Genomic DNA, 282,093 nt, shown 5'->3' with positions numbered 1-282,093 from the left:
AGCCAGGTGTCCCAGTCTGGGTTTAGGGGACAGAGTGTGTGTGTTTGGGGAGCTCGTGGAACTGTGAGTCGTATGCGCGTATATAGCTGGGATTCGTCTGACTATACTTACACAGCCTGTGTGCATATATGAGCACGTGCATATCTGGCTCCGTGTCTTTCTTTAGACATGTTAGTTGCTATCCCCGGTTAAGCTACAGTCAGGTAGAAGTTTGCTATCCCTGAGACCCAGGGAACATTTCATCTTCACTGACTGTATTAATTTAAATGGTTCCAGATTCAGACATCTCAGGGTGCTATATGCTATGTGCCCTTGGACAAGTTACTTCCCCACTCTGGGCCACAGTTTCTACCTGTTTCCTCCCTAGTAAAATGGCACACAGCGTCCACACAGCTGTCATGGGAATGAAGGGAGACGACGCAGGGAAAGCTCCCACAGAGGGACCGGCCACATTAGGCTCTGGGTCTACCCCTGCAGATGGTGGGAGTGATCAACACCGCCCTGGCCCAGGACTTTCCCTAGGGGAGAGGCGTCGAGGTCATCGCAGAGCCCGGCCGCTTCTACGCAGCACCTGTCTGCATGATCGCTGTCAACGTGATTGCCAGGAAGGCTGTGCTGGAGCCCGGTGGATGGGCAGGGCACTATCCAGGCGTCCCCCGGCCCTCAGGGGAGAGGATGGGCAGGGAGTCTGGGCTCCAGCCCTGGGCGGCTAATTAGCAGGAAACAAGCTTCAAACTGGGTCTAGGAATGAACCTGTTAGTATCACTATTTTGTTGTTCTGAAATAGACTGGGAGGTGAGAACCAAGACAAAGGGTCTTCATTATTCCTAAGTAGCCAATGGATTTATATTGTGTTTATGGGGGTAAAGTTACAAAACACAGCCCATGAGGTTCACAGACACCATCGTGCTGGTGTGCACCTTAAATTCATCCAGCAGGCATTTTCTAACAGGTGCAAATTCTTATACCAAAAATATAGTGAGTAAATACAAATTCTTACGACAAATATAAGAAGGCACTCTCGTTGTTGTCATGGCCTGAAGGTTAAGGGTGACATCTATAGGGTAATGGTAAACCTTTGACAATTGAGGTTAACCACCACAGGGGAGTTTTTTGATTGTTATTTTTGCAGCAGGAGTGGGGTGGGTTAGCTTTTCTCACAGTGAGCTAACCAGAAACTCCATTTCATGATGAGATGGAGAATAGATGTCTCCCGCTGGCTTAGTGCTTTTATTCTCTGTGGCTGTATGATAATGGACATGTAAATATTTATAACCTGCTTTAGTCTCCTCCCTTATCCTTTTTGACAAATGATCGGCCCACAGCTTTGTAATCCCTGAGGCACTTGTGTCAGCCGGTTGCCATTTCTTCACAAAATGTCTCATTAAAGATTATTGTGATAGGAAGCATTTGATTTCAAGCCATCATTTAACAAAAGTCTAAGTATTAGGGGCTTATAATTATTATTTTTAAAATTTATATCTTTATTATGGTAAGGGGTAATTTGTGTGTGTGTGTGTGTGTGTGTTTTGGCCGACCCATACGGCATACGGGATCTTAGTTACCGGATCAGGGATTGAACCCGTGCCCCCTGCAGTGGAAGCGCGGAGTCTTAACCACTGATCCACCAGGGAAGGCCCTAGGGGCCTGTTATTTTTATTTCCACAATAACAAGAGATGCCAATTATTAAGTATCTGTTATGTGTGAAAAACATATTTTCTCTCATTTCTGCTCCACAACCCTGTGAAATAATTTAGGGGCATTCCCATTTTACAGGTAGAGATAGTGAGGCTCAGAGAGAGGAAGTAACTTGTCTGAGGCAGCACAGCTAGCTAGTGGTGCAGCTGGACCTGGGTCTGTCTGATTCAAACACTGGTGCACTTGGATTTGTACTACATGCCAAGCAGAGTTGGGCTCTTGACCTTAGGGATGTCTTGACTACCTCTCGTGACCAACTAGTTTAGGGACAACTGGGGCTGTGGCTACAGGAGATGGGATCGGTGACGGCAGCTAAGAAAGCAGGGAGGGGATGGTGGGAAGTACACCGGGGAGGGGGCAGAAAAAACAATATTCAGAAAGATCTGGGCATATAAATGCCCAAATGTTATGAAATGCTCCAAATGTTAAAAGAGATCAGCACAAAATCCTGAGTTTAGATTCAAGAAAGCAGTGTTCTAAGAACAGATGAAGAGTGGTTGTGAAGAAACCGGCTTGGTAGTAGGTCCTGTCCAAAGGATCTGGGGGTCACAGGTGACCACCAGCTCAGCATGCATCAGGAGTATGATGGAGCTGGAGAGAGCTGCCACACGCTTACTTCGGTAACATCAATAGAGGCAGAAAGTTTAGATGGAGGGAGGTGACAATTGTGCTGTACCCTGTGCTTGTCAGAGTTGGGCACTGTTTTTGTTCTAATCAGGTTATGTAAGACATGGAAATAACTGTCACGAAGAAGAGGTTATTACTCACAAGTTTCCTCTGGAGAAACCAGAGGCATGGCAGGCCACACAGGGCCACAAGGGGAAGGACCGGAGTGGTTCAGCGGGCAGAAGGACAAAGGGGAAAGCCAGGCCAGAGCCTCTACTGTAGTTTTCAAGGATAGGAGTGGGTGAGGCAGGGTGAGCTGGATTGGCAGGTGTGGGACTGGCTAGTTTGAGCAATTTCAGCGGGTTGTGGGGGTAAGGACTGCCCTGGGGCCGCTAGCCAGAGGTACTGCCTCAAGTTCTGGGAGCTCCATCTAGGAGGCAGTTTGCGGTATGGACGCTGAATTGGTTGGCTTGCACAGGAAAGGCGCTCTTGTAAGGCAGTCGTTTGCTATCTCTAGGAATTAACCAGCCCGGGGAGGAGCAGCCTCTCCAAGGTCAGCAAGGCCCCAGATGCCAAAGCATGGAGAACATGTAGTTTACACAGGCACCCCTTTGAGGAAGGAAACTGACAAATTAGCACATCACTGAGGAGCAACCATGATGGAATTAGGTCCTGAAGAGGCCGTTTGCCCCCAGTTTTTTTTGTTTTGTTTTCTTTTGCGATATGCGGGCCTCTCACTGTTGTGGCCTCTCCCGTCGCGGAGCACAGACTCCAGACGCGCAGGCTCAGCGTCCATGGCTCACGGGCCCAGCCGCTCCATGGCATGTGAGATCTTCCCGGATCGGGGCACGAACCCGTGTCCCCTGCATCGGCAGGCGGACTCTCAACCACGGCGCCACCAGGGAAGTCCTGCCCCCAGTTTTGACTCATGCAGCAGGGGCTCAGGGAACCTGGTCTAAGGTGAGGGCAGAGTACCTGAGACCTGCGGCCTGGGGACAAATCTCAGACCTGCCACAGTCTCCTGTGTGACTTCTGACGAGACTCAGTTTTCTCAGCTGTAAACCAGGGCTCATTGTACCTGCTCAGGGTGTAGTTACAGGTTAAATAGCTTAATACATGTAGAGAGCTTGGAACAATGTCTGGGCTATATCTCATGGTATGTTAATTAGATTATTCTTATGAGGAGAGGGGGAAAAGGGGCAACACCCTGATGCGGGGAGCAGAGGGGCAGTGGGAGAGCAGAGGACAGGCCCCAACCGTGCATGGGTTCAGAGAAGGCTCCTGGAGTAGGGAACAGGCGTTATCCAGCGCTGATCAGAGGGTCAGGCCTCCCCCAAGGGTGCTGGGCTCAGGTGTTGAGGGTCAGCGGTGAGACCTGGCTGAGCACAGCTCCGTCCTGCCATCTGCCTGCTCTCAGGAGGCTACTGGAAGCCGCTGTTCTATCTCAACAACGGCCACTACGGCACATTCTGCATTTTTCCAGGGAGCCTGAACCCAGGATGCCCATTGTGGTGAAGGTAAGGAGAACTTTTTGTGGCTCTGGAACCTCCCAGACTCTGAGACCCCCTAGTCCAGCCCTCTTTGGGCAGGGCTCCCTGCTGCCAGGGGGAGAGGCGAGAGATCTCAGATGATCGGTGGCTTGACAGATTGTCACACCTCGTGCATGTACCAGGATGTGTACGTGTGTCTGTGTGTATTGGCAGGTGCACTTCTGTGTGTGTGCCTTTCTCTGTGTGGGCCTGTCGATTCACACCTGTGCAGGAAGGGGGGTGTCCAGGTCCAGGGGTCTGTGGAGGGGTGTGTGTGCAGCTGTTTGGCTGTTTGTGTTTCCCTGTGCATGTCTCTGTGTCGCTATGTTTGTGGTTCCAGAGTCCTTGAATCTTGGAGATGCAGGAGACTTAGGAAGTAGAGATTCTCAAACTTTGCTTCACATGAGAATCATCTGGGAAACTTTCAAATACCCCTATGCCCAGACCATGCCACAGACCATTGATATCGGAACTTCTCATGGGTTGGGACCCTGACGTGATCCTCAGGCGTTTGCAGTGCAGCCAGGTTTGAGTCCCGGTATTTTGAGTGATCATTAAATAAAATCTTCCCACTTTATAAATGGGAAAACTGAGGTCCCATCTGTATCTGCACTTGTGAACTGGCAGGGCAGGAGTGTGTCTCTAGAGCAGAAGCTCCATGAGGGCAGGGCCAAGAACAGTGCCTGGCACATAGGGACCACTCAGGAATTGGTCAGAGGGAGTGAATGACAGAGTCTTTGCTGGTACCTTCCCTCTGGTGCCCTGGGGGAATGCCCTGCAGGCTGGGGAGTGAAGGGGGGGTGTCTTCCTTCTCTGATCCCCACCCCCCCGCCACCATGTCCCTGCAGGACCTCTGCCCCAAGCTGCCCCTCTTCTCTTGCACCCTCTACAGCCCCACGTGCAATGCCTTTGACAAGCTCTTCTTGAAGGAGGTGCAGCTGCCCGAGCCGGACGTGGGCGACTGGCTGGTCTTCCCCTCCATGGGCGCCTACATGTCCACCATGAGCTCCGCCTTCAGTGGCTTCCCTCTCCCCTCCCATCTGCTGCGCCACGGGACCCGAACTCAGGTGTCTGGAGGGAGGTGGAAAGGGGCTGGGCAGTGAGGGGCTCTCACCAGCATCTGAACTTGGCAAGGGGAGCTGGTGGCTGAGCTCTGGGGTCCCAGGCCCTGGAAATACCCTACTCCCCAGACTGGCCCCAGCAAAGCCCAAGATGTCTGGCTGACCTTTGACACTGGCCTCTGCCTGTGGGGGTGACCCTGTTACAGCCTCTCCACAGGTAAGTCCAAGGTAGCCCACCTGGGTTCTGACAGCCCTGATGCGTAGATGCCCTTGTGGGCAGAATCAGGCAGCCCTGTGTCCCCAGATGACCCTCAGCCCCTTCGCTGAGGTGCCCCCACCCCGCTCGGCTCTGACCATCTGCAGCTGCCCTCCGGGCTCCCTCCTCAGGTGTCCCTTCCCCAGCAGCTCCAGGCTCCCTCACAGCCCCGCCCCAGGATCCCCTCTACCCAACCTAGGGTTTGCCTCCTTAGGTAGCAGAGGGGGCCCTCGAACACCCCTTTACTGGCACATTCCTTCCACAGGAGCCTGCTGGAGACTGCACTGTAGGCTGAGACAAGGCCAGGATGGAGGGGCTTCCGACACCTCGGGGCGCCCACGGGGGGACGCTTGGGGGCAGGGATCTGGGGTGAGGAGTAGCGTGGAGGAAACAGAGGTTTGGGTGCCTCTGAAATGATGGGCAACCTAAGGTTCAAAACTGTCTTCTGGGCTTCCCTGGTGGCGCAGTGGTTGAGAGTCCACCTGCCGATGCGGGGGACACGGGTTCGTGCCCCGGTCCGGGGGGATCCCGCGTGCCGCGGCGCGGCTGGGCCCGTGGGCCATGGCCGCCGGGCCTGCGCGTCCGGAGCCTGTGCTCCGCAACGGGAGAGGCCACAGCGGTGAGAGGCCCGCGTAACGCAAACAAACAAACAAAAACCTGTCTTCTCCCTAAGTGGGCCTGAAGCCTAGGGTAGCTCTTCCGGGAGGCTGATCCTGCCCTGCCTGCTCCTAACCCGCTGGACCCTGGGGTGGGGCAGGGAGCGGAACCTGCGCTATTACAAGAGTGCCCCCTGGAGGCCATGCCCTGGAATGTGAGGCAACCTGCATTGACCAGCACCTTGCGACGCTTTGGTCCTTCCTTTCCTCCAGTTAGTGACCCCTGCGTTGTTCCAGAAAGGTTTACGTGAACCATAGGCACTCACCCTAGTGGAGAGAGCAGGGGCATTGGAGTCAGACAGGTCTGGAGGGGATCCAGGCTCCACCACATCCTGGCAGTGTGGTCAGAGCCTCAGTCTCCCCATCTGTGAAGTGAGGGTGAGATTAGCATTCCCCTGGCAGGGCTGTTGAGAGGATGAAGCCAGATAATGCAAATCCTCATTCAAGGTCAGTTCATGTTCACCTGCCTCTGGCTGCCCTGATCCTGGCCCTGGCCTGCTCAGAGGCCACCCCTGCCCCCACGGTCTGGCCATCCTCAGGGAGCATGCACACAGCATCTGGCCACACAGCTAATGCGCCATGTGGGTGCCTCAGACCTGACCTTGGCCTTAAGAAACGCCCAAGTTGGGAGGTTGGATGGACAAGGTGTGGATACAGCCGACTCCGAAGCGGGGCAGATGCTACTGCATGTCCCCCGGGCACACTAAAACTTTAAAAACAACAACATTTGGGGAGTTGTGAGCTCAGAAAGACAATGTATCCTACAGGGAAGGATGATGACAGAGGTAGGGGTTGGGACACATCGGGATGACCAGTCACCTTGCTGCAGCGAGGGAAGGGGAGAGAGGGCCCCAGAGGCCAAAGTCACCCACCTCCTGTGTCCTGTGTCCTTTTTTAAGCTTCGCCTGATAAGACAAGACATTCTCTGATCTCCAGCTGCAAAGGGTCCTCCCCATCCACCAGAATCAGCCTTACCAACCTTGCTGCTGCCTCCCCAGCCCGGCCAAGACCAGAGGAATCTTCCGGCATCTTTGGGCTACAGAGATTTCCCCTCCAGACATCTGAGGAGAAGGGAAGGGTATCTGCACGTGCCACCCAAAGAATCCAGAGGGTTCATGCAGCCTTTGGGTTACGTGTTATCCATTGGTCTCCTCCAAGAGCCTGAAAATTGGGAGTGGAAACGTCTACCCTTACCTCCCCAGAGATACCTGGAAGTACAACTATGAGTGTGCTTTAGGGAAAAAATAAAGTTGTATTCAGTTGCAAGAGATGTTGGCGTGTTTTGTGTTTTGCCTTCTGGGTGCTGTACTGTGTGACTGTGGATATTCATCCATCCGTCCACCCATCTGTCCATCAATCCACCCATCTGTCCATCAATCCATCCATCCATCCATCCATCCATCCATCCATCCATCTATCCATCCATCCATCCATCAATCCATCCATCCATCCATCCATCCATCCATCCATCCATCCATCCATCTATCCATCCATCCATCCATCTATCCATCCATCCATCCATCCATCCATCCATCCATCCATCCATCCATCTATCCATCCATCCATCCATCCATCCATCCATCCATCCATCCATCTATCCATCCATCCATCCATCTATCCATCCATCCATCCATCCATCCATCTATCCATCCATCCATCCATCCATCTATCCATCCATCCATCCATCTATCCATCTATCCATCCATCCATCCATCCATCCATCTATCCATCCATCCATCCATCCATCTATCCATCCATCCATCCATCCATCCATCCATCCATCCATCCATCCATCTATCCATCTATCCATCCATCCATCCATCCATCCATCCATCCATCCATCCATCCATCTATCCATCCATCCATCCATCCATCTATCCATCCATCCATCCATCCATCCATCTATCCATCCATCCATCCATCTATCCATCTATCCATCCATCCATCCATCCATCCATCCATCTATCCATCCATCCACCCATCCATCCACCCATCCATCCATCCATAAAATAAAATGCGAGGGCCTAGACTGTGTCTGGCACAGGTGACACGTGATGAACAAGATGGACAAAAATCCAAGTTCATGGAGCTAAACTTCCAGTTGGAAAAAGAGTATAAGCAAACACATAAATCAATGATAAAATGAAGTGGAAGCAATAAGTGCTGTGAAGAAAAATAAAGCAAGCAAGGGGACAGTGAGTGATGGAAGACAGTGCTACTTTAGGTAGAGGGGCCTGGGAGGCCTCTCTGAGGATGTAGCAGGTGGGCAGAGACCTGAAGGGACCGTGTGGTTAGCTGAGTTAGAGAGTTCCAGGCACTGGAAGCAGCAAGTCCAAAGCCAGGGATGGAGGGTGTTTCCCCAAAGGCAAGAAGCCCTGTGTGGGTGAGCAGAGTGAGTGAGGGGAGGTGTTGGGAAATGAGGCAGGAGGAGGGTCAGGGGCTGATCTTGTCAATTCTCAGATAAGTCAGGATTGGACTTTCTTCTGAGGCGGGGTAAGGCGGCGAAGGGGGAGGGGGAGGCCCTGGCAAGTTTGAGCAGGTGAATGCGGTGAGAGGATGAAGAGAGAACTTGAGGGGTTCCTGCCCGTCCTGGGAAATGACGGTGGTCACAGTACAGGTGGTGAGAGGTGCCAGGTTCAGCACAGGCTGCAAAGGTCAAGTTGAGAGAATTTTTGAGGGGTCAGATGCGGGGTAAGAGGCAAAGAGAAGAGTCAAGGACAAATCCAGGGCTTTAGGCTGAAGCTGCCGGTACACAAAGGGAGATGCAGGGGAGGAGAAACAGGTTAGGAGGGGTTAAAATGGAGAGTTGAGTTCCGGAAAGGTCAGGTTTGAGACGCCTATTCAATCTCCCAATGGAGTCAGATACAAGCATTGGACTTCAGGACAGAGGTCAGGACGGCAGATATGAACGTGGATGGGGCGTGGTCCACACTGGATGGACTTTACATTCCTGGGGCCGCCCAGCCCTGCCAGGAAGTGAACATACAGAGGGAGGACACAAGGCACGGGAACTGAGAGGAGAAACATTCCAAGAAGGCGGGAGCCCTCGGCTGTGTCAAATACTGCCCAGAGGTGGGTGAGGTGAGGGCTGAGAACGGCATCGGGAAAACGGAGGTCATTGGTGATTTTAACCAGCGGGTTTCAAAGCCAAGGAAGGTTGGTGGAAGTGGAGTCCAGAGAGGATGGTGGAGAGGGTGGGGCGTGGTCACCTCTTCCGGGGAGTTAGTTGTGCGGTAAGGGGAACAGGAAACGGGAGGGTAGCTGGAAGAGGCGCCCCGTAGAGTCAAGGAGGGGTTTGTTTTAAGATGAGAGATATTATGGCTTGTTTGTAGGCTCACAGGGATGACCGACAGAGGGGAAGATAAGATGCAGAAGAGAGAAGGGACAGCGGCAGAGCAAAGTCCTTGGGTGGGTGGGAGGGGCTGGCGTCCTGGGGGCGGGGGCTGGGGGAAGGTGCGCCCAGATGGGAGCTCGTGCCGCACCTCCGCGGGGAAAAACAGGTCGCTGGGAGAACGCAGAGCTCTCTACTGATTGTTTCTTTCTTAGTGGAGTAAGAAGCAAAATCATAGTGGAGAGCAAGGAGGCAGGAGAGGGTCCTGGTGTTTTTAGGAGAGGGCCGAGTGGAAACGTCACAACGCGCGTGGAAGGGTGAATGGACCAATGAAATGGGTGGGATTGCCAGCACAGGTGCCCACTCGAGTTTTGTGGGGATCCATTTAGAATGAAGCCTGTCATCCGTTGTGTTTTGTCTTCAGCCACAGTGGGCACCTGTGCTACCAGTGCAGGTGCAGAATGGGGGGTGGGGTGGGGTGGGGAGGGGGAGGGGTGAGCCAAGGGAGGTGGAGACAGCTTGGAGAATGAGTGCTCCCGGGGAGTCTCTGCAGGTCCAGGCTCCATACGCAGTCCTCAGAGCCTTCTCCTGAGAGCACATGCTGTCCTTCCACAGCTTTTACCTGCTGGAGACTCATAGTGACCCAGTGAGCTTATAATGCCCCCACGTTAGAGAAGCAAACCCTGCGGTCGCCTAGCCAGTAAGTGGCAGAGCTGGGATTTGACTTTAAACGTAGTTCAGTCTTCTCCCTTTAGGGCAGCAGGGGTATGCACACTGTGTTTAAGAAAGTCTTGCTTTCAGAGGCATATGAAAAGCTGCTCAACATCACTGTTAGAGAAATGCAAATAAAAACTACAATGAGGTATCACCTCACACCAGTTAGAATGGGCATCATCAGAAAATCTACAAACAACAAATGCTGGAGAGGGTGTGGAGGAAAGGGAACCCTCTTGCACTGTTGGTGGGAATGTAAATTGATATAGCCACTATGGAGGTTCCTTAAAAAACTAAAACTAGTAATGCAATATGACTCAGCAATCCCACTACTGGGCATATACCCAGGGAAAACCATAATTCAAAAAGACACATGCACCCCAGTATTCATTGCAGCACTATTTACAATAGCCAGGTTATGGAAGCAACCTAAATGTCCACTGACAGACGAGTGGATAAAGAAGATGTGGTACATATATACAATGGAGTATTACTCAGCCTTAAAAAGGAATGAAATTGGGTCATTAGTAGAGACATGGATGGACCTAGAGGCTGTCATACAGAGTGAAGTAAGTCAGAAAGAGAAAAACAAATATCATATATTAACATATATATGTGTAATCTAGAAAAAGGGTACAGATGAACCGGCTTGCAAGGCAGAAATAGAGACCCAGATGTAGAGAACAAACGCATGGACACCAAGGGGGGAAAGTGGGGCGGGGGGAATGAATTGGGAGATTGGGATTGACATATATACACTAATATGTATAAAATGGATGACTAATAAAAGCCTTCTGTATAAAAAAAAAAGAGAGAGAGAAAAAGGAAGTCTTGCTTTCACCCAGATGGTGAAAAAAACCAAGCTTGGCTGTTGGGAGGTTGAACTTCAGGTGTTCCGTGCAGTGGCCCAGGCTTTGTCATGGTTCAACCATAGTGACTTGCTGCCACCCATTGACCAGTATCAGTATTGCATCCAAGCGGAACCTGCATCGCGTTTGCTCAGCTAAGGATTCAGTGTCTGTGTCCAAAAATGCCCCTTGTTGGGGCTTCCCTGGTGGCGCAGTGGTTGAGAATCTGCCTGCCAATGCAGGGAACACGGGCTCGAGCCCTGGTCTTGCCGCGGAGCAACTAGGCCCATGAACCACAACTACTGAGCCTGCACGTCTGGAGCCTGTGCTCCGCAACAAGAGAGGCCACAAGAGTGGCCCCAGCTTGCCACAACGAAGACCCAACACAGCCATAAATTAATTAATTAATTAATTAATTAATTTAAAAAAATGCCGTGTTGAAAAGGGCTATAGAGGAGTTCTCTTCCCCCTTTGACAAATGAGGAGAGAGAAGTCCAGAGAGATGACTTTAAAAAGCCATCTGCACCCACCTACTCCATCCACTCAGTTGCTCATTCATTCAATAAATATTCATTGAACACCTCTGTGCCAGGTGCTGGGATTCAGCAGAGATCATTGCTGTTGTAGAGCTGACATTCCATGGGGGGGACAGGGAGGACAGGTACCAATCAGGTAAATAAACCAGGTAATGCTAGATTGTGATGGGTGATGTGAAGGAATTAGAGTGACTGGAGAGGGTGGTGGGAGGTGACATTTGAGGAGAGACCTGATGACTGGGAGGGTTTGGGAAAGACGCTCCAGGAGGAGGGAACAGCACTGCAAAGGTTCTGAGGCTGTGAAAGGTGTGGGCAGGTTCCAGAATGGGTGGAGCCCACCAACACCCCAGCCCACGGCTGTCTCTGTAGAATGAGTAGAAGTGGGAGCAGAACTTTCTAGAAGGAGGGTCATGCCATTGACCTTCACTCAATCAGTCCACAGCCTTGATCAGCACCCATCTCACTCACACAGCTGACCACTCTCTCCTGGAAACTCTCTCTTCTCTTGGTTTGTATGATACCAACCTCTGGTGGTAGGAAAAGCTATGATTATTCTCCTGTGAAAATTAAAGCTTAACGATCAACATAGAGAAGTTTCTGGTTTGAAGGAAGCCACTGCCATGTCAAAAGCTAGAGCAGGAAATACTGGCATGTGGAGTCAAAGGTCAAGGTCGACATTTCTGGGCTCTGGGACAGGAGCATGTAGAGGAGAATTGGTGGAGATGTAATCAGTCTTGCTCGTAGCTGTTGCCGTGTTATAAGTGTGTTTGTGGATCTGTTTGCTGCTAATTTGTGAGCCATTCTTGACCAAAAAAATATGAATATTTATAAACTTATATATATAATATGAGTAAGCTTTACTCAAATCCTATGAGTGGTGTTCCAAGAAATAATAAGTTTTGGAAGCAAAACAAGTCCCTAATTTGGTAATTTCACCATGTTACTCGAATACTACCCAATTATGTTAGCTGGTATTTTCCAGTGTTTGAATGTTTGCTCTAGGCTATAGTTCTCTGTAAAGCAAAATTGTTCATTACTAAAAAGAGGAAAGTGGGTTTCCCTGGTGGCACAGTGGTTGAGAGTCCACCTGCCGATGCAGGGGATACGGGTTCGTGCCCCGGTCCAGGAAGATCCCACGTGCTGCGGAGCAGCTGGGCCCGTGAGCCATGGCCGCTGAGCCTGCGCGTCCGGAGCCTGTGCTCCGCAACGGGAGAGGCTACAACAGCGAGAGGCCCGCGTACCGCAAAAAAAAAAAAAAAGAAAAAGAAAAAAAGAGGAAAGTTATATGAAGTAACATGTACCTAATACCCAACTTGAAGATGTGTTTGAACACACTCAGTTCAACCAGCATCAGTGCAAAATGAAATCAGTTCCTCCACACCAGAAATATTTATCATAAAAACAAAAGATCAAGGGCAATTAATACTTTGTGTTTTAAATTTTCATTTTAAGACTCTTTTAAGTAGTAAGCATTTATGATATCACTCAGTTTTTTTAATGACGTTTATTTGGCATTTACATTAAGTTAATGTTTCCCCTTTTTAATTTTAAAAAATATTTTATTTATTTTTGGCTGCACTGGGTCTTCGTTGCTGTGCGTGGGCTTTCTCTAGTTGCAGTGAGCAGGAGCTACTCTTCATTGTGGTGCGTGGGCTTCTCATTGCGGTGGCTTCTCTTGTTGCAGATCACGGGCTCTAGGCGTGCGAGCTCAGTAGTTGAAGCATGCAGGCCCTAAAGTGCGCAGGCTTCAGTAGTTGTGGTACGTGGGCTCAGTAGTTGTAGCGCAGGGGCTTAGTTGCTTCGCGGCACGTGGGATCTTCCTGGACCAGGGATCGAACCTGTGTTCCCTGCATTGGCAGACGGATTCTTAACCACTGCACCACCAGGGAAGCCCCCTAATTTTTTTTTAATGATCAAGCATCTATACGAGGTAGAGGTCATTGTTACATGTTACTGAAATACAGTAGTCCCCCCTTATTCAAGGGCGATATGTTCCTAGACCCCCAGTGGATGCCTGAAATTGTGGAGAGTACTGAGCCCTGTACGTACTATGTTTTTCCTATCCATACATACCTATGATAAAGTTTAATTTATAAAGTAGGCACAGTAGATTAACACCAACTAAATAGAACAATTATAATATACTGTAATGAAAGTTATGTGAATGTGGTCTCTCTCTTTCTCAAAATATCTTATTACTCAAATTTCATGCCTTTTCCATCTTAACTAAGCACTTATCTTGCACTGTGGCCATAACTTTTGCACTTTGAGGTGTGACATTCAAACTAGTATGAATTTCTTTTTTCTTCTTCACCATTTCAGGGATAGAAAATTTATTCTTACCATAGATCTTAGCAACCTCAGCATTTTTTCATTCCCTATAAGTTAAGACTTTCGCTTAAAGGAAGGACTTTACAGCTTCTGTTTGGCATATCTGAATTGCCAGTATCACTACTCTTGGGCTTTGTGGCCCTTATTAAGTAAGAATAAGGGTTATTTGAACGCAAGCACCAAGATACTACAGTCAATCTGATAACTGATGGATACTGAATGACTCATGGGCAGGATTACACGGACAAAGGGGTGATTCACGTTTCCTGTGGGATGGAGTGGGACAGCTAGAGATTTCATCACGCTACTCAGAATGGCGCTCAATTTAAAACTTATGAATTGTTTCTGGAATTTTCCATTTAATATTTTTGGACCATGGTTGACTGTGGGTAACTGAAAGTGTGGGAAGCAAAACCATGGATATGGGGGGGGGGTTGGGGGATTACTATATACTATATACTGGCTCGTAATAATAATAAACCATGCATCTATAATCCTGATTTTTTAAACAGGAAACCTCTGAAATGTTTAGTATAACCCTCTTACAGAAAAATTTTCATTGTTTATTATTATGGTCAATCATTATTTTTCCAAAACCCATAAAGTGTTGGGGAAAATACAGAATAATGTATGATTTCAGCAATTCCTGAGAATTTCCTGGGATTCTGACATCTCATACCCAAATCCCAAAGAATACCTGTTGGGAATTTGGAAATGCTCTTTGAAGTTTTACCTCTGTAACATCTCTGGACTCTGCATCCCATCCCATCCCCAAGGCTGCTGCTCTGATCATCAGACCTTTGTCATCTCTTCCGACCTTGTGAGTCAGACTCCAGACTCCTCCAGCCCATCCTCCACGCTGCAGAGGGATTTTTCTGAGGCAAAAACTCAGCCTGTCATTCGGCTGCGAAATCCATCCCTGGCCCCCCAATTCCTTCACCAGTGTTTTTCAAAATGCATCTTGGGACAGTGGTTACATAAAAACATCTGGCAGTTTCTAATAAGTGGTGGTTTAGGTAGCTTCATTCAGAGATTCAGAATCTCTGGGAGTTGAAGCCTAAAAATCTTCATCCACATCTTCTGAATGATTTCTTTAAATCCTTTTTATGGTGAAATACAACATGAATACAGAAGCCACATAAAACAAAGGTACAGATTAGTGAACCATAATTAGGCAAACTCCCCTATAACCACCACCCCTGTCTGAAGGCAAATCCTTGCCCCCCACCCCAGAAACTCTCCGCATGCCCCCTCCCTAATAACCCCTTCCCACCTCCACCCCCAAGAGCAACCAGCAGCCTGACTTTCACTTTGCCTGTTTTTTGCCTATTTTAATGTCATTAAATTTTGTTTAATCCTTGGTTCTCTTTCCATCTTTTTTTTTTCTTCTTGTGATTCAGTTGCTAATGAAACCAGATCATTTGTCTTACAGAGTTTCCCACAGTCATTGCTAATTGCATCCCCATGGTGAAGGTAGCATATTCCTCTCTCTCTGAATTTCCTGTTAATTGGTAACTGGATCCAGAGACTTAATCAGATTCATATTTCTTTTTCTTTTTCTGACAAGCCTACTATTATAGGTGATGTGTGTTCATCATCAGGGGCTCATGACTATGTTTTCACTTTCTCATCTTGTACATTTCCCACCCCAGATCTGAAATCAGCCCCGATATCTGGGGTAAATACCTAGGAGTAGAATTGTTAGTTCATATGCCAGAAAAATGTTTAACTTTCTAAGAAGCTGTTAGTCTTCTTGGGTGGTGTACTTATTTACACTCCCATCTGCAATGTATGAAAGCTCTAGTTGCTCTAAATCCTCACCAGGATTTAGTATGTGAATCTTATTTTAGCCATTCTAGTGGTATGAAATGTTATTTCATTGTGGATTCAGTTTGGAGTTTCCTAACAACCAATGATGTCGAACACCTTTTCATGTGCTTATTGGCCATTTGTATATCTTCTTTTGTGAAACGTGTTCTGCGTATATATTCTATATGTGTCAATTGAGTCAAACTGGTTAACTACTTTGTCCGAATCGTCTATACCTTTACTGATTTTGTTTGTTTATTTGTTTGATTGAGTTTCTGAAAAAAGTGTGTTAAAATCTCCAGCTGTGGTGGTATGTTTGTCTATTTCTCTTTTAGTCTCAACAACTTTTGCTTTATGTATTTTTAAGCTGTGTTACTTAGTGCATACAAATTTAGAATTATAACATCTTCCCACTGAACTGGACTTTTATTGTTATAAAACATCTGTCTTTATTTCTAGTAATACTTTCTGTCTTAAGCTTATTTTATCTGGTATTATTATAGTGACACTAGTTTTTCTTTAAAGTAGTTTGAATGGTATACTTTTGTTTCTGTGTATATATATATATATATATATATATATATTTTTTTTTTTTTTTTGCAGTACACGGGCCTCTCACTGCTGTGGCCTCCCCCACTGCAGAGCACAGGCTCTGGACGCACAGGCCCAGCGGCCATGACTCACGGGCCCAGCTGCTCCGCGGCACGTGGGATCCTCCCGGACCAGGGCACAAACCCGCGCCCCCTGCATTGGCAGGCGGACCCCCAACCACTGCGCCACCAGGGAAGCCCTGTGTTTTTATATTTTTAAAGTGTTTCTTATAAATGAATATAATTGGGCTTTTAAGAAATCCATTTTAATGATATCTGTCTTTTAGTCAGTTTGTTTAAACCATGTGTATTTAATGTAATTACTGATAGAGTTGGATTAAGGTCTACCATTTGCTATTTGTTTTTCTGTCTCATCTGTTCTTTGTTCATTTATTCACCCACTGTTTTCTTCTTTTGGATAATCAAGTCGTTTTTATTATTTCATTTTTTTCCTTTATTAGGTTCTAGTTATACATTTTTATAAAATTCTTTTCAGTAGTTACTATAGAGATTTAAATATGCATCTTGGACCTATTACTCTATGTCTTAGTTCAAGCTGCTATAACAAAATACCATAAACTGATTGGCTTAAACAACAGAAATTTATTTCTCACAGTTTGGGTGGCTGGGAAGTCCAAAATCAGGGCACCAGCATGATTGGGTTCTGGTGAGAGTCCTCTTCCTGGTTTGCAGACAGCTGTCTTCTTGCTGTGTCCTAGCATGGCAGAGAGAGGAAGCAAGCTCTCTTGCCCCTCTTCTTCTTTTTTTTTTTAATTAATTAATTAATTTAATTCATTTATTTTTGGCTGTGTTGGGTCTTTGTTGCTGCACGCAGGCTTTCTCTAGTTGTGGCGAGCAGGGGCCACTCTTCATTGCAGTGCACAGGCTTCTCATTGCAGTGGCTTCTCCTGTTGCGGAGCATGGGCTCTAGGCACACAGGCTTCAGTAGTTGTGGCTTGTGGGCTCTAGAGTGCAGGCTCAGTAGTTTTGGCGCATGGGCTTCATTGCTCCGCGGCATGTGGGAACTTCCCGGACCAGGGCTCGAACCCGTGTCCCCTGCATTGGCAGGCGGATTCTTAACCACTGCACCACCAGGGAAGCCTGCCCCTCTTCTTATAAGGGCACTAATCCCATGAGGACTCCATCCTCATAACCTAATTAATTCCTAAAGGCCCCATCTCCACATACCATCACATTGGAGATTAGAGTTTCACTGTATGAATGGGGAGGTGGAGTGGGGAGGGAGAGACACAAACATTCAGTCCATATCACAGTATTACAGACTCATTGTAGTATTAAATTAATATGTTTACCACTGTTTTAACAATGTAAGAACCTTACAACAGTTCAGCTCCTTTCACTCCCTTCCACCTTTTGTGCTATTATTCTTTATTTCTTTACTATATTTTACTTCTATATATGTTATAAACCCTACAAGACATTTCTATTATTGTTTTACATGTCAATTTTTTTTTTAAGGGAAGGCTATTTATTTATTTATTTTTGGCTGTGTTGGGTCTTCGGCTTTCTCTAGTTGAGGCGAGCGGGGGCCACTCTTCATCGCGGTGCACGGGCCTCTCACTGTCGCGGCCTGTCTTGTTGCAGAGCACAAGTTCCAGATGCGCAGGCTCAGTAGTTTTGGCGCACAGGCTTCATTGCTCCGCGGCATGTGGAAACTTCCTGGACCAGGGCCCGAACCCGTGTCCCCTGCATTGGCAGGGAGATTCTCAACCACTGCGCCACCAGGGAAGCCCATACTTGTCAATTTTTAATGTTTACACACACATTTGTCCTTGCCAGTGCCCTGTATTACTTTCTGAACGTCTGTGCTTTCATCTGGGATCATTTTACTTCAGCCTGAAGAATTTCCTTTAATGTTTCTTGTGGTATAGTTTGGCCAGCAATAGATTTTCTCAACTTTTCTTTGCACAAAAATATCTTTGTTTCACCTTAATTCTTAAAAGATTGTTCCTGCTCTGTATAGAATTCTAGATTAGCAGGGTTGGGTTTTTTTTGTTTTTTGTTTTCATTTCTGACCTTTTAAAATGTCATTCCATTTTCTTCTGGATTTATAGTTTCTGTTGAAATGTAGGCGTCAGTCTTATTACTGTTGCTTTAAAGATAATGTGTCTTCCTTTATCTAGCTGCTTTTAAGATTTTCTCTTTGTCTCAGTTTTCAGCTGTTGACAATGATATGTCTAAGTGTGGTTTTCTTTAGTGAAACCTGTTTGGGTTTTACTAAGCTTCTTGAATTTGTGGGTTGATATCTTTCAACAGTTTTGGAAAATTATAAGTCATTTGAAGTAATCCTCAAATATTGCTTCTGTCCCAGATCTCTTTTCTCCCCTTCTGGGATTCTAATTACACAAATGTTAGAACTCATTATGCTCTGTTCCTGCAATATTTTTCTCTGTTTCAGCCTGGATATTTTCTGTTGAACTGTCTTCAAGTTTGCTAATCCCATCTTTTGTCTTTCTGCTGTACCCTTTTGTTGTTGTCATTGTTGTTAAATATATCCAATAAGTCCTGGGACTTCCCTGGTCGTGCAGTGGTTAAGAATCCACCTGTCAGTGCAGGAGACATGGGTTCGATCCCTGGTCCAGGAAGATCCCGCATGCCATGGAGCAACTAAGCCCTTGTGCCACAACTACTGAGCCTGTGCTCTAGAGCCCGTGAGCCACAACTACTGAGCCCACACACCACAACTACAGAAGCCCGTGCACCTAGAGCCCATGCCCCACAACAAGAGAAGCCACTGCAGTGAGAAGCCCGTGCACCGCAACAAAGAGCAGCCCCCGCTCACCACCACTAGAGAAAGCCCGTGCACAGCAATGAAGACCCAACACAGCCAAAAATAAATTTAAAAATAAAAATAGGGCTTCCCTGGTGGCGCAGTGGTTGAGAGTCTGCCTGCCGATGCATGGGACATGGGTTTGTGCCCCGGTCCGGGAAGATCCCAAATGCTGCAGAGCAGCTGGACCTGTGAGCCATGGCCGCTGAGCCTGCGTGTCCGGAGCCTGTGCTCCGCAACGGGAGAGGCCACAGCGGTGAGAGGCCCACGTACTGCAAAAAAAATAAAATAAAATAAAATAAATAAATAAAGTTTCCAATCCCATAGCATTAAATATATATATATATATACATACATACATAATATATATCTCCAATAAGTTCTTGATTTCAGGTGTTGTATTTGCCAGTTTTAGAATATTTGATTATTTTAAAAAATTTATTCCACTTCTCTATTGACAATCTCTATTTTATATCCACCTTGTCAATCTTTTTTCTTCTATGTTCTTTAACATATTATCAGAGTTATTTTAAAGTTCTTGTCTGTTAACTCCAGCATGTAGATCATTGTGGTTCTGACACTATCTTCTATTTTTTTCTCTTGACTACCAGTCATGTTTTCCTGCCTCTTTGCATGTCTAGTAATCTCCAGTACATGATATTGTTCAAATTGTAAATTATCCCAACATGATAAGTGTGTAATAGCATCTTACTGTGGTCTTAATTTGCATTTTTCTGATTACATGTAAGGTTGAGCACTTTTTCATATGTTTATCAATCATTTGGTTTTCCTCTTTTGTGGAGGGCCTGTTCAACTTATTATTTATTATTTATACAGTGATCCCCTCTATTCCTAATAGTACTTCTTTTTTATTGAAGTATAGTTGATTTACGATGTTGTGTTAGTTTCAGGTGTACATCACAGTGATTCAGATATATTCTTTTATATTCAGATATATTCTTTTTCAGATTCTTTTCCCTTATTTGTTATTAAAAATATTGAGTATAGTTCCCTGTGCTATACAGTAGGTCTTTGTTGGTTATCTATTTTATATATAATAGTGTATATATAATAGTGTGTATATGTTAATCCCAACCTCACTTTCTCCTTTGGTAACCATAAGCTTGTTTTCTATGTCTGTAGGTCTATTTCTGTCTTGTAAATAAGTTCATTTGTATTTTTTTTTGGATTCATATATAAGCTATATATATACCAGAAGCCATTAACAAATAAATATAAATAGCTTTTAAGCTATATCATATGATATTTGTCTTTCTCTGTCTGGCTTACTTCACTTAGTATGATAATCTCTAGGTCCATCCATGTTGCTGTAAATGGCATTGTTTCATTCTTTTTTATGGCTGAGTAATATTCCTTTGTATATATATACCACATCTTCTTTATCCATTCATCTGTCAATGGGCATTTATGTTGCTTCCATGTCTTGGCTATTGTAAATAGTGCTGCAATGAACATTGGGATGCATGTATCTTTTCAAATTATAGTCTTCTCTGGATATATGCCCAGGAGTGGAATTGCAGGATTATACTCTATTTTTAGTTTTTTAAGGAACTTCCATAGTGTTCTCCATAGTGACTGTACCAATTTACATTCCCACCAATAGTGTAGGGGGGTTCCTTTTTCTCCACATCCTCTCCAGCATTTATCATTTGTAGACTTTTTGATGATGGCCATTCTGACTGGTATGAGGTGATACCTCACTATAGTTTTGATTTGCATTTCTCTAATAATTAGCTAATGTTGACCTAATTATTAATTATCTTTTCATGTGCCTGTTGACCACCTGGATGTCTTCTTTGGAGAAATGTCTATTTTGGTCTTCTGCGCATTTTTTGCTTGGGTTGTTTTTTTCGATATTGAGTTGTATCCTAATAGTTCTTCTTGCCTTAAAGCCCACTCTGTCTGATGTTAATATGCATAGGTATTTGGTTAGTAACCTCACCCAGAGGGGACTTCCACTTCCTTTAACTGACTTGGGAATTATACTGTTTTTATTGTGTTAATGTTTATCCTAGAGGTTATAATCTACACACTTAACTTCTTCAAATGTAGAGTTAATCAACCCTCCCTCTAAAGAAGATTTTCACTTGCTTTTTCCAGGAGGCTGGAGGCACACAGTCTGGGGCACGTCAATCTAAGTTCAAGACTTAAGTTTACAGACCATCCAACCGATATAAGCTGGGGCTGCAAGTCCATACCAGGGCTGGCTTCTGGAAGCATGGCTTCTGGGATTCCTGGCTTATTGTGGGGAAGGTTTTCTATATGATCATTCACTATGTACTCTAACTTTATCTGTGCCCCTTGCGCAGGGGAGTCTGCAAAACAACAGTTCCAATTGGCCAGAATCAGAAAAAATGACTTTCTTGCTTGGTTTATCTGTCAGACTTTCTGTTTTCCTTCCATTTTGTTCTGGTAATTCTGTACCCTGTGGTTACACCAGTTTACCAGCATTTTTCGTTGTTTTCAAAGGGAGAATTGATCTGAGTAACTTAGCCTGACATTACCAGAAAAGAGAAGTCTACCAGACCCCAGACTCCATTTGACAGATATGGAAACTGTGGATCAGTGGGGGGTGAGGCCACTTTCCCAGGGTCTCAGAACCAGTAAGAAGGGGCACCAGCCTGCAGACTGAGGACTGTCCTACACCAAGTCTGGTGATCTCTCCACTCATTCCCTGGCAGTACCCTCTTTGAGACTTGGTTTCTCCATATATAATGAAGAAGTCAGACTAGACGATCTTTGAAGGCCCACTGGGCTCAGAACAGAATTTCATAGTTTTTCAATCCTCTGAGACCCACCCAGCCTCCTCCCCAACCTTCAGTTCTGGATTGGCTCTTCTTAGATCCGACCCCTGAGGTTAGTCACAGATAATTCCCACATCAGCCACAAGGGGGCAGTGGTGTGCAGAGATCGCCCAGGTTCTGAGATGATGGCTGAGCCAAAGGCTTCTTCTTGGAGGTCTTTGCTTCTCACTGTCAGAGTAAAGGGGAAAATGATTTTGCCTGGGATCCAAAGCCCCCTGTCCCTTCTGCTTCATTTCATTTGACAGACTCTGGCTGGTGCACGGAGATAAGTCATCCCCTGCCTCTACCCTTGAGGACTTCATGGTACACTAAATCCTTCTCTCCAGGCTAGATTTCAGGCTGATTTTTCCACCTTCCTGTTTTTGCTCCTGCTGTTCTCCTTCCCCCATCGCTGCCATTTCTCCTCATTCTTAATGCTCAGCTTAGATGCCAACTCCTCCCTGGAGCCTCCTAAAACACTCCCATCATAATCCCCCTCTCCCCTCCCTGTGCTCACAGCCCTGGCTCTATATTTCGAATCCTGGTCTGGCCATGTCCTTGTCTCATTCCTCAGTGTCCCCCTCAGCTCTGGGCCCCCTGTGCCAGCCCAGGACACCATGAGTGCTGGAGGGAAGGAGGTGGAAGATCTGCTGGATGGGATTTCTGGCAGAGCTGCAGTGGATTGGAGCCCAGCACTGAGAGGGCTCCACCGTGGAGGCTCATTTCTCTACCCCAAACCCCAAGCCTTTTTGGGATCCAGCTTTGCACTCACTGCTAAAGAAATGACAAGAAAAGCTTCTAGTTCCAAGAACCAGTGAATACATAATGAAATCATAAAAACAGCAGAAGAAAACATAGAAGGGTTTCTGATTAACTTTGGAGTTAGAAAGACCTTCTATGACTCAAAACCAGAAGCCATTAACAAATAAGAAATATAAATGGCTTTTAAACTTTTGAAGAAATCCTCAGCCTTTTTTTTTTTTTTTTTGCCGTACGCAGGCCTCTCACTGTTGTGGCTTCTCCCGTTGCGGAGCACAGGCTCCGGACACGCAGGCTCAGCGGCCACGGCTCACAGGCCCAGCCGCTCCGTGGCATGTGGGATCTTCCCGGACCAGGGCACGAACACGTGTCCCCTGCATCGGCAGGCGGACTCTCAATCACTGCACCACCAGGGAAGCCCTGAAGAAATCCTCAGCCTTATTTGTAAGAAGATAACCACAGATTAAAAATACATTGAGGGCTTCCCTGGTGGCTTAAGGTTAAGAATCTGCCTGCCGATGCAGGGGACATGGGTTCGAGCCCTGGTCTGGGAAGATCCCACATGCCACAGAGCAACTAAGCCCGTGTGCCACAACTCCTGAGTCTGCTCTCTAGAGCTCACGAGCCACAGCTACTGAGCTGTGTGCCACAACTACTGAAGCCCAGGCGCCTAGAGCCCGTGCTCTAGAACAACAGAAGCCACCGCAACGAGAAGCCCACGCACCGCAACGAAGAGCAGCCTCCCTCGCCACAACTAGAGAAAGCCCGTGCGCAGCAACAAAGACCCAATGCAGCCAAAATAAATAGATAAGATAAAATAAATTTTAAAAAATTATTTTAAAAAAGCAATGTACTTAAAAAGAATACATTGAGATTCCATTTTCACCTATCAGATTGGCAGAAATCCAGAAGTTTGATATCGTTCTTCAGGTGACACTGTGGAAAAGCAGGCATGTTCAGCGTTGCTGGGGAAGGGGAGATCCCATGGGGGACCAGATGGCAATATCTATCCAATTTACAAATACCCCTGTGTTAGACTGGATTCTAAGGTGACCCTCCTTGGCTTTCAACTTTGTGTGATCCTTTGCATGTGGGCAGAATCGGTAAAGATGATGAAAATAGGGGCTCAATGATTATGTTCCATTATATGGCAAAAGAGATTTTGCAGATGTAAATAAGGTCCCAAATCAGTGGATTTTAAGGAAGAGAGATTACCCTGAGGGGGCTGGACCTGATCAGCTGAGCCCGTTAAATACAGAGAATTTTCTCCAGCTGGTCTCAGGATAAGTCAGAGATTTGAAGCATGAGAAGGATTCATTGTGCCGTTTGGAGGAAGCCACATGGTAGAGTATGTAGGTGTCCTCCAGAAGCTGAGGGAGGCCCTCAGCTGATCGCCAGCAAGAAACCAGAGACCACAAGGAAGCCATTTCTACCAACAACAGGAGTGAGCTTGGAAATCGATTTTCCCCCTGGCGCTCCAGATGAGGACTAAGCCTCACCAACACCTTGATTCCATCCTGAGCAGAGAACCCAGCTACACCATGCAGGACTGACGTATAGACTCTCAGGGTGTTATTTTAAGCTGCTGAGTTTGTGATACTGTTATGCAGCCACAGAAAACAAACACAGTACCTTCAACCCAGCCACCCACTGCTGGGAGTTAATTCTGCGAGTATACCTTTAACATGTATTAAACAAAGTATGTACGTGATTCTCTATTGCAGCATTATCGTAACACCAAAAAGAACAAGAAAAACTAGAAAGGACTCAAATGTCCATCAATAGGGAATTGGTTAAATGAATTATTTCAGTTTACAATAGAATATTAGGCAGTGATATAAAAGAACAAGAAGCTCTATTGGCTGATGAAAATCTCTAAGATGTGTGGCTAGTGGGAAAAGGTACGGCACAGTATATATAGTTTGTTACATTTTATGTAAAAAGGGCGTTATGAACATTTATTCATTTTTGTACGGGCATAAAGCAACTCTGCAAGAAAACCTCAGATACTAATAAAAACTGGTGACCTGTAGGCAGTGGGGACAAGGAGTCAGAATAGGGCAAATGAGGCACTTGCATCCGAGTGAGACTTTTTATTGTATGCTTTTTATACATTTTTTTGGAACAATGAGAATGTATTAATTAATGAAAAATCAAATTAAACTAATTGTTTAAAAAAAAAAATGAGTCAATGGGGGAATTCCCTGGCTGCCCAGTGCTTAGGACTCCACACTCTCACTGCCGAGGGCCCAGGTTCAATCCCTGGTTGGGGAACTAAGATCCCACAAGATGGGTGATGTGGCCAAAAAAAATAAAAATAAAGATAAAAATAAAATGAGTCAATGGGGGCTTCCCTCGTGGCGCAGTGGTTGAGAGTCCGCCTGCCGATACAGGGGACGCGGGTTCGTGTCCCGGTCCGGGAAGATCCCACATGGCGTGGAGCAGCTGGGCCTGTGAGCCATGGCCACTGAGCCTGTGAGTCCAGAGCCTGTGCTCCGCAACGGGAGAGGCCACAGCGGTGAGAGGCCCGCGTACCGCAAAAAAAAAAAATGAGTCAATGGGCGCTACCTCCCTAGATTCTTTCTGGGCCTGAGCCTGCTCCCTTGTTTTTCCCCCAGAAGTTGATCCTGGGGCATGGCACCCTTGACCTCTGGCATTCCATTCTCATTCTCCCTTCTGCCCTAGGGGAACTGGAGAGACGATTCAAATAGCTGTGTCTGAGCGCGTCATGTCTCTGGAACTCAGTTTTCCCGTCTGTGAAATGGGGATGATAATACCTCTGAGGATTGTTGGTGGATTAAATGAGATAATCCGTGTCAAGTGACCCCCCTGTAGAAGGTGCTCCTGGCATTCGTGCTGGCTGGGATGGAAGCAAGGGCAGTCCTCGTGGAGGGAGTTTATTGAGCACGTAGTAGGTGGACCACAAATGACAGTTTCCTCCATTTCCCTCTCACTCACTATGTGACCGTGGCCCAACTCCTCCCTCTGTCTAGTCTCCATTCCTTCAGTTGCAAATGAGAAGTTTGGACTGAATGAGCTCTCCGTCTTGTGTATGAGTTTGGGGCCTTCAGTGACCATGGAGAGCTCTCTCTCATTTCAGATATGGGTCAGTGAGGCCCAGACGGAGCGACGACTTGTTCAGTGTCACACAGCATGTCCGAGGCAGAGCCAGGACAGGGACTGGAGGCCTCTGACTCCCACCCAGGCCCTTGACCTCTCTCTGCCCAAGCTCATCTGTGCCCGAGCAGCTATGTCATCACATAGAGACTCTCCCCTGGACCTCTCCTTATCTCCCCAGCTTCTGGTTGTTACTACAGAAGGGCTGCTGCCCACCCAGCCTTGAGTTTAGAGGCTCCAGCTCCCCTGCAGGCCCTGAGCCCCAGCCAGGTGTCTCCCCCAGCCCCTCCCCAGCACCTGTCCCCTCCAGCAGGAGACACAGAGTGCCACAAATGCCCTGGAGAGAGCACCCCTGGGGAGGCATGGAGCCAGCAAAGGGCCAGGGGAGCGCCTGTGACCACTGGAGTGAGCTGCCCCACAAAGGCCTCTAACTTTTGATCTCTCACCTGAGACTCCCAACCTCCCGAGGGTCTCCCGTCCCTCATCCTACTGCTCACTGAGCTACTGGCCTTGAGGGAGTTGCCTCCCCTCCCTGGGCCAAAGAGAGAGTGGCCTTGGGTTCTGACAACCTTCTAGATCTCCATGGACTCTGACTATACTTTTTGCCCCTGAGTTTAGGAGATTCTTAGGGATCCTGGGTCAAGATATCCCATCTTCTGTCTAATTAACGTGAGGTTGTTTCCGAACATTTGAGGCTTGACCTAGGATAAGTAATTTGAGTGTTTCTTTCAGCAGATGTTCGTTGTGCTTCGGACAGGGAAATACGTCTTGGTCTCTCTTAGATGTGGACTTACTTCCATGGCCTCTGCCTATGCATCACTCTCAGCCCTGGGAGATGTGTGGGGCTGTTTGTTACCGTCCAAACTGACACACACAGAGAACAGAGACCCTTCGCATGTGCAAACGCATGTACAGATTCTAGACCTGCTCTAATCCTATTTGACCGCCTTAATCTGGTTTTTGTAAGGTTGACCCAAGAGGTTTGAGCAGGTTTACATTAGTTTCAGTTAGTTTTTGTTTTTGTTTTTTTTTAGTTTCAGCTAGTTTTAACTGGTTTGACTCACTATGTGTAGGCGTAAGCACATCTGCATCTATTTGACTATTCTGAGCTCATTTGTGGCTGTTGTGATTTGGGTTATTGTAATAATAGCAGACACTCATATTGCACCTGTGATATGTCGGCACGGTCAGTTCCAAGGGCTTTACGCTAAGTCATATAATTCTTACAACTACCCTGCAGGTGGGGACTGCTTTAGTGTCTTCATTTTACACGTGGATAAACTGAGGCACAGAGAGCTTCAGAAAACTGCCCCGGGATTCCTGGTCCCTGAGAAGTGGAGCCGGGATTTGAACCTACTCCATCTGGCTGCCAAGTCTGTGCTCTGGACCTTGATGTTAGGCTCTATCACTGCCGATGAGTCTTTGAACCACTTCTTGATAAGTCAATTCTGTCTGAGCCCGTTTGTTCTGCTTTTGCCAGTACGAGCTGCTTGGTGCTGGTTCTGTCTGCAAACAGACTTGAATTTGGCCCATTCTGATTGACCCACAGATCTCAGGCCTCACAGAGCCTAGAAAGGGAAGACCACTATATTAGTTTCTTGGGGCTGCTGGAACAAATGGCCACAGATTTGACTGCTTAAAATGGAAACATGGGGCTTCCCTGGTGGCGCAGTGGTTGAGAGTCCACCTGCCGATGCAGGGGACACGGGTTCGTGCCCCAGACCGGGAAGATCCCACATGCCGCGGAGCGGCTGGGCCCGTGAGCCGTGGCTGCTGAGCCTGCGCGTCCGGAGCCTGTGCTCCACAACGGGAGAGGCCACAACAGTGAGAGGCCCGCGTACTGCAAAAAAAAAAAAAGGAAATGTATTTTCTCACGGTCTGGAGGCCAGCAGTTCAAAACCAAGGTGTCAGCAGGGCCATTCTCTCTCTGGAGGCTCAAGGGGAGAATCTGCTTCTTGCCTCCTCCAGCTTTTGGTGGCTCCAAGTGTTCCTTGGCTTGTGGCTGCATCACTCCAATCTCTGCATCCATGGTCACATGGCTTCCTCCTCTTCCTCTGTGTGTCTCTTATAAGGACATTTGTCAGTGGATTTAGCACACCTCCAACCCACCCCCACCCCAGATATTCAGGATGATCTCATCTCAAGATCTTTATCTGCAAAGACTCTGTTTCCAAATAAGGTTACAGCCACAGGTTTTAGGAATTAGGACTTGGACATATCTTTTGGGGGGGCTCCATTCAACCTATTACAACCAACTAGGGTCACATCACAGCATTTCCCCCTGAGAACCTAGCTCTTAAAAGTGACTCTTTCTATCAGATTGGGTTTTTACCCAACCTTTAGGGCTTTATTACTTTCTGCTTAGGGATTAAAAGGCAAAAGTGTTCAATGTGCTTGCAGCCACGGAAGAACCTCTTGTACTTTTCAAGACCCATTTATTAATATTCCTGGCCGGGAAAATCAGGAATTCCTGGAAACACCAAGCAAGGTGTGGAAATGTTTCTGTAAATAGGCACCGGAAGACAGAACCCACTTTCTAAGATGTTTGCTGATGATAACACCAAGCTTACTGTTCCCTGGGGAGCTCTCTTTAGTGAAAGTAATGCTGAATCGAAGGAGGGCAGATAATTAAGAGATGAGGGGGAGCCGTTAAAGCCCCCCAAAAATCTCCACACTCCTGGCCCAGGGTTGAAAGAAGCTAGTCATTTAGATAAAGATAGAAATGAAGAAATGGTGTCGTTACTCACCAAATAGACCTTGCAAGGAAGCAGCACTCGGGCCGCTTTGTACTCAACTGGCCCCAGCACCAATAAACAGAAATATAACAGAAAAAGGAAAGCTCTGTTTCTCTTTTCTGCATTTCCCCACTTGCACCCATAGCTGACGACCATGTACAGTACCGGCTGTGAGAGTCAACTTAGTCCTTGGACAGTTTTGGCATCTGCAGAGGCTTCAGGGAGTGGGCTCAAGGTCCTGCTCTGCCCCTACCAGCTGTGTGACCTTGGGCAAGCCAGAAAGTCTTTCTGAGTCTTGACTTTCCCATCTGCCCTGATTTCATAGGATTACCTGGGAAAAGGCCCACGTTTAGCACTTGCCGTGTATGGCAGAAAACACACGAGCAAATAGACTGGCCGGCCAGGGTCATTCCAAATTCATGGTCAGCAACTTCGAATGGTCACTCTGCACTGCCGGAAATCCTACTCTGTTTCTTTAGTGGGCTTGACTGTGATAACTATTTCACATCTAATCCTTGATCCTCCGTCCCCTCCTCTTTTCCTGTCTCTTTGGCTGCAACTTGCTTCCACTCCATTGGCAAAATAGAAACCATCAGAGGAGGTTCCCTCAGCTTTGCACGGCTGATTCTACAAATCCACCTCCTCTTCTGCCTCTCAGATGATTGTCCCTGCTCCCGTCAAACGCCAGCTCTCTCCTCCTGTGCTCCGGGTCCCCTCCCTCTTACTTTAGCAAGGATTTTGATCCGGGAAATCCCCTCTCTCTGTATCATCAGTTCCTCCCCAGCTCCTTGCCATCAGCATAGAGATACGATGTTATAGTATCCATATTTGGACAAAACTCTCCCTTCACCCTCCTTATTTCCTTCCAACCAAAGCCCCATTTCTCAGCTTCCCTTTGCATTAAAACATTCTAAAAAGTTGCCAGTGGTTGTTCTCTCTGGTTCATCGGCTCCCATTTGCAGTCCCACCCCTGCCATTCAGCTTCCATCCTCATTCTTCCACTAAGACTGCTCCGTCAAGGCTGCCCCGAGGTCCTTGCTGCCACATCTAGTGGACACATCTCTGTCCTCAGCTTACTCGACCTTTCCGCAGCATTCCACACAGGCAGCTCCCCTCCTAGGTCTTGAAGCACTCTCTTCCCCTGGCTTCCTGACAGCTCTCTCACCTGGGCTCCCCCTTCCTCCCTGGCCAATCCTGCTCAGTCTACTGTACCCTCTCCTCCTCTCTGCCCAGCTCCTGATATAGGAGTGTCCCCAGGCTCTGTCCTCCTGCTTTTCCAGTCTGAGCCTGAAACCAGCCTAGGTCACACAGTCTCTGTGCGTCCAGCTGGTCCCCAAGCCTGCCCAGACTCCAGGAAGGGGAACAGCAGAGAATTTGGGACCATCCTCAACCCACCAGGTAGAAAACCGGAAGTCCTCCTCAATTCCTCCCCTCTCTCACCCATCACCTCTGACCCTCCAGCAAGTCCACAGTAGGTCCCCAACAAGCCTGCTTCTCATGATCTCCACAGCCCCCGGCCTCGTTCAGGCCTCAGCATCTCTAGCCTGGGTCACACCATCACCTTCTACCTGGGCCCCCTGATTCCACCCTTACACTGTAGTCATCTGTTCTCTACAGAGCAGGCAGAGTGGGTTTTTGCACGTGTGAATCAGATTATTTCACTGCCACGTTGAAATCTCTTTAGTGCTCAGAAGACAATTCAAGCTCCTAATTACAGCCTGAGGGTCCTGCGTGATGGGCCACGCAGCCTACCTCCCAGCCTCAAGTTGCTCCTCTGCCCACCTCGTTCACTGTAGAGTGGCCACTCTGGGTTTCCTTCTGTGTCTCAAACAGACCGATTTGTGCCCGGCCTCTTGCTCATGCTGGCCCGGCTTCCTGGAACACCCTCTAGGAAGGGCTGCCTCCTTCTCATCCTTCAGCCTCAGCTCAAATGCCATCTCCTCTCTGAGACCCCCTTGACCATCACATCACTCCAGGTTCCAACGCCATGTGCACGGCTTCATAACACTCAGCATCTAGCACAGAGCCTGGCACATAGTAAGTGCTCAATAAATACTTGTGGAATAAATAAGAAAAATCAAACAGGAAAGCATTCCACGGCTCAGTACAACAGACTTCCACATGGCCCCGAATCTCATCTCCCACGAGCTCCAGCATGCTACGGCAGCGCCACATTTTGCCACACAGCCCTGCGGGCAGTGCTTTGATAACAACAGTCCAACAGGCCCCAGGAAGCCCGACATGTCACGACAGGGCCCAACACGGAAAACATTAGGCCCGGCCTGGATCTCAGACTCAGCTCCAGGTATCACTGCTCCAAGCTCTGGACGTGTCCACAGGGGCCCACAAGGGACCCCCAGCCCTAGCTGTGGTGCCGATTGGGACCCAAACATCTGAGCCCCCGATGCCTCAGGTGGTGGGTAGTCGGCCACAGACCTGGGCTGAGCACAGTACAAGGGGTCTTTGTCTTCCCAGGAGGCCCTGCTCAGCCTCCAGAGGAGAGTGGTCCATTCTGAGCACCCAGAGCAGCTGGGGAAGGGGGAGGTGGGGGAGGGGTAGCACTGGACTCCCGGGGAGAGGAGAGGAGGCCCAGGTCTCTGTTCTGCTGTGCAACCTTAGGCATGTCACTGCCTCTTTTTAGCTTCGCCTCCCTTTTGTAGAAAGAAAAGAGCATCAAAGGGCCTCTAGGGAGCATCTGAGTACAGATGGGAAACCAAGGCCCAGAGAGAGGCAGTGTCTACCCAGGGTCACAAGTGAGGGAGGTCAGAGTCACTTCGGAGCCCCAGGCCACCTGCCTCCCAAGGAAGCCAAACGGCTCAGAGGGTAAGGCCTGCTGCTATCTCCTCACCTGTTGCTCTGCCCTAGGCCCTTGGACAAGAATAAAGACAGAGAGTGAGTCACCAGGAAGGAGAGGGGCCATGGAAAAGGAAAGTGGGTTTCCAGCCCCTCCCCCAGAGCCCTGCCCTTTTCCTTTCCTCTTTGGCCAAGCAACCCAGTGAGTCACAAGATTCCACTGGGGCGGGCTCAGTGCCAAGCTCAGTAATGACGAGGGACCTCGGAGCCATGCTTTTGGCTCTGCTCTCCTTCCCTACTCTGTGTTCCTGTCTCCTTTGCATGGACAGACAGGCAGGCAAGGACAGGCAGATAGCTAAAACCCGTGAACAGACACGAACAGGCACCTACACAGACACACAGACTCCTAGCAAGACAGACACCGAGTAGCTAGGCAGACACAGACAGGGACAGTCACACAGCTATACAGAGCGACACACAAGCCAACGAGCACACAAATACAGGCAAACAGCACACTGATGGGCATGACAGACAAACCCATGACCACACAGAGGCAACGTCCAGACAGATGTGCAGTCACGTAAGACAGGTAACAGAGAGAGAAGCAGACTCAGACACACTCCAGCAGAATCCCCTCACAGACCCAGATACACGTACGACACTGACAACATGGGTGGCCTACAGGGGGTGGTTTGGGGCAAAGAACAGGCCAGATGCCCCTGGGCCAGCCCCAAGCCGCAGAACCACACGGAAACTGACTCATGAAAGTGGGTTCTCTGGGCATGAACTCTTCTGAAGGCAGCCTCCATCTCCTTCGCAATACGAGGGGCCCACCTTGCAGTAAGATGAATGGAGGTTAGACATGGAAAGGGCCTTCCCGACCAGGAGGGTGTTGAGACCTGCAGTGGGTGACTAAGGGTGATGGGGGAAAGGAGTGGAGTGGTGGTAGGTAGGGAGCCTGCATCCTGGCTGTGTGCCCTTGGGCAGCTCTGTCCTTCTCAGCCTCAAGTGTCTCATCTAGGTTCTGTCCTCCAGGGTCCCCGCAGGGAGCAGATGGCCAGCTCCTGTGAGTGTTCCCGCCAACACTGGGGCTCCAGGACATTACTCCTCCATCCTCCGCACATGCACCCAGGGCAGGATTCCCTCGTTGACTCCCTGCCCAGTACCCCCTGGCAGGGGGTAACCCAGTCAACGCAGTCACAGATGCCCATTGTCCTGGTCCCTCCCCTCCCCCTGGGGCTGGCCAGCTGAGGATGCCCCAAGGCTGGGGGAGGGGTGCAGGGAGGTCAGAGAGAGGGCAAAGGGAATCCCCATACTTGAAGCTTCCCTCACCTAGAGGCAGCTGTGAGGCTCAGGCCAGGGATGGGGGGATCGGTCCAGGTGGAGTCTCTTTCATCCTCCCGCGGTTAGAATCCTCTGGCCCGGACCCAAACTGTTGAAAGAGAGGGGACTGCGCGATGGGGAGGTAAGAGGTGATGGGCAGGCCTGGCGGGACAGAAGCCCCATTGTTTGGGGCCCAGGCCAGCCTGGGCAAAGGCAGGGTTTATAACCAGGGCAGGAAGGGGGGGCTCTGCAGGGGGCGCCAGCTGGCAGGGCTCTTCCTTTGGACCCTGGATGGGGGACAGGTGCCGAGCACGATGCCCCCTGGAGGGGTTGATAGAGGCAGCAGTGTTTGGCGAGGTGCGGAACTGAGTGAGGAGGGCGGACGCAAAGAGGGGTCTCAGGGCAGGGAGGCAGCTCCCACCCCACACCCACCCCGCCCCCTCGGGAGGATGAGCAGCCCAAGGGTCCTAAATCATCCTCCTCCAGATTCCAGTCATTCCTGGGAACGGAGGCGGCTTGGGGCGGCTCCAAGCCCGGGGGGGCGGGGGGGGGCACTGTGAAGAGCGGTGTGCATGGCTGTCTTTATTACTGAGGGGTCACGGGGCGCTTAGAGATGTTTGCCGCCCACACTCTCCCCATCATTTCCCAAACTTAGGTCCCAAACTCGGAGCTCTGCTGCCCCCATCTTCCCTTGTCCGCGCGAGCCCCTCAGCCCCACGGCGAAGCCCACTGGGCAGTTCTTTCCAGTGTCACACCACAGTTGTTCCTGCTTCGGTTGGAGTTCCGCCCCTAAGGGAACGGCTTCCACCGGAGACCCAACAAGGTCAGTCACGTGCTCACGGTCCCTCTCACTAGTCCCAGTTTCGGAGTTACGGCGGGCCTATTCCAGGTGCAAAAGAGCCGGGGCCCCTCCCTCCCGCCGCCGGGGCCGGGGCGGCGCGCAGGGCGGGGCGGTACAAAAAGCGATCCCGCCCCGCGTTCCTCACTTGACTTTGAGTGTCCGGCGGTCGCAGGAGCGGGAAGGCGGAGGCGAGTAGGGCAGCTGGGCTCAGCCCACACCCCTCACCAGGTAGGGACGCTCCCCTGCTCAGAGGGGAGACGGTGTAGACAGAAGGAACAGAGAGCATGAGGGGCCAGGTGGAGGGACCAAGACAGGTGGCAGAGAGGGAGAGTGGAGGGGGGCAGAGGGGCACAGAGAGAGGGACACGTGAGGGCACAAAGTCAGGGACCCCCATCAAGGACGGAGGCTGAGGGAAGCACAGGGATCCAGAACAGGAGGAGACCCCGGGTGCGAAGCATGGGTGTTGAGTGGGGAGCACCAAGGATGCCACCATCCCCACCTCCTGTCCTTGAAGGTGCCCCCGCAGGTCAGGGAGGGGCTCCATTTCTTGCCTAAGCCCCTTCCCCCGGTAAGCCAGGGCACGTCAACTGTGGCTCCTCGCCCCTGTCCTGCTTGGGGACACAGGAATCAGGGTCCCTGCTGGAACCCCTTGGACTCACAGCCCCAGGAAGCTGGGAGATCAGTCCCTGGGGTGCCAGGGAATCTCTGTTGCCCACCACTTCTGACCCCTGAATTCTGCCCTCCCTGGGCCCAGGAGGCACCATGTGGCGATGTCCACTGGGGCTGCTGCTGCTGCTGGCTGGCGAGTTGGCCCTGGGTGCCCAGCGGGGTCGTGGGCGCCGGGAGCTAGCACCGGCTCTCCACCTGCGGGGCATCCGGGATGCGGGTGGCCGGTACTGCCAGGAGCAGGACCTGTGCTGCCGCGGCCGCGCCGATGACTGCGCCCTGCCCTACCTGGGTGCTACCTGTTACTGTGACCTCTTCTGCAACCGCACCGTCTCCGACTGCTGCCCTGACTTCTGGGACTTCTGCCTCGGCGTGCCACCCCCCTTTCCCCCCATCCAAGGTGGGCACCAGATGGCCAGGGGTGGGTCGCTTTGTCAAGCCCAAACTCAGCCAGGCTCAGGAGCAAGGCTGATGCATTGACATTTCCAGGGGGAGGCTTTATAGAATCTGGGAAAGAGACCCTGCCCCTCTCTCTGCGCTTCCGGGAAGTCCCCACTCTGGTCTAACTTGAATCTCTCCAGTAAGATGGAAAAAGAAGAGCCTCGGTCTGTGGGATTTTAAGTTGGCCCAGGAGAAGGGCAGCCTCCTGCCCTTTCCCCCAGTCCTGCCTGTCTCCATATTCTGGACTTAGAAGGTGCTGGCCACACCTGCTGACTCACCCTCAGACTGATAAAGCACACAGGGGTTGGTCAGCGTCATCTTAACAATTCCTCTGCCTTTGCTCAGGATCCTCTACCCCTGAGATGGCTGGTCATACCTGGGAGGTGGGTTAAGTCTGTTCCTGCTCTCAGCTCTCACCACCATCCACTCGCCCTTATGCAAGAGGAGAGTCACTTGAATTCTTTCCCACAATTCCATGGCGCTGCGGGTGTGAGACTGCATACCTGGGTTGTCACCCCAAAGTGCTGTGTCATCTTAGGGGAGTCACTTACCTTCTCTGGGCTTTGGCTTCCCCATACCCCTCCCACTCCCCATCTCCAAACCCCTACTCATTTAAATGGCATAGGATCTAAGGAATGTTGTGGAGGGCATCCAAGAGAAGCAAGAGGGATCCGGGTCGGAGTCACTGAAGAACTTCCCAAGTAGCAGTTGGTGTGTGACCCTGTAGGAGATGTCTTAAGTTATAGCTTGGCTTTAGTTGCAGTGAGGGCGGGTGTGTGTGCGTGTGTGCGTTTGGGAGGGTTCGGGACACCTGACCTCTGAGGACCTGGCCATCTCAACCCGTCGTCTCTGGTCTTGGCTCCACGTCTCTGTCTGACTTTCCTCCCACCAGGATGCATGCACAGGGGTCGCATCTATCCAGTCCTGGGAACCTACTGGGACAACTGTAACCGTTGGTGAGTGTTGGGGGCTTGCCTTGTGGGCTTTGTGGAACAGACTTGATTCAAACCCTATCCCTGTCACTCACTTGCTGGGGGCAAGGCCTTTCCCTTTTCTGAGCCTCAGTTTCCTCATCTGTAACATGGGAATTTTTACACGGACCATGTCAACTTCTGTACCAGCATTCCAGCAGCAGTCCCCAGGAGCAGTCAACCACGGATGCCCAGCTCCAGGTGCAGCCCCTCCTGCCTGGGGCTAGGCTACCGCCCCTCCCAACCTTTCTCCCTGTCACGGGAGAGTCCAAGAAGGGGGCGCCAGGAAGGAAACCTCTGACTGCAGCATCCGTTGCCCTGGACCGGATGAGGGTCAGGGATGGCTGAGCTGGCAGCCAGCCAGACTGTAGCAGGGCCTTCCCTGGAATGTGGCCCCTCCTCCTCCCCCAACCCTCCCCACCATTCCCAGTAGGAGGACGAAGGGGTTGGGGTGCCCTCCTACCCTAATCTGAGGCCTGAGATGGGAGGTGCGAAGCCTTGAATGCCTTAATGGAAATAATGGGGACCCTAAGACTTAGAGGAGGAGGCCCTGCACCCACTCCACCCCATGCCCTGGGACTGAGAGGGCCCCAGGGAGGAGGAAACTTTTTGGAATGCATTACGCATAAGCTGTTTCCATTGCCTCACTGGCGTGAGGGGTGCCTGGGTCACAGTGAGAGTGGGGACTCGTGCATTTTAGCGTGTGTCTGGGTGACAGAGCATGTGTGTGTGTGCATGCTTTGAGCGTGTGTGACCTGTGTGTGTGTTTCAAAAGGTGGAGCATGCTTGCATGATTCTGCTGTTACTGATAGGATGCCTCTGGACATTGAGGGGTTAACACTCTCTCTCGGTCCCTTCCCTAGGGCCTGGCCACCCAGGCCCCCTCTGGAATGCTGGGACCTGCTGCCACCAGTCCTGCCTAGACCTGCTTGGACAGCCCTGGGGGGCAAAGAGGGAGGTGGCAGGAAAGGACTGACCAAGCCACTGCCCTCCCAGGCCAGTTCTGGCTGCGTTCCCTGCACTTGACACCTGAGGGAGGGTGTGGGACGGTGTCTGTGGGCCTCCCAGGCTCTGTGAGCCCTCGAGGATGCTTTCGAGAGTCAGAGGGGGAAGGGAAGGACGAAAGCCTCCCTGAAAGTGCCCCCGCAGCTCCTGGGGCTGGAGATCCCAGCCATACTGGGTCCTCGTCCCCTTGAGGCTCCTTAAAAGGCAACAAGGGAGGCGGGAGCCTTGGGCGGGCTTGAAAGGATGCAGTTTAGCATCTTGTCATAGCAGAGTTAGGAGCTTGTAAAAGCACTATAGAACTCATAGAATCCAACTGTTCAGTCGACACCTGTTAGAGACCTACTATGTGCCAGGTGCTGTGCTGGGCCAAGGAGATGCAGCCAGAATGCGGCAGATAGTCCTCGTCCCTGCACTGGTGCCTCTAGTCTAATGGTGACACAAATAATAAACCTGTCATTACAACCCTACAGGTGTGATGGGGGGAAAAGAGGTTATTGGGAGACCCTAGTTTAGAGTGGGGTGGGGGCGAGGGAAGGCTACTCAGGAAGGGATATTTATGCAGATACCAGGGAGATGAGAGCATGAGTGGCCCAGGCCCAGAAGGAGGGAACATGGGGGGAAATGGCTTGTGGAACGGCCAGGAGGTGGGACCGAGCTCATTGCAGCTGGAGCTGTGAAATGGGGAGAGAGGCCCCGAGGAGGGGCAGGCCGCGTCCCGTGGGTCTCATGAGCTGTGCCAAGGATTTTGCATTTTGCTCTAAGTGTCGTGCACAGCCATTTGGGGAGCACACAGTCTGATTTGTGTTGTTCAAAGATCTCTCTGGCTTTAAGAGAGGGGTGTGTGTATTGGGCGGAGGGAATCACAATGAAGCAGGGAGCCTGGTTAGGAAGCCACTGCCGGGGGTCCAGGTGAGAGGGGATAAGGGGCCAGAGTAGGGTGGTGGTGGGGGAGGGGTGAGAGGCAGGTGGATTCGGAGTCTTTCATGACCGGCTCATAGGGCAGGCTGGTGGTAGGTGGGTCTGGGTGAGGGGCAGGCGGTAGGGGAGACACCACGGACCACATGGAGTTCTGGCTTGAACAGTTGGGTAGGTAAGGTGCCGTTTTCTGAGTTGAGGATGTTAAGGGAGGAACAGGTTTGGGGGAAGATAGTTTGGCCATTCTGAGATGCCTTTCACACACCCAGAGGAGCTGTCAGGAGGCCAGCTGGATATGAGTCTGAAACTCAAGGGGGTGGGGAGTTGGGGTTCCTGTAATGAGAACAATCACAGAAGATAACAATTCTTTTTTTTTTTTTTTTTTTTTTTTTTTTTTTTTGCAGTACACGGGCCTCTCATTGTTGTGGCCTCTCCCATTGCGGAGCACAGGCTCTGGACGCGCAGGCTCAGCGGCCATGGCTCACGGGCCCAGCCGCTCCATGGCATGTGGGATCGTCCCGGACCGGGGCACAAACCCGTGTCCCCTGCATCGGCAGGCGGACTCTCAACCCCTGCGCCACCAGGGAAGCCCAGATAACAATTCTTGAGCACATCACATGGTCCAGGCCCTGGGCTGAGTACTTTGCAAGCTTGCCTTTTAATCCCTGGAAGGTGGTACTATTATTATCCTCATTTTACAGACAACATTGAGGGAGAGTTTAAAATAACTTACCTAAGGTCACATGACTAGTCAGCTAGACTCTGAACCCTGGATTCAATTCAGAATCCATCTCTTAATCACTTCACTGTACTGCCCCATTCATTCATTCGTTCATTCCACAAATATCTATTGGGTGGCTACTATGTGCTAGGTTTTGCTTTTAGGCACTGAAGGTATCAAACAGTACCTGCCCTCAAGGACCTTAGATTCTGTGAAGAAACAGGTATAGACAATATAAATAACTGAAGATATAATACGTCAGATAGTGATGACAGGCTGAGGAGAAAAGAAAGCAGGGAAGCAGGGTAGGAAGGGTGGAGGATGCTGAGTTAGGGTGGCCAGGGCAGGCCGCCCTGAGAAGGTGACATTTGAATAAGGACTTAGAAGAAGTGAGAGGGGCCATGAGGATGTTGGAGGAAGAACTGTGCAAAGGCCCGGGGGCAGGAGCACGGCTGGTGTCAACAGTCAGGACCAGCCTGGCTGGGACCTCAGGAACCAGGACGGGGACGAGGGGGTCAGAGAGGGGACAGGAGGACAGATCGTGCAGGGCCTTGTTGGCGCTGGAAGGACTTTGGCTCTTATTCTTGATGTGAAGCCAGTGGCAGGTTTTGGGCAGGGGAATGGCATGATATGATTTGGGTTTAACAGGATCGCTTGGGCAGCTGTGTTAAAAATATACCGAAGCGGGGGAGGGGGGCACAGGGCAGAATCGAGGAGAACAGTGAGGAGGCTACAGCAGAATCCAACTGAAAGGTGATTGGACCATGGTGGCTACGGAAAAGAATGAGACATGGTTTGGATTCTGGATGTGTTTTTAAGGTAGAGTCAACACAGTTTGCCAATGAATCGGGTTAGCAAGTGAGAGAGGGTCCAGGGTGCCTCCCAGGCTTTTGGCCTGCACTCCAGGAGAGGACGGAGTGCCATTTTCGAGGACTGTGGCAGGCGCAGGCCTGGGGGTAGGGGGAGAACAGGAATTTGCTTTGGGATGTGGTGAGTGTGACCTGTTAGACACCCAGGAGGTGATGTGGTATAGCAGTAAGATCCTTGAATCTGGAGTTTAGGGAGAGATCTGAGAAGCAGATATAAACTTGTGAATCATAAATTTGAAATTGACATTTAAAGCCACCAGGCTGGATGGGATCATCTGGCGGTCCTCTCGTAGGTGCTGATGCAGAATTTCAGGCCCATGTTGACCTCTGAGGCCTCCTCCCTTCCAAGGATGCCCAGCACCACCTCACCTCTTCCTTTCCTCCTGTTCTTCCAGCACCTGCCAGGAGAAAGGGCAGTGGGAGTGTGACCAGGAGCCATGCCTGGTGGATGAAAACATGATCAAGGCCATCAACCAAGGCAACTATGGGTGAGAGGCCCTAAAAATGCCCCGAGTGGGCACACATGCACGTGCACACACATACACACGTATGTTCTGCCCGAGATGCATGTCCTGCCAGGCACACCCACACTCAGATCTTATTCATGTGTACATTTAGCTGGTAGGCATCTCTCCCACCCATGTGCGCATACCTCCAGGACCCCAGCCTTGGCCGGTCTGTGACCTCCATCCCCTCTCTTTCAGGTGGCGGGCTGGGAACCACAGTGCCTTCTGGGGCATGACCCTGGATGAGGGCGTTCGCTACCGCCTGGGCACCATCCGCCCGTCTTCCTCCGTCACCAATATGAATGAGATTCATGTAAGTCCATCCCTGCCCACAATCCTGCCATCTCCTCTTGGCCTACCACCCCAGGGACCCTGGCACCCTGTGCCCTGCTTCTCCAGGGGCCTAGGCCTGTCCCCCACCAATAGGCTGTGTATCCCTGGACAAGGGACTCCCCTTCTCTGGGCCTTAGGTTTCTGCCTATAACAAGATATGCTGCACTGCAAGAACTGATGCTCAGATTCTGAGTTTTGTGGTCCCAGCGTCTGACCCTCCCTAGCTTCTCTGGCCTCTCCGGCTTGGGAAAAATGTCATTGGTCCCAGTATGGCTGGGTTAGGGCCCTAAGGGCCAGGAGGTCACCTTGGTATTTTGGGAAGGGAGGGACAGACACTCCTCCAGCTTTGGCCAGAGAGCAGCAATTCTCGGAAAGGCCATCTCAGCAGAACCCCCAGGGAGGAGGGGATTTCACCCTTCCCACCAGTGGGACCCTCCAGAGGGAGAAATGAGAACCAGACCCAGAACAGTCAAAGGGCGAGGAAGGGGGCTTGAGCGGGACACATGCCGGAGGCTCCTTCCATCAGTGGCCGGCAGGGAGGAGGCAGTGACTGGCCAGAGCGGCCCTCCCTGCAGAGGGAGCTCAGCTCAAGGCTGAGGTGACCAGACCCTGCCCCTGCCCTTACTCCCCTGGGCCTCCGGCTATTTTCTGCCTCCTGCTGTTTGCCTTGGCAGCCTGCCCAGTCACGGGACCTTACTGCTTCTTCCCTCCCCTGCCCTTTGGGGCCTGAAGCCCAAGGTCCTGGTGGGAAGAAGGATGTAGCAGATCAGAAGGTACAGAGGAGGAAAGAGGCCGGGGTTGAGGATGGAAAGTGGCCCGACCGCTTCCCTATTCCTGGCTTCAATTGCCTCACCTGTAAAACAGGACTAGTCACCCCCCACCTGACACTAGAGAGGCACTAAATGGTGCCTGGGTCTTCCTCTGGGTCACCGTGGAGGTTGCTGGACTCTCTCAGCAACAGAGGGCTCAAGATTAAATTGCAGAAGGCCCTGGACTTTTTTTTTTAACATCTTTATTGGAGTATAATTGTTTTACAGCGGTGTGTTAGTTTCTGCTGTATAACAAAGTGAGTCAGCTATGCATATACATACATCCCCATATCTCTTCCCCCTGGCGTCTCCCTCCCACCCTCCCTATCCCACCCCTTTAGGTGGTCACAAAGCACCGAGGCCCTGGACTCTTGGGAGACCTCCAATGCCTAGGGCCCCTGAGGGGAAGTCTGGGGCAGAGGCAGGAGGCAGACAGAGTGACCTTTTCCTTGCAGACAGTGCTGGGCCCAGGGGAGGTGCTGCCCAGAGCCTTCGAGGCCTCTGAGAAGTGGCCCAACCTGATCCACGACCCTCTTGACCAGGGCAACTGTGCAGGCTCCTGGGCCTTCTCCACGGCAGGTATGTTCAAGAGCAGGGGCTGGCCAGGTGGGAAAGGAGGGCAAAGGCCTGAGCCCCCTGACAGCCCCTCTACCTCCCCTCCCACCAGCCGTGGCCTCTGATCGAGTCTCAATCCATTCTCTGGGGCACATGACACCTGTCCTGTCACCCCAGAACCTGCTGTCTTGTGACACGCACAACCAGCAGGGTTGCCGCGGTGGGCGACTTGATGGTGCCTGGTGGTTCCTGCGCCGTCGAGGGTGAGCAGCAAGGGGGTAGGGAAGAGGGCATGAGGTGGGGGTCTTAGGAAGGGAAAGCCTGCAGGAAGGGCCTGGGCCAGGCTGCCCCATGCCCACTCTGTCCCCGCTCCCTCCTGCTGCCCCTGCAGGGTTGTGTCTGACCACTGCTACCCGTTCTCGGGCCATGGGTGGGACGAGGCTGGCTCCGCACCCCGCTGCATGATGCACAGTCGGGCCATGGGTCGGGGCAAACGGCAGGCCACCGCCCGCTGCCCCAATAGCTATGTCCATGCCAATGACATCTACCAGGTCACTCCTGCCTACCGCCTCGGCGCCAACGTAAGTCTGCACTTGGGTGAGGGGGCAAAGGCAGGAGAGCTGGAAGGTTGGCCAAAGGCTTGAGCCTCGCGCCTGATGGATACTCTCCTCCCCACCCCCTCACCCTCCAGGAGAAGGAGATCATGAAGGAGCTGATGGATAATGGCCCTGTCCAAGGTAAATGCCCCTCATCCTGCCCCCTGATTCCAGAAGCTTGTGCCTGCTTGACACTGGGCACAGAGGCACAGGTGGTACGTGCAGCATTGAGCAGCAAGTCCATTGGGGCCAGGAGCGGGAAAAACCATGTCCCTTCCCCAGGAGCAGCACCTGGAGGGGGCACTTAGAGTCTTGGTACCAGAGGCCCCGGGGCCTGGGCATGCATCTCCAGGCTTGGGTATCAGTGCCTGTGCTGATGGGCTGAGCCAGCCCCATTTTGACCTCTGCCCACAGCCCTCATGGAGGTGCATGAGGACTTCTTCCTGTACCAGAGCGGCATCTACAGCCATACACCAGTGAGCCTTGGGAGGCCGGAGCAATACCGCCATCATGGGACCCATTCGGTCAAGATCACAGGGTGAGGGGCTTGGTGGGCAGGGGGCTTGGGGGCAGCAGGGCTTGCACTGGGGCCTCTGAGTTTGAGTCCTTACCACCTCTCTGCAAAGCTCCATTTCATAGGGGAGGAAACCGAGACTCAAAAAGAGGAGGTGCTTGCCCTGGGTCACACCGAGAGTTAGGGGCCTTTTAAGGTGTTCTAGAACTCTTCCTTCCTTACACACTGGGAAGACTAACTCCAAATGAAATACAGACAAGGATTCAAGAGTTGCTCAACCTCTCCCCAGCTCAGCACCTGTCCCAGCTCTGCCTGACTCACTCCCCCAGCCCTCAGTTTCCCCAGCTGATTTAAGAGGCAATGCTAGAGTCACTGATTTCAATAGTCCGACCAATGAAATGTACTTTGCACATACACACCGCCCCCTGCCCCCCATCCCCCACCAGGTGAGGAGGGAGGGCAGGCAGATGTATGAGGTCCCAGAGAACTGGTCGCTGGGATGTGGATCCCTGGAGGGTGGAGGCCCAGTTTCCCTCCTTTTCTGCTTCCCCCTCCAGCTGTCCTTTTGGGACCGTCCCCACACCGGGCACAGGTGCATGGAATTAGAGATGTGGCGATTGAGGGAGGTGCAGAGAGGGACAGAGAGTCCTGAGGGTGCACCCAAGTCACCAATGGCAACAGGGGCCTGGGCAGGGAAGGCCGCGGGGCGGGAGCTCCTGAAAGCAGGTGAATCAGCGCCCTTCCCCCTCCGGCTCTGCCCCGCAGGTGGGGGGAGGAGACGCTGCCCGACGGAAGGACGCTCAAGTACTGGGTGAGTCCCTGCGCCGCGTGCCCTGCGGCCGCTGTCACCTTCCCCCGGCCTCCTGTCCTCTTCCCCCACTCCAATTCCCCTCCTCACGGCTCCTTCTCATTCCCAGACGGCGGCCAACTCGTGGGGCCCAGCCTGGGGAGAGAGGGGCCACTTCCGCATCGTGCGCGGCGCCAACGAGTGCGACATCGAGAGCTTCGTGCTGGGCGTCTGGGGCCGCGTGGGAATGGAGGACATGGGTCACCACTGAGGCCGCGGGCACCACGCCGGGAAGAGCCCTCTGTGGGGCAGCAGCCCCCGCCCGCCCGCCCGACGGAGCTCCGGGCCCCAGGGGCCTAATCCTCGCGCGCGAGGGTTCCGCTGACGCAGCGCCCGACTTGGGAGCCTCGGACAGGCGAGGCTGGCGGAGCCCCCAGACCTCCCAGCGGGGGCCGGGTAGGGCCTGGCCGGGAAGGAGCAAGACCACCGAAGCTAGGACACCCCCTTCTCCGGCCCCACCACTCCACCCCACCCTTGTACTCCTATTTCTCAAAGATATTTATTTTTCTTCTCACTGTTTTAAAATAAAAACAAAGTATTGATAACTATGTATCTTGGAACTTCTGGACGTGGAGAGCCAGGCCAGAGTTTGGGTGGCATATGGTTAGACAGCAGAAAGGACTGCCTAAGGCCATGCTGGTTGGCGGGGGTGGGGGGTGGGGTGGACCAGAAATCTTAGCCTCAGTTCAGCCCTAATTGTCAGTGGCCCTGGACACTGACCCACTTGGAGGTGGGGCATGGATGGCATGGCTTTTGGCCCCTAGAGAGTCGTGGGCCCGTGGGAACCACTTCTCAGACGCTGAGTCAGCGCCGCCTGAGGCGGGGGAATCCAACCCACCAATCAGCAGAACTGGTGCCAGTGCCCAGCAGGCAAGGGGGGCACAGCCCCACAGAAGCTGGAGCCTCTGTCTCTGCAGATCAGCCTCTCCAAGCCACCCAGGCAAAGGGGACCCCCCCCTGCTTCCCCTACCCCTAGGCCAGGCTGGGCCTGCCTCTCTGAGCCCTCTCCCTCCCCCACCTCCCCATGCTCCCAGTGCCTGGAGAATTAAGTCCAGGCCTCGGCCCGGCATTCAAGGCCATCAGGACCCACCCCACCAGCCTCCTCACCAGCTTCTTCACCCAGTGCCCAGGCAACTCCAGAGTCCTCACTGCTCGCTAATGTCCAGTACACACGCAGACCACTGGGCATTTGCACATGCCGCTCTCAGTCCAGATGCCCTTCCGTTCCACCCCCTCCCCTGTCCCACTGCTGTTTCAAAGCCAACTCCAGGGTTTCTTCAATCAGACAGTACTGGTGGAGAGTAACTGATGTGCCAGGTGCCGTGCAAGGGACCCATGAGTCCCCAAACCACCGCAACCCAACTTAGCATGGCTTAGACACCCCCTCCCTGAGCTCATCTGCATCTTTCCCTTTCACCAGTATTTCACGTATCCTTCTTATGCTGGAAGTTCCTTGAGGGCAGCGACTGGGTCTGGTTCATTGATGAGTCCTGGTACCCACACCTGTACACTGGATAAGGTGGTGTTACTGTTTGTGGAATGGTTGAATGAATATAACCCGTTCTTCCCCCCCATTCCCTTCTCAAGACTCCCTCCTCAGCCCACCCCTCTAGGCACCGAGGCTGTGCCTGGTGATGGGGCCTCCCATGGCAGGAATCCTCCTTGCCCCCACCCCCAGCTGAACAGGAAGGCAGGGGAGCCAGAGTCGCTGAGCAGAGGCAGCAGGGAGGTCTGTCCCCTGGCAGGCAGCCCCTCAGGGCCAGCCTTGTCGCCCGGGCTGCTTGGGCATCACCTGAAAGGAATGCGAGGTGACCGATAAGCCGCTGCCTTTGTTTCATTTCCTGTTTGCTAGGACGTCCCGAGCCGGCTCCCCTGGCTGGCCCGCCTGTCCCCAAGGAGCCAAGGCTGGCCCGGGGCCCTGGGGACAACGAAGGGAGGGGAGTCCTGAGCAGGGGTGACGGGGGCTGCCCAATTACTACCCCTTCTGCGGCTTTGGCTGCCAGACGCGCCCACTGTTCCCATCCCACTGGAAAAACCCCGTTCCAGGGGCGCGGCTGGAATTTTCTACAAGGACCTTTGGCGGAAGCAATGGGGGTTGGGAAAGGGAGGGGAACAGGGGCGCGGCTGGGTCTCCAGGCTCTTAGCTCTGCCAGCCCTGCTGGGAGGCCTGACCCTGTGGACCCAAGTGGGGTCGGCCCAGCTCTGTCCCTGTGCCAGGGGCCCCAGGCCCGCAAGGTCCGCCGTGGAGTGGGAGAGCGTGTGAATGGGGCTGGGGAGGGCTTAGCGGGTGCCTCGTCAGCCACCCCTGGTTCTCTCAATGAGAACCAACACTCAATAAACATGTTGTTGTAAAGGGAGAGGCAAACCAAGGACCTCCAACCACATTACTGCCCTTGAGTGGGTCCAGAAAGAAATCCTGACACCCCAGCACCCTGCTGTGTGTCCTGAGGCCAGTCCCTTGCTCTCTCTGAGCCAAGGGCATCCTTAGACAAACCTGAGTTTGAACGCCTACTCTGCTTGTTCCGCACTGGCTATGAAATCTTGACCTCTCAGAGCCTCTGTTTTTCTATCTTTAATGGGGATAATAATACTCACCTCCTGGAGTTATTGGGAGGATTAAAAGAGACAAAGCATGCTAAGCATTTAGCACCATGCTTGGAGCTTATTAAGGGCTCAATAAATGGTAACAGCTCCAGTCTTCTAAAGGTGGGGGTGGACTTGATAATGTAAATGTTTTTCATAATGAGCTAAACATTTATTTAGTGCTTAACCACAGCCTTCTGACAACACGTTGTTCTGAGTGTTTTACATATATTATCTCATTTAATACTAAAAATAAGCCCCTATTTCCTTATTTTGCAGATAAGGAACAGAAGCATAGAAGAATCTGAACATTGGTTGAGGCAGGATTAAACCCAGGCTGTCTGACTTCTCATACCAATCAGCTTTGTACTAATAGTGGTTGTTTCATCCAATGTCTTTTTCCAAGTCCTTTCCCTGTTTGACAAACTCTTATTCATCCTTCAAAACCCAGCTCAAATGTCTCTCCTCTGGAAAGCCTTTCCTGGTATCCACCTTCTAGACCTCCAGGGACTCCAGCATACATCCCTGGCACAATTTTTCCTCCCACAAAAGGTTGGGACAGGAGTTTTTTTCTTAGTCTTGTCCTTTCTTATGCACCAAATGTTCTGCCTGGGCATTCATTCTGGTCTCCCATGGAGCTCTGCAGGGTCCCGAGGCACCTGACTTTCGTTTCCCGAGAACTGCTGAGTTACATCACTTCGCTAGTGCTGATGCTTCACATCTTCCCGGGATCTTGCCAAACCCCATCCTTGCCAGGTGCCCATTAAGGGAAAGGAATCCGTGCTTACTGAGTCTGCAGTGGGCCAGGCCTTGGGCTGAGCACTTCACACACTTTAGCTCATTTGATCCTACAAACAGCCCTGTGAAAAAGTGTATCTTTAGAAACCAGTGCCAACAAGTGACGTGACCCTGGGTATCTAAGGGAGAGGTGAACTTCCAGATTGTGAGCAGGGCTAGTGGACCCAGGCACAGCCAGAACTAAGGATCCAAACTCTGCCAGGACTCACTCACATACTCTGTCTCTCTCTCCCCTGCCTCTCCCTCTGTAGACTAACTCTGCCATGAGGTAGGACATTTGACCAATGACAACTCCTGAGCCTCTCACATTTTCACAGCCATCTTCTCAGTTTTGACTCAAAACAGAACAGAACAGGGAAGGCTTCCAATTGGCCCAGCTCTAATCAGGTGTCCACCTGTGGGCCAACCATCTATAGCCAAGGGACAGGATCATAGATGCCATGACTGCCCTGGCTGAACCAGTGTTTGGAGGAGAAGATCCTAAAGGGGAAGACTGCTGTTCCAGGGGAAAGGAGGGATGCTGACCAGATGATGGAAACGGTCCATAATAGCTAGGGACTACTGTTACCACCATTGGACAGATAAGGAGATAGAGGCTCAGGGAAGCATGGGATTGGTCAGGTCACTTAGCTGATAAGTGGTGCAGCTGGATACAGCCCACACTGCCTACCACTGAATTTGTAGATCAACCCAGAAAGATGACTTTGTGGGTCAGAGAATGAGATGTTCCTCCCCCAGCTTCTCCCTGATGACTCATTCCTGAAGGCTGGGAGATAACTTTTCTAGAATCCCACCCATTTTGTGAAAATTCTGTGGCTCTGACACTAACACCCGAGGCAGTCTTCCCAAAGTAAAGCAAAGCTGAGTCTGAGCAGGTCTTCCAGGAGAGCATCCTGCTTCCTGCTCCAAGGGGAATAGCACGGTCCCCACCGTGGGATGTGATGAGATGCTTTAACAGGAGCTGTTTGTTTTGAGGGCAGAGGTATGAGTGAATGAATGGGTGCACACAGGCAGGGCCCAGAAGCACGGTCAACGTTGGCAGCAGCGCCCCCTGCTGGCTGAATCTGCACCGCACCCACCAAGCCCAGAGAAGCGAAGAGCAGGGACCTGGGAGACACCTGGAACTGAGCAGCTACCCGCATGTACATTTCACAGACTCCCTGGGTGAGTCCTCATGACTGCTCCATGAAGCCTGGAGACCGGCCCAAGGAGACAAACAGAAAGGGGCAGAACTGGGAATGCATCTCATTCTGTTGGACTCCAGGGCCCCCCCACTCTGCACCTCTCACCCAGATGTTGTGTCCCAGCCTGGCCAGGAGAGGGCTTTGAGGTTCCTGTGGCTCTGTCACCTGTGGCTCTGTCCTCCACTCAGGCTCCCCTGTCTCCCCCCAGCACACACAACCTCCCTAGGAAAGCCTCTAATTCAGAGCCAGACAGACCCAGGCTCAAAGCCAGGCCCCACTGGACTCCCCGAAGCTCACTTTCCACTCTGAACCTCAGTTTCCTAGTCTGTAAAATGGGAACAGTTATCTCTGCCATCTCTGTGTGGGAGCTGACCAAGATTGAACATTTCCCTAAGAATGAGGAAATGAGGGAAACAAGCTGGGCCCACGGAGAGTCAGACTGAAGAAACTGGTACCTAATGAATCAGAGCAGAGATGTGCAGTCACCTTAAAGGGCCAGGCTGACTCTGGGTCTTGCAGAAACTGACAGTCCTAGGTGAAAGTACTGACCCATCTAAAGTAATAAAGCACCCTCAGACAAAGGTGAGTCCCCGTGATCCTGAGATACTGAGTTTGTCCAGGGAGAGGCTGCTCTGGCCATCAGACCAGTGACCAAGCTGAGTCTGTGTTACGATGGACAAGGTGGGTGTTATTGATGGGCTTTGAGTAGTTCCTTCCCCCGAGACAGGGTAGTGTTCTGGAGACCTGGATGCAGGGTCTTAGACTGGGGCCATTAACCCAGGGTCTCAGCCTCAAATGTCTTTGGGACTAGGCAGATACAAGGTGAGCCAGGAGTGTCGGAATAGGGAATAGCGGGGCCTGCGTCCAGCATGTATTGGAGCGTGCACGCTTGCCTAAAGGCACTCAGAATCAATGACTTTTAAACACATGATGCCAGCCTGCATCACTCAGGGTCCCAACAGGAAATGGCGTGTTCTAATGAAGAGAACTTGGGCAGAGCTTATTGTCAAAAGGAATAATGACAAAGTAGGGCATAGGGGAGTCGCAAGAGCTCTGAGGCTAGCAATAGCATAGCTTTCATTCCCCTAGGCCACAGGGTCAAAGGGAGGGAGCGGTGACCAGTCTCTGATGGAGAGTTATGTAGAGCAAAGGTGACCTCATGGTGAAGGGGCAGGGGAATAAATACCTCAACCTCACTCTTTCCCCTCCCTCTCCTCTCCTGCTGGCTCCTCACTTACCAAACCCCACAGGAACCGTGGCTGTGGACTTTCACATGGACAAAAAATAAAGTTCTATCTTATTTAAGTTCTATCTTATTTAAGTTCTATCTTATTAGAACTCTAAAGTTCTATCTTATTAAAACTCTCTAAGTTCTATCTTATTAGAACTCTAAAGTTCTATCTTATTTAAGTTCTATCTTAGGGTCCTTTGAAACAGCAATCTAGCCCTAACCAACACACATAAAAGGAAACATCTGCCAAGAAGATATAATGTCATGAACTTATAAGTATTTTGGTGAAACATATAAAGCAAATCTGTCAGAACCACAAGGAGAAAGGCAGGAATCTATAAACAAAGTGGGAACTTTTTTTTTCAAAGTAGGAAATTCTAATTAAGCTTTCTTAAAACCAGGGGATCAAATAGCAAAACATTAGTAAAGATACAGAAGTTAGGACAATGTAATGAAGAACATCATCTGCTAGATAAACATAAACTTTACACCTCCTTACACACAGAATAACCATTGTTTTCAAGTTCACATGGAACACTTTTAAAAATACCACATATATGGCCATAAAGGAAGTCTAAAATTTTTTTAAAGGATCAGTTTCATTGGGACTTCCCTGGTGGCGCAGTGGTTAAGAATCCGCCTGCCAATGCAGGGGACACGGGTTCGAGCCCTGGTCCGGGAAGATCCCACATGCCGTGGAGCAACTAAACCCACGTGCCACAGCTACTGAGCCTGCGCTCTGGAGCCTGCAAGCCACAACTAATAAAGCCCATGCACCACAACGAAGAGTAGTCCCCGCTCACCGTGACTAGAGAAAGCCCGCACGCAGCAATGAAGACCCAACGCAGCCAAAAATAAATAATAAATAAAATAAATTAATTTAAAAAAAAAAGAATCAATATCATTCAGTCATGTTCTCTAGCCCCAATATGATAAAATTAGAAACCAACAATAAAATGTTGACCAAGGAAATCCAATATGTTAAGTTAAAAACTCGTTTCTTGGGCTTCCCTGGTGGCGCAGTGGTTGAGAGTCCGCCTGCCGATGCAGGGGACACGGGTTCGTGCCCCGGTCTGGGAAGATCCCACATGCCGCAGAGCGGCTGGGCCCGTGGGCCATGGCCGCTGAGCCTGCGCGTCCGGAGCCTGTGCTCCTGTGCTCCGCAACGGGAGAGGCCACAACAGTGAGAGGCCCGCGTACCGCAAAAAAAAAAAAAAAAAAAAACAGGAAAGATTGGGACTTCCCTGGTGGTGCAGTGGATAAGACTCCGTGCTCCCAATGCAGGGGGCCTGGGTTCGATCCCTGGTCAGGGAAGTAGATCCCACATGCATGCTGCAACTAAGAGTTTGTATGCCACAACTAAGGAGCACGTGAACCGCAACTAAGGAGGCCGGGAGCTGCAACTAAGGAGGCTTGGAGCCGCAACTAAGGAAACCACATGCTGCAACTAAGGAGCCGGCACTCCACAACTAAGGAGCCTACCTGACACAACTAAGACCCGGTGCAACCAAATAAATAAATAAATATATTTTTCGAAAAAACAGGAAAGATTGGCAACAAATGAATTCAGCATCCAACTCAAGATTTTAGGAAGAGACTGTCAGAAAACCCAAAGAGAGTAGAAGAAAGGAAATAGTAAAGCAGAAAATAATGAGACGGAAAATAACAAAAAGTTGAACTAATTCTTTAAAAGTCAATAAAATAAATTATTAGCACAAAATACACAATATTGGGAACAAAAAGAAGGCTGTGACCAGAGATGCAACCAAGGTTTTAAAAAAATCACTAAAAAACGCATGAGGACCTAGTGTTCTGGCAAGATATCAGATTAAGAGAATATGAAAAACTCAGGAAGTAAACCCAGAGGATGGAATAGATTACAAGAAGTGGGAGCAAAGAACCAAAAAAGATTAAATGTGGGAAATTCAAACAAGCATGGACTTTATAAAAAATAATTTTAAAGGCTGACTTGGGGGATAAAATAAACAAGGTAGACTAAAAACTGGAAAACAATCAAATTATAGGCAGGAAGCTATGATCAGAGTTCAAAAGCATTCTAAGGTCCTTGATTGTTCTAGAAGAATTGATTAACTTTAGACTTTATTAACTGAAGTATGCACGTTAAAATTTTAAGGACAACTAATGAAAGAACAGAAATAGAATGTATTCTAAACCAGCAGAGAGGAAACAAAGGGAATGCAGACAGTCCAATCAGTTCACCCCCAGGCAGGAAATGACAAATGGAAGAAGCAAAGGTAGTCAGTTTCCAAGATGACCCCAGTGATCACTGCCTCCTGGGACCCATACCCTCATGTTGTCCCCTCCCATAATGTGTAGGCTGGGCTTAGTGACTAGTTTCTGTTCAACAGAATGTGGTAGAAGTGATGGTATGTCACTTCCAAGCAGGGCTGGCTTTCTGGGAGTACAGCCTGTGCTCTCACACAGTGTAACTTCCTCAGAAGGGCTCCATGCTCTGTTTAATGTTCTGCTCTCACTGACTTGAAATTCCTAACAATTTTTAAATAAGGGGCCTCCCAAATTTTGTAGCCAGTTTTGCTTCCAAGATCAGATTATAAAAAGGGTTACCAGATGTTATTCAGGAAGCCCAGTCAATTTTGAATAAGCATGAATGATTTTTTAGTATAAGTATGTCCCATACAAATGTTGAAATATGATCTGAAATTTAAATTTGACTGGGTATCCTGTGTTTTTATTGGCTAAATCTGGCAACCCTATTAGAAAGGAACGGTGGCTTCCAGTTTGGTTGCTCTTTCTCTGAGCTCTCTATCTCTCTCACCTTTCTCACATCATTCACCCTGGGGAAGACATGTATAAGTTACCCTACGGAGAAGCCCATGTGGTGAGGAACTGAAGACTCCAGCCTCCAGCCATGTGAGTGAACTTGGAAGCTGATCCTCAACAGACCCTTCTGATGGCTGCATCCCTGGCTGACAGCTTGACTGCAACCTCCCAGACAGCCTGAGCCAGAATCATCTAGCCACATGGTTCCCAGACTCCTGACCCCAAGAAACTGTGTAAGATAGTAAATGTTTGTTGTTTTGAGCTGCTCAGTTTTGGGGTAATTTGTTACAGAGCAATCAATAACAATTGATAATACTCATGGTAAATGGGAAACACAAAATAAGATATAGAAATAAAATCTTAAGTGCTGGCGATCACACTAAATGTAAATGAACTGATTTCATCATTGAGTAGATTATCAGTGTGAATGAAAACACACAATTCAGCGACATGCTGTTCATGAGAGATACACTTAAAACAAAAATATGGAAATATTGAAAGCAAAGATATGAAAAAATATACCCCAGGTATAACAGACACAGTCTATTTTCTGACCAACAACATGCCCCAAATCTTTTGCTCTTTGCTGTACAATCCTGATTTTTTTTTTTTTAAGGCAGTAGGCAGAGATCTGTTGGTCCAGGAGGAGTGCCTTTACCCCAGGCCAGTTTATTTCTTTTTTTTTTTTCTTTTCAAAAGTTGAAGTAGGACTTCTCTGGTGGCACAGTGGTTAAGAATCCGCCTGCCAATGCAGGGGACACGGGTTCGAGCCCTGGTCCAGGAAGATCCCACATGCCGCGGAGCAACTAAGCCCATGTGCCACAACTACCGAGCCTGTGCTCTAGAACCTGCGAGCCACAAGTACTGAGCCCACGCACCACAGCTACTGAAACCCGTGCACCTAGAGCGAGTGCTCTGCAACAAGAGAAGCCACTGTAATGAGAAGTCCGCGCACCACAACATAGAGCAGCCCCCGCTTGCCACAACTAGAGAAAGTCTGCTCACAGCAACGAAGACCCAACGCAGCCAAAAATAAATAAATAAAAAATTTTATTAAAAAAAATTGAAGTATAGTTGATTTACATGTCATGTTAGTTTCAGGTGTACAACACAGTGATTCAGATAAATATATATGTATATATATCTGAAATATACATATGTATATATATGTGTGTGTGTGTATATATATATATATATATACATACATACATACACACATACACACACACACGTATATATTCTTTCTCAGATTCTTTTCCTTTATAGGTTATTACAAAATATTGAGTATATTTCCCGGTGCTATACAGTACCCAGTTTATTTTTTTTTTTTTTTTTTTTTTTTTTTGCGGTACGCGGGCCTCTCACTGTTGTGGCCTCTCCCGTTGCGGAGCACAGGCTCCGGATGTGCAGGCTCAGCGGCCATGGCTCACGGCCCAGCCACTCCGCGGCATGTGGGATCTTCCAGGACCGGGGCACGAACCTGCGTCCCCTGCATCGGCAGGCGGACTCCCAACCACTGCGCCACCAGGGAAGCCCCCCAGTTTATTTCTTGTAGTGTAAAAGTACCAGCTCCAAAAGATGTATCATGATTTGGTCTAAGCCAATTGTGGAATCTCATTTCTCTTGGTCAATGATTAGGGAAAATGTGCTCATGTGACCCAGTTCTGGGAAATGAGATGTATAAGGGAAATCTTCTGGGAAATGTTTCCGTCCTTTTCCCTTTCTCCTGCCTGATACATGGACACAATGTCTGAATGAGTAGCAGTCTTTTTGCCATCTTGACATAGCGCATGTGAGCACAAAGGCTCACAAGCTAATGCTGATGAAGAAGAAATGCAGAGCCAGCCTGGGTACATGATGGCATCACAGAGCAGCTAAAATAATGCCAACAGGAGTCTAACTCTGGAATTTTTGTTGTTTAAAGGAAATATACCCCACTTTGTTTCAGCCTTTGTAGTTGAGGTTTGTTATTTGCAGCTAAATGCATTCCTAACAGGCACATCAGATGAATAATAAGCCAAAGGAAACTGGTGTAGCTTTAGAAATATCAGATGAAATGCACTTTAAGTCAAAAGGCATGATTTTGAGGATGAGAGGATCATTACATAATGGTCAACAAGTAAATGTTGCCAGGGAGATATAATTCTGAACTTCTTTGAATCTAACAGCATGGCCCTCAGATTATATTTTTCCTATGAAAGGACAGATAGTAAATATTTTAGACTTTTCAGGTAATACAGTCTCTATCTCAACTTATCTTCACAATAGTAGTAAGAAAGCAACCACAGATAACACATAAGCAAAAGAACATGGCTGTGCTCCAATAAAGCTTTATTTACAAGAACAAGGAGTGGGCCAAATTTGGTCCACATACCATAGTTTGATACAAAGCAAAACTTGAGACAATTTCAAAGAAAGATGAATGGATTCACAACCCTCCCAAGTATTTTATCTTTCCTTTCTCCATAGTTACTAAATCAAGCAGCCATAAGATTAATAGATATGCAGAAAATTTGAATAGCATAATTAAGAAGCTTGTTCAAACAATCAGAAAATTGACATTCTTCTCATACAATAAGGGAAATTTTATAACAATTGATCACATACTAATTCATGAAGCAAGTCTGCCCACAGAGTGAAGAACTGATATTGTATAGGCCATCTTCTATGATTACAATAAAATGAAATGAGAAACCCATCACAAAAAGATAACCCTAAGTTTGAAAATTAAAATCATACCTCCAAATATTTAATAGGACAAAGAAAAAATACAAAATTAGGAATTGGCTGACAATGAAAGCATTACATTTTGAAATTTGAATGCAGCTAAAGCAATCCTTGAGGGGTATGCATATTCTTAAATACATTTATTAAGGATTGCACATTAGTAAAGATTTCATATTAATGAGCTGAGCATCCAACTTAGGAAACTGGAAAAAAAACATAATAACATTCTCTCAAATAGCAGAAAATAGTGACAGACTCTGGGAGGGCTCATGCCAAGGAGTACTTCCCAGAACTTCTACTGCCAGTGTCCTTGTTCCCACGGTGAGCCACAGCCCTCCCCACCCCGCCTCTGCAGGAGACCCTCCAAAACTAGCAGACATTAGGAAATCATTGGTCTCTAACTGTGACAAACATACTTCATGCATTTGTCACTGGTCTCTGGCATTTGAAGATGCTGCTGCTGAGAATGGTTACCACCTACATGTGCAGTTGCAGCTATAAATTCTGAGCAGTGAGAGAAAAACCTCCAGGGGAATATTATTAAGAATTTTACACAATGGCAATCTATCAGGAAAGGCCAGTCCATGTTAAGGAGAATGAAAACTGAGAAGAATTGTTGGAAGTCACTTCACAAAGGTAAATTGCTGTGAACAGAGGAGATAATTTGAAACCAAGAGCTCCTAGAAAGAAGAACATTCTAAATATATGCACAGCCATCTCACCCTCAGGAGTCAATACTGAGTTTGAAGTGATTGAACAATTAGCCTTTATGAATAGCCTGCATGGAATAACCACAGATTCTCCAGAGGGCAGACAGCAGAAGCAAGAAGAACTACAATCCTGCAGCCTGTGGAACAAAAAACACATTCACAGAAAGATAGACAAGATGAAAAGGCAGAGGGCTATATACCAAATGAAGGAACAAGATAAAACCCCAGAAAAACAACTCAATGAAGTGGAGATAGGCAACCTTCCAGAAAAAGAATTCAGAATAATGATAGTGAAGGTGATCCAGGACCTCAGAAAAAGAACGGAGGCAAAGATTGAGAAGATGCAAGAAATGTTTAACAAAGACTTAGAAGAATTAAAGAACAAACAAACAGAGATGAACAATACAATAACTGAAATGAAAACTACACTAGAAGGAATCAATAGCAGAATAACTGAGGCAGAAGAATGGAAAAGTGACCTGGAAGACAGAATGGTGAAATTCACTGCTGCAGAACAGAATAAAGAAAAAAGAATGAAAAGAAATGAAGACAGCCTAAGAGACCTCTGGGACAACATTAAACGCAACAACATTCACATTATAGGGGTCCCAGAAGGAGAAGAGAGAGAGAAAGGACCAGAGAAAATATTTGAAGAGATTATAGTCGAAAATTTCCCTAACATGAGAAAGGAAATAGCCACCCAAGTCCAGGAAGCACAGTGAGTCCCATACAGGATAAACCCAAGGAGAAATATGCTAAGACAAATAGTAATCAAATTGGCAAAAATTAAAGACAAAGAAAAATTATTGAAGGCAGCAAGGGAAAAATGACAACATACAAGGGAACTCGCATAAGGTTAACAGCTGATTTCTCAGCAGAAACTCTACAAGCCAGAAAGGAGTGGCATGATATACTTAAAGTGATGAAAGGGAAGAACCTACAACCAAGATTACTCTACCCAGCAAAGACCTCATTCAGATTTGATGGAGAAATCAAAAGATTTACAGACAAGCAAAAGCTAAGAGAATTTAGCACCACCAAACCAGCTCTACAACAAATGCTAAAGGAACTTCTCTAAGTGGGAAACACAAGAGAAGAAAATAACCTACAAAAACAGACCCAAAACAATTAAGAAAATGGTCATAGGAACATACATATTGATAATTACCTTAAATGTGAATGGATTAAATGCTCCAAACAAAAGACACAGGCTTGCTGAATGGATACAAAAACAAGACCCGTATATATTCTGTCTACAAGAGACCCACTTCAGACCTAGGGACACATACAGAGTGAAAGTGAGGGGATGGAAAAAGCTATAATATGCAAATGGAAATCAAAAGAAAGCTGGAGTAGCTATACTCATATTAGATAAAATAGATTTTAAAATAAAGAATGTTACAAGAGACAAGGAAGGACACTACATAATGATCGAGGGATCAATCCAAGAAGAAGATATAACAATTATAAATATATATGCACCCAACATAGGAGCACCTCAATACATAAGGCAACTGCTAACAGCTATAAAAGAGGAAATCGACAGCAACACAATAATAGTGGGGGACTTTAACACCTCACTTGCACCAATGGACAGATAATCCAAAATGAAAATAAGTAAGGAAACAGAAGCTTTAAATGACACAATAGACCAGATAGATTAAATTGATATTTATAGGACATTCCATCCAAAAAGAGCAGATTACACTTTCTTCTCAAGTGCACACAGAACATTCTCCAAGATAGATCACATCTTGGGTCACAAATCAAACCTCAGTAAATTTAAGAAAATTGAAATCATATCAAGCAACTTTTCTGACCACAATGCTATGAGATTTGAAATGAATTACAGGGAAAAAAACATAAAAAACACAAACACATGGAGACTAAACAATACATTACTAAATAACCAAGAGATCACTGAAGAAATCAAAAAATACCTAGAGACAAATGACAATGAAAACACGACAATGCAAAACCTATGGGATGCAACAAAAGCAGTTCTAAGAGGGAAGTTTATAGCTATAAAACCTACCTCAAGAAACAAGAAAAATCTCAAATAAACAATCTAACCTTACACCTAAAGGAACTACAGAAAGAACAAAAAACAAAACCCAAAATTAGCAGAAGGAAAGAAATTATAAAGATCAGAGTAGAAATAAATGAAATAGAAACAAAGAAAACAATAGCAAAGGTCAATAAAACTAAAAGCTTGTTCTTTGAAAAGATAAACAAAATTGATAAACCATTATCCAGACTCATCAAGAAAAAGAGAGAGAGGACTCAAATCAATAAAATTAGAAATGAAAAAGGAGAAGTTACAACAGACACCGCAGAAATACAAAGCATCCTAAGAGACTACTACAAGCAACTCTATGCCAATAAAATGGACAACCTGGAAGAAATGAAAAAATTCTTAGAAAGGTATAACCTTCCAAGACTGAAACAGGAAGAAACATAAAATATGAACAGACCAATCACAAGTAATGAAATTGAGACTGTGATTAAAAATCTTCCAACAAACAAAAGTCCAGGACCAGATGGCTTCACAGGTGAATTCTATCAAACATTTAGAGAAGAGCTAACACCCATCCTTCTCAAACTCTTCCAAAACATTGCAGAGGAAGGAACACTCCCAAACTCGTTCTATGAGGCCACCATCACCCTGATACCAAAACCAGACAAAGATACTACAAAAAAAGAAAATTACAGACCAATATCACTGATGAATACAGATGCAAAAATCCTCAACAAAATACTAGCAAACAGAAACCAACAACATATTAAGAGGATCATACACCACGATCAAGTGGGATTTATCCAAGGGATACAAGGATTCTTCAATATACGCAGATCAATCAATGTGATACACCATATTTACAAATTGAAGAAGAAAAACCATATGATCATCTCAATAGATGCAGAAAAAGCTTTTGCCAAAATTCAACACCCATTTATGATAAAAACTCTCCAGAAAGTGGGCACAGAAAGAACCTACCTCAACATAATAAAGGCCATATACGACAAACCCACAGCAAACATCATTCTCAATGGTGAAAAACTGAAAGCATTTCCTCTAAGATCAGGAACAAGACAAGGATGTCCACTCTCACCACTATTATTCAACATAGTTTTGGAAGTCCTAGCCACGATAATCAGAGAAGAAAAATAAATAAAAGGAATACGAATTGGAAAAGAAGAAGTAAAACTGTCACTGTTTGCAGATGACATGATACTATACATAGAGAATCCTAAAAATGCCACCAGAAAACTACTAGAGCTAATCAATGAATTTGGTAAAGTTGCAGGATACAAAATTAATGCACAGAAATCTCTTGCATTCCTATACACTACTGATGAAAAATCTGAAAGAGAAATTATGGAAACACTCCCATTTACCATTGCAACAAGAAGAATAAAATACCTAGGAATAAACCTACCTAGGGAGACAAAAGACCTGTATGCAGAAAACTATAAGACACTGATGAAAGAAATTAAAGATGATACCAACAGATGGAGAGATATACCATGTTCTTGGATTGGAAGAATCAATTCTGTGAAAATGACCATACTACCCAAAGCAATCTACAGATTCAATGCAATCCCTATCAAACTACCAATGGCATTTTTTATGGAACTAGAACAAATCATCGTAAAATTTGTATGGAGATACAAAAGACCTCAAATAGCCAAAGGAGTCTTGAGGGAAAAAAACAGAGCTGGAGGAATCAGACTCCCTGACTTCAGACTATACTACAAAGCTACAGTAATCAAGACAATATGGTACTGGCACAAAAACAGAAACATGGATCAATGGAACAAGATAGAAAGCCCAGAGATAAACCCATGCACCTATGGTCAACTAATCTATGACAAAGGAGGCAAAGATATACAATGGAGAAAAGACAGTCTCTTCAATAAGTGGTGCTGGGAAAACTGGACAACTACATGTAAAAGAATGAAATTAGAACACTCCCTAACACCACACACAAAAATAAACTCAAAATGGATTCGAGACCTAAATATAAGACTGGACACTATAAAACTCTTAGAGGAAAGCATAGGAAGAACACTCTTTGACGTAAATCACAGCAAGATCTTTTTTGATCCACCTCCTAGAGTAATGGAAATAAAAACAAAAATAAACAAATGGGACCTAATGAAACTTAACAACTTTTGCACAGCAAAGGAAACCATAAACAAGACAAAAAGACAACTCTCAAGATGGGAGAAAATATTTGCAAATGAATCAACAGACAAAGGATTAATCTCCAAAATATATAAACCACTCATGCAGCTCAATATTAAAGAAACAAACAACCCAATCCAAAAATGGGCAGAAGACCTAAATAGACATTTCTCCAAAGACATACAGATGGCCAAGAAGCACATGAAAAGCTTCTCAGCATCACTAATTATTAGAGAAATGCAAATCAAAACTACAATGAGGTATCACCTCACACCAGTTAGAATGGGCATCATCAGAAAATCTACAAACAACAAATGCTGGAGAGGGTGTGGAGAAAAGGGAACCCTCTTGCACTGTTGATGGGAATATAAATTGATACAGCCACTATGGAGAACAGTATGGAGGTTCCTTAAAAAACTAAAAATAGAATTACCATATGATCCAGCAATCCCACTACTGGGCATATACCCAGAGAAAACCATAATTCAAAAAGACACATGCACCCCAATGTTCATTGCAGCACTATTTACAATAGCCAGGTGATGGAAGCAACCTAAATGCCCATCGACATATGAATGGATAAAGAAGTTGTGGTACATATATACAGTGGAATATTACTCAGCCATAAAAAGGAACGAAATTGAGTCATTTGTTGAGACATGGATGGATCTAGAGACTGTCATACAGAGTGAAGTAAGTCAGAAAGAGAAAAACAAATATCGTATATTAATGCATGTATGTGGAACCTAGAAAAATGGTACAGATGAACTGGTTTGCAGGGCAGAAATTGAGACACAGATGTAGAGAACAAACATATGGACACCAAGGGGATAGAGTTGCGTGGGGGTGGGGGTGGTGGTGTGCTGAATTGGGTGATTGGGATTGACATATATACACTGATGAGTATAAAATTGATGACTAATAACCTGCAGTACAAAAAAACAAACAAACAAAAAAAAACCAACAATACTAAACTTTCTTTGGGTTATTTGTATGGAAATATGTTAATATAAATGTTTCAGACATTACATGAAATTTCTAAAAATCTTATATGTTCCAGTATAATGTTATAAGTCATAATTCCAGTTATTACTTTAAACTGTATATTTCAGAAATAACTAAATTTCCTTGTCAATTGCATTATTATGAACTTTCATCAAATCTTTAACCGTGGTCATTTTTAAGTCTTTTGTCATTTACAGACAGTTCTGGGTGTATTCTGATGCTTTTACAAATATGTTCCTATAAAAGGGTTCCATCTTCAAGGAATTCATAGTAAAGACTCTGACAAGTACAGGTTTCTGGTAACTGACTATACTGCTGAACTGAATGAATAAGCATTTTCAGAACTCTAATGGAAAACTGACGAATTTATAAAAGTGCTAACAGGGCTTCCCTGGTGGCGCAGTGGTTGAGAGTCCGCCTGCCGATGCAGGGGACACGGGTTCGTGCCCCGGTCTGGGAAGATCCCACATGCCGTGGAGCGGCTGGGCCCATGTGCCATGGCCACTGAGCCTGTGCATCCGGAGCCTGTGCTCCGCAACGGGAGATGCCACAACAGTGAGAGGTCCACGTACCGCAAAAAAAAAAAAAAAAAAAAATGCTAACAAAAGATCTAGATGAAAAAAAATTAATTACATGGGACTGAGTGAACTGATGAGGATGATTATAATTTTTGTGACTTTCTGTTTGAATAATAATAAAAGAAGAAATCCCACAAGGACTCAGAGGCAAAAAATATACAAATCAATTTTCACTGCAATGTAAAGGAGCTGTTACGGTGGAGGATTACTGGACTGAATGTCAATATTATGAAATAGTATGAGTGTGTTTCGTATTTGGTAATTGCAATCATTGTTGCTATTGTTGTGGTCATCCATTTACAATGCTTGGTGTCAGTTTATTTATCTCTTGTAAAAATAAAATACAGTATGTGTGTGTGGAAAAAAAGTGATAAAAAAAACTATTACAGCGTTACCTGTCAATTATATCTCAATAAAAGAGCAAAGTAATAGTTATTAAAAAATAGCAGAAAATAGTAAAGATAAGAGAAAAATTGATAACAAGAACAGAAACAAAGAAACAATACAGATCAATAAAACAAGAGTCTAATAAAATAGATACATTTCTAGCAAGACTGATTAAGAAAAAAGAGAGAAGGCCCAAATAAATAATGAAAAGAGGGAATTAATTAGAGCAAGATTTTTTTAAACCATAAGAAATAATTTTATGCAAATAAATTTGAAAATGTACATGTAATAGATAAGTGTCTATAAAATATAGCATCAAAACTGACTTAAGAAAGGGAAATGAGAATAAATGACAACATTAAAGAAATAGTTGTTCAGATTGTTCTGTTTTTCAGCTTTTAAATCTCCCCTGGATGCGTAGTTATCATATCTTTTTCATTCTTTTTTTTTTTCTGCAGTACGCGGGCCTCTCACTGTTGTGGCCTCTCCCGTAGCAGAGCACAGGCTCCAGACACGCAGGCTCAGTGGCCATGGCACATGGGCCCAGCCACTCCGTGACATGTGGGATCTTCCCGGACCGGGGCACGAACCCGTGTCCCCTGCATCGGCAGGCGGACTCAACCACTGCGCCACCAGGGAAGCCCTCGTTCTTTTTTTTTTAAATTTATTTTTAACTTTTTAAAATTTTATTTGAGTATAGTTGCTTTACAATGTTGTGTTAGTTTCTGCTGCACAGCAAAGTGAATCAGCTATACATATACATATGTTGATGAACATTTGGGTTGTTTCCAGAAATGTGTTTTTAAATTTCCAAACATGTGGGAATTGTTTATTGTTACCAATTCTTAACTTAATTGCATTTTGGTCAGAGAATATGGTGTGTATGACTGATTCTGGACAGTAAGACTTGCTTTATGGCTTGGTATGTGGTCAGTGTTTGTAACTGTTTCATGCGTGCTTGGGAAGAATAAGTGCTGGGTGCTGAGCTGCTTTGTGTCAATAAATCAAGCTTGTTACTTGCGTTGTTTAGACCTTCCATACCTTTACTAAATTTTTTCCAGTTAGAAATATCAGTCAATAATGGAGAAAGGTGTTTTGAACTATCCCACTTCAAACTGTGTATTGTTGACTTACTATTATTAAGAACGTATTTGAGTCTCCACCATTTTACCATTTGCTTTCTATTTGTCCCACTTTTGCTCTGTTTTTTTTTTCTCCATTCTTATTTTTTTAAGAGTAGACTGAATTTCTGTTTTCTGCATCTTTACTCCCGTTTAATGTTTCTGACACCATATTTTGCATCTTTTTGTTTCGCATATGCCTTAACTACTTATTGTAGATATAGATGGTTTTACTACTTTTGTCTTTTAACCTTCCTACTAGCTTTATTTTTTATTTGTTTTATTCTATTTTATTTTTTATTTTTGGCTGTGTTGGGTCTTTGTTGCTGTGTGCGGGCTTTCTGTAGTTACGGCGAGCAGGGGCTACTCATCCTTGCAGTGTGCGGGCTTCTCATGCGGTGGCTTCTCTTGTTGTGGAGCATGGGCTCTAGGTGTGTGGGCTTCAGTAGTTGTGGTGTGGAGGCTCTAGAGCACAGGGTCAGTAGTTGTGGTGCACGGGCTTAGTTGCTCCGCGGCATGTGGAGCTTCCTGGACCAGGGATTAGCCCGTGTCCCCTCCTTTGATAGGCAGATTCGTAGCCACTGTGCCACCAGGGAAGTCCCCCTACTAGCTTCAAAAATGGTTGATCTAGGGCTTCCCTGGTGGCACAGTGGTTGAGAATCTTCCTGCTAATGCAGGGGACACGGGTTTGAGCCCTAGTCTGGAAGATCCCACATGTCGCGAAGCAACTAGGCCCGTGAGCCACAACTACTGAGCCTGCGCGTCTAGAGCCTGTGCTCCGCAACAAGAGAGGCCGCGACAGAGGCCTGTGCACCACGATGAAGAGTGGCCCCTGCTTGCCACAAATAGAGAAAGCCCTCGCACAGAAACGAAGGCCCAACACAGCCAAAAATAAATAAATAATTTTTTTTAAAAAATGGTTGATCTCCTACCTTTACTGTGTTTGCCTTTACCAATGAGATTTTTCCTTTTGTAATTTTCATATTTCTAATTGTAGTATTTTCTTTTCCACTTAGAGAAGTCCCTTTAACATTTCTTGTAGAGCCGATTTCGTGGTGCTGAACTCCTTTAGCTTTTGCTTGTTTATAAAACTCTTTAACTCTCTTTCAAATCTGAATGAAAGACTTTCTGGGTAGAATATTCTTGCTGTAGTTGTTTTCCTTTCATCACTTTGAATATATCACATCACTCTCTCTGGCTGGCAAAGTTTCACTAAAAAGTCATCTGATAGCCTTATGGGTGTTCCTTGTACATAACTCATTGCTTTCCCTTTGCTGCTTTTGAGATTCTCTATCTTTAATTTTTGCCAATTTAATTACAATGTCTCTTGGTGTGGACCTGTTTAGGTTCATCTTGTGTGTGACTCTCTGTGCTTCCTGGACTTGGATGTCTGTTTCCTTTCCCAAGTTAGGGAAGCTTTCAGCTATTATTTCTTCAGATAAATTCTCTGCCCCTTTCTCTCTCTCTTCTTTTTCTGGGACCCTTATCACGCAAATGTTAGTACGCTTGATGTTGTCCCAGAGTTCTCTTAAACTAGCCTCATTTTTAGAACTTTTTTTTCCTTTTCTCCATTCAGTTTGGGTGATTCCCACTACTTTGTCTTCCAGTTTGTTGATCTGTTTCTCTGTATCATCTAATCTACTACTGATTCCTTCTAGTGTAGTTTTCATTTCAGTTATTGTATTCTTCAGCTCTGCTTGGTTCTTCTTTATATTTTCTAGCTCTTTGTTAAACTTCTCACAATGTTCATCCATTCTTCTCCCGAGTTCATTGAGCATCTCTGTGATCCTTACCTTGAACTCTCTTTTGGGTAGATTGCTTATCTCCCCTTTGCTCAGCTCTTCTGGGGATTTATCTTGTTCCTTCATTTGTAGCATATTCCTCTGTTGCCTCATTTTGCCTAATTCTCTATTTTTCTTTCTTTCTTTTCTTTTCCTTGTTTTTTTTCTTTCTTTCCTTCTTTCTTTCTTTCTTTTCTTTTCCTCGTTTCTTTCTTTCTTTCTTTCTTTTTTTTGGGGGGCCATGCTGTGCAGCATGTAGGATCTTATTTCCAGGGATCGAACCCACGCCCCCTGCAGTTGAAGTGCAGGGTCTTCACCACTGGATCACCAGGGAAGTCCCTCTATTTTTATTTCTATGTGTTAGGTAGGTCTATTACGTTTCCTGATCTTGGAGAAACGCCTTCATGTAGGAGACATCTTATGTGGCTCAGCAGCACCCTCCCTCTGGTCACTCACCATGTGCTCTAGTGGTGCCCCCTACGAGGGCTACATGGGCCCTTCTGTTGCGGTGGGACTGACTACTGTAGGCACACTGGTAGGTAAGGCTGGCCCCTGGACCCGTTGGCTGTCAGGCTCTGCCTTGTGTGGAGGCTGCTGGCCCACTGGTGGGCAAGACTGGGTCCTGGTGCTAATGAGCTAGAGAGAGGATTCCAAAATGGTCCTTGCCAGCACCAGTGTCCTGGCAGTAAAACAAGCTCCCCACAATGACTGCTGCCAGTGTCTGTGTCCTCAGGGGGAGTCCCAGCTGCCTCCTGTCTCTCCAGGAGGGTCTCCAAGATCAGCAAGTGGGTCTGATCCAGGCTCCTTTCAAATTCCTGCCTTTGTGCTGGGTCTTGAGCCCGTGAGATTTTGTGTGCACCCTTTAAGGGTGAAGTCTCTGTTTCCTATAGCCCTCTGGCTCTCCTGTACACAAGCCCTACTGGCCTTTAAAGCCAGATGTTCTGGGAGCTCGTCTTCCCAGTGGGAACACTGGGCAAGGGGGCCCGATCTTGAGCTTGGACCCCTTGCTCCTCGGGAACAACCTCTGCAATTGTGATTATCCTTCTGTTTGTGGGTCGCCTAACTGGGAGGTGTGGGTCTTGACTGTACCTCGTGTCCACCCCTCCTACAAGTCTCTCTGTGGTTCCTTCTTTATATCTTTAGTTGTGGAAAATCTTTTCTGCTAGTCTTCAGGTTGTTCTCATCGACAGTTGCTCTGTACATAGTTGTAATTTTGGTGTGCCTGTGGCAGGAAGTAAGCTCAGGGTCTTTCTACTCCATCATCTTGGCCACAGCCTGAGTTTCTGTTTCCTTACTCCACTTTTCCTGTCTACTGGCTTGAAAATTAACTCTCATTCCTTTGAAATCATTGACTCTATTCTTAGAGGGCTTATTTTTAAAATTTTACATTGCACACGTAAGAAAGCCTGAATTTAATATTCCAGCTCACTTTCCAAACAATACAAGAACATTGGCATACTCTAACTGCAATGGCTGTCCCCTTCTACCTTGCAATCAAGTTTCATTTCAGTCTGTCCTTTTTTTTTTAGCCCACAAATTTGCCATCATGCTCATTATATTATAAAACATTCCTTTAGATTTATCTACATGTTTATAATTTTCTTTTCTCAACAATCCTCCTTGCATCTCAGGTTTGTCTTCTTCCATCATTTTTCTTCTTCCTAAAGTACATACTTTAGGGAATTCCCTGGTTGTCCAGTGGTTAGCGCTCGGCACTTTCACTGTCGTGCACCCAGGTTCACGCTCTGGTCAGGGAACTAAGATCCCACAAGCCACACGCCCCCCCCCCCCAGAAAAAGTACACACTTAGACATTCTTTTAATGTTGGTCTGTTGGTGGCGAATTTTTTTAATGTTTATTTTGAGATAATTGTACCTGGGAACTAGGGAGAGCCGCTGACCTGAAATCACTTTAACACACTTCCAGGGTCCCTGTTCAAGCTGGAATCTCAGACTCAGGTCTCCCCACTTGCTACTGGCCCCATCTGTGCTCCTGATTGTGGTGTTGAATAGGCATTCACCTTTACATATCACCCCTCCCTAAATGTGTACCCCTCATAGATGTGCGTTCAGGTCACAATTTTGTTTTGTTTCATCTCCTTAGGGATTTCACTTGCTGGGTTATAAAATAACAAGTTATTGGGTTTTGTTTGTTTGCTTGTTTGCAGCATCTGGTTCTTTTGGAGTAGGAAGGCCTTTCAGAGTACCTAGTCCGCCGTACTGCCGGAAGTAGATGTCCTATTTTTTTTTTTGAAGTATAATTACTTTACAATGTTGTGTTAGTTTCTGCTGTACAACAAAGTGAATCAGCCATACATATATATATATCCCCTCCTTCCTGGACCTCCCTCCCATTCCTCCATCCCTCCCATCTAGGTCATAACAGAGCACCAAGTTCAGCTCCCCGTGCTAAACCGCAGGTTCCCACTAGCTGTCTATTTTACACATGGTAGTGTATTTATGTCAAAGCTAATCTCCCAATTCATCCCACCCTCCCCTTCTCCCCCTATCCACACTTCTGTTCTCTACATCTGCGTCTTTATTCCTGCCCTGGAAATAGGTTCGTCTGTACTATTTTTCTAGATTCCACATATATGCATTAATATACGATATTTGTTTTTCTCTTTCTGACTTACTTCACTCTGTATGACAGACTCTAGGTCCATCCACATCTTTACAAATGACCCAATTTCATTCCTTTTTATGGCTGAGTAGTATTCTGTTGTATATATGCACCACATCTTCTTTATCCATTCATCTGTCAATGGACATTTAGGTTGTTTCCATGACCTGGCTAATGTAAATGGTGCTGCAATGAACATTGGGGTACATATGTGTTTTTGAATTATGGTTTTCTCAGGGTATATGCCGAGTAGTGGGATTGCTGGGTTGTATGGTAGTTCTATTTTTAGGTTTTTAAGGAAACTCCATACTGTTCTCCACAGTGGTTATATCAATTTACATTCTCCCAACAGTGTAATAGGGGTCCCTTTTCTCCACACTCTCTGCAGCATTTATCGTTTGTAGATTTTTTGATGATGGCCATTCCAATCAGTGTGAGGTGATACCTCATTGTAGTTTTCATTTGCCTTTCTCTAATAATTAGTGATGTTGAGCACTTTTTCATGTGCCTCTTGGCTATTTATATGTCTTCTCTGGAAAAGTGTCTATTTAGGTCTTCTGCCCATGTTTTGATTGGATTGTTTGTTTTTTCAATATTGAACAGCATGAGCTATTCATATATTTTGGAGATTAATCCTTTGTCCATTGAATCATTTACAAATATTTTCTCCCATTCTGAGGGCTGTCTTTTCATCTTGTTTATGGTTTCCTTTGCTGTGCAAAAGCTTTTAAGTTTAATTAGATCCCATTTGTTTATTTTTGTTTTTATTTTCATTACTCTAGGGGATGGGTCAAAAAAGATCTTGCTGTGATTTATGTCAAAGAGTGTTCTTCCTATGTTTTCCTCTAACAGTTTTATAGTGTCTGGTCTTACATTTAGGTCTTTAACCCATTTTGAGTTTATTTTTGTGTATGGTGTTAGGTAGTGTTCTGATTTCATTTTATACATGTAGCTGTCCAGTTTTCCCAGCACCACTTATTGAAGAGGTTAAATCTCCTGCATTCCTATACACTAACAACAAAAGATCAGAAAGAGAAATTACGGAAACAATCCCATTTACCACTGCACCAAAAAGAATAAAATACCTAGGAATAAACCTACCTAAGAAGGCAAAAGACGTGTACACAGAAAACTATAAAACACTGATGAAAGAAATCAAAGAAGACACAAACAGATGGAGAGATATACCATGTTCTTGGATTGGAAGAATCAATATTGTGAAAATGACTACTACCCAAAGCAATCTACAGATTCAATGTAATCCCTATCAAACTACCAATGGCATTTTTCACAGAATTAGAACAAAAATTTTACAATTTGTATGGAAACACAAAAACCGCGAATAGTGAAAGCAATCTTGAGAAAGAAAAACGGAGCTGGAGGAATCAGGTTCCCTGACTTCAGACTATACTACAAAGCTACAGTAATCAAGACAGTTTGATACTGGCACAAAAACAGAAATATAGATCAATGGTACAGGATAGAAAGCCCAGAGATAAACCCACGCACCTATGGTCACCTAATCTATGACAAAGGAGGCAAGAATATACAATGCCCTTCCCATTTGAGTTTTTATAATTTTTCTCTTCTTCTTTTATCCTTGAGAAGTTGATAGTATTGTTTTACTTATTTTTAAAACTCATATAAAGTTATCACATGGCACATATCATTCTGCCTTTTATGTTGAGTATTACAGGTGAGATTTGTCCAAGTTAACACACAGCACCTCCCTTAGATTCAGGCCCTCCTCTAGGGGTTAAAGTGTCAAGGATCAACCAGGAGCCTTCCCTCACCCTTCTAAACCACGTCTGGGTACCCAGGATCCTGGAATTCCCTTGCTCCAGGGGCCCAGAACCAGTTTCCAAGACCAGAGCAGTCATTTCGCTAGTTTTTCTCCTGAGGTTGACCATGAGGCCATGTACCCCCTAATCCTAAGGGGTGTCCAGGGTGGCTGTTTTGGGGGGATGGGTTTGGTGGACAGAGTTTAGACAAATTGACTGATGTGTGAGGTCCTTCACTGTGTGGGATGGAGCCAGAGTGAGAACAGAAGAGGCATGTGTCCTGAGCCTCCAGATTATTCTTGCCCTTGGCCTCATAAATGTTAGGGGCAGGCCTGTCAATAAATACATATATAGATTTTTCAGTGCATTCATCTTTATCTTTTTTTTTTAGCTCTAATATGATTTAGTTATGCACCATTCTATTGTTTTTAATTTTTCACTACACACAGCATTGTAATGAACATTCTTATTCTTGTCAAGAGTTAGAATTTATTTCCAGAAGTGAATTGCTAGGTTAGAGGGTATGCACATGTTGAACTTTACTAGATTTTGCCATATTGTTTTCCAAAGTGGTTAAAAGTTAAACCCTCTTTAGCATTAACAGGAATGCCCATTGTTCCACACGCTCACCAACACAATATATTCAGCCTGAAAACGTTGCCAATCTTCACATTACCAGTTTGAGATATAAAATTATATCACATTGTTGCTTTAATTTGTATTCCAAAAATTTCAAGTAAGGTTATAAACATTTTATATATTTGTGTGGTTTGCCTCTTTATGTCCTTTACTCACTTTTCTTATGAGTTGTTTATAATCTTTTATTGATCTGTAGGTCTTTATGTAACATGGATACTAATGCTTTGTTGTATGAACCACATATATCTATATATATACATCTTCTCCCAGCCATGAGTCTTGGCTTTTAATTTTGTTTATATTTTTACTATACAATACTTTGGAATTTGAATGTAGTCAAATTTATCTGAGGGTCAATCTGAGGGTCATTCTCCTCACCTTGTATTTTCTTGTTTATGCTTCTTGTAGCTTGAAATCTTTACATCATGACGTCTAGAAAAGATTTTCATTTAAAAGTTTAAAAGTTTTGGGCTTCCCTAGTGGCGCAGTGGTTGGGAGTCCGCCTGCCAATGCAGGGGACACGGGTTTGTGCCCCGGTCCGGGAGGATCCCACATGCCGCGGAGCGGCTGGGCCCGTGAGCCATGGCTGCTGAGCCTGCACATCCGGAGCCTGTGCTCCGCAACGGGAGAGGCCACAACAGTGAGAGGCCCGCATACAGCAAAAAAAAAAAAAAAAAAAAGAATCTGCCTGCCAATGCAAGGGACACAGGTTCGAGCCCTGGCCGGGGAAGATCCCACATGCTGCGGAGCAACTAAGCTTGTGCTCCACAACTATGGAGCCTGAGCTCTAGAGCCCACAAGCCACAACTACTGAGCCCACGTGCCACAGCTACTAAAGCCCGCACGCCTAGAGCCCGTGCTCCGCAACAAGAGAAGCCATGACAATGAGAAACCCGTGCACTGCAACGAAGAGTAGCCCCCGCTCACCGTACCTAGAGAAAGCCCGCGCACAGCAACAAAGACCCAACACAGCCAAAAATAAATAAATAAAAATTTTTAAAAAAATGTTTAAAATTTTTTTTCATATTTAGTATCCCTCTGCATTAACCAGAATGATAGGAGGGTGCAAGTTTCTTTTTTTCCACGTGGAAAACCAAATTCTCACCATTTATTGGAGGGAACTGGTTTAAATATTATCTCTAACATGTTGAACCTCCAGTCTTCATCGCTCTGCCTCTGAGCTCTCAATTCTGCCCCATTTATTTATTTGTACATCATTCTGCCAATCTTTCCTTGTCTTAACTACTTTAGCTGTATAATAAGTCTTATTATCTGAGGGTCATTCTCCTCACCTTGTTCATTTTCTTCAAATTTGCCTTTGCTACTCTTGGCTGTTCTTTCATATGACTTCAGGATAAGCTTGACATGTTTCTGAATGCATTTTTTTCTGAAAACATTAATTTTTTAAAATAAATTCATTTATTTTGTTTATTTTATTTTTGGCTGCATTGGGTCTTCGTTGCGGTGCGCGGGCTTCTCATTGCCGTGGCTTCTCTTGTTGTGGAGCATGGACTCAGTAGTTGGAGCTCGCGGGCTCTAGAGCACAGGCTCAGCAGTTATGGTGCACGGGCTTAGCTGCTCCACGGCATGTGGGATCTTCCCGGACCAGGGCTCGAACCCATGTCCCCTGCACTAGCAAGCGGATTCTTAACCACTGTGCCACCAGGGAAGCCCCTGAAAACATTAATTTTAAAAACATTTTATTTAACCCTTTGAAACTGAAATCGATTTATAGATTAATTTGAGGAGAACTGACATGTTTACTGTTGAGTCTTTCCTTCTACAAGCAAGTTATACTCTCTATTGATCTATGTCTCTTGAATGACCACCAATCAAGTTTTCTAATTTTCTCCATAAAAATCTTGCACATCTCTTAGATTTATTCCTAATCACTTAAGAGTTTTATGTGCTTTTATGAATGGTATCTTTTATAAATAGCATTTTCTGTATGTTGCAAGTATTTAGAAATGAGATGGCAGAACTGCCAAGAATGTGAAGGGCCTGGGATTTCGCACTACTCAGACCCTTAGCTACCACTGTGTCCTGGATGCTGGCTGAAGACGTGAGACTCCTGGGTCAGAGACAAAGGACTTTGTTCCTTGTGGCTCAGCAAGCAGCATTAGCTTCATGTTTAAGTCAGTGGTTCTACTTGCCTTCGAAGTCCCACAAGGATGCAGCTCATGCAATGATTGCGTTTGCATAATTGCCGAGGACCCCTGAGTTGAGGGGACCCAAATGTCTGATCTTTGCTGCAGAGGGAGATATTATCTTCATTACGCTGGACAGTAAGCAAATCTGCCTTCTGTTCCGGAAGGAGACACTTACTCTGTATTCCAAAGATGGTTGACATACAAACATTCTTAAAGAGATTGTCAAGAAAAAGACCAAACAAAGTGCCTCTGTTTGGAAGTCATCCAGGAATGCAACAGACCCGTGGAAAATTGCCTCTCAATGTGAATTCTCTCAAGTGTTTTAAGAATTTGTCTGTAGGATCTCTTAGATTTTCTGGGTAGACAATCACATGACCTACAAATATATAATGACTATTTTGTTTCTTCCTTTTCAATGGTTTATACCATTTATTTACTGTTTCTTTTTCTTATTGCATAAGCTAAGAAATCCGGTACAGCTTTGAAGAGAAAGAGGGATAGTGAACATCCTTTTTAGGTTTCTGACTTTAAAGGGAATGCTTTTTAAGTTTTTATCATTAAGTGGTATGTTTCCTGCAGGTTTTAGAAAGATCCTTTATTATGCATCACGTTAAGGAAGTTCCCTCCTATTCCTAGTTTGCCAAGAATTTTAATAAATTGCTTAATTTTATCAAATGCTTTTTCTCCATCTGTTTTACATGATCATAGGATTTTTGTGTCTGTTAACCTGTTAATGCTGGGACTTAAAATGACAATTTTCAAATGTTGAAATATTCTTGCATCCCTGGAATAAACCCAACTTGGTCATTATGTTTTTTAAAATATATTGCTGTATTTAGTTTGATAATATTGTGCTTAGGGTATTTGCATCTATATCCATCATTGAGACAGACCTAAGACCTTTCTGTCTCAAACTGTCCTTGCCTGGGTTGAGTATCACGGTTCTTCTAGACACATAAAACGTAGTGGGTTGTTTTTTCTCTCTTTTTAAAAATTTTTTGAAGCAATTGGTATACGTTATGGACTCTCTGCTCTCTGAATATGTACCTGAGCCCAAGAAACTTGGCTGTCATAGTCACATGCCACTAAGAGTAAAAGGGAGAGAAAGAACTGAGACTCCGAGCCTATGACATGGGAAATTGGGGTCAAACCATCTATTCATCACGCAATGACGGCTGTGACGAGGGTTCAGTTAGCAGATCCCTCAACTCACACCCTAAGCTGAGGCCTCCCACTTTACATCATCAACAATAAAAGTGATCTTTTGTCTCCCATAATTACTCTTTTACTTTATTCCCCAGCATGTCAGAATCAGGCCAAGGAGGAGAGGAACTCTTTAAAGGAGCCCCACTTGGAGACCCAAACTGGCGGGTACACAGAGAAGGCTCAGACAATTGATTAGAAGGTAATCAACATGGTAATTAAAGAAATATTTCCTAAAGTATGGTACATGCACCACTGCTGAGGATGATATTTAGTGGTAAATAAATAAACCTCTGTTATCTTTTTTTAATTTTTATTTATTGAAGTATAGTTGATTTACAATGTTGTGTTAGTTTCTGGTATGCAGCAAAGTGATTCAGTTTATATATATACATATATATGTATATGTGTGTGTATATATATATATTCTTTTCCACTATGTAAACTTCTGTTATCTTAAGAGTTATGTGTTTATTTTCATATAGATTAGAAGATATAACTGTATATATAACAAGCAATAAGAGATATAACTATAACATCACACTTGCAATTTTACAGGCATAGTGTAGAACTAGGACAGTCAATTTAAAGAAAAATAATACTATAAGTAAATAATAATGCAGATAGTAAGAAGATATGGCAAAAAATGAGATGGTGGTATGTGAATAACCAAAGTCTGGAAAATATTCAAGTAAAGGCCTGTTTAGTAAATAACGAGCCAGTGTCAGCTACCAGCTCTCCCCTGCAGATGCACTCACATCAGGAACATACAGGGAGAGTGACAGATTAAAAAGCGACAGAGAAAGAAGACATACAGATGGCCAACAGGCACATGAAAGATGCTCAACATTGTTAATCATCAAAGAAATGCAAATTAAAAGCACAATGAGATATTACCTCACATCTTTTAGAATGGCTATCATCAAAAAGACCACAAATAACAAATGGTGAGGATGTGGAGAAAACAGACCCCTTGTGCACTGTTGGTGGGAATGTAAATTGGTGCAGTCACTGTGGAAGACGGTATGGTGGTTTCTCAAAAAACTAAAAATAGAACTACCATGTGATCCAGCAATTCCACTCCTGGGTATAGATCTGAAAATAATGAAAACACTGATTTGAAAAGATACATGCACCCCAATGTTCATAGCAGCATTATTTGTAATTGCCAAGATATGGAAGCAACCTAAGTGCCTGTCAACATATGAATGGATAAAGAAGATGTGGTATATATGTACAATGGAATATTACTCAGCCATAAAAAAGAATGAAATTTTTCCATTTGTAACAAAGTGAATGGATTTGAAGCGTATTATGCTTAGTGAAATAAGTCAGACAGAGTAAGACAAAAACAGTACAATATCACTTATATGTGGAATCTAAAAAATAAAACAAACTAGTGAATATAACAAAAAGAAACAGACTCACATATATAAAGAACAGACTAGTGGTTATCAGTGGGGAGAGGGGCAAGATAGGGGTAGGGGATTAAGAGGTACAAACTACTATGTATAAAATAAATAAGGTACAAAGATATATTGTACAACAGAGGGAACATAGCCAATATTTTATAATAACTATAAATGGAATATAACCTTTAAAAATTGTGAATCACTCTGCTGTACACCTGTAACTTTTAATACTGTACATCGACTATATCTCAGTTTTTATTAAGTAAAAAGTTTTTTAAAAAGGAAAAAATGACCAGGGCTCCTATTCAGAGTATCACGGTCTAGAGTAAATCCCTTCTTATTTGGCCCAGGGTGGGAACCCGGTGTCTAATTTCCTATCTGCCTCCCTTCCACAAGCCCTAAAGTGAAGCCTGCTGGTTGACCTCCCCGTTCAGTAAGCATAGAACAAATTAAAGACATTTTCAGACACACAAAGATTCAGAGAGCTTTTCTCCCAGGTACCCCTTTTTAAAATGTTATTTGAAGATATACTCCAGTAAAACAGAGACAAAACCCAAGAAAGAGAGAGCTAATAGATTCATGAAAAAGTGGAATTAACCCAGGAGTGCAGTGAATAGAAATACCAGAGGTCCATAAAACCATCAGTCGAAATTAGAACAGGAAGTCAGAGGGTTTGGAGAAGAATGAACTTAAGAAGAAAATGGGCTTCATTCAACAATAATGTAATTAAGAAGCTGGAAGATTTTAATGACCTGATTAAAAAGGCATATGTTTCTTTTCACAAGAAGAGAAGAGAAAAGCAGTTAAAAACTCCGGGAGAACAAAAAGTTGTGTAAGAAAGTCATGGCCCAAACGTGAAGCAAATTAAAATATAACATGACTTTGAGTATCTGAAGGAATGTAGAAAAATACATTTGAACTTGGAGCCTGGAGCATTTCTTCTTCAAGAGCATTTAAACCATAAGATTATAGCTCCTTCTGTATAGGTCCCAGGATGCTAGTTAGCTCTGCAGAGAATAATGTTTACATAGTCATAATATTTTTTAAAGACACCTTATTGATTTTTCAATTCTTGAAGCTCAGAGATAGACAACACAAAAAAACAGAACATTTTAGTTATGGGTACAGGACCAGATGAAAATGTAATGGTTTAGCAAGAAGAGGGAGGAAAAGAGTAATCAAGGACATCTCATCTTACACAGCCAAGAGTCAAGAGATACTGCATAAAATTAAGAACACAAAAAAGATGAGCTGGAAAATTAGTAGCTATCCAAACTCTGGGGGGAAAGTACCTTTGCTAAACTTCTCATCTTTCAAAGTAGGACACTTAACTCCTCAATAGCCACCTTCCCTCCTTCCTTTAGTCCTAGAACCCCTACATTTCAGCCGGACACATGGCTACTCAGAGAAAAATTATATCCCTCAGCTTCCCTTGCAGCTACATGTGACCAGGTGACCAAATTCAGGCCAACTGGATTTAACAGAAGTGATAGTCCCCTCTACTAGCTGGAATACGGATGGGACTGGCCATCTCTGACCCAAGCCAAGAGTGTTTCCATTAATAATACTAGCTAAGGCTTATGTGTAGGCTTTGTGTCAGGCACTTTTCTAAGTGCTTTGAATGTATTAACTCATTTAACCTAATGAGGATGTGTATTTCCTATTGCTGCTGTAAAAATTACAGCAGTGTTGCTCTAGAGCCCACAAGCCACAACTACTGAGCCCACACACCGCAACTACTGAAGCCTGCGCTCCTAGAGCTCATGCTCTGCAACAAGAGAAGCCACTGCAATGAGAAGCCCACACACTGCAATGAAGAGTAGCCCCCGCTCGCTGCAACTAGAGAAAGCCTGCGTGCAGCAACAAAGACCCGATGCAGCTAAAAACAAATTTTTTAAAAGTTAAAAAACAAACAAAAAAAAGTATTAAAAAAAATTACAGCAGTGATTTAAAACAGAACTCTTATAGTTCTGGAGGTCAGAAGTCTAAAAGCAATGTGTCAGTTGGGCTCCTTCCATCTGGAGACTTAGGGAGGAATCCATTTCTTTGCCTTTTCAGCTCCGAGTGGCCACCTGCAATTCTTTGGTTCGTGATCCCTTCATCATATCACTACAGTCTCTTGCGTCCATCATTGCATCTCCTATTACTACCTTGATTTCCTGCCTTCCTCTTAGAAGGACCCTTGTGATTACATTGGGCCAACCCAGGCAGCTCAGGATAATATCTCAAAATTGTTAACATAATCACTTCTGCAAAGCCCTTTTTTGCCATATAAGGTAACACTCACAGCTTCTACGGGTTAGGACGTAGACATCTTTGGGGGAATATTATTCTCCCTACCTTAGACTGGAACTGTATTATCCCCATTTATCAGACAAAGAAATTCAAGCACAAAGTTTAGTATGTCCACGGTCACACAGCTCATAAGCAGCAGACCCATGATTTAAACCCAGATAGTCTGGCACCAGAACCTGTGCTCAAAACTGGGATACTGGGCTTCCCTGGTGGCGCAGTGGTTGAGAGTCCGCCTGCCGATGCAAGGGACACGGGTTCGTGCCCCGGTCCGGGAGGATCCCACATGCCGCGGAGCGGCTGGGCCCGTGAGCCATGGCCGCTGAGCCTGCGCGTCCAGAGCCTGAGCTCCGCAACGGGAGAGGCCACAGCAGTGAGAGGCCCGCGTACCGCAAAAACAAACAAACTAACAAAAAAACTGGGATACTTTTCTGTCCTGGCAGAATTCTGGGTTTCTGATGATTGTAGGGTCACCTTGCCGGCCCTGGAGAGCCTGCAGAGAAAAGTCAATGTCCATCTTTCTACGGCACTGTCATTTGGGGAATCTTTGTTATAGTAGCTATTTTCTTATACAGGAATCGATAGCTACTCTACATAATTAAAAATAATGATTTTATGTTATTCTGAGTGGTTTGAATCTTTTACAAGGAAAACATACTCTTTATTCATTTCAAATGTGTTTCAGTTGGAGGGTATGGCTGCCAATCAGCCCACATCATACCCTCACTCACACCTTTCAGGGACTCCACTGCCTCTGAGATGGAGTCCGAGCTCCTCAGCCTAGACTAAAAGCGAGCCCTTCACCCATCTTTCCGTTTCTCGTTGGTTCTCTTCCTGGGATCACCCTCAGGCCAAACTAGCGTTTACTGTGACCCCAGAACAGACCTTTGGCCATGCCCACCCCTCATGCTGCCCCCTCTGCCTGGAATCCTGCCCTTTTTTCCTCTCTCACTCCTGCCCAGCATGTCTCACTCAAAACCCACCTGTGAACTCCTATTCATCCTTCAAGACCTAGCCCCTAGTTGCCTCTGAAACGTTTTTGCTTATCTTGGTTTTTCTGTGTCATGTTTAAGATTTTCCTCAAATGTCTGGTGATCCAGGTCATAGTTAATTTGCTCCCCACCCCCAGTCTGCACACACACACACACACACACACACACACACACACTCACTCACTCACTCACACCCCTCCCAGGAAGATCAGGCATCTCCTTCTTTTGCTTCTCCTTGTATGTTCCTGTGTTGAAATAACCACACCAGCACACATTTCCTATGATCATTGTTTATTACTAATATTACTTATTATTTTAGGAATTGGATCTTTTAACAGCCTCCAGCAGCAATACATGACTCAAAATAAAAACAATACCAAATAACGGGATAAGCATAAGGATATCTGGCAAAGTCCTGATTCTTCCCATGAAGACCTCTCTGATTTTTAAAAATACTAAATTATTTTTAAAATATCATATGAATGAACGTGTGGTTGTCTGTCTTGCTGGTGCCCAGCACTTGCTGCTCTGCACACCTGCCTGTTTGCAGTGAATCCTTACACAGCTCTATATGGTGAAGGTTCCTGTTGGTCTCATAACCAGTGAAATGAGGCACAGAGAGGTTGTATGATTTCCTATTGCTGCTGTAACAGATTACCACAAACTTAGTGGCCTAAAACAACACAAATTTTTTTCTCTTATGCTTCTGGAGCTCAGAAGTCCAAAATGAGTCTTATGAGGCCAACGTCAAGGAATTGGAAGGGCTGCGTTCCTTCTGGAGGCTCTAGGAAAGACTCTGTTCCTCGCCTATTCCGGCTTCTAGAGGCTTGTGGACCCTTCCAGCATTGGCACCACTCTAACCTCTGCTTCTGTCATCACATCTTCTCTTCCTCGCCCTCTTGCCTCCTTCTTATAAGGACCTTGTGATTATATTGGGCCCACCTGCGTAACTCAGGCTACTCTCTCCAACTCAAGATCTTTAACTTAGTCCCATCTGCAAAGCCTCTTTTGCCTTGTAACTCATTTATAGATTCTGGGGATTAGGACATGGATATCTTTGAGGGCCATGACCCAGCCCACCAGAGAAGTGAAGTGACTAGTCCAAGATCACACAGTGATAAGCGACAGAGCCAGGACTCTAGCCCACGCTAACTCTTTCTGGCTCCAGAGCCTGTGCTCCAAACCTTCTTTCAACACTAGGCTTAACAGGCTGAGGGGTCTGTTTGTTTTTCCTTTGGGTCCACATGCACTATCTGTTTTTGGTCCCAGCCCCATCCTACCCCTGGCCCTGACTCTACAGGCTCCCACTGTAATGCATTTGATACCCACCCCCACCCAGGTTTACATGGGGTCTCCCCAGCCTAACCAGGAGGGACCCCAGCTCTGCAACCTACCTGCCACCAGTGCTTGTTGAGTGGGTGTATGAGTGAGTGAGCAGACAGAAGACTGCTGTCTCCAGCACCTTCCCTCTAGCTCCTGCCTCTGGCTTGAAGATGCTCCCTAGCTTGTGAAGCCACCGAGGATGCCTGACCTCGGGACCTGGGCCCCTCATTCTCCTGGTGGATGTTGGTTCCCTTCCAGCCACTCAAACCCTGAAGGAGGGCCAGCCCTCCCCAAGACAAGGGGCACAAAAGCTGAGTGCCTGGCCTGGAGATGGAGGACATGAGGTCCCTCAGTCCATCCCGTGGGCACGGCACTTTGTCAGGAACTTCCAGAGGCCAGTACTGTTGGGCCCAAGGACCAAAACATCCCAGTTGCCTCAGTGGCTTGCCTGGACTCAGCCCTCAGAATCCCCCTTTCTGGGCTCACAGCCCAGTCACTGTTGGCCCACACCTCGCCCCACCCCACACTTCTGCTTGTTTTCTGATCTCTGTTCTTCTAAGAAGCACCTCTCTCCTGCCTGGGGTGTTCCCATCCCCATCCTGGGCCTGTAGCAGCCGTTAGCAAGTTGAAAACGCAATTACATTTTGATTATTCTAGTGCTGGCCAGACAGAGGTTACTGTAAGTCACAATGGAATTGGGAGGGAGGGGGAGGCAGCACCTGGGGCCAGTGCCTGGGCTGACACTTGAAGATGGATGTGACAGGGACCTGTAGCTCAGAGGTTCAGGATTAGATCAACAAGGCTGGAGCTGGCTGGTTCCAGGAAAGAGGTCGTGTGGTCTCGGTTGACCCTCAGCTCAGGCAAAGCAAGGGCTTCAGGCTGGCCCTCCCTGGGAGAAGGAGATGCCAGGCTGAGGGCCCAGCCTGGAGATGGAGGATATGAGGTCACTGGGGTCCCTCTCCTGGGCACAGGGTCCCTCTCCTGGGCACAGATGCTTTGCCAGAAGCTCCCAGAGTCCAGTGCTGTTGAGCTCCCAAACCAAGCAACTGCAGCTTCTTGTGGGTGTCCAGGAGCATCACTGGCCCCCTTGGGACCCCAGGATTTTCTCTGAGCAGGCATACCAGGGTCTCTACCCCAAGCCCGCAGAGGACAAACAACTGGCTTCTCCTACTCTCAGGCCGTGGCTAACAGAGCCAGACTCAGGACCTGAGGACCCAGAGCCTCCTCCCTGGCCAGGGTCTGATAGGGGAGGAAAAAATATCTGCTGCTTCAGGGTACAAGGAATCACTCAGGATCCTTTGTTCTGGGGAGCAGCCATCTCTGGGGTACCAAGGGATGAAAAGAGGGTTTGGCAAGTGGGAATCCTCTTAAAGGGAGACGGGACTGGCTCTGTGACATTGGGCTTTGCGGGGGTGGGGGTGGATTCTCCGCCTGACTCCGTCCCCACACAGACAGGTGCACCCCCATTATAATGACTTGGGGGCACCTGGGAAGCCGCTTGATCACTCCAACCCAGGGTGTCTGGGAAGCCTTGAATCATGGCACTCTGAGCTCTGGGCTGGGTTCTAAGCCTGGTCTGTGCTGAGCTCAGCTGGTGCCCACCACCCACACAGGCACAGAGGGGTCTGTACCTTTCACACCGCCGGCTGCAGCTGTCATTTGACTGTCCGGCGCTCTGTGCCTCCCCTCCCCGCGTGTGCCGCGGCCCCCTCCCAGCCCCTAGCAAACAGTCACAGCTCTAGATGGGAGGTGGTTCACGTGGGGGATTAGATGAGTCATCCCCGTGGGGGCAGACATACTGAGTTCCACGCACGCACGCTCGGTCGCAGAGCCATGGACGCAAAGGCACACCACACTCACATTCCCACACTCACAAGAGAACACACTGGGAGGCCAATGCTAGTCAAAGCCACAATCACACACCCAGACACACCGAGAGACAGACACCCCCCAACACACACACACACACACACACACACACACACATCCCTCATAGACACAAACACCAGTACACACAGAGACAAATCAAGACCCATACAGACATATCCCACCCAGGATGCCCCCCAGTCATCAGCCCAGAGCCTGTCCCTACCCACATGCAGGCTCAGAGACACAAACACACACACAGCAACACACTGGATTCCCCAGACACACAGTCACAGCCCTTACTTCTAAATACAGACACTAACTCCATCTCTCTCTCTCTCTCTCTCTCTCTCTCTCTCTCTCTCTCTCTCTCTCTCGCGCGCTCTCTCTCTCTCTCTCTCTCTCTCTCACACACACACACACACACACACACACACACGTCCCCTGATCCATTCCCTTACCTCTGCCGGCACCTAGGGCAGGCAGGACAGAGTGTTGTTACTGCAAGGTTGCTCTGACCCATCACTCACTGCGCGGATGCCACCCAGGGACAGGGTTCTGCCCTAGGGCCAGCCTCAGTCCTTCCTCCTGCCCTGGACAGGTGAAGGAGGTCCCTGACCCGTCCCCTGGGCTGCCCCAACTTCCTTCCCGCACACTCTGTGCCTAATGGTACATCTCTAGCTCCTTTGGAAAAAGGCTTTGGCTGCAACAGGGAAGATGGAAGTTCCATCTCAGGAGTCATCTCCCAGGAGGGAAGGGGTGTGACTCTCCGAGGGTCAAAGGGGAGGGTGAATCTGATGTTTTAGGAAGGTCCCATCCTGAGACAGATAATAGCCAAGGTGATGGCTTGATGCTCAGAAGGTCACCCTTCACCCACCTGTGACTCCTGGAAAGGCCAACCTCCTCACCTTTGCCCCTGTTGTTTTCTTTGCCTTGAATCACTGGCTGCAGGCCTTCCTTCTCATTCTTTAGGTCTCTGGTGTGTTCCTGTCCTGATGCCCTGGTTGGATCAATCTGTCCTGTGCCCCCCAGCTCCTGGGCCCCCTGGCAGCTCTCCTCGCTCTATAGAGGACTTGCCTGTTTGTGAGCCCACCTGGCTCCAGCCAGCCTCCGTCTGGCGTGGGAGGAAGGTAGACCTGGAGAAGAGTGCAGGTTTGAGTCCCATCTCGGCCTCTGCTGTGTGACCTTGGGCAAGTCACTGAACCATGTGAGTCCAGGGTCCTTATCTGTGAAATGGGGATGGTAACAGCTGCCTCACTGGGTTGATGTGAAGATTAAATGAGATCATGCACATGGTGGGGACTGTACATATGGCAGCTGTATTATTCTAGCTCACTGCCTGGCACACAGCTTGGAAAATGTTAGTTGAATTCATCAGCCCTTCTGGTGCCCCCCCTTCCTGCCCCCACCTACCGTCCCTGTCTTGGGAGGGGGGAAAGTAGGTATGAACAAAAAGGATTGGAGGGCAGATGGAACAGGAGGCTGGGAGAAGGGCGATCAGGGCCTTCTGGCATCGCTGGGAGCTAGTTGCTCCAGCAACAGCCGGAGCCTGGCTGGAGGCGGTGCAGTGACCCACCTGTGCCCTCATCCTCATCAGCTAGGTGAGGCAGCGGGAAGAGGTGGAGCTGGGATCCACCTCTACATTGTGGCTCTTCAAAGCTACCTGGGGCCCACCGGCACACAGTAGGTGCGTTCTGAAAGCAGAGTAGCCGGAGGCAGAAATGTTGAATGAATGCGAAAGGTATGAATGAACGGATGGAAACATGAATGGAGGTGGGATGGACGCTTGAAGTCTGGGGCGAGGAGGAACGAGCATCTCCCTCCCGATCTCTGGGTTGGGAGACCTGCAGCCAAGACCGGCCCGGGGCTCCCTCCCCTCCCTGCCCCTCCCGCCCCGGCCTCCCCCCTCTCCGCGGCGCGCAGCCTGGCGGAGCCCGCGCCCAGCCACAGCCCGCGTCGGAGCCAGCGCTCGCGCCCAGCCGAGAGAACCCAGGCAGCACATCCTTGGGAGGGGGTTGCCCCGGCCCCCTCCCCTCCAACCCCAGTCCCCGGAGATCGGCCTTCGGGGCGGGGAGGCAAAGTCCCGGTGCAAGATCGGGGGACCAGCAGCCGAGGACGCAGGGGAACCGCAGCCAACAGGTGCGGGGCTTGGGGGACCCCCGGGCTCGGGGTGGGGGACTTCAGAGGACCCTCGGCGGGAGCCAAGAGTCTCGGGAGATAACCTGGGTGCTTGGAGGCTGGGTCCCCGGCATGCTCTGCCCTCCTCCCGGCAGGCAGGCTCCTAAAGAATGCTTCGCGCCCTCGCTCCCCGCACCGCAGCCCGCACAGCCCCAGAGATGCAGGGAGGTCCCGCTGAGGAAGCGGGTCCGCCGGCGCCCGCTGGGGGTGTGAAGGAGACCCCTCATGCTCCCCGGGGGGCCTCCAGGGATCGGCAACCCTCCTACATACGTCCGGGGTCCTCCCTTCTCAGCCGGGGAAAGGACGGGTCTGAGCGAGCGAGGAGGGGCGGGGTGCGAGGCCGGATTTATGAATGAAGAGGGCGGCCCGCACGCCGGTCCAGCGACCCCTGGCGGCCACCGGGGCGCATCGCGGCCACGGGATTCAAGGGGGGACTAGCGGGGGCTGGGGGCTGACGGGCCCAGCCCCTGTGCCTGGGGCTCTCCCCTCGCTTTCGGAGAGGTTGTCAGTTCCTCCCTGCACCTCTACCCACACTGTGTGTGTGTGTGTGTGTGTGTGTGTGTGTGTGTGTGTGTGTGTGTGTGTGTGTGTGTGTGTGTGTGTGTGTGTGTGTGTGTGTGTGTGTGTGTGCGCGCGCGCGCGCGCGTGTGCGTGCGTGTGTGCGTGCGTGCGTGCCCCCACCAGGGAGGGTCTGGCAGGTCTTGTGGGCAGGGCGTGGGTCTTCAAAAGCCTCCCTTGACCAGTTTTTCAACCAAAAATTCAGGCCTGTGAACTGACTCAGGAGAGAACATTTAAATCAGGATGGCTTCCCCTCTCCAATCTGTGGTGTTTGGTGGACTCAGACAGACCTGGAATAACAGCTTTGTGACCTTGAGCAAGGGGCTCAACCTCTCTGAGCTTCTATCTCCCCCTCTGCAAAGCAGGGCTCTTAATAGTGGTAACCGGCAATGACCGTGAAGCCGGCTTCCGGTGCCAGTTTCTGGGTAAAGCACTCGGCATTCATTAGAGCTCATTATTCCTCAGCGAGGCCCTGTGAGGCCGGCTCAGTTATTACTCCACGGGGTAGATGGGGAAACCAAGGCTGAGAGGGGTGAGGCAAGTTACCCAACTGGTATGAAATTGGGAGGCAAGGCAGGTCTGTCTTTCTCCATCGATTTCAGGCTCTCCATAACCCACGTGACTGTGAGAATTAAGAGGAAGCTCATCTGCAAGTTGCCTGGCACTCTCCCTAATGTTCCCTTTTCCTTCCTTCAGAAGGTTTCAGGCTGGGACCACAAACACCTGAGTGCAAGACTCTGGGTCCCCTGAGGGAAGTGGGCTAAGGCCTGGCCCAGGGGCGCCCCTCCCTTGGGGGAGCCTGGGATGTCCATCAGCTGTAGTGGCTCCTGAGCTCATGGAGCCCTCGGCCACCCCAGGGCCCCAGATGGGGGTCCCCACTGACAGCGGGGAACCGTCCCCGGTGCCTCCAGACTACGAAGACGAGTTTCTCCGCTATCTGTGGCGTGACTATCTGTACCCGAAGCAGTACGAGTGGGTCCTCATCGCCGCCTACGTGGCTGTGTTCCTCGTGGCCCTGGTGGGCAACACGCTGGGTAGGTCTCTAGGTCCCTGTGGTGCTTCAGGCTTCCCCTGGGGACTGGGAGGGGTCCTGGGCCTTGCTTCTCTCCCCCTCCCCCAAGTCCCTACTGGGAACTGTGGGGGAAGGGTCTCACTGATGGGACCCAGCTAGACTGGGCGTGGCTCTGCCACCGGCCTCATCTCATCCTGCTCCCACCCTGCAGTCTGCCTGGCCGTGTGGCGGAACCACCACATGAGGACGGTCACCAACTACTTCATCGTCAACCTGTCCCTGGCCGACGTTCTGGTGACGGCCATCTGCCTGCCGGCTAGCTTGCTGGTAGACATTACTGAATCCTGGCTCTTCGGCCATGCCCTCTGCAAGGTCATCCCCTATCTACAGGTGAGCTTTGCCTGGGTGCCCCTCATGACCCCCCTGTCATACCAAGTACAAAAACCATGGCCTTGTGTAGGTCTCAGTGACCCTCAAACTTGCCTTTTAGACAGGACATGGCTCAGTACCTCGGCAGTGTCATGCTCTATTGTTAGCAAGGGCAGGCCGTCAGGCACGACACTCAAGGACACAGACACAGACACAGCCCCATATACTCATACAGAGATACCCTCCAGGTCACACTCATAGACATTCACAGAGGCATGTTCGGACACATGTACAGTCACTTCCAGGTACACGGGCACACAGTGCAGGAGAGAGGCGCAAGCCCACCGTGACAGAGAATGGGCCTGTTCCCTGACCCCAAGGGGGCAGCTTTGAGGTGGCAGGCTGGCAAGAGTCTCCTCCCCGGTCCTTCCGCTCCTGGCTGGGGCCTTCCCTCTCCCAGCGGTGGGTGTCAGGCTGTCCTGTACGGTTGTTGGGCCAGAAGGAGAGCTGGCCAGAGGGTTGCATCCCTCGACCCTCTCCCTGTACCCCAGAGGGCAGGGGGCACTCCTGGAGCCAGTGCCCCTGCTTCTCTGGCCTAGGTTCATCTCTGCCTCCCAGAATGAGGACTCTTTCCTCACAGCCTGGGGAAGGGATGGGATCCCAGGGCAGAGAGAAATGCCTCTTGGATTTACCATTATTTGGAGGTTTCCCACTCAACCCATTAACTTTGGCAACCCTGAGAATAAAGACAGGCAGGTGAGGAAATCCACCTTAGGCAAGTTATTTAATCTTTCTTGCTTCAGTTTCCTTACCTGTACCTTGGGGGTAAGAGGACACACCTCAAGGGTTGTTCTGAGGATAACGAGAACAGTGTCCGGCATGTAGTTATTTCCTAAAGTGTAAATTATTATCCATAGTAGGGGAGCACCTACTATGTGCCGGGTCTCAAGCTGGACATTCCCCATCCATAGTTTCATTTATTCTCACAAGAATCCTGCCAGGTGGATGATACATTCCCATTCTGCATACGAGGCTCAGAGGGGGTGAGTGATTTGCCTAAATCTACACAGGCAGTAAGTGGTGGAGTCAGGATTTGCACTGCACCTGGCTGCCTGGTATTTCTGGGCTGTGAGCTCCATCACTCACCCCATGTCTCTGGGTGGCCCCCAAAAGGACTGACATTGTGTCCCCATGGGGCAGGCCGTGTCTGTGTCAGTGGCAGTGCTGACTCTCAGCTTCATCGCCCTGGACCGCTGGTATGCTATCTGCCACCCCCTGCTGTTCAAGAGCACCGCCCGGCGTGCCCGTGGCTCCATCCTGGGCATCTGGGCCGTGTCGCTGGCTGTCATGGTGCCCCAGGCTGCTGTCATGGAATGCAGCAGTGTGCTGCCCGAGCTAGCCAACCGCACCCGGCTCTTCTCTGTCTGTGATGAACGCTGGGCAGGTAACGGCGGGAGCCTTGGGCAGGTGTCCCTGAAGTGGGCACCTCCGGGGCACACACCCCCAGAGCAGACATCTATCAGGGCACTTTTGGGGTGGGCACCCAGGGGTGGGTATCTCTTGGGAGGATACCCTAGAGCAGGCAGCTAGCAGGGATACCTCTGGTGTGGGTACCTTCTCTAGTGTAGACATCGGCCAGGGGTCCCTCCAGGATGGAGACCACTGGGCTGGGCAACTCCAGGGTCTCTCTGCCATGGCACCTGTATGGGGCCCAGCTGCTTACTTTGGCCCTAGTCAGGGCAGGGTGGTATTGCTAAGCAGGGCAGGGTGGTATTGCTAAGCAGGGCAGGCTGGGGCTTCCCAGACTGAGCCCAACCCGTGCATCTCTTGGCCCCTGCAGATGACCTCTATCCCAAGATCTACCACAGTTGCTTCTTCATTGTCACCTACCTGGCCCCACTAGGCCTCATGGCAATGGCCTATTTCCAGATCTTCCGCAAGCTCTGGGGCCGCCAGGTGAGGCCCACTCTGGTGTCACTGTGTGGGCTGGGAGGGGACAGGGGTACTGGTCTGAGGGAGTAGACAGCCCTCTGCCTTCAGAACATGCCATCCTGGCTGCAACCAGAGAGGCAAGGCCTAGGCATGCGTCAAACTCAAGGCCGAAAGTGCTAGTGCCGGCCCTGGAACCGAATAGTAACTGGCATCCTTCTAATATCAGTAGCTGCCAGTTACTGCACCAGGCACTCCCAGCTAGTCTTGCATCCTCTTCACCACCATCCGTTATCCCCTTTTTTTCTTTTTAATAAATTTATTTATTTTATTTTTTTTGGCTGCGTTGGGTCTTTGTTGGTGCACGCGGGCTTTCTCTAGTTGCGGCGAGAGGGGGCTACTCTTTGTTGCAGTGCGCGGGCTTCTCATTGCGGTGGCTTCTCTTGCTGCAGAGCACGGGCTCTAGGCGCGCGGGCTTCAGTAGTTGCAGCACGGGGGCTCAGTAGTTGTGGCTTGAGGGCTCTAGAGCGCAGGCTCAGTAGTTGTGGCACACGGGCTTAGTTGCTCCGTGGCACGTGCGGTCTTCCCGGACCAGGGCTCGAACCCGTGTCTCCTGCATTGGCAGGCGGATTCTAAACCACTGCGCCACCAGGGAAGTCCCTATCCCCACCTTAATATATGGGAAAACTGAGACCCAGAGAGGCAAAGCAACTTCTCCCAAATCCCTCACCAGCGAGTGGACGATCAGGGACTAAAACCCAGGTCTGTGGGGTTCCAATGCTCGGTTCAGTGCCACAACAACAATAACACCTCCGTGTTGCTGTCCAAATTAGGCACTTTGCTTGCAATGTCTTCACAACTATCTAATCAAAGAAGCAATATTACCCACTTTACAAATGCTGAGTAAGGGCAACCAATCTGCCACGGCTGATGAGTGGCAGAGCCTTTCTGGTTCCAGGGCCTTCCTTCTTTCCTCTATTACACACTGACCAACAGCAGGGGTTTTTTTTGGAGGGGGGCGGTTTGCCATGGGAGGGCATGCTCAGAGGCCCTTGGCACTAGCGGGGTGAGTCCTGGATCAGCGCCCGGGCCGGGAGAGGAGGCTGGCCGGAACACGAGCAGCCTCGCGCTCCACCAGCGCTCGCCATCTGCTCCTCACAATGCCCCGGTCCACAAGGCAGGAGTCGCTATCCTTATCCAACAGGAAAAGCAAGGCTCAGGAAAGAAAAGTGAGTTTACCAAGGTCACATAGCTCTTGAATGGCTGAGCTGGCCCTAGATCCCAAGTTTCCTGAACTCTAGCCCCATGCCCTTCTGTTGTGGGGTGATTCAGGTGTCCAGTGTGAGAGAGGCTTTGAGAATATCTGTGGCTGCTCCAGGTGCCTAGAACCACCATAGGCCTATCGGCACTGACCTAGGCTGGGGCCTATGCTCTGAGGCCCAGGCCATTCCACGCTGTCCACCTGCACGCCCCTTGCTCAGGCCTCCCAGTCAGGCAAGGACCGGGGGAGGCACGAGTCATCCAACCACCCCTGTCGCCACAGATGGAGGTGGTGATTTAAGGAAGATGGGTGGGTAGCTGGAAGGATGTTCAGGCCCCAGGCTGTGACCTGGGGGCTTGTCAAGGGTCCCCTACTTCATCTACAACTAAGGGTGAATAATACCGTCCCAAGAGACATACTGTGGGTGGTCTCACGATGAGCTAATGGAAAACGGAAGTCCACTCAAGTCCAGAGTGTTGGTCTTTATCATGAATATTAGGCTCCTTCCTGCTGCAAGGGTTTGTTCCCTTGCCCACCTCCCTGCCCCAGGGTCCAGCAGGCCCAGCGAAGCAGAACGACCTCCCAAGGAGCTGTACCCACCGCTGCTGTCTGTGTGTGCTGGACAGATCCCCGGCACCACGTCGGCCCTGGTGAGGAACTGGAAGAGGCCCTCAGACCAGCTGGAGGACCAGGGGCAGGGCGTGGGCGCAGAGCCCCTGCCTCGGGCCCGTGCCTTCCTGGCCGAGGTAAAGCAAATGCGAGCTCGGAGGAAGACGGCCAAGATGCTGATGGTGGTGCTGCTGGTCTTTGCCCTCTGCTACCTGCCCATCAGTGTCCTCAATGTCCTCAAGAGGTGAGAGCGCGTGGGGAGTGGTTGGGGGTGGGGAGAGGTGGTGGGGTCAGAGGAAGGAGCTCTCTCTGCTTCAGAGAAAGATCTGGCTCCACCACTCATCCACTGTGTGACCTTGTGGGAGTAATTCTCTTCTTTGAGCCTCAATCTCCTCACCTGTAGAATGGGAATAATAACCGGCCTGCCTCCTAGGGCTCTCGTGAAAATTCTCTCGTCTGGCCACTCAATCATCAGGTTGTTAGGGCTGGGAACGGAGTGAACGAGTGCACAGGACAATGTCCTGCATTCGTGGAGGCGACATCTGACGGGAGAGAGAATGGACATGTACTACAATGTCAGCCAGTGATAACTGCTTTGAAGAAAAAATAGGGAAAGGGGATAGAGAATGACAGTGACAGAGGTTGGTGGGGTTAAAAATAAATGTTTTTTAGATGTAATGGTTAAAAACAAAAAAGCCTCTCTGAGGAAGTGACATCTGGCAGAGACTTGAAGGAAGGGAGCAACCACACCCACAGGGGTCTGGAAGAATAGCGAGTGAGAGGCCATGGGGTGGGGGTGGGGAGGGGGGCAGGGCAAGACCCTGGGCTCTTTGCCATGAGACAATCTCAGTGTGTTTGTGCTTGGTCACTTCCTGGCTGTGTGATCTTGGACATATCACTTTGCTTCTCTGAACCTCAGTTTCCCTATTTAAAAAATGGATGATGTCTATGACTCATCGTGCTGCTACGGGGATGGATGATACAGTGGAGGGGGAGCCCCAGGGGGTCACACGGCTGGTGACTGAGCAGAGGTACCCTGGTCCCTGTTCCTAGGCCCACTCTGGTCATACTTTCTGCACCCAAGAACCCCAAACTGTGGTCAGGACCCCAGACTCAGAGGCCCAGGAAAGGGCTGCCTGGTGCACAGAAGGGGCAGTGGGACTCTTGTACTTTACAGCCATTCACGAGCTATGTGACCTTGGTCAACTCGCCTTCCTTTTCTGAGTTTTCCTGTCTGGTAGATGAGGACAGCAACTGCTGCCCAACATAAACACACACACACACCCCTCTCCCATTCTGAGTGTCCTGCCCCCTGGTCCTAGGGTGTTTGGGATGTTCCGCCAAGCCAGCGACCGAGAAGCCGTCTATGCCTGCTTCACCTTCTCCCACTGGCTGGTGTACGCCAACAGTGCCGCCAACCCCATCATCTACAACTTCCTCAGTGGTGAGTGGGCTGGGGACGCAGAGTAACTGAGGGTGGCAACAGTCCCCAGGACAATGGTCTCCCTATCTTCAACCCAGGCTGAATAAAGCATGCGGGGAAGAATACACCTGCTGCCTCCTGGGGATCAGGACCCTGCTCTGGGAACTCCCACTCAGGGGGAAGACTTGTCCCCGCCCAAGAGCCCTGGCCTGAGTGGGAGACAGGCCACACTCCCAATAGTGGCCAAAGAAGGTGACCAGCTCCAGGATCCAGTTTTGCAGATTATGCAGACCACTGAGTGGGGGGGAGCGCAGGGGCTGGGCCAGCTCACCTCCACCCCTGCGTGATGCACGCACAGCAGGACTGCCAATCAGCCAGTCTGGTCAACACAGGCTCCAGATGGAGCCCCTGCCTGAGAAGATGACTGCATAATCGAGGCATCAGGGGGAAGGGAGGGCCACCAGTGAGGCAGCCCAGGGCCGGGAAACAGCTTCTCCATGCCCAGCTAGACACGTGCTGGCAGAGTGGCCCGAATTTGGGGGGGCTACCCCTGAATCCACCTGCCTCCAGCACCAGCCCTCCCACTCTCCCCTCTGCAAGTCCAGGCATCCCTGGTCCCCTACCCCCCCCCGCCCAGGCCTCCTCTGTCCACTGTCCCATAGCCCCCACCCCCTTCCACTACCTCCCGGTCTCAGGGTGGAAAGGCCCCACCCCGGGCCCCCGCCTGGGCTCAGCAGAGTGTGACTCACCAGACCTGACTCGGACCAGGCCTAGAGAACTGACCAGATGACTGCTCAAGCCTGGACAATCTTTGAGAAAAGGCTGAAAGGTTAAAGAAGGGGCTGGGGTCAATGCTGTAACCCTCACTGAGACTAAAGAATTACTCAACAGAGGCTAGCCGGGTGGTTTCCAGCTCAGAGGGGAGAACAGAAGAGATGAGCAACGGCAGAGGACACGTCAGGCAGACTTCCTGACGTGCATTTCTTCGTTTGGTCTACATTTACTGAGCGCCTGCTGTGTGCTCGGCCCTCTGCTGGGCACCGGCCAGGCTTGCGGGGCGATTGAAACATGGTTGTTCAGTTCCAGCACAATCTGTTGCCTGGTGTCCTCTGACTGTACAGATGGCTGTGGTGATCCCTCCTTCCCCACTGTTCCCTACCCTTTAAGCGAAGGCTTTGGAATTAGAACGGGGCCCAAATTCTGGCTGGTGACCTTGGGCAAGCCACTGCACCTCTGCGTGCCTCTGTGGAGTGAGGCTAGAGGACTCCAGGCCTTCAGGGTGCTGGGGTGAGCTGGGCGACAAACTCAGGTGCCCGGCACAGTGCCTTTGCAAGGGCTGCTGCCGCTGTCATTTTCATCACCATGGAGCAGAGATGGGGAAAGCCTAGCCACAGATGGTGAGCCGTGAGCCCCTCCACCTACCCGCCAACGAGGGCAGAGGTGACCTAAGCTCCCTGAGCCAGACAAAACGTTTTCAGCCAGGCTCAGAGCCAGAGCGCAGTCAAGGAATCAGATGAAAATTGCATTTCTCCTTGGGAACCTGCTCCAGGGCCTCTGTCCTCACTCTCCCTGGCAGTGACGAGGTCGCCTTGGGGCTCTCTCCTGCCCAGCTCTACCCTTCCCTCCCACCCCCTCACAGGCAGCTTGGCTGGAGCTGCGTGGGTGTCCCTGGGCCCAAGGCCCCTTCCTGCTGCTTCTGTCTCCTTATGGCTGTGTCTTCTGTCTCTCAACCAAGGCAAATTCCGGGAGCAGTTTAAGGCCGCCTTCTCCTGCTGCCTGCCTGGCCTGGGTCCCTGCGGCTCTCTGAAGGCCCCCAGCCCTCGCTCCTCTGCCAGCCACAAGTCCTTGTCCTTGCAGAGCCGGTGCTCTGCCTCCAAAGTCTCGGAGCACGTGGTGCTCACCAGTGTCACCACGGTGCTGCCCTGAGCGAGGGCCATCCTGGTGGCAAAAGGGGGTGCAACCTATCCCCTGCCTGGGCTGCTCCTCTGGCTACTGGGGGAGCTGCCCCCACTCCTCATGGAAAGACTGCTGGTTGCAGTGCGAGGCCGGGGCTTCTCGCCTCGTTTTCTGCCTGTTTAGCTCTGGGCAGTGTCACTTCCCTTCTCTGAGCTGCGTCCCCTAAGCGGATTCATGTGAGGATTAAGCACGCTCAAGAAAGTGGAAAGCTCTCTGTAAACTGTAAAGTGTTAAGGACAAGATTAACGTTGTGTTCCTCTCACTTGGCTATACCGCACAGTACCATCCATCACTATCATCCTTCCAGAGCTTGGCCCTCCTCCCAAAGACCCCTCTCCTACCCAATCATAGATCTTCCCTGGAGTCTGCTATAAGGGTCCCAGCGGGCATTTCCATCTGGTCCAGGGGCTCTAAAGCCCAGGCTGCACTTGGCAGCGCTCCTTGAGGCCCATGTGAACTAATCTGAGCCCAGCCCCTCCCCAGTGGGAACAGAGCCCCACCCTCACCAGGTGCCAAGTGCACACACCACAGACTGGACCCCGTTGGTTGTGCAGTGGTAGAACACTCTCCATGAGGCCATTTGGTATGGAGGCCAGCAGCCTGAAGCAACTGTAATTAAAAGTCTGGCACTGAATGTTCCCTCTCCTTGTCACTGCACAAAATCTGTGCTTCTTAGGTTAGGAGTGAGAAGGTGGGGAGGCTGGGGGAGGAGAGAAGACAGTGCTGGAATGCAGCTACCTGCTGACCCCTCCCACCTCTCGTCCCCTAACACACGGGATCCCAGATGGCTCCTGGGCAGGTCTCAGAGCACACGTGCTCCTGCCCCCTCACGTGGCTCCGATCCTCTGATGCCAGGACCTCAATCCTGGCCACATCTGTCTGCTCACGAGCCCAGCAGTCTATGGAAGGTAAGGGGGGTAGGGTGGGCAGACAGCAGGGTTAACAGACCAATTTACTGTTATCTTCACCTTCTTGGAAATCAGGGCTTGCATTTATTTTCTGTGAACTCACAGATTAAAAAGAGAAAGCCAGAGACTGGGCTAGACGTGTTCCATCTGCCACCAAGATGATTAGAGGGCTGCCAGAGGCCCTGATCCTTGCTGCCAGAGCAGGAGGTGGGAAGCAGTCTGAAGGACTGTCTGCTGAGACGAGCGGGAGACATCTGGCAGAGGCCAGCTCGGCCATGCGCACCGCTGGGTCTGCTTAACCTGATTAATGACCTCACCCGTCAAGAAGTGGGGCAAACCGCAAACCGCGGCTCCTGCCAGGGGCCCAGCCCAGGAATGCTTTAGCTCCCCTCCTCGTAGGCAGAGCAGGTGGAGGGAGTGGTCTGAGCATGTCATCCTGCTCTCCAGATGACTCGCCAGCCCAGCTCACGTGAACACTGCCACAGATGTGCAGCTGTTGCCAGAGGGTACAGGGTGTCCCGCCCATTCTCCACTCCCTTCCCGCTAGCCTTAGGATCCAAAGCTGTTTGTCAAGTTTGTAGCCAGGCTTGGAGGGGCAGTGTGTGGAATGAGGTGTGAGGGCTGACGCCCAAGCCCAGAACCAACCATGTCCACAAGGAAGAACCCAGGTCCTGGGTTCCTCAGCCCCAGCTGATCACAAAGGTGACAGAGTATGATTGACACTGGTCTAGACACAGGTTTCAGTAAACACCTGGCTCAGTGGGAACAAAGAAACAACAAAAGCTTCCCCTAATGGCTGCAGTTCTACTCTGTTCTCTGCGGGTTGAACCCAGCACCATGGTGGGCCTCAGGCCTCTATTTTGGGGGACTCAGATGAACTCACAGGTGACCAGGATGCCATGGAATGAAGCTCAGTGAACAGCTTCTGGAGAGCCTGGGACTATCTGGCCTAGGGAAGGGAGGACCTGGGGGAATGTGGTGGCAGGTTCCAGATATGTAGAGGACTGGCATGCAGGAAGGGGTGGAGTATGTTCTCAGTGGCCCAAGAGAGAAAACCATAGCCAATGGGTAGTGTTTTCAAGGTGGTGGGATTTGGAATCCACATCAGGAAGAAGTCCCTACTAGTCCAGGAGGAAATGGGCTGCCTGGAAAGGCACTGAGTTGTCATTGGAGGTTGGCAAGCAGAGGCCAGACTCAAAGTGGGGTAATGGAAGGGGTTCTAGCTCTGCATGGGCGCTGGCCTCTGGGAACTGGATTCCACCTAACTCTAGGATTCTAGCACGACAGCAGCCCAGAGGAGAACCGGGGCTGAACTGCCTAAGCCTGACATAACCTGCCAGGCCTCACTGAGCTGCTTCCCCAACCAAGCAGGGAGGAGAGCCTGTTTTCTTATCTTCATCCCCCAAAACAAAAGGATTAGCTCACCATTACCCATCATAAGGTCCCCCAATCAAACCAAAACGTCTGGTGTCTTGGCTTCGGATTGAAATTTTGTCAGATCACTGTCGACATTTGGTATAGACTGATTATCAAGCTGATGTGAAGATCCAGCTGGCAAGTACAGATGTCTGCACTTAATAAAAATGGGGAGAAAGTTATGACTGCGTAAATGCAGTTTGTCTGGAAGATTAAAACTAGGGTTTGAGATAATAAAAAGGCCAGGCTGTGGAAAGTCTGGGGTGGCTGCTTCTAGCCCAGAATGCCAGCCCTAAAGCTGTTATAAAACACACGGTCAGCTTCTTGGACTGAACCTGGCAAGGTTAGACTTAACCTGAAGTTAAGTTACACTTAACTTCAACCCAGTAAGTGAGAGCAGCCCTGTGGAGGCATGTCCCCCTGAGCTGTTTCTTTCTGCATGGCATGGTATATACTATGTACTTAAATATTCGTTGAACGAAAGAATAAATGAGTGACTGAATGGATAAGCATATGAACCTGTAACTGGGAAGGTGTGGTGGAAAATGTGGAACTCCAGAGTTTTATTCTTGTATTGAAGCTTACAGTTGCACCAAACTTTTGGCCCCAAATGAAAACAACCACAAATAAAAAAAAAAAAGCATTGGCAGTGGGAGGTAGCAACTTGTCCCCTGGGGACTGAAGCCAAGCAGAGGATGGCAGGTAAGTATGAGGGGTCCAAGCTGCAGAGGGGTAGCCTGGCCAAAGATGCCCAGAGAGCAGACTGCCCAAGCTCCCTGAACAGGCAGCTAGAAGTCAACACACACGGACTTGTGGGGGGTGGAATCCAAGCCGCTGGACCCATGGGCAAATCTCTCACCCTGGTCAGATTCCATTTTGGAGAAACTGGGTTCATCTGACAAGACAGCATGGGTGAGGGAACTCAGGTGCTAATGGTTAAAAGGCTGATGAACACTTACCGCTGGCATCAGGGCACAGAAGGAAAAGCTAGAGTCTGGAGTCAGCTGACTGGACACTAACTCCATTGCAATGACCAGCATCTCTGGCACCTGGCGCAAGGCTGTGCCATTTAAATACTCAGGGATGTAAAAGGACATTCAATTTCCGGTCCTCTCCTAGGTCAGGCCCCTACCTGTGTGGCCTCAGCCCAGGTCCCCACTACCTGGTGGCTATGACGCAGACTCCCAGCCCTCTTTGTGAACAATGCTGAATCAGGCAGGGGAGAATTCTTTTTCTAGGAAGGGCAGGAAATGAAGAGAGGCCCACATGCTTCTCCCACCCTAGGAGCCAGGAAAAGTCCCTTGGTGCACTCCCCACTTTACAGATGGGCTGGTCATAGCATCCGAGAAGCTGTCATGGTGACGAAGTCCTCGAAGCTGAGCCGAATGTTGCCCTGCACAGCTGTGTCCTTCTCCCGGAAGGCCTCAGTCAGCACCTGCAGCTGGGTGCACACCTGGATGAAGCGATCTAGCTGCATGGCAGGACTGGCAGAGCGCGGGCAGTAGCGGGAGATCAGGAGCTGGGTGAACTGGGGGCTCAGATTGTAGCCCATCTGGGACAGAGCTGGAGAGGAGGGGCACACAGAGCAGACACAAAAACCTGCCGTGAGCACCGCCATCAACCAGCTCCACGGAGTACAGCAGTTCAGGAACTTCAAGGGGACTGGCACCAAAGCAGAAACAGGACAGATGTCCCGAGGGGCTGTCCAAAACGGCAGGAGCACACAGGGGCTCTGGATGCTCCCCTGGGCTGGAAGGCCCCCATCCCTCTTTCTCAAAGTCTCTGTTGTCTGTTCAACTAGGGGCCCGCAGGGTCCCAGAATGACACCAGTCTGTCCATGCTCATCTCTGACTCCTCTCTATTACAGACAGGAGCCTGAGCCCCCTCGGGTCACCCTGCCCCGAGCAGACACACATGAGAGGTGGCTCAGCGTGAGGCTATGAGGGCCTGCTCTGGAGTCGAGATTGCCCCTCTGCAAGTTGCTTATTAACCCTTGCTAATCCTCTGTCTTATCATCTCTAAAATTGGGATAATACTTACCTTGTAGGTTCTAGTAAGGATTAAAGGAGGTGATCGTGCAATGGATTTGGTGTAGTGCCTGGCACATAATAAGCACCCAGTAAGTGTTATTTGCTAAAAGTTATAAAATCATCACCATCTCCCCAGGCGAGGCTGCTGGGCAGTTCCAAGCCCACAGCCTCCACGCTGCTCCTCCTGTCCCTCCACCTGGGATGCTTCCTTCTTCCTCTCTGTATAATCTACCAGCTCAGGCTAAAGTCTCAGCTCCCCTTTTGCTATGTGGCCCTTGGGCAAGTCACCTAGACTAAGCCTCAGTTTTCTCACCTGTAAAAGGGTAATAATAAGAGATCCTTCATCTAAGCGTGGGGAATAAGAAGCAGTACCGATCACATGCAGAGAAAGAATGATGTAATATATGAAAAAAGCTTATTACAGTACCTGGCCCATAGCAAGCATTCAATAAATATTAGCTTTCCTGTGATAATATCACCCTTACAAATATCCATCACCGGACCACTACCTGACAACAGAGTAGGTGCTCAGAACAGGTCACCTCCTTTCCCTTCCACCAGGGAGCTCCCCTTCCCCCTGCTCCCGCCCCCAGGCTCCTTAGTCTGATTGAAATCCATGGCCAGGGCGAGGGGCTGGGTTCTGTGGGGAGCCCTTTCTCCCTCTCAGGTGGCAAAGCTCCCCGTCCAGTTCTCATCCCCACACTAACCAACCATCCTCTGGAGTCAGAATTGGAACCAGACCTGGAGCTGTGGCCTCAGGCCATCTTACCCAACTGCAACTTTTAGAGTGGTCTGGGTCCCAAAGCTGGGAATGAAATTGCCTTCTAGTAGGGCTGGCAACAGAAGCCACCTTTCTGAGCCCCTCTACAGGGCTCTTTCCATTCTGCATGCTAGAAACTAGAGAGGAAAGAGCCACACGAGCCACATGGACCAGTCTCAAAGTGCCCTCGGCTGCTGAATTTCCATCCCCAAGGCTCCCTGACAGCTGCGCCTGTCTCACCTAGTGCTGCCAGGAATCCCATCGCCAGAGAGTCCAGCCCCGATCGTTTCCCTGCCCTGGACTGGGCTCACGGCCCAGCCAGGTCACAGAAGGGGTGGGGAGAGGGCCTGTGCTGAGGGCAGCGTTTTGCAGTGCAGTTGGACACGTGGTAGCCAGAGGCTAGAGAGAACCCCTTGCTCTGTCTTAGGGGGCAAAGAGAAACATCCGGCTGTGCCTGTGCGCTGAGTCCCTGCCAGGCCCTCACCTTGCTGCAGCTCTGTGTAGCTAATGGAGCCCGAGCAGTCCCGGTCATACTGCTGGAAGAGGTTCTTCCACTGCTGGATGCACTTCCACAGGGCTGAGAAGCCGTAGACATCAATGTGGCCTGACTTGGTCTTGTCAAACATGTCTTGGGTGGGGGAGGGAAAGAAGGCTTCAAGACTAAGGGCCAAGGGTCCTCAGATACCACTGAGGCTCCCTTCTCCCCAGGCTGGAGTAGGACACTCCACAGAACCACAGGCCTGAGGCCCAGGTGCCGGTACCCAAGATGCTCCCTCATCAAGTACGATACCAGCCTCCACCCCTGCCAGAACTGCATCTTCTCCGCAGGCTTGGCAGCCGACCCCCACCCTGCCATCTCCCACCAGGACAGGGAGTCCCATTCTGTAGAATGAGACACTGAGCTGGCCTATGATTCAGCAAGGTCTAGAACTTGAGCAAAGAGCTAAGGAAAAGAGCTCTCTAAGGGATCTCACCTTGAACCCAGTTTCCTGTGAGAAATCCTCCCTGGCCAAAAGATTTCTCCTCAGAATGGCCTCCCACCCACCTACCGTCAGACAGGAGGTGGCTCTGCCCCAGCCGGAGCCCATGAGGAAGGGCTAGGACTCACTTATCATCATGAGGCATGTCTCGTCGTTGAACGAGGACCAGTTGGAGTTGACCAGGGCCTGCTTCAGCTCCTTGATGGAGATATAGCCACTGTGATCGGAGTCCACTGACTGGAACCAGGAGTAAGCCTCGGGATCCACATTGGGAGGGGTGCCACCTGCAGGAAGGGGTGCCAACCAGGGGAGTCAGACGCAGGCCTCAAGACCAATCCACAGAAATGCTGGGAAGGGTCAGCCTCAGTGCCCCCCAGCTACCCCAAAAGTCTCACAAATCTGCCTACCCACTCCCTGTCTTCCATCAAGACAACATCCTTACTCTAATGGAAGAGGACCTTCTGTGTAAACTCACGAGTATTTGTGGTTGATTTCTACTCCACAAATCCTTCAGGTTTTTCCTACGGTGCTCTAGCCACTTCTCTAGTTGATTTTAAGTTTCTAAGGAACAAGGACTTGTCCGGCAGATTAAGAATTCTCTGAAAAGGGGGATCATCTCTTCCCCAAAAATGTTTGCTGAGCACCTAACATGCATAGCCCAGAGACAAGCATTTTGAGAGTCAGGCAGCAGGGAGCTCTCTGGGGTGGGAACCAGGTCTGGTCCATCTCTGGCACCAGGAGAGCTGGTATATTCTATCAAGAGCTACCAGAATGTGGGTGGCCACAGAGCTCCACGTCTCTTCCCTCCCCATCACCTCCGATGCCTGTCCCCATCTCCAAACCTCCCTGCAGACATCTTTGACACGTCCTCACCCCACACACCCAAAGAGCTGCCTAGAGCTGCCAGTTCCATACACAGGTATCAACTCCTCCCTGTTCCTACTGCACCTGCCCTGATTCAGACACCTCTCACCTGACTGTGGAACAAACCCAAAATCCTAACCAAATCCTCACGACAGCGACTCTCCACCACTTAGCACTTGTTGCCGAGTAATCTTTGTAAAATTCCACTCTGTTCTCACCAATTTCCCCCCACCTCAACTCAAAACTCTTCAAAGGCTCCCCACTGTCTACAAAATAAAGTCCAGCATCCCTAAAACAGCATTCCAGTTTCCCCACAATGTGGTCTACCCCCATCTACCTGTCACTCTATCCCCACTCTGTCCCCCTCTGCCTCTGTTCCAGCCTAGGTGCAGTAAGTAAGACACTTGGTCCTACCCAGACCTTCACAGCTCCCTATGAAGCCTTTACTCACCTCACCAGGTTCTCTCTGTCTCATACCCTCTTCTCCCTCATCTCTTTGCATCCATTTCCCACCCACCCTTCAAAACCCAAATAAAATGCTGCTCCTTCTATAAAGCCTTTCCTCTTCTTCCATCCCTGGACAGGCCTCCTTCCTCTCTCCTTTGTACTCCTCTCTATGGCCCTGATCACTCCACTGTGTACATGTTTTTTCCTACTCTTTCCAGGTTACACTTGGAGCAACTTGTGGGCAAGATCCCAGCCTAACTCATCTCTGAATCCCCAGGGGCTGGCACAGAGCCGGACACAGAAGGGGGAGGTGCTCAATTCATGCTAGAATTGGCCTCCTGGTTCAAGTCCCAACTCTCCCATGTGCGGCCTTGGTTAAGTCATTGAAGTTCTCTGTGTTTCAGTTTTTTTACCTGTGAAATGACAAGCACGACAGCATCTACTTCATAAGGTTATTATAAAGATATAATTACTAAATGAAAACCCTTAGATCAACACCTGGCACTGTCCAAGCACTTCATACCTGCTGATTATTAGCGTTGCTGTTGTGGTTCAAACGGCTTTGTGTGTCTGGGAGCTTTGTGTGTACGTCAGATGGAAGAAAGGATCATTCATTTGGAAAGACATGCAGGGTGGGCTGGGGGTGAGGGGAGAAGGTGGCAGATGAAAGCAGAGAAGCACAGAAGACCGTCTTGGGAAAAAGCCAGAGTTACACAGTATTGGTAAACCTGCTGAGTTGACTGAGGGCTCCTTCACACATGTAAGTATCAGAGACAGCACAGAAACCACTGTTCAGTCCCCAAAGTAAGGCCAGAAGGATAAAGGTTTGCCTGACTGAGGGACTAGTCTGACCTCCTCGGATGGGAAATCCAGACAGGCCCCACCCTCTTTCCTAAAACAGCTGCTGTGCCATGGCGGAGAGGAGGTCACAGCCACAGGCAGGAGAGTCTCTGTAATATGTGGTCTGCGCAGTCAGCATAGAACAGCTCAGGCTCTGGAAGCAAAGAGAGCAAAGATCCTTACTAGCCTGTGTGGTTTAGAGGAATTGTTTCATTCTCTGAGTACTGATTCCCCCATTTCTAAAATAGACCTACTTCCCAGGGTTGCTGTGATGATTAAATGAGGTAACAGCAAAATAAAGTTTTCACGGAGGGCCTGGAATGTGTGCAGTCACATTTTCGCGGAGGAAGGCCTATTTAAACTTGGTCTCAAAGGATGATTAAGAGTTACGATGGGGAAAAGAAAAAGCATGTGGCAAAGGCACAGAGTGTGTTCAGAGTACTCCAAGGGGTCTGGGGTTGATGGGAGAGAGGGTCTGGAAAGGCCCGTTGGGAATCGAGTGCCCTTAGGATCTTCCCTGTGGGCAATGAGGCACCTTTAAGGGTCAAACCTCTCTTGCAGAGCATGGTGTTCAACATTTAGATCCTGTATTCAGCGGGGTTAAGTTAGTGGGGCCTCCAGGTGACTCCACGGCAGGCGATATACGGATCATATTTTAAGAAGCACTGCTCCAGGGACTTCCCTGGTGGCCCAGTGGCTAAGACTCCGCGCTCCCAACGCAAGGGGCCCGGGTTTGATCCCTGGCCAGGGAACTAGATCCTGCACGCATGTCACAATTGAAAAAAACGATCCTGCACGCTGCGACGAAGATACCCTGTGCCGCGACTAAGACCTAGCACAGCCAAATAAATAAATATTTTTTAAAAAAAGAAAAAAGAAGCACTGCTCCAGGGTCTCACCGGCGGCACTGGAGAGGAGAGAGGAAGCTGCAGAGGGTGAGCAGTTAAGAGACTGAAGCACATTTCTCCTCTCCACTGCAGCCCCATTATCTCTGGCCTCAGGCCCTGGAGGGATAAGCCTCACAGCCAGGGGTTTCTTTCCCTGCAGTGACCTCATGTAGGCTCGGAAACAAAATTTTAAAAGGAGGAGGAAATCCACCAGGAAGCTTCTGAGCTGAAAGCAAACAGCCAGCAGCCCCAGCTCTGATAAGATAAATGCCACTGGCTCACAGTGTTTAGAACCCCCAAGGTCTGAGCCTCTTCCTCGGCCACCTGCTGGGTATGTATGCTAAGATGCTACAGCTTCCCAGCAGTACCATTCCCTGGAGGCCCTTCAGGTGCACCAGAATGGTTCCAGGCTGCCTTGCTGCTGGTGTGGTCTCCTGGGAACAAGCATTGCGAAGAGGCTGACTGAATGAGCCTGGGAGGACACAGGGGTCTGGGATCTCACCTTCCCCAACCCCCTGTCTGAAATCATTCAGAAATCTTCACTGAGCTTGAAGCCCCACCTAAGACTCTCTGCCTCCACTGAGTTGCCAAGCCCCCTCCCCAGCCCCCATTTGTCCAGTACCTCAGCTTTACCGTCTCTGCTCTTTATCCTTCCCTTATCTCATCCCATCACTCTCCTGCCTGCCTCGGCATCTTTCAGTGGTACGGCCCTTGCCATATCTGCTATCACGTTAAATGCCACATACCTCGTTGCTGAGAATGCTCCAGAATGAGTCCTCTCACAGAACTCTGTTTACTAAGCCCCTCCCATTTGCCATACCCTGTGCCCAGTGTTTACCTGCAACTTCTCATTTAATCTTTATTAACAAACTTGTGAGGTAGTGACATTTACACATTTTACAGATGTGGACACTGAGGCTTAACGAGATGACGTCATTTGGTCAGGTCAGTAAGTGATCTGATCTCAAGAGCCCAAGCTTTCAACAACTATGCTATCTTACCTTTCTACATATAGCAGTCAGTCTCTCTTACACAGAAATGGGGTTTCTCCCCACGGTAGACTGTAGTATTATCTCCAATCATTTGCTAATCCACTCCCTCCCCTGCTTCCCTGCAAGAGCATGGTACATCCTCTCCACTGCCTGGCAGCCTGCAGAGCCCCTCCAGTGAGAGGAGTATCCATTCCCATCCTATTGATGTCAGGCTTGACCAGAGGATGTGGTTTGGCCAATAAACGTGAGTGGAAGAGGTATAAACTACTTCAAAGCAGAAGCTTTAGGGGACATCGTGCATTCCTGCTAGCTCTCTTACTCTTTTTGTCTGCCACAAAAACAGTATATCCCAAATAGGGGCTGCTCCTCCAGCCTGGATCCTGGAAAGAAAAGACACGTGGAGCAGAACTTCAGCAGCCAAGCCTGCAGCTGCCGACATGTAACCAAGAGTAAATAAGTGTGAGTAAGGAACAGAAATAAACATTTGCCACTGTAAGCCAGAGATTTAGGAGTTGTTACCACAGCAAAGCTAACTAACAGACTTCTCATTCTACTAATGCAAGCTAAGCTAGAGACAAGATGCTAAGGTGCCGGAGACCAGGCTGCCTACACATCCACAAGGAGGGCAAGGAAGGGCCCTGGATAACTCAGAACAAGGTCAGAGGCACTTGGAGTCCAAGGTCCCTACTTACCTGGAGGAGGTGTTCCCTGTCCATAAGGCCCGGGATGCTGGGCACCATAGGAATTTGGAGGTGGTGGTCCATAGGGGCCCCCTGGGGCCGCACCACCATACGGTCCTCCTGGAGTTCCAGAAGGGAGCCCCCCAGGGTTGGGGTGTGCATAGGGCCCTCCACCAGCTGGTGGTCCGTAAGGCCCTCCAGGGGCAGGACCTCCTCCATATCCGCCACCAGGGGGTACCCCGCTAGCATACTGCCCTCCAGCATGGGGGAGTCCGGGGTAGTAGCTACCCGGAGGGGCTCCGGGTGCTTGTCCTCCAGCTCCTGGGCAGCCCTGCAAGAAGAGCAAGGTATCAGTCAGAATGACAGGGCCACAAACCAGCCACAGTATGGAACTTTACAGTTACAAGGCACTGCCACTGCCTTTCTTTCAACTGATCCTATGGGCTGAACTGGACTGGAATCATGACCCCATTGCTCAGATGGGGAACCTGAGGCTTCTGGAGGAGATACAACTTACCCAAGGTCACACTGCCACTGACCTGCAGAGGTAGGGCTGGAACCCTGCCCTCCTGGCTGCCCTTCCCTGCACACCAAGGGGCTCCACAAGGGCTGGTATCATGTCTGGTTTGCCACTTTATCCCTTTATCCCCAGCCCCCAGTGCAGAACAGATGCTCAATAAATATTTATTGTATGAATGAGTGGGCAAATTAATCAAACTGAATTCCAAATCCACCCCTGTGGTACCCCCATCTCTATCCGCAGAATTCACAGTGCAAATGTGATCTCCAGCCCGTGCCCCTGACCCTCTTCAGTCACAAATGATGTATCTAGAGCACGGATTCATCCACAGCATGTCTTCCTTACCCTACTCTAGCTCATGATGCAAAACCATTTCCCCAGCCTCATTCATGGCTCTGTGAGACAGGTAGGCAAGACCCTATTCCTAAGGCAATATAGCCCATGGTTAAGAGTGAAAAAGACCAGTTCAAGCTTGCGGTCTGCCACTTACTAACTGGTCTAATGACTTACCCTCTCTAAGCCTAAATATCCTTGGCTCTAAGAGTGCCTGCCTACCTCCAGGTTAGTATGTGAATGAAATGAGGCCGGTCACGTAAAGGGCTCTGACACAGGCCCTCGCACAAAGTAAGCACTCAATACCCAGTAACTATTAACAGTAGGACTCTTCTATGGAGGAGGAAACTCAAGTCCAGAAAAATCACACAACAACCGTGTGGAGGGGCTGGGGCCAGAATCCAGGTCTCCTGGCTGCTAAGCCCAGGCCATGTAAACAGTAGAGCATACATGGGAGCACTCCTCCCTCTCTTGTCCCTGTCCCCACGCCACTAGCCAGGGATCCCTGAGGCTCAGTGTTCGGCTCCATCTCCCTAAATGGCCTAGTGGACCACAGCCTCCACACATCTGCAGTGAGCTCAAGGGCACAGAGAGCAACTGCGCCCAGCTCCGAGCATTGTGAGGACGGTACCATCTGGACACGTTTTAGATCAACCTGTAAGGCACACCAGTGGCCTAGCCAGTACGAGCCTGGATTTCCTCTTTTAATTGCGTTTGATAGCTTCCAGGACAGTTACCCTCAAGGCTAAGGCCAAAGTCACACTTCATCTCAAGACAGTCTGCTTGCTCGGGGAGGAGAGGCTTCTTGAGGGAGGGCAGGAAGCACGCCCTTCCACCTTCCCCACTCAGCATCGTGGACGCTCTTCTGCCCTGGAAGCTGCCACAGCTCGTAGCAAGACTCCTTCACAGATAATGAAGTCACAGGCAAATCTCAATTCAAAACTCTGCTCTCATCAGCTGAGCTCATGACCATGGGTCAGTGGCCTGTTTCCTCACAAGTAAAATATAATAATCCCTTCCTCACTGAATTGTTCTGCAGATTACAAGAAATGTATACAGCAGAATTTTGTTAGTTAAATTTTTAGCTAAAGAACCCCATCCGCCCCCCTTTTTTTGGGCCATGCGGCTTGCAGGATGTTAGTTCCCCAACCAGGGACTGAACCCGGGCTATGGCAGTGAAGGCGCCGAATCCTAACCACTGGATCACCAGGGAATTCCCTAAAGAACCTTTTGATGAATAAAAATATTTAAAAACTGGCAAGAGAAAGTTGCTCTGGTTGGAGGTGGGAGTCCCAGAGCCCTGACCACATAGGCCCCTCCCCTGCTAGGCTGTGAGTGAGCCCTGCAGAAACCCCCCAGTGATTCAAAAGGCAGTTTGAAAACCATTAATACAAGAAACAGTTCTTACAACAGCGTCCAGCATAAATCGTAGCTCTACTGTTATATTAATTATTATTATTGCTATCAGCAAAGCCCTAGGCCAGGTAAACTCTTGGGGCGGGGGATGTGTATAAAGGAGAGTGAAATGTTCAAAGGAGCTCAGTTAATAGGAGAGGCACTGAAACACACTCTGTAACATTTAACAAAACAGCATAAGGAAATAGGTGTTTAAAATGGACACATAAGCCATGTGCCATGGGACCACAAAGGAGAGTGAAACCGGGGAGGGTTTCCAGGAGAAAGCAGCATTTGGATTAGGACTTAAAGAATAAAGACTCCCAAGGGAGCTGGAGAGGTGTGATGGGAGAGGTGCCCAGAAGACCTCTTCAACCTAACCCCTTCAGTTTACAGACGGGAAACTAAGGCCAGGTGAGGGGAAGAGACTGGCTTAAGAAACACTGTGAGCTGAAGGCAGAGGCAGATCACTCCCTGTCCATATCCCAGTCCACTGACTCCCACCATCTCCTGCCAGGGTGCTCTTTCCTTAAGCGACAGGGCACAGGATTCCAGTGTAGGCTAGAAAAGGGGATGGGGACTCTGCAGAGTCTGGGCACACCCGAAGAACAGGCTGGACACCAAGCCAGGAAGTTGCTGCTCCACAAGAAGTCATGTGAGCAAAGCCATCAACTGTTCCTGGCTTACGACACCTGAGGCACAGCCCTTCCCCCAGGAAACAACCCCACGACAACCAAGCTAGTGCTGCCGGCCGGTCTTCTGACCTTGGTCCTATCACAATCCAGGGGTCTGGTGCAGCCTGGCCGCAACTAAACCCTTTCCTTTCTGCCCTGCATTAAAGCCCTTACGTGTACAGTTTACAAAGCACTTTCACATACATACAAATGCTACTGGCAAAATTCTGCCAACAATCCTCCAACAGAAAAAAGGAAGGTATTAGTAGGCCTATTTTCAGATGAAGAAACTGAGGTGCACAACTGTAAAAAGACTTCATTCATTCAGCAAGCATTTACAGACCAACAATGTTGTGTTAGGCTCTGTGCTAGGCCAGGGGACACGAAACTAAACAGGGCCTGGCCTTGAGGAGCCCCAGATAATTATGATACAATCTGATCAGTGTCATCAGAAAAATCTACTTAAATGCTATTAAGAAGGCATGGGCAGAGGAATTGTTTCTGTTTGTCAAATGATAAATGAGCAATCAAATTAACACATGTAGGCAGTGGGTCAAGGAAGGCTTCCTGGAAGAGGCAGGAGTAATACTGGAACTGGCACTGAAGGATACACAGGCATTCTCCAAAAGGAAGGCAGTAAAGGACATTCCAGACGGAAGAAGAAAGACAAACGCACAGACCTATGAGTGAGCATGGAGTAGTCAGGGAGTGGGCTAAAAAGCAGGGGGCTGGGGCAAGAACACAGAGTGAACTCAGAAAGGCAAGCTCTTTACATGCTCCTTGTCTTATCACCTGTCCTGCTGCATTTCAGTTAGCTGGTGCATCTTAGAGCAGTTTCTCTCTGTCACACAGCAGTGAGCTCCCCAGGGGCAGACAGTGGGCCTCATTCATCACGGTAGCCCAGGGTCCAGCACAGAGCCTGGCACCGGCAAGCCGCCATAAAAATGTGAACAAATGAATACCACTCAAAAGATTTGGAGCTTTATGCCGGAGGAAACAGAGCGCTACAGAAGGGTTTCCAACAGGGAAGAAACGTGATCGGGAGTTGTTTAGAGAACTAAGCAGCGTTGGGTGTGAAGGATGAACTAGTGGGGGAGACGGCAGTCCAGGTGCTGGACAGGCAGGGCTTGAACCAGACAGCAGACTCAGAGAGAATGGGATGGATTCTGAAGCTATTTCAGAGACAGACTAGACATGACTTGGCAACTAATTAGGTTAGAGAAGCGATGGAGGGGGCAGTGAAGAAAGGGAAGTGTTTAGAATGACTCAGGTTTCTAGCTTGCACCAGAGGGGGAAGAGAGTAAAACCACAAGAATCCAGGCTGGGGAAGAGGGTTCCCAGGGACACTGAGTTGTTAGTAAATGTCTGAACCAGAAATGAAAACCAGAGTCCCTGATTCCATGTTCTTTTATACTACTCCATGCCATTTGCCAACCCTCTGAAGAGTTTTTCCAAGAGCATTTCATGCTGATAAACACAAGATTGTCCAAAAAAAAAAAAAGACAGGAAGAGTTCAGCAATCATGGTTTCCAAAACATTACAGAAAACTAACCCTAGGTCTTTAATGATTGCAAATTACATTTGATAAATTTGGATGGGGGGAAGGGGCAATTAACATTTTATTAAGGCTCTCACTGATCCTCAGTCCTATGAGGTAAGTGCTATGATCCCCATTTTACAGATGAGAAAATTAAAGTGCAGAGTTTAATCATGTGCCTGTGATGACGCAGCTAGAACTGGTAAGCTTCAAAACAGGGTCTGCATGACTCCACCACTCTACCCTCTTCTGGGTGTTCACCAATAAATGAGTGAGTGTCTACCACATGCTAGTGCCAGAGACTGTCCTAAATATATGTGTCAGATATAATGGATTTCTACAGTGGAAGGGGTTGAAGGGGAAAGGGTTGGATTAGGTAATCTTTCAGAGGCTTCAAGCCCAGAAATTAGGGAGACTCAGAAGAATCTTATTCTGTTTTCACCCCCGCACCTAGACCCAATTCGAGAGCCACAGTATTGTAAGAGACCCCAAAGACCTCCCAGTCCAACCTCTCAGTCGATGATGGAATCTCTGCAGCACCATCTGGAATCTCTGTTTACCTTCCCGCAAGTGGTGGGGAGTTCACCCCCTCCCAAATAACCCACTCAGAAAGTCTTACATTTTCTTTTGGCTCTGAGGGCTCATTCTTCTACCCCAAGACCCTTGTGAAGCCCAGAGGTGTCAAAGTTTGGTCCATGCTGAGTACTGAGGGGAAACACAAGCCTGTGTTTCAAACACAGGCCTGTGCTCTGGAGCTAGCCCCCAGCCCGCTGGAGGAGGTTAGAGCCCATTCTAAGGGGTTAAACAATCACAAGACTACAGAAGGAGTGGTCTGGGCATTCACCAGCAGAACCTCTTAAAATATTTCAAGGCCAGAAATCTGCAGCCAATAAACAGCGAGCCAAGAACTGTCCCAAGACTTCAATTACCACCTCTGTGCTGACACTCCAAAATCTTTCTCTCCAGCTTCATCTCTCATGAGCTGCAGACCTCATATCCAACAACCTCCTGGACCTTCCAAATCTATTCCTCCTTCTGTGTTCCCACTGCAGTGAAGGGAAACCCTGATGCCCTCCTGGACACCTCCTCTTTCCTTTCCTCCGTCACCTCAATTAGGCACCAAGTTTTCTCACTTCCACCTCCCAGCTCCATGTTCACCAGGTCACTGTTCTCTCACCTAGATTACTTCAACAGCTTTGAAACTGGTCTTCCTGCCTTGTCTCTCCTGCTTCAACACCCCGTGACAGTGCCCCACGGTCACAGCTCAAAGCACGAATGGGAGAAAACTCTTCAGGAGCTCCCCAACAACTCTCAGGATGAAGTCCACACTCCTCAAAAAGGCACATAATGCCCTTTAGGATCTGGTCCTTGCTTGCCTTTCTGGTCTTGTTACCCTTTCCCCCGCTCCTCTTCACTACAACTAGACTGATCTCCTTAAATTCTTCCAAAATACTGGGCTCTCTTACTTGCTTCCTGGGCTTTGTGAATACTATTCCCTCCACTGGAATACCATGCCTTTCTTCACCCAGCTAACTCCTATTGGAGATTCGGTTTTTGGCTTAAATGTCACCTCCTTTAACAAGACTTCCTTCCCTCAAGACTAAGTTAGGGGTCCCTCCTGTGCTAGCCTGACACTTACTCCCATTTAATACTCATCGCACAGATTCTACAATGTACGTGTCTGTATCACTCTTCCCCTTGGAGTATTTACTATATGCCAAAACACCATATCAAGCACTTTATGTGGATTATCTCATTTAATCTTTGCAGTAACCCTTGAGGTAGGTACTCTTATCACCCCATTTTTAAAAAGGGGGAAACCGAGCCTCAGACTTCTGCAAGAAATTTCTGCAAGGAAATGGCAGAGCAAGGATTTGAAGCCAAATCTCGCTGGCCTCAGAGACCAAGCTCTTAAGCACTGAAATCCATCAGGCTGGCTCCCCCACAGGAACAAAGGGTACTTGAGTTTTACTCCTCCAACACCCAGTCCATGCTTGAGGACCCTGGGGCAGGATGCAGCAGAAAATTACAGGAGTTTTGACTCCTAACAAGAGGCTGGAATCCTCCAGGGCTATGTACTGGGTGGAGGGGAGGCAGCACTGACTAAGCCTTTGGATGCTTTCAGACAACCCACTTCCTTTCTTGGAACACTGTGGACCAGGAGCTGGATAGGAGGAACGAAGAAGGTATGATGGGAGACAAGCATTTCTTCCTCTACTAGAGACACATTCCTCTCTGTGCTCCTTTTCAATATTTCACTGAGCATAAGCCCAGGCAGCACGGCATGATAACAGTGACCCCAGCAGCAAGAGCTGTGCCACCACGCTCTGGCACACACTAGGTACCAGCAATGCGCCAAGCTCCCTGCAGGCTTTATCATATTTCATCCTCTTTTCAGCCCTATGAAGTACTATTCCTCCCTCTTTACAAGTGAAGAAACCGAGGCTCAGAGCCCTTAGATGATTTGTCCAAGGGTGTATAACTATTAAATAGAATTAGGATTCTAGCCCAGTTCTGTCTAACCTGGAAGTTCAGGCTCTTAATTTCCAAGTCACTGCTTCTAGGATGCATACAAATTGTCTCCAAAAGCTTACTAAAATGTAGATGCATGGGCCTTTCCTGGGTACAGAACAGGTCTGAGGTGGAACCCCAAAATGTGCTTTTTTAACAAGCTCCTAGGTGATTCTGATGTAGACCATCCACTGAGAAACAATGTACTATGGCAATGTTTTCCCAAACTGTGTTCCTCAAGAATACCAGTGTCACCAACACATGACCAGACTTATGTCATATAAGTGGGGTGGGGGGTTCCATAGTTAAGTAAGTTTAAGAAACACTTCATATTCTATCCCTCTCTGGCAAATTTTGCCTCTCTAGCAAATTTACAATGTCTATTAACAAATTAAGAATTCTGAGATGGCCTGTGGTTAACAGGTTAACAAAACTCATTAAGCTGTATTTAACAGTGTATTTCCCAAACTTATTTAACCACAGAATACTCCTTTATTAGCAATACTTATTAACATTCACAAGCCTCAGCAAATGCAGCTGAGCTTGGGAAACACTGCTAGGTTATACTTCCTCCTAACCCCAGCCCAGGCTGGCCTCTCTCCTTCCTGCCTCTGCTAAGTATGCAATGACAGTAACTCTAAGTTCTAGCATGGGCACTCCCTCACTTGCCATGTGTGACCTTGGGCAAGCCACTTAACCTCTTTGGGCTTATTCCTCAGCTATAAATTGGGGGAATAATCCCTGCTAGCCTGCTTACAGAGCCTTCATGATTGAGATAACGGATGTCCAAATACTGTGTGCAAAAACTGTACAGGGCTGCACTCCCTACGAGGGCTCTTGCCACATCTTCTGATATGTGATTACACTCAGCCCAGCGCTTAGCAATATCCCATGTGACCTTGTTTTCCAATTTTTCCTGCATGGGTTTTATCTCCTAAACTAGTGTGATCTTAGGCAACTCAGGAGCCCTCTCTGAGCTAAAACGAAGGGACTCTTCTGAGGGCCCTTCCAGCACTGGCCTTCAAGGAATCTAGTAAAAATCAAAGTACTAAAAGGTAACACCTGTCACACTCTTCATAGTACCAAACGCTTTACAAGCATCACTTCATTACTCTTCATAACAGCTCTATGAAGTAGATCCTATTATTTGGCCCTATTTTACAGAGGAGGAAACTTCAGCTCAGAAAGGGCTCAATGGCTCAAAACTATTTAAGTGATGGAGCCAAGGTGTGAACCTTCCTCTGACTCCAGACTGCACTTCACTACTCTAACGCTCTTGTTAGCCAACAACGGATTCTGGCCACAGAATCGCCTTGCTGTGGTGTTCTTGCCTGGATCAAGATGGGCTGGCAAGTGGGGAAAAGGCATTTGCTGACAGCTCCGGGCTCTGCTGCCTAACTGCCTGGTGACTTCAAATAAATTCCATGTCTCCTTGGGTTTCGCTTTCCTGTGTGTGAAATGGAAGTGTTGGACTCAGTCAGTAGTCGAACAAGCTCGTTTGCGCAGCCTGCTAAACCCACAGGTTCTCCTGATTATTCAGATGCAGTACGTCAAGGGTGTACTTTTATCAACTCCCCAAAAGATACCGACAGAACCAGTGCTCTAAACGTTCTGTTGGCGTTGATGACCCCGCCTGTGGCCCCAGCGGGATCCTGGGAAAATATGGGGCCCAGGCCAAGCCCAGTCTGACTCTGTGGGGTCCAAGAACCCCAAATCTTCCCGTGCACGACGTCAAAGGGGGCGCGACACGACCTCCCAGACGTGCAGTCCTGCGTGACGTGAGCCAGGCGCGACCGACCATCCCTTTTCCCTTCTCTCCTGCGCGAAACCTCGTTGAAGCCAACCTCAGCGTGGGAAAGGCGCGGAGGAGGCGGGGAGAAAGAGAAGCAGGGGATCCCGGGCCTGGACTTGGCGAGGCACCCACTTGGATTCGCCCGCCCCCCACACACTCACCTGCCCGTAGGGGTAGCTGGCCATGGCGACTCTGACGTCTCACGTCGCCGTGGGGCGGGACTTTCCGTCTCAAACCCGCCTCCTCCTGGGCGTGGGGGCGGGGCCTATTCTGATTGGATGTCCGCAACTATCAATCCTAGGCGCAGGGGTCGACGGAAGTGACGCTATAGGGCGGCGATTTGGTGCCTCCCAGAGACGCTAGAGAAGCTAAGGATCCGGAGACGTTCCCAGAAATCTTCTTCGCTGTACTGGCGCACCTGTTCCTCTCTTTCCTGCCCTAGAGTAGGCTCCAGGGCTGGTCGGGCCCGGGTATTTAGGGCGAAGCTTGGGTGGTGTGTTGCAGCGGTGGCCATGTTTTAACCTGGCAAATGGGACGCATGATAGTGGCGTAGTTGCTGTCGTCACTCAAAGTTTCCAGCTGAGGAAGGCCCAGGCGGTTACCGTGACGACGGGGAACAGATGGAGGCCTCCGGGGCAGGCTAGAGGCAAGGGCGAGAAGTTACTGCGTTCTAATGTCAGGCACCACGTGTCAGTTAGCAGCTTTGGAGTGGGATCTATGGTGTTTGGACAGGAAAATTGCAAACCGTCAGAATGGGAGGGAAATTAGATCATCTAGGGCCCCTTCTTTCATAAATGGGGAAACTGAGGTCCAGAGAAGCAGTGACTTGCCCTAGTTCAGTATGGGTTAGGGGCAGAGTGTAACCTAGAACTGGGGTCAGTGAATGTCCCAGTTCTCATCAGGGAAGTCTTGAGGACTGGTGCCAAAGTAAGTAAAATCCTGGTGACTAAGTGACCTCATAGTCATGTACTTGCCTGTTCGTGGTTCAGGCTCTCCACTTGTTTGCATGCTTATGTAATTTGTTAGTTCTTACATGCGGGCACAGATTGTGTCAGGTTTTGCTTGTCATCATATCTCCAGGACCTGTATATTTTTAAAAAATTAATTAATAGTGTTATGAGGTGCTTTCCATTCTGGCCCATCTAACCATCTCGCCAGTGTCACCTACAGATTGGCACTTGCCAACTACCTCTACAAGGATCAGATTAAGAGCTGCTGTAGCTGCTGACCTTCAACACCCCCTGAAAGGAGTTCAGAGTGGAGATCAGGAATGAGGCACTCTGTGCTCTGGGAAAAACTGGCAGAACGGGTTTTCAGATAGAGGAGACGATTTTATGAGCCCAATTCTTCATCTCCTCGTATCTAGAAAAGCAGGAAAATCCTCCATGGTGACATCTTCCCCTCATGACTAGCAGTAACCTTCTGCAAAAAACATGTGCTTGACCGTGTGTACTCCCCCTTCACCAAAATCACATGTATACTGATCTTCCCCCCAATCTCTTTGGAGCAGTTTTTCAGATCTATCTGAAATGCTGTCTCCTGGGCTGTAGTCCTCATTTTGCCCCGAATAAAACTTAACTCACAACTCTCAAGCTGTGCCTTTTTTTCAGGCAACACCAGGCACTTTCCAGAATCACAGTGCTGATCATGCTGCTTGCCCACGGGAGAGCCTACAATGGCTCCTCTTCATCTCCACCTGCAAAATAAGGCCCAGCCTCTGCGTCGTCACCCCAGGCCCTTCACAATTTGGCCCAACCTTCACTTTTTCAGTCCTGTCTTACAGTCCCTGTCTGTCTGCTGCTCTGTGCTCCTGTGTTCAGTTCCACCATTCAGCCCCCTTTCTTTGGAATGGGGATCTTGATTTTACCCCTTGCTAACTCTATGACCTTGGGCAAGTGATTGAACTTCTGAGTCTCAGTTTCCTCAGCTGTCAGAAACCAATATGTAAAGAGATCCGAAAAAATGAGCTTATGGCACCTGTTCATGCCCAGACTTATGCTCAAACCACTCCTTTCCCGGAACCAGCAGCCCTCCCAAGTCCAGTCCTTCAAAGGTCAGTTCCAATCCCGTCCTGCATCTAGCCGCCCCACATTCCCCGCAGCTCCAGGGTTAGCCACGCTCTCGCCTGCCTCCCAGTGCCCTTGGTACTGTCACTGTGCTATATTCTAGCCTGCCTGTACACGAGTTCTCTTTGATATGTTTCCCAAAACCTGTTCCTCTCCTTCATCTCCAAAAATCCACCCAGCCTCTCAGGCCAGAAACCTAGGATCATTCTTGTGTGGCCTCTGTTTCTCCACATACTCTCCCACTTCCCTGTGCGCTAGTTCAAAAATAGACCCATATCTGCTCTTTTCTCCAGGTTTGCACTGTCACCCTAGTCCAAGACACCGTCATTTGTGGCCTGGATCATGACCATAGCTTCCTGATCCACGTCCCTGCTTTCACTCTTTCCCCCACATTCTATTTTTCACAGGGCAGCCAGAACGATTGTCTTAAATATAAATCAGATAATGTCACTCCTGGACTTAAACTCCTTCAGAGGCTTCCAATAACTCATAAGAACATCTAAACTCATCCTTATGACCTTCATGGCCCTACATAACCAAGACCCTGCCTGCGTCTGCAGCCCCACTTCCTGCCACAGCAGTCCTCAGGTCACTCCAACCATGCTGGCCTGGTCTCCACCCCTGGAACGTACCAAGCTCATTCCCACCTCTAGATTTTGGATTAGCTCTTCCTTCTGTCTGGAATGCCCTTCCCTTGGCTCTTCACTGGCTAGCTTCTCCTTGCCATCCAGGTCTCAGTTCAAATATCCCCTCCTTGTGTGCGGGAGGGGGACATTCTTTGACACCACAAATACAGTAGCATTGCCCCTACACACATTTTAGTCATCTATGGTATCACTATGTCTCATTCTTTCATAACACTTGTCATTACTTGAATTGTTCTCTTTAAAGTTTACATGTATATCGTAGGATTGTCCTTTTCTTATTCACTCCTCTATCCTCCGTGCCTAGAATAGTGCCTGGCATGCGTTCAATGACTATTATAGTTATTATTAGTAGTAGTATCTTGTATTGAATGCTTACTAGGTGCCAGACATTGTGCTAAGTACAGTGTGTTGTTTCATTTTCACCACAGTCCTTTGACATAGATACTATTACCCATTTATAATGAGGAGCTGAGGTTGATAGAGGCTAAGTGACTTCCAACTATCAGAAGGAAATGGAGAAGGCAGCATTTGAAGGCAGGTCCACAACCTTTTAACTACTCAGTACTTAGTAGTTGGTAGGTCTTATCTTCTTTACCTTTGTAAACCAGCCTCCCCCCACCCCCGCCCACATAGTTCAAAAAACTGGTGGAATCGAACTGCAAAATCTCAGGAAGAAGCCCTGCGGTCTGGGTTGAAGGTCAAGGGAGAGAGAAGAGTGACACCTGGCTTGCAAACTGGAGCAGTGTGAGGCACGCTCATTTTACTCCACAAACATATTAACCTGTTGAGTTCCCACCATTTGCCAGGCTCTGTTCTAGGGGCTGAGGATTAAGCTATGAGAATTTCACGCCCCAGCCCGGGGCTCTGCCCATCACAGGGCCCATACGAGGACATTCTATTGGATGTCTGTGCTATTTGGGGGCAAGGGTATCCAAGTCGTCTCTCAGGCAGTCAGAGGCCAGCCAAAGCCAAGTCCAGCGCTGTTCCTCGGAAGACCTGCAGCAGGACCAGGTGTTTTTATTTTGGAGAGGGCCGGGTAAAATGGAGATCAGGATCTTCCAAAGACTGAAAAACAATTAACTAATTTCCAAAACCTCAGCTACCTGAGGCAGACAGAGGTGGTGGAGAAGTTCCTGTTTTTGTTTCAGCTTTAGCCAAAGGGGGAAACTTGGATTCCAGCCCTTTTTAGAGCACAGAGTACTTTCCTGAGTTCATGGAAGCCCCATGGTTGACCCATTAGAGGTGAGGCATAGCTTGGTCATGGAAGGACCATCCACCGGAAACTATGGCCACCCCTGGAGACACATCATTCCCTCCAGGCCTCCTGTCTCAGCGCCAAGCCCCAGTATTGCTTACTGAGAGGGAATACCAATACCCACTTAATTACTATGGGATTAATTCTCTTTGATTCCGACTAGATCCAGTTCCAAAATTTAAATTCCAGTTGCATGCCTTGGATCAGAGGGTGATTTGTAGCTTTCCACAGAACCAACAGAAAAATGAGAACAGCAGACAACTGGCCACACTCCCCTAACACAGGATCATATGGAGGCTGCACTGATACATTCTATTCCCCTAAACTATTCAGGACAACGACAAAATGATCTAGTCTTACAGAGGGCTTAACGGACCACATGTGAAGAGTCTAAATAGATTCTGTTGAGTTCTGGTGACAGGGAAAAAATATTCAGACAGAAAAGAAGACAAATTCCAGAAGGCATCAAAGTCAGGGATTTTTCTCTGCAGAATAAACACGCAGCAGCCTTTTCTCCATCTTACAGAGCAGAGGGTTTCTCAAATTAAGAATTCCCTGTTAGGCAAACCTGGCTCAACACAGCCTCACGTGAAACCCTTGCTTCCCACTGTCTCTCCCGCTCGCACTCCACATTCCAACCACATGCGCTGTCTCTCATCACTCAGCGTGCTGTCCTCAGTCATCTCTGGACCTTGACATGTGCTGTTCCCTCTGCCTACATAGATCTCTGTCTAGACAAGATTAGGTCTCTCAGCTCTGTGCTCCCCTGGCGCCTGGTACTGCCCCATCATCCCACGTTATTGTAACTGCTTGTTTAACTCTCTGCTCTCCACCTAGACACTGTGGAGGCGGGGATCCTGTCTGTCTAGTTTGCCTCTGAATCCCCAGAGCCTGGTACAGTTCCGAGCACAAAGTAGAAAGAGGTAATGGACTCATCAAGTTAGATATTGCCAATCTGAATGATCTGTGTGTTGCCTGCAAAGCCTGGAATAACTACACTAAGAAATGAAGACAGACGGGAAAGTGAGAGAGCTGCCTGAAAGGAGGGGAAGGGGTGCACCCCTCCTTCCTTTCTCTAAAAGCTTACCCAGCTCCTGAACTTACCAGCAAAATCCATGGATTTTTTTTTTTGCTGACCATGGTAACAGAGACTATAAAATTCAGGTTTCCATCTGGTTCTTCATGGTCCAAGAGGATACAGCAATTTCAAACTCCGGGGAGACAAACATTCAAATCATGAAAGCTTAAACCTAGCCTGTCGCAGAGCCCCCTAAGAGTAGTATGAATTTGACTCAAGAAGAAAAGTGAAGAAAACATCATTTACTCTGTAAGGATCGGTTCCCTGGTGGTCCTCAGAGGGCTTGAGTTTGATGTTTCCTCATAGCGATTTTCCCCCTCTGGCCTTCAAAGCCAACCTGCTCAATTCAACAGCTGGTCCTTGCTTCCCTTTCTTTCTGCTCACACCAACGTGCTTCTTATCACGAGGCCCATCATCGGTTAGTGCTTCACAGACTGGGTGGAAAGGAAGCTGGCCTTCCAATGGGAGCACTTGAACATCTGTCCTCGTCCGCTGTCCAAAACTGGCTGCTACTTCAATGCAAAGAGGATGAGTTTGCTTTTTAATGTTTTATGTTAGACTCAGGGTTAACTGAGAATTGCTGGTGAGAGATAAAATAAGAATTGGCTCCTTTAGAAACATCATGTGAGGCACTTGGCATGCTCAGGAGTCTGCCTGATTTCATTTCCCTGGCCATCGGCACACCTCTGCCCCTGGCAGGAAAAAAAATAGGGCAAAGGTTCTGAAAACCTCTCGGTATTGGGGGCTCAATGGGAGAAGGGAATTTTCAAAACTGTGCTGGAAGTGCCAGCTCAGGAGAGATTTTACGGCCAGTTTGAAGGCTTCAGGCAGTTTGGATAAGCATCTGGACTCTGGGTACATTTCTCAGCCTGCTCTGTGATCCCTTTGAAGTTTATCCAACTTGAATAAACCTTCCAGAAAGCTGGGGCCAGTAAAAAACCTTTCTTTGGAAGTCCCTCTGGATGTGCCCTGTTGATTTCTCACAGAGCAACCAGCCCATCAGGACAAGAGATCTGAAAAGCAGAAAAGGAAGAAGCTCGAGATAGAATGCTTCTGTAATATTCAACTTGCTGTCTTTTTTTCTTTTTCTTCCTAGCCTTTTTACATATGGAGAAGGAGGCAGCAGATAGATCAGCAAAGTCCCAGTGGACTTTGAGGACAATGAATTCAGATCTGATTGTGGTTTGCCCATGACCCCTTTGCACTGATGCAATCTGTTTCTGAAGGCCTAGACTAAGAGGTACAGGAAAAGCACCACACGAGCTAGATTAACAAAGAATAACAAAAGATGTCATGCGCCGTCCAGGAGAGCTGGTGACAGGGCCATGCACTGGTACAGGCAGGAGTTTCCATGTCATTTCCTGGAGAAGCAGCAGTCCCTCGTTGCCTGGGCCAGGGGCTGCGACCTATCGTTCCTCCTGTTTGCACAGGCTTTCTAATCATGGAATTACTGGAGCAGCAAGAAGAGAACCATGTGTGCTTGGAGGTGCCGCCAGGCAGATGAATGCACCTCAGCAGCAAGTGGCAGTTCCCAAGGTGCACCTGGACTGGCTTTGGGTCACACCCAAGAGGAGGTGGGTGGGGTACCAAACACTGGTTTCTTAAAGGGAAGCAAATAGGGAGAGGCCTTTATGAGGTGCAAGCAGGGTCTTCAAACCCACCTTTGGCTCACCCGTGGGAAGAGGCTGAGCGATGCCCCGTCTCTGACTTGGAGAAGTGTGCCATGAAGGATAGGACACAAGGTCCAGAGGCCCAAAGGTTGACTCAGAGTATCTGGAGAGGAGAGCTGAGCTGGGGGCCACCTATACAGCAGCATCCCACAGCTTGACTGGTTGACCACAGACGATGAAGGAAATGCCCTCTTTTGACCCTGGGACCAAGTGACAAGAGGAGGATGACAGGGAGATGCAGCTGCAGCCCCAGAGAAACCCCACTGGAAGTGAGATTGCAGATAGTTTTGTTTCTTTGTTTATTGATAAAAAAATATTAATAGCAATTAAAAACCCAAAACATTCACAACCCATCCAGAATCCTGTAAGTTTTAGCCATTTGTCCCCAATGGAGTCCGTCATCTGATGGAAATGGTGATTTCAGCCAAAAGGCCCCTTCATGTTTTTCATGGGTGGGTACTCTTGCTCCATTGGCATGGCCCCAAAGCAGTCAGAGGGGTTACAGTGGCCGGCCTTGCCCGGTGGGCCCATGGAGCCTGGGGCGCCAGGGATGCCAGGAATGCCTTGCTGGCCCATCGGCCCAGTTGCACCCATCTTGCCATATCCTGGAGGACCTTGAGGACCTAGGGAGGAAGGAGTCAGAGAAGGAAAATCAGGAAACCCAGATCACAAGAAAAGAAAACATAATAGTCATGGTAAATAATACCTTACATTTGATACATATTTCTCCAGTTACACCATATTTTCATGAAGACCTGATCTGATCCTTACATTAGTTTAACGATAACAATAATACTACTGGCTAGTTTTATTCAGAGTTTCCACGTGCCAGGCACAAGGCAAGTGCTTCTTCTGCATTATTCATTGAATCTTCACAACAATTCCATGAGAAAGAAACTATTATCTCATTCTGGAGACGAGGATACAGGCTCAAAGACATCGCCCACCTGGTAAGTGGTGAAGCTACACCTCAGAGCCAGGCTATGAAGCTTTAGCCATTTCCCTCTTAGGCTCGTCAAGGTCACAGAGCCAGTAAGAGGATGAGCAGGACCTGGACTTGCGTTCCCTGGCCCCACCACATCGAGCTCTCTTCCACTGTGTGGTGCTAGCCCAGGTTAGGACTTGCGGGCAGGCACTGGGTCTTCCACCGCATCCCCAACACCCGCCCCCCTCCCCACGCACACTCTCACACACGCCCTCGTAGAGTATCTTACACGCAGTGGCATTACTCTAAATGATGGTTGGTAGGCCTGTGGTTACTTCAGGCTCTACACAACTATGTTATAGAAGGAACATAAAGAAAGGCGATCTCAACTGCTCCAGATTCATGGTCTCAAAGGCTGGCTTTTCCTACCTGGGGGGCCGGGGAGACCAACTTCTCCTGCAATGCCAACACCAGTGTCTCCCTTTTCACCTTTGGTACCAGGCAATCCTGGAACAAAAGGAATAAAATAAGAGGCCCCATCCCTGAGTAGAACAATGACACACCCAGCAGGATTATTTGAAACACACGTATACACACAAATGGCATATTCACAACAGACCTCATGCAATGCTCGTGTTTGCCCCCAAGAGCTAGGTATGCACCTCAGTAACCGGACGGCAGACCTACCTCTCATCCCGGGCAAGCCCTGCCGACCTTCTCTGCCAATCTGACCAGGGAGCCCAGGTGATCCCGGGGCACCTGGCCGGCCCGGGGGACCATCCTTCCCTGGGGGCCCTGGTCGTCCCGGAGCTGCTGCCATCTCCATGGGAAACTGCATCCTGGAGGTGTAGTAAGCCATCCTCTCTGTAAGAAAGGTCAGGGACAGGTCACAGGGTGCCCCCCAGGGACTCAGAACGACTGCAGATGCTACAGACAGGCCCCCAGCATGGAATCCAAGACAGCCTTTCTTCAGAGGGATGTCAGAGCAAGGAATGTGTGGGTGGATCTCTTAAGTGGTCTCCTGTGCCCTAGCCCCACCTCGCTCCTCGCTCTCCACCGTGAGCTTCCTGAAGCACAGATCTGATTACAGCATCTCTCTTCTCCATTGGCCTTCCTGAGTTCACCACTGGCTTCAGAATAAAGTCCAGACTCCTTGCTTGGCATTCAAGGTCTGCTTCCCAAGCAAGATGTCTAGCCCCTTCCGGAAAGGTCCATGTTTTCCCCAGTCCCTAGCCTGTCAATGTTGGACAAACAAATGAACAGGAAAAAAAGCTTAAAATGAAACCACAGCAGCCTTCTTAGCGCTGCTGCTTGCCCCTTTATTTAGAGCTCACTCTATGCAGACTCATTTGATATCAATTTTCTCGTCTGTCTCCTCTGCTCCAGCGGGGGCTTGGGGAGGGCAGGAGGGAATCATTCTGTCTCTGAACAGAGCAGGTGGCAGGAAAGGCTGAAGCCTAATTGAACATATGCCTGTAAGTGGGAGAGCAAGGTAAGTAGGGGTGGGGGGGGAGGTGGATATTGAGCTCTAAGGAAAAGGAGGCCGGGCCGGGGTGGAGAAGCAGCTGGGAAGGGCGAGCAGCACCCACTGCCACCCAGCCAGCTGCCAATTACCATCAAACATTTTAATGATCTCTTGTCTGATGAACCTCTTGATTTCATCATAATTCACCATGTCTCCCTGAGGAGAGAGAAGAAACCTGCCTCAGTGATACTTCCAAGCCTGGGGCTCATCTCCCCTGGGGATGGACTTCATGGAAGTAAAGGATGGGGAGGGAGGCAAGGGTCCCAGGAGCCTCCCACAGATACTTAACCCACTGTCCTAACCCCCTGAAGTGGTACAAAACATTTCGAGAGTCAGTGCATTTTTCTGGGGAAAGGGTCCCCAATCCCCTCAACTTGCCCACACAGCTAAGAACCACCCATAAGGGGGTCATGCTCCTTCCTGTAGAGTGTCAGCAAGAGCTTCTAAAATGGTCCACGCTCTACCCCGCAGGCCTGCTCTGTGGGCCAGTGCCCATGGCTGCCAGCCTCCCCGCCTTACCATGGAGCCAGGCACCCCGGGCAGACCAGGGCTCCCCGCAGGTCCCGGAGATCCAGGGTGGCCTCTCTCTCCTGCAGGACCCGGCGGCCCAGAAGGTCCCATGGAGCCACTCTTGCCAGGCCCACCAGGCATGCCAGCTCTTCCCTTCTCCCCTGCCTGGCCCTTCTGCCCTGAAGGTCCCGGGTCACCCTGCAAGGACAGGAAGTCACAGTCCAGCATTGCCGAGTGCTGTCAAGTCTACCTCACGATGTCTCGGCAATCTGCTCCTGTCTTCAGCCCCCTACCTGGCCCCCAGCGTCTCCCTCTGGACTGTGCACAGGATCTTGACAGGTTGCCCCATGTCGCTGCCCCCAAATCAGTCCTTCTAAAGGACAGTTTTCATGTTGTTACTCCCTACTTAGAAATTCTGATGGCTCCCAGCTGCCCTCAGGATAAAGGTCTAATTCCTTGGCCAGGCATTCAAGGCCATTCATGAGGCGGTCCTGACCACATCTTCTCCAGCCTCGTTGCACCTCCAGCCACACCTCACTGGTGGTAATTCTGACTCGGCCGTGTGTCTTAGTCCTCCCTGCCTGGACTGCCTTCCCCTCCTCTCTCCGCGGTGCACTCCTCCTACTCAGCTGAAATGTCCCTGTTCTCTGTGCAGCCTCCCTGACGCCCTAAGCTGAGCTGATTGCTCCCTCCCTCTGATCCCACGGTGCTACGTCTAATCTTCCTCGGTAAAACCTGCCACGCTCCAGTGTAAGTGTGACTGAACTAAGTGGGCACCTCTTGTTCAGGGACCTCTGTTTGCCCAAGGCTGGGACAGAGGGCCTGGCGGGTAAGCAAGGCCAAGCGGATGCTCGCAGAATGAATGAATGAATGAATCAATCAATCAGGAGTGAATGAACCTTGGAACAGCCCCTCGGGAGAAGTTGTCAGAGACGAGGTTGCTCCAAGTTCTGCCCACATTTTTCCCTGCCCACTGGCCTTCCTGTGTCTCCTCTCCATGGCTAAAGTCAGAGCTTAGAGTTGGGCTTAATCAACTCATGAGCTTCTCCTCTCAAACCCGGCCAGTGCCCACTCACCTTTGGACCAGGGGGTCCGTACATTCCCTGTTTTCCAGGGGGTCCCTAGAAGAAAGCAAAAGTCAGGGATCAAGTCTGGGCAGCATCTCCAAGCTGTCCAGGAAAGACAGGTGCTGTGAAAGGACCTCCCACAGTGTTAGGTCCCCAGGCCGTGTCCACTGGGCTCTGTGTGAGAAAGGATGTCAACCTCCCTGCCAACAAGAGCGGGGACATCTGGAAGGGAGACTCATGTTCCTGGGGTGTGGCCGTGTATGATCGTGTTGGTTGGGTCTCTTGTCATGGACAAAAAGAGGTGAGAAGTCAGAATGAAAGGGAGGGCCTGGCTAGAGCTGGTGCCCAAGAAATGTTTATTTGGAGTATTATTATGATTATTGGCTCTTTTTGACCAAGTATACGGTTAAAAAAAAAAAAAAGTGAAAAGCAAGGCTCACTCTCATCCTTTTCCCCTAGTCCCCAGTCCCTCTCCCCAGGAGAACAAGGGCACCGGTTTCCTGTATATCTGTCCAGAGACAGTCTGTGCAAACAGGGAGCATTCACTGAATGAATGAAGAGGGGTCAGGGCGAAGCTAGGAGCAAGAAGCAGCATCCCCAAGAGAAAAGGAGGAGCCCAGCACAACGGTACCTCTTTGCCAGCTTCACCATCTGCACCAGGTTCACCCTGGGGAGTAGAGAGCAATGGAGCTGTGGTGAGTGCCAAGCCAGCTGGGCATTTCATGCCTCACCTCGCCCACCAGGCATGGCCAGCCCCAGTTCCACCGAGAAGTCACGATCCTCCCCACCTCCCCCCGATGCTCCAGGCACAGGCTGTGGAAACTTAGACCCCACCCCACCCTCCAGCCTGCTCCCGGCCGCCCCACTGACTGAGCTCTATGGGGGAAGAGCAGACTGCACCTGCCCTGCTCTTTGCTTGAGATCCTGGCATCTCGCACATTCCCTGGCTCTGAGTGTATGTTCAGTGTTTGCTGAATGAAGGTGTGAACTCTGAATCTCTGGCCTTGATGAGGTCGCAGAGATCGGCCAGGGCAGCCTAGTGTCCGCTCCCTCCCCAAAACAGGAGAGGCTGCTTCCAGGGCCCTGCCATTTCTAGTGGGATGCTGGGGAAGAGGAATCTGTGATTGCAAGGCAACTGACACATTCATCCGGGGACCCTGGAGGCTCCTGAGCCTGTAGGCAGGAGGGATGGAGGGTTGGTGGGACCTGCCTGCCCAGGGTCTGCAGCAGGAATCAGATGAGTTGGAGGCAAGACTCGGCCCGTCCGATTACTCCTGCATGGGCTAGAGTCATCCACCCCATTCCAGGGCACCAGCCCCAGGGGCATTGCTACTGCTCCCCAGAAGGAAGTCTGCTTGGGTGGAAAACACCCTGACCTGGGGACTAGGAGACATGGGTCCCTGCCTCAGTCCCTGGGGAGATTTTTCATCCCTGAGACTGGCAGTCAGTTCCACCTGATGTGGCCACCTGTCTGGAACCTTTGAAAGAGAAAGTATCGCAGAGTGGCTCCGGACGCAAGTTCTGCAGTCAGGCAGCCTCTTGCACTCACTAGCTGTGTGACTCTGGACAACCTACTTAACCTTGCTGAGCCCTGGTTTCCTCATCTGTAAAATGGGGACAATCCGACCTACTAAATAGGGTTGTGGTACAGATTAAATGACAAAATGTCAAGCACATTTGTAGGTCACCATTTGTAGGTCACCATTCAGCATTGTCACATTGTCAGTGACCAATATATCACAGCTCTTAGTATAAACTCTAGCTGAAACTAAGGAGTGGTTTCTGAGCTGTTGCAAGAGCTCCAGCAGTAGCGCAGCGTTTCTGGTGCCTGACGTATACAGGTTTTCTGTGGTTACCAACAGACTCCCCTGGGGAGGGGGCGGGGGTGGAACAGGGGCCAGTCTCCCCTGTCCGACACCTAGTGGGGGGATCTGTACAGCGGTGCACGGCTGGAGGCAGCGGTCTGCTGTGTGGCCGGCCCAGTGCTGGCTTGTACAGCTTGTCCTTCTTTCTAAATAGGACGTGATCCTCAGGCACAATCTCCGAGCTGCCATCGTCTGTGCTAAATGCCTCCCCTTCCCTGGAGACCTCAGACGTGCAGGGCTGCGTGCAACTGACAAAGCCCACTGGCCCTTTCCCCCGGGCTGTGCCGCAAGATGTGGGGTCTTACCGGGGGGCCAGGGTGTCCAGGGGGACCAGGCTGGCCCGGAAGACCTGAAAGGCCCCTTTCTCCAGTGGATCCTCGGTCTCCTTTCGGGCCCTAGGGAAAAAGACGGGGATGGTGAGAGGGAAAAGTGAACCCCACGCAGCCAGAGGCAGACATTGTGCGCCAGGGGCCATGACCCCCACCCTAAGGCCGCACACGGGGAGGTGGCGCTGCCTGAACCTGGGGAAGGACCCTGGGATGGCCTCCAGGCTTCTCCAAAGGTCTTCACCACAGGCCAGTGAGGGAGATGTCTGGACGCAGGAGAGGCCGATGCCAGGGAAGGAGAGGGGCTGGGGACACGCTGCTCTCCAGCCCTCACCCCCCACCCCACCCGGCTCCCTCTGCGAGGAGCCTGCAGCAGAGCAGGGCTAAACTCCGGGGAGGGAGGGACAAGGGGAGCACGCCACTCACCACTGCAGAGATTCCAGCTGGGCCTGGCTGGCCTGGAGACCCCGGAGGCCCCTAAAGAGAGCCAGTCAGTGGGACGGAAAGAGGCTCCAGTAATAAGGCCCCGGAGGCAGCGAAGGACCAACAGCAAGAACACGCCCTAACCTTGTCATGACTGCTCCATTCTCTTCCCCGAACCCTCCTTCCTTCTGCTCTTGCACTTGACCTACGCCAGAGCTGAGGCCTGGGGGGCCCTGAACACACAAGACCCTCATGCCTGCCGCAGGCCGAGTGGTACCTCTGGGGCCCGCACGGAGGGGATGACCTGGGAGTCAGAGCCAAGTGCAGAGGGAGTAAGGTACATGCTACGTGGGCCTGGGTGTCTTCTGAGTACCCCCCCACACCCCCTGCCGCCTTCCTTCTGTTCTCTGGGAAGAGCAGAGACCAGAAGCTTTCCTGTGCGCAGCCGGGGGGTGAGGGGCAAGGGCTCAGCACCGACTCCAACGTCCTCACAGAGAAGCCCCAAGCTCCCTGGTCTCCTGCCGCTCACGTGCTGCTGGAGGGCGATGAGCCTGAAACATGCAGGAGGGCTCCCGCCTGCCCTATCTCTCCACATCCTGCCCGAGGCTCAGCTCAAATGTCACCGCCCTGGTGGTCAGAGCTACACTTTCTCTGAACCCCAGGGCACACAGGTCTCTCTCAGAGCACTTCCCTCCATGCTCCCAGATGGAAAATTCCAAAGGCACAGCTCTGTTCTACTCATCTCAAGCCTCCTAAGGCAGGAATGTCCAGCTCTGAGACTGGCACAGCGGGGGGCTGGGCTGGATGGCCAGAGGTGGGAAGAGGAACCCTGCACACCCCCAACCCCCCAGGGGGTCTCCGATGCGGACACAATTCAGAGTGTGTGACTCCTTCTTTCATCTGTAACGTGGAGGGGACCGGACTAGACCCGGGGTCCCCAATCCAAGGTCTCCGGACACCTTGAGATCCATAAAAATAGTGATGAGGACCCGAGAATTCCTTTTTGGGGGTTCTGCACTATTCTTAACATTTCCAAGAGCCTTCTGGAAAGTGTACAGCCAGCCTCAACAGGGCTGTCTGGAACCCCACCAGCTCGGCATGGTCACGCTGATCAAAGACGCCCACGGGCAGTCATCTGTGTTACAGATGAGTAAAGTAGACGGGAAAGCCATTATTGCTTAATAAACATCCTCTCCAAGTCACCCTTTCTCAGTAAATACACCACCCACTCACCCAGCTGCCCGAGGCGAACCGAACAGGAGTCGTCCTCGATTCCTCTCCTTCTACCGCCTCCTGCCCCCTCCCCATCCAGGTCACGAGCAAGTCCTCTATCTACCTCCAGACACTTGCGGGATCTGTCCACTGCCACCAGCTCCACCGCCATCATCCCTCCGCTGATATCTCTGATGTCATTTGCGCACCCAACCCCCTCCTGCCCATGCCCCCGAGGTCCTCCACCATCTGCATCAGGTCCTCTCCCAGCTCAGCTTTCCCGTTCCCGCTCACACCCTCCTCGGACTCCACTCCCGCCACGCTGACTCTGAAGCTCCCCAAGCCCTCCCTGCCTCAGGCCCTTTGCAGCAGATGCACCCCTGCCGGGATGCTCTTCCACCAGACTGCTCGACAGCTGGCCCCTTCTTGTCATTCGGGCCCCTGCTCAAAGGCCACTTCTCCCGTAAAGTCGCCTCCCAGGCCCTCTATGACAGCACATCACTGCCTGATCCTTCCGCGTTAATCTGTCTGTTGTGCCTGTGTGGAAGCTCTGGGATCAGGGGACCTTGTCTATCTCGCCGTAGCCCAGGGCTTGGAACAGTGCCTGGTGTGGAGCAGGTGCTCAATAATTACTTGTTGAATAACTGAATGATCTTTGTTTGATAAGCAAACTCGAATGTGCCCAGAAAATCAGAAAATGGCGAAAAGCCGGGGAACCGCTGGATGGGTGAGCCCAGAGCCCCTTACTGCTCTACGTGGCTGGCACTGCTGCTGCGGTCAGTGCTTTCGGGTCATCACCAGCTTGCCCACCACCACCCAGCCCAACACAGTCTGAACTCTCACAGAGACAGAGACGAAAACAGAGTAACTCACAACGTGGCCAGGGGGGCCGGGTCTTCCCTGGGGTCCCATGGCACCAGGCTCACCCTGCAGGAGGGAGAAAGAGGAAGAAACAACACAGAAACAGACTTACACACACAGGCTGTGAGGTAGGAGAACGCTGAGCACAGCAGGTGGAACACCAATGGCCAGAAGAGCTGCGTTGAGTCCTGGCCTCTAGGCCTAAGCCTTCTGGGGACAGGGGACCAGCCCTGCCCATGAGTATGGTTGGAGGGGGAAGGTAGAGCCCAGGCCTCTATGGGTTAATAACCCAATAGCCCATAGGGAGAGGAAATCGGTTATAAACTTAAGAGGAGGAAGGTCAAGATGTGCAGTGTTGGGCAAAACCTCCCCCAGAAGGCAAGGAGAGGAGGCTGCCACTTTGCCAGCGAAGGGGGAGGGAGTGGCCGCGTCCTGGACTCAGCAGAACCCAAGTGCTGTCTAAAGGCAGCACGCACAGACCCCGGGCCCTTACCTCTGCTCCGGGGCGGCCACTGCTGCCCGGGGGACCAGGCTTTCCACAGTCACCCTGGAGGAGAGAGGGGCAACTGAGGCTCACCAGACCGCCATTTGGCTCCCACACCCCAAGCCGACCCCACATCAGAGGAGTCCTGCCACATGCCCCGGCTTCGGCCAGGGGCTCTCTGATGCCCTCGGGCTGGCAGATGGCAAAGCCCCAACCCAGTCTGCCAGGCACCGGTGGCCTCAGAAGGCCTGGATGCTGGGATGGCATCTTAGCCAAGGGTCAGGTGGCACTCCACTCCGGCCAGACTGCCACATCTGCCCGGGGTCAGACCTTGAGAAAAGCCGAGAAAACCCGGTTGGCAGAAGTCACCAGGCCCTTACCTTCAGTCCTGGGAGGCCGGGATGGCCCGGTTTTCCCTTGAAGCCCTGGAAGAAAAAGCAGGAGCTGCCACGTCCCTCACCTCAAGCAGAGGCCACCTCCCACTCCTCTTTCCTCAGGTTAAACAAGTCAAATCCATCCAAAGTCATACCATGTCCACAGGGGATGTGGATTTGAGCTGCCCCACCCATCAGGGCACCCGTCCAGCTTTGCAACCTCCCAGCTCCCAGCTCCTTCCTGCAGCTCAACTTACCGGGGGTCCCATGAGTCCGGGGGGGCCAGCAGGACCAGGGTCCCCCTAGGGAAAGAGACCAGGGGCACTGAGACAAGAGCTTTGTCCAGCTTGTACCCACTCATTCACCAGTCTCCCCCTTTCTCCAGACCCTCCCCCAGCTCTCCCAGGATGGAGGGATTGTCACGTGGGGCACAGGGACGATTCCAAGCCGGGCTCAGCCTCTGACTGGCTGTGCACGCTGAGTGAATCCCCGTCCCTTTCTGAACCTCAGTTTTCCTTCTTTTGGGTACAGAAGGGGGTTGACCTTGATGCTCTGCCCTTTGCCATGGCCCCATCCTTTTCAGATGCCCCAGCAAAATCGGATCCAAGGAGCCAGGGCCACTCAAGTCCTTCCCTGTCTGCAGCCTATTCTTTCTGACACCCAGCCTAGTTTCTTCAGCTGATTGAGTTTCTGGGTATAAATTTACTCCCTTCACTGCCTGCCTTTGGTGAGACCCAGCTCATCCAACCTGGTTAAGGCAACTGGGAGAACAGAGAAATCGGGGGGCTCTGGTGCCATTAGAGAAGTGGGGTGCGGTGAGAGGCAGACCGAGGGAAGGTGGGGCACCTCCTGCAAGAGGTGTGGGGCAGTGGAATTCAATTCCCTTCATCAGGGTTCCCTTGACTTTGGCTCTTGGAGAAGGAGGTAGAAGGAAGGGGGTGCCCTCCTGGGCCCACCATCTCACCCTCACGCCAGGCTTGCCGTCCTTCCCATCTAGACCATCCAGACCGGCAGGGCCCTGGAAATGGGAAAAAGGCATTCCTGCACGCCTGTGCTGGAGCCCTAGGAGGTGGGAGGCCCAACCCAGCCCCTCCACCCTCTTCACCGCCTCCACCCCTCACCCAACTCCTACCCCTAAAACACACACACAGAGACACACACATGCATGCATGAGCACACACACATACACACACACACACCCGTCAGGCTAAGCGGGCACAAGCTCACCTGAATCCCGGGAGATCCTGGTGGTCCAGGGGGACCAGGCAGGCCTGATGGACCTCGAATCCCTTCACTGCCCTGGAAATGAGCCCCCCAGCAAAGTCAGTGGGGCCTTGCCCCCCTCCCTCCCGCTGACACACACCAGCAGGACAAGAGACCCCGGCCACAGGGGCTGGTGACTACTGGAAGTCAGGACAGCTGGCTTCGAACCCCAGTTCGGTTCTGGCCTAACTGGCTGTATCCCGCACACCACTCCCCCGTGAAAGTCTGTCTTCATCTGCCAAGCATCCCCCTTTCTGCACTGCTCCACGAAGAGGAAACAGAGCCTTCTGGGTCCAGCGCCTTCCTCGGGGTTGACCAAGGACTGGCCTGGTGGGTGCTCAGTAATGTGGGCTGAAGTGAGAGCACACATTCAATTCACATTGATCCCAGCAAGGTGCCAACCACCATGTGGCCTCTGATTCCCCCAGATGGCAAAAGGGTGGGCCCTGCCCTCGAGGAGCTCACAGTCCAGCAAGAGTCACAGGCCCAGGACCATCAAGGGCATTGCAACAGTCGATTTGCCTTGTGTGAGTAAGGGGCCCTGGGAGCTGGGGAGAGAGAGCAGCTCACTCTGGTCGGGGGCAGGGAAAGTGTCACCGAAGAGTTAGCAGGTGCTGGGCTCTGAAGGACGGCTGGGATTCGGGTAGGTTTAGGAGAAAAGGGCATGCCACAGAGGACTTCAGAGAAGGATAAAGATTTGGCGGTGTTCACATGCCTGGTCTAGCTGGGGTGTCTGGGGAGCCTGTGTGATGGGGGTGGGGGGCGGAGAAGAGACTGGAGGAGGGCCCTGAAACCCTGTACTAGATTTTATCAAACAGACCGTTAGTTTTCAAACTGTACTTCCCAGGGCCTGAGGGTTCCTGGAGGAGCCTGGAGAGGCTGGGGGCACAAAGTGGAGGCCAAGGGGGTGGGACTCCAGGACCCCTACCCTCGCCTTAGCCAGAGCAGCTCCACTTGCATCTGTTTTACAGACTGAGCATTCATATGAGATTTTGTGTGACAAAAAGCCTTGGGGACTACAAAATAAAGCCTGAAAACACCACTACGGGCATTGGGGAGCCACTGATGGTTCAAAGCAGGGGAATGATGAGAGCGAACGTGTGAATTCGAATGTTTATCAGAGAAGAGAGGGGGAGGCAGGTAGCTAAGTGGGGAGGCGGCAGCATTTCCCCAGTGGGGAGAGGGTGGCTGACCTGGAGCAGTGGCTGTGGGGGTCACCAAGGGGAAGGCATCCAGCTAGAGACCCCACAGGGGGGTGGGGGTGGGGGGGGAAGGGCTCTGGGTGGCACTGCCATGCCACCAGCTACCAGGAGGGGTCAGCACAGCCCCAGGAAATGGCAGCCCCACAGGGAGTCAGGACGGAGAACCGCTGGCCAGAGGTTTGGGAGTCTCTGCAAAGACCGGCCTAAGGAGAGCAAGCTGCACTGGGGCACAGAGGCAGCGCGGAAGACTCTGGCGGGGGCCGCCACTCAGGCGCCCCACAGAGAAGTGAAGGGAGGTGGCACCCGCACTGCCTCAACCATAGCTGATAGGTGCTGGCTCTGGGGTGGGGGGCGCAGCCAGGGGCTTGAGGGTTCTCCTGAGCTGGGAGGGAAGTCTCAGCCCCGCCACTGTCTGGCTGTGCATACCTGGGATGCCCCCAGCCTCTCTAGGCTTCAGTGAGAACCTAGACCAAGGGGGCCCTTCTAGAAGTTCTTTCCAGCTTTCAGAGGAAAGAGGCTCCCCAAGAAGCTGCAGCTCTCCTGCCCCTCCCTGTACCCCAAGCTTAGAAGTCAGTTTGGGGCCTCATTACATTGCCCACCTGTCACATCTGGAGAGCCCAGAGGATGGGCTGAGACAAGGATGTCAGCCTCCAGAGCAAGGCAGAGCTAGTCCCAAAGTTTATCTATAGCCAAACCCAGGGGCGGCCAGTGCGGGGGCTCCCCAACTGCTGCTCCTTCCCACCCTTGTCACCAGGTCACAGGCCACGCCTGCCCTCTCTGGCCCTTGGGGACACCCTGAGCATGGCCTCCCAGGAGGCCCATCCTTCTTTCCTGTTGTCAGACCCAGAAGGCAAATGCCCAGACCACCTCCTGCTGAAGGGCCCAGGGCGCCCAGTCTCGGATGTGCTTCCCTCCTTCCCTCAACTCCTCGCCCCCCGCTGGAGGAGCTGCAGCTGGCCGGGGCTGGCCTGTCGCATCTAGTGGCCCGCCTCTCACTACACCTCTCTGCCTCCTCCCCACCCACACTCTCCCATTGGGCGGGCATCCTGGGCCCAGCTGTCAGCCCTAGGGGCCCACTGGTCTGCCCCGGCCCTGTTGCCCTACAGCAGTTGCTGGGCTCATCCTGGAGGTCTCTTTGCCCCCCACTTGATGTAACTGAATTAGTCCTTGAACTTCTGATGGCTCAGAGCTGTGACTGTGGCCAACTTGGGGTCCTGCTCACCTTCTCCGCTTGGGGGCCAGGTGGGCCAGGTGCTCCAGCTTTGCCTGGGAATCCAGGGGGACCCTAAATCAACAAAGAAGCAGGCAGGAATGAAGGCGGGGCTGGAAAGCAGCTCCCCTTCCTTCTTCCTCCTGGGTGTGCTTCACCACTGTTAATGTGATGCGTTTTGACTTCCCAGAAACACCACCCAGGAGCATTACATCTGGCTGGGCGGCTGGGCTGGGGCCCACCCAGGAGGCCCTGCTCTCCAGGTCCTGGCTCCTGGAATCAGGCCTGGCCCCCGAGGCCATTCCCCCGTTCTTCCCGCGCCTCTTTGCTCCCCTCCCTAGGCCCACCCTCAACCAGCCTGGCCTGGCCAGGCCTGCCCCTCGCAGATGGGATCACGTCGGACAGAGCTGGCTTTGTGTGTGCACTCACCGGTGGGCCTGGAAAGCCTGGCTGGCCTTGAAATCCCTAGGGGAAGAAAGCAAGGGACAGTTTGCTGTGCCACCCTCTCTCTCCTGCCTGGCTACCCAGGTGGAAAGAATGACAGCGTGAGGCTGCCTCAAGTCATGGGCCTTGTCCTCCGCTCTGCCCCAAAGGGCCAGCAGGTGAGGCTCTGGGCACGAGGTGAGAGGTTACAACTCGAGGATGGTGGGGGGGTGGGAGGCTAGAGCTGGTCACTGTGCCCCCTCCCCCACTGTACATGAGGGTGACCATCGGGGGAGGACAGCTAGATAGGGCCCTGCCACCACTCACCTGGTCACCTTTCTCACCCAAGTTCCCTTGGGGTCCTCGCTCTCCTCGGGGACCCTGTCACCACAGAGAACAATGCATCTAGAACCCAACCTTCCTGTCCCCAGACCCCAGGGCAGGATCAGGGATCCCCATGTCCACATCTCCCTGTCCCCTTCCCCACTCACTGCTGGGCCTGGGGGACCTGGGAGGCCTTCAGATCCTGGCGGGCCCTGGTGATACAAAGGAGAGGAATCGGTCACTCTGACTGGGGGAGGTGGGAGATCAGGGGATGGGGCAGGGGACGGGGCACAGAGCAGAGGCAGGGATGTGGTGGGACGCCCCTCTAAGCAGCAGGATTCCTCCCCCTGCTCTGTTCAGGCTTCCCTTCCCTTGCCTGAGCTACTGAACCAGCCTCTTAACTAGTTCTGCCATCTCTTGGTTTGCTCTAATCCAGCCAGCAAGAGGCTGCCATCTCCTCTGCTTCAACGCAGCACTGATTATAATACTCTCTTGCTCCAACACCCTCCATGGGGCCCCTCTGCCAACTGAATGCTGGGTTTTGAGGCATCCTGTGATCTGATACCAACCACCCTTCCCTGCTTCACTTCCCTCCCCTTTCCTTATCTTCTGCCTGGCTTGGTCAGACTGCCGTTCCCTGAACACTATACAATCATACCACTGGGCATTTGCACAACTGTCCCCTCTACCTAGAATGCCCACCATCCCCCACCATTTCTAGGTCTCTTGAAACCTTACCAAATCATTCGATGGCTCGAATCTGTCCCTGAGGTACCCTCACACACGGCTTCTCCCTCTGCGATTCCCCAGCACAGACAACCGTGTGCTGGTCGTCTGTGCTCCCACACACCCCCGCAGCTCCATTCAGGGCTCAGCTCAAACGCCACCCGCTCAGAGAGGCCTCCCTGACCCTCTGTCTAATGCTTCCCGTTCATGGCTCCAGCTCCTTACCCGGCTTGATTTTCTCCACCGGTCCTACCTCTCATAATTTATATGTAGCTGTTTACTCATCTGTTATCTACCTGGCCCACTGGAACGTGAGCTCCCTGAGGACCAGGGGCTCAACTGCCTGTTTTATCCACCAAGGCATCCTCAGAACAGAGCCTGGCACCCAGAAGGCCCACGAGAAAGATTCGTTATTGAATAAATGCACAATGGGGTTTGCTGCATCCCACCGGGGCCTCACCGGCATGTGCGAGGGGGAAGGTAAGACAAAGACCTGGGAGGTTTGTCACAGACTTGGGTTCAAGTCCAGGCTCGGCCCTAGTTCACTAACTAGCTGCAGGACCCTGGGTGAGCCACGTCACTTCGTGAGCCTCCGTGTCCCCATCTGGTGACCGCCCCAGCTCCAGTGCTCAGTGTGGGGCTGGGGACAGGCCGGGTGGCAGAGTGGGGTCCAGAGTCCGGGGCCTGGCTCTCCGACCTGTGGGCGTTGGGGGCGGGGGGAGGAGGTCCCCTGCCCGCTGACTCTGGCCCCCTCCCCCCAGGCAGCCCCTCCGCCAGTCTCCACGAAATCTGCCGGGATTCTCCTCCTCGCAGCTTCCGCCCACGCAGCAACCAGCCGGCAGCGCTGACTGCTTGAGACGCAGCTGGAGCGACTCAGGGGACCGGAGGGCCGGGGTCACGTCTCCCGTTCAGGGGCGGCTGGGAAGCTCTCCAGGCGGCAGAGAGACACTGGCCATTTGAAGCCCTTCCTCCCGCCCCCGCGGAGGGAGCTGCCTTCCCGCACTCACCGATTCGCCCTTCTCTCCCGGGGAACCCCCGTAGCCGCGCTCCCCCTTGATGCCCTGACAGGCAGCAAAGAGAGAGGGAATTAGCCCCGTGGTCCGCCCGCCAGGGGCGCCGATGCGAGGGGTGGAGACTGCAGCTGGCACACACCCTTAGACGCAGAAGGCGCCCCGGGCGAGGCTGGGGCCCGAGGGGTGTGCTGCTCCCGGAGCAGAGCGGGGCGGGGCGCCTCTGCGGCCTCCCACCGCCACTCAGTGGGACGGGGGTCACGCCCTCCTAACAGGCGCCTCCGCTGGATCTCCCCAACTCTCCCCCGCCCCTGGGGAGGCAGACCTCTGTCCTCTCCTAGTCTGGGAGGCTCCGGGTGCTCTGAGAGTCTGGCCCTTGATGTGCAAAGCGGAGAGGGAGGCCAAGCTCCACTACCAAGGGGCCTTATGGGGTGGGGGGGTGCTCTGGACGGACAGCCTGGCAGAGACACCAGCTGAAATGCTGGGAAAGGAGGGAGCCCGCTGAGGATGCCCAAGCCTGGGCCGGTCCTGACCACCACCCCACGGCTCGGGTACCCCCAGACCCGGCTCCCCTTACTCACAGGCAGTCCTGGGGGGCCCATGGCACCTGGGTAGCCAGGTTGCCCTGGAGGACCCTGCAAAGAAAGGGAGACATGATGGACCAGCCCCCCAACATTTCTGTCCCCATCCCTGGCTATGAGGGCGGCCAAGGCCCGACAGTCTGGAGCTGCCCCTCAGCCGGTGCCCCGGTTACAGCCTCCACCTTGGGCCATTTCCCCCAGACCCGGCTCCCTTCGGCTGTGGTCACCACCACAGTCCTGGATGCTGACTGCTTGAGACTGCTCCCTCCAGAGCAGTGCCTGTCACTTTCTAGCGGAGCTGAGCCAGAGGAGAAGGCCCAGGACAGGGAATGACGAAGACCCGGGTGGGGGCAGTGGAAGGGACATGGTGAACGCTGCAGGAGAAGGGAGGGAGAAAGCCCCCAGGGATGGAGGTGTTTGCCCCTTACAGGGAGTCAGGGCACATGGAGATCAGCTTCCTTTGATCCTGAGGGATCCCCCAAAACTGAGGGAATCAGGGCCGAGGGGCAAAGAGTTTCAAGAGAAGGAGTCCACCTCCCACCTTCCACGCAGCAGCCATCCCAGGGGGCCCAACCTCCGTCTCCCCAAGGCTCTTCATCTACCTCCATCCCCTGCTGTCTCCGCTTACCGGTTCCCCCTTCTCTCCCGTCAGGCCCCTGAGGCCTCGCTCTCCTTGAAGACCCTTGGAGAGAAAAATCATGAGAAACTGCAGGAGAGGGCAGTCTCCACTCAGCCCCTGACTCCTCCCTGCAGCCCCCCAGCCCTCTGTCCCCATTCTAGGCAAAGGTGGGGGGCTACTGGTGGCCCCCCTAGTGTCCCCAGCAAAGTGACCATAGGGGGTGTGCCCAGAAGGGTAACTATCAGAGGTGTAAATCCCCACGTAAGGGTGCCCCAGAAGCATGCCCCCCAAGACAGGTCACCACAGAGATATGCCCCCAGTCGGGTGACTCCCAGGTGGGACTTCTCAGGTGGCTGCCATTGGTGTGCCCTACTGTGACCACTGTCTGGGGTGCACCTTTAGGAGGGTGACACATGTGCTCCCCCTGAGGGGCAACTGTCCAGAGAGGTGTCCCTAGAGTGATGCTCCCCACCAAAATGTATCACCAGACTCGCAACACTTACCTCTCCAAGCCCCCCGCCCCAGCCAAAAATCACATGCTTTTAGGGATGCTGGGGAGGGACATGGGAAGGCTCCCTCCAGAGCAGTCCCTGTCACTTTCTAGGTGGAAAGGGATATCCATCTCAATCAAAGCCAGAGCCCCCATCCCTCCTCACTCCTCGCCCTGGCCTTCGCGGATGCACCGCACCGTTAAGGGGCCGTGTCTGCCCCTTCTCCCTCGTGCCCTCAAGAAACGGCACCCAAACCTTTCCACAACACAAGACAGATGGCTAGACGAACAGATGGCCCCTTCACCCAAGCAAGCAGAAACAGACAAGGTCCGGCCAGGATGAGGACGTGGGGACAGATGGAGCTGTGACAAGGAGAGGCCTTGCTCCCTGAGCCTCCTTCACCAGGCCTGGGAGGAGAGGAGCCAGGCCCCAGGAACACGAACTCTGACAAACAGGAGGTTAGTTTCCATGACCCAGGAGGGAGCAACAGTAAGGAAGAGGACGACTCAAACATACTTGTGACGATGACGAAGGCAGAGCAATTAACGACACCCGGCAGAAGGAGGAGGCCAAGACACTGGGCACAGAGGGGCAGGGCCCCACGACACCCAGAAGCCCTACTGCTGGCATCACGTGCCCAGCCTCGGAGCAGACTGGGACCAGAGCCAAAGAAGAGGAAAGGAAGAGGAGGAAGTTTCCTCTGGGATGATGGGAAAAGTTGCAAGCGTGGCCGCCTTGAAATCCCTGGGGTGCCTCTGGACAGCCCTGCCAAGCAGCAGGGCAGCAAACCTGTGCCAGCCTGCAGTGTGAAGCCCTAAAGCTTTGGCATCTCTGCCGGGCTCTGGGCCAGGTGGCTGGCAGGGCCTCAAGAACTACTTTCAGCAAATCTTCAGTCAACACCAAAGGTGGGAGAAGCAGGAGGCAGAGTGAGAAGGCAGGGATAAAGAGGCCCCTAGAGGCACCAGCTTAAAATAAGAAGGTAAAATAGCTCTGGAGGATTTAGGGGGAGTGATGTGTGACTGTGGGAGAGAAAAAGGGAAACGGAAGGGGGGAGAAGAGAGAAGATGAGAGAGAGAAAGCAGAAGAGGGAGAAGGGAGAAACGAAAAGAAGTCAGAGACTGGGAGGCCGTCCAAGCTGCTGGGACCTCAGGGAACCTGTGTCGTTAGCTACCGAGCCTGAAGGGGGACAACGACAAACATGGAGGGGGGAGGCCAGGGCACGACAGGAAGGGAGACAAGCAAAAGCCACAGAGACCTGGCTGGCAGGGGAAGGGGAGGTCGAGCAGCGCTAGGTTCTTACAGGCAATCCGGGGGAGCCAACAGCACCAGGAAAACCTGGGGGGCCCTGGTGGGAGAAACAGGCAGGTCACAACTCACAAGCACAGTAACCCTGGGCCACAGTCTGGGGCTGAGAGGTCACGGGGAGAGGAAGTCATGGGAATATTTTCAAGGCAGCTGGAAAAGAGACTCATCCCAAGTCTTGGCCCAGAAGACATCTGCTCCTCGCCTCGGCTCCAGGAAGAACGGCTCTGCCATCCGTAGAGATGCGCAACAGCCCCCAGAGTCAAACCACCTGCCCAAGTCTGCCCGAGTCCGAGTGACTCCTGGTGCCAGAGTGGAAGCCCCTCATGCCTGTTACCTGACCTCCATGAGCCCCCAGGTGGGGGCTCCCTGGTTCTAAGAGGCTCCCACCAGCTATTTTTGTTTCCTCCAAAGAAAGCATTTTCAGTTCTTCCAGGCTTTCCTGCCATATCAACACCACAGAGGACTCCATGGTAGATGTCCCTGGTCTAGCCTTTGTAGGCTTGTCTTAGAGATGGCCCTACGGAGCGATAGAGGGCCGCTCCATCTCAGCCCCTGGCCCCTGTCTGAAGGTTGCCACACGCTTTCCTGGCTGCCCAGACCATGAGCCATGAATGCAAAACACAGCAGGGACGGGGCTGCAGAAACAAGGATGCGCCCTGAGGGCCTCCTCTAAGCAGGACCACAGGCAGAGCGGGGCAGAGCAGGTCGGTTCTGGGGATTCGGAGGTGGGAGGCCACAGTCCCCGCAGATGCTCTGACGAGGGAAAGGGGAGGGAAAGGAAGTTCCCTCTTTCTGTCCTGCCCAGCTTCCCGGAGCCAAGGCAGCAGAACGGTGTCTGGCTTTACAACCCCTCTGAGAGCCTCTCAAGCAGGCCAGGAAACCCACAGATACTTACAATAGGGCCTGGAGGACCCGGGGAGCCCCTCATGCCGGGCGGACCCTGCAAAGGAAGCCAGGGAATATGGATGAAGAGGCTCAGGCCCACAGCGCTCTGAGGTCTCCGCAGCCCTCCTCCCAGCCTGCCACAGACCAAGTCAACAGGCAGTGCTGTCAGAGCAGGATGTTAAAGCTGACGTTAAACCTTTCATTCGGTTCATTCAATCATCCAACAAACATTTATCGAGCAGCTATTACGTACTGGGCACTGGTCCAGGGGCTGCGGACACAATGACAAATGGAACATTGAAATCCCCACCTTGTGGCGCTTACATTCTAGGGAGAGGTGGACAGTAATGCATAGAACAGAGGCTGGCACGCAGGCGGTGCTCAGTAGACACCTGCGGCGTGCTCCCAAATGAAGGGAACACACAGGATGCCAGACAGTGCGGAGCGTGGGGCGGAGAGAGGGACCGGGCTTTGAGCACGGCTGTGGGAGTTCTATTTTAGAGAGGGTGGTCAGGGAGTGTCTCACTGAGAAGGTGATATGTGAGCAAAGGGCTGAAGGGGTGAAGGAGCGGGCCTTGGAGGAGAGCTGCAGGCTGAGGAAGCAGCAAGGCCAGGGGAGGAAGAGTGGCCCAGGGCCCTGAGCTGCGAGGAGGCCCGGTGCCAGGAGAGCAGGTGAGGCCAGAGCAGCGAGGGGCGCTGGTGACCTCAGGCCTCGGAGGGCCCGAGAAGGCTTTTGGCAGGAAGGAAACTGCCCTCAGGAACTGAGAGCCATTTAAGTGGAGACTCCAGCTGCCTCGGGGTCCAGCCCAGGCAAGGGCCCTGCTCTTACCTCTTCTCCTCTCTGGCCGGGCAGTCCTGGAGCACCGGGCAGGCCGGGGCTCCCTGCACAGCCCGCATCTCCCTCGCCGTTGTCTCCCTGGAGTGGGATGGACGGTGAGTGTGAGAAGCCCCATGGGGCTCGGGGCGGGGGGTGAAGAGAAGACGGAGGCCCACTCACCCGGGCCTCCTCAGCCCTCGGCCGCTCCCGCTCCGTGAAGCACTGCGGACGACAGCCAGAGGCCCGGTCAGCAGGGGCAGCCGGGAGCTCGCCCTGCACCAAGGCCACCCCGAGCCCAGCCTCCTACCCGGGCGCAGCTGTCAAGGCCTGGCACGCCGGGGTTGCCCTGGTCTCCCTTCTCTCCACTTTCCAGGAGGGCCGCCGGGTGGGCCGTCTGCCCCTGGACACAGTCCCCGCAGATGCTCTGATGAGAAAAAGGGGGCGGTGGCGTGGGGCCCGGGTCGGAGAAGGCCAGGGTGGGCCGCATGGGGGATACCCACTCCGAACTCAGCCAGTGGCATCCTGCTGCCCGGCACCCACCCACGCTCTTCCTCCCCAGCCACATGTCTGCGGCAGCTCTGCTGTATCCTCAAGGGACCCGATCCCAACACTGGCTTTGAGTTTCCTCCAGGAAGAAGCTCCGGTAGGGCCAAGCCAACGCCACTTTCTAGACAGGCGTGTGGGAGGAGGCGGAGGGGCCCGCGGAGGGACCATCTGTCCCGGCTGTTCCTGCAACCTGCACCCAGTGTGAGGACACGCCACGAGGATTTAGACTGAAAAGGGCAGCTCCAAACACCAGCTTCTCTGCCCAAGGGAGCAAAGCAAACAGCTGCAGGAGGAGCCAGGCCCTTCGCAGACAGCCTCTGGGATGGGGCCTGCCCTGCACCTCCCAGGGGACCCCGGCTGTTACAGGCTCCCCAGTGGGCCGGGCCTGAAGTCTTCCTGACAAGAAAGTCCTCCTCTTACCTGGAGGCTTTAACCTCTTTGGGTCACAGACCTCTCTGAGAGTTTGATGGAAGCTGTGAGTCCGCTCCCCTCAAAACGAAACCTACTAGTGAAAGCTAGACTACAATTTCAGAGGACTTGGGAGCCTGGCATCTATCCACGGCCTGGCGGGACGTCCATGGGCCCCTAGAGGAGACGCTGCTCCACCTCCACTGTTCGCTGCAAAGCTCAATGATGATGGCTGTCATTTACTCAGCACCCACGGTGCCAGCGATGGTGGCAGGCCTTGCACATTACCACACTCAACCCTGACAGTGCAACGAGGCAGGCCGTCTTACAAGCACTCTGGAGATGAGAAAGCCGAGGCTCAAAGAGACAGCATGACTTGTCTAAGGTAAGTGGGGCCCTGGATTGGACCTTGGCCTGTCTGAGGGCCAAGGAAGCGCTCTGTCCACAGGCCCAGGCTTCCTCTGGGCTGTCGGTGCCCATCTGACCCCTTCTCCAGACCACACTCAGTTCCTGTGGGGGGCCCTCCGTGGAGCACTCGATCAAGAAGCCATCAGACGACAGGTTACACAGAGAAATGTCGAATCCTGCATTTGGAGTCGCATAATCACTTGCCCAGGGGCAGGACTTGGGGAACCCTGGCTTGCCAGAGGCCTAGGGCAGAAGAGCGGGGGTTCACTGCCACAACCCTGCCGTGATCCAACCCGTAACTGCTGCCGGAAGGATAACCCGATCTCAGGCTGCTTCTGGAGATGACTGCTGTGCAGAGCAGGGGCGGGGCAGGAGGTCCCCATGCTCTGCCCTGACCAGGACCACTGGGGTCGTGGGAACTCCAGGGCACTGACCAGCCAGTGCTAGAAGCGGGTGACCAGGACAGGGGCTCTGGAGGCCAAGGCGTGGGAGGGACCCCAAAGGATGCTGAGCTGGAGGAGGGAAGAGTCCTGATCTTGTCTCTAGAGGTAACTGGGCAAGGAAGGGCTGTGTCACCTGTGGTGCCCAGCGTGGGAGATCAGACCAGGCCACAGCCCTCGAGCGTGGTCTTAACGCTACTGATAGATCCTGGCACAGGCCGACTCTCCCTTCAGGCCCCAAGTCCCCTTTCTTGCCCCACTAGAATCACCTCTCAAATCCCTTCTCCTCCCTGGATTCTTTCTGGATTGAGCAGAGGACAGCCAGAGCCTTCTTCCAGGCCCCTACCCAGTCCTATCATAGAACATAACCTTCGCAAATCCCTGCCTGACTGCCCTCCAGGTGCACGTTCACCTTCCCTGCCCTGCCCCCATGTGACCTCACTGGCAACTGCTGAGGGCAGGTCTCTGAGTTCCCACTGCCCAGAGCACCCCTGGCCACCTGGGTGCCTTCACAGGATCCCTTCAAACACTCGCTCAGCAAACACTGCCTGGGGGTCTGTTCCGAGCCGGCCCCTGACTAGGCCCCCTCAGCCAGATGCCTGGCGTGCACGTCCCCACAAACAGCCCCATCTGCAGTTCTCTGTGTGTGGTGCGACGCAGCTGAGCGCTCACTGCAACGATCCCCTTAGGGGAACCCCTGCCGGTTCCTACACCCTCCCTCTGACTTTCTTACCTTAAGGACGTGCTGTTCAATGGGCAAGGATCCCTGCAAGAGACAGACACGAGGGCTCAGAGGGCGAGTGGAAGGGGGACGGAGACTTACGGCACCTGGTGGAGCCTCGGGAAGCCACATGGCATCCAGGTTTCTCCCAGCCTCGGAAGACGGAGGGAAGAGGGACCCCCACAGCAGCTAAGGGCGCTAGCATGGCAAGCTCAGGCCTGGGAAGAGCAGGGGAGGCGCTGGACAGGGAGTCCAGGCCGGTACCTACCAGCTCTGCAGTCAGCCCAGGCTGTCCTGGCAAACCGTTGTTCCCAGGCACTCCCTGCAGCCAAGAAGAGACACGGGTGAGTGGACACCTCTCTCTAGCCCGCAGGCCACCCAGATTCTTTCTCACCATCGCCACTGCCCCTCCCCCTCATCCTGAAGAGCTGAGAGCCCTGGCTGACATCTATTCTCAGCTCAAAAGTCTCCAGGGGCTTCCCTGGTGGCGCAGTGGTCGAGAGTCCGCCTGCCTATGCAGGGGATGCAGGTTCGTGCCCGGGTCCGGGAGGATCCCACATGCCGCGGAGCGGCTGGGCCCGTGAGCCATGGCCGCTGAGCCTGCGCGTCCGGAGCCTGTGCTCCGCAACGGGAGAGGCCACAACAGTGAGAGGCCCGCGTACAAAAAAAAAAAAAAAAAAAAAAGTCTCCAGACTGTTTGTAGGGGGAGCTGAGGAGGCCCAGAGGTGTGACTCACCCCCCCAAAACCAGTCCAAATGATTTCTTCCCCTACATGTTAGGGCAGTGGGTCTTCTATATAGTAGATAACTATTATTTCTTTCTGTGCTAAGTACTTTTCCTATATTTTCTCATGTAATCACCACAGTTGTTTTGGTGAGGTAAGTGTTTATCTCCATCTTAAAAACAAGACGAAGAACTCAGAGAGGCAAGCAACTTGCTCAAGGTCACAGGACGAGCAGGGTACAGAGGTCACATTCAGATTGAGGAGCACTGGCTTCAACCCCTCTCTTAACCATGATTTCTGCATCATTCCTCAAAAGACATTCCCCAGAACACTCATGCACACACAGGGTAGAGGCCTGGGAGTCATACCCATCTAGGTGCAAATTCTAACTAACTACCTGTACAACTTTTGTCAGGTTACTTGCGGGGAGGTGGGGGGTGGGGAATCTCTGTGCCTCAGTTTCCTTTTCTGTAAAACAGTGGTAGTTTGTGCTGAGGCTTAAAGGAGATCACGGCTATAAGGAGCTTAGTACAGAGCATGGCACGAGGGATGCTCACGTTAAGTGTTTACCACCCAGACTCTGTTCCCCTTACAGACTCACAATGCACATCTGCATGTTAAATGCTCCGTGGAGGCAGGGAGTACGTTGGGTTTTAAATCCCCAGTGCCCGACCTGGAGGAGGCTTGCATCCCATACATGCTGAGGGAATGCACTGCTGCTCACTCCGCACACGGGATTTCCCTGGCCCGCTCTGAGAGCTGGCCTCCCTTCAAGTCCCAGCTCCCAGCGATAGAACATGTTACCCTCCCTGGCAGCCCACCCGATTTCAGGCCAGGCTCCACCAGGCCTGAGTCAGACCTGGAGTCCGTCTCCCCCGGCCCCTCCTGCACCTCCACGTGCCGTCACCCAGCCCTGGTCATTCCGAGTCCTCAATGAGTTAAGAAGGCAAAGTGCTTAGAACAGCCCCTGGCACAGGGGAAACACCGTGACCGTGTTAATTCTAATTATGCCCCTAAATTATCATTCACCCCCTGCCCCACTCTCCGTTGTCTGTGTTAGTTCAAGCCGGATACTTTGTGATTTTCTTTTCCTGCGCGCCCAGAACTATACCTCCCACTTGTTCTACTGTAGAAGTGAAGAGCTACCCGTGCACTGTCTACTAGCCATAGAGCCGCACACTTCTTAACGTCTGTAGGAGTGGATGGGGATTACTGGAGCTCTGGTTGCTGTCTATCTCTGAGCCCGTTCCTGCACCTGAAGAGAGGAGCTGCTGGGCCCTCCCTTCCTTGAAACACCCTGCCTGGCACGGGGCAGGTGTCTGCAAACAGCAGCCTCGGCTTGGTCTCCAGCACTGGTGCCAGAAGAGGACTCTGGTGCCTGGGACCAAACTCAGTGGCGGTCACTCTTTTCTGCCTCGTTCCCCCAGCATGTCTTGGCAGGGTTCACGTGACATCTGCGTGCGCTTGTTAATGGGTCACTTTGAAATGACTCTCACGCTTCTCCAGGCAAACCGCAAGCCCCCTGCAGCCTGATGCCTGTTTCCTGGCAGTGCAGCAGAAAGCCTGGACACTTGGTAAAGGTGTGGCTGGCCTGTGGGGGACACAGAGTTGGCTCTAATTCTGAGCTCTCAATGAGACAGAGAATTGGAATACTGACAGAGGCTCCCATCAGCAAAGGGGGCCCACCAGAGCAGATTCTCAGCCCAGGGTGAAAGGGGGTATATATAAAATCATCAGGGCAGGGGGGAGTAGTTTGTTAAAAGCTTCCATGCAGTTCTGCTCTGCCTTTTCAGGTGAGACTCACTCTTCCAGGAGCTGGGAGCCAGACACACAGAAGCTACTGTCTATGCCTCCTAGGGCCTCTGGGAAGTGTGGCCTGGCGTGCAAACCTTGGGGAGCCACCCTGCCGGGCAGTGGAGGGCAGAAGAAAGTGCCCTGCATGGGAAAGCCCCAGCCCAGCACTGCCAATTCGTAGCTGATGACTTCAGACAAGATATTTCACCTCCCAGAAACTCAGTGTGCCCAGCTGTGACTTAGGGATCCACCGCCTTCCTATTGGAGTTGATGTGAGGCTCAAACAAATGCGGGAGAATGGATGTAAAATCGTAACAGTGGTTGTTGTCATAATGATGGCTAATGCCTTCCGAGCATTCACTATACGCCAGGCAAGGTTCTACACATTTAGCACGCATTCACTTGTTTAATACTCACAAAAGCCCCATGAGGTAGGTCCTGTAATTACAATATCTCCACTTAACAGACGAAGGAACTGAGACACAGAGAGGGTAAGTAACTTACCCAGCATCACAAAGCTAACACGTAGCAGAGCTGTGATTCAAAGTCAGGCTGCCTGGTCCTGGAACACACACTCTAATCATGATGCCACAAGGACCTCAACTCCTGCTGCTCTCCCCTCGCTCCCTGGCCTCCTTCCTGTTCTCCAAACACGGCAGGCATGTTCCCACCCTGGGGCCTTCGTACCTGCTCCCTTGTCTATCTGTCGGGAATACTCTCCTTTGCAGGCTCTCCCCTCATTTCCTTCAAGTCTTTTGATTTTTTCTTTTTCCCTTTTTTTCCTTTAAGTCTTGATTTAAACATCCCCTTCTTTTCAACACTTTTCTCAAATATCTTCCCTGGGCTCTCCCCATTTTCTATCCTCACTCCCTGCTTTAACCTTCTTATCAGGACATATACTATATTTTATTTATTTCTCTTGCTTATCGCCTGTCTCTCTTACTAGAATGCAAGCTCCCAGAGGGCAGAGATTTCATTCTGTCCACTGCTGTATTGCCAGCACCTAAAACAGTGCCTGGAAAATGCTAGGTGTGCCAAAATTTCGTTGCATGAATGAATGTTGAACGCTGCTCCAAAATGGTGAGCTCTGCACCAGTGTCCAGGATTGTTAGCTGACCCAGGTTCTGGGTTCCTGACAGCTGACCAAGGCCCGAGCTTGACACAGGTGTCAGTGGGGTACCTGGGCTACAAAAACAGGGCATTCCTCAAAAAAGGTCTGGGAGTACACACAGCCTGCCCTCAGGGACCAGTGCGTCCTCCGTACCACTCTGGGAAGCGGGAGCACAAGGAGTGAGAAATGACACATACAAGCGTTGGGGCAGGGGAGCGGCACACTTTGGGTCCAGCACAGAGCATGCGCCCTGTTGCCTTGACCCCCCTCTTCTCTTCTCCCTCTTTACCTGAAGCCCAGGCGTTCCAGGGGGGCCTGGTGGTCCGGGAATACCCGGAGGACCCTGAAGGAGAGAAGAAACCATCAGACCCAGAAGAAAGTTCTGCCCCATCGCTGGGGGTGCCGGCGTTAGGATGCGCAAGCCTCGAGGCGCGGGCGGACAAGAGGAGAGACGGAGGAGACAAGCGACACACACCTGCGGGCCCGGCTGCCAGGAGCTGCCCATCCAAAGTCCCGGAGCACCCTGGGTGGGAGTGGGGATCACAAAAGAAGGGGAGAGGCTATAGGCAACGTCCACACCAAGCACAGGGCTGCGTGGGGACGCAGTTGGCTGGGGTGCAGGGGCCTATGCGTCTTGGGCACAAGGCCGGAAGCCAGGCCTCACCCCCAGGCCGGGAGCGGGGGAAGGCTCTCGGCACCACTTACCGGCATGCCAGAGAAGATGGGGTCCCCTCGGGAGGGGCAGGAGCACTCCCCTGGCTCACCCTGAAAAGAAAAGAGCCTTTGTCAGCAGGGGGTGAGGATGGAGGACCCTCTGGAAATCAACAGCTGGGAGGCAGGGCAGGCTCTAGAGATGGAGAGGGCAGGGTTTAAATCCAGGATCGGCCTCTTTTGACGGTACCCTTGGGCAATCTGTTCAACCTCTCTGAACCTCAGTCTCCTCATCTATAAAATGGGGATAATAATACCAAATGCATAGACTGTCATGAGGATGGAATGGATGAATGTATATAGAGTTCCTGCCATGTGCCAAGCACTCAGCCATCAACAGCTCTTGGTGTTATTGCATTTTTAGCGTCGTCATTGTCTGCTGCTGCGTAAGTATTCAGCCCCATTCCCCTTGGCCCAGCCTGGCTTCCATGCCCTTCTCTCCTGGTCCCTCATATCCCTGTCCTCTCACTAGTCCTTCTGAACTCAGTTCCTTCCCCTGTCCTCTAACTCAGCGTCCATCTGAAAATGTAGCTTCCCCCCATGGGGGCCTTGGAGCTCTCTAGGTCTCCTGGGATCCTGACTGAGCCCTGGGCCAGCAACGAGGGAGCTAGTGGGTGGCAAGGAGACCAGGATGACGCCTCAGCACCCATCCTTCAGTCCAGGGCTACAGCCAAGTGCAGAGGGTCCCCTGGGTGAGTTCCAGGGGCTGCTAATTTCCCCAGAGTATTGGTCACAGGTCCCTGGGACTTACCTTTTCTCCCTGCGCTCCCTTTTCACCCTGCGGGGAAGAAACACAGGGGGATGAGTAGATAGGGGTGTGGAGAAAGAGCCAGCTGTGGCTTCCTGCTGCCCCTCGACACGGTACTCACCAGCATCCCTCTGGCTCCTGGAAGTCCAGTCTGTCCTTGCTGCCCAGCAGGCCCCTGAAGGGAGAGAGCCCAGGGTCAGTGGACGAGGCTGGACAGCAGCCAGCCATCTGGCCTGCCAGCAGGGGAGGGTGATAGGACAAACAGAAGCAGCGCCAGGCTCCCCTGGAACCCACATCCCAGTGCCCATGTCCTAGAGTAGGAGACTGAGGCCCAAGAGACAAGGCGAGGAGGAAGGAGGAAGAACACTGGCATTTCCCCAGCACTTTCTGGGTGTCAGGCACTGGGCCAAGCACCTGTCAGGGCACACTGGATGGAATCCCTACTCCCAGCCCTGCAGGATGGTATTGTTCCATTATACAGGTGAGGAAACAGAGGCTTAAAGACATTTTGTAACAGACCCAACAGCACGGCTGCACCCAGGTCTGTGCGGCCCAAAGTCCCTGCTCTGTCCTCTTACCCTTTAGTGTTTGACACAACTCTCTCCATCATAAAAGTTCTCTCAGTTGATTTAAGGAGGAGACAGGAATTTCAGCCCCGGTTTGTCAGCAAGGAATTGAAGGCCCTGAGAGGCTGTCACTGGCCTAAGGCCACACAGCGAGTGAGTGTGGCGCCAGAATGGGGAACCTCACGGATGGGATTCAACTTGAGGGAAGACGGTGTGGAGAAGTCAGCAGGGCTTTCCGAGGGCTGCTGTCCTGCGGGACAGGCCACCTTCGCACGTGGGACTCAAAGCTCCCTGAGGACCAGGGCCGCCTTCACCTTCACCTCTGCCTTTACCGGGAGCTCCCTGGGACAGGCGGGGACACTGACTACCCAGCTGTGCTAGGCAACCACACGGACGGTGGGGACTTGGGCAAGGCTGCGGCCCCTCTGGGCTTCAGCGCACCCTCAGGAGGAATCCAGCTGTGATTCCCAAACTGGGCCTGGAATTTCTCTAGGGATCCATAAAGACAGAAAAGATACAGTTCACGGGCTATTTTCAACATTACCAAAAGCCTAGGAAAAATTATACATTTGCCCACAACCTGGCATGGCACAGGCTGGCTGAAAGGTAGCCTTTCTTTGATTTAGGCTAGAATTATGTCATCTTAAAAATTCTAGTGTGTTCATGTGGAGTCGAAGCTAGCTATTATACAGGTCTTTGATGAATAAAAATGAGGAAGTGCATATATTATTACCTAATCTATGCAATTTGCTCAACAGACACATCTTTCAGAGCATGGGAAATCACTGGTGGAACAGCAATAAAGGGAGGTCCTTGAGGGTAACACGGTTGAAAGTGTTGCTGGTCTAGATAGATCTGTGCGGGCTAGTACGGTAGCCAATAGCCACATGCGGCTACTTAAATTTAAAATAATTAAAATTAAATCTAGGGCTTCCCTGGTGGCGCAGTGGTTGAGAGTCCGCCTGCCGATGCAGGGGACATGGGTTTGTGCCCCGGTCCGGGAGGATCCCACATGCCGCGGAGCGGCTGGGCCCGTGAGCCATGGCCGCTGAGCCTGCGCGTCCGGAGCCTGTGCTCCGCAACGGGAGAGGCCACAACAGTGAGAGGCCCCTGTACCACAAAAAAATAAAAAATAAAAAAAAATAAATCTAAAGTTTAGCTCTTCAGTCACACTAGCTACATTCTGAGCGCTCGACAGCCATGTGGGGCTGGCAGCCACATCTCAGGCAGGGCAGAGAGTTCTATTGGGCAGCACTGTTTTGGACGATCCCAAATGACTCCAAGGTTTGAAGTGGAGGGTGGCGGGCAGAACATATGGGCTTTGAGTCAGACAGACCTGGGTTCAAGTCCCGGCTCTGTCTCCTCACCCTCTGGCCTTCAGTTTCCTCATCTGTGAAATGGGGATAATCATAGCCATTCCCTTACGGGGCTGTTGTGAGGATTAAGTGAATCTCTGTTTGTTTAGAGCTTAGCACAGGGCCTCAGCACCGTCACTGCTCAAAAACTGGTGGTGTTCAATACTATCATTCTTCAGGGGCTCCCCCCATACAGGGCGGTCTTCCTTCTCCCAGGCCGGGCCAGGCTGAGGCCTCTCTCCTCCCGTCCCCCATGTTGCTGGGATGGGCAGGGTCAGCCCCATGCCCTCTTCCTGGCGGCAACGCCCTTGGTCCAAGCAACATCCCCAGTGTGGAGCGCGGGGGGCGGGCCCTTACCGGAGGCCCAGAGACACTGGCACCAGCAGGTCCCACAGGCCCAGTGGCTCCTTTCACCCCTGGAGATCCCTGTGGAAGAGAGGGTAGAAAGGTCGCAGGGCCAGAGTTTAAAGCTAGCTACAATCCAGCAGGTGAGACCAGGCCTTGGGCGGCCCTCTGACGAACATCCCTCAGCTCCCATGTCCCCTGTGCCCACTGCCAGGACATTCCGAAGTGTTATAAGTCTAGAGCCCAGGGCTTCCGTGGTGGCACAGTGGTTAAGAATCCGCCTGCCGATGCAGGGGACACAGGTTCGAACCCTGGTCTGGGAAGATCCCACATGCTGCGGAGCAACTAAGCCCGTACGCCACAACTACTGAGCCTGTGCTCTAGAGCCCGTGTGCCACAGCTACTGAAGCCCATGTGCCTAGAGCCCGTGCTCCGCAACAAGAGAAGCCATCGCAATGAGAAGCCCGTGCACTGCAATGAAGAGTAACCCCCCGCTCACCGCAACTAGAGAAAGCCCATGTGCAGCAACAAAAGACCCAACACAGCCTAAATAAATAAATAAATACATAATAAAATAAATAAATTTAAAAAAAAAAGTCTAGAGCCCAAGCAGGCAGAGGCTCACCTTGGCACCCTTCTCTCCAGCAGGGCCAGGTGGCCCCCGAGGTCCCAGAAGCCCCTGCAGATGGAAGCACACTTAGTTACCTCTATCCTAGAGTGGCCCCTTCACCTGCCCATCTCCTCCAGGCCCGAGGCAGACGTACCTGAATGCCAGGCAAACCCTGGGCTCCAGGCTCCCCCTGCAAGTCAGAAAAGGCAGACTGGGCCACAGCTGCCCAAGCCAACCTGCCCCGCCGGCAGACCTGGTCTGGGGTGGGGTGTCGGCCAGCCCAAACTCAGGAGAGCTCCCCAAGGAGACTCTGAGGGTCAGAGAGGGGCAGGGGGTCAAAACCAAAGTCCCAACAGAAACAACCGCAGGCCAGGGCTGTGCCCTTGAGCGTCTGGAGGCAGGCAGAGCTCTGGGGTTTGGGGCGCAGGTGGGAGTGAGCAGCTGGCTAAGGGAAGTGCTGGGAGGCAAGCAAGCAAACGTAAGGCTGGAGACTCACCTGGGGCCCCTGGACTCCCACTCCTGGAGGCCCTGGCTCTCCCTGAAGAGGCAGAAGGACAAGCCTGCGCTTGAGATTCCCCACTCACCCTTCTCCCCTGTCCCAGCCCCTCCTCCTGGACCTCCTCCACCTCCGCCCCCTCCCTGCTCTGCAGCTGATCTCCATTCCCCTCTCCAGGCCCTCCGTCCCCAGGCACATCTCCGCATCCACGCCCTCACCCACACAGAGCTGCAGCCCAGGCCCTCACACTCACACACACCTGTATGCCTTTCAGTCCTGGGGGTCCTTGAACTCCTGGTAGACCAGGCTGGCCCTAAAAGACACAGGTGAGCCATGGGTCCCCTCAGGGGAAAGGGGGCAGGAGGGAGAGAAGGAAAGCCCAGGGAGGGAAGGACAAGAGGGCAGGTAGCCAGAACTCACCGGTTTACCAGGCCGGCCCACGCCTTCCGGCCCCGGATCTCCCTTCAGGCCTGGCTTCCCAGGCGGTCCTGCCCTGTCGGTCAACGCGCCCTGCAGGCTGGGGCAGGCAGTGCAGCCATCACCCTGGTCAGAGAGGGGCACAGCCAGGAGCTCGTGAGCCAGGCCTGGCAGCCAAGCCGGGAGGAGACATCGGAAAGGGGATCCTTGTGCCCTTCTGAAAGCTCTGCCCCTCCACTGACCCCTCCTCAGCCTGGGATATCAAAATCGGCCCCTGACGCGCCTAGCTGTCCTCCCTGCCTCGGAGAATAGCCGAGGCGCCTCCACCCAGTGATTCTGGCATCCCCTGAGGCTCACAGCCTGACCCCGAGTCCTTCCCCTCACTAGCTCTCAGCCTAATCTCTTTCTGCTCATGCAAAACACTGCGCCCTGCCTGACTGACCTTTTCTCCTTTTGGCCCTGAAGGGCCCCGAACCCCAGGCTCTCCCGACAGTCCCGGCCGCCCCATGGTGCCCGGTGTTCCAGGATCTCCGGGATTCCCAGCATCGCCCTGTAAGGAGTAGGGTTCAAAGAGGGCAGGGGTGATCCAGCTGGAGTAGGGTTCAAGGAGGGCAGGGCACGGTGCCCTCTTGGGACCTGCAGGCACTCAGAGCCCTTCACTGGGGCTGGGGGCTGGGCAGGGAGAGGAGAGTGGGCACAGGGCAATCAGGAATAGGAGGTGGGGAGGGCATCTGAGAGGAGGTGGTGCCCACCAAATTATCTTACCTTCTGTCCCTTCAATCCATGCTCTCCAGCTTTGCCCTGAGGAGAAAGCACTTCCAGCACCCATTCACTCACACTAGACACCCTTAAGTGTCTGGCACTGTGTTAGACTCCGGGAATATACAATATACAAGACAGATCAAAATCTCTGCTCTCATTCTAGTGAAGCGATATTCAAGAGAAGAGACTTGAGCCAGGATCCCTGCTTGGGTGATCCTGGGCAAGTTACTTAACCTCTTTGTGCCTCGGTTTCTTTATCTGTCAAATGGGGACAATAAAAAGAGCACAGGCTTCTCCCTCGTAGGGTTCTTGTGAGGTTAGACAAGCTGATACAGCTGATATGCGTGAAACAGTGCATGGCTCATGAAGTACGCTATGTCAGCATTCACTGCTACTAGTAAAGCAGTAACAATAATAATCGCCACAGTGGTAATTATCATTTCTTGAATGCCTATTGTGTGCTGCTAAGTTCTTCACACATATCGTTCCTAGGCTTTACAACAACACCGTGCGTAGGAAACAGAGGCACAGAGAGGGGAAGTAACTGGCTCAAGCCAAAGGGCTAGTAAAAGGCAGATCTGGACTTCGAACCCAGGTCCACCTGGTTCCAGGTTGGTGGTCTTTCTGCACAGCCGGCCATGCTGTGTCCCAGGATGAAGGGCAGAGGCCTGTCAGGCCAGCTCCCTCTGGGGACAGAGGCACTGACCCCTCCACACACTCTCACCTACTCCCCACTGCACAGGGAGCCTAGAGACCCAGGCAGCCCCTGTCCCCCTTAAGCCCTGCCTGTATCCCCCCTCCACAGGCCCCAGAACTCACCTGTTTTCCTGGCAGGCCAAAGCCTGGATGCCCAGGCTCCCCCTTCTTTCCGGGAGGCCCAGGCAAGGCCAGCACGTGGCTGTCCCCTTCCTGGTGCTCGGACAGGGCGCTGCATGACTCACAAGGCTCCCCCTGCCAAGCAAGGACACGGAGCTGGGGGACCCCAGGCAGGTTTGGAATCTGGGGCTGGGGAATGTAGCCCGGCCTGACGTAGCACCTGTGCTTGCCAAGGGATATCTCAGGAGACATTGTGGGAAAACAGGTAAGAAACGAAGGTGGGGGCCAAGGCCTCGGGGTCCTGACATCATGCTAAGGGATCAGATGTTACCCTCAGGCATGGGGAGCCCCGGAGGGTTTGAAGTAGAGCGGGATAAGCGTGCGTTTGGGAAGCTGGCACTGGCTGCGGCGCGGGGAACGTCTTCAACTTACCTTCTCCCCCTTGACGCCTGTGGGTCCCACTGGCCCTGGAGGCCCCTGTGTGATAAGAAGCGTGTGTGATGGCCAGCATCTGCCTGGGCCGTGCTGGGGCCTCTCATCTCCCCGCGTCCCACCTCGTCCTTCTCCCCAGAGCTGTTGTCATCCAAAGCTCACTTACCAGACCGCCGGCTGGCCCTGCCTCCCCGAAATTACCCTGAGAGCAAAGCAGAGAACACAGGGTCAAAGTGAGGAGGCCACTCTAGGTCATTCCCAAACCCCAATCTACACAAATAACCCCTTGGGACCCCCAACTACCCCCCTCATTTCCTGGCTAGGGAAACTGAGGCCCAGAGAGGGAAAGGGATTTCCCCAAGGTCCCCAGGGGAGTCTGTGGCCAGCCTGTTTCTGTCCCCAGCCTCACTCTGCAGAATCCCAGCCCCACCCTCAGCTCTGGCCCAGCACGCAAAGATCACGAATTCATTCATCCAACAGTCACTCGCTGGATGCCTGTACCCACTGTGCGCTCAGCGAGGTGCCAGTAGGTAGCAGTGAACAGCACAGACAAACACACTTGTGGAGCTTACACCCTTGTAGGGACACCAAGAACTTTTAAATAATTGTAACTGAATAGCAATGAGTGCTGTGAAGGAAATAAACAGGGTGATGAGACAAAGTAGGCGGGGGAAGCCGTTTTAGACAGGATGGTCTGGGAAGTGTTAACCACAATTATTATCAGAAAGACGAGACAAAGGCCAACCAATGAAACAATAGGGGGAGGCAGAGAGGAAAAACGTTCTAGACAGTGGGAGGCACAAGTACAAAATCTAAGAGGTGGGAACATTCTTGACATATTCCAGAAAGTAAGGAGGGCAGCACATCTACGGCACAGGAAGTGGGGAGAGGAAAACCAGAGGAACCTTCAAGGCAGGCAGGGCCAGGTGTCCAGGGTCTTGGTAGGCATAGAAGGCCTTCAGTACAAAGTCGAGTCATAGAAGTATTTTAAGCAAGGAAATAATGTAACCTGAGGGTTCTGTTTTGTTTCGTTCTGTTCTGTTCTTTTTTAACAAAGCCCCATTAGCTACTGGATGAAAACGTTTAAGAGATGCAATGGCCACAGGCAGGCCAGCTGAGGGGCTGCTGCCACCATCCCAGTGAGAGACGATGGGACCCAGACGAAGTGGCGGTCGTGGAGGTGAGCAAAGCAGGTGGAGTTGAGAGAGGTGCTGTGGCAGAACCGTCAAATGGAGGAGATGATGTGGAGATGGGAGGAATCAAGGATGCTGCACCGATTGGGGTTTGAGGAGGTTTGAGGAACTCGGTATATGCCACTTACAGAGATGGGGGGACCGGAAGAGGAAACAAGTGTGGGGCGGGGGCACAAAGCTCCTCTGAGAAATGACAGGCGCGATTTGCCTGGCAGAGCGGAGTCTGAACGTCCTGCACTATTAGTTCAACGCTGTCATTTGTCTCCAATGCAACCACAAGTACAAACGTTCACATGGCACTGAAATCGAGTAACCCAGCCGAGCAGGGAAGATGACCAACTCAGGAGCCACGTTCCCTGGACTCAAGTCCCAGGTCTGCACCCAAACACCCATGGGACTTTGAGCAATTTACTTGGCCTTTCTGGACCTCTGTTTCCTCATCCATAAAATGGGAATAATGGAGTACCTACCCCATGAGGTTTTGGGAGGAGGAAACAAGTCAATACACCTACAAGCCCTTGGAATGCTGCTCGGCACAAAGTAAGTGGTAAAGAAGGGTTATTATTATTTTATTATAAGGTGGTCTTGAATGTACTTAATTGTTTTGGATTATCAGTAAATTAAAAATACAACACTAAGGAACTTTCTTGGAGAACATGCGGGCTCTCAGAAATCAATTCTTTGACTCCAGTCTGCAAAACACTGATGAATTTCTTTCTCTGTGGATTTAACAGTTTGATCTCTTGTCTATGTTGTCCCTATTCCCCGTCCAGGGACCCCCTCCCCTGCCTCCCGGCCAAGAAGACCCCGGTGTTCCTGACATCTAACCAGGTCTCACCTTCTCTCCTTTCAGCCCTGTTGGCCCTGGAGCCCCAACTTTCCCCTGAAAAACAATCAAGTCACAGTCACTGCATCCCCCCCACTCCCATCCCTCCAAGACTCCATGGGTCCCAGTGTCCACCCAGAAAGAGAAAGGCCAGCTCAGAATTACAAATCCCACAACCCTGCAGGTAGCTGGACAACTACCTCTGTTATACAGATGGGCACTCAGAGGTTCTAAGAGGGAGTCCCGGGGCAGTGCAAGGGTGGAGGGAGACACCGGGCTACAGGCCTGGAGAACCTGCCTCAGGGCCTCCCTCCTGGTCTCTGCCTTGAGACCCAGAGCCTAAGGAGCCAGGGAGGCCACCAGTGTGGCAAAGATGGGCTGGCCTGGCCTGGCCTGGCTAGGAGGCAGCAGTCACTCACCGGAAGGCCAGGCAGACCGAGGCCAGGAGGGCCCACATCTCCTTTGGGCCCTACAGAGGGCCCAAGATGTTGGGCTGCTACGGCTGAGCTGCAGGACAGGCAGGACTCCCCCTGCGGAAGGAAGAAAAGGGATCAGAAAGGCTCCCAGTAGTCAGAAGGCGCCAGCCAGAGAACAGGGTCCCTCACCTTTTCTCCTTTGAGGCCTTGGATGCCAGGGTCACCCTGCAGGGAGAAAAGGTTTATGGGCTGAGAGACTGGGTATGTTGAGGCACCCCAAATTTCCTAGCCATATATGAGGACAGCAATGTCACACACCACAAACGCTTCAAACACCCAGGGGTCCCAGGGGATTCAAGGTCAGCACCCCAGAGCCGGGGCTCATCAACCCATGTGACAGATGGAGGAAATGAGGCCAGGCTAAGCTACCCCGCCAGAAGTGCCGGTACGTACCCGATCACCCTTTTGTCCACCAGCTCCCAGGCCCTGCTGAAAAAAAGGGTCAGTGAGGGAGTGGGGTACAGAGTCCAGCCCAGGACCATAACCCAGCCCTGCCCCCTCCTTTCCTCCACCTCCAGCCAATACCCAATCCCAGGAGGAGGGCACCATCTCACTCACTATAAGGGTTGGCTCCACCCCAGCTTGCCCAAAAGGCATCTTAAGCTTTGGCTGGGAGAACCCTGGTTGGTTGCCATGGAGACCTGGGGTGGCCTTCTAGCCCAGCCCTAAACTCTATGGTTCAGCCCCCACCCCCATGGAGCTAAGAGCCTAGACTCTCTGCCCACACTGTCTCTATGGCCATGAGAAGTTTCCAGCCCCTCTGCCCAACTCCTTTCCATGATTATGCCCCCTGGTTTTTTGGTGGAGTCCCACAAGGGCCACCCTGGGCACTCACCGTGGCTGGTGCAGGAACACCCGGTTCTCCCTTGGGCCCTGGCTTTCCAGGGAGCCCCACAAAGTTCTGGAACCCTTCAGGCAGCGCTGGGCACACTTCGCAGGGGTCACCCTAGCAGAAGGGAGAGAGCGTGAATGGACAAGTTGGGGCTAAGACCCTGGGAAAGACAAGGAGCTCTAGGCATGGGGTGGGCCAGGGCCAAGTGGACAGCTGGAACACTGAGGGGGCTTTCCACTCAACCGACTCATTCATTCAGCTTACGATTCCTGGACATCAAAAACTACATCCTCAAAAGAAAAAAAAAAAACTACATCCTCACAACAAGCCATAAGAAATCACTGTGTCCCATTTAGAAGTATGGCAACTTGGGCAAAGGGAAAAGCTCATTGACTTGCTGTGTTCGTGCGCGTGGTCGAGGTGGGACTTGAACCTGTCTGTGTAACTCCAAAGCCAGGCCCTTTAGTAATCACACGCACATCATGGCAACAAAGAAGGGGTGGGGGTTCCCCCAGGAGGGTCCCAGGCCCAGCGCCCTTGATGCTCAGTGTCACCTTCAGAGAGAGGCTTGCCCTCCCATCCCAACCTGGGGAAACCAAGCCTGGGACTCACCTTCTCTCCCTTCAGCCCTGGAACCCCTGGCTTCCCCTGTTGGAGAAGCAGTGAGCGTTAGTGCCACAGCAGAGAGGGCCCGAGGACCTAGCCCCTCTCTCTCTGGAGGACTTGGTAGACGAGGCCTGGGCATGGTGGGCAGCAGCTCCCCTCCCCCACCAGATTGGGGTCACTCACAGGTTTCCCACCAGGACCTTCCTTTCCCGGCACTCCGGAGCTGCCCTGTGGTCAGAAGAAGGGTTAAGGGGGAGGCTTCTGGCCGTGACCTCAGCCCATGCACCCCTTTGCCATCCAGTTCCCTCTCTGGACAGCAGGACAATCTTGCCAAATCTCCCATCTCCTCTCAGTCGGTTTTGTCAACAAACACTCCCTTCCTGTTGCCTGTCCTTCTCCATGTCTAACCCAAGTCCTTCTGGTTGCAAAGGAAGGGAGAACATGAGGACTCTATATGCCCCTTCCCCAGTGCAGCACATTTGGAGGTGACACGGGTGACCCCAGAGGAACCACAGCAGAAAGACATTTCCAGGGCTTTCTGCTCGTCAAGGCATAAGGCCCTAACATGAGCTTGGGCCCTCCAATTAGGCCACTCCGGTCATTACCAGACTTAGGCCTGCCCGTCCCTGTGCCTGCAACCCAGGCCAAGGCTCCCACGTCAGCAAGCACTGGGATGGGGACACTGCCCACTGTGGGGCCCAGCCCCCCAGCCCCTTCCCCAACATGCCGGCCACCTCCCTCCTCCCCGCTGCTGTCCCTGCTGCCCCGGCCACCCCGGCCCCATTCTCCTCTCTCCTCCCGCTAAGCAGGGAGCCTCCCGCATGTGCCCCTGCTCCTGCTTGCACTTACCTTGTCTCCCTTGGGGCCTGGAGGGCCACCTGGGTCCCCCTGAGGGCAGAAACAGGGTCAGGCAGGGGCTTCCCAGGGCCCTCACATTACAGTGAGATCCACTCTGGCCCTTTCCCCCAACCAGGCCCCCTGGGACCAAGCCTTACCTCCCCACCCCTGGCCAGGAGGGAGAAGGGTCTCTGAGGAAAGGAGGGCAGAAGGGGCAAGGGGTACTCACCGGGGTCCCAGGAAGTCCTATCCCAGCGGGCCCAGGGAGGCCAGGGGGCCCAGGCTCTCCCGCCAGCCCCTCAGGCCCAACAAAGCCAGGGTCTCCCTGGCACAGAAAGAAGGTGGGTATGAGAGAGCTACCGCCTCAGCCCCATCACCCACTCTTCACCCCTCAGACACCCACACTCACCTTCTGCCCTTTGGGCCCCATGACACAGATCTCTCCTGGCCGGCCCTGTGGGCAGGGGGAGGGTCTAAGAATGGCTGAGGCCTGGCACCTCCCAGGGACAGCAGCCCCACTAGGACGTGTAAATACCCAGCTGCCCACCCTCCCTGCCCTGTCCCAAAGGCTGACTTCACCCAGGGCCCCGAGGTCATTAGATGTTAACGTCAGGACATTGGAGGTCAGGGGCTCCTAGGCTGGGAGTCAGGATGCCCAGGGTCAGGCCCTTTTCTGCCCCCTCCCGGGGCACAGTTCTCCCCTCCCTGGGTCTCTGTTCTGTCTGAGCAGAGTAGTGGGTTAGATTCCGAAGCTTATAGTCCAGCATTTCAGGACCATGTGCTGAGGGACGTGGGGATCGTGCTGAGGAAGGGTTCCAAGCAGCGTACATCTCGGCCTGGCTTTCCTGGCGAGCCCTTGATGCCTCCGTCTCCCTTGTCGCCTTTCTGGCCCTGAAGAAGGAAGAGGCAAAGTGACCGGCGCTGAGAGAAGGGGCTAGAAGAGCCAGGACTGCTGCATCTGGGGAGGGACAACTGCTCTCTAGATCCGTGGTCTCAGCCTCCCCAGAGATGAAATGGCTTCACAGGAGGGGAGACAACAGGAAGAGCTGCCACCAGCCAGGCCACTTGCTCAGGGAGTCTGTGGCTTTTCTCTCCAGGTCTGGCAGGAATTTAGACAAGGCAGGAGGACTGGGAGGCTTCGGGAGTACTACCAGCTCTGGGCCCAATGACACCATCCCCTAGGATGACTTTGGACACCTCCCTCCTCCTGTCTGTAGGGTTCGCAGACCTCCCTGGCACCCACCCCTCAAAATCCTGGCCCATTACCTTCTGGCCTGTGGAGCCGGGGAGTCCTGAGGGTCCCTGAGATAAGGAGGGGACACAAAAGAGAGGTGAGGGAAGGAGGGGGAGGCTGGCCAGGACCCCGCTGCCCTGCCCTGTCTCTGGTCCCATACTCACCAAGGCTCCCGACTCCCCCTTCTCTCCCTTTCGGCCTTCTGCACACTGAACAGGGAGATGAGGTGTTGAGAGGGGCCCAGGGTCACCCCTTCCTCAGGGGCTGACCCCATATTGGCCCTAAAGCAGGTCTCTCCTCCAGGCCTTACCTGAAGCGGGGCGTCCGGGGAGATTCGAACACAGTCATTGCCCTAGAGGTAGGGAGCAAGGGATCAGCCTCCTAGGGGAGCCATCCTAGACCTGTTTTGAGGAGGATGGGCCCAAGAATCCCATAGTCGCAGGTGCCCCTAGAAGATACAGGTTTCCGCACACTAACCCCTAGAGAGACCCTGTCCCTCATCCCCTGTTTGGACCAGGCTGCAGGTTTCCATCTGAGATGATGGGATGATGGCTCACATTCCGGCCCAACCCCAGGGCACAGGTGGGAACGTTCTGCCGTGGACGTGGCCGGGGCACTTACCCGGGCTCCCTTCTCTCCCTTGGGTCCTGATGGACCAGGCAGGCCCTGCTCACCTTTCTCTCTCTGTGGATGAGACCAAAGCAAGGGCTGGGACCAGAGGAGCACATGAGAGCCTTGAAGAAGCTCTCCCCATCCTGGTCTTCTCCACGCATCCACCACACACGGGTGTGTAAGTGAGCACAGCCCTGCCCCAACCCCCCGCCCCCACACACACAGCATATGGATTCCATACGCACTCATCCGCCTGTGCCTCCCACCCCAAAAGACCATATTTGGCAAATCCGTAGCTTCAGGCAGAAGGTATCTCTTCTCCCACACTCCAACCCAAGCATGCTAGCTCACACACAGCACACCCAGGGGCACAGGGACACATGTGCGTGGACACACACATGTGCAGTGGAAGACACCCATGATGGTGAGTGTCAGGCTGCCCGAGTTCAAATCCTACCTCCACCGCTTACAAGCATGTGTCTCAGGGCAAGTTATGTGAACTGTCTGAACCTCAGTTTCTTCATCAATAAAATGGGATTCATGTCAGCACCTACCTCAAGGGGCTGCGGTGAGGAAGAAAGGTGACACTGCAGGTGAAGTGTGCACCACTTAGCACGCACGTGGAGGTGGCTCCAAGAATGACATTATATACTCACAGGCACACAGGCGTGTGCAATCTCACACTTGCACATCACCCACAAGCTCTGTGATCCTGTCAGGCCCACAGGTATATGGGTTCACCCCCCTGCACATGTGCAAACATGTATCCAGAAATGCACGTCGTCACACACATAGACACACACACACAAAATCACACCAGTCACCCACGTGGGCACAGCTGGGCCTCGGTTTTCCCTGAAATAAAATGATAGTACCCACCCTGCAAGATGCCTGAGGGGGTTCAGGAAGGTCATGGTGCCAATGGGTGGCCCAGTGCCTGATGCACAGTAGGCCCTCAGAAAAGGGCAGTTCTTAACAGCCTCTCATCCACACAACCCCCTACTCTCTCCAACACACACACACACACATCTAATCACCCCACATATACGCAGGCTTGGGTAGCCCTGATATATACACACAGCCAAGGGGCCACATGCCGTGAGATGGACTAGCATCACTGAAGAGGGCAGAGGTGGCCTGTTCTCCATCTGGGACTCACCTGGGGGCCAGAGGGACCAATTGTGACCTGAGGGGACAGATGAGAGAGGATGCAATCATCTCAGGGAGGGAGAGGAAAACAGAGGCCCAGAGAGGGCAAGCAGTTTAGCCAGGGTCACACAGGGGTGGCTGAACCAACAGCCCGAACCCCAGCCCCTGCTCTGTCTCCCAGGCCAACCAGCATGCTGATTTTATTTCCCAAAGCTGTCAAACTTACGGAGGGGTTTGACCTACCTTCTCTAACCTGCCTGGCTTTGGCTAGCTCCACCCTGAAGTTGCTAGGATAACATGGCTGCTTGGTTGCCATGGTAACCCCTGCATATCTGGGAACCATCAGCTTTACTGGATTTGGTGGAGGGCAGGACGGAAACAGGGGAGGTCAGCAGAGGGGGCACTTCCTGATGTCCCCCAAGGCCAGGGGCTTAGAGCCGAGGGGAGCGGGGGCTGTGCCCTTTGTGGATCAATGCAGAATGTCAACTCAGAATGTCAGGCTGTGGGAAAGTGGTGACTCATACTGCCCACGGAAGAGACGCAGTTGGGTACCAGCTGGGCTTGCACTGAGCCCCTTTCCCTTGTCCTTCTGGACCCCAGAGGGAGGATGGGCCAGGACCAGCTAGAGAGGGATAGGAGGAGAGGCCCTGAGCCAACACGTGGTTTGGGGGGCCATGCTGGGCTGTGCCACCCTGAGCCAGCCCTTCCCCTTCTCTGCCTCTAAGATGACACGGGAAGCCTTCCAAGGAGAGCAGGCCTGAGTCCTTGTGGGGAGGGCCAAGCTGGGGTCAGCACCCAAGGCTCTGATTCTGCCAGCCGCCACCCCGGCCATTCCACCCTGGAGGGGCCCTGGCTCGGTGGGACTGCGGGTGTGGGTCAAGCCCAGCTCTGGGGGGCGGGCAGGCAGAGAGTGCGAAAGTGCACAAAGACCCCCTTGTCCTGAACCAGGAAGCCGCCAAGCCAACCTCTAGGCCACGCCCACTCCCAGGCCCCGTCCACCCCACCCAGCACACTCTCTCTTCACTCACGTTGCTCTCCCGGGCACCATGGACACAGGGTGGGCACTGAAAGGGAAGAATGGGCCTGGAGGTCAGGTCTGCGAGCCCAGGACCAGCCCCCTCCACCCCACTGGCCCCCTTACACACACCAAGAGCATCACAGGTGTCTGGGTGGAGCTGAGGAGCATAAAGATGGAAACCCTGCCAAACAGGCCTCGCCCCTCAACTGCCACCGACCCAGAGCCAAGCCGTTTCTCAGATGAGGAAACTGAAGCCCAGAGAGGAATAGCAGTGGGCCCTGGGTCACACAGCATGCTGGAGCAGAGTGAGGCCCAGAATCCAGGGTCCCATGGCCAAGGCCTGGGCCCTCTCCAAGATACCCGTGGCCATTTGCTGCCAACTCAGCAGGAGTGCCCAGGGCTGAACACCCCGCTCCTAAGGAGAAGCACAGGCAGACAGGGTCCAGCATCAGGTCCCCAAGGAATGCTGGGAGCTGTGTGGTCATCCCACACCCCCATGCCCAGGCTCCAGGGCACCAAAGCCTTGTCTGAAGGGCTCATGCTGGTACCTTTCCAACCAAGCTCTTTTTGCCAGTCTAGATGGGAGGCTTACCTCATCCACTGCTGTCTCCTGGTGGACCTGGGAAGAGGGAGGGCATGAGAACGGGTGGGGAATGGAGGGGACAAAGCACTGCTTCCAACACCCCTACCCAAGAGCCACCAGAAGCGGGTGCCCTAGATAGTGCCAGGTACTGTCCGTCTCACTCCCGTTCATCCTTCCTTCTCAGAGCTAGCACCTACAAATCCTAAGCTCTGTCCAGGAGAGTGGGGGCAGGTGGGAAGAGCATGGGCGGAGAGTCTCTTACTCAAGGGGTTTACGGAGGGCAGGGAGGGCAGCCTGAGGCCACTGTGGGCTCCTCCGCCCACGCACTGTCTCTACCTTTGTTTCTCTCTCTGCCTCCTGGCTGATTCTTCCCGTCAGCTGGGCGTCCACCTGAGCAGACAGAATAAGGAGGGAATCTTGAGGAGGGGGCAGTTCTGGGGCCCACACTAGACAGGGGCCCCCAGGCAGGGGCATGGACCCCTGGGATGCCTCAGCCTGACATCCGGCAGTTCCCAGGTCATCAAGAGCCTACTCAGGCCCCTGGCACCCCAACAGGCCCCCCGCCTTCCTTTTCACCCCACCCACGTGATGTCGGAGAAAACAAGACCACGAATCAATGGGATCCTGTGTTCCTGCAGCCAAAAGCTGGGCAAGATGCCCGGCGGGCAGGGAGGCTGCCCTGCCACGGTGTGGGGCTACGGGAGGCACTGGGCTTCCCTGCCGCCCCCGAAGAACCTAAAGCGGGCAGGGCAGCTGGCCATGGTGCTGGGCATGGAACCAGCCTGGCACTTGCCCGGGCTGAGCCCAGGACAATGAGTGAGCCCCAAGGCAAGCAGTGTGGCACCCGGCCTCTGACCCCAGATATCCCTGTCCTGGAGAAACTGCCTTTGGGTGCCAGCCTGGTCCTTCCCTCACTAGGGTCTGGGACGGTAGCAGTGAGGGTGTGGGTAGTACCAGAGCTAGATGGGCACAACTCTCAATGCCAGCAGGCAGGCGGGCACAGGGTATTGCAGTGGGCTGTCTCTCTGCCTACCAGAATCCAATAGGGGTGGGAAGCAAAGAAGCAGGGCTTCCAGTGCCCTCCCTGCCCTGGGGCACATGGTCAACTGACCCTGGGGGCAGGCCCCAGTCAGGTCAGGGGAGGGGCAGGCCCACTTGTGCCTGTCTATGCCCATGTCTGCCTGCCCTGCCTACCCACCTTGCTGTTTTGCGGCTCCTCCAGGCAGAAGCAGCGGGTGTAGACCTTGCCCTCAGTCTGTGGATTGATCTCGATGAGCTCATTGCTCTGGGTGTCCCGGCGGGCCTTGGAGGTCTCTGGGGGACACTGCCCAGTGTGGGGGAAGGGTTGGGGTCAGTACAGAAGGCAGACTCCCCCCACCCCACTTCACCCACTCATCATCCTAAGATCTCTAGGCATCGCCTTCCTGGTCCTCCATCTCCAGCACACTGTGTCCCTGGACAGTGCCCCAACCCCTCCCAGCTGTGCTGGGGCCAGGCCACTCACCCCTCCCGGCAAAATCTCACAGCAGCCCTCCTCCAGCACAAGATCCGAGTCACAGTAGATGTGTGCCTGCTGAAGGTCAAACTGCAAGGGACACACAAGTGTCACTTCATTCTAGCAAATGGCTCTGAGTCCTGGACCCTAATGAGGCACAGAGATGGCTCCATCCCAGAGTTTGCCCTCAGAAGGTTTCCAGTCTGGCCTGGGAGACCACCAAGAAAAAAGCTGTCACAAAAAGCAAAACAAAACTATACACGAAAGAAAGAGGGAGAGGGGGGAGAAATGTTCGCTTTGGCCCAGAGGAAGAGGGGAAGAGGAGATTTCATTCAAGCTGGGCCTTGAGGACCAGTAGATATTCAGCAGGTAGGTATACAAGGAAAAGCATTCCAGGCAGAGGTAACAGCATAGGCAAAGGCTAGTGGTGTGAAAGTATTAGGTGAGATGGATGTCTGGGATGGAATCAACCAGAGCAAAAGCTGCATGGAAAGATGGAACAGAAGATGCTGCTGCAGTCATTTATAGGGACCAGATCATGAAAGACCTTGAATGCCAGGTTAATACGTTCAGGCTGCATCTGGAGGTCAATGGGGAACCATGAGAGGATTCTGAGCAAGGGAAAGCCCTGGTCAGATATAGGTTCCCGGGAGCTCACTCAGGCTCCCAGAAAGTAGGAGCAGAGTCCAAGCCTGACCTAGCACTCACCGAGACAGGTTTGCCCTGCTCAGCATCTAAGCCCAGAAAAACATGGCCCACAGGCTGCATGGGTCGCCAGGGCCCCAGAGGCCGGGAGGAGACTGATGTGCAGTCCACATGCACAGAGGCTACGCGTTCAGCCACGCTCAGCATCAGCTTGTGCCAACGCAGGTCAAAGAGCTGGGGCACTGAGAAGATGCAGGACACAAAGTCGCCATCTTGGCCCCGGGCCCGGAACTCCAGGCTCCGCTCTTGGCTGTTGACTTCCAGGGAAATCTGTGTGGAATTGGGAAAGGCAAGGACAGAGAATCAGAGACCCCCAAGCCACAGCATGACAAAGGTAAGGGCTCTCAAGCTCATTTCACAGGAAGGGAAACTGAGGCCCAGAAAGGGACGAAAGCTGGCTGGGGTCACAGAGCAATACCTCCTAAGAGGTTGGGATAGGTGGGGTGGGGGTGACCTTGAGTGTGGGCACTGGGATGGAGCAGGGAGGCCCCAGAAATCACAAGCTGGGACAGAAGCTGGTATGGACTGGTACTGCTCGATGGCCAAGAGCAATGGGGGTGGAGCGGGGGGGCGGGCTCACCTGCGGGTACCCATTTCCATCAGTCACTTGAAACAAATACCACGTATTCTGGTGGGTGTGTTTCTTCAGCAGTAGTGTCAGCACCAGGGCAAACTCACTGGGGAGGCCCCGAGGGAATACACGTCTGGGGGTAGAGCAGGGAGGGTGCCTTGAGGCTCAGGTAAGAGACCACCTGCTGCCCACCCTGGGCCCTCAGGACTGTTGAACCTACACGAGACACGCACAGGCACACACCTCCAAACTGCCACACACATACATATACACATCCATTCATTCTACAGATGTTTCTTGAGGGCCTACTATGTGCCAGTGGTGGGTCTGGCTGCGGGGGGTAACAGGGGTGAAAACACAGAGAAGAGGCCTGTCCTCAGGGAGCCTTCAAGTCTGACGGGGTGATGCGGGAGGTAAGGCCATAAACAAAGGATCCTCAGAATGACTGTTGCACTATTTCATTAGGATTGTGGTAAGTGCTTCCAAGGAATCCAGGATGCCTTGGGGAGAATAACCGGGCCCGGGGCAGGGAAAGAAATACTGAAAAACGATGAACAGGTTCAGCACGACTGGAGCAGCAAGAAAGAAAGGGAACATTTTGGAAGATGAGGCTGGAGAGGTAAACAGGGGCCAGACCACCCAGGGATTGTGGGAGTTCGGACTTCACACGTGTGGGTGCGCGCGCACACACACACACACACACACACACACACACACACAATTCTTGAAGTTTCCCTCCTCCATCCTGGAGTCCTCATGGTGCCCACAGGATGCAGACTTGTCCTCACCCACTGCTAGCCAGAGTTGGGGAAAGGACACAGGGTGGGCCTGCCAGTCCCCTTCTCTCTGCATGCCCTGCAAGGCCCAGGAGTGGAGACCAGGCTGACTCCTGACAGGAAGCAAGATACAATAACCCACGGGTGCCCCTGAGCTTAGGCCCCACATGCAGAGTTGCTGGGAGTGTGGCTGAGGTCAGTACTGATTCCCAGCGGTCACACTGGGGCCTTTACCGCACGGGCTGGGTCACTGAGACCGCTCCCAGTCGCAGGATGAGAGGTCCCTTGGGGTTTCGGATCTTCTTAACGGCAGATATCTTCATGAGGCGGAGTCGGCGGATGAGATTGAAGCCTTTAGGGGAGACAGTGGATGAAAAGCTCAGCTGGGCAGGTGAGTGGGATACTGGCCACTCCAGGAAGATGGTGGAGGGGAGACGACAGGATGAGATGAGCACTCACCAGTCACGTTGGTCGATAAGTCGCTTCTGGGTTCCAACTTGAGTCCTTCTTGCTGTGAAGGTGGGCACCGCTCCCCTGGAAAAGAATTGGCAGTGGGGCATCTGGTGGGCTCAGGCTGAGGTGACTGCACAGCCGGGCTCTTGGGGAGCCTGGGGCGGAGCAAGTTCATGTTCCCCACACTGCATCTCTACCCAGGCTCTGCCTTGGGGCTGTTTCACCTTTCGCCTTCTGACCCTGGCTACCCTGGGAGCCAATGCACAGATGGGAAGACTGAGGCCTGGCCCAAGGCTACTAAGTAAGTTCATAGCAGAGCAAGATCAGAATTCCTAGAACCCAAATCTCCCTAGGATCCCCAAGTCAGGGGCCAGGCCAGCAAGAGAATGAAAGAAACTCTGGGCAGGCCTACAGCTCAGATGGGGGTGGGGAGCTGTGTATATACACATGCCCCCTCCACAACATACACCCAAGTGGGAGACAGAGGAGCACTTCAGGGGCAAGGAAACGTCAGGTCCATGCACACTGTGTTATATACCAGTGCATGCACATGTCTGCACATGTGTGAGTTGTAGATGCCTGTGCCACCAGGGATGCCATGTGCTGCTGGTACACATGTTCTCAGCAATGGGTGGGGTTCCACTTTCCACAGCCAAAACAGACAAACAGGCCAGACACAAGTCTGAGTCAACAGATTGACTTTTCACCTGGATAACTACATTATGAAACTGTGAGAAAAGACTGAGGGCCTGAGTGGACCACAAGCTCAAGGAACCCACCAGAACCTTGGGGCTCCAGACAGGGTATATTAAGGGGGTAAAGGCTCATGCAGAAGGGGATAGCTTAGTCAGGTCTCCAAAACCCTTAAGGGACAGGTAGGCAGCCATGCGCCTGCCTCTTCTCTAGGGCTGATTGAGCAGAAGTAATGAGAGAGTGCTACAACAGGAGAGATGGAGGCTAGAATCAGAAAAAACCTTTTAATCAATGCAGATGGGGTAGCTGGGACAAGCCGGTGGATACAGCTCCTAGAAGCTGGGCATTGGGATGCCTGGTGGGAAGAAGGAATCCTGGATTCCTAGGCCCAGTGACCCCCCTGGAATCTTTCTGCCCCAGGTTTGTCCAGAAAAACTATCACTGTCTTTAGCATCAGCGGCAGCAAAGGGTGACTCACCCCTTGGCAATGGGCCCAAATTCCTTACAGATGTTGAAATTATCTGCCCCAAACCCCAGGGGACCCGGTGAGGGAGAAGACAGTAAGGCATATATGCAAACACGCAAAAACACATATGTACACACACAACCCACAGACAGTCACATGTACCCCACTCACATCTGCATCTTGGTTTTTCTGCCTCTTTTGGCTGGATTTGGGGTTCTAGGAGTTCTATTTCTGCTCAGACACACAGCCAGAGGGCACCTAGCAGGGCAGGGCAAGTTGCCTGGTCAACTTCCTCTGGCTTTGGGCCCTGGAAAGCTACACCCTTTGTCCCATCCGGCGTCTGGGCCTTGAGGCGGCCCCTTTATCCAAGATCGCCGTGGAGGAGGAGGAGCACGTGGGCTGGAAGATGGATTCTCCACCAGGGCAAGGACTGGAGAGGCCTGGCCCGTTTGGGGATATGCAGCCTCCCTCTGCAGGGAGAGCTTGCTGCCGGCTCCTGCCCACCACGCCGGCCCCACCAGCAGCTGGGCACAGGTTGGGCTTATGTATTAGGGTGGGTGGTTCTTCCCACACACAGAGACACAGGAGTAGGTACTGATGCACACAGCAACTCTGAGATGTAAACGCAGAGAGGCCCAGAGACACACAAATATGTAGACAGAAACACACATCCTCTCTAGCTCACCTCACACTGCTCATGCGTGCAAACACCTCAGGCCACTCTGAACCCAGCCTCTGGACTCTCCTATAAATGCCCACGTGACCCAGGCCCGTGGTCACATATGTGCACAGGACCCCACACCTCAGAGAGGCAGTGGCAGGCCTATGGCACTCTGATCCTCACGTCATCTCACCTGTATCTGCCTCGTGGCTGCAGATAACACAGAGACTGAGCAGCCACAAGCCAGGAGCCCAAGATGCCCACATCCTGGTCCAGAGAAGTCGGCCGCAGCCACAGCACCTGAAAACCACAGAGAGCAGGAAGGTGGATTCCTGAGCTCCCAGAGCAGAATTCCACACGTGGGCAAGCAGCGACCGGCCCATGGGGCCCAGGCGCTGGTACTGGGGTTGCAGGAGGTCTAGCCAGGCGTCAGTCCCCCTCAGAGGCCCAACCACAGGCCTCGGGCTAGGATTTGGGCCGAGGTGATATTCAAAATATTTAACCACCGGTATGGCACGGACACCGACCAGCCAGAGCAGAAGGCTGGCTGGAGAGCTGAAAGCAGGTCCAGGCGGCATCTGGCTGCGTCAGTGGACAGTTGCTGGATTGAGGAGAAATCTATAGGGTCCTAGAAGCCCAGGTCACTCGGGAGAGCGAGGACGCTTGAGGCGGAGGCTATTTGCCAAGGCACTTGGAAGTATTTCAATATTTTATCAACCTGTGCACTGTACTGGTATATGCTAGCCTGGCACCTGGCTAGCCGCACCCAGCTCAGCCAGGCGGCCCTGTCTGGCACCCACAAGGTCAGGGGCTGACAGCCGGGCTGAGTCTCCTGGAAGGCATCACGGGGTTGATGAGCCAAGGAGCCTCCCCCATGGGTGCAGCGGGCAGGAGGACAGGTCAACGGGCTCAGGACCTTGTTGCCAACCTCCCCTGCTGGTGGATGCTCGTCTTCTAGTTTTATTAAACCCCGATGGATGGGCCCAGATAAACCCATGCGGGCTCAGCAAGCGGCCAGCAGAGCCATACATCATCCAGCCTCCCCCGAGACAGGCAGCTCGCTCACGCACACAGTCATGCATGTGTCAGCATGACACACACAGATACACGGGCACATATACACAGAGACATAGTTGTGCCCGTGTGTGCATACAGTCCTACCTGCACACAGGCATGGTCACAGAGACACATGTTCACGGTACACCTAGACACACCAGCTAGTACATATACACGTGCACACGGCGAGCCTATGACTACCCCTCCATAGGCCCTCCTGTCGGGAAGTTCTTATGCAAGTCTGACCTCATTCCCTCCAGCTGTAAAGGAATTCTGTTTCCCCTCCCTCTGCTCTGGACAGGGAATGAGAGCAGGAAGGACCCCTAGCCTCAATATATTTGGAGATAGGACCCCAATCTCCTTCCTCCTGGGGCAGAACTGCTCCCCCACCCTATTCATCCCCCATTCTGGTGGCATGCACATCCTATCTCTCAAACCCTATCCTGACCTCCCCCTCCTGCCAGTCAGTGGAAGGACTGGCAACTGTGAGAGGCATGTGAATGCACGTGAACTTCAATGTGTTCCCTGTCCCCTTCCTGCTCCTGACCTCTCGACTTCACTCCTCTAGCCCCATCCAGAGCAGGGGGCTCCAGGGATAAAAGAGAAGCTTCCAAGGAGATGACCCCATCCATATATGAAGGCACAGATCTGGGGGCAGGGAGAGTCAGAACTGCAATGGAGGTAGAGCTCATCCTGCTTTAAAGAAGGGGACTGAGGTCCAGAGAGGGGATGCCTCTTGCCCCAGGTCACACAGCAAGTCAGGGGCAGAAGGGGCCCTTCAGTCCAGAGGCCCGGGGCAGCCCGCTCCGCCCCCACTTACCGTGGCTGGGGATCCCCGCCACCTCACTGTGTAATCCAGGCAGCCCAACGCAGCCAACCGCGGGAAGCAGGGCCTGGGTTCTTCAGACCCGCTGGAAGCTCCTCGATTACTTCTGGCCGGCCTCGGGTCCCCAGTTTCCCCTGTCCTGAGCTTTTGGGGCTGAATGCTGCCCCGCTCCGCTCGCATGCCCGCTCGCCTGCCGGGGACTGCCGGCCACTCCGGGTGGGGGAAGAGGGGGAGGCACCAGGGGGCTGGGGACTTGCCAGGGCCGCTAATGGAACACAGCTGGACCCGCCCGCCAGGCAGGAGGAGGGAGGGAGGACCGGGAGGGGTCTCCAGCGGTGGCAGAGGCGGCAGGACGCAAGGCCCCCTCCTGGCCTGGCGGCGCTCCCAAGCCCATCCCTCCCACTTGCCCCGCCAGGTAAGCGAGCGAGCAAGGCGGGACCCTGCGTGCCCGGAGTTGCCCTGCAAGGGGCTCTGGCGGCAGGCGGGTGGGCGGGGAGTCCGGCCCTTTAAGAGCCAGGCCTGGAGCTTGAAGGGCCTCCCCTGTGCCACCCCCTTCCCCTTCCCTCGCTGGGCCTCCAGAAGGGTGGCGGGGCTGGGGGGAGGGGAGGATGGAGACCCTCCTCCCCAGCTCCGCAGCACCCGTGACGTGGCTGCTACCCAAGCCTCCTTGGTCAGCTTTTTCCAGTTTCTGAGCCTAACGTTCCCAGTTAGTCTGTTCTCTGACCGTCTGAACTGGGGGGAGGGGGCCCCCTCCAGGAGTTGGGGTGTGTGTGCGCGCCTGGGTGGGTGCTCGCTCGCGAGCTAAATTAACCCCTTCTGCTCTGGACTCAATTCCAGACAAGTGGAACCCAGCGGGTCCCCTTATTCCTACCGACTCCGTGAACTTAGAAGGGCTCAAATCCCTGTCCTCCGCTCTAGCTTTGTGGTTTTGAACTTACTAGTTAACTATGACTCCACTTTCTCATCTGTAAGATGGGATAATGACTGCATATACCTCACATGATTGTGAGCAGGAAACAAGTTAGTCTGTAAAAGTGCTTACTAAGGGCACAAAAGAGGAGCTCAATAAATATTCACTGTTATTATCATTATTATTGTGAACGCTGGCAGCGGGCGAGGGGGTGAGACTGGACCAGCCCAGCGATGGAGAGGGTGTTGCTTTATACTCAGGAGCCAAGGAACGGAGAGGAATTGAGGTTGGATGAGAGATTGGACTTCTGAGGAGAAGGAAGCAGGTAATGTGTCCAGTTCTGTCCTGAGGCAGGGGGATGATCAAGGTGACCCTCCCAAGGGTCTCCCCTGGAGGCAGCAAACAAATTTCTGGGCCCCAAGGATGAGGAACTATGGAGAAGTAGGTTCAAGAGGCCCTTGAGTGGTAGGAATGCGTGTGGTGGGAGCACCTGGAGTGCCCTGATGGGGGGGGGTGGGGGCTTCCTGGAGAAGCAACATGGTGGAGTCATAGCCCTGTGGCCCCATCTAACCAGAGGGGCGGCAGGCCTGGGGTTTCCCGCCTCTGGAGCCCGAGGCGCTGAGTCAGCGGAAACCCGCAACCACGGCCACGGGGACGCTGGCCACTGTGGTCCCTGCGCAGAACTGGCTCAGATGTGGCTATGACAGTGGTGGGGCCTGGGAAGCGCTGAGCTCAGCAGGCAGGAAGTGGAGGGGTGGGGCTTTCTGGGAGCTTTGGCCTGAGGAGTGGGCAGGCACCGGCTCCGCCTGCCCATACGTGCTGCGCCAGTGGCGGGCACTTGGGAATGAATAGACAACACCCATAGGTCAGGCTCTGTGCTAAGAACTTCACATAGGCTAGTTCCTTTCATCCTCGCAACAGCCCCAGAAGGAGAATTCTATGCTTACCCCCATTTTACAGATGGGGAAACCTGGAGCCCAGGAACAACTCAACTTGCCCAAGATCGCATGGTTAGTGGATGGTGGGGCAGGGGCCCATGCCAGCTAGGCTGGACCCACAGCACACGCTCTTAACCACTGTGCCATCCTGGGCAACTCCTATATCCTTCCTCCATTCATATCCCAGACCCTCCCGGGCAGGAGGGGACAGCTGGATGCAGTCTAGAAATGGGCCTATGCCCCTTCCTGCCCCTGACACATACGTGCACCCATCCAGAAGCGTGCAGTTAGATAGGTTCTCTCACGACACGTGCATAGACTCCACGTGCATATGTAGACACTTAGGTTCACACAGACACATGCACACACTTGATACTCCTCCACGTAAACAGACACATAGAGACACATGTGTGAGCACAGATGAAGCCACAGAAATATATCCCTGGACGTACTCAAACACAAGTGCATAATTTTCAGAATGCATGTACTTCGCACTGCTTTTACTTGGATATGCACGCATGAGACATATGCATGCACACACACACGTGTGTGCACAAACATACACATAGAAACACACACCGTGCCCACAGGCATAATTCTTCATATATGCAAACAGAAACCTGCAGACCCACAGCACGTTCACATGTGTGCACACAGACACAGGTGGCCACACAGACTCGGCTCCCGCAGAAACCCCCACTCAGACACGTACACACCAAGGCACATCCACACACACGCAGGCAGAGATGCTGACACACTTACATGCATTCAGCCCCAGAAAGCCCTGCATGCCAGCAAGCAGGGTATCCCGTGGGGCTGGGCTCAGTGCCCTCACCCCAGATGGCATCGCCACGAGGTAATCAACGCTGCTAATTGCCACCAGCTGCCCCGGAGCCTGCCTGCCGCTGCCGGGCGGGGCTCCCAGGCCTCCTGGGCCTGGGGTTGTGAGCCCAGATGTCGGTAGTGCCAAGGGTCCACCCACCCCATTGTTCCTGCTGGCCACTGGGGAATCCCCAGCTGGCAGGGGCAGCACCTGGCGCTGGCTAGAGTGAAGAGCCAAGACAGGGCCTGGCCCCAGGTCAAGCCCAGGAGCTCCCACCGGGCCAAGCAGAGGTGAGCTGAACCGCCACAGGCACACGTGCACACCTGGTCCCCGGCCTGTGGGCACACAGGTGCAAACACATACACACACAGGCGTATCACACTTAGCTGAAACAGATCTCCTCACTGTTGCCCACAGAGCTGCATCTCCCTGTCTTCCTCATTCTGATAAACACCACCATAGTTCATTCAGACGCTCAGGCAAACAACCTAGGAGTCACCCTTGGCCCCTTCCTTTCCCCTGCCATCCCTGCTCTCCTGTGGATTCTACACCCAAAACGCAGCCCACATCCACCTACTTCTCCCCGGTCTCACCCAAGCCACCATCCTCTTCTGCCTGGACTATTGCAGGAGCCTCCCAACCCCCTACTTCCCACCCAGCAGCCAGCAAGACCTTTCCAAACCTGGATCCGCTGGCTTCACTCTCCTGCTTCAATCTTCCAGTTTTCATTTCACCTAGAAGAAACCCCCAAATCCTTCCCTTGACCTTACCAAGTCCTTCAGGATCTGGCCTCTGCCTTCCTGTCCAGCCACCTCACCCCCAGAAGCTGTGGTCCCACGGGCCTCCTTTCTCAGTCCTGAATTCACCAAGTTGGTTTTCTCCTCCGGGCTTTTGTACCAAGTCATCCCTCTGGAAGGATTTGTCCCTGATCTTTGTGAGGCTGGCTCTTTGACATCCAGGTCTCACCTCATAAGTCACCCCCTCAGAGTGGCCTTCCCTGACCACCAGGTCTAGAGGAGCCCTGAGTCACTCTCTAGCACGTGACTCTGTTCGAAATCTCTGCATAGCTCCGGCATTTGTTTGTGTACCGTCTTTCTTTACTAATAAGCAAGAGTCTCCAGGAAGGGCCTTGTCTGCTGGTACCCACTGCCCTGCAGAGGATGAACGCAGAGGATGAATTAGCAGATGAACGCACACAAGCACTGTCTGGGCACTCGGACACGGACAGCCCCCACAGGGGCACAGACATGAATGTTCCTGTGGGCAGAGATACACACACATGCCCAGCTTCTGGGTCCCAGAGGAGAGACTGAGATCAGAGGACCAAGGTCTCCCCTGCCTCCTTGGGTTCCTCTGGGTGTCTCTGTCCCGTCTCTTTGTGACTCCGGCTCGTCTCTTGTGGTGTGCTCCAAGACAGAGAACACGATACACTCAAAGGGCAAATGTTGCCAGAACACAGAGCTACAGCACTCCTATCACTGTCACAGTGCGACCATTGCAATGTCCCAGAGCCCTCCCAAGCAGCGTGCCCTGTCCCTGTCCCATCATCCCATATAAGGAAAGACATTTGCCCCGTTTTTCTCCGCTCAGCACATTGAAAGTATACATACTCTGCCCAGTCAGCAGATGACTTAACAGGTTCCCTGGCTATAAAAACAGACAAGCAACGCATGCTCAGGGTCGACTTTCCCTGGCTACCAGGAAGTCGGCCCGCTGTTCTTGCAGCAACCCTTCTCTTTAATAAACTCTATCTTCCTTACATTCTGCCTTGTGTCTGGAAATTCTTTTCCAGCCCGCGCTCAGACCACGACGTCTCTCTCACTGAATCTGGCCTGCTTTCTCTGCATCCAGTTCTCTAGCTCTCTTTCCTTCCTCTCTGTGACTCCGGCCCCCTCTCCAGCTCTCTCTCTTCTTTGTCTCTGTTTCTGTCTCTTCTGTTGCCCTCTGTTTTTGGATCTGCGTCTCTAACTCTGCATCTCCCTCTGTGTCTCGGGTCTGTTTCTCGCACTTTCTGCGTCTTTATGTCCTTATCTCCTATCTCTCTTTGTCTTGGAGCTTCCGTGTTCTCTGCTTCTCTTCACCCTGTCTCTTTCTCTCTGTCTCTCTCTGGTTGTGTCTCTGTTTCTGGCTCTGTATGTCTAACTCTCTGACTGTGTCTCTCGTTCTCCCTCCTTCCCTCTCCTTGCTCTAAATCAGCCCTGCCACCATGTCTCCACGGCTCTCTGCATCCCCGGGGCAGGGGGACCCATGTTTCACCTCTGGTGGCAGCTTTATGGTCCCAGCAGGTGGGGCGGTGCTCCACTTTGCTGATGCCCTCCTCCCCCCACAGGGCCATGGCGAGCTCCACACTGACACCCCCAGCCCTGGCAACTTTGGCCCTGGCAACAGCATTCTTAGATACCCAACAAGGGTGTCTTACTCAGTAGCACATGACACCAGGCACCTGTTTGGAGCTTCTGGAGAGGTAAGCCCAGACTCTGATGGGCTTTGCAGTAGATGTGGCAATGGTCAGGCAGGTAGACACTGGGGGGAGGAGGCGGGAACGCTCCAGGCATCCTGGACCCCAGCTTGGTTGTCCCCTGAGCTCTGCCCACCTGTTCTGAGGGACCTGTGGAGAGGTGACAGGCACAAGAGCCCTGGATTCCAGACCTACCTCTACCCACTGTGTGCCCCTGGGCCCCAGCCTCCCCACCATACGAAGAGGTAAACCGTAGGATCCCGTGTTAACCCACCTGGTGTGTTAAAGCACCTCAAACCACCTTGACTGATTACCTCGGTAACTCTCAGCCAGGGCAATTTTGCTCCTCAGGAAACATTTGGCAATGTCTGGAGACACTCTGGGTCATCACAACTTTGTGGGGGGACACCTCCTAGCACCCAGAGGGTAGAGGCCAGGGGTGCTGCTAGACATCCTGCAATGCACAGAAGAGTCTCGCACAATACAGAATTATCTGGTCCAAAATGCTCTCCCCTGAGGGGAAGATTCCGCTCCTCAGAATTCTCACGCTCTCTGACCTGCACTAAACTCTTTTCTTTTTTTTTTTTTTTTTGCACTAAACTCTTAATCATCCTCTGACCAGGGGTGGGGGTGGGGGTGCTGTTAGAAGACAGTAGGGATTGATCCTGCCTCTGCCTTTAATAACAGCAGCTAACATTTACTGAGCCCTTTTGAAGTGCTGGCCGGCACCATACACAGAGAAACTCATTTTAGTCTCACAACAACGGCAGGAGGCCCAGGCACTGTTACAATCCCCATTCTAAGCCCGAGGAGACAGGCAGAGAGAACACGAGGAATCAGCTCAAGGTTACACAGCTGGCAAGGATGGAGCTAGATATGAACTGATCACTTTGGGACAGACCCAGAGGGCAGAGTCCTCTCTGGAAAGGAGCCCACACAGCAGGGGCCTGGGCAAGTCCTTTTCCCTCTCTAGGCCGCCATTTTTTCATCTGTCAAATGAGATCTACTCTCTCATTTAACCCGGCAACAATTCTAGGAGGTGAGGCACTGTTACCACCACTTCACAGGCTAGAAAGGCAAAGATTCATGATTTAAGTCTCACGGTCATAGGGCTGGGAAGTGGTGGGACAGAGATTTGAACTCAGCTCTGCCTGACTCCAGGGCCCGTGACCTTGGTCAGGACACCTGCCCCCTGCCCCTGCCCCCCCAGTCAAGGTGCTATAAAGCAAGAGAGCAGAAGCTCTGGAGCTTAGAGGACTTGGTAAACACAGACTGTCGGGCCCCACCCCCAGAATTTCTGATTCAGCAGAGTTTGCTTTTCAAATAAGTCCCCGGGCAAGGCTGGTGCTACCAGCCCAGGGATCACGTTTGAGAACCCCTGCAACAGAGCATGGTGTTAGATCGCCTGTACCTGGGTTCAAATCCTGGCTCTGTAACTTGGTGGTATCACTTAACCTCTCCCTCGGAAAATCAGAACTACAGCAACATCTGTCACTTAGGGTTTGCTGAAAGGATTAAGGGAGAGAATGGCTGAGAAAGGCGCACTCATGCTGCTGACACCTAGCGAACATGCTCATAAATGCTCGCCGGCGTAACAATCCCCAACACAGGCAAGTCCCTCCTCCCCAGACAGACTGGAAGCTCCCAGGGGTGGAGGACTAAGCAAAGGCCTAAAACTTCCTTTTCTCCTGTCCACCAGCCACCTCCCCACGTCTGCACAGAGCGGGACACAGAGATGACATCTCAGAACAAACACAGCAGGGACAGTGGGATGTAGCCCACATCTACCAAGGCATCCCAAGTGTCCTTTGCCCCGTGGCACAAGGCCTGTGGAGAGGGGTGAGGGTGGAGCACAGGCAGCACTGAAGACCCCCAGATGGACCTGGCCCCTAGCCTTCCTCCAGGCCCTGCCCCATCCCCAATAATCCCTTTTGGGGCAAGAGTTGGCCACGCAAGGCCCTGGTAGGATAGTTTGTATACCCTCACCCAAGCAACCCTTTGGGTACCAACCCACTCAACTCACAGTCCTGTTGTGCTGTGCGACCTTTAGCCAATCGCTAGGCCTCTCTAGGTCTTAGTTTCTTTACCTAAAAGTCGAACAAGAACTCAGCATAGTGGTTAACAGTGGCGGCTCCAGCCCCAGAAAAACTGGGTTCCAACCCCACTCCTGCCACTTACTAGCTGTGTGACTTTTGGCAAATCCCTTCATCTCTTAGAGACAGCTTCAGTTTCCTTGTTGGTAAAATGGAATTGTCCACGGCTCACAGGGATGCTGTGAGCGTTACCTGAGATGATCAATTTCAAGCGCTGAGCACAGTTCCTGGAGCTCAGTAGATGCCAGGTATTCCATACATGCGATGAGAGAGTGTAACCTTACCACCACTACAAACACAATCTGTTGGCTGCCTTCCCTTCCCACCTGTCCCTCACATGTTTAGCTTTGAGACTATCTTCACCTTCCTTTCCAATAGGGGCTGAGGAAGGCAGCTGGGAACAGTCTCCCAGAAGGGGTAGATCTGAGCAGAAGCTTGGAAGAGGGAGGGTACACCCCTCCCTGTAATCAATTATCAGCCTGCTAGACTGCAAGCCATAGAAAGCGCTGTTTTTGCTACCATTTTATCCCCAGAGCCTATGACAGAGACTAGGCACTTTATAAATACTGGCTGCAGGAATGAAAGAGGGCCCAGGACAAACTCCCTTCCGTGGAGAGCGGGCAAAGGAGTCCCCTGGGTGAGGCGTGGTGGGGAGAGGAGTCCCGGATTCTCTTTTTGCATGCTCCTCAGACAGTTGGACGCATAAATTCTTTGAAACCTGGAATCTCTGGTAGAGAGAAACTCTGGCTGCTGCCCAGCCCACCTCCTCCCAGCAGTGCCCGGGGCTGGGCTTGGGAGGCCTGACAACCTAGCTGGAAAGGGAGGCTGAGGGGGTGGGCAGGGCAAGGGAAAATTCAGAGTGAAAACCAAACTTTTTCATCAAGGCAAAAAATAAAATCTAAGCTCAGAGAGGGTTTAATCCTGGCTCTGCTGCTTCCTGGTTTTGTTCTCTTCCTTCATCTCTCTGAACCCTTCGTTTCCATATCTGTAAAATGGGGTGATAATGATAACACCCACCCACATGGAATTGTTTGGAGGATTAAATGCGATAATGTATGAAACTAAGCTAAGTCCATAGTAAATGCTCAAAAATGTGCGTTATTAATATTATTATTATTGGGGAGGGCGATATAATTCACCAGGGACTCTTGCCCTGCACCTCACACCCATGCTCATCCCCTTCCTATTTACAAAGCTGATTTCATGTAGCTTTGAAAGGTCAATGACATTTCCAACAGATATCAGACTTTTTTTTTTCCCCATTAAGTGGCCTAAATAACAAATAATATGTAAAGAAATAAAACCAACTTGAGTATTGTCAGCCTTGACCATTCAGAAAAGGCTAGATACTTTTGATACTGACAAAGGACAGGTGGTTGAAAGGTGGGGAGAAAAAGCCTGGGACTGGGGAGCTGGCTTCAGGGCCAGGGTCAACCTTGATGCACTGTTTGGCTTTAGGAGGGCCCCTGCCCTTTGCCAGCAAGGAAAAGTTGATCTTAGGGACTCTTGAGTCCCTTCCATTCCCCAAGTCTGAGGCTCTTTACCCTGTAATGACCCAAACATGCCTCCTCCTCAGAAAGGGGAACAGGGTGAGGTGAGCCAGACCCATGCAAAGCCAGGATGCTGCCCCTCCTCTCCCCCGCTCCGGCCCATGTGTTCCACATTCACCTAAGTGCCCCTGTGACCGGGCCCCAACCACCTTAGCTGAGCCCCAGGGGTAGGGTGGGCAGGGCGAGTTCACCACACCCATTAATCCTCCTCTGTACATGCAGAAGGGGAAAAAGATAGGTGCCAGAGATGAAAACTAACTTCCTGAGCTGGGACTGAACCCACGTGTAACACCCAACACGTCATTGCCGCTTGTTAAAAACTAACTTTTTGGCGAGGGCACACCACCCAGCTTGCGGGATCTTAGTTCCCCGACCAGGAATGGAACCCGGCCGGGCGGTGAGAGCACCGAGTCCTAACCACTGGACCGCCAGGTAATTCCCGTAAAAAAGCAATTTTAATCATCAGGACGATCCTAAGTATTTATCATTATTCCCATTTCACAGGTGAACGGGTGTCATCCTCAACTTGAGCGCTTTGCAGTAAGGAAAAGAGCCCTAGAAGTGGCTAGCTAAGAGTCGGAGCTGGGATTTGAATCCAGGGCTACCAACAGCACAATCTGCTTGTGATAGGCCCCTTCCTCTCCCCTGGGCTCAGCTTTCTCATCTGTTGAATGGGGATGCTAACTCCGGAACCTCTAAGATCCAAGTTGGGACTTTTTGCTGCTCCGAGCCCAGGTCCCCACCCAGAAGCCTAGAACATCTCCGTGGGCCTGGGCGGGAGAGAAGGGCAGGTGTAGACGTGACTGTCCCGAGGGCGGGTGGGGGATGGGGGGCTGCCGCCAGACACAAAAAAACAACTAAATAAATCAGGCCCGGGAACTCCTAATCCTTCCCGGCTGTGTTTGCTGCCGCCGCTCACCCAGCCTGGGCCGCCATCGCCTGGCCAGCTCCCGGGCCTGGGAGGGAGACGTGGCACAGCCAAGAGCGCAGAGTCGGGCCAACAGGATCAGAGCGATGCCAGGCCGTCAAGGCGGCCGAGGTTCCCGAGATGGGGGGAAGGCCCTGCCGGCAGGGTGACTCAGGCCTCCCAGACCCCCTCCCGCGTAGGCACGTTCCCGCGCCTCAGTCTATTTTTAGAGCCGCCTCCAGGCCTGAGCGTTGAGGGGCAGGGAAGGGGTTGCTGGTGGGGATCAGGCGCCTGACCAGCTCCTCCAGCTCGGCACTTAAGCCCCAGGACCTCCAGCTATTCTATCTAGAAAAGAACGGAAACACTTGGGGTGTGGGGAGAGGTGCAGGCCCAGAAAATGCATCCTCCTTTCCCCCGCCTGCTCCACAAGGCCTGGCAGTTCCAGGGAGCTGGGCGCGGCCTCTCAAGAAACGACCTCTGTTAAGTGGGGCCAGGAGCTTCCCGACGGCTGGTCTGTCTGGCTATTGGACTGAGGGCCAGAGCGGGCTGGGCTCGCGAGCGACCGCAGTGAATGGGGCGGGGCGGGGCGGGGCGCGGCGGGGGTGGGGAGTGCTGGGGTGAGGGGAGGATGCTTCCAGGTTCGGGAGATCCCCACCCCGCCATAGGCCACGCTCCTATCCCTCCTTGGGCCGCACCCACGGCCCCGGTGGCTTCCCTGACTCCACCCTAGGCCCCGCCTCCTATCTGGCTCCGCCGGGAGCCAACCTGTATACGGTCCCAGGGAGGTCTAGATGCCGGGCGTCTAACAGCCTGGGACTGGAGCTGAGCCTGCCTTTGGGGGCCGGGTTAGAAGTGAAAGGAATGGGGGCCTCTCCCTACCCCAGCGTGGGGTCGGGGAGAAGGAGAGCGTTGGGGGGGGCAACAATGGCGCCATTGACGGGGAGGTCTCTAGGCTGGGGACGTATCTATCTGTGGGAGCCAGGCGGTTTTGGAGGCTGAAATGGTGGAGGCAGCCCGGAGCACGGAAACACCCCTGTGATACGCGGGCACAGAGCTGCGCGCGGAGGGACCTGGACAGAGGTCTCTGGCCTGATGCCCCTACTACTGGGCCCTAGAGGATGAGGCCACAGTCCTGGGGAGTGGGGGCAGCTGATGGCCCCAAATACAGCCGCTCTCCTATCGAGTTCAGGGACACGGGGTTTGGAAAGGCCCAAGTGGAGGCCCATCCCACTGGGGGTGAGGGGCAGAGGATGAGAGGCGGAGCCTGTCTCCCAGCACCAGCCCTCCATCTAGTGGGAAGTTTGGGAATCGCGCGATGCAGAGATGGGGTGGGGGAGGGGTCCATTGCACCCCGAATCCTTCCTTCTTCTCCCTCGATGTTCTGCTGACACCTTCCCACCACCATCCTGCTCTGCCCCATCTCAGGGATTTGCCCCAGATAGTCATTGGAAGATCTGCCCTCCGCCCTTCCCCCCAAGTCCTGTCCCTTCTTCCTCATAATTATCTAGGGATAATGCTTCTGTCCATTACTGCCACCACCAGGGGTCCAGGCAGCCACCATCCTTTGCCTGGATCCCTGCAGCTCCTACCAACTGCTTTCCCCTGCCTCAAATTTTACCCTCTGCCTATTCATTTTCTACTAATAGCCAATTAAATGTTTCTAGACCAGAAATCTGCTCGGGTCTCTTCTTCGATTAAAATTTTTCAGTGGCTTCTTATGGTCAGATTAACTCCAAACCTTCGCTTGGGATTTAGGAGGCTGTTCATCACCCAGCCCCACCTCCTTCAGTCCCAGCTATTCTCACAGGGCAGTTGTCAGTTCCTCACACACCCCTGTTGGCTCTTACCTTGAGTCCTTCATACCTGCTGTTCCCTCTTCCTGGAACACTTTTCCTTGCTGTCTTCAGGACTCATATGGCAAAAACTTCCCTCCTTGAGAGGCTTTTCCCGACCTTCTGGCATGAGCTAGGTGCCCCTTCTCTGAGCTCCCACAGGACCCGGTGCCCGGGTCTCTCATCACCTATCCACTTTTTGTGGCAGGATCATTTATTGAAATGTTAATTATTTTGCTCCCTTCCCAGTTCCAAGCTGGTATCCGAACCCTCTGATTTTTCTAGCCTCTGGAAACTTGTGCGGGGTTGAACATAAAAGCTGCTTGAAGTCTGACGGCGCATCCTGATTTTGAAAAAGCTAACCTTCTGGAAGTGACTGTGCTAGGTGTTCCCAAGGGGATGGGGAGAAGAGGGCAGCCAATGTGGGCAGAGAAAGGAGAGAGCGCAGCTAGCTGCAGAGGAGCCAGAAGTGGGGGGCATCTGAATGGTGGGGATCTGTGGCCGGCAGTCCCTCCCCTGACAGATGATGGGAGCTGGGGGGCAGGTGGAGCACCTGGGGAGGCTGGAGCCAAGGCACTGAGGTACTAGCCTCAACGCTTCCGGGTGGCAGAGGAACAGCTGAGCTGCCGAACCTCGAGGGACCACGTGGACTAGTACAATGGGCATCTATCTCTGTGTAACTAGTGCACCCGGAATCAGGACTCCATACTTAGACCCTGGTGGGACAGCAGGTCCTTGCATGAGCCTACAGAGAAAGTGGCAGACGGCTCCAGGGATGGTTGAGATTGAATCTTCTGCCAACTTCTAGGCAAGGGCTAGAGTGAGAGTCAGATTGGAGCTGATTTAATGAGAATACAGAAATAGTGTGTTTCTTGAGTCTGTGTGCCAACAGTCCCACCTGCTCCACCTGTCTGTGTATCTCACTGCAGGACTGAGACTAGGTGTGCCTCATTCAGAATTGAATCCTTAGGACCCAGCATGGTGCCTGGCACATAGTAAGTATGCATTCAAAATGTATTTGCGGGACTTCCCTGGCGGTCCAGTGGTTAAGACTTCGCCTTCCAATGCAGGGGGTGCAGGTTCGATCCCTGGTCGGGGAGCTAAGATCCCGCATGCCTCAGGGCCAATAAACCAAAACATAAAACAGAAGTCATATTATAACAAATTCAATAAAGACTTCAAAAATGGTCCACATTAAAAAGAAATCTTTTTAAAAAGAATGTATTTGTTGAATTCATTTATCCTCGGTTGCTACAGAAATCTTTCTAAAACCCAAGTCTGTTCCAGTGATTTGCCGGCAGCCCTCAGGATAAAATTCAAACCTCTACCGCAGCCCACAAGGCCCACTGTGATCAGAACCTGCCTCCCTCACCGCCTCATCTCTGCAGCCCATCCTCCTCGCACTCCCCGGCCCCACCCAAGCCATATGATTTGCAATTTTCCAAACTTGCCAGGTTGTTTCATGCCTCCGCGCCTTTGCTTACATGGCACCCTCCGCTGGGAGTGCCCTTTCCCCTTTCTCTGCCTGCTGAGCTTTCAGTCTTTAAAGCTCAGGGCAAGTGTTGCCTTCTTTAAGTGGTCTTCCCAGACACCCTCCCCACAAAGACAGAGGAGACCCCTCCTGCTCTGGAGCCTATTGCTCACGTCCAGGTCTGGCTCCCTCTTCCCCAAGCCCCGTTTCCTGGACTGTGGGCTGCTCTAGTGTGATGAGTCCCCAGTGCCCAGAGCAGGGCCAGGTACACCATAGGTTCTCCATAAATCCTCCCTGTCCACTGAGCATTACACCTGACCCCGCATGGTCTCCTGAGGTAACTTTGCAACCTCTCCCCTCTATGGGCCTCGGTTTTTCTCTCTGCACAATGTGGGGAATGGAACTCAATGGTCTCTAATGGCCCTTCCTTCCCTCAGTTGGGCTTGGAAGTGATGGTGTGTAAAACATAAATCGCCTGTGTGCACTGCGTGCCAGCTAAGAGCAGAGCCTGCTCAGACACGCAGCTGCACATGGTAGCGCCCAGGGGCCACATGGAAGCCAACCCCTGCCTAGCTGTACGTGACACTCTCACGCTCAAGTAAACGCGGCCTTCATCTCCCATCAACCACTGGCCCTGACGCTGAAAAACTCAGCAGCAGCTGGAGCTGCCAGTCTAGCAGCAAGCTGATATGCAAGGAAGGAGCCTCCTGCAATATGCATGCCCTGAGGCTGGACACCACTGGGGCTCTCCCCTTCCCAGGCCTGCGTATGCAACACCCTCCCTCCACCCCCAGGTCTAGACGCAGATATGGTCGGTCTGTGGTGGGGCACCAAGGGCCAGAGCTTTAGCTCTACCTGCTTCTTGGATACCTGGGAACCTTAAATTCCACATTCATTCATTCATCCATTCAACATTAGCTATGAAGTTCATATCATATGTCAGGCAATGGTATGAATGTCAGTGACTATCACCCTTTTTCACCCTCAGAGGCTTACAGTCTAGTGGGGGAAACAGACAATACATAGGAAATAGGTGCAATAATTCCACATTGGGAGAAGTGGCACTATGGAAGGATTAGGGTGATGTGATAGAAAATGGCCCAGAAGGGCAAGGGGTATGCAGGAGGTGGCATCAGAGCTTCAATCAAAAGATGAGCCAGCAAAGCAGATAACCAGGGAAGAGCCTTTCAAGGGGTAGGTATAGCATATGCAAAGGCCCTGGGGTGGGAGAAACCACGAAATGTGTTCGAGGAACACAAAGGAGGCCATGTGGCTGGAGCTCTGTCAGAGTGATAGGCAGGGACATCAGGCCCTGCCTCTTGGGCCACCGTGAGGAAACTTAACTTTTATTCTAAGAGCAACGAGAGGTCCCTGGAGGGTTTTGGGCAGAAAAAACAAAATCCATCCCTTCCCCCTGCTTCCTTCCTCCTTGGTATCCTTCTTAGAAAGTATGTCTTCCTCATCGTTACCTTGTCAGTGCCCAGCTCAGGGCCTGGCACAATTTGGCATTGGACAATGTTTACTGAATAAATGAATGACCAAACCAGCCTCTTCTGGCTCAAGGCTTGACTGAGTGGCTCCGAGTGGGTCAGCTGGGCTGCTGAGGAATCTCTGGGCAGCTCAGGATGGGAGTCACCTGGGCCAGACTAAGACTTTTAGATGTCCTAGTACTCCCCATACACGATTCATAATAGAAATGACAGTAACCCCTGAAGCATAATACTTACGTGTATGCTGAAATGAAAACAACTTCTTTTGGGATTTTTCAATTGCAAAACTGTGGATAAGTTCATTGAAGCAGCATTTCTTCCCACGTGTGTGTGTGTGTGTGTGTGTGTGTGTGTGTGTTTGTGCGTGTGTGTGTGTACGTGTGTTGCTGCCACCTTGCTGGTGCCCCAAGCTGGACTGCCTGTTGGGTCACCCAGGTGCTAGATGGCAGGCCTGGCCTGACTGTCCCCTTGGTGACATGGTCTTGGCTCTTCAGCTCAGGATGACGAGGAGCACCAAGGGTGCCACGGTGCCCCAGGCCTGATAGCGAGCAGCCTCAGCAGCGTTGCCGGCAGCTTCTCAAGGCTGTACCAGTGTGCAGCTGCTCAGTGTGAGAACTCTGGTAATACCCCCTTGGGCCACCAAGGCTTGCCCCTGCCCATCCCTGACCCTCTGAAACTGTAAAAAGTGATCCAAGAAACTTCTCAGAAGAGGAATCTAAGGCTCAGAGAGGTTATTTAACTTTCCCAAGGCCTCTCAGCAAGTTGGGGATGGAGTTGTGGTTTGAGCACAAGCCTGGCCCACAAAGCAGACTCCATTCCCTTCCTGGGGGTGGGTGGGCTGGGCTGGGGAAGAACACCAAAGGGCACAGCCTACCTGCCCATATCTGGACCCACAGAGCTGACAAGAACAAACAGTGGAGCTGGACCCTGCCCTCCCCTCGGCCCCTTTCACTGCCCAGCTGAGCTCTAGGCCTCTAAGCTCAACTCTCCCCCAAGCCTCTCTCTGAGGTCTAGAGATGGACCCTCATCTAAGGTCCTTGTGTGGGTTCCACGGCATCACACGGGTACAGCAGTGGGCACCCAGGAGGGGCTCTAGAAGCCTAAGCCAGCACAGCCCTCGGGTTCTGGGTCTTAGGATTTGCCCTCACTTTTCTCCCACGTTGGTATACTTCACGGTTTCTATCCTTCCCTCCATGGCAACCACACCTGCTCTGTGTATGGACCCTGCAAGGAGTTAGGCTCAGTCCCTGCCTGGGAGAAATGTGGACCTCCTGGCCTCCTCCTCACTGGAGAGAGGGCTCAGGAAACTCAAACAAAGCAGGTCGGTGATTCTCAGGGAGAATGGGAACCTGGGTGGCTAAGGGCAGCATCCCTACATGCAGGCCAGTTTTCCCAATCTGACCCAGGCTGAGCTCTGCCTCCACTGGGTTCCAGTACTGCCCCCCTCCACTCCATGGGTGGGAAGAGACAAATGAGCCTGAGGAAGTGGAGGAGGGGAGGTGGCAATCGATGGCATTAACATGGTGCCCAAATTAAATATTGACTTTTTTGGTTGACTCTGGGGATGACCGGATGGATGGCTGGGGCTGTGCCGTGCCACGGCAGGGGATGGGGACACACCAGCCTGAAGCAGGCCCCGTGGGGAGCTGAGACTGTGGGGATGGCTCACCCCTGCTCCTGCCTGGTCAGAAGGAGCAGGGACAAGGGCTGCAGAGAGCCCAGGGCACTGGATCTATACCTCCACCTTGTGCCTGGGAGCTCCCTATGGAGTATAAAGTTCCCCCCTCCCAGAAGACCTTGGAGCCACGGTTTTGCTGAATGCCCACCCCTATCCTCCCCGACCCTCCTTCAGGAACCGCGGCTGGCCTGCAGCCCAACAAACGAGCAGAATCAATCTCTGTGATGATATCCATCATCAGGTCTCAGGATCCTGCCTCCCAGGGTGGTAGGGCTGGTTATTTTTGGTCTGTCATTACGTAGGATCTTGGGGAGGGGGTAAGGATGGCCTCTCCATTCTTGGAAACATTCCATCATCCTTTCCAGCTAATTCACCTTCAGAGCCAACAGTGGCCCCTGACCTTTCCCTCTTTTCATAACTCCACTTCAAGAATTGTCTATCCTGTCTTAATTTCTTCACCTCCCACTCACTCTACAGCCTGCTCCAATACGGCTTCCTGCCATGCCAGTAACTCTCGTCCCGCCCTTCTCCTGAAATCTAGTCCTGTATGTCTAACCATCTACTTCCTACTTGAAATTCCCCCACGACTATCTCCGAGGTATTGCAAGGTTACCATGTTCCAGGTGAAAGTCATGACTGTCCCCCGCCAAAGCTGGTCCTCTTCCTGGCCTCCAAATTCAATGGCCTTGTCATCCATCCAGGTGTGTAAGACAGAAGCCCACAAGCCACCCTTGGCTTCTCCTGATACCGTCCATACCAGGGGCTGACAATTCCACCATTGCATACATAGAGACTCCATCTCCCTCCGTAGCATCCCCCTAAGTTAAAGTTTCCTTTGTATGGATGGTCTCTTCACCGGTCTCTCTGCATCCATCTCACTCTTCAGTAACTGCCCCCCATCCACTGCCCATCCACCCAGAGCAATCCTATTAAATCTGATCGTGCCACCCGCTGCCCCACACCCTTCTTGACTTCCCACTAGTCTGAAATGCCAAAACCCTTACTGGAGTCTCCTCTGACCTGGACACTTAGCATGTGTTTTGAGGGCCTGAGAGGGCAGGGGTGTTCCTGGGGTGGGTGTTCTTGGAGGAGTGCAGGGAGGAATAATGGGGGGTACTGGGGACTGGCTCTAAAAAGCCTCAACTCCTGGACCCAGGGCTGCCCGGGGGGTGGGCAAGAGGAATCCTCAAGGGAAATAAGTCCAGAGAGACGGAAGTTGGCAGCAGCCTGCACACAGGTTCTCCCTCAGGCCACCTGGGTCACCTAGTTTCCTTTTAATTGGTGCATAGTGGAAGTGAATTAAACCCAGATGAGTTTAACGTGTCTGTCCAAGTGCCATTCCTAACCTGTCTCCCTTCTCCCAGGGGCGGGGCTGCAGTTGGGAAAAAGGAAGACAGGCTGTGGGGGTGATGTAGGGGTGTGTGTGGGGGGGTGCGCCCTTCCCCCAGCCCTGCTGAGGTCGACCTGACACCAGTGCACAGGTCTCCTCGGGACTTCCTCCTACTTCCCCAACACCCCCTCCCCGCCCGCTTGTGTCCCCTGAATACCCAGATTCCAGGAACACGGACTTAGGGCCTCCTTGGTGCTGGCGCTGTGCTGGGAACCTGCTTTACATCACCTCCATGAACGCTCCCATGACCCAGTGAAGCAGGTAGTACTCCTACCTCCTTTTCAGAGGTCATTGAATTGATTTGCCCAAGGTCACTGCGTTTGTTGTGTCTAGAGCTATGCTGTCCAATTTGATAGCCACTAGCCACGTGGTTACCGAGTCCTCAGCACGTGGCTCTTCTGAATTGAGATGTGCTGTACATGTAATGCACACACTGGATTTCAGAGACAGTATGGAACAAGAATGCTAAGTATCTCATCCATAATCATCTATATTCACTATGTGTTAAAATGATAGTATTTTTGATATGGTGGGTTAAATATGTTATTAAAATGAATTTCATCTTTTCCTTTTAAAAATAGCTACTAGACTTCCCTGGTGGTGCAGTGGTTAAGAATCCGCCTACCAATGCAGGGGACACAGGTTTGATCCCTCATCTGGGAAGATCCCACATGTCGTGGAGCAACTAAGCCTGTGTGCCACAACTACTGAGCCTGCGCTCTGGAGCCCGGGAGCCACAACTACTGAGCCCACGTGCCACAACTACTGAAGCCCACGCGCCTAGAGCCTGGGCTCCGCAACAAGAGAAGCCACCACAATGAGAAGCCTGTGCACCTCAACGAAGAGTAGCCCCTGCTCTCTGCAACTAGAGAAAGCCCGCGTGCAGCAACGAAGACCCAAAGCAGCCAAAAATAAATGGATAATTTTTAAAAATAGCTACTGGAAAGTTTTAAATTACATATGTAATTTGCATTATATTTTTGTTGGACATTCCCCAGGGTATGGTCTTATGAAAGTAGGGGTGGTCTGCTCACCCGTGACCTTGCCACAGCCTGCAAGGCACGGAAAGGCTGCAGGCGAGCTTGGGTGAGCTTCTAGGTCTGTCTCCTTCTTGCTTGGGAGGGCAGCGTCCCATTCAGCACCCTGGACAGCACCCAGGGCTGCCTTCCCACCCGGGGTCCTAATATATATAGCACAGAGGCCCAGGAAGGAAAAACTGTGGGAGGGGTGGATACCACCTGCAAAACCCTCCCCAGGAATAATCTCATGTCATGTTCTGGACACCCAGTGAGGAAGGCTGGGTAAGGATTATCGGTATCCCCATTTTGCAGATGGGAAAACCAATGTTCCGAGAGATTTGTGCATTCCATCTGTTCACTCAGTAAAGAGCCCCTGAGGCCTGCTCCACATGGAGCCCTCGGCTGAGTGCACAAACCCAAACCAGGCTGACATAGATGATAGCCATTCTGTGCAAGCAGTGTGAGAGTGGAAGTGTGTGCCGGGGCCCTGGAAGCCCAGCGAGTGCTGACTGCTGAGGCGGGGAGCTCAGGGGCAGCTTCACAGAGGGGGGCCACGGGGGCTAGATCTGGAAGGCTGAAGGGGAAGTTGCCAGTGTGAGCAGGCGAAAGTTCCAGGCAGAAGGAATGGCATGTGCAAAAGCATGGAGGTGAGAGAGATGGGCCAGGAGAGGCAGGCAAGGGCCACATCACTAAGGGCCTTGCATTCTCGGCAATTTCTAGGGTCCTTGGAAGCCTTCTGAGCAGGGAGGGCAGTGACCTGGCCAGATGTGCATTTTGGAAAGATCACCCCAGAGCCAGGTAGCGACTGGAGGCAGAGAGAATAAGGAGGAAAATGAGATGAGAAATTCAAGTCTAGGAAAGACATGACAGGTTGTTAGATATTAGCCCAAACAAAGGACAATCAGGACTACAGATAAGGAAACCCAAGTCAGACAGGGCCCAGTGACCTGTCCAAAGAGACGCAGCAAGTCAGTGCCTAGGGAGTGGGGACTGACGGGCAGAGAGGAGCACAGCCCTCGACACAGGAAAGCTCTGCCCCTGACCATGGACGTGGTGAGTCTCAAAGCGCTCAGGAGCCTCTGCTGCAGCTGTGGTTACTCACCCTCCTCCTCAAACCAGACGCAAAGCAAGAAACTACAAGCAGGGAGGGGAAGGCAACATTGCAGCTCATCCTGAGAGATCCTTGTGGTGGCCAGTGGAGCCCAGGGCTGGGAAGTGGGGAGGCAGAAGCACAGGAGAGGCACCCAGAAGGCTTTAGGTGATGCCTCTTAGAAAAAGGCCTGGCCCAGGATGTGGCGTGGGATCTGCTGGCAAAAGGTCAGGGACCGGGGCTTTGTTTGTGTGAGCCTACTGCCCCCTTCTGGGAATAGGACCTCCCCTTTTGGAGACCGACTCCCCCTCCCCCTCCCCTGAGGTTCCCAAGGGGGCTGCCAATCACAGCGCCCCACCCCCTGGCTGGGGCCAATCAGAGCCCTTCCTTGGGGGTTTTCTGATTGGAATTCAAGAGAAAGTTTTTTTCCCTCTGGGGGCAGAGTTGAGTGATAGGGGCTGCAAGAAGGAAGCCTGGGGGGCCCAGGGGGATGAGGAAGCTTGCCTGAAAGAATGGAGCTGACGTAGAGAGCAGCTGGAAGGGATGAGATCTGGCCACACCCTGACCCTGGCCTTCATCTCCCAAGGCTAGCCACCCACCCACCACCTACCACTCCCTTCCTGCAGCTTGCAGCTCCTAAGCGAACGAAGTCCCCTTTTGCCTAAGCTGGCTGGTACTGGGGATTCTGACGCCTCCGGCCTCACGTTGCAATATAGCCACTAACAAGCCGTGGGAGTTTGGGAAAGTCATGCCCCTCTCTGAGCCTTGATTTCCTCATCTGTAAAATGGGGGAGTCACAACACCTACCTCGAAGACTCAAGTGAGACGGTGCCTGAGTGATCGCTTTGTACCCATAAGTGCTGGGGCTGCCCAAGGGGAGGGTGGGGATCTGCTCCCTCCTCTGACCGGGCGGCAGCTGGCAGGATTCAGAGAAGACTTAGGGAGCCGGTACCACCATGACACCCACTCCTCCAGCCCCTCCAGGAGGCTGTTAGCTGTGACAGCCACCCCCACCCCAGCAGCCAGTCCCTTCTTCCTTCTCCCCCATCCAGGCTCCTATAGCACCTAACCCCTCCCTCTGACATGTCCACCTCCAGAGTCAGTCAGCTCTCCAGGGGCCTGCATCTGTGTCTCAGAGTCTCTGGGGAGGGGCCCAGAGGTGCCCATGCTGCTAAATGACCAGGCCGGCAGCTGCACCTGTGGCCTCTGCTCCCGTGGCTGCCTGACCACAGAAGAGCCGTGGCAACATGTCTCCACACTGATTCTACCCTTCTTTGCCTGGATTCCTAGGAACTGAGAAGGGTTCACTCACTCAGGCTTATACAGACTACGCCCTAGAAACTGCCCTCTGGCCCCAAGCCACCTCGGCCCCTCCACCCCACACCCACCCTGAGCCCTGGAACCTGAGCTCTCCCGCTGCTCCTCTGCAGCCGTGAAGGTCAGGTCCCTGGAAGCTGAGCTCCAGCTTCCAGTCCTACCAGGACGGTACTGATAAAGGTGAAGTCCCAGCCCTGTCTGACTGTGGCCTTGAGCAAGTCACTTCCCATCTCGGGCCTCATTTTCTTATCCACAGAATGGGCCACCTAAAACTTTCCTGCAAGGTTGCTGTGACGGGTCCAGGCCGAGGGTGTGGAACTCCTAGCACAGAGCACAGCAGGAGACCACGTGCCTTAGAGAACAGGTAATACTAAAAGAGCTACTTCTGTGCCAGGCACTCACTCGCTGAGCTAACTTTACATATGTTAATCTGTTTCATCCTCTAACAACCCTATGAGGTAGGTACTGTCACCATCCCCATTTCACAGATGGGGAACCTGAGGTCACTAAGCTCTGCCTGGCCTCTGGGCCCCAATGAAAGGCAGCCATGACCATCACAGCCAATGGGGAAGTCCTACTTCAAGGGGCTCCACCCTACATTCCCAATCTGCTTACCTCAGGCCCCAATAGGGGAAGGGTTGTGTCCAGGGTCACCCAGGGAGTCAGGGGCAAGGATGGAGTCAGAGCCTAGGCCACCCCCTCCCAGTTGGAGTCAGCCTGACCCCATCACAATTTGACAAGACCAAGTGAGGCAAACCAAAGAGGTGGAGGAACAAAGTTGGGGTCCCAGGGCTGGGCCTTCCCCTGGGGAAAGCAAATAGCTCAGCAGCGAAATCCACAGAGTGAAGTTTATTCCCAAGAAAGTTCCCTCCCCCCTCCCCAGCCCGGGACAGGGACAGACAGCCTGGGGGTGAAGATGGGGCTCCAGGGGCTGAGGGGCCTCTGAGAAACAAGGAAGGGCCCTGGTCCCCCGGCCACGCCGTGTCTGGCTCCCCCAGCCCAGCTGAGTCCACTGTGCCTCCCTGCCCAGCCCTCGGGAGAGGGGAGGGGGCGCTGGCTCCTGGGTAGTTCCAAAGTGGAGTGTGAAAATAGAGAGATATATAATATTTATACGCAGTGGGCAGTCCGGAGTGGCACTCACACCTCTGTCTGGAAGTCGCCATCCGGTGGTTCTGTGGGCTCCCAGGCTGCTGCCCGGTGCAGGGCCAGCCGTTCTCGGGGCTTGGGGGGCAGCGAGCCCAGCGTCATAGACTTAAAGGTGCTCCAGCTCTGATGTCGCCGCTGTTGGGACAAGCCGGGACGCTCCCCTGGACTGGGCTTCTCCTGTGCGGGGGAGAGGGAAGGGCCCGTGGAGATGGGCCAATACCCTCACCCACTGTACAGAGAACCAACTGAGAAGGCCCGGGGAGGGCCAGTGATGCCCAAAGTTACCGAGCAATCGGGTGCCAAAGTGGGGTTCAAATCCAGACCCGCCTGGCTCCAGAGTGGGGTCCCTCATCCCTGTGCTCAGAGTGGCCCCCTGAGACCATGTCTCCTGCTGCCCACCCTCCTCAAGATCCTGATGGAGCTCCCACCAATACCCCCCACCTCCTAAAAACCCCAGACTGTTGCTTATGCCATGGGCAGGCCCTTGGTGAGGCAAGCTGAGGCTGCCCAGGCAGGGGAGGAGGGCAAGGAGGGAATGAGTACCTCGCGGCCCACCTCACCCCACCCCACCCCAGCCTGGGGCACTTACGCTGGACACGCTCCGTTCGGCTGCCCCACCTGAGGACACACTCCACCGCTTCTCCCTCTGCAACGGGGGCCACGGGTCAGGGTCTGACCCCAGGGGCCACTGTGCCAGGTTGGGCCCCGAGCTCCAGGCAGGGGCAGTCACAAGAGGAGGCCTCACCTTGGCCGTGGACTGGCTGCGGTAGCGGTCGAAAGTGTGGAATTTCTGGTTGAGCTCATGGTAGAGTTCCGAGTGCCGTTTCCGGGTGTGCATCACCTTCTGGGAGCCACAGGGCGTCAGGGCAGGTGCTCCCCACGGGACGCTCAGCATCCTGGGTCCCCACATCCCTGCCTGCTGCCGGCCCCTCCGGGACAAGGCCTGGCTCTTTCTTCACCCCAGAGCTACGGGCTTGGGCAGTCGAGGGACTGTCATGGGGTCAGGCTCTGCACTGGGGCTTGGGCTAATTGTAGGAAGGGACCCTCCAGGGACAAACCGCCCCCCACAATCCCAAACCCAACACACACATACACTGTAGCACTTACCTCAAAGTCCAGGTCTGAATACCGTAACTTCTTTCGCTGGGAAGGAGCAACAGGGAAGCAGTGAAAGAGAAAAAAACTTTTTACCATGTGCAGGGGGTTGAGAGTGAGGAAACTGCTCCCCCCAGGGTCTGCCCACTGTACCTTCCCCCAGCCCAGGCTCAGGAGCTAGGAACCCTTTAAAGGACAGCCCTAGAGGTTGTGGAAATGGGCTTAGGGCCTGGGAGACGAGGCTCCAAGGCGCGACCCCACCACAGGACTGCCAGGGGCACACACAGGCCGGCACACGCGTAGACATGCACCTGCACGTGGACCAGATGTCACAGCGCAGACTTCCAACACGGCGGGACACAGATTCCCCACATGGGATCACAGAGCAGACCCTCCTTCCTCTGTGTCCTGGATTCCACCCCTCTGTCCTGCCCCATCTTGCCCCATCCTCTCTGCCACCAACGGGCTCCTCTCTCCCTGGAAACCTCCACTTGTCCTGCAAATACAGGACGCAGGGTTACAGAAACCTTCCTTTCACCGCACTTTGCCCCTTTTCCTGCCAAACTTGGCCCTGCCTCCCTGGCCTCCCTCCCTCATGCCTCTCCCGGCTCTCACTTGCCCAAGACCACCTTCAAGGCCCCAGTGGCCTACGCAGCATTCGGTGCCACTCAAGAAGGAGGCCTTAGAGTCTCAGAATGTTGGCACAGGAGCGCTCACGAGGCCAAGTCCGACCTTCTCAGGTCACACTGGGGAAACTGAGGTCCAGGGTGAAGGACTTGCCCCACAGTCCTCAAGGACGCTCCTAAAACCGCCATCTAGATCTCCCCAGTCCCAGGCCTGCAGACACGCCCCCTCTCCTGGTCCTTTCACCTCCCTGCCTGCTCTTTCTTCGCCATCCACCCTGGCGTCTCCAACTCTCGCCCCCGCACTCTGCCCTGCACTCTCCCCTGCCCTTCACCACACACACACACACACACACACACACACACACACACACACACACACACACACACACACACACGTGTCCTCCCCGTTCCCAGCCACACTGCACTTTCTGGAGGCAGCGGGACTCCTCCCCCTGCTCCCTGATGCCCGCGGGCAAGGCACACACACGGCTGCGCCCGAGAGAATAAACTCGAAATCCCCCCGCCCCCAACACACTCCTCCGCCCCTCACAGTTGCCCACACCAGAATTCTGCACGTCATCCCTGACCCTTCAAGACTCCGCCGTGTTTCCTGCTACCTCCCACACAAGGAGCCCAGGGCCGGCCCCTCCTCAGGGGCCCAAGCACGGACAGGCGTCCCCAGAACAAAACCTGCCACCATGCTGAGCGCTCCCTTCCCCAGTTCCCGTGTCAAGTTTTCTTTGTGACGCCTTCCTGTTTCTGCCATCTGCGGCAAGCGCAGGCACCAAATGTTCAAGAAACATTTTGGGAGAAAAACTAAACTTGCAAACCTTCTAGCTGCTAACTTCGTTTTCTCGTGGGGAGGATGGGGAGCCGGTTTCTGGGGCCGAGCATGAACAGCCAGTGGTGCCTGAGCCGTGATTCCTGACCCTGTCCTCATCCACACCCTCCTCATCCCTCCAACGAAAGTTCTAGAGTTTTCTACAGGGGGCCACTACCAACTGCTTGGGGCCAGTGATTCCCTGCAGGGAGCAGGCCTGAGGAGGTCAGAGAGAAGGTGGGGCAGCCACAGAAAACACACAGGCAGGGCAAGAGAGGGGCTGACATTTTCTCAGGAAGAGAGGGGCAATTACCACAGGCCTACGGGCAGTGCCTGAGGCTGACTTCAGGAATGATGCCAGTAGCAATCCCCAATCATCTAGCACTTTCTACCTGCTCCACACAGAGATACATGTTTTATATCAGTTAGTCCTCGCAACAACTCTACCAGGAGGCTGCTCCTATGTTATCCCCACTTTACAAATGGGGAGACTGAGGCTCAGAGCGATTAAGGCGAAGAGAGATTCCGTGAGCCTCAGGGGAAGATTATGCTCGAAATCGCGCTGCTGATCAGCAGCGTCCAGATCTGAACTTGGGGACTCGGAGACCCAGGCTCTCATCCCCTATGACGTGGCTTCCCTAGCAATAGAGCACCAGGCCTGAGCCACAGGCCCCGTAAAGGAGGGCCCATCCTAACTGGTCACCCCAAAACAGGCACTAAAGCAAGTGTGAGCACCTTCGAGAAGTGCACCCTCAGCGCGTGGCGTCCAAGCCCATTTGAGGAGCTCAGAGGAGCCAGGATTCCCCTGGAGCCGCCATGGGCACGAACGGAGGAGAAACGCACAGCAGATATACTCCCCGGGACTCTGTATGAGGAGGCTGCCGGCTGTCCCTTCCCGGCTGCTGCCAGACATAGTCACAGGCACCCGGGGTCAGGCCTCCCACCCCCACCCCCCGCCCATGCCCAGCAGCCCCTCACCTCCAGGGAGCCCAGCTTCATGGTGGAGCCAGGCACGGTGCGGGGCATGGTCCGGCTGCGCTCCCCCGGCTCGGGCACTTGGCGGGCGCTGGGTGTCGGCGGTGGCGGTTGGAAGGTCATCCCGTAGGGGTTCTGTAGCGACCCGTAGGCAGGGCCCAGCCCCAGGCCCGAGTGGTCCACAGACAGGAAGCTGGGGTAGCCTTCGGCATGGCCCAGTGCCTTGGCAGCCCGCCGGGGGGTGCCCTCGGGCCGGGCCCGCGGGGCATCCTCGCCACCTCCGCCCCCGCCGCCAGGCTGCAAGCTCAGAGTCCTCCGGGGCAGCACCATGTAGTCCCCGTCGGAGCCCGGCTCGGCAGGCTGCAGCCACGTGAGGTCCAGCTGCCGCAGGCCACCCTCCCCACACATGTACACGGGGTTGGCCTCCTGGGGGGGCGGTGGCTCCCCCAGCCCTGGTGAGGCTGCCATGGGCACCAGGAGATTGCCAGGCAGCGGTGAGAAGCTGAGGCTGCCCTCGGGACCCACGAGGCAGGACTTGGGCTCCTCGTCCTCGTCCAGGGACAGGCGGGACAGTGTGCCCGTGATGGTGGACGGGTTACAAGTGTTGACCTCCTTGAAAAGCACTGGGGGCAGGAGTGGAGGGAGGTAAGTCTGGGGGAGGAGGAGCCCCCAGATGCCCTTGCCCACGCTGAGCTTGGACAGTGGGGGAAACTGAGTCCTGGCGTGATGGCTGGGTGGTTAACACAGGGGTTAAGAAGGTGTCTATCCCAGAGGCCCACAGCCAGAGAGGGCGAGGAACGAAGCCAAGGCCCAGCTCCCACAGTGCCCGGGTGCAGGTCCTGACCTCTGACCCGACAGCCCCAAGGCTGTCAAAAGAGACTTGCTCCTCCCCGCTCCCTGGGCAGCTCCTCCCCAGGAGACGGAACTTGAAGGAGGTTCCGGTAAGAATCATGGACATGACACTTTGTGCGGAGCACCCGGCTAGGTACTTGATGTCCCCCAGTTCACGTAAGGCTCCCAGCCACCCTGGGAGGACACATTTCTCTCCGTTGTAGGTGTGTAAGCTGTTTGCCCAGAGTCATACAGTGAGTGGTGTTCACAGCCTTGAATCCAACTCAGGGTTGTCTGACTCAAAAGCTGGACCCCGCAGCCAGACACCTGTCAGGGCCTTCCGTGGTGCGGCTGGGGGCCCTCCCTTCCTGCCCCTCTCCGGGGCCACGCTCGGCTCTGCCCTGGCACACTCACCTGTCTGACAAGCCAGGTCCACATCTTTTTCAAAGTCTGACTATAGGCAGAGAAGGAGAGAGCAGACAGGCAGAGAGAGGATCCATGTATCAGGGTGGGGGGGGGAACGCAGGCCCCTCCCTACCCGCCCAGAGGGTCTGCCTCTGCTGGGCACACTGCCCAACAGAGCAGAGGGGCCCCAGGCGTGGTCTCCTCCAGCCGCACCTGACAGCGGGAAGACTGAAGAGGGGAAGGACTTGCCCAAGGCCACCCAGCTGTCAGCGGCTGAGCCTGAATCAAACCCAGTCTCTGTTCCCTCCCCACCACAGATGAGGCAAGTGAGGGGTCTAGGGCAGGGGGCACTGGGAACCCACCTGTGCCCTGCCCGGGCCTCCTCACTCACCAGGATCTGCAGCTGCCCGTTCTTACACGAGTCGGGGGAGTCTTCGCTCTCGTCGGCCCGGCACACGCCCATCTGGCATTTCACCACGTCCTGCACCTGGGGGCAGCAGGTGCCTGCTGGACCTGAGGCTGCCACAGGGCCCCCGGCCACGGCTGGCTGTGCCACCCACCCCAGGCACCCGGGCGGGTGTGGAAGGAAAGAAGCGCATCCAGCCTAGGGGAGGGGGAAAAGGAGCCCCAGGGGGCCGAGGCCAAGGCCAAGGCTGCCCAAGCTGTCAGCGTGCACACCAAGGGCTGCCCAGCTGGGGACCTGGTCGGGCCTCAATCTTCCCCATCTGTACCCATCTGCACCGTGGGGAGAAGCGAGAGACTGGCATGGTGTGGGGAGGACAGGGGCAGGAGAGGCCCAGCCCACCTCTCGGCGCAGAAAGCAGTGCACAGCCGTGATGACAAAGCCCTGCGCGGAGTTGAAGACCGCAAAGAGGGCCTGGAAGAGGACGGAGCGGCGGTCTGTCATGGCCAGGACGGCGGACATCCAGGTGAGCGCCAGCAGGGGCAGCACCACGCAGGAGCTCCAGAGCGAGGCCCTGAGGACAAGGCAGAGGGTCCGTCAGGGCGACACTCCAGGGGACAGGCTGGGCTAAGCCTGGGCCTGCACTCAGCCTGGGGCCCTTAAGCTGCCCAAGACTGGCAGGGCCCCAAATGCCAAGACCTCAGTAATGTCCCCAAGCAGGGGGGCTGAGGAGCCGGAGGCAGAGAAACAGAACGAAGACCAAGAGCAGAAAACTGGGGGACGAGGAGAGGGAGAGGGACAGACACACAGACACAATGGGACTGAGCCAGAGGCAGCATCAGCGGACAGAGACAAAGAAGGTGGAAAGAAACAGTGGGAGAGAAAAGGAGGAGGGAGACAGATACAGATGCTGTGAGTTTCAGCCACAATTTGCACAGAATCACAGGCCTGGGCCATATCCCCAGAGAGTCTGGGAGGGGAGGAGAGGAAGAGGGACAAAGAGAGACGACAGACATGGTGAGAGTGTGGATGAGATGGGCAGAGACACACAGGAAGGTTAAATCGGCAGAGAGGACGGAGGACATCACAGAGCACAAATCTTTGGGGAGAAGACGGGGGGGGAGGGCAGGGGGGACCAGGGCAGCAGAGGCTCCTCCCCTTCAGCTTCCCAAGGAGGAGGTGCCAGGCTCCCAGGGCCTGCTCAGAGCTGGGCAGAAAGATGATAGCTGGGGCTGGGGGTCAAAGCCAGGGTCAGGGCCAAACGCACACATCCCCGACCTCCTTGACAAGGGAGGGCAGAGAAAAAAGGCAGAGGGGCCCGGGCATCCGGGCACCAGTGCCAGCCCGCCCCCACCAGCAACAGCCCACGAGCGCACAGTAGGGCAGCCTTGCCCTACTGGGCCAGGTGCCACACCCTGCCCACTCTGCCTCATGAACACCGCCAGTGGGAGAGTCAGGCAGGGGTGGGCACAGCTCTGGTCAAGGCAGAGAGATGGGCAGGTGGCCAAGACCTGCCCTAGGAAGAGCGGTCCAGGGCTGTTCAGTCCGGCAGGGGGCGGGCACAGTGGTCTCCACAGGCCCCGGGGGCAGAGCCAAGACTAAAGAGAGGACCTAATCACAGCCACGAGGGCTACCGCTGATTAACCACCGATTCTCTGGCAGGCCCTACACCAAATACTTTTCATACATTAATCACACTGTGACCAAAACAACTCCAGTAAACAGGCATGGGGATTATTATCCCAATTTACAGATGAGGAAACTGGAGTGTGCCCAGCTGGGCAGACAGAGACAGAGCCGGGATGCAAACCCCAAGGGGCACCTCCGAAGCCCAAGCTTTTAACCACTAGTTCTGAGAGCCTGGGTCAGAGAGGCAGAGGGGAGCCCGAGTGAAAGGGAGCCTTCTGCTACACAGAGGTTCCCAGAGATGGTGCCAGCCGCCTCCAGAGGCACTGAGCTCCCTGATCCCGGAGGTGTGCAAGACAGAGCTGGGCCCCCACTGCTCAGGGAGGGTCAGCTGGATTTCTGGCCCTGAGTGGGAGGTGGGGCCTGAAGTTCATTCATTCATTCTACTCTTGTGCGGCTGGGATTTTAAGAGTCTCCGCAGCCCGAGGACAGCTCAGTGAAATAATCCCCTCCCTCCAAGATTCTCTGTCCTCCAACTGACTGTAGGATTCAGTGCCTCTGAAATTCTAAGTCTCAGATTCTATGACAGATGATAAGACTCTATGATTCGCTCATTCGAACATTCTTAGCTTCTGATTGTCTTATTCTAAGATTCTACCATTCTAATTCTAAAGTTCTATGGGCTCAAAAATTCTAAGGGTGGAAGATTCTATGAGCCTCTGTAGGTTGGGGCTATAAGGAGGAGTGTGTGTCTGTGCCTGGATAAAATGTAAGCCGGGGCTGGGTGGCGGGCAGGGGCAGGGAGCAAGGGGTGGGCACGGGAGTACGGCATTTTCTGGAAAGCACAGACATTCATTCCCGTGGCCTCTTTGCCATCACAATGTCGAGCCCTTGAGAGTGCATGGCAGTTGGCGGGGCAGGGCAAGCTTTCCAGGGCACTGGGCTGATACCCCTCCTCCCCCCACCATGGGCACTGCCCCCCCTTCTTTTGCCCCCACCCACCCACCCCCTTTCCCACGGGGGCACAACTAACATGGCGTTCCTGGCCGAGGCTGAGCTGAGCAGGGGGCTGGGGACCGCTCCACACGCTGAGCAGGGGAGGAGCAGGCTGGCCCAGGGGCACCGCTCCGACCTCGGGGGCGGCACAGACATGGGAGAAGGGGGGAGACACACAGGAAGTGGGAAGAGATGGGGCAGTGTGAGCCCCGAGTGGGGTGGGAAGGGGAGGGCAGATGAGAGAGAGAGAGGTGGGTTAGGGTGGGCGAGGGGCTGCAGCTGAGCACACCGGGTGCCCACCTTGCCTGCACCCTTGATGCCCCAAGGTCGGGGAGCCCCGGTCGCATCGTCAAGCCCTGAGTCTCCAGGAGTGGCTGCGGCCCACCCTCCCTGCAGCACTTCCCACAAGGCCAAGTCCCAGCGACCCCCCTCCCCTTACCCGGCCCTCTGCTTCTTGGACTTGTCTGAGATGCCGTCCCGAGCCATGAGCTTGTTGAAGACGATGATTCCGATGAGCATGTTCACCTGGGGGCCCGGTGGAGTGGGGTAGGGGAAGACAGGATCACCAGATGCCCTCCTGGCAGGGAAATCCCCAGGTGGAGGAGGCGGACCCCCTTGGGCCATGCCCCTCCCAGGACTCCGCAGGGGCACATACCAGGACGATGACAGCTGCCGGGCCCACGAAGGCATAGAGCAGACCTCCCTCCAGAGAGAGCCAGCAGCTGGGGAGGGGGGAAAGAGGGGGTATCAGACAACCAGTGGGCCCGCCCCCACGCTCAACCACCATCCCTCAGGGCTCCCTGAGCTGCCAGGTCACGCACGTTACGCATGGGGCAGGGACCCAGACAGGGTGAGAGTGAGCCACTGACTGTTGCTGAGCCCCTCTAACAAGGGTCCTGGGGCCACCAAGGCTGATCCCTGACCTAAATGGTTCTGAGAGTATCCAGTCCCCGCACAGCCTTTTATAGTCAGGGAAACAGGCTGAGACGGGAGAATCTGCCCAAAGTCCCACAGCAGGAGTGGGCCAGGATCACAGCCCGAGAAGTCTGGAGCCCTGTCAGGTCCACTGACTCCCGCTTCCCACCCCGGGAGGCCCACGTACTAGCTGGATGTACCGTATCCTTTGGTGCGGGTAAAGCCGACCGACACGGCCACCACCAGGGCAGGCAGACCTGGGGGAGCGGGGGAGCCAGAGTGAGACGGCCGCCCGTCCTCAGGGTCCTTCACCCTCCCAGACCCCCAGCCCAGCTGACCCGTGTGCCCAGAGAGCAGGGCCGGGGCCGGTAGCGCTCTTGCTGCCCCTGCCCCCAAGGCCCAGTGACAGGGTCCAGCACGAGCCCTGCTCACCCCAGCCCAGGCAAAGGAAGCGCTTGCGGACAAGGCGGGTGCGCATCCGTCCAATGACAGCCAGGTAGGACTGCCAGGCCTCGGTGAGCACCCAGCAAAAGGACGAGAGGAAGAAGAAGTGCAGGAAGGCGGCTGTCATGGTGCACACACCCTGCAGGGAGAAGGAGAGGGAGGGAGTGGCCCTGAGCAGCCGCCAGGGTGGGAGGCGCCGGGCTTCCCACGTCCGCTGCTGGGCGCTGCCACGGCCGCCCACCTGAGCTCCGCCTCCCACAGAACCCTGCCAGGCACCCCCGTCTTCCTGCACCCACACACAGCACGACACAGGCCCGGTGACACGCACACGGCACTCGGCATCCAGGAGGCGGGCGGGCAGGCTGCCCACGCACAGACGGGGCTGGCAGGGAGGGGGACAAACAGGAGTGCCTGCCACGTCATGGCCGGGTGGGCCCCACGTCTGGCACCAGCAGGGCTGGCGCTGTGCAGAGAGGGCCGAGGGGGCATAAGGGACAGCCAACACAGATCAGACGCGGGCACGTGGCACAGGAGGCTCCGCTGGGGCTCCCACATGCCCGCAGACACGCCCAACACACGTGCGCACAGGCACTCAGCTCACGTACACGTTCACAGATGTACACAGACATCCCTCACTGGAGTACACACACCCCCTCTCCAGCTCCCTCATGTACGCTCACACACACTATCTCCCACACACACCCTCACCCAACACCCAGCTCGAGTGTCTACACACATCCGGCACTTAGTTTCATACACGCGAGCACACGCGCCATCCCCCCTTCGCCCCACTCTCACACCCCGGCCCCCCTGTGAGCCTGCACCTGCCTTGCTCAGCACCCGCGACTGGCCCACGAGGATCAGGATGTTGGATGCCAGGATGGACAGGCAGAAATTCAGCAGGATGATGGAGCGTTCCGATTTTATAAACCTGGTGGGGCACAGTGGGCAGAGACAGGGGAGCTAGCCGCCCTGCCCAACCCCGGGTGGCCGGCCACCTCCAGCCCCGCCCCCTCGTCCCCCCAACCCCCCACCGTCCCACCTACCTCCAGAAGGCGGCATAGATGGCAAGGAGGGTGAGCAGTGCCATGCAGGACACAGCGCAGCCGATCACGAGGGGGACCGAGGGGGAGCCCGCCAGCTCCAGGGTCTGGGGCAGAGGGGCAGACCGTCAGATGGGTCACTGGGAGAGGGCAGCTACAGGGGTCCCATCGCCCTCCCCACCTCCTGTCTAGGACAGACTGGCACCTGCACCTGTGTCACACCCACACACGTAAGGGGACTCACCACTGCCTCCACACATGCACAGAGCAGACCCAGTCACGTACGTGGACGTGTATTTATGCTGTCACCCGCACACTTCCACACACAACCAGACACACGTGTGTGTGTATACACATGCAATCACCCACCGCCACACACCCCTGGGCACGTGGCATCGCTGTGAGCACCATCCCAGGGGCACAGACTTCCACGTGCAATCCCCCAAGTACACCCACGCAAACGCCACGTGGGATCACCCAGATCCCCGCCAGCACTGTCGCAGGCGGCCGCTGGCATCCAGGAGCCGCTCCTCCGGCCCGGCCCAGGCACTTCCCTGCCACTCACCAGGTCCTTGGGCGGCTGGGCCAGCACAGCAAAGGTGGACAGGTGCTGGCACTGGCAGCGGGTGTGGGCTGCCTGGGTCTCCAGGGTCTGGCAGCTCTCAGTGTCCCAGTCCCCTGAGCTGGCATCTCTTGGGTGGAGGGAGAGGTGGAATGAGCCCCAGCCCAGGTCCACGGCCCCACCCCCAGTGCTGGCCACTGCCCAAGGACAGGTGAAACCCAGAGCAAGGCCACATCCAAGAGGCAGGCAGGCAGGCAGGCAGCGGGAGCCGCAGGGTTTGCCCTTGATCCCTTAGGCCAAGGACGGTGCCAAGGCGCCCTCCCTCTGGCCTTCCAGGCAGGACAGCCCCTCCTGAGGGAGGCGTCCCAGGGCCGCAGCCCTCCCCACACAGAGCCCCTGCCCAACTCACGCCCTGGAGTAGTCCCAGCTGGCGCAGTGGGGATCCGTGGTGCCCTGCGGAGCAGAAGGCCTAAGTGCAGCGTGGGTGGGAAGCTGCGCACCCGTGACCACCCCCATCCTGCCATGGCAGGCCCCACACAGGGCAGACCACCCCCCCATCAGACAGGCCTTCGACTGCCCTGGCTGGGGCACACCCAGGGTCCCTGCCCAGGGCCCCACTCACGTTGATGATATAGGAGAGCTCCACGGTGATGAGGGGCTCAGCTAGCGGCTGGGTGGGGGGCCTCACAGTCACTGTCATCACCCTGGATGTGACGGCCAGCGGGGGCCTAGGGGACAGATGCTGAGGTCAGCTCCTGCCAGCAGGTGCCCAGACCCAGTCAGGAACCCTGAAGGTGCCTTGGATCGAGGGCAGGAGGCTACCATGGTGCCAAGGCCAGGGGAAGGCCTAGAGGTCAGCGGGGCCCAGGACTTTGGGTGAGGTCTAGAGCTCAGTCCAGCACCCCCTGCACCGCCTCTGAAGCCTCTGGGAGCTGCATGGATGTCTTGGAGAAGCACCTGTGTCCAGAGCCAGGCGAGGGGTCCCTGAGGCTGCAAATGGATCTCTCTGTGGCCAGCATGGGCTCAGCCCTCCTTCCCTTCCCTGGGTCTCCCTGGACCCGCAGCAGTCCCATCCACCCCTCCCAGGGACTCACCTGGGGGGCGGCAGGATGAGGCCGAGGGTGCGGTAGAGCACAGCACCAATCACAAAGTAGGAGGACGACTCCTCAGGGTCCGCTGGGAGGAGGCGCTGGTGGGAGTGGCCCGGGCCAGGCGGCACGGTTCCTGGGCCTCTCCCCCTACCAAGGCTGCCTGCTGTCCCCGATGCGGCCGGCTTCCCTGGGGAGGAGAGGCTGAGCACCTCCTTGGGTAGGAAGAGGCGGTCCTCTGAGTACCGCACCCAGTCCTTCATGCCCCGGCGGCCGCGCATGGGGAACGTGATGTCACTGGACACAGCCGAGACGGGCTCTCGCTGAATGCTGATCACTGCAGAGAACAGACAGAGACAGAAACAGAGGGGAAGGTCACAGGGGAAGAGATGAATGTGGGGGAGACAGACAGCAGGACAGGAAGGCAGATGCAGACACCAAGGATGGTACAAACAAAGAGGCAGGGAACACGTATACAGAGAAACAACAAAGAGACGGAGCATGGGAAGAAACGTGGAGACAGAGATACAAATAAGGGGTTAAATGAGGGAAAGGCAGGGCCCAGACAAAGAGAGGAAGATAGGAAAAGCCCTCAGAAACCATCCCTCCCCCAGGGCGTCCTGGGTTTGGCCACATCCAGCACCCTCTCCCCTGCCCGCCTCCTTGTACCCAGGTTATCTGTGACAATCAGAGAGCTCTGGAAGGCCTTGAGAGCATCGCCCACCAGGTGAATGAAGTCCTCCACGACCCGGAGCAGATGCACAGAGCCAGGGGCCACCTGGGGACAGACAGGGCGTGAGGGACCAAGGCAGGGGTGGGCCACGGGGGCACAAGCCTGGAAGCCCAGCCCCTCACCTGCTGAGCGTCATCCCACTTGTCCTTGTTCTCTGCATCCACCATGAAGCTCACCACCTGGAAGAAGCGCTGGGGAGACAGCAGTGGGTGTTGGGAGGTCCCAGCCCCAGGGAGAGGAGCTTCCCCGCCACAGCCACACCTGCCATGCCCCCACAGACTCTGCTATGGGGCCCAGCCTCCCCCTTCAATCTAGGGCTTCTGAACCTTCAGCCCTCCTTCCTCCTGACAGGGTAGAGGGTACCTGCACGTCATCAGCCGAGGGCACATAGGTGGCTCGCTTGAAGGTGTCAGTGACATTCCTCAGAATGTCCACGGAGAAAAGCAGGTCCCCACTGTAGTAGGTGCGCCGGGCCAGCAGCTCCTGCAGGCTCCGCACCACTTGTGACATGCCCTCGCCCGCCAGCATGCGCTGCCCCTTGGCCAGGTGCTCCCGAAGCTGCCAGTGACAGGTAGGCTGCTGTCACCAGGGTGTCAAGAGCTGGGACCCGCCCCTGGCCCATCCCACTCCAGTCCACCCGCCACTTGCGCATCCAGAGGGGAAGGGTCAGATAGAGATGCTCAAAGAGATCATGGGGAGACAGAGTCTAAGAAAGAGACCCATAAAGAGAGAGAATCCCCCAAGTTACGTAAAGGCTGAAATAGGAACAGCAAAAGAAAGAAGGAGCTCAGATATACATATAAAAGACGATAAGCGCAGTTGAGGGACAAGGCACCTCCCTAATCCAAAGAGGCCATCACACGCTGGAGTGTAATTCGCTCGCTCGCTCTCTCTCAAATACGAGCTCCACGCACAAACACAACAAATACCGGTTACAGTCAGACAAGTACACACAAGCCACGCTCGCTAACAACATTCTTACCCCATGGCAGGCCCTGGGCTGGGCACTGGGGACATAAAAATAATTTCAACTTTGTCCCTGCCTTCAAGGAGCTCCCAGTCTCACAGGACACAGACATCGTGATGAGCACTCGTAACACCTAATGACTGAGAAGCTCAGGGGGCTGTAGGAGCACAAGGGGAGGCACTGGGGATAAGGGAAGACATCTGAGAATCAGGCCTTGAGGGATGAGTAGGAGTTTGTCAGACAAGGAGAGGCACAGCCAGGCAGAAGTGGGCACATCGTATGTACGCCAAGGCACATGGGCACGAGCAAGAATCCAGCTCCCCCCACGCCCACCAGAGTCTGGGACAGATCCTGTGTCGCCCCAGCCCAGCAGGGTGCACTCACCGACAGATACAGGTAGCGGTACTCGTGGGAGATGCAGCGGGCAAAGCTGGGCAGCCCCCAGTAGGCCACGCCCTGGGCACTGAGGAGACAGCGGCGGCTGGCAGACCCTGCAGGGGGACAGGACAGAGGGTTGGGTGTGGGGGCCGAGCTCTCACCCACTTCACTCCACACCTCAGGATGGAGGCTCAAAGAGGCTGGGGGCCCGGAAGGGAGCGGCAAGAATGGCGGGTGTGGGAGGCGTGCAGGGAGAGCCACCTGCCCCTCACCTGAGGCGTTGGGGGGGCACTTGTTGTAGATGATCTCTCCAGCAGCCGCCTTCTTCCACATCATCAGCATCACATACTCGTCCCTGCACATCTCATGGAAGGCTGTTGGTACAGCAGAGGGGCTCAGCCAGGCCCAGGCACTTGCCCGCAAAGCCCCAGGGTCCAGCGGGCAATACCTGGACACCTCTTCTCACTGCAGGGCTTCACCTCCTCTCCGGTGCCCTCGCAGGGGTATCCCTGAGAGCCTGTGGCCTGGCACATGCGGAAACGGCGCTGCCAGCCTGTGTCACATGTCTTGGAGCACAGGCTCCACGCGTTCCACGGGCCCCACTTGCCGTCTGTGGCTGCAGAGATGGGGGGCGTGAGTGGCCCCAGGCACCCCCTGGGCCAGGGCCACCACCTGCCGCCCCTGTGCCGCGCACTCACCCGGGCACTCAAGGTTGCCGCACTCCCGGGTGTCAGTGAGGGCCCCGGTACACGTGGCCCAGGCTGGGCCCGCCACGCTGCACTTCCGGCTGCGCTGCTGGGTCCCATTGGCACAGGACATGGAGCACGGGCCCCAGGGACCCCATTCTAGCCACTGGCCTTCCACTGCATGGGGAGACACAAGCAGGGTTGGCTGTTGAGCAAGGGTGTGGGGATGCGTCAGGGCAGAGCACCGCAGGGAGATGGCATTCAGATTTGAATAAGGCCAGACCCACTGGAGAGGGGTGGAGGAAGGGGGGCTGGAGGGAGCTGGTGGTGCCTGGGCCTGGGCCTGCCTGCCTGCCACCAGCTCCAGGAACACAGGACTCCTCTCCACTCAGCACTGAGGCAATAGCTCTCTTCTGGCTAGGGAAACGGGCCCCGGGCCACCTTCTGATCTTTGCCCACATATAAGCCCAGCTTTGTGTCCCCTCACAGCCCAGCTGGCCATGAGCACCAAAGTGCTATGAACAACAAGGGTAGTCCAGGGCTCAGGGGAAGGGGCACTGGCGAGCACCCCCTTTAGATGGAATCACAGGGTGCCAACTCCAAGTAGGCTGGGCCAGGTCACCTCCCACGCTGGCAGCTAGACTTTGCCAGTCTCCCCATGCTTGGTCAAAGTTCACTGGGGTTCCCCCGGGGGCAGGGCACTGGACCTTACTTCCTCCCCTTTCCCGACCCCCACCCCGGCTGGGCAGCGCCCGCCTGAAAGCCCACGGGTGCTACTGACCCGGGCAGGCGGCCATACTGCAGAGCTTAGTCTGCAGCTCGGGACCCTCGCAGGCCTTGCCGCCGTGCTGGGGGGGCACGCAGGTCCGCATCCGGCTCCGGGACCCCCGCCCGCAGCTGCGGGAGCACAGGCTCCAGGACCCCCACTCCTCCCACACGCCGTGCACTGCAAGGAAGCACGTGGCCGGTGGCTGGGCGGCACCTTGGCCCCGCCCACTGCCCACCTGCCCACCAATCAGGAGCTCCGGCAGCTCTGCCACCGCTCCTCATTGGCTCTTCCCCGGGCCCCAGGAATCCGCCCTTTGGGGGTGGGGGGATGTGGAAGACACAGACTTCTAGTCCCAACTCACACAGGACACTGCCTGTGGACACCCGGACAGGGAGACTAGAATCAACCCAGGAGGGGAGCCAGGGGTCCTCCTCTCCTGGGGGCACAGTAAAGCCCAGGAAAGGGCTCAATATCTACCCCACCTTACCCCATCCCCATCCCTCCCCACCCCAGATCCAGAGCAAGAATCCAGCATGGCAGGCCTGGGGCAAGAGAATGCCCCTCCCCACCCCAAGCGCAGGGACACACAAATAGACACGACCCTCTACGTGGACACTGACACAAAAAGCTCACACTGGAACACGGCTTTGCCCCACCCCTTTGCAAGCTCCTGGCACACCCCCAGTTGCCAAGACCCCTTCCCAGGTAGCCCTACTTTAAGTTCCCAGCCAGGAGCTGATCTGGCCTAGGCACCACTTCGCTCCCTCAGGCGCAAGGGGCAGGACCCGCTGAAGCTGCTGAGCCCCTCCTGACCGACAGGCTGTCCCCACAGGCACATGCACATTCTCAACAACTCCATGCTGAACTGAGGAAGGCTTCAGGGTCTAGGGGAGGCTCCCTGGGGAGTGGGATAGGGAGTCAGAGGAGGGAGGGGATGGTCAGAGAGAGCTTCATTTTTTTTTTTTTAAGTGGCACTTCTTTTAGATCTTGAAGGACAAGCTGAATTTTAATAGCCAAGGTAGAGGTGGAGGGGATAGGATGAGAATAGGCAAGTGCAGGGCGGTGGAAAAGTGCAAGAGATGCTGGTGTGGCCAGAGCACAGGGAACACGGAAGGCGGTGAGGGTAAAGAGACAAGCCTTGATTACCAGGACGTAGGCATCAGGGGAGTGATGTGCCCAGAACCAAGCCTGCTGGTGTGGGCCCTGGTCTGATTCATCTGTGTCCCCGATGCCCTGTGTGGGGTTGGGCACGGTGCGGGGGGTGGGGGGACAGTCAAGTTTGCTGAATGAAAGGAAGAGGCAACCAACCATCTTTGGAAGATGAACTTGCCCGAGTCCCAGGCAGGACCCGACCCTGCAGGTAGACTGGGCGGGGAGGACGGGCATACCTGGGCAGGTGGCTGAATTGTTGCAGGGCCGGGTCTCCCGCAGGGGCCCGCTGCACAGGGTCCCATAGGGGGAGGACACGCAGGAGCGGGTCCGCACCTGCAGGCCCTGCCCACACGTCAGGGAACACACGCTCCACGGGGACCACTCCTCAGCCGCTGGGTCGCCTACGAGAGAGGGACAGGGTCGGCGGCAGGGGGCATCTCCCAAGCACTCAGTCTCATAGGAATCCTCCTACCCTGACCCCAAGTGACAGGCTCTTCAGGAGGCAATCCAGCCCTGCCCACAGGCCTCGCATGGCAGAGAGACACGACTGAGCTCCACGACATAGACACAGACAGGCACACGCCAAGCACACATGCCACCAGACGCCACAGAGTCGGGCCCCCGCCACAGAGGAAGGGAGGCGGGCCCGAGTTACCTGTCTGCGCCATGTACAGCCCAGGCTCATCTGCAGACCTCGGCCACTGGGTTTTCACCTTCGGTTCCTCTTCTGGCTCCTCACCTGGAACACGGAGGTGGTGGCAGGGGCTCAGCAGAGGCCAGCTCAGTCCCGCCAGGGTGGCACAGAGAGGGCAGCCTTGCTCGCCCTCAGCCAGAGGGTCTGGAACCAACTGCAGGCGACGCTGAAAGGGCATCACGTCCTGCCCCCTGCCCCACCAACACCATTTTACAGATAAGGAAACTGAGGCTCAGAAGGCCACGCAGGGCTTGCCTACAGCCTCACGACTGTCTTTTCCTCCTGCCTCAGCCAAACTGGGGGAGACTGGAGAGGAGTGGCCGCTCATATTACTGAGCTCTGGGAAGCTTCTGTGCCAAGTGCTGTCCCTACCTATCTCCTTAACCCTCCCCTGGGAAGTAGGGACCATCACCTCCGTTTAAAGATGAGAAAACTGAGGCCGAGAGAGGGGAAGTGACTTGTCCAAGGTCACACAGCTTGGAAAGCCTCAAGTCCAGTCTCTTTCCCCTCACAGGGCTGACCCTAAGGCAGACAACAGCCAAGGTAAGCAGTTGTGACCACTCCGTAAGCTTGCTTCCGGGACACGATTCATGCCAAGCCAGGGGCTGGGCCTGGGGCCCAGATTCTGCTCCCCAAGCAGCACTGGACTGTGACCTGGAGGCACAGGTCAGAACGCCGCTCCTCTGAGACCTAAGGGCCTGGGGCAGGTGCCTCCGTCCAGCAGACCCTACTCCCCCCGCCCTGTGGCCAGCGAGCAGCAGGCTCTCTGGGATCTGCTGCTGCTGCCTCGGCCCCGCCTCGCCCGGCTCTGGGCTGCCCGATTTCTGTGTCTGGTCTAGGCCTTGGAAGCACTGCCAGCCCTGGAGGAGAGGCTGGGAGCTCCCATTCTCCAAAGCCAGGCCCTCCTGCTCAGACGTGAGCTCATCAGGCCCTCTCCCACAGGCTGGGTAGCAGGGATGGTGGCAGACATGAGTACAGGGGAGAAAGACCCAGCTCACGTAGAGGCTGCTGGGCAGGTGGGATCGGAACAGCATTTTGGGACAGGGCTCAGCCTACGCTGTCCCCCGACTAGAAGGTATTCCTCTCCCCTACTCCCAGGCCCTCTCCTATTTCTGAACACCAGGTCAGCACCGAACAGGCACTCTGTGTCGGAAGGAACCCAAGAAGGCTGTACTCTTCCTGCCCTCTGCCGCCCAGTCCAGGCTCTGCGTCTGAGAGAAAGCTCTTCCTCACCAGACATGAAGAGTGGCCACTCTGAGCAAACCTGCTGTCCACAGGGCCCTGAGCTGCCACTCAGCCCAGCCTCTGGTCTCATCCACTCCCGGGCCCTTCCCTCCACTTCAGCCACCAGTCCCAGGACCTGGTCTTCATCATCCCCGAAACTGCTCCACCATCTCTGAAACCTGCATCTCCCCACCCCACAGGACACCTTCAGAGTCAGGCAACCGTGGTCCCAACTGGGGCGTGGACACTGACCAGCTGTGTGACCGTGGGCAAGTGTCTTTGCCTCTCTGACCCTGTTTTCTGACCTCTGTAGAACGATACTCAGAATACCCCCTACCCTGAGGGCTGACCTCAGGACTTCCTGACAGGAGATCACGAAGCCCTCAGCACCCTGCTTGGACACGGGGCGTGCTCAGAAGGCAGCAACCATCTGGTTTATTTTCACCATCTTCCCTTCCCTCAACACCTCCACCCCTTCAGCACCTCACGTGCCACCGCCCCTCAGCCCCCTGGGCCTCCTCCCTCTGAACAGCGTCTGCCATGGCTCCTGGCCTCACTTTGGGCCCCGCCTCTATCAAGACCACAGAGAAGGTGCTGGAACCATGCCTGGCAGCTCCCGAATCCCCTCACCCAGACTTTCCACCACACCCGCTCAGCCACTCCCCAGCCCTGGAGACTGTGACAAACCACCTTCTCCACGCCCACCCCCAGGCTGCTAAAGAAATCTACCGCTGTGCCAACTGCTGCCACGACGGATTCAGGGATGCACGTCCGATGGCCGAGCAGGGCTCCCTGCCTTCCCCGTCCCCCGCCTCGGCGGGCTGACCTCTCTGCTCAAGCCCATCTCCGCCCACTCCCTCTCTGCAACAAGCTCCTTTACAGAGAAAGCAGAAGCTATGACACGGGAGCCCCCCCACCCCGACTTCTTGCCTCACCCCTCCAACTCCCAACTTTCCTGAAGCCCTTCTCTTCACAAGGACCAGCCCCTCATCCCAGTGCTGCCTTCTATTCCTCCCGCCTACCCTCTCCGGAGGGCTCCACCCATCATCCCCTCTCATCAGCATTTCGTCAGCATTCTCCTCGCGGCAGCCTGGGAACAGATCTAGGCCCCTTCCGTTCTCAGAGGGGCCCTCCTCTGACCCTCCTGCCTTCTCTGGCTACTGCCCTCGGCTCCTCTTCACCATCAATGAGTGGTCCACAGATGGCACTCCAGTTTCTCACCTGCCACTCACGTCCTGGCTCAGATGTCACCTTGCCTGGTAAATCCACTGCAGTCTGGCTTCTGACCACATCTTCTGCTGAAACCGTTCTTGACAGAGTCATCAGTGCCCTCCTTGTTGCTAAATCCTATGGGCTTTGCAGGCCTCGTGCTGCCCCAGCCCTTGGCAGCGTTTCGCCCTGCCGACTCTCCAGCCCTGAAACACTCCCCTCCCTGACTCGCCTGGCTTCCTGCTACCTCTGCCCTGCCTCTTTGGCCGGTCTGTTTTCCTGCTGCTTCCCACGTCTGGCATCCACACTTTGTCCTGTTTTCACAGGACAACACCACCCCCCACCAGGCTTCATTAACCCCCTCTGAATGGCTGCTCCGAAGTCGTTGCACCACCCACCGAACCTGTGCTTCACTCCTGTATAGCTTCCTGCCTCCTGGACAGGTCGCCTGATGGGGGGGGAGGGCCCTCAAACTCAGCGTGTCCACAATAGGATCATCATCTCCTCTCAAACCTCTCAAACCCACTTGTTCCCCACCTTCACCTGGAAAACTCCTACTTGACCTTCAAAACCCACCTCAAATGACCTCTTATAGGCAAAGTCTTCCTTATCCCTCACTCCCCTGCAGAGTTGGCTGCCCCCTCTTCTACATGCCCGCTCATCACAGATGATTCCATCTGCTGACTGTCTGAATTACCCCCCATCCGAGAGCCCTTTGAAGAAAGGCTGTGTGAGCCATCTCCCTGACCACATGAACACCAGTACAGAATCCGGCCCAGAGAAACAGCAGTAAACACCAATGAACATGTTGCTCCTAGCTTCCCCCACCCCATGGGGGTCATTGGAGATGGTCGTTTGTCATCTTGAGTACCAGCTCTGACCTGCAGCCCGCCACCTAGACCACCCCAAGCTTGACATCCATTTATCAATAAGCGCTCTGGAGATGCCATTTGACCTGTTGCAAATCCAGCTCCTTTTTGGCGTCTTGGCCATGACTGTTGTGGGTGGCAACCCCTCCCATCCCTGGCCTGGCATCCAGTAAGCCCATCAAATGCGGCCACGTGAGAGACCAGCCTGACTTGCTTGTCGTGGATTCACACTGCTTCCTCTGGTGCCCCCGTCCTCTACTGACCACTTGCTGGCCAGCCCCACCATATAACCAGAGTGGTGGTTTCTAGAATCCACTCCATTTGAAAATCAGAACATGTCCCAGGTCCAGCTGTTGAGCCCCTCTCCTAGCCTCCTGGGCTGGACCAGAGAGGGGAAGGGACACGCCCAAGGCCACACAGCCGGGGGGCCTGTACTGACTGCCCTCCCCTCCCCACCCCCACCCCACCCACCTCTGAGGAAAGCCAGTTCTCCCTGCAGGGGGAAGAAGACAGATAAGACCAGAGGTGTCAGCCACTGAAACAAACGTTTATTCAGCATACACCACGTACAGGCCCCTGCCAGCTCCGGGCCCAGACCAGGGCAGATGTGCGAGGAAGATGGGCCAAGAGGACAAGGAGGGGTCCAGGAAGGGGTGTGAGCACCCCCAGACCTCCTGAGCGTCCCACTCAGTGGGCGCCGTGAGCTGACTGGACCAGGACTCTGATGCTCCCAGCCCCACCACCCGTCAGCTTTCCCACCTGGCTGCTTGCTGCCTGGGACCCGCTTCCCCGCTCAACCCTGGATGAACTCTCAACTGTTCTGTTCTGTTCTGAATAACCCTGCAGGAGATAATTTACTACACACCTCCTATGTGCCAGTCACTGCGTGCTCTACGTTACCTCATTTAATCCTCATTAGGGCAGGTTCTCCCATTTTACTAATGAGGCACTAATGAGCCTCCAAGGTCTCATCCTGGAGAGAGGCTGATGTGGGATTCGAACTCCAGCCTGCCTGATTCCAGAGGCACTTTATGCTGAACTGCGCTGGCTCTGACAAAATGCAACTCAACTTGGACCTCCTCAGAGACTGCTTCCCTGATTCCCATGGGACCCCGAGTTACTCCCCCGCCTCCCCACAGCCCCCCACATACTTGCCTCTATTCTCTTGTTTTCACACCTCTTCCTAATTGTTCCTTTGAGCATCTATGCCCCGCCTCTGCCAGGTGAGACTGATTCTCCCTTGTAGGCTCCAAAGTGGTCCTCTGGAAGCCCAGCCCCACACGCTTGCCTGCTGAGAAACCTTCAGTGGCTCCCCACTGCTACCACCACAGTAAACCTCCGAGCCTGGCATGCTCTGGTCCCTGCTGACGTGTCCAGTCCTGTTTTCCCCTCCCCACCAGGCAGCCAAACCGTGAGGCCCTGTGGGTCAGTGGGAAGGACGTAGATTTGGGAGCCAGACAAATGCAGGTCTGATCCCCAAGTCTGCATAGTCTTGCTGTGTGCCGTTGGACAAGTCACCTCACCTCTCTGAGCTTAGAATTTTCCAACTGAGAATAGAGGTGACACTTCCTAATTCATCATGAGAATTAAATGACGAGAGATATGGGTCACCGGGAGCATAATAAACTCTCAATGAAAGGAGCTGCCACTCCCTTCTTGTTATCCCTTGAACATGCAAATGCTTTCCTCCTTCCACTCATCTGTTAATGGTGTTCCCTCCTCTTGGAACGCCCTTCCTCTACCTCAATCAAATGCCACCTCCTCCAGGAAGCCTCCCTAGGATGACTACACAGAGGTCTGGGTGTGCAGGTCCCTTCTTCTGCTATAGCTGTGAGTATCCTGTGCTAATCCCTCTCCTGGCCCCTGAGGGAGGGTTTCAATCTCCCTTGACCTCTTGCACAGACGGCCCAGCTCTGAGCTGCCAGACACAAGACAGGCATTCAGCAAACACCAACTATCCCTGAGGGTTCCTCCACCCCAACCACACAGGACCACTCTGGTCTCACCCCTGACACTGGCAGGCAGGGTGGGCAAAGGCACTTTGCCATCTGAGCAGAACTGCACACACCTGCTACCCTGCCCCCCAAACTCCACATAGTCCAGCCCCCTCAGCCTCCTTTGTCATGAATGTGTTAAAAACAACCATGATAATCACCACTTCCATGGGGAGAGAGCAGTGCAATTTACAAAGCAGTCCTCCCTCCCCAGGGTCTCTGCATCCTCCCTGAGGCTGGCCCAAGAGCCCCAAGTAGGCACCAACTGATCCCCCTGAAACACCGTTCTGTCATGTCCCTCCATGGCTCTCCAGCCCCAGCAGAACATCAGGACCCCAGGGGGGCCAGGGCAGAGGAAGGTGGCTCTTGTAAATTCTAGACTCTACTTGTGCAGTCCCATGCAACTGGGTACACCCAGCCAGAATGCCAGTCCCCTTCCAATGACTTCCTCCCCAGGCTGCTGGCCTATCTGCCCAGCCTCCCAACAGAGCTAGCTGGGTCTCTGCCACCTCCCCCACATAGCCAGGAGCTCCTTGAGAGCAGGGACCGCATCCCACTCATCCTTCTTCCCCCACGCTGCCCAACTTCCTGCTGCCTTAAAGCCCTCGGCCAACAGGGTGAGGTCCCAGTGTCTGGGTGCAGCAGTCAGAGCCTTGGCCCCATCTCCCACCACTGGGGCTACCGTCTGGTAAAGGCTGGTCTACCACAGCCCCCTGTCCCCAGCATGTTCACACGCCACGCCCTGGCACAGACTGCTTCCTTCACCTTGAAAGCCCTTCCCCTTGCACCGGGAAATGACTTGGGGAGGCTCACAGATGCGCCATAAAATAACACTGGGTCATGGACTGAGGAAGTGATCCCCTTTCCAGGTCTCATTTTAGTAGAGTGACTATCTGCCAATCTGCCTGGGATAGTCTGGTTTAGGCCTATCACCCTGATGGAATTAATAGTACCCCTCCCCCCATTTATAACCTCGAAAATGTGCCGGCTCAGATGATAAATTATATGGCCAGCTCACTTTTAATCCTTCCAAGTGCATGAGAAAGAAGGTCTCCGTGCAGTCCAAGACTTTAACACATCCCCAGTACGTGCTAATTTCTCTAACAGATTGAGAGGAGGGATGAGCGTCTAGCTGGAATTTGTTGTTTCTCTGGTTATCTTCTATTTCAGATAAGTGATACTCTTTTTCCATTGATGATATGAAATTTCTTTTTAATGTATGAAATTTCAAAAGCGATTCGATTTAAAGAAAAAAATTCACAGGCTAGTGAATTCCTATTCACTCCTCAAAACCCAACTCAGAATCACCTTCTTTAGACCAACTTCCCACCCCTTTGTGGTTTAATCCCTCACACTCTTCCTCCTCCCTTGACATCCAGCACATACATTCATACCTATTACGCTAAGTTATGACAACACACAACTACTTACCAGGGATTTACCATGTGCCAGGCACTGTGCTAAGCATTAACCCAAATTCTCTTGCTTAATCCTCACCATTGCTCTTTAGAATAACTCCACTATCCCCATTTTATAGGTGATGACATAGGGATGAGGAAACATGCCCGTCGTCACACAGCTAGTCAGTGGTGGTGTCAGGGGTTGAACCTGGGGCTGGGTGACCTCAGCCTGTGGCCCTGACCACCACTGTACACTAGTGGTCACTCTCCCCCACCAGAGGGCAGAAGGTGTGTCTGCTTCACCTCGGATCTCATTCACTCAGAGCCACTTCAAGGCCTGGTGTAAACTCCATTCTGATAAAGAAATGAAGACGTGTGTGATGGACGGGCTGGGACTCAGTCCCCTTTGAGATGTCTGGGGGTGGGGGGTGGGGTGGTCTGTGCCCCACTCCCCATCCCATGATGGAGCACACAGATTTCTGGCAGCAGAGATCCGGGCTGGAAGGATCCTCTAGGAATCGTACCACATGTGCTAGGTCTTCCCCCACCCCACTCTGAGAGAGGCCCTGCCTCCCCAATGTCTGCACCCCACACAGTCAGGTAAGGTAGGGCCTCTCTTCCTGCCACCAGACCATGGTCAAGGAGAAAGCCAATCGAGGACTGGGTCAGGCAGGTGAGAGGCAGCTTCCTAGAGGAGACAGGGCTTGAGTTGTGCTTGAAGGATGGGGCAAAGGATAACCCAGGGCAAAGGGCATTCCAGGTGAGGGAAACAGCCCAAGCAAAGGCAGGGAAGCCAGGAAGCAGGGGGTTCTGGGGTCAGTAGGAGCCCCAGTTGAAAGGGTGGGAGAGAACCAGAGGGAAAGCAGGTGGCAGCTGGGTCAGGGGCAGGACTGGAATGCCAGGCTGAGGAGTCTGGGCCACGTTGGGGAGTCCCTGGGGGCTGAATCAGGGAAGTGACACACAGAGAACGGGGGTTCCTGAGGCCCCAAGGGGGTAGCGCCTTGTCCAAGTCACACAGCAGCAGTGGCAGAGGGGGGATCTGAACCCATTCTTGCCTCCCAGGCCTGACACTCAGGGGACCGCAGGGTCACCTGGTGCCCATGCCTCTGGAATGGAGCCTGGATGATGGAGATGGTGGGCTAGTAGCCACCAGCCAGGGGTGGGACAGTGCCCCTGGGGGGAGGCAGGCAGTGTGGCAGAGGAGGGAGGGGGCTGCAAGAGTGAAGGACACTTTCTCCCAGATGTCACCCCGCACAGCCACATCTCAGGATTGGAGGGTCAGCAGGCAGGAACTGCAGGTTGGCGACCGGCTCCCTGTAGCTGGGCTCTGGAGCTGGTACCAATTCTACCACCTGCCTTCCGGCCCCGGCCTCGGCCAGCCTCCGTGCCTGTCCTCCGTGGAGCTCCTTCCTGCCTTCCTTCCCTTTCTTCCTCTCCCCCCACTTAACAGATTGCGGCAGCAAGATGGCACAAATTTATGGCTCAACTCACCAAAAATAACAAGAGATTTATCAAAGGCAGTTTGCGTGAAATTAACAGGCGTCTGTACCCTCTTGTCAAACGCACTCAGCTCTGAGGCGGGCCCAGGCCCTCCGCTCCCAGCCTCATGGCTCTTCCAGTACCAACCCAGCTCCACCCCGCTTGGCCTTGCGTTGATCCTACCCGGGACGCCCCAGAGAAGCCGAGCACAGCTCCCCTACCCCAGTGCCTGGCAGAGGGGCTGGGATGAGGATCTCACCTGTTCACCACCATCCCACCAATCTTGTCCTCAAGCTGGCAGCTCCATGTGCCAGCCAGTTCTCCTGCAGCTGGTACGTGTCCAACTGGCCCAGTGGGAAGGAGGTGAAGGGAAGCATGGAGGCGAGGCCAAGGGCTTGGCGAAGGTGGTGCTGCCACCAGGCACAGAGTGCTCCAGGCCCTATGATGCCACTGGCCCTCAGATGCCCCCTGCCGCATGGAACAAACTGAGTCGTGTGCCCATCATCTCTTGCCCCAGAGAGGGTGGGCAGAAGGTAAAAGGTGGCAAAGAGGAAGAATCTCTTGCCTGCCCAGGGAGAGGAAGGGGCCGTGCCAGCCCAACTCTGGGCACCAGTGTGCCCTGTGAGCCAACGGCTGACGCCACTTCCCCACCACCCCTGCCCCCCACAACTCCCTACAAGAGCCCTCCCTGCAGGCCAACCCATGGAGCAGCCTGGCAATACGCCAAGCAGGACAAGGGGCATGAGCTGGGAGCCCAGGGCTCCCTACTCAGAGAAGATACCAGGCTTCACACCCAGGGACAACCAGGGTCTAATCTCCACCCATCCTCAGTCCCAGAGGCCTCTGCAGAGGCTCTGATGATGGTGGGAACGATGGTGCCCTTCCCATCACGAACCCACTCTGACCCCTAAAGACACCCCGGCTACCAACCAACTCCCGCTTCCGACTTCAGCCAAGCCCAGCTGGCTGCTCCTGGCTCTGTGCTCCACCTGGCAGCCTGCCCAGATGGTGCCCACCCAGGAGGGCAGAGCCTCACTCCATCCACTGTGGACCACTGGGCTGATGGACCGCAGAGAAAACCAGACAAAAGAACCCGCCCTCTGCCGAGCACAATGGGAGAGGCCCCCACAGAGTGACAGGCAGTGGCGGCCAGGCAGGAACAGCCATAAACCTCCTGATATACGCCTGGCGCTCTCCGCCGATGTTCCACAAAGAAGCAAAATTCAATTTCTTCCTGCAGGCACTAAATCCCAGGCCAGCCTCCAGGGCCCGTAGCCTGCCCAGGGCCTGGCTGTCACTCGGATGGCTTCATCGACTGCTGTGAGAGGCCAAGCTGGCCTAGGGGAGAGGCCAGAACAAGGCCACTGGGCACTTGCCATGGATGGGTGTGATACCAGATGTCTCATGAGGGAGGCTGAGAAGCCTCTTCCCCAAAGCCTTGGGAGAGGATACTGTCATGATAAACACCTCCCCTAATTAAACCAGGGCTATCTCCCCGTTTTACAGACAAAACAACTGATGCCAGAAAAAAGGATCTACTCAACGTAACAAAGACAGTTCCCAACTTTCGGGTTCTGTCTCCAAAGCAGGCATGGGAACAGATCATCCCCCTCCAGTACTCCTAGCAGCCTTCACACGAGAGCCCCTGTGTTCTTTAAAAGCTCTCAGCCAGATCCAGATGCCCCTCTGACCCACCCCTGCGTGACAACCTCACAATGGTAGGCGAGCACCTGTTATCCCAAATGGGGAAACTGAGGCCCAGAGGGGCGGGAACTCCCTGTTAGTACCAGAGCTGGAAACCAGATCCCAAATCTGCCTCCCTCCCAGCCCGACGTCCTGGGCCCCCTGGCCAGTCCCTGGCCCAGCCCTGTTCAGCAGACACTTAGGACCCGGCCAAGGATCTTGGGGCCTCGAAGCTGCAGGAAGGAGGGCCGGCAGAAGGTGGCCGTGGCTGAGGGAGCTGGGTGGGAGCAGAAGCAGGCAGGACTCAAGGGCTTGAAGAGCTTTTGCCCAGTCAGCAGGAAGCTCTAGCAGCTGGCGGCCTTGGTCCCATAAGACGTGGGCCCAGAGCGGGGGAGACAGGGGACGCTGGGAGCTGAGCCAGGCCGGCCCTCCAAGGCAGCCTCAAAGCTCAGGCCTCTTCACCCAGGCACATTCTTCTGTGCCTTCCTCTGCCCTGACCCTGGGGCCACAGCCAAAAACCGCTGACCCATGTGGGCAGGAAGACGTCGCTGTGCCCTGCCTACTCCAGCCTCCAGGCACACTTGTCAACTTGCAGCGCCAGCGCCTGCCGCCGTCATTCCCAGCTTTGGGCCTGTATATACGCTGCTCCCTCTGCCTGGAATGCCCTCCACTCCTTTGGCTCGGCTTGCTTCCACTTGTCCTTCTGATCTCTGTTCCTGTATCACTTCCTTCAGGAAGCCTTCCCTGACTGCCCAGGTAGGGGGTCCCTCCCGGGGTTTATCACACTGCATTGTCTATGGGGGTCTATGCCCCCATTCATCCACCCAGACTGCAAACTCTTCAAGAGGGAGGTCTGACCCCAATCCACTTTGGTGACCCCAACACCGGGACAAGGCTGGACCCAGTGGAGACACTGGTGAACAACCACATGAGTGGCCCAGTATCCACCAAGATGGGCACCATCAGGCCTCCAGACACACCCACCTCACCTGGGCCCTGCTCAGACTCACCATATCTCATCTCTGTGGTGAACAGGTCATTGCTGCTCCCCGAATGCAAATCGGCCTCGGCAGGTGGGGCTGGGCCCCCAGGCACCAGAGCATTGGACAGGGTGTGGGCAGCAGGAGGACCCGGAGGCGTGGTGGTAGCGGGGCTGGCCCCTGTCTCACCAGGGCAGCTGCAGCCCGGCTGGGCAAAGCCACAGGCCCTGCCAGCCGCACGGCCGCACTCCTCGCTCCAGCGACACAGGACGCCGCAGGTGAACTGGCTGGAGTTATTGTTGTTGATTAGCAAGACCTCGACGAAGCGGAAGGCCAGGGCTGCGGGCGCCAGCAGGCGCGGGGCCTCCGAGGGCTCGGCTGACAGGCAGAGCTGCACGAAGTTCTTGTCGAAGTGCAGGAAGGTGAAGGGGCCCGAACCGCCGCACAGCTCCAACCCCGCGGCCTCCTCCTCCTCCTCTGGCCGCCCCAACTCCGCCCGGGCCTCCGCCTCGTCGGGGCTGGGCCGCAGGCAGGTAAAGTTGACCAGGTAGTGGTCCAGGGGCAGCAGGCGGGGGGCAAAGTGGGCGCACACCTGCTCCTGGCGGTTGAAGCGCAGGTAGAGGGAGTACTTGGTCGGGTCCGGGTTCTCCAGGGTCCAGGAGCAGCCCGAGGCGATGGTAGGAAAGAGGTCCTGCAGTGAGAAGGCCCCGTAGAGCACGCCCGAGGCCAGGGCAGAGCAGGCGCTGGGGGCGGGGTCGAAGGCGGCGGCCAGGCGCAGGGACAGAATCACAGATAGTAAGAGGGGACAGGCTGGGGTCATCCTATGTCCCTTGCCCTGTGGAGAGAGACAGTGGTCAGTGGCCCCAGGCGCAGCCAGCATGGGCTCTGAATCTCCTGTGGCTAGCTGCAGGTCGTGGGCCTTGCGGTGAAGACTATGTTCTTTTAAGTCACCCAGGTCCACTTATGTGATCTTAGACAAGGGACTTAACGTCTCTGAGCCCCTTACTTGAGAAATGAAGGCCCTGAGGAGAGCGTCTGCAATCTCGTAAACCCTTAAGAAACATGAGTTGTGACTATTATTCCGTGGTTCCTCCATCGGTCCCATCAACCACCAGCATCTCGGCCTGACGTTCAGATCCGGCCCCGGCCCCACCACGCAACTTGTACCCTCCAGAACTGCTGCTCTCAGCCGCAATGTGTCGTGATCAGCTGTGAGGCGTGGCACACATAATCCAGAGGTAATTGTCGAAGTAGCGATGTTTGACAACGATTTGCTTTTTTATAAATCACAGCAATTCAAGGTTATTCCCAGAACAATGTCATTCTCACTCACTTGCTTTACTGAGTGGGAGAGAAAGGGGAGGAGTTACCGCTGGTGTGCTGGGGACTGAGCGCAGCCTGAGCCATGCCCATGGGAGGGCATCGCAAGTGTGAACGTCATGACTATCGCTGCTGTGGATTTCCTGCTGGAAACAAGGGGGAGAGGCATCTGCAAAATGGGTGCAGTTGTTCCCCTCTAACCCCTCTTCCCCTCCCACCATGGTGTTATCCTCCAAGGCCTGGCGCAGGGCCTGCTACCCCCGGGGAGGCCACCAAGCCATTTCCCTCCTCTTAGCTCCCACAGCCCTTTCCTGAAAGTTTGCGTCACCCAATCATGACCACTAGCCCTTGCTATGTCGCCAGGTCTAGCTCACTCATCTCATGAGTCTTCAAGCTCCTAGGAGTGGAGACCAGCGTCCGTTGATTTCTAACTGCCCCCAAAGCACTAAGCTGAGCTCCCAGCAGCTGTGCATGTACTCCAGGTGTGGAAGGGCAACCAGGACCCAAGTTGACAGACACACAAAGCAGTCACGCCAGAGTGGACAAGGGATGGGGGTGGGGGGGGCGCTGCAGGTGCCTCGCACCTACCAGGCCAGGGCAGAGCCACTGCCCACAGCCTCCGCCCCAGCTGTCCAGGTAGTGGAGGGTAGTGCCCAGGCTCAGCCCCGCTTCCAGCCCTGCCCCCAGGCGGGGTCCACGCTCCCTCCCTCCTCCACGCCCAAAGCATAGCTCACAGCACTGGATGGGCCCCCAGAGCCTGGTTGTTCCGCATTAGAGGAGAAAAGATGAGGCTCTGAGAAGGGAGGCAATCTGCTCAAGATCACCTCAGAGAAGCCAGGCTGGGGCTGGAGTCCAGGACCTGAGGCCCCAGCCCAGGCTCTCCCGCATCCACCCAGAGCTTCCTGCTCTGTCCCCTTCTCTGCTCCTCACGCTCTGGGAACTGAATCCCAAACGTAGGATAATTCACAGGGTGTGGCTAGATAGAGCCAGGACACAGCTGCTCCCCAGGGACAGGTTTTCCCATGGCTGTTCAGGAGTCTAAAGAGTGGTCAGAGGTGGGGGGTGGGGGGGGTGGGAAAGGAATGAGAATCCCAGAATTCCAATTCCTGTGCAGCACCCAGGGAACTCCTCGCTGGCCCAGATCCCACGTGCTGCCACTCTGAGCCAGGCCCAAGCCCCAAGCGCAAACGCACATTTGCCCCTCCTGAGCCACAGGGGGGCGGGGAGGCAGGCTCTGGGCAGGCGCATTTACAAGGAAGGAGCCACACCACCCTCCTCCAAAGACCTGCCTGGAGTTTTTCAGCAGAAGCCAGTATAGGCTGTGTCTCCTCTGACCCGCACAGAGCTGGAAAAGGGACCAGACCCCTGGCCTTCCCACCCCACATCATGACGGTGCCAGACGGTTCAGCCTGCCCAGCCTGCTGCAGCACCAGCAAAGCCAGCGGCTCATGATGAGGGACATCCGATCCCCCCGCTGCCCCCAATTATTTCTAAGCAGGCTGCAAAATTCAGGCCATGGCCGTAGCTCAGTGGAGGCGAGGTGGGGCCTCATTATAACTGGCCTTGTCTCCCCCACTTAGAGCAGGGCAGGGAATCTCCACGCACAAACACACCGACACCCCTGTGCCCTGCAGACATGCACACAAAAGCACGGATGCACAGACACGTGTGTAGCCAGGCATTCTGCCTGTGGAGAGATACACATGCACACAGACATGCACAGAGATCGGAGTAAACCACAGATGAGTGAACTCAATGCACACGAGGTGCGCACACTCACATGTACAAGGCTGTCAAGAGCCAGACACTCATACACACGTGCAGAGATGCAAATATACTCTCTAGTGAAAACACACAGGTATTTGGGTGTTTGAAGCTCAGCATATGACAGCTAAGCATCAGGCAGGATCTGATCTGCTGCTCCTTCCTTGGTGCTCCTGAAACTGAGGGCTCAGGCCCCCAGCCCCATCTCCTGGGCCTCCCCTGCTCCCTAGTCCGTAGCTCCAACCCATCAAGAAGCACTAGGTGCATATCCCGCAGAGCCACAGCCTGGCTTCTCCAGAACTGAGCCACCCCCAAACCCTGCCCAAGCCCCGTCCTCCACTCAGTCTCCCTCAGACACCTCCCCTCACATCAGTTCTGGAATTACACCCTGGGTGTATGTGACTCTCACTGTTCCTGCTGTGACATAAGACCTTCTAGGGGCCCCTTTTTTATATCAGTCTCCATCCACAAGATAAGGCAAGGAGCCCAATTCCAAGCTGAGTCAGAGACCGCCTCCCCTGGGAAGGGACCTAGAAGGATCCTGGCCTCACAGGCAGCTCAGGTGGTTATGAGCCATGATTAGCCTCCCTGAGCCTGAGTTTCCCCCTCTGTGGAGTAGAGACATGATCCCTGCCCTCAGGACTGCATAAACCTTCTCATTCAGCCTCCTGGTGAGTTCCTAGCACAGAGCCTGCCCCGGGGAGAGCGCTCACACCATCCTTTCCCCTTCCCCCTCCCTCTTCTCAGAACCTCACAGGCTCTCCTGTTTCCTGCTGAAGTTGAGGTCGGTACCTCTGAAGGCTCTTTGGGTTAAACCTCAGAGTAGCTTTGCCACCTGCAAGCCCAGGAAGCCCACAGACCCTTCCACGCACAGAGCTAGACAGAAGGGGTATGGAGGTCACCTCCGAGCAAGAACTTCCTGGGTCAGGAGGCTGATGGAAAGGATAATCAGTAGGCCACCTCCCTCAGGACCTCTCTGGGAAGAGATGGGTGAGGAGCTCAGTCTCAGTCTCAGGATCCCCCTCCTCCAGCCACAGGCCCCCTTCACCGCATGCCCCCCTGCGCCCCTCAAACCTGAGACTCCCACCCTCTCTCCAAACACATTCATGCCCCTTTCCTCCCAGATCCCGCAGGCCTGGGCTTCCCTTCTGCACCAGTGAGGGATTCCGAGGCTTTCCAGCAGCTGGAAGGGCCAAAACAAGACTGGGGTGGGAGGAGGCATAGGACGTAGTGCGGCGGGGAGGGGCACCTCAGGGCAAGGGCTGGGTCTCCGGGATCCCTGGGATCGACCCCTAGCCTCCCGCTAGCTGAGAGCAGGGGCGCCGCGCGGCGGGAGCCGGGAGCCCCGGCCGCGGTCGGGGGAGGGGCGGTGGGTGGGGGAGGGGGCGCGTCGGTGCGCACATCCGTCGCGTTTATCCACCTGGCAGCCCCAATTCGCCTGCCCGTCACTCACCCTCCGCCTCCCGGGCGCTCGCAGCGCGGCGGAGCCCAGACCGACACGCGGGCGGGGACCCCCGGGCCTCGAGGTCCCCTGCCCTTGCATCGGCCGGGGACGGGGTCCTCAAGCACCCCTCTCCCGGAGCTCTGCCACCCAGGAAGGCACACACCCTCCATCCAGCCTTGGTAGCTGGTGGGCCGGACCGAGGGGAGGGGGCGAACCTCCCCAGTGCAGCCCCTCCCTCTCCGGCTGGCAGAGTGTCTCTCCGTCTGGCGAGGGGGGCAGGGGCCTCCGACACACCACTAGGATGCGGGCCCCCCAGCCCCCCGCGGGGAGGGGGGCGGTGCCGTGCGCGCGGGCGGCGGGGGAGGGGTCGGTGACTCAGCCGCCCTCCGCCCGCCTCCCCGGAACTTTGCAGCAGCTGGAGCCGCCGTTGCTACAGGAACCGAAAGCTTTTGTTCCCCAATGTCAGGGCTGCCCCGGCAGGCGGGAGGCTGGGAGGCTACCACTCCCCGGTGAGACCCAGGCCCAGCCACACTGCCCAGAGGGCTTCCAGGCCAGCAGAACGTCACGAATTCGAGGCTCCTCTCTCCCCCTTGCCCGCCAAAGCCAGGTTTCTTCAAACTCTTGGGGCCCTCTGGCCAGGTCGCCGCCTAACTCTGACCCGGAGCGCTAACTGCCCTGGAAAGTTCCTGCTGGCATCTCTCCTCATGGGGGTAGGTAGAGGTGCTTCTGTGCCCCATGTGCTCCTCTGTGACTGATTTCCCACGTGGGCTGCCCCCCCCAAGAAGCAGCCTACCTTTGGGGACCTTGACTTGGTTCCTCCACTTCCCCAGCTTCTACACTTGAACCATTCCCTCAGAGGCCTTGGCCTTTCACTCATGCCCCTCTGATCCCGGAGGAATCTAGTGGGGTGTTGAAGGATGGGTGAGGGAGGGGGGAGACTAACGGTCACAGGCTCCCTGGACCCATTCTGGACCTGAAGCTATTCTCTGGCTTTATTATCTTGGAGGTTGGAGCGATGTCACTAGAACTTGTTCTGCATTTCTACTCTGGGATTAGGAGTGGAGTGGAGAGGGGCCTGACCTTGGCCTTGAAGAGAAACAGCCCAACACACCTATCATTGTTGAGCATTACTGGGTGCCAGACACTCTATACAAACAACCTAATATCATTTCTCCCAGCAACTATATGAGGCAGTTATCACTGACCCATTTTATGGAGGGCCAGTTGAGGCTCAGAAAGGTTATATAGCTCGCCTAGGTCACACAGCTTTTGAACCCAGGTCATCCAACAAAAAGCTGAGTTCCTAACTACTCAGCTCCATTACCTGGGGGTTAGGGGGGAGGGAAGAGGGCAGAGACTAGCTGGGACCTCACTCTGGGTTACAGAAATGCCTACTGCACACACCCACCCCAGGCTGGACCTCTTTCCTTCTGAAGAGTGATGGGGGAGGGAGAGAGAAAATGGGAGGAGAAGGAGAAGAGAAGGCAGAGAAGGGAAGAAGAGGGGGGAAATCTGTCAATCTTGGTCCGGGGAAGACCCTCCCTCATGCCCCCCTCCCCCACAAACCAGGGCATGCCCTGCAGAGTCCATACTGACCCTCACCCCTGTGGCAGCTCATGGGATGCTCCCCAGGTCCCTGCTCTGTCTCAGGGCCAAGTGGACTCCCCCACTTCCTAATCCATGCCCAAGCCAGACAGAGCCCACCTCTGCCCCACCACCTAGTGGGTACTGCCATGGGGTAGACAGATAGAGGCTTCCTGGGGACACCTGCCCAAGCCCAAACAAGCCCAACCAGAGCACCTCAAATCCAGGGGCCAGTCCTGCTGATCTGTGCCCTGAATTGCTGCTGGGATAAGCCCTCCACCCCACCCCACACCTCATCCCCGGAGCATAAGGCCAGACAACCAGGGCTGTTCCGGCACGGCTAGCAAGAGAGGGCACCGGGCCTCGCCCACCCGCCTCCTCTCCCCAGGGACTTCCCAGCGCCCCGCAGCCACCACTGCTGCTCGGGCTGCGGAAATCTAGGGTTGCCCGCGGGAGGAAAAGGGGAAGGTGGGTCCAGGGCTGCGGGCAGGGGGCGCCAGAGGACGCCCAGGGGCCCGGCCGGCAGCTGGCGAGGCGGGCAGGCGGGCAGCATCTCTTGGCCCGGGAGCCCCTCCCCCCGAGGGCGCCAGACCCTTCGCCAGCTCTGCACTGGCCGTGGCGCGGAGGACTTCCCTCGGACCGAGCTGACTGCGGGAGTGGCCGCCAACTTCACGGCCTACAACCCGCCCTCCCCCACCCCCGCATCATGCCAGCCCCCGGGGCTGCGGGAGGGTGCGTTTGGTGCCCAGCTCTATGCCCTGGGGGTGGGAGGAGAGGGATGGGGGATGGACAGAGATACTCCGACCAAAGATGGACAAGAGAGGCAGGGATGCGAGGCCAGTCGAGTTCCCAGGCTGGAGAGGAGGGGGCTCAGAGCAGACATGGGGAGCACGGCCCCAAGTCCAGGCTGAGGGGGAGGGGACTTGCAGCAGAGACTGACGAGGGATAGCGGGACTCCGGGTAGATATGGGGGAGGGGGCGATCAAGACAGAAATAAGAGGGGAAGCATGGTTGGGTTACTGGCGCTGGGAAAGGCAGTAACTATAGGCAGGCATGGATGGGGACAGGAAGGACTCTGTGCAGAGATAAAGTGGAGGGGAGGAGCAGGGTCCGGCTCCAGACGAGGAGGGGAATTAAGGGGGGAGACACAGGCGAGCTGCAGGTTGGAGACAGGGGCTCTAATCAAGGGTGGGGGGTGCACCCCTGGATCCAGGCTTAGATAGGGAGAGACTCGAGACAGCGATGGGGGTAGGTGTGGGTAAGGACTGGCGGCGGGGGCGAGGGGTTTTGGCAGAGATGGGTAAGGAGGAGGGGGACAGAAAAGGGACTCACCAGAGATGAAGGGGACCTCGGCCCCAGGCTTGTTAGTTCGCAGAGAGACGAGAGTGGGTAAATAGATGCTGAACGAACTCAGTTGGGGCGGGGGAGAATTCAGCAGAGGTGGGTTGGGGGAGCGCCCCCAGTCCGGGCCGGTGCGGAAATCGGGACCGCGACAGGAGGGCTCGGTGCGGGGCCGGGTCGGGGTCTGGGGCCGAGCACTCACCTGGACGCCGTCAGAAGCAGGAGCGGGGGCCGGCGCTGGCGGAGGCGGCCACGGGGCGCAAGTTTGCCATCCCTATGGCGGGGGCTTGGCGGGGCGCGGGGCAGCTCGCTGCAGCCGCGCGGAGGGCCGAGGCTCCCGCTCCGCGGAGCGGCGGGTGCAGAAAAGGCGCCGCGGAGCAGCGCGGGGCGGGCGGGCGCCGGGCCGGGCGAGGGCTCCTGCCGCCGCCTCCTCGCCACGCCGCCCCCCACCCCCCCGCTCCCCACTCCCCCGCCCAGAGCACCGCCCGCGCTGCGCGCCGCCTCCTATTCGCGGGCGGCGGCCGCAGCCCCGGGCTCTGCAAACCGGCGCCGCATCCTCCTCGGTCTCCGAGAGCCGCTGCCGCTGCCGCCGCCGAACCGGGTTCCTCCGGCCGCTCCGGCCGGTTCCCGCAGCGCGCGCGGGGCCGAGTGACGGCCGAGATGGGACGCGGCGCCTGCGCCGGCCGGGCCCGGGAGGAGGCGCGCGCCGGGCCGGGCGCGAGGAGCCGCCGGAGAAGGGGCGGGGGGGTGGGGGCGACGCGCGCCGCCTCCTGTTAAAGGGGGAACAGCTCCAGCCGAGCCAAGCGCACCCTCCCCCTCCCCGCCCTGGGCCCCAGGCGCCGGCGCGGGAGAAGCCCCGGGTAAGACCCCGCCCCGCCCTCGGCCTCCTGGACCGCAGGCTGAGGCGATCCGCGACACCCCTCCAGCGATATCCCAGGCGTAAGGCATCTCGCGCAGCCAGGGTCTCGGGGCCCTGAGGGCTGAAAAATTTGCCCCCCTCCCCCATGTGCACTGCAAATTGCATATCCCTGTGCATGCAGGTGCCAGTCGTGTGAGCTGAACTTCGCATATGCTTATGCATACAGGTGCCCTAGGCGTGCACTGCAATGTTGCCTGACTGTGCATGCAACTGCCTCACACATGCACAGTCCTTTAACTTGTGTTCAGGTCCTGAATGCATGTTGCTTGTTCCTGTGGGTAGGGATGCTATATATGTGCAAGCTTACAAGTGCCACACGTGTGCTGAATGCTGTGCGTCACTTGTATGTAGGAACCACATGTGTACACTGCAGTGTGGTATGTTTGGTGCATACTCTGGTGTCAGCTCGGCAATGTTGCATGTCCCTAGGCACGGGTATGCTACACGTGTGCAGCGTGTTACATGTTTTCCTGAGCGCCTGTCTATTCCCTCAAGTGCCTTTCCCTGTGCCAGGGGCGCCCCCATGTTGCATATGTTTGTGTAGAGGCAGCAGAAACCTACAGACCCGCCCCCTCCCCATCCCGGCAGTGCGCCCAGGAACAGTTGGGTGGGGCCAGAGCCCACATGGTAAAGGCGGTACTCAGGGAGATGCCCATGGCTCAGGACCCTGGTCCGGTGGTTTGTGGCCTGGGCAGGTTGCCACCGGGAAGGTGGGCAGACCAGGGACACACCACTTCCGCCAAAGACAAGTAGGTTAATCCCACGGCTCTGGTCAGAGGAGTAGCCAGCAGGGGGCAGCTTTGCAATGAGGGTGGGACGGTTTCAGGGACTCTACTTTTTGAAGGTTCTCTGGCCAGGAGGGGGCCAAACCTAGAGAGCAAGGAAGTCCCCAGTCCACCCAATCCCAACCCCACCTCTCCACTGAAGCCCCTTGAGTTGTGCCTCCCGGGAGATGGAGCAGGATAAGACCACCTCTCCCCAGGGGCAGTACCAGAGAAAAAGCCCCCATTCCCTCCCTCCGTCTCTCACCTCTCCAGCAGTCTCAGTGACATTTGTTGTGAGTGATTGTGAGAGATTACCCACTTTAATGGAAGGAGGTAATAAGGAGTGATGAAGGAGTCTCACCCATCACCTTCAGGGAATTTATGAGGCTGGATGAGGCAGGGAGGAGGGCTGGCACTTTTCCTTTCCCAGCAGGAGCCCAAGGAGGCCTGTGCCTTGGGCCGAGCACTGGCAGGCAGGGCTCCTGGGTTCTTGCTGGGCACCCTCAGGCACACCCCGGGTCTCTGGGTTCGGAGGTTCAGCTGCTGCTGGGAAAGCCAAGCCAGGCGAGCCTTGCTGTCTGCATGGTGTGTTGAGAGCCACCCCAAGGGCAGTGGGAGATCCCAGGCCTCCTTACTCGGGCGCTGGGAGGGGCAGTGGGGTTGCTGGGGTTGAGGTCCTAAGGAGGTGGGCAAAGGTGAGGAGAGTGGTCAGGACATGGGATACCCACAAGGATGTAAGGACAGGCCCTCAGAAGTCTCCAGGACCCTGTCCTTCACAGCTCCAGCCCTTTCCACTCCTACAGGGAGTCTGCCTTCCTCTGTATGAATATTCATGACATTAGCATACTAGAGACCCAGAGCCCAGAGAAACCCGGGCAGGTCTCTTGCAGATGTGATGCAGCTGGATCCCTGAGGCTTTCCCCCTCCCCTCAGGATCCAGCTGGGTTCAGGGTAATGGGAGGGCTGGCTCCGGAGAGACAGCAGGGTTTTGTCTGTTTCTCTGTGCCTTGGAAGCCCTCAGAGTTCTCGACCCCATTCTTTCAGCCACAGAAACGTATGCCCTAGGAAAGACAGGTGGTCAGACAGAGTGAGGGACTGACAGAGATGGTACCCCATACCTGGGGGCTCATCGGGGCAGGGTGGGGAGATCAGTAAGGCAGGAGGGGCTGTGGGAGCTGGCTGGAGAGAGCTGGACCTCCCAGGGGTTGTGCAGGAGCAGGCTAGATTCGGTCAAACCTCTGGAAGGCTCTCCCCCGAGGTGCCTCCCTGCACTGGGGCTTCCCCACCTCCTTTCCCATGAGCCCCTGCCCTTCTAGACTCACTCTGGTGATAATGCCGTCTGAGAGGACTTGGAGTAATTACAAATCGTTTCCATATTCAAATCCAGGTGGTTGAAGAGAAATTACTTTTCTGACAGCCCTGGCAGGGGGTGGAAAGAGCAAGTCATAGCCCCAAGAGGGCCTCCAGGGAGCCTGGGGCAAAACCTGGGCAAGGTAAGGGGCACCGGCCAGAGCCTGAGCACAGAGAGCTTGCGCAGAGTGAAGAAACAGCTCCCAGCAGCTCCCCACCACACAGACTGGACAAGGACAATGACTCCAGCTCTTTATCCCCATTGGGGCCCCTTCTGGGACCTCTGAGGGGATGGCGGGGACCAGTCCCACAAGGGCAACTAGAAGTCAGGCTGTCCGCTTGCTTTCATGCTGCCGTGCCAGGGCACCTCGAGAAAATCCCTTCAGCTTCCTGAGCCGGTTTCCGTATCTGCGAAGTTGTATAAACGATCTCACCTGCACTCCAGTAAGATAAAGATACGGATTAGCAAGAGTTATGCCCCTGAAAAGGGCCTTTTAAAAATAATTGTTTGATTACCAATTAATTTGTATTTTTGTTAACAGTAACCACCACCAGTAGCCCAGTCGGGAGGCAGCCCAGCCCTTAGTGGGGCAGCGCAGGAGAAGATGGCGGGTCGAGGAGGGGAGCAACCCCAGCCTCGCCCGCCTGGCCTCAGCTCTGCCTCTCGATGGGCCAGCCACCGCTATGCTTCATTGCCCTTTAAACAGATGAGAAAATCTTCTTCCCTTCGCAATGATTTATTTGGCCCAGAGCCTGGGCAGGTTTCCTTCCAGCCGGTGGGACCTAGGAGCACCCCTCCCTCAGCCCCTGCCCTCCATTGCTACCCAGCCAGGCATCTACAGCAACCCAAAGCTCTGGGTACCAAGGTCTCCTTCCAGACCCCCACCCCCACTGCAGACACCTATCAGGAGATCATAACATGGCCCCAGAGACACCCAAATCCATGTGACCGTCTTCTACCAGGGTCTGCCCCAGAGCTCAGTGCTCTGGCTGCTAGGGCGGGGTATACTGGAAAAGATGGACGGGTGGGCCCTCTCTGCCTGCAGGAAGTCCTGCGTGTCTAGCTTCCTGCTGCAGATGCCGAATGGGTTAGGAGCCTGGGGCAACCCAGGCTGGATGTTTGTCATTTTCCTGGTGCTATAAATTAGGGAGAAAAGGGAGGATTAGTTGCTTCCTAGCTAAATCTTCCCAGAAGGTCAATGCCTGGTTTGTGTACAGCCCTCAGGGCAGTGCCTGCATTCTCCGGCCCCTAGCCCCTGGGGCAGAGGATAGAGAACTTTAGGGTCCTGGGTGATTTTTACATACATGTCTTATACTGGAGGATGTGCACAAGACACCTGGAGGGTGTGCACAAGAAGATGCCTGCACTCATTCATTCAACAAATATCTATTAAACGTTTACTATGTTCTAGGCACCAGGATACAGACCGTCAGCAAGTCCCATTGCTTCTACCTCCCAGAATATCCCAAATCTATTCGCTCTTCACATCCCCACTGCCAACACCAGGATCCAAGCCACCGACATCTGGTGCCCGAACTCTCCCTTATTTAATCTCCGGGTTCCCACTTCTACTTCTCCATCCCAACCCATTCTTTGGAGCCCACTGAGCCATCTTTTTAACATGTAAATTGGAGCACCCCTTCTTAAGGCCTCCAATGGCTTCCCACTGCATTTAACACCATGACCTTCCAGGCCCTGCATGACCAGGCCCTTACCAACCTCTCCAGGGCCATTACCCCACCCACATTATGCTCAAGTAGCACAGGTCTCCTTGCTGTTCTTGTAAAACTCCAAACCCTCCTCCTCCCAGCAGTTTGCATGGCTGACTCCTTCTCAGCAGGAAGATCTCAGTTCCAATATCGCCTCCTCCTGCAGGCCTCCCTGATGACACTTCTAAAGCAGCTTCCCCCCTCCCCGCCCCGACCTGCACCGCTCCAGTCGCTCCATCCCATTGCCTTGTTGTATTTTCTTCCTAGCACACGTTACTCTGAAAATATGTTGTCTATTTACACCCATGTCATCTGTTTCTCCCACTGGACCATGAGTTCTGTAAAGGCAAGGACCTTGTCCATCCATCCACCATTGGATCCCCTGGCACAAAGCACGATGCCAAGTACACGGTAGGTGCTCAGCAAATGTTGAGGGAGTGAATGGTGAAAGGACAAGCATAGACCCTGCCCTCAAAGAGCTTCCAGTCTGCAATCTTCGATCAATGTTTGTCCAATAAAATTGTGTTTTACAGTTTCCCACATGATGAACTGGAAAGAGTTCAGGCCCTGGGATCACACAGATCTGGACTCCTGCTTCTTTTCCTCACTGGTTGTGTGACCTTGGACAAGTCACTTATGCTCTCCAAGCCTCAGTTTTCTCCTCTGTAAAATGGAAGGAATGATCCCAACCTAACAGAGCTGATGTGAGTCACATGAGACGATAAAGATGAAGTGCTTCACACAGTGTCAGACACAGGGAGGTGTCGTCTGCATGAATGTGGGCCCCTTTCAGACTTACTTGGCGCTGCAGGCTGTTCTTGGTTCTGGGGGTCATGGAGATGACTCAGAATGGGGCGCTGACCTTGAGGCCTTCCCAGTGCCCCCTTCCTGAGCCCCATACCAGCTGGAGTTCTCATCTGCTGAGATCATTGCAGCGAAGGAGGCAGCAGGAGCCAAGGTGTGACCAGGACAGTGTGCGCACGTGACCCCTGCAGAGAAACTGAATCCGGATCCACTTCTCTGCAGCACCTCCTCTCCTTATTTGGAAGCCCCTCTTCCTTTTCTGCCATCCTTGTCTGTGTAAACACACACAAACATACACACAGATGCATATACAGACAAACATATCCACACACTTTACACAGTCGCTGTCCCACAGACATATACACTTGACTGGGGTACGCAGGTATATAATTAACCAACACACCCAACCCCAGGACACGATCCCCTCCATTTTTCTGGTGCAGCGGGGACCTGTCTGGCTTATCTATCAGTCCTGTCACCTCCTGCTCTAGACTGAGGTCAGAGACAATCCCTCCCAGTTGACAGGAGGCAGCCCAAGCACTCGCCTTGTTAAATTCTCCCACACTCCCCGTTGCTGCAGGCCTTAGAGGCTAGGAGCCCTGGCAACGACTCGGGGTCGGGTGGGGGGGATCCCTTGGGGAGAGCCTGGGACACTCGGCAGGCACGGGGCACACTGGCAGTCGGGGTCAATGTGTTCCCATCGTCTGAGATGCCCCAGGTTCTCTCCCTGCCCCCAGGTGGGCTCCGTGTCACCTGGATCCTGCTGAACTGGGCTTGTGTCAAGTCGGACCCCACAAGCATAGCAGGCAGGGTGGGGGTGACCTAGAGGTCTAGAGGGACCAGCTCATCCTGCAAAGCCCCTCTGTGGGCCTGACACTGTGCCGGCTGTTTTTAACTTATTGTCACAATTAGCCCCTGGAACGACCCTTTAAGTTGGTAGGGTCACTCCCATTTCACAGATGAAGAAACTGTGGCTCAGAGAGAGGCAGAGATAGAACCCATGCCTCCCCTCATTCAGTAAGGCCCTGCCTGAATCCTGCCTCATCCTTAGCCTCCTTGCTACCCCCCAGAGGACAGACCAAATGCCAACTGTGGAAAATAATTTATTTCAGGATTAGAGCTGATCTTCCAGAGAAGACCAGCTCCCTCAGGGTGAGAGATCTGAGACGGGTCTGACTCCCAGGGCCTCTTCCCTGAAGGGAGAGGCTGAAGCAGGACACCTAGATCTGGGGGAGACAACCAGAGTTGCTGAAGGTGTTGGGAAGGACATGGCACAGGCCTGCTGACGCCTACACACTTGCCTGGCAAGTAGAACCGCCATTGCCACAGACACCACCGCATGGGGACTCACCCCAGGAGGACATCCCTCATGCTTAAGCATACAGCACCTCGTGCTGGCAGGAGAGCAATCACTGCCAGGTGAGCAGCTGGGCCTACCTCACTGCCAACCCTGGCGACTCTCACCTCTGGGGTCCAGGCTTGGACGTGAGGCCTGTGGCTGAGGCAGGGGTTGGGGGTCAGGGGAGGAGGGGAAAGAAGGCTCCTGAGTGCTGTGGTTGGAAGGGAGAGGCCCTGGGATGCATCACTGAGCCAGCGTTCTGCATGTCAGAGTGGGAGTGAGCGGGGCTGAGCTCGGGTACACGTGTGGGTGGTTGTATGCGTCAATGCGTGGGGGGAGAGTCTCTGTGTGTATACGGTATGCCTGCCTGCAGGTTCTGTGTGTGTCTGCCTAGGCCTTGTACGTCAGAAGCCGGGGCCTGGCTCCGGGGATCTCTGCTCTGTGTGTGTGTGTGTGTCTTTGCGTGCAGGGTGTGTGGGGTATTTGTGCACTGATTTTTCTGTTTGGGTGTATGTGTGGTGTGGAACGCATACTTGTGTGTGACGCTGGGATCTGTGCACCCCCTCAGTGTCTGGGGGAATGTGCCGGGTGTTGACAGGGCAGTGTTTGGTGGTGTTGGAGTTTGTGTGGAACCAGAGGGTGTGGTGTTTCTGTTTAGTGTGTGCTCGAGCCTGTCTGTGTGTGGGGGGCGGGGGGAGAAAGTGCTTTCAGGCCTGTGTGTGTCTGTGTGTCAGTGTTTGGTGCGTGTCTGTACCAGCCTGTGGTGTGTGTTCCTGCATGCACTTGGAGCTGTGGGCAGGCCTTCAATTCCCCAGGGGGCCTGTGTGTGTGATACTATTTGGTGTGTGTCTGTGGGCGGTTGCGGGCCTGGGTGTTTTATATATATGTATATGCCTAGATAAGGGATGTGCATTAGTGTGTTGCGTGTGCCTGCTGATCTGTACTCATGACATGGTTATTCTTGTCATTGGGGATTTTTTGAACTAATTCTTGCCAGGAAGTCCCCCGGGGACACACGGCACTCCCAGCCTGAGACCTTGGCGATGCTCCCCACTCCCAACCAACTTGGTGAGCTCTGCGCCTGCCTTTTGGAGGCGGGGCCCTCCTGAGGCTACCCAGAAACTGCCGGCCACCGGGGCAAGGTCACATAGCTGGAGGAACACGGTCTCCCCGCACCCCTCCGCTCACAAAAGTCACTCCCGCTGAGGCTGCCGCGCACCCCGCGCCCCGCCCAGGTCTCCCCTGAAATGAATTTTCATTTCCGCTTGGGGCGGGCGGCGGTAAGGCGTCCGGGGCCCTCCGTGGAGGCCGGGGTGCCGGCCGCAGGGTCGCAAAGCCGAGAAAGGCAGCGCGGATTTGAATTTCAAAGGCAGCTGGGGCCCAAGTGCGTCTGCGTTGTGCGGTTGTGTGTGCGGCGCTGGTGTGTCTGCTCACGCGCCTGCGTGTGTGGCGTGTGTCTGGGTGGACGTGCTTTGTGACTGGGTCTCTGCGGGGACGGGGCGAGCCCGGCGTGGGCTGCGAGCCAGTAACTGGGAGCATGGGTGTCAGGGTCTCCATCACTGCGTGAACATCCACGGGAGCATGTCGCGCGTCTGTGCGCACTGTGGGCAAACGTTTGCCTCTGCGAGCCTGTGTTTCCAGCACGAGTCCGCTGGAGCGTGTCTGTGTCTGTGTGTGTCCGTGTTCCCGGTCCTGCGTGTGTCTGCGAGTGTGCCAGTGCATCTGGGTGCTCGCTGCCTATGTCACTGAGGGTGTGTCGCTGTGTCTGCGCTCACGTGTGGACGAGCGTTTGCCCCAGTGAGCCTAGGGCGCGGGTGTTTGTAGGAAGGAGTCTGAGTGTGTCTGTCCGTGTGTGTCCGCGCCCAGCCCCTGCACAAAGCAGCGATCGTGTCCCTGCATTTGTGCACTTAGGTGTCTGTATCATAGTGCCTCCGCCGGCGTTGGCGCCCACGAGTGTCGGTGTGTCTGTGCAAGGGTGCAGGAGTGGGTGTCCGTGAGCGTGCACTGGGGGCACAGCGCTCTGGGGAGCAGGCCCGACGCTCACAGCCGCCCGTGCCCCCAGGGCTGTGTGTCCTCTACGCCGCCACTGGGCCTCTCTGGGCACCCGCGGGAGGCTGAGGGAACGGCCCTCTCCTCACAGGGACCCCGGGCCGCCAGCCCCAGGCACGCCCCGGCCCTCTCCTCCCCCCAACCCCGGCCTCCCGGCTCGCCGACCCACGCGGCGCTCAATGGGCTCTCGGAGGCAATGGCCAGGGAGGATGAGCCATTAGCCCGAAGGGCGGAGCGGCACCCGTTTCACGCTCGCGCTCTTCTGAGGCCCTGGCGGGGAGCTCATCCGTCTTGGGCAATGGGCTTGCGCGGCTCTGAGATCTTCGCCAACATGTGGTTGCACTGAGATTCAAGCTAGAGCGCAGGAAGGTCCACCAGGGTACCAAGGCGGTGCCAACTCCTAACAAGCACATGCGCACACGAGCCCTAACTCAGATGCGTCTGGGCACATCCCTAAGCACGCCTAACACAGCCAGGCGTGTGAGACAGGCCCCTGACACCGGGCTCAGAGGGCAGGTCCACGGATGCACACCCAGAGACCGGCAAGTGTGTGTGCACATTCCACTCACTTGAACAGCCTCAACTCTCCCTGGGTTTTGGACCCTGTGGGGTGAAGAGCACCGTGGCTCAGAAGTGCTAGAGAAGAGCGGCAGCCTGAATCACTCCATGTTCCCTTTACTCCGTCAGGCCCTAGTTTGGGCCCTGACAGGGAGGGTTCACTCTGCACCCTATCTCCCAGAAGCTGGGGGGAGGGGCACAAAGACCCCAAATCCAGTTATTCCTGGTCATGCCAATAATGTGTGGTCCCATAGCCAGAGGCAGACGAGAGCCAGTTGCTGCCTCCTCCTGGGGGCCCTCCAGAGGCCTTACTAGGGACAGGGAGGTGACATCAGGATGCCCAAAGGACAAGAGGAACTAGGGATGAGAAGATGATTTCAGGTCCTCCTTCCCTGACAGATGGGGAGCATTTTGAGGAGGGGAGGGGCCAACCCCTCCCAATAAGCCTCAACAAGGGGCCTGGCGCCAAGGGGCTGCTCCAGAAACACTAGGGACAGAATGAAGAAAAGAAATAAATGAGTCAGAGAAAGCAGAGGACCACCTGAGGGCTGAGGGAGCCCTACACAAAGGCAGAAATAGCATATCCAGGCTCTGTACCTGTGTGTGTGTGTGTGTGTGTGTGTGTGTGTGTGTGTGTGTGTGCAGTTGTTTGGGGGAGGATGTGTGAAGCTGGAGATTAAGCTGGAAATATATCACTGAGGGTCTTGTAAGCTAAACTAGAGGTAGACTTTATTCTGAAAGCAAGAGATCTATGAAGAGCGTTGGACAGGGAACAATCATAGTCAAGTTTGTTTAAGGAAGGACACAGGGCAACTGGAAGGTGGATTTGAGGAGTCAGGATTGGAGAAGGCAACTGGTTAGAGGCTCATTCGATCATTCATTCATTCATTCAACAAATATTTAGTGAGAGCTTACTAAAAATGTCTGGCACTGAGCGAGTGAAAAGGATACAACCTAGGATCTCAAGGAACTTCTAGAACCTGACAACCACATAACTGCTGTGGTTATGTGGAGTTTACCTTCCAGTGGGGGAGGGGAGCCAGACACAAAAGCATAAATACATGGCATGTGAGTGTTGCTAAGTACAAGGAAGGACAGTGCTGGGTAAGGAGGCAGGAGAAGTAGAGGAGAATGGGGGTGATTTGGGGTAAGGTGGTCAGGGAAGGTGTCTCTGGGAAGGTGACATCCAAGCAGAAGGAGGTGAGGGATATTTGGAGGAAGAGCTGTCCAAATAGGGGGAACTGCAAGTGCAAAGGCCCTAAGGGGGAGTGTGCTATTTACTCAGATGGGGAAGGATTTGTGGGAAGTCGATATTTTCTATTTTGGACACACTGCATTGAGGCGCCTTCAGGACATCCAGGGATGGTGACCAAGAAACAGGAGAGATTTGGGTAAAGATAGGGATTAGAGAGAATGGAACCTTGGGAGCTAATGCAGTAGGAGAGATTAAGGATACACTGCAGGGAGGAGAATGGAGAGCAACCTGAGGCGTGAGAGTCAATTTTGGAGAGACCGGCTGCTAGGGGTAGAGAGTGGGCGTGGGGACAAGGTGACTAAAATGGCATCCCCAGAATGGTCCTGGGTACTAGCTGCCCCTCCTCCCAGTCCTGCCTGGGCCCACAGCCTCTCCTCTCTTGCCAAATTACCCTGCTGCCTGGGAGAGAGCCAGGGAAACAAGCTGGGCTGTTGACAGGAGCCCCTTTCGACATGACCTCCTGTGGTCCCCTGGGCTCCGTCTGCCCCATCCTGGCCATCAGACCCAGCCTGTCCACCTTTAGTGCTTCCTTCCTCTCCCTTGAGGCTGAATCCTCAAGCAACTCTGCAGCCCTCCCAGATGGTATTGGTCCTGGGGAGTAGGGGAGCCTGGACTGAGAGTCTGGGGGGCCACAGACGAAGTCTTGGGTGGCTCCCGAGCCTCAGTTTTCCCTTGTGTTGGGATCTGTAGAGACCCTCCAGCCCTAACATGATTAGAATCTCTGACGCTCTTGCATCACATTTCAGATGGTTTCAGTGGTGTGCTGGTAACTGTTTAACGGGCTCTGGGTAGGGAGTAGGGAGGTGTAGCCTTGATTTGTAGCATTTGTCAATTTCCATGGTGTAAAGCCTCCCGTGATGGTCAATTTCAACTACTAACATGAAGTCAACTGGTTGGCAAAAGTCCGAAACATTTACAATGGGCTCTCATAAGCTGGACGAGCTGGCTCCCGCACCTTTGCCAGACCCTTTCCAGAGCGATGGAAGAGGCAAAAAGCCTGGGGTGGGGCATGGGGGTGTGTGTGGTATCTGCCGGCAAGTGAGGAGGGAGAAAAGCTGGGCTTTCTAGCCTCCCCATCTTCCTCTCCACACCGAAGTCATTCCTCAGGGAGAGGCTCAGAGCCTCTTGTCTGCCCCCATTTCTCCTCCAACTTTAACCATTTGACATCCTTCCTAGGCTTTCTACCTACTGCATTTCCTACTCAGAAGGGGTCTGGTACCCACGACCTCTCCCACTTTCCCCTCCTCCCTCTCAAAGGGGCACCTTTACTTGGAAACAGAGGCCAGACAGCCACAGGCCATGTCATAAGGACCCGTAGTCAGGCCACAGCTGTGGTCACTGTAGACAGGTGACCCAGATATCTGGTCCAGCTCTGCCACCAGCTCCCAGGACGTTCCTCCCTCTACCTGTCCTCAGTTTCCCCATCTGAAAGATAGGTAGCAAGTGCTGGCGTCTCCAAAGGCTCTTTCAACTGTGAGATTCTGCAGTCTCTACCTTTCCTTGTCTCAGCCCTGATGGCAGCTCAGGGCCTCCTCTCTCAGACACATTTCCCCAGCCTCCTAGACCCTCCCTGCTCCAGTGGCCCCCCACTGCCTCTGGCTCCCCAGGCTCCCCGATAAGGGGCCCAACTAATTATATTAGAATTTCATGTCAATTAGCAAACAATTACACGGGAAAATTGGTGCCTAATTTGAAGCAATAACAGCAATTCCATTGGACATCTCCACTGGCCAAGGCGAGATAGCTGCAGACAAGACTGCTCAGCAGGCCTGGCCCCATCAGAGCCCCTGCAGGATGGGAGCTGGCTCTTAGCCCTGACCTGAGCCCAAGACTACAGTTCTCCTTTAAGGATCTTTCTTTGAACAACTTTGTGCTGATGACATGGTCTGCCCAGGCCTTTGCTAAGTGACAGTTATAGAGGAAAGGAGGGAAAGTGGGCAGTGGGGACAGAGGGGAGCTGAGGCAGACAGGGCCTCCTTCACTGAGGAGGTGGGGAGGGTTTGGGGAGGCAGGGAGGAGGGGAGACATGGGGCGGGGGGTGGGGGGGACACTAATTAACATGAGCGAAGGCTTGGATGCTGGAGTGGGTGATGTGAGCTCATGACTAATGGAGAAACCAGTCGGGCCAGAGCACAGTGGGTGGGAGGAGCTGAGGCCACAGAGGTAGGTAGGGTCAGACTGGGAATGCCATTCCAAGGGACTGAAACATTCTCCTGGAGGCTTAGGGAGCCACTGGGGGCTCAGGGGAGGAGGAGGAGACTGTGCTGAGACTCATCTTGGCTTCCTGACCTTGGACCACCAGCAACTACCATCTCACCCACAGCTGCTGTGGGGTCCCATCTGATCTCCCCTCTTAACATCTCTGGAACCCACTGCCTTTGTTCAGGACCACAGACATGTGACAGTAGCTATTAGTCTTGTCCCTCAGCCTCTGACAGTATTTTCCCCAAGTGAAGTGAAGAACAAATTCAACCATATTCCTCCTTTGCTTAAACCCCCACTGGCTCCCCAGCGCTCTCGGGATAAAGTTCAAACTCCTTACCTCAGCATTCACTGCCCTTTACCATCTGACCCCTGTAGACCCCCCAGCTTTCCCTTTCTTCCTGCCTCCACCCCATGTCCCAGGATCTAGACCCCATTTTCTGATCGTACCAGCCTCTCTCTCACCTCCCAGGCTCTGACCGTGCCATTCCTTCTGCCTGGACTTCTCAGTGAATCTTTCCAGGACCCTTCCTCTACCTCCCAGATTCCTCCAGAAAGCATCAGTTCTTCTCTCCTTTGGGCTCCCTTTGTAACCTCCTTCTGTGACACCGTAAACTCTGTTTCAGAGCTGTTAGCACCAGCATCTGCTTGTCCCACTGGACTCAGAGCTGCTCACGGGCAGGGCCTGGAGCTGATTTACTCCGTGTCTCCTTCCTCAGCACCAAAAGTGAACAAATGAAGAAGACAAAGGGATGGGAGAAAAACATTTTCCCCTGAGGGTGGTAGGGAAGCTGAGGCGGGGGCCCCAGAGAAATATTCATGAATCTGGTGATACTTCACTTAGAAAGGAAAGCTGGGTCGGCTTTTAGCCCTCTGTCTGCTAGAGCCAAGCCCTGCCCCCATCCCTCCATCCTTACAAAGCCTGGAGTACCTCACTTCAGTCCACTCTTACCCAGGTGTTTTCACCTCTGCTTTTAACACATGAGATAAAGACAGCCCCTACTAACCCAAGGATACCCACCCCCAAAAAAGGCAGTTCTCAGGAGGGCAATGGCACAGTAAACTGAATTGCAGCAGGAAGGACTGTGGGCAGACTCAAGGAGGAACTTCCTGACCATCAGAGCTCAACCACTAAAGTGATCCCTAAAGGAATGACAAAGGGAAAGGGGCGGGGGGCCTTGGCCCATCCAAGGGAGACCAAACAGACGCCAGGGATGGATACGCAGACCTTCCTGGAGGCAGGGGGATACCTGGCTGACTTTTCTGAGAGCTTGGTTCTCACTTTGGGGGGTTGCCACTCCATCTCAAGGCCCATCATTCACATTAATTACTGAGAAAAAGCTGATTTCTCCTCATTTCCAGACCTCAAATGACAGTATCATTAGGCTGGTAATGTTCAGAGAAATTGTGTGTGTCTGTCTTGGAATGTTTCCTGAGCCAGAATGGGTGAGGGTGCCCCCAGTGAGGGCTTGTCTCTAAGACACTCCATGTGGCAGAGGGCCGATCTCAGAAAGAGATGCTATGCCACCAGGGCAGAGGTGCTCTCCCTCTCTGGTGATGGTGATTAAACCATACCAGGCAATGGTGTGGGTAACAGCTCACAACACAGAAACCCTGCCAGATGTGAACAGAGCCAGCAATTCCCCTCTGGGACTTACACAAGGACACAAACGTCCTTGAGTCAGCTGAACTTGAACTCAGGCCTGACGGTTGCCACAAGCCTTCCCCGTCTTACCTGGACTCTGTGCTCTGAGCTCCCTGCCCACCTCTGGACCAAGAGGCATCTGGGCACCATCTTGTCTCTGGGAAGGGGGAGTTGGCCATTGCCACACATTCCTTCCTCCCTCGGCCCCGTGTACATAAACATGAGCAGACCTCAGACAATACCTCACAGCCCTTTATATGCCTCTTCACACTCTTCATCGTGTTTAACCCTCACTCAGACCCACTTATCATATGTGGAAACTGAGGCCCAGAGAGGTGAGTAATTTGCCCAAATTCAATCCTCCGAGCTAAAGCTTGACTCCAGGTCTTCCCAACATCAAAGTTCAGGCTGAAGACAGAGTCTTCAGTGAAATCCATCCAGTACACTGGGAACACCTCCTCTGTCCCTGCTCCTGATACAGAGAATTGGACCCAAACAGGCTCTGCCCTCAAGAGCTGAGGTTGGTGAGGGAGAGGCAGGATGTAAAAATATAATTATAGCTCACTGTGATCTGTGCATGACACAAAAGAGGAGATACAAAAGCTTTATCCTCACCAGTAATCAAAGACATGCAAATTAAAACAATATGATGTAGTTTTACCTATTGAAATGAATAGTTGTTTTTAAAGATAGCACCAGTGTTGATGAGAACTGAAATCTGGGGCGCTCTCAGCCTCCATTGATGGAAGGGTAAAGGCCATCGGGCTATGGTGTCAGGAGCTTTTAAAACAGACAGACCCCTTGGTGCTCTTAATCTACTTTTAGGAACTCAATCCAAGAAGTAACCAAAGATGTTGAAAAAGAACCATGCATAAGGATGCTTATTGCCATTATTTATAACCGTGAAAAGTCACAACCACCATAAATGTCTAGCAATAGAGGGTTGGTTAAATAACTTATGATATATCCATATATAAGAATATTATACAAACATTAAAAGTCATGTTCTTGAAGAATTTTTAATAACCTGGGGAAAAGCTCATTATATAATGATGAGTGAAACAAAGCAGGAAAAGAAACTGTACATATAGGATATTCTTAATTTTATAACGAAAATATTATAACGAAAATATTCAATCAATTCATTTAAAGAAAGTCTGGAAGGAAATAAACAGAGAGTTAAATCTGAAGAGAGGATTATCGGTGATTTTTTTTTGTTTCAATTAATACTTTTTTGTTTCTTCTAAATCTTCTACAAAATTTTTGGGGAAAAGTCATTAGAAATATGTGCAGTGTGTGTGCAGGGGAGGAAGGGGGCAGCCCAGGATGTCATGAGAACACAGAGGCTCCTAACCCAGCCTGGGCAGTCAGGGAAGGCTTCCTGCTGGAGGTGATGCCTATGCTGAGTCTCAGAATGTGAAAGTTTATCCAAAGGAGGGAGGATTGGCTAGTATAAATGGTAAGTATAATTTTGGATATCTGGGTAATTTCTAAGAAAGATAGGATGCTCAAACATTGGTCATGAGGTATAGTCTATATCTAGCTTTGCTTCTTTTTTTTTTTTTTTTTTTTTTGCGGTACGCGGGCCTCTCACTGTTGTGGCCTCTCCCATTGCGGAGCACAGGCTCCAGACGCGCAGGCTCAGCGGCCATGGCTCACGGGCCCAGCCGCTCTGCGGCATGTGGGATCTTCCCAGACCGGGGCACGAACCCGTGTCCCCTGCATCGGCAGGCGGACTCTCAACCACTGCGCCACCAGGGAAGCCCCGCTTCTTATTTTTATATGCTGTGAAGTAGTTAGATCTTTGTGTCAGTCAAACTGCCACTTAAGAAGGTATAAAAGGGATGTGGGGGTTATCTCATGTGTTTTTATAAACTCTTTTGGTTTGTGTGAAATTGTGATTTATAATAAGAAATATATATTTTGTCTTCCTCTTGAAAAAAAAAAAGGAGGGAGGATTGGTCCCAGGCTAGGAAACATTATGTGCAAAAGCACAGAGGAAAGAGAGATCCTTACCTCTTCTGGCAACTCTTAGTAGCTGTGTAGCTGAGTGAAGGGGCAACAGGTAAACCCAGTCAGTGAGCAGAGACCTAGACCGGGTTGAGGAGCTAGCGCTTTGCTGTGAGAATAAAGTGGAAGGTCCTCTGCAGGGGCTGTAACATAACAAGATCCAAGTTGTGTTTTAGAAAGAGTGTTGTTGTGGCCACAGAATGGGGCATGGGAGACAGGATGAGGCCAGGAACTGGGGGGAGCCATTCAGAGTCTGTTGCACCATCTGGGTGAGAGAGGGGGCTGGCCTGGGCTGGGCGGTGGTGACAGAGAGGAAGAGAGGACGGGCAGGCTGGGGCAGTGATCATGAGGAGATTTGACAGGACTCGGTGATTAATGGGAGAGGGGAGGCAGGGTGGGGGAGGGGAGGCTCTGCCTCTGACCGTGACTGTAGCGCGCACATGCAGGCACTCAGATTTAGATCGCACGATTTCAGGAGGGGCTTTCTCCCCCATTCTCCCAAAGGGGCAGATTTGGGGCTTAGTCAATATTCGGCTGCAGACCCTGGAAGAAGCTGACCTTGGCCCAGTCGCCACCTGACCTCTGGCTCATGCCGGGCACCCCTGTGCCCCTGTGTGTGCCCAGCCTGCTGCACCAGAACATGGGGGTGGGCAGGGTTAAGGGGAAGCCCGCATGGAGGGGGGCCGTGGGCGGGGGCAGGCACAGAAAGGCCAAGGCTAGGCCTTCCCTCATGACTCAGATACACACGGCCACACACATGGACCAGGATCCACAGAGAGAGGGCACAGTCGTCCACAGGGACTCTGAGAGTCACAGACAGCACAGGCAGAGATACACAGAGGCACAGCCTGATGTAGGCTGTCAGATGCGGGTCCTGTCGCACACACAGCCGCATATCCACAGTCAGACAGCCTCCGACACGGTCAGCCCCAGACAGGGCTCACGCTCAGGCCACTGTGCTCAGCTGGAGCCCCCAAGGGCCCCCAGGCTATTCCAGCCCCAGCCCTACCACCCCACCTCCCTCCCCAGGAGGACGGGACAGAGGGGCCAGCAGAGGGGACTGGCACAGAGACCAGCAGCCAAACGGGGCAGCCGGGAGGGAAGCCTCTGAGAAGGGGTTGCCAAGGCAACAGGCTCCTGCAGAACCAACCAGGAGCTTAGATTCTTGACTCTTATTTTTAGAAGTTGGGCCTGGGCTGGTTGAACCAGCCAGCGGGCCAGGTTCCCCCAGGCAGCGCCTGATGGTATAGACACCAGCCTCAACCCTGTCTCCGGGGGTTCAGGTGGGCAGTGCTCCTGCTGAGACTTCCACACACACCCAGCCTCCTTCCCAGGGACGTGCCCTGGGCAGGATCTTCTACTTCCTTCTGTCTTCATGCAGACCCAGGCTCCTTCTACCGGCACTAGCATCTAACCTGCAGGCCCCAGGAATGGGGACAGAGCCTGCCCTCCTACCACAGCCTGTTGATGTCTCTGGCTTAATTTCTGGTGTGCTGGGGAAAGAAAGGGTGGGGAGCTTGGCCAGATTTGTGTGGTGGTGTGCGTGACACCTGTGTCTGAATAGTGCATACGTGTGTACATCTTAAGGGTGACTCTCGCACTCAACTCTGCATGCCTGTGTGTGTGTGTGTGTGTGTGTGTGTGAATTCTCTCTTCTGCAGGGGCAAGACAGAGTTCTCCCTCTCTCTGAGCCCCACTCACCCCCCCCAACCTCCACCCCTGCCTGGATGTCTTAAGAGTGGGGAGAGGGCAGAGACCTCAGATGGAAAGGTCGTGGGGGGCCTGGGCCCTGGTGTCCCCTCTTGTCCAGACCCTCTCTGTGTCTGAGCAGATAGCTCCTGAGGGGGGTGAAAGAGTGGCGTCGAGGATGGGAGGGACCAGACACATCCAGGTGGACAGAGACTGGATGAGGGGAGCTCGGGGAAGCTCCAGTGAGCTGACTTCATGGCGACTCCTCCAGCTGCTGGGGATTTCTCTGTTAATCTGGGACTGCTCCGTTTGCATCTCATTTGCCTATATTTGCATAACAAGGACCTGGCTGGCACCAGAGATTGAAATTCCTAGCCTGGGTAATTATGTGAAAAAGCCTCTGGAGACCAGCAGGAATCCTGGGGCCAGGGAAACAGAGGCAAGGAGCTGGATGTGTTGGTGTTACTGGTACCCATTCAATCCCAGAAGCCTCCACTCCTTCCCTAATCCCTGCTGCAGGAGGGGTGGGGATGTCAGTGAGAATGGGATGGGAGGGGCAACAAGACTGAGAATCAAGTCATCCTTGGGAGCCCCTGACGCCCAGATGGAGCTGGGCACAGAGCATTCCCATGGGGGGGACGGCCTGAATTTGGTCAGGGCAGGGTTGGGAGTGGGGATGGAGAAGTAAAAATTTAGCAACCTCTGCCCATCCCACCAGCCCACTGCCCCCCTCAGCCCCCATCAGTCAGTTAAGAGCTGACTCTAACCAGAGAGCCTGGGATCGTATGCTGGATCTGCCATTTACTAGCTCCAATATTTTCAGACCTGGGCAACCAAGGCCTTTGCCCTGGACCCCCCACTTTAGAGGACCCCACTTTGGCCCTCTTCTGCATGGGGTGAAGAATTTGAAGGTCCACAGTGCCACAGGGCTGTGCCCACCTGGAGCTCCAGCCCCCTTCTAAACTATACTCCGACCCAGGATCCTGGAATTCCCTCTCCAAACAGCCCTAAACTGGCCACCAGGGCCTGGTGGCCTCTCCCACGTCCTTTCTCCTCAAGCTTGCAGGGTGGCAGAAGGGTGGCTCTTTGCCAGGAGTGTGGCAAGCAGGGTCTCGAGTGTCGGGGCATCAACAGGCATGCACACAAGGCCCCTCGTGCAGCCAGAGGGAGCCCAGGGATGGGAGAGAAGGGAACCGGGTAGAGGGCTAGAGGCCTCCTTTTGTACTCTGCCCTAGGCTCTTCAAACAGTTGGGGTGGCTCTGACAAGCTGTTTGACCTTGGGCAAGTTACTTAACCTCCCTGTGCCCCTAAGTGGGGTTAATAATAGTAACTGCTTCATAGAGTTGTAATGAGGATGAACTGAGTTAATTCATGTAAAGCACTTAGAACGGTGCCTGGCACAGAGTAAGAGCCTGTAAGTGTTAGCCATTATTATCTATTATCCTCGGACTTGGCTTTTTTCCTTCCAGCTGCAGAAGAAACACCTTTTTTTTCACTTTTAGAGACTGAAGAAGTAGGGGATGGGGGATACCCTTTCCACTCTTTCCCCTTCTCCCTCAGAGCCCAGACCCACCTTTTCTCCCTTCCCAGCAATTGCATCCCCAGGCCAGGAGGCCAGGAGGCCAGGAGGGCAGCCAGGTTATTAGCCTGAAAGTAATGATTTGTTTAACGTCCTTATTGGTTGAATGAGTGAGTGAACAAATGAACAAGTGAAAAACAAAGACTGAATGAATAAAAGTCAAACAGAAGGCTCGACTGACTGACAAAAGGAGAGACTGACAGGCAGATGTTTTGGCTTTGGGGGCCCTCAGATCTGTTTCCTGTCTGCTTTCATTATATGGTGGGAGGCCGAGGGGGAGTGAGGGGCCTCACCAGGCGATCTGCAAGGTCAGCCCTGGCTTTGGCGAGTGGCTCATGCCTTGGGAGGAGGTGCCACTGACGGGCTGCTAAAGGGGGAGCGCCAGGCACTGCGTGTGTCTGGGTCCTTTTGTGTCCTGTGGAGGTCTGCGTCTGTGTGGGTGGCTCCGTGTAAATGTGTGTCTCTGCTCAGAAGCTCCTCCCTGCCCAACAGTGAGAGGCCCTGGGGCAGGCCGCAGCTGGGTCTCGGGCGGGGGATGGGGGATGTTGGTGAGCCTCATTACCCCCTTATTTACACCATGCCCCCCTCTGGCAGAGCCAGGCCTCAATGTGCCCGCCTGTCAGCCGGCGGGTTAGCAGTGAGGGAGAATTCTCCTGGGGCCTGGAGGCCTCCGCCGTCTGGCCAGACTAGTGTTGGGGGAAGTGGGGGGACCTGTCTCAGGACGACCCTCTGGGCCCTCGGGCTTGGCACTAGGCTCATCTCAGAGAGGGATGGGAGTGTGGGCACGTGGGAGTGCAGGTGTGTGTGGGCATCGCTGCGTGGGAGCCCGTGTGAGTGATTTTGTGTGTGAGGTGAGACTGTGCGTGGGCAGATAGGTCTGGGTGTGACTGTGAGTAGAATTTTATGTGTTTATATTCATGACTGTCTATGTTTGTGTGTCTGCATGACTGTATCCTTGTGGTCTGGGGTTTCTGTGTATGATGGCGTATGTCCCAGGCTGGGAGCTAAGTGCATGAGTCTTGGGTCTGGGGGTTTTCCATGGGAAGCTCCAAGGTGGAGGCTGGAGTGAGAAGGGCCCGGTGGGGACTGGAGCTGTGGCCTTGAGAGGACGGTGAGCATTCTCAGTGAACTCCTGACTTGGCTTTCAACCAGGAAAAATTAACCTCCAAGTCCATTCCTTTAGAAACTGTTCTCATTTCTCTCCTCCTACCTGGGTGAGGCCCAATGGTGCTGAGTCCCACTAGAGGGGCTGGAAGTCCCTGTGAGGAAAACCAAGGAGTCCTAGAGGATGTTTGACAGTCTCTGAGCCTCGATCCCTGGAGGTAGACCCTGGGGTCAGCAGAAGTCCCAGGTTCCCCGGAGAAGCATCCCATAGAGAATTCCCTCATCTGCCCCAGCACAGAGACAGGACACACATAAAGCCACTTTGAGGTACCGTCACACAGTTACCCAGACCTGGGCACTGACATAGCATCACACGTGAACTGGAAACCCACGTGTGTAGTCACAGATACGCTGCACACAAGCACACGTACCCGTTCCCATGCACACATCACGACACGCAGACACTAACACAGGCACTCAGACGTATAGACACATGCGTGCTTACACACAGGAACATGCCCATACATCGGTAAAACATACTCTTGCCAGGACATACATGCTTAGACTTACATGCACACAGACATGCTTGCGTACATGTTCACAAATATTCTGTCCCTTCCTACCCGCACTCCAGTACTCTCAAACCAATGCCCAGCTGCAGCTCTCACCCACTATGCACGACCCTTTGCAAGGTGGGCATCAAAGGAGGACAGATGCCATATGCATCTGGGACCCTAGGAGTATGGAGCTGTGTGTCTATATATCCAAATCGTATATGTGAGTGTCACTGTGTGTCTGGTTGTCTGTGTGGCTCTGTCTAAAACAGGGAAGTGTCTGTTTATGACACTGTGGGTATTTTCCTGTGTATGTCGGTGTGTATTTCCGAATGACCAATGTGTAGCTCTGTGTTGTGTGAATGTGAGTGTGGGTGACAGTACAGGATGTGTGTATCTGTGTGACTGCACTTTGTGGACTATCTCTGTGACCATGTCTGTCTATGTACGTCTACATTTGTGTATATGCACATTTCCCATGTATATATGACTCTGTGGTCCTGAATCCACAGGCTGGCTGGCCTGACTCCCTCCCTGCAGAGGCTGCAGCCTGGGGCGGGGCCAGGAGACACTGCACTGAATCCGTCAGCCATTGACAGTCGTATTTACAGAGCCCCGAGTAGGATGTAATTGCTTCTATTAATCTTTCTCCGGTTGTTAATTGCTCACTTATCGGGTTGTGTATTATGCCGACTGTTGCTCTTAATTCGCCTCCATAGCTGCAGGTGTTTGCTGCCTTATTAACTGTTAATCGGCGCGGCTAGAGATGGAGACTTAATTGGCCCCCAGAGCGGGACACAAGCAGGCCAACTGGGCACTGCCAGGCTCTCAGCCTGTCCCTAGAATCCTTACCTGTGGAGCACAGGTGGCTACGAGGGAAGGAAGTGGCTCACTGCCATCCGCCGGCAGACAGTAGTCCTGCATAGTGTCAGAGTGACAACGGCAGGGTATGACCCCCAGGTAATTCTACCTCCTCCAGGAAGCCAACCAACCAATCGGAATCCAGCTTCTATACTCCCTCTTCATCACCAATAACCTTCCTCTACCCAGGATAGGAGCCAATCTCATTTATTTTAATTATCTGAACCTAACTGAGAACTAAGAGACCAACACAGAGTGGAACTGATTCTCCTCCTTTAACACCTGCTCTGCCTCCCCTCTGACCCTAGCAGTCAAGGCTGTTAAGGTTACAGAGACACCAGCAAAAATGAGGGAGAGAAGGAGCTTCTGCCAGAGCAGGAAGGTAAAGTTAGACCAAGTCCTGGAAGTCCTGGAAGCAGGACTTCCCAGCTTTTGAAGAGGCTATCTGGAACAATTAGAGTCAAAGTAAGAACAAGAACTTCCAGGATATCTACTGCTCCATCCCAGCCACGCTCAAGGGGTAGGGTACCTCGCAGCCTCTGCCCCAACAGAAAACTCACTTCCTCCATGGCACTGCTACAGAGCTGCAGCAGTGAGAGGGTTCTCCATACTGAGCCCTCCACCCCAAATCACAGCAGAGGAGTCCCAGTTGTCCACAATGGGGACCCTGAGGACCAGAAAGGGCAAAGGAGTGGCCCCAGGGTCCCCCAGTTCTCTCTGGTAAAGGCTCAGATAAATGGCTCTTCAAGCAAAGTTTCTGACCTTAGCCTCCTGCTGGACCCTGCTCCATCCCAGACATCTCAGTCCTGGAGAGTACTTTCTCGATCACCTTAGCTCTGGTTCTTAAGTCTCTCAACCTCCCTGCTGCCGTTTTGAGACAGAAATGCAAGGTTTCTGGAAACAGTTGGCCGCTGTTTCCAAAACGCTGCTGCCGTTTTGAGACAGAAATGCAAGGGTGTAAAGGTGTGTGTGGTAGTGGTGGTGATGGTGGGGTGGTGTCCGTGTTTCTCACCAACCTGGCCTCCAGCATCTAAGAAAGACAGACAAACTAATAGTCCTCATCCTGTGCCTCGAACCCAGTCTGCCCTGACATCTGGAAGTTCTTCCGGGTGTTTAGTTGTCATGACATGAGCTGCAAAGAAGTCAGTTTGCTTTGGCTGGGGCCTGAGAGGAGCTGGGCTCCATGGAGGGAGGCAGAGAGCTACCACTAAGTGGATACTGTATGCCAAGAGCAGCAAGAAATGCATATAAAAGTGGCATCCCATTGAACCCTCACATAACTTGGTGAGTTAGGGATTAGTATCCCTATCCACAGAGAAGGAAACTGAGCCATAGAGAGGACAACTAAACTTGCCCAAGGCCACACAGACAAGAAAGGGCATACCTGGGATTCCAACCAGGCCTGGCATTGCCCGGTGGGACTGGGTCTTTGGTCAAGGGTACGTGGATTCATCCAAACAGCTCTATGAGGTGACTGCGGGGCCTGGGAACAGGTGGTCACTATTACAGTTCACCCGCCCACCCCAAATCTGGGAACATTAATAAGCAAAACACTCACGCATGCGCGGCCCACATGCCCATCAGGCGGGATGAGAGAGAAGCAAACGGAACTGTCCAGGGATAGTTGCCCAAACAAGTTCCGGCTCCGCCTCTATGTTAATGACATGCAGATATATGTAAATTTACACACGCAACCGCTCAAACCTTTGGGAGCAATGGGGTGACACTGGATCGGTTGCTATGGAAACCCAAAAGCGACCCTCCCTCCCACTACCGCACTAGCAAACGCGTAGACACGTGCACAAAGACCCAGGGTTCCTCGCTCCACAGCCCAGAGGATAACGGAGTCTCGGAGGGTATGACCGGAAGGACCCTCCGAGACGGCGTCCTGCCCAGGGGAAGGTGAAGCCCGCAGAAAGTCGCGGGGAGAGCAGCGTCGACGGCCGCCTTCCATTAAAACCTAGGGAAGCTTAGCTGGCTCTTCGGGTCCCCTGATACGCCTACTCCGGCCCAGCAACGTGAGCCCCGCCCAGCGTTGCTTAGCACCCCGAGCCCAGCAACCTCCGGTCACGCCCCCTAGCAACAGCTCGCCTAATCCGCGCTCCTGGCCTCCTCTGCCAAAAGAAAGGCAAGAGGCTTGCGGACTAGCGCCAAAAGGTGGGTGGAGGTCATGCTGTCCAGCCCCCATCCTCGAAGCAGGCTGAGGATTTCGGGGTTCACCTATAGCCTTCTCTGCGGGGCGAGGTGCCAGAGGGCCGCACGATCACTCCCATCTACAGAGGGGAAAACTGACGCTCCGAAAGGAAGTCCCAGCCCAGAGTACGGAGCTTTTTTTCCCCTGAGTGCTCGGGAAGGCAGCAAACGGTCTCCCGTCTCCCTGGGAGGAAGTCCTGGGCTTGGAGGGAGAGGGCGCATAGCCGTCCCCCAACTGCCCTGTGTTAAGAAAATGACCCAAGTTGCTGCCGACTTGAGTCAAGCGGCAGGTTGCAGGGTAATTTGGGTAATTTGCATATAGCACTGAGGCCCTCACAAGGCCCTCGGAGCTTCCCCCCACCCGCGGTTCACCTGCCCAGTCCCCCCTCCTTGTCCCACCCCCGGCACCCCACCCCATACACACACACACGCGCCCAATCCCTACGGCTAAATTCCCACACTTCGCCCCGCCTCCAGCTTGGCCTCCAGTCCTGCCAGCCCCGACCTCCATCCCAAGGCCTAGGGCCCCCTCTGCTGTCGGCCGCGGGTAGGGCAGCAGCACAGCTCATGGGGCAGAGAAGTGGGACTCCCCCAACTATTGCCCCATCTTTCCCAGCCCAGGGCGAGGCTGGTACATGGGTAGACTTCAGAGAAGGGGTGGGAAGAGATACACCCCTTCAGGCCGGGGCAGGGGTGAACGGTGGGGTCCTGCCACAAGTTCTGTCCTCCAAGCCAGGCCCTGCTTCTGGACCCTGGGTTAGGTAGTGAGGAGACAGTTAAGTTCCCATGGCAATGCCTAGACTCAGCTCTCCGGAGGTACACACACACGGAGATGCCTTCCAATTGTAGCTGCTGTTAAGAGCTCACTCCAGGCCCCAGGCAAAGCAGCACCATCCTGCCCTGTAACACCAGCCTCCAACCCCATCCTGAATGTCCACCCCCACCCACCAGGCCAAGGCCCTTGGCTTTCTCCAGTATCAGTCCCCAGGAGCTGGCAAGAGGAACAGAGAGGAGACATCCTATTTGGACCTCCCAACTTCCTCAACAGAGACCCACACAGACATATGGTCACAGGCATGCACACACACAGCGACCCTCAGATACACACAGAGACGCGTAGGGATTACGGCGGCAACCCCCAACTCTCAAAAAGTCTTGGTAACTGAAAAATTTTAAATCCTCAAATTTAATCTAAATTTAAATTTAGATTTAAATTTAAATCTCTCAAAAAGTCTTGGTAACTGAAAAATTTTAAATCCATTGCAACTTGCTCTCCTTTTCCTCTCTAACAATCTCTAAGTGTCTATGCCCCTTCAAAAGCCTCGTTTTTCTCTCTCCCCCCAACCTAGTGCTGCCTTCTCTCCCATCACTTCTTCCACCCAGTTCAAAATACTTGCAAAATGCTTCCAGAGCCCACCATGGCAACAGCTGAACCCTGGCACACACTGATGGTTAAGGACCTCAGACAAGCAGCTGACAAGGCTGCCCCCCCATCCCTAACACTTTAGCTCTGCTATATCTGTGCACAGAAACTCCCAGACACACCCACGTCAACCCACACGTGGCCAGGCCCAGGGTCCCTCCTGTCCAGCCAGCAGATGCAGTCTCAACTTTGCCAAATTCTTTATTAAACCAAAAATTAACACCAAGCAAACTGCAGAACAGGAAATTCAAACAGCTAACCATCCCCTTCCTCTGCCCCTGTTGCTCTTTCTGGAGCACCTCAGGGTTCAGCACTGGTTAGGGAATTAAAGCCCCTCTTTTGGTGGGTAATGAGGGTCAGGTCTCTGCAGGAAGGGGACACTCAGAGCCGGCTCCATCTGTAGACCCCAAAGAGGAGTCAAGGGATGGGCCAGGGGGCTCTGGAGCTGCAGGGGACTGGCAGAGGAGGCCAAGAATCCCAGCGGCTGCAGGAGGCTGGGCAGGAGGTCGGGGAAGTTGCTCCTGGCCTAGGGACCTCAGTGAGTCTTGGAACTGCTGGCTCATGGCCACCAGGGATTTGAGATGCTGAAGCAGGGCTTGGCGGGGACAGGAAGCCCGGTGGAGGTGCTGGTCATGGCCAGCTGGTGAAGCTGAATAGGGATGCCAGGACTGGTGCCAGCCTGGGTTTGGACGCCGTTGCCCTCGCCCAGGACCCTGCCAGGTCTCAGGCTCTCCCCACAGTCTCCCCCTGCCTCTGGCAGTCCTCTGCCAAGCACAGATTCCCCTTGGGGCCAGGCTGCCTTTGCCCTGGCCTTGCTGCAGGGCACCCACCGGGGGAGGGGATCCCTTCAGGGCCACGGCTGGCCCTGTGGCCTCTGGCTGGTGGCATCTCATCTCTGCTTTTCTGTTGAAGGAGAGCATTTTGCGAACCTTCCCCCACAAGGGGCTGAACTCTGCTGTGGCCAGAAGCCCTGCCTTGGGGAGCAGCACAGCCAGCAACAGGCTTGCGTGAGTGGCTTCCAGGCCTGGAGAAAGAGGAGGAAAGAGACCAAAGGCTTGGACGGAGAGAACTCACAGCCCCCAGAAGCTGCATTCTGGCTGTGGCAAGAGGTCTGGAGGTTAGACCCCAAGAAGAGCTTTCCAGTAGTGAGATGGGGCCCATGAGATGCTAGGAAAGTTAAGTAGGAGGGTGTAAGATTTGCTCTCACAGTGTGTGAAAGGGTTCACCTGGCTGAGACTGGGGCATGGATGGTTTAATCTCAAGGCTGTATGATTCATTCTACCACACTGTCCCCAGGACAGGCAGCCCAGAAAGATCAAACACTACTCAGCAACAGGTACAGTCTTCCCCTTGATACCCCCTCCAGCCCCCTCCCATGCTTTCCTGGATCCACACCCTGGAGGCTATCCAGGCACAAAAGCCAAGCTTGGCCCAGGATAGCTGTGGTGAAAACATCTCTCCTTCCTCTTTTATGTAGGTCCTAATTTCAGCCAGTTGGTGGTTCCTGCCTCTTCTGCTATGCTGCGGTCAAATGTGACTGGTGAGTTTCTCATCAAGGTGCCTGATTGGAGAGACTGTATGTGTGTTGGTTAGCAGGCCAGTTTCTGCTACTGACTGGCTGTGACTCTGGACACTTGCTTTCTCCCTACCTCAGTTTCCTCATCTATGAAGTGAAAAAATTAACAGCACCATCCTGAAGGGGTTATTTTGAGGACTAACTGAATTAATATAAGTGAAGCTTTCAGAATGGTGCCTGGCACATAGTAAACAATATACAAGTCTGAGCTCTTCTTGTTTTTGTTCTCACGTTTGCCCATCTCAGAAGTTCCCTTCTGAGATGTGTCTGCCTCCATGGAGACAGGGGTGACTGTGTCTACAACGTCTGTCTGGTCACCAAGTGAGGGGAGACAGGGCCTGGGATGGGCATTGGGCACTCACCTGGGCCTCCAAGAGGGCGCAGCCTGGAGGGCAGGGGCTGGAAGGCAGGCAGGGGCAGCAGGACCACCCCCACCTGTTCCACAGCTGCCAGGCCGTGGCACTGCTTGTTGTTGAGGTAGGAATAAAGCAGGTGGCAATTTTGGGTGTCCCGAGAGCCCTGTGGGCACAGTCTGACCACGCAGATGTCCTGAGGTTGCAGGAAGAAGAGCAGGTTTAGGAACAGTCATTCTCTGCTCCTGTGAACACCCCTGGTCTCATCTGAACCTCTGAGAACCCTGTGAGGAAGGGTGGCCCCATTTTCCAGAGGTGGAAACAGAGGGACTTGCCCAGGGTCACACAGTGAGTCTGCAGTCACAGTGGGAACTGGACCCGGATATCTTAAACCAGGCCTCTGCTCCAGAGCTGGAGTGAAAGAAAGCTCAGGGCTGGGGATATGGTGCTAGGAGGAGAGGTGGTGCCCAAGGGTGGGTGGTTACCTTGGCCTCGGCTGGGCAGATGCTGGCCAGAAAGTCCCAGACAGCACTGGGGGGGATGCAGCCTGCAGAGCGGATCACCTGGGGCAGGGCCTGGGGACAGGTACGAGGCCAGTCAGCCTCCCAGCTTCCCGCCCACTTTAGGCAGACTCAATACTGGCTACCCGGAAGCCACAGCCTGTGGCCAAGAGGATTGACAGGCAGTGTATCAGGAGCCCCAGTGGCTGCTGGAAAGCCCTAACTACCCCTGGAGGCCTACAGCCTGTCCTGGCCAATCTCCTCCACTTCTCAGGAGCCCCTCACGCCCTCCTCTAACCCCCTACCCTCATCCAACACTTGGCTGATCGTTCACTCACTCAACAATAACTCCTAAAACCCTACTCTGGGCCAGGATGCACCAGACCCTTTTCCTGGGTCCTTCCTGCTTTATGCCTTGGGTTATAGGGAGTCCTTTGCCCATGTGTCTCTGCACGAGTGGGGCTGCATTTAGCCTAGCACAGGGCCAAGCACAGAGAGGGAGCCAAAGACTTGTTTCAGAAGGAGTGAGTGGGTGAATGAATGAACGGGGGTGTGTGTAGCTGACTGGGCTGGTCAGTGTGCAAGGGAGTCTTCGGCGAGCTGGGCAGGAGTACCCGGATGAGACAAAAGCTGTGCCCCGAGACCAGCTGGGCCTTGACCCGGAACTGCTTAATGGAGAACATGTCCAGAGACCCCTCCCAGGGCGGCTGGCTGGGCAGGGCTTTTGTGGACCCAGCAGGCATCTGGAGCCTAGAGGGAGGGACAGAGAGAACAGGGCCAGATGAACAGGTCACCAGGGCTTCCCCGGCAGCTACTTAGTTTTTGGAGAAGGTCCTGTGTCTCCACTGTGGGTGCTGGAACACTGGTCCAAACATGGCCTTATGTGGTAGAGACCAGTAGGCAGGGATGATTAGTTCCATTGCACAGATGGGGAAACCGAGGCCCACACAAGAGGCAGGATTTGCCTAAGGCCATATGGAAAAACCCAGCCTGTGTCTGCTGCCCTAGCAGGTGGCCTCCCCCACCCACCCTGCCAGTTGCCCACCTCCTTGCCCACTGCCCCATACCTGTCCTTGGGCTCCGTGGGAGGCTTCTCCTTGGTTTGGGGCATCTCTGCAGAGGACATAGGGACCAGGCTTGGGGCTCTCTGGAAAGCATCATCCCCCATCCTCCTGGTGGCTATGAAGGAGGCTGGCCGCTCATACAAGGGCTTCCAGTCTGCAAAGAGCAGAGGCAGGAGCTGAAAAGGGGGCCGGCAGCTAGGCTGAAGCCAGCCCAGGGCATTAGAAACGGAGTTTGAACCAGGTCCTTTTTGAGGTGACCTGGAACACAGGTACCCCCGCCCCACCACCTTCTCCCCAAGCCATGAATCCCTGTTGCCGCTGAACCCCACACTCAGCCCCAGCCTACCCACCACCCCTGTGCCCCTCCTGGGTCTCCCTCCCACCCATGCAGATGCGGCAGCTGGGGTCTAGGAAGTGGTGCTTGTGCTGCTCTGTGGTGTCCTCGTGCTGCTCCGTGGTGCCCCTCGACGTGGCAGGCAGGGCCAGTGGGCCGCAGTCTATGGACACCATGGGTTCCTGGGAGGCAAAGGAGGAGAGAGGGGTGGGCCGGGAAGGCGGCTGGGGAGGTCAGCAGCCCTCCATGAGTAGGGGGCCCTCAGGGCTGTGGTTTTATTTTTCTAAATAATATATTCTTTAATTACAAAGGTATCGTGAACTTGTTACAGAAAATTTAGAAAATATAGAAAATTTGAAAATTAAAAAAAAAAATCCCCCCTTGTCCCACCACTTAGAAACAACCGTTGCTACTCCGGGTGTTCCTTTATAATAGTTTATCTATACACAGAGTTTCGGGGGTCCTTTTGTGGTTCATGTGTCCATGAAGCACAGCAAAGGTATCTGCCGTGTTATACCGTCCCTGTAGACATTGCACTGATGGGGTGGGCTGGAGTGTACGCATCAACTCTGCTGCTAGACAATCAGGTAGTTCCCAGGCTTTCACTGTAACAGATAACACTGAGGACATCCTTATGCTGAAAGTATTTTTCTAGACTTTCAATTATCTCCTTAGGACGAGTTCTCAGAAGCAGACGACAGAACTGGGGAGAATGAGCGTTTTTAAGAACCTTGAAGCCCAATGCCAAATCACCCTTTCTTCCTCGTAATAGAAACAGCTTTAAACACACAACAAACATTGATTGCTTCAGGAAGATTTGAAAAGATCTTGAAACTTTCACTCTTGCCTTAAAACCACCTCCAGAGCAGTGACAAGGCACAGGCTTTGGAGTCAGAGAGCCTGGGTTCCAGTCTCCCCCACTGCCAACTAAGTGACCTTGGGCAAACGGTTTCAGGTGCCTCACCCAGAAACAGGCATCACCCATCTCGTAGGTTATATCGTGAGGTTTGAATGAGGCGTTGTTTGTAAAAGTGGCACATAGTAGGTGTTCAGTCGGAGGAAATGTTGCTATTCTGTGTTATCTTCCCCTCCCCTACTCTGCCGCCCGCTCTCTCTTCCCTCTCTCTCTGGCTCCTCCCCCTATATTTACATTCAATTTACTCAGGGAATACAGGTTGGTTTGGGTTGGGGAGCAGCCACGCCCTCTTAGGGCTCCTCTCCGCACAGCCAGGAGGTCTGCTTGTTGGCCTGGATACTGGTGAGGGACAGCAGGGATTTTTGTCGGTCAAGGTCACTGCCATTTCCCCAGCGAACGAACGTGGCTCAAGGGACCCTGCGCTCCCCCATCCCGGACACACAGCTGATTAGACCGGGGTGAACATCTGACCCACGGGACGCCCAACCAAAGCCGGAGCAGCCTTCTCCTGAGAGCGACTGAAGTGAGCCAAGGGGGCGCTCTGATTGGCTGCAGGAGGCTGAGGGGATGGGTTCACTGATTCGAGGGCTGCTGAGCCATCCTGTTGAGCCATGTGCAAGGAGGAGGGGCCAAGGGGGAGGAAGAAGCAGGATGGACAGGAGGATGGGGCAGGTCCCCCACAAAGAAAAGGACACTCCGCACAGGCTGCTCTGGACTCCAGGTGGTGCCCTGCCGGCGCATCCCTAAGTCCTTCTGCTGAATAGAGCAAGTCTGCTCCTTACATCCGAAAAGTCGCTGCCTCAAACAGCGTGTCCCTCCTGCTTCCCAACCTGGGATCTGGTCGGAATGCCTGAGGTTGGGGGGAACTGTGGAGACAGGACTCACTACTACTCACACGAGGTGCCTTGAGGTTAGGCCAAAAGGAGGGGCAGCAGCGCTGAGAAGGTGCGGACAGGCCCGGTGCCGGCGTTTGTCTCACCCCGTGCTCACCCAGACCCTGTGCGGCCACCGTCATGCCCCTATCTACGATGAAGACCGTGGGCCTCAGCGTAGTCAGATGACTTGCCCAAGGCCACACAGCTGGTGAGGTGAGGGGTGGGATCCGAGGGCACAGGCCCTGCCTGGCACCACGTCAGGCTCCCACTTACCACCAGATCCTCCAGGGTCAGCGTCTGGTCCATGTCCCGCAGGATCTCGACTTCCCCCTTGTGGGTCAGTTTGGAGGCCGGGAGGCTGCACGGCTCCTTCTGCAGCTGCGCAATGATCTCCAGGCTCTGAGGGGCGGAGCAGCCCCAGCTCAGCCAGGGTTGGAGGACTTTGGCCACCAAGAGCCCAAGTGCTCCCTTGAAGCCCCTCCGCTGTGGCCCCTTCCATGCCAGCCCTTTCCCTTCCTCCACGTCTCTGCTTCTGCCAGTCCCTCACCTGGAGACCCCCCACCATCCGCCTTACTTCTCCATTTTCCACTCATTCACCCTCCAACTCAAACCCGGCCTCCCCCAGGAAGCCTTCTTGAACTTCGCCTTCTCGCACGAGTCAAATCTGCCCGACTGTATCCCACCCACCCTCTGCCCTGGGAAGAGTGTGGGGTAGTCGAAAGAGCACAGGCGCTAGAGCACCAGCTGTCATTAATAAAGGCCCACAAGATGGTGTGGCCCTGGGCAAGCCCTTCATTGCTCTAAGCCTTAGTTGATCTGTTCTCTAGAAATGAAATTAAGAGCATCATATTAAACAGCTTATGTTGAGTGTTTAGCCTGGAGCCTGGCTCACAGTAAACGCTACTTGTGATTCTTATTGCTGATCAGTGTCATCCTACCTGAAACGATTCCTGAAAGCCTGTCTCTTTCTTTCTAACAACCCCGGGAGGACAGAAGCCCTGTCCTCCCAGCAGGGTTGGCTTTGCGGGCATGGGCTCCATGCAGTAGCCCAGGGCCCTGTGCCTAGAAGGGCCCCATGCTAAATACTGCCATCATCTTGAAATTTTTTTTTTTTTTTTTCTTGGCCGCGCTGCCCGCATGAGAGATTTTAGTTCCCCGACCAGGAATCGAACAAGTGCCCCCTGCAGTGGAAGCACAGAGTCTTAACCACTGGGAAGTCCCTGAAATTCTTAATCGTTGAACAAAGCACCCGCATTTTCATTCTGCACTGGCTCCACAATTTACATAGCTGGTCCTGGTCGCCCACAGTGCCCAGACAGAAGCTCAGAGTGGACAGATGCTCCTAACGGATTCCAGTTATTAATTCTAACCAGCCCAGTGTCTGTCAGAATAAGGGCCTTATTGCCCTAGCCCATACCACAGGCCCTGCTCCCTCGGTCAGTCCCTTTCTCACTGGGGCACCAACAAACATTATGCAAGCATCTCCTGAAGCTGGCTCAGTGCCCACACCTCCCCTGCCCCTGTGCAGTTCCCCCTGGGTGTATGGGGGTGTATCTGTGAACTGCTGGAGGCTGTGGGGTTCCTCGCTCAGCCTGGGGCACTAGGAAGACTTCCAGCCTTTTCTGGAACTTCTGGGGCTGGACTGGAGCAGGGTCATCACACTGGGTCTGTGCCCCATGGATGGCGGATGACAATCCTGGATTCCAGACTCTGCGCCAACATCCCCAGTCCCCCCACCCCCCCAGCCCAGCTCCATAGAAAAGCAAGTGGAAGACAACACCCCCGTTGGTGTCACCTCTCTACTGAGCTCTCCATCTCCAACCCCCTTCATTTCTGCCTCTTTTCCCTTCTTTTTTGGTGGGGAGAGTCTCTCTGACTCTCTCCCTGTCTGCCCGATCTTTCTGTTCCCTCATTTCTGTTTCTGTCTGTCCTGTGCTCCCCTGTCTCATCACCTTCCTCCTCACTCTTTGTCTGTCTCTCCCGCTCCATCCTCGGGCCTCCCCCTCCCCAAACCCCTTCTCCATGTCCTGACTTGACCCAACAGCTCACCCTCTTTTCCTCCTGGTCCCGCCAGCGGGCCAGCTCTTGGGGGGCCAGCTGGACCGAGCTCATCCGCACCAGGCCGTGGGGGCTGACATCTCCGTGAACCACTTTGAGAAACAGGTCCTGCAGGGGCAGGGGCTGCACCACACCGCTTGGAGAGCCCCACCCAACATCCTGCCAGGGCTTCCCACCTCTGAGGGGGACCCAGCCTAGCCCAGAGCCCCACTCACCGGGTTCCTGGGGTCCCGCAGGTTGAACAGCAGGCTGCGGTACTTGTTCTTGTAGCGGCCGTCGGTGGCTTGTGTCAGGTCGAAGAGGGCTGCCTCGATGCCGGCAGCGATGCCCTCCACGGCCTCCTCACTCAGCGCCAGGTCTGGGCGCTCCTGAAGGCTGTGGGGCACAAGGGCAGGGCCAGGGCACCGAGCCCGAGAGGGAGACATGGGTGGAGAGCAGGGTCTGGGCCAACTCTGGTTTCTATTCTGAACATTTTCCTACATGAGCCCATTTATTCTCCCCCCAACTCCGTGAAGAAGAGGTATTATCATTCTCCACTTACAGATGGGGTGACTGAGGCTCACAGAGGATAAGGGGCTTGCCTGAGGCCACACAATGAGTAGAAAAGTAAGATCGGATTGCTCAGCCCCTGCTCTATCCCTGGCCAGTAAACCGGGGTACGGAGGGAGGGGAGGAAGCCTGGTGGGGGGAGGGCAAGGCATTGGTCAGGGGAGGGGATGGAGCCCTGGCCTTGGATGTAACCCTGAATCTGCTACTGACTTGCTGTGTGACCTTTGCAAAACCCTGTCCTCTCTGGGCCTTGGTCTCACCATTAGTAAAATGACAGTTCTGTGCTCAGATCTCTGAGAGTCTCACTGTGTCTGAAAGCATTTGCTGTGGGCGACATCCACGAGGACCTGAGCAGACACTGAGAGCTGCAGCGGCTTAATGAGAAAGCACAACCCTGAAGCCAGAGAGACCCAGGTTCAAACGTGCGGGCAAATGACGTCACAGGATAAAATGGGGTTAGTCGTACACACAGAAGCCCTTAGAACACGGCACAGCTCTGGGAGGTGGTGTGTGTGAAGGCAGCCCTTCAGGATGTCCTGGATGTCAGGGAACGTGGAACAAGGCCTTACCGACTCCACAGCGCCTCCCGCATGGCACGGACCACAGTGCCCCGTACCCCAATATCCAGGGATAGCTTCTCCTGTTGGGGCTGAAGCTGAGCTGTGGGGAAACAGAGTCTCTGGCGCCCAGTGGATGCTCAGGGGCAAGGGGAGGGGGTGACTCAATGCTGAGGGGCTTAGGCAGGCAAGGCAAGGGTCCCACCCTCAGAGACCCAGGGCGTCTAGGATGTCTGTCTGGGAGCCGAGTCCAGGCAGCCAGCGGTCCCCACCCCATTGGGGAAGGACTACAGGCTGATTGCGGGTGGGAGAGGAGAGGAGTCTTCGCAGGGGCTGGGGCCCAGAGCTGGGTGGGAGCCCCCTGCGTGCTCAGCAGTCCCTAGAAGACAGACGGCTGCTGAGGGGCACCCTCCACGGCCCCTCACCTGAGTCCTCTCCCCGCACCTGCTCCCCAGGCTCCTCCTCTTCAGCCTCCACTGGGCCACACTGTAGGGGAGGGGTGAGGACCCGAGGCCTTGTCCCCGGGTGCAGCCTCCCAGCCCCAGGGGGACCCTGCTTCCCCAGTCACCTCCCCAGTCCCACATTCCCCCTACCCGTGCTCCAGGGAGGGATGCCGCGTGGCCAGGGCAGAAGCACTCACCCCCGGACACTCTGCACCAGCCTCCTGAACGGGAACCCCCTCCTGCAACAGAATGAGCATGTGGAGAAGAAGGTGGAGCCCCTGGGCAGAAAGGAATGACTCCTCGGATGGTGGAAGGGGTCAGAGAGGCCACCAGAGCCCCATGCTGTCCCCCCTGAGGGAGGTGGCTAGAGGATCTTGGGATGGCAGGACATGAGGGGTGGCCAGGAACAAAGGCCAACAACTGCTCTCTCCCCAAATGCATGGAGGCCCAGCCCCTCCCTTCCTCCTCTGCTCCGGTCAAGCTCCTGAACTCTGCAGTGCAGGAGAAGGAATGCACAGACCACCGCCCGGGGGCGGCCAGCCAGCAGAGGTCTAACTCTGCCTCTGGCTTTTACGTTCTGTGTGACCATGTGCAAGTCACGGCGTCTCTCTGGGCTGCAGCACCATCTCTGCGAATCAGGTGTGCATGTGCCTCTCCCAACAGGATGAAGAGACCTGCCAGTGTAAAGAACATCTTCTGTACCTGGCACCCCGTGGGGCCCCGGGCCATGGGCCTTTCCTTCAATCTGGGCCTCTGGACAGGTGAGGCTGAGTTGACCTCCATCATGTCCTCCAGAACCTCCAGCTTCGGAGGCAGGAGCCCCCCTGCCTGGCCGTAGCCGATGGCCCCCAGGAGGTGGATCACTGCCCCAGAACCAACCTGCCAGGGGAGAAGAGCCCTTCAGAGCACTAACCTCACCTGCAATTGTTTACTGTCCTCGCTCTTCCCCGCTGAACTGTAAGCTCCGTGAGGACAGGGAGCATGTACGTCTTAGCCCCCATTGTATTCCTAATGCCCAGAAAAGGCTGGCACAGAGGAGGGCTCTATAAATGTTTGCTGACTGCCTGGCCTCCATCCCAGGAGAGAAGCCTGTCTTCATTCCCATCCTCTCGGCTTCCCCTCTCACTCCCAGCCACGTTCAGAGTTACCTGGACCCTGTACTGAGACCCTTCTCACCCTTCTGACCAGAGATACATCTTACCAGGGAGCCATATCCTGTTCTGAACCCACCTTCTCTTCCTCAAAGCTCTGTCATGCCCCTTTTCCAGGGTCACTGACTTGCCTTTTGCCCTGAAACAGCCACGTGGCGAACACGTCCAACACCCCTTCTGAAAGCCTGCTGATCACCCCTCTATTGCCCCTGAGAGGAAGCCCCTTCATGACCATTTCAAGATGCAGAGTGGTTCTGGGTCTTCTAATGAGCTATAGAATCTCTCCTGCTCCCCTTTTTGCATTGGCTGCCAGGAAGCTTAGTATTAACTTTAAGCCTAGACGTTGTACCTTTCCAGGATTGGGGGGTGGGGTGTTGTAACAAGATTTCCCCTTCTCCTCCCCCTTTTCTTGCTTTCTTTAGACTTTAACCCATTTGAGTGTGTTTTGATTCTTTTAATTTATTACAAACCACAGGGAATTGTTTTGAAAGTAGATGGGTCTAAAAAGTAATCCTTGAATGAATGATCATGAATGGTCAGGTTCCAAGGTTTGGGGGAAAACAGAGGTCTGAGATTCACGTCATAGGAAGCGGGGAGTACTAGGAAGCTCCGGAGGAGGGCAGGCTGGGGCAGGGGGCTGGGATCGTCTCTGGGGAGGACCCCTCCCACCCCACCACACCTCAGGAGAGAGAGAAAAAACAGCAGTAATAAAAAGGAAAAAACCTACGTAATACACATGCTTCACCCCATGGGCCATTTTCATTGCCTCCTCGGAGAGAAAGAAGAAACAGACATTAGAATTCAGAGGACCCAGTGACCCCACTGCAGGGAATTCACAAGAAAATACACACAAAGGTGAAAGATGTACATTCAGTGTTCACTGGGTTGGCATTTATAACAACAACAAAAAAATTGGGTACAATCCAGTGTCCATCAAAAGGGTAATGGTTAATAAATAGTTACATATCATACTACGGATTCTAAGTGGCCATTAAAAAGAGTGAGTAGTAATAAAAAACTACCATTCATCAAGGGCTTATAAAGCAGCTGACCCTGGAAGAAGCATGTCATACATGATCTTATTAAGGTCTCAGAACAACACTAGGAACTATGTACTATTTCCATCCCCATTTTACAGATGAGGAAACTGAGGCTCAGAGAGGCTCTGAAAAGTCCCATAGCTACTAAGTGACAGAGGCTCTGAAAAGTCCCATAGCTACTAAGTAACTAGAACCTAGTTCTGTCTGACTCCGAAGCCCAGGCATTTAACTGCTGGGCTATGTGGAAAGCACTGAGAGATATGGTAAGATTCATGGAAAGATGTCAAGCTGTATTGTTTGGAGAAAAAGAAAGAAATAGGTTACGGAGCAGTATGTGTTGCATAAACCCATTTATGTAAATATATATTTATAGATGCATAATAGAAGTTATCTCTGGGGAATGAAATTCCAGGGGGATTTTCACTTTCTACTTGTAGACACTTGTGTATTTATGTTACTCAGAATGAGCATGTGTCTCTTTTATAAGCACAAACATACTTTTTAAATTAAAAGACAAGTTCAGAACAATGTGTGTAGTGTGCTACCATTTGCTTTAAAAAGAGAAAGATTTTTTCATTGTATTTGCTTGAATCTGCATGAAATATCTCTGGAAGTATCCACAAGAACTGGATATCAGAGGCTTCCAATAGGAAAGGGACTGGGAGTTGGGAGGGAGACTTTTCACTTTTTTTTTTTTTTTTTTTAACCATGGGAATGAATCAGCCTTTCAAAAAAGTAAATTGAGATGGGGGGGAGGGGGTGGCAGAGAGAAAACAAGGGACATCTGGGAGGGAAAACAGGAAAGAGATTAAGAATAGTCCTTCACAGTTTCAAACCTTTTGACTGGCCCCTGTTCTCAGGGGTCCACATACCAGTGTTATGAGGTTCCCAAACAACAGGCAGCAGAATCAGACCAGCAAAGGCTTTAGATACTGGACTTATCAGACAAGAATACAACATATTTATGTATGATATATTTAAAGAAATAAAAGGCAATGTCGAACATATGAGTGAAGGGCAAAAATATGTATTAAAAATATTATATATATATATATACTCTGAAGGGCAGATTTGGTTGGGCACAAAACACGACTTCTGGAAATAAAAATATGATAATAATAACTATTAAAATTTAAAAGTCAATATATAGGTTTAATAGCATATTAGACACAGCTGAAATAAGCTAGTGAACTAGAAAATAGACTTAAAGAAATTATACAAAATATTTACAACACAGAGACCGTGAAACACAATCAAAGAGACACAAAGGCTAGAGCGAAAGGACTAATATCACTCTGGAACTAAAGTTCCAGAAAGAGAGAGGAGAGAATTGAGCAGAGGGAGTATTTGAAGATAGACAGCTAAGAATTTTCTAGACTTGTTACAGGACGACAATTTACAGATTCAAAAAGCTCAGTGAATTTCAAAAAGTTTAAATGAAAGTAAATCCACACCTAGACACATCATAGTGAAACTGCTCCACACCAATGATAAGGAGATCCTGGGCTTCCCTGGTGGAGCAGTGGTTAAGAATCCGCCTGCCAATGCAGGGGATACTGGTTCGAGCCCTGGTCCAGGAAGATCCCACATGCCGCGGAGCAACTAAGCCCGTGTCCACAACTACTGAGCCTGCCCTCTACAGCCCGCGAGCCACAACTACTGAAGCCCGCACACCTAGAGCCCATGCTCCACAACAAGAGAAGCCACTGCAATGAGAAGCCCGCGCACTGCAACGAAGAGTAGCCCCTGCTCACCGCAACTAGAGAAAGCCCGCGTGCAGCAACGAAGACCCAACACAGCCAAAAATAATAAATAAAATAAATTTATTTTTTAAAAAAAGGAGATCCTAAAAGCATTGAGAGGGGGAAAAAAAATCTAACACTTTAATAGCACTGAAAATGTGCTACCACTGTTCTGAATGCTTTCCTTGTTAGTTCACTTAATCCTCATCACAACCCTGCGAGTTAGGTACTGGTACCATTATTGCCCCCATTTTACAGAAGAGGAAATTGAGGCACAGAGAGGTTAATCAGCTTGCCCAGTGTCATACAGCTAGTAAACCAAAGATCTAAGATTTAAATCCTGGCAGTCTGATTCCAGAGGCCACACCTTTAACCGCTAACGCTGTAATGCCTGCCTCTCACAAAAAGACATTCTACCTACAAAGGAATGGTAGTTAGACTAACAGCTAACTTGTCAATAGTAATATGGAAGCAAAACATAGTAGAATAATATTTTCAATATGCTTAAGGAAAATATCAATTGTGCACCCACACAAAATATTTTTTGAGAATGAAGATAAAATAAAGATATTATAAATTATTTACAAAACAGAAATAGACTCACAGACATAGAAAATAAAGTTATGGTTACCAAAGGGGATAGCGGGGGTGGGGAAGGATAAATTAGGAGTTGGGGATTTACATATACCCACTACTACATATAAAATAGATAAACAATAAGGACCTACTGGGTAACTCAGGGAACTATATTCAGTGTCTTGTAATAACCTATAATGGAAAAGAAACTGAAAAAGAACAGATTCAGTGAACTGAGTCACTTTGCTGTACACCTGAAATATTGTAAATTATACTTCAATTTTAAAAATGGTTTAAAATAAAAAATAAAGATATCATAGAGAAAACCAAGAGAGTTATTGTTTTTCTTGATAATTTTATTTTTCTCAATAAACAAAATGTTAAAGGATGAACTTGAGGCAGAAGGAAGGAAAAATGATCCCAGATATAAAAGCTGAGATGTAGAGAGGAATTCTGAGCAAAGAAAATGATAACTATGTTGTTAAATCTAAACGAACACTGATTATATGAAACTATAATATTTGTGTAATTTGTGGGATTAAAAAAATAACTTAGGACCAACTTACTAGATAACAACAGCACATAAATTGGGAAGGTGCATGCTTGGAACTAAAGCACTCCCAGATCATCGTATTACTTCAGAGGAAGATAAAAACAGTAACTTCCTTTATACTTTGATAGGTCAGGTATTTGTGTTAACATTTTTACAACAGCCACCAAAAGAATACAAACAGGGCATAGAGGGATAAAAAGGAATAAGAAAAAGTAATCAATCTAAAAGGAGGTAATAAAAGGGAGAAAGTGTATAAGAAAATGCAGGATATATGCAAAGCAGAAAATAAGACAGTAGGAATAGAGTCAAATAAATCATAACTACAACAAATGTAAATGGACTAATATTTCAGATTAATGCAAAAATTATCAGAACTTTAAAGAAAGGAAATCCAATTATAAGACACTTATAAAACCTATTTATGAAACACAACAATGCAAAAAGGTTAAGAGAAAAAAATGGAGTAATATGTGAGTGGGCAAATACTAACCAAAATAAAGTTTTGTAGCTACACGAGTCTCAGACAAAACGAACTTTAAGGCAAAAAATAATTAGAGGCAAAGACCTCATTACATAAAGATTAGCAATTTCACCAGAAAGCTATAACAACTCTAAATGTATAAGCGTCTAATAACATAATCTCAAAAAACATAAAGTAAAAATTGACAAAGCTATGAGGAAAAAGACAAAACCACCACTGTAGCATGAAATTTTAATGTATTTCTCTAACTACTGCGAAATCTAGCTGACAAAATAATCAGTAAGGATAAAAAAGATTGAATGAAAACAATGAAGAAGCTTAATCTGTGTACATATATAGAACACTGTTCTTAATATACACATTATTTTCAAGTATACATGTAACATACATGAAAATTAAGCACAACCTGAGCCATAAAGCAAATATCAACAAATTTCAAAAGACTAGTATTTTTTAGACCAACACTGCCCAATTAATTACAAATGTGAGCCATAGGTGTATTTTTAAGTTTTCTAGCCACATTAAAAAAGGTACAAAGAAACAAGTGAAATTCATTTTATATTTTACTTAACTCAAAACATCCAAAATATTATCATTTTAACTTGTAATCAATAAAAAACATTATTAATGAAATTTTAATTTCTTTTTTTCAGTGACTAAGTCACTGAAATCCTGTATGTATTTTACACTTACAGTACATCTCAATTTGGACTGGCCAGCTTTCTTTTTTTTTTGCCGTGCCACGCAGCATGTGGGATCTTAGTTCCCAGGGATTGAACCCACGCCCCCTGCATTGGAAGCACGGCATCTTAACCACTGGACCACCAGGGAAGTCCCCTGGCCAACTTTCAAGTACTCAGTAGACACAAGTGTATAGTGGCTACCACATCAGATGACTCAGATAAAGATCACTTTCTCAGACCATAATATGATTAAGTTAAAAAGCAATAACAAAAAGAAAAACATAGAGAAAGAAAGTAAAGAAAGAAACTCATATGAATGGAAATTAAGAAATACACTTCTAAATAACACATAGGCCAGGGACTTCCCTGGTAATCCAGTGGTAAAGAATCCACCTTCCAATGCAGGGAACGTGGGTTTGATCCTTGGTTGGGGAACTAAGATCCCACAGCCGAGGGGCAACTAAGCCCATGTGCCACAACTACTGAGCTTGCGCACCTCAACTAGGGAGAAGCCCATGTGCCACAAGGAAAGATCCCACATGCCTCAATGAAGATCCCGTGTGCCAAAACTAAGACCCGATGCAGCCAAAAAATAAATAAAATAAATAAATAACACATAGGCCAAAGGAAAAATTGTAATAAAAGTTATGAAATACTGAGAATTGAATGATAATAAGAAAGACATATATTAGAGTGTGCGGATGGAACTAACATCATCATTAGAGGTTCCTTTAGAACTTTAAATGACTATTAGAAAGGAAAAAGATAGAAAATTAATGAACTAAGCATCATTCTTAAAATATTATAAAAATAAGAGAATAAATGGAAAGAAAGATGATACTGAAAACAAACATATAGTGGAGAGGAGCCACAAAACCAAAAATCAGGTCTTTGAAAAGACTAAAGAAAAAAACAATTCTCTGCCTAAGGAAAAGAGGGAAAGGACAACAAGACAATATTTAGAATGAGTAATCATGAGTGCACAGGTATTAAAAAGATAGGAGGCTATTGTGCAATACTTTATGCCAATATGCAAGTAGATCTGAAAACTCAGATTAAATGGATACAATTCTAGAAAAATGTAACTTACCAAAATTGACTCAAGGAAAAAATTTTTTAAACTGAATAAATCTATAAGCACAGAATTAATTGAATCAGTAGGGAAGGAATCATCTTCCCTAAAGAAAACACCAGTCGAGACTTCTTTTTTTTAACCAGTGATGCTACCGAAATGTTCAAAGAACAAATAATTCCAACTTTATACAAATTACTGCAGCAAATGGAAAAAGGGAAAACGCTCTACAATTCATTCTATGAGGTTGCAAAACTGAATACCAAAATACACTATAAGAATAAATCATTTCAGGCCAGTTAACTCATCAACAGAAATACAAAATTTCCAAACCAAATATTATCAACATGAATTCAGAAAACATAAAAAAGATATAACATGATCAATTTGGGGTTTATTCCAGAAATGCAAGATTGACTTAATATTTTAAAAACCCAACTCATTAAATTAACATTAGTAAGAGAATAAAAATCATATTATATCAAAAAATGCAGAAAATATACTTCTTAAAATGTACTGTCCATTCAGAATAACAAGCAAATCAGGAATAGAAGGGAGCTTCCTTAACTTGATAAAGTATCTATATAAAAACACAGCAAACATCACACTCATGGTGAAATGATGACCACATTCCCTTTGAAATCCAGAACAAGACAAAGTTCCCTGTTACCCTATTACTACTTCTATTCAATATTATACTAAAGGTCTTAGCTAGCACAGTAAGGAAAGGGGGTGGGGGAGATGTAAGAATTGGAAAGGAAATAACAAAACTCTCATTATTTGCAGGTTATATGACTACCTACATAGAAAGCAAAAAAAAATCCTAATAGGTAAATTATATAAATTAATAAAAGATTTCTGCAAAATCAATTGCATGTTATATACCATCAATAGTTAGAAACAGCAATTTTTAAAAGTTACCATTTTATAATACATAAAAACATAAAGAAATAAAATCAGACCGTATGTGCTTTCTGATGGAAAGACCACACCACTACCTAAAAAGTAGTTGGCCCCAAAACTTTGAATCCAAATCTAATCAAAGCTCCAGGTTTAACCACCAGTTCACAAAAAATACAGAAGACAGAGGAACAGGTTGCACTATAACCACAGCGATGCAATAAGCTACGGGAAAAACAACCTAGTTTCTTCAAAAATGACTGCAAGAAAAACAAGATTGGAAACAGACCTATACGTTAAAAGAGGCTTACAAGGCATATCAACTGCAACATGTAGATTTTACTTAAATCCTGACTTTAAAAAGACAAAGTATAAAAATAAATTATCATCTTTATGAAACTATTGGAAATTTGGATATTAAACAAATATTTGATATTAAGGAATTATGGTCAACCTTTAGAGAAAATAATGCGTGGTTGCTAGAGTTGGGTGATGAGTACAAGACATTTCATTCCAGGCGCTGGTAATTTTTTTCTGTGAAGAGCCAGAGAGAAAATATTTTAGGCTTGATGGCTATACAGTCTCCATTGCAATCACTCAACTCTGCCACTGAGGTAGGAAATCAGCCATGGACAATTTGTTAACAAATAGTTGTGCCTGTGCTCCGATAAAACTTTATTTACTAAACCAGCTGAGGTGACCAAAGCGTGGGTGATAACTTGCCAACTCCTGCTTAAAATTCAATCTACTTTTACATATATTTGAAATTTTCCATAACAAAATATTATATATAGATACCGTATTTAGGAATAAATCTGAAAAAGATATGCAAGACTTTTATATGCAAGAACGTATAAAACTTTATTGAAAAACAATAAAGATGATCAAAATAAATGGAGGAATATACTATGTTCATCGATTGGAAGACTCAATATTGTAAAAATGTTAGTTCTGCTTAAAATGATTTACAGGTACAGTATATTTCCCATTAAGATCTCAACAGGTTTTTTCAAGTGTGGAAATTGACAAGCTGATTGTAATATTTATGTGAAGGAGGAAAAAAGTAAGAGTAAAGATCCTCCTGAAAATAACAAAATTGGGAGACTTTTCTTGCTAGATATCAAGAAGTATTAATAATTAATTTAAATTATATATTATAATTAATTCATTATTAATTATAATTAATATAAAATATATGCATAAGGAAAGAAATTTTAAACAAGATGAGCATAGGGAGAACAAAACCAATCCCACATATATGGAGACTTGATTTATGACAGGGCTGGCATTGCATATAACTGGAGAAGGACAGAATTTTCAGCAAATGGTGTTGAAACAATTGGGTATCCATATAAAAAAGTGATATACCCCATATCACTCACAAAATCAATTCCAGGCAAATTATAGACCTAAGTGTGAAAGGAAACACAACACTACATAGAAGAATATCTTCATGACCTTGAGATAGGAAAGAGATTCCTTAAAAAGATTATACCTATTAGGATACATATAAATTAGGATACATTAAACTTAAGAATTTCTCCAGCAATTCTACCTCTTTTTAATTCCAATTCAATTCAACTTCCACTTCTGGGTACAGACACAAAAGAACTGAAAGCAGGGACTTGGATATCTGTATACCAATGTTCACAGCAGCATTATTTACAATGGCTAAAAGGTTGGAAATAACCTAAATGTCCATTAACAGATGAATGGATAAACAATATGTGGTAAAGGCATACAATGGAATATTATTCAGCCTTAAAAAGGAATGAAATTCTGACGCATGCTACAACATGAACCTTGGAGACATTATGCTAAGTGAAATAAGTCAGTCACAAAAGGACAAATATTGTACAATTTCAATTATATGAGGTACCAAGAATAGTCAAATTCATAGAAACAGAAAGTAGAATAGTGGTTATCAAAGGCTGGGAGAAGGGGAGAATGGGGAGTTATTGCTTAATGGGTACAGAATTTCTATTTGGGAAGATGAAAAAGTTCTGGAGATGGATGGTGGTGATGACTGCACAACAACGTGAATGTACTTAATGTCACTGAACTGTACGCTTAAACATGGTTTAAAAGGTATATTTTATGTGATGTATATTTTACCGCAATAAAACAATTTTTAATAATTAAGAATTTCTACCCATCAACAGACACCATAAGGAAAGCAAAATATGAACCACACTTTGGGAGAATATATTTGCAAAACATATAGCTGACAACGGAAGAGTATCTAGAATACGTAACGAACTCCTACAGATCAGTAAGGAAAAGTTAAAACCAAAAATTTTTTTTGGCAAGACTTAACCAGAAGTGACCAGAATGCATGCAAAGATTCTTCTTAGTAATAGGGAAATGAAAATTAAAACAACATTGAGACACCATAGCGTATCTCTATTTTGGCAAAAATTGAAGTCTGATAATATCAAGTGTTTGTAAAGATGTGGAGCTACTGGAATTTTGCACTGCTGGTGGGAGTACAAACTATTTTCAGCCATTTTAGAAAATATCTGGCACTGTTTAAGTTGAATATGTGTATACCCTATAACCCAGCAATTCCACTCCCAGGAATATTCCATGGAGCCACTCTTGCCCACATGTACCAAGAAACATACAAAACTGTTCATCATAGCAGCACCACATGTAATAGCAAAAAACTGCAAACAACCCAAATGTCCACGTGGAGTCAAGGAATAAATAAATTGTGGTATATTCGTGCAATAGGATACTTACTGCCAATACTTAGGATATGTGTGAACTTGGGAAAGTTACTTAACCTCTCTGTGCCTCAGTTTTCTCATCAGTAAAATGGGGATAATACAAGTATCAACCTCATAGTGTTAATGCAAAGATCATTATCATTATTCAAGGCTCTTAGAACAGCGCCTGGGACTCAGCAAGCTCTCTCTATAAACTCTGATGTTGTTAAGTTTCCTTGGCTCCTGCCCCTGAGAGAGTCTCTCCCGGTACCTGACCAGACTTCAGTCTCTCCAATTCCCTTTAAGCAATGTTGTCTTCGATGATCTTTCCCACCTTCCTTCTCCCCTCTTGACCCCACCCCACCTACTGCTCTGCTCCTGCAATGCTCCAAGCTGCTCCCTGTCTCTGTACTTTTGCATGTGCTCTGCGCTCTTCCTAGTATGCCCTTCCTACCTTCTCTGCCTGCTGCACACCCACTTCCTTTGCCCAGATCCAGCTCCCACAGCCCCCTCCTGTGCCCTACCCTACCTCCAAGCCCTCCCACACACCCCTCCCTAGGGAAGACTCAGTTGCTCTCTGGGTATCCAGAATCTGCTAGATGTCAATCTGAATCTCAACTCTGGTTACTTGTTTGTCTCCCCACACTGGACTTTGAGATCCTGGAGGAGCACTCCCTGTTTGCTGAACAAATAAAGCCCCATAAAAATCTAAATCCCTTAGCCAGGCCTTTAGCATCCTGGCTCAGTGCACAGAGTGGAACTGAACAGGCCTGGATTCAAATCCTGACTCCACTGCTTACTTATTGCACGACCTTGAGTGAGTCACTTAGCTTCTCGGAATCCCAGTTTTCTTAATCAGCAAAACAAGGGTATTAACACTGACTTTTCACGCTATTGTGAGGATTAAACATGAGATGATGACCTATGTGAAGCTCCTGGTATACAGTAAGCACTTAAGAGCTATTCTTAGGCTGTCCATCTGCTGGAGACATGCTCCTCCCTCTCACAACTCCTGATGCTTCGTAGCTGCAGACGGGGTACCTGAGCGTGGGAGCCTAGGTGGGGCCGGAGGAGCTGTGTGCCTCCCGAGCTGTGACAGGCAGAACAGGGGACACTGCCAGAGCTGCCCTCCCCACGTCCCCGCTGTCCCATCCGCTGAGTGGCTCCAGACCTAACTGACCCCCGTGGGGATCAGATAGAGAAGAAAATGGCGCTTCAACCAACTTCCCCACCCCCCTCTAAGAGTCTCTATCTCACACCAAAAGAATACAACACAGCCAGCCTCTCATACCAGATTCCCAGCAGTTCTGGGGCCCAGCTGATTCCCACATTTCATAGAGGAGGCAAGAAGATTCAGAGAAGAGACATCTCTCGTCTAAAGTCGCTCCGTTGTAAGAAGCAAAGCCTGACCATGAACCTGTCTATCTGCCCCTGACACGAGCCAAGCTGCCTCCAGGAGAAGGTGCCAGGGCCCTCAAAGGGGATGCAGATCAGCTGGGCACTATGCCCATGCTTGCCCACGCCCCACTCAGCCCTGTCCTCAACCACCTGCCCGTCCCTGTCACAGCCCAGCCTCAATTCTTCTCCTTCAGCTGGCACCAGTTGCCGTGGCAACAGGTTGTTTGGGAAGCTGTGGAATGATGGGGCTGTGCCGCAGAGTCAACGATGGGGCCTGGAGGAGACAGCAGCTGTGGGCTGCTTCCAGTCAAGGTGGGCAGGAACCTGGCTCCACCACCAAGCTCAAATACCCCCTCAAAACACTGCAGACCCAGCAATTCCAATTCCGGGCATCTGGCCCAAATAAATAATCTGAAATGGGGAGAAGCCAGATGCACAGGAGTGTTCACCCCGGCAGTCCTTAAAGCAGGACAAAATCGTATACATCAATAACAGGCAACATTTTTTAGTTTCTTCTTGTACTAGGCACTATGCTAAATACTGAACACACATATGTGTCATCTCGTTTGCTCCTCACACCTCCCTATGAGGTAAGTACTTTTAATACCCCCATTTTGCAGATGAGGAAATTATACTCAGAAAGGTGAGGCCGCTTGCCTAGGTCACATTCAGAGAGTGGCAAAGCCAGGACTGAATGCCTATCTGTCAGCCTCTGAGCTTTGTGCTCTTAACTTACATGACAGTGGTCGGAAATGAGAAGAGGAAGACCCAGCCCATCCTCTGGTCCTGGCAGTGCCTGTAGACCGCTATGATGCAGGGTTCAGGAAAAGCACAGATTTGCAAAATTGTATGTGCCAACTGGGAAACACCTTCGAATACTAAAGCACTTGAAAATTAAAGTGTAAGTCCCAGAACAATGAGGCATGGCATGAACCTACTTATATATAAAAAGGTGCCTTCAATATACGGATGTTCATATATGTACAGGAGTTATAAAAAGGAGACTGGAAGGATGCTAATCATTAACAGCAGACAAAGGGCAATTGGGCCGGGAGGTATTAAACAGGATTTCCTCACTCTGTGTTAACAAATTCATTGTAAAACAATTTTTTTTAATACCTAAAAAATCAAGTTATAAATTGTGACATGGGGCTTCCCTGGTGGCACAGTAGTTAAGAATCTGCCTGCCAATGCAAGGGACATGGCTTCAAGCCCTGGCCCGAGAAGATCCCACATGCTGTGGAGCAACTAAGCCTGTGCACCACAGCTACTGATCCCACGTGCCACAACAACTGAAGCCCGCACATATAGAGCCCGTGCTCCGCAACGAGAGAAGCCACGAAAATGAGAAGCCTGTGCACCACAATGAAGAGTAGCCCCTGCTCACCACAACTAGAGAAAGCCCACGCACAGCAACGAAGACCCAATACAGCCAAAAATAAAAACAAATAAATTAATTAATTAAAAAAAATAAATTGTGACATGCATGATCCCCTTTCTAGGCAAAGAAAAGACTTATATGCATAGGAAAAAAATGGAAGAAAGGACATATATCAAAATGTCAACAGGATGGAACAGGATAGAAAGCCCAGAGATAAACCCACACACATATGGTCACCTTATTATATTTTTTTAATATTTATTTATTTATCTGGCTGTGCTGGGTCTCAGTTGCAGCACTTGGAATCTTTGTTTCTGTGTGTAAGATCTTTGTTGCGGCACGTGGGATTTTTAGTTGTGGCATGCAAACTCTCAGTTGCAGCACGTGGGATCTAGCCCCCTGACCAGGGATCGAACCCGGGCGCCCTGCATTGTGAGCACGGAGGCTTAGCCACTGGACCACCAGGGAAGTCCCAGGTGACCTTATTTTTGATAAAGGAGTCAAGAATATACAATGGAGAAAAGACAGCCTCTTCAATAAGTGGTGCTGGGAAAACTGGACAGCTACATGTAAAAGAATGAAATTAGAACACTCCCTAACACCATACACAAAAATAAACTCAAAATGGATTAAAGACCTCAATGTAAGGCCAGACACTACAAAACTCTTAGAGGAAAACACAGGCAGAACACTCTATGACATAAATCACAGCAAGATCCTTTTTGACCCAACTCCTAGAGAAATAGAGATAAAAACAAAAATAAACAAATGGGACCTAATGAAACTTAAAAGCTTCTGCACAGCAAAGGAAAACATAAACAAGACGAAAAGACAACCCTCAGAATGGGAGAAAATATTTGCAAATGAAGCAACTGACAAAGGATTAATCTCAAAATTTACAAGCAGCTCATGCAGCTCAATATCAAAAAAACAAACAGCCCAGTCCAAAAATGGGCAGAAGACCTAAATAGACATTTCTCCAAAGAAGAAATACAGACTGCCAATAAACACATGAAAAGATGCTCAACAACATTAATTAGAGAAATGCAAATCAAAACTACAATGAGATATATCATCTCACACCAGTCAGAATGGCCATCATCAAAAAATCTACAAACAGTAAATGCTGGGGAGGGTGTGGAGAAAAGGGAACCCTCTTGCACTGTTGGTGGGAATGTAAATTGATACAGCCACTATGGAAAACAGTATGGAGGTTCCTTAAAAAACTAAAAATAGGGGGCTTCCCTGGTGGCGCAGTGGTTGAGAGTCTGCCTGCGGATGCAGGGGACGCGGGTTCGTGCCCCAGTCTGGGAGGATCCCACATGCCGCGGAGCGGCTGGGCCCATGAGCCATGGCCGTTGAGCCTGCGCGTCCGGAGCCTGTGTTCCGTGGCGGGAGAGGCCACAATGGTGAGAGGCCCGCGTACCAGAAAAAAAAAAAAAGAAAAAGAAACGAAATTGAGTTATTTTTAGTGAGGTGGATGGACCTCGAGGCTGTCATACAGCGTGAAGTAAGTCAGAAAGAGAAAAACAAATACCATATGCTAACATATATATGGAATCTAAAAAAAAACGTTCTGAAGAACCTAGGGGCAGGACAGGAATAAAGACACAGACATAGAGAATGGACTTGAATGAGGACACAGGGAGGGGGAAGGATAAGTTGGGACAAAGTGAGAGAGTGGCATGGACATATATACACTACCAAGCGTAAAATAGATAGCTAGTGGGAAGCAGCCGCATAGCACAGGGAGATCAGCTCGGTGCTTTGTGACCACCTAGAGGGGTGGGATAGGGAGGGTGGGAGGGAGACGCAAGAGGGAGGGTATATGGGGATGTATGTATATGTATAGCTGATTCACTTTCTTATAAAGCAGAAACTAACACACCACTGTAAAGCAATTATACTCCAATAAAGATGTTAAAAAAAAGAATATTAACTGTATCTTATAACTTAACATATACTAGGTTCTAACAGAATTTTGACATTATTAATAAAACTTGTTGCAATTACAAAAAAAATGTTAACAGGAGATAGCTGTGAATGTTGGCATTATGGGGATTTTTATTTCTTCCTTATATTCTACGATAAACACATATTAGTTTTTTTTATTAAAAATTAATGTTTTTGAGTGATGTTTGCAAAGACAATGTAATAGCACTTCTAACGTAATTATAGTACCAAATAGCGGTAAATCACACAGGCAGCTCATTGGTTCCTATCCCAGTTCTACTAATTTGTTGTTTGGTCTTGACATAGTCACTTTACCTGTCTGAGCCTCAGTGCCCACAACATTAAAATGGGTATATACATCATTAGCATCTACCTCGTATGGTTGTTAGGAAGATGGAAGATAAAGAGCTCGGGAATATACCCAGCTCGTGGTAGGCAGGCCAGCTGCTATTACTGCTGTGATGCTAGCGGGGAATGTGCACAAGCAAGCAGCCCAGCAAGCTCTCCAGACAGACTGCCTGGGTCTGCATCCTGGCTCTGTCATTTACCAGCTGTGGGACCTTGGGCCTATAACCTTACCTCTCTGGGCTTCAGGTGAAGACTAAACCAAAAGCACTTATCACAGAATACATATTCAATCAATGTGATAAACATTTAACTATGCGACTACTATATATAAAATAGATAACCAACAAGGACCTACTGTATAGCACAGGGAACTAACTATACTCAATATTTTGTAATAACCTATAAGGGGAAAGAATCTGAAAAACAATATATATACATATATATGTGTATATATATATGTGTATATATATATATATCACTGAATTGCTATGCTGTACGCTTGAAACTAACATGATATATTGTAAATCAAATACTTAAATAAAAATTCAACTATGTGAGAAATATACATCAAACACAGGTAATGCCATCTTCTGCCTTTGGTGTACAAACATGTTAGCTATGATTATTTATAAAATGACCAATATTACTATCAGTAAAAGAACAATGGAAAGGGAAGCAGTGAATACAGGGAACACAGCCAGGCACTGCCTCCCTTGCTGTGTGAGCTTAGAGAAGTTTGATAACTTCTCTGAGCCTCAGTTTCCCCATCTGGAAATACAGGGCTAATGCCTGTCTCATAAGGCTATTATAACACTCAAGGAAAAGCAAATTTAACATAAATGGATTTACCTTGTGCCTTATGGTAGGCACGTTAGTTTACACCATCATCTCATTTAACCCTCAAAACCAGGGGTCCTCATCCCCCGGCCACAGACAGGTATTGGTCTGTGGCCTGTTAGGAACCAGGCTGAACAGCAGATGGTGAACTGCGGCTGAGTGAGCGAAGCTTCATCTGTATTTACAGCCGCTCCCCATTGCTCGCATTACCGCCTGAGCTCCGCCTTCTGTCAGATCAGCGGTGGCATTAGATTCTCATAGGAGCATGAGTCCTACTGTGAACTGCGCATGTGAGGGATCTAGGTTGCGCACTCCTTATGAGAATCTAATGCCTGATTATCTGAGGTGGAGCTGAGGCAGTGATGCTAGCACTGGGGAGCGGCTACAAACACAGATTATCATTAGCAGAGAGGTTTGACTGCACAGAGACCATAACAAATCAATTGCTTGCAGACTCATATCAAAACCCTATCAGTGAGTGGCAAGTGAAAACAAGCTAAGGGCTCCCACTGATTCTGCATTATGGTGAGTTGTATAATTATTTCATTATATATTACAATGTAATAATAATAGAAATGAAGTGCACAATAAATGTAATGCACTTGAATTATCCCGAAAACATCCCCTGACCCCGGTCCGTGGAAAAATTGTCTTCCATGTAACTGGTCCCCGGTGCCAGAAAGGTTAGGGACTGCTGCTCAAAACAACCCCATTGGGGCACAGTGGTTAAGAATCCGCCTGCCAATGCAGGGGACATGGGTTCCAGCCCTAGTCTGGGAAGATCCCACATGCCACGGAGCAACTAAGCCCGTGCGCCACAACTGCTGAGCCTGCGCTCTAGAGCCCGCGAGCCACAGCTACTGAGCCTCCGTGCTGCAACTAATGAAGCCCACGCGTCTAGAGCCTGTGCTCCGCAACAAGGGAAGACACCGCAATGAGAAGCCCGCTCACCTCAACGAAGAGTAGCCCCCGCACCACAGGTAGAGAAAGCCCGCGCGGAGCAACAAAGACCCAACACAGCCAAAAAATAATAATAAAATAAATTTAGGGCTTCCCTAGTGGCGCAGTGGTTGAGAGTCCACCTGCCGATGCAGGGGACACGGGTTCATGCCCCAGTCCGGGAAGACCCCACATGCTGCGGAGAGGCTGGGCCCGTGAGCCATGGCCGCTGAGCCTGCGCGTCCGGAGCATGTGCTCCGCAACGGGAGAGGCCACAACAGTGAGAGGCCCATATACAGCAAAAAAAAAAAAAAAAAATTAAATAAATTTAAAAAAATAAAATAAAGTATAGGATGTGGATGTGTGTAGGTTATATGCAAATACTATGAAAAAAACCCCATTAAATTGGAATTAGTATTCCCTTTTTACAGATGAGGAAACAGGTTAAAAACTATTCCAGGGTCACTCAACAAGGAAGTGGGCAGAGATAAGATTTCAATCCAGGACTCACTGACTCCAAAAGATAATGATGCCCTTCCTATCTCAACCTTTCAGACTCAACCTACCAGTTTGGGGCAGTCTCCTGGGCTGGATTCCTCTGCCTGGTTCTGGCTGGAGTCGTCTGGGCATCTGTCAGTGCCCTGGTCCTGGGCATGGGGCACCGGGCTTCTTCTCAACTGTTTAGCACACTTGGATCTTCTCTGCCCCATGCATGGGCCTGAGCTAGCCTTGCTGGCTACAGGCTGCAGGGCAGCAGCGAGTCCCTGTCCTGGCATCCCCCCAGACACTGGCTGAGCCTTGACCTCCAACTCCTCCTGGTTGTGTGAGGTGGCAGGGCCATCACCACCGCCAGGCCCCACGATGTGTCTGGCTTCTTGCTGCTCTGTGGAAGCCTTTCCGGACACTCCCAGGCACAGTACAGGGCTCTGTGGAGGATCCCGGGCAGCTGGATGAAGGGACTCGCCTCCACTGGGCAGTGGGGACCTGACAGGGTCACAGGGACTGCCTGGCTGGGTCCCGCCCTCTGCAGTGGGCAAATATTCAAACTTCTCAATCCCTGAGGCATAGCTCATCCAACTTCCACCTGAATCTCCAGGCCCACACCCAGTGTCCTTGCAAGAGAGAGGACTGCAAGGGCCTCCCAAGGACTCCACGTCAGCACCTTGGGGGCAGTCTCCCACAGACTGGGGCTTGTCCCCACCAGGGCTCTGACCAAGCCACAAGAAGTCATCAGCTCCCTCATCCTCTGAGGGGGCCTCAGACCTCCTGCTTTTCTGTCTTGTTCCCACGGACGCACTACAAAGATTCCTGGGCCAGCTTCCAGCTAAGATGTCGTGCATTGTAACCTGGAGCCTCTTGGAGGCCTGAGCCCTCCTGTGGGCAGGCACTGGGGGCAGCTGGATGTGGAGCCTGGGGCCGGGCACCGAATCCTGGCTCTCTCCCATAGCTTGCAGCCCCAGGACCACCAGGTGGGCCTTGGCCTCCAGGCTAGTCCCAGGAGCACCCACTACCTGGGAGCTGGCACCGTGCTGAGCCTCTTCCCTGAGGACCCTCTTCCTGCTGCCCACCCAAACTGGGGCCCCAGAGCTCCCTCCTGGCAGGTCTGGCGCCAGGCCTACCATGGAGCTGGTTTCTGCCACATCCTCCTGGAGGAGCCCACAGCTGTTGTGGAGACTGAGAACGGGCTCCTCTGTGCTGGCACCCTCTGCAGCTGCCTCCTGGGACATGTCTGCCCACCGACAGGGGCCCCAAGAAGAAGGCAGGCCCTGTGAGGAGACAGAAAGGGACTTCATCTCGGAGGGTCTGACCCGCCAGCCCACTCAGGACACCAGGCCAGTGGGAACCTGGGAGGCTGCCTCCCTTACAGGTGGCACCTCCAGGTACCACTGATGTAAGCACCCCAGGTGAGGGAGGGGAGGCCTGTCTCCAAGCAGGGTTCAGCTACGGCCACCTTTAAGGGCTTCCCCTCTCTGGGAGTTCACACTTTTGCTTAAACGGGCCATAATAACAGCAGTTATCATTTACTAATTAGTTACTTCTGTGCATTATTTCATTTCATGCTGGCAGCCACAGGTGAGGAAAGTGAAATTCAGTGACTCGCCCAAGGACACGCGCAGATAAGAAGTGGAAGAGCCGGGATTCTCTCCCCAACAGAAAGCCCAGCCCTTAAACCACTCTGAACCAAGCAGACACGTAATGACGTTAATTCCCATAATTCCTGACCAACCCCGCCTCACATCGGGCCGGGTCTGACAGACACTCCAGTCAGGTTCCCAGGCCTGACCCGGCAGTCCCCCACCGACCTACGCGCTCTCACCTGGGGTCTCTGGGTTCCACCTCTCGGGGTTCCACCCCCAACTGTAAAGGGCCTGAGAACACGTGAGGCGGGCAGCCCTGAGGGAGGGATAGGGGCGGAGTCTGTTGGTACGCAAAGGGCGGTACCCCAGGCGTGCTGGCGTCCGTATCCGGCAGAGGACGCTCTCCCCCACCGAGGGCTTCCCGGAGGAGGTGCCTGGTGACAAAGGACCTTGAATGCCTACCTGCCTGCCTGCTTGCCTGCCTGCCTGAGAGTTTAAACTTGTTCATAAGGCGATGGGGAGTTACTGAAACCTGAACCTGAACCTCTAGAGGAGTGTCTGAATCAGATCTAGTGCCTGAACCTCTAGAGGAGTGTCAGAATCAGATCTAGATTTTTGCTCAATTATTTATTTTTAATTATTGTTATCTCAAATATAATTCATATAGATGAGA

At 52.6% G+C, this 282,093-nt stretch overlaps 6 protein-coding genes and 1 pseudogene across 39 annotated transcripts; 3 read left to right on the top strand and 4 right to left on the bottom strand.

Moving 5' to 3' along the window:
* Positions 1-5,441, top strand: part of LOC132515575 (antizyme inhibitor 2-like) — an 8,865-nt pseudogene extending 3,424 nt beyond the window's left edge.
* A 27,796-nt stretch (positions 5,442-33,237) lies between these two features.
* TINAGL1 (tubulointerstitial nephritis antigen like 1) lies at positions 33,238-43,209 on the top strand. 2 transcript variants are annotated; one of them, XM_060140762.1, is made up of 12 exons: positions 33,238-33,357; positions 33,884-34,195; positions 35,129-35,192; positions 39,113-39,205; positions 39,422-39,536; positions 40,821-40,944; positions 41,033-41,183; positions 41,312-41,501; positions 41,612-41,657; positions 41,931-42,054; positions 42,796-42,841; positions 42,948-43,209. In XM_060140762.1, exons 2-12 carry the CDS (start codon positions 33,892-33,894, stop codon positions 43,086-43,088), a joined length of 1,398 nt encoding a protein of 465 aa, XP_059996745.1. In that variant the 5' UTR covers positions 33,238-33,357; positions 33,884-33,891; the 3' UTR covers positions 43,089-43,209. The 2 variants fall into 2 exon arrangements, with proteins under 2 accessions (XP_059996745.1, XP_059996746.1); XM_060140763.1 differs by lacking the exon at positions 33,884-34,195 and having other exon boundaries at positions 33,278-33,357; positions 42,948-43,206.
* A 38,605-nt stretch (positions 43,210-81,814) lies between these two features.
* Positions 81,815-92,144, top strand: HCRTR1 (hypocretin receptor 1). Of its 2 annotated transcripts, none has more exons than XM_060142725.1 (8): positions 81,815-81,940; positions 83,686-84,023; positions 84,213-84,391; positions 85,571-85,814; positions 86,211-86,326; positions 88,187-88,413; positions 89,492-89,613; positions 91,328-92,144. In XM_060142725.1, exons 2-8 carry the CDS (start codon positions 83,825-83,827, stop codon positions 91,516-91,518), a joined length of 1,278 nt encoding a protein of 425 aa, XP_059998708.1. In that variant the 5' UTR covers positions 81,815-81,940; positions 83,686-83,824; the 3' UTR covers positions 91,519-92,144. The 2 variants fall into 2 exon arrangements, with proteins under 2 accessions (XP_059998708.1, XP_059998707.1); XM_060142724.1 differs by lacking the exon at positions 81,815-81,940 and adding an exon at positions 82,260-82,392.
* Positions 92,145-94,406: 2,262 nt separating this feature from the next.
* On the bottom strand, positions 94,407-111,549 carry PEF1 (penta-EF-hand domain containing 1). 2 transcript variants are annotated; one of them, XM_060140760.1, is made up of 5 exons: positions 111,276-111,426; positions 102,365-102,683; positions 97,771-97,926; positions 97,147-97,290; positions 94,407-95,435 (listed from the first exon to the last, which is right to left on the bottom strand). In XM_060140760.1, exons 1-5 carry the CDS (start codon positions 111,297-111,299, stop codon positions 95,206-95,208), a joined length of 873 nt encoding a protein of 290 aa, XP_059996743.1. In that variant the 5' UTR covers positions 111,300-111,426; the 3' UTR covers positions 94,407-95,205. The 2 variants fall into 2 exon arrangements, with proteins under 2 accessions (XP_059996743.1, XP_059996744.1); XM_060140761.1 differs by lacking the exon at positions 97,147-97,290 and having other exon boundaries at positions 111,276-111,549.
* A 6,563-nt stretch (positions 111,550-118,112) lies between these two features.
* COL16A1 (collagen type XVI alpha 1 chain) lies at positions 118,113-169,168 on the bottom strand. 8 transcript variants are annotated; one of them, XM_060140752.1, is made up of 72 exons: positions 168,731-169,139; positions 167,048-167,154; positions 165,041-165,115; positions 164,816-164,933; positions 163,815-163,938; positions 163,238-163,504; positions 162,539-162,619; positions 162,233-162,358; positions 161,371-161,424; positions 161,044-161,070; positions 160,462-160,497; positions 159,444-159,470; positions 158,294-158,356; positions 157,983-158,024; positions 157,837-157,881; positions 157,705-157,740; positions 157,267-157,329; positions 156,848-156,892; positions 156,668-156,763; positions 156,451-156,489; positions 155,785-155,829; positions 155,608-155,643; positions 154,999-155,109; positions 154,557-154,592; positions 154,293-154,328; positions 154,107-154,217; positions 153,700-153,744; positions 151,835-151,870; positions 151,669-151,713; positions 151,240-151,371; positions 150,424-150,459; positions 150,101-150,208; positions 149,662-149,784; positions 149,501-149,554; positions 149,242-149,283; positions 148,900-148,935; positions 148,761-148,814; positions 148,148-148,216; positions 145,991-146,044; positions 145,873-145,899; positions 145,116-145,175; positions 144,886-144,933; positions 144,700-144,753; positions 141,050-141,103; positions 140,794-140,826; positions 138,566-138,682; positions 138,439-138,480; positions 138,271-138,357; positions 137,452-137,496; positions 136,552-136,596; positions 134,770-134,823; positions 134,142-134,195; positions 133,558-133,611; positions 131,992-132,036; positions 131,828-131,881; positions 131,507-131,542; positions 131,090-131,152; positions 128,630-128,701; positions 128,367-128,420; positions 127,660-127,704; positions 127,409-127,453; positions 127,038-127,091; positions 126,557-126,610; positions 124,475-124,525; positions 124,028-124,117; positions 122,489-122,524; positions 121,867-121,911; positions 120,800-120,988; positions 120,370-120,436; positions 119,443-119,619; positions 119,185-119,262; positions 118,113-118,453 (listed from the first exon to the last, which is right to left on the bottom strand). In XM_060140752.1, the coding sequence occupies exons 2-72, from the start codon at positions 167,118-167,120 to the stop codon at positions 118,251-118,253; spliced, it is 4,878 nt and encodes a 1,625-aa protein (XP_059996735.1). In that variant the 5' UTR covers positions 167,121-167,154; positions 168,731-169,139; the 3' UTR covers positions 118,113-118,250. The 8 variants fall into 8 exon arrangements, with proteins under 8 accessions (XP_059996735.1, XP_059996736.1, XP_059996737.1 ...); XM_060140753.1 differs by having other exon boundaries at positions 154,557-154,589; positions 168,731-169,138; XM_060140754.1 differs by lacking the exon at positions 138,439-138,480 and having other exon boundaries at positions 168,731-169,141.
* A 21,393-nt stretch (positions 169,169-190,561) lies between these two features.
* ADGRB2 (adhesion G protein-coupled receptor B2) lies at positions 190,562-219,769 on the bottom strand. 24 transcript variants are annotated; one of them, XM_060140748.1, is made up of 30 exons: positions 218,925-219,769; positions 208,018-208,101; positions 207,599-207,763; positions 206,223-206,387; positions 205,454-205,618; positions 205,204-205,371; positions 205,028-205,129; positions 204,762-204,868; positions 203,774-203,968; positions 203,533-203,601; positions 203,347-203,455; positions 202,684-203,014; positions 202,212-202,317; positions 201,999-202,042; positions 201,593-201,719; positions 201,031-201,134; positions 200,813-200,915; positions 199,973-200,123; positions 199,728-199,797; positions 199,281-199,347; positions 199,065-199,150; positions 198,663-198,761; positions 196,406-196,577; positions 195,992-196,087; positions 195,610-195,649; positions 194,368-194,987; positions 191,956-191,991; positions 191,594-191,692; positions 191,438-191,494; positions 190,562-191,025 (listed from the first exon to the last, which is right to left on the bottom strand). In XM_060140748.1, the coding sequence occupies exons 1-30, from the start codon at positions 219,712-219,714 to the stop codon at positions 190,840-190,842; spliced, it is 4,713 nt and encodes a 1,570-aa protein (XP_059996731.1). In that variant the 5' UTR covers positions 219,715-219,769; the 3' UTR covers positions 190,562-190,839. The 24 variants fall into 24 exon arrangements, 20 of the variants coding, with proteins under 20 accessions (XP_059996731.1, XP_059996732.1, XP_059996733.1 ...); XM_060140749.1 differs by having other exon boundaries at positions 191,594-191,689; XM_060140750.1 differs by lacking the exon at positions 198,663-198,761 and having other exon boundaries at positions 191,594-191,689.
* Positions 219,770-252,581: 32,812 nt separating this feature from the next.
* Positions 252,582-281,069, bottom strand: SPOCD1 (SPOC domain containing 1). Its single transcript, XM_060141951.1, is given in 16 exon segments — positions 252,582-253,379; positions 254,294-254,480; positions 254,770-254,859; positions 255,399-255,548; positions 255,851-256,002; positions 256,232-256,364; positions 258,247-258,372; positions 260,023-260,139; positions 260,247-260,406; positions 261,150-261,240; positions 261,563-261,623; positions 261,731-261,819; positions 261,878-261,953; positions 262,283-262,459; positions 263,459-263,500; positions 279,909-281,069. Coding segments are annotated over 16 exon segments (3,480 nt in total). The 3' UTR covers positions 252,582-252,711.
* Positions 281,070-282,093: the final 1,024 nt, after the last annotated feature.

Source organism: Lagenorhynchus albirostris, chromosome 2, assembly GCF_949774975.1.
Source record: "Lagenorhynchus albirostris chromosome 2, mLagAlb1.1, whole genome shotgun sequence".
Taxonomy (NCBI): domain Eukaryota; kingdom Metazoa; phylum Chordata; class Mammalia; order Artiodactyla; family Delphinidae; genus Lagenorhynchus; species Lagenorhynchus albirostris.
This window is presented reverse-complemented; position numbering and strand designations above follow the sequence as displayed.

What these genes read in the sequence shown, in the direction of transcription:
- TINAGL1 (XM_060140762.1), top strand. Translation starts at nt 33,892, where the DNA reads ATGTGGCGATGTCCACTGGGGCTGCTGCTGCTGCTGGCTGGCGAGTTG. An exon ending in CTGGGCCTTCTCCACGGCAG is followed by an intron (nt 40,945 to 41,032) that starts GTATGTTCAAGA and finishes CCCTCCCACCAG; the next exon opens with CCGTGGCCTCTGATCGAGTC. An exon ending in GGATAATGGCCCTGTCCAAG is followed by an intron (nt 41,658 to 41,930) that starts GTAAATGCCCCT and finishes CTCTGCCCACAG; the next exon opens with CCCTCATGGAGGTGCATGAG.
- HCRTR1 (XM_060142725.1), top strand. Translation starts at nt 83,825, where the DNA reads ATGGAGCCCTCGGCCACCCCAGGGCCCCAGATGGGGGTCCCCACTGAC. An exon ending in CCTGGTGGGCAACACGCTGG is followed by an intron (nt 84,024 to 84,212) that starts GTAGGTCTCTAG and finishes CCCACCCTGCAG; the next exon opens with TCTGCCTGGCCGTGTGGCGG. An exon ending in CTGTGATGAACGCTGGGCAG is followed by an intron (nt 85,815 to 86,210) that starts GTAACGGCGGGA and finishes TGGCCCCTGCAG; the next exon opens with ATGACCTCTATCCCAAGATC.
- PEF1 (XM_060140760.1), bottom strand. Translation starts at nt 111,299, where the DNA reads ATGGCCAGCTACCCCTACGGGCAG. An exon ending in GACATGCCTCATGATGATAA is followed by an intron (nt 97,291 to 97,770) that starts GTGAGTCCTAGC and finishes CCCCCACCCAAG; the next exon opens with ACATGTTTGACAAGACCAAG. An exon ending in CTACACAGAGCTGCAGCAAG is followed by an intron (nt 95,436 to 97,146) that starts GTGAGGGCCTGG and finishes CCTCCTCTCCAG; the next exon opens with CTCTGTCCCAGATGGGCTAC.
- COL16A1 (XM_060140752.1), bottom strand. Translation starts at nt 167,120, where the DNA reads ATGTGGGCATCTTGGGCTCCTGGCTTGTGGCTGCTCAGTCTCTGTGTT. An exon ending in CAGGAGCCAGAGGGATGCTG is followed by an intron (nt 145,900 to 145,990) that starts GTGAGTACCGTG and finishes TCTTCCCCGCAG; the next exon opens with GGTGAAAAGGGAGCGCAGGG. An exon ending in CCGGCCAGAGAGGAGAAGAG is followed by an intron (nt 137,497 to 138,270) that starts GTAAGAGCAGGG and finishes CTTCCTTTGCAG; the next exon opens with GGTCCGCCCGGCATGAGGGG.
- ADGRB2 (XM_060140748.1), bottom strand. Translation starts at nt 219,714, where the DNA reads ATGACCCCAGCCTGTCCCCTCTTACTATCTGTGATTCTGTCCCTGCGC. An exon ending in CTCATCCTGCCGCCCCCCAG is followed by an intron (nt 202,318 to 202,683) that starts GTGAGTCCCTGG and finishes TCTGTCCCCTAG; the next exon opens with GCCCCCGCTGGCCGTCACAT. An exon ending in ATCTATGCCGCCTTCTGGAG is followed by an intron (nt 200,916 to 201,030) that starts GTAGGTGGGACG and finishes GTGCCCCACCAG; the next exon opens with GTTTATAAAATCGGAACGCT.